Here is a 288,358-nt window from a genome sequence, read left to right on the forward strand (position 1 = left end):
AAGAAAGGCTGAAAGATGACCACCACTGAACAAGACACACAAGCTGAAACGTCAAGACTGGGCCAAGAAATATCTCAAGACTGATTTTTCTAAGGTTTTATAGACTGATGAAATGAGAGTGAGTCTTGATGGGCCAGATGGATGGGCCCGTGGCTGGATTGGTAAAGGGCAGAGAGCTCCAGTCCGACTCAGACGCCAGCAAGGTGGAGGTGGAGTACTGGTTTGGGCTGGTATCATCAAAGATGAGCTTGTGGGGCCTTTTCGGGTTGAGGATGGAGTCAAGCTCAACTCCCAGTCCTACTGCCAGTTTCTGGAAGACACCTTCTTCAAGCAGTGGTACAGGAAGAAGTCTGCATACTTCAAGAAAAACATGACTTTCATGCAGGACAATGCTCCATCACACGCGTTCAAGTACTCCACAGCGTGGCTGGCAAGAAAGGGTATAAAAGAAGACAAACTAATGACATGGCCTCCTTGTTCACCTGATCTGAACCCCATTGAGAACCTGTGGTCCATCATCAAATGTGAGATTTACAAGGAGGGAAAACAGTACACCTCTCTGAACAGTGTCTGGGAGGCTGTGGTTGCTGCTGCACGCAATGTTGATGGTGAACAGATCAAAACACTGACAGAATCCATGGATGGCAGGCTTTTGAGTGTCCTTGCAAAGAAAGGTGGCTATATTGGTCGCTGATTTGTTTTTGTTTTGTTTTTGAATGTCAGAAATGTATATTTGTGAATGTGGAGATGTTATATTGGTTTCACTGGTAAAAATAAATAATTGAAATGGGTATATATTTGTTTTTTGTTAAGTTGCCTAATAATTATGCACAGTTATAGTCACCTGCACACACAGATATCCCCCTAAAATAGCTAAAACTAAAAACAAACTAAAAACTACTTCCAAAAACATTCAGCTTTGATATTAATGAGTTTTTTGGGTTCACTGAGAACATGGTTGTTGTTCAACAATGAAATTATTCCTCAAAAATACAACTTGCCTAATAATTCTGCACTCCCTGTAGGAGAAAGCCAAAGCAAAGCCAAACTAAGTCTTGTGTAAAACCACAAAAATTAGTTCCAGGTCAAAACCACCAGGTAAAGCTAGCATGTCATGAGAGAAGAGTGCAGATGATCAGACAGTCATGAAAATCTACTACCACAAGTGTTAGCAGCCCATCATGCAAGAGTGGTTTGAGGTATAAGGTGATCTTCAAATATTAGCCTAAACCTAACCAAATGAGAAAATCACATGAAAAGCTCTGAGCTACAGGTGGTCATTTTTTATTCAGTTAATCGATTATTATTATTTTTTTATTAGTTTATTTTAAACACTGCCAATTTCAACAGGTCATAAAAAGTTTGAAAATTTTACAGTATATGAGGTGAAGTCTACCACACAGTCAGCTTGAGCTACACTCCCAAATTAATGTGACATGTGACAAGTTGGTCTCTGATGTGTTTATCAGAATATGAATATTAGATAAAAAAGCTAATAGGTGAAAAAAGGTGCTTATGTAAACAGATGAACAAGGCATGTCGTACTGAGTGCTCTGGAAGAATAGAAAAATAGAATACAAAAGCCATGTACTGTTCTAATTACCTTGATCAGAGTTAACAGGGACTAGAGAGAGATATCTCTTATATTAGCTCCTCCCCTGTTAAATCCAGTTTTAAACTTAAAGCCTTCTCCTCACATAGAAAGTTATGGATGATCAGGCCCTAACATATTTTAAAGACCGATCATTTTATGACCATAAGCACTTGAATTTTAGACTGTGCTGACTTGTGGTTCCTACAGTTTCCAAAAGTAGAATTGTAGACAGACTTCAGGTATCAGGCTCCTCTTGTGTGGACCCCATCCTTTAAAAGTTAGACTTAAAACTTTATATTGAAAAAGCTTACATTTTCCCTTTACCTTTTCCCTCTGAGATGCAAATGGGAGTGTCATTAACTTTTGTCTGCTTTTCTTCTATTTTTGTTTTTATGCTGATGTTCATTGTTTCGCTATACTATCAAATTACACAATATAAATAACACAATATAAATAACATTAAATGAACATGAACATCTCAAAACACCATAGATGACATGTATATATTTCAATTCTGTGGCAATAAAAATATGACCATAATAAAATGATCCGTTTGTAAAAATGGCAATAATTAACTTACAGGTGGTGTTAACAGGAATGAAATATACATGATGTAGCTCTCTGCCACAGCTGCTATGTACTACCTACAGGTATTTCAGTTCTTCCGGCAGTGTAGAAAGAGACATGAGATGATGGGAGCCTCTAATTATGTAGCACCAGTCTATCAAGTTGTCATGAAAATGATGATACCCACAAGTAATTTTCCCTCATGAGTTCAGCCCTTTTGGTGTTTGATGAGAATAGAGGCTACTTGAGAGAAAGAGAGAGTAAGTGGGTTTAAAAGGAAACACATACATTTGTCAGCGTGTACACATAGTTACCCAGGAGGCACACTAACGTAAACACACACAGGGACAATGGAGTACAGGATCTATTGACCAAATATATGAAGCAAAGGAGTCATATTATAATGTGCTGTTTACCCTTCTCCATCAAATTTCACCCTACAAGAAAAGCAGACTTGGGTGGAATTCAGTCTGAACCTAAAATGTGTAGTCAATATAACCACAGTCCAATGTGGTTGTGTCGTGACCAGTAACGGACACACCACTGTAGTAATAATGAAAATAAAACAGAAGCTTCTAGTACATGGGATTACTTTTCTTTCAAATAGGTTGTTAACAATGAGAATATTTTCAATCAAATGATAAAGATCACAACTGTTTGTCTCTCCTACCTCCCTAAAGGTGTCTCCTTGACTGGTCTCAACTGATGGCTTGGCTGGTGCACCTGCCTAGTCTGTCAGTTCTGGAGTTTAAAACTGCGGTGAGGACAGAGCTAATAAGTTGGGTGTGTTTTTCAACAGTTTCAACACTGCAGTGAATGCTCACCCCCCCTACAGCCTTACCTGCAGTTAGCCTGCAACCCACAGCCACAGCGCTTTTGCACCACATCGCACCGTTGCCTCTTGTAGAAGTCCTGACACCCCTCCCCCACCCATCGCTTTCACTCACGACCAGGATCAGAGACAAATGAGGAGACTCCACTTAGGCAAGTCCGCTGGACCAGATGGGGTGAGTCCCCGCTTCCTCAAGGCTTGTGCCCCCCAGCTTTGTGGAGTCTTTCATAAACTGTTATTGATACGTCTGAGTCTGCAGAGGGTCCCAGTGCTGTGGAAGATGTCATGCCTTGTTCCTGCACCAAAGACGCTACGTCCCAGTGGCCCCCAGGATTAGAGGCCAGTGGCACTGACATCCTATGTCATGAAGACCCTGGAAAGACTCATCCTGTGCCAGCTCCAACCTATAGTCAGGCCACATCAGGATCCCTTTCAGTTTTCTTACCAGCCCTGCCCCATCATCTACCTGCTCAATCGTGTCTACGCCCATCTGGACCAGCCGGCGAGCACTGTGAGCACTGCATCATTAAGCCACGTTCAGATCCATATACGGAGCCATGTCTGACTCAACCCTCGAACACAGATGGCCATTTTCCCACAGGATGCTACTGAGGTTTTTGATGTGACGTCACGTTTATATTGGACATGATAGACCACCACTGGTTCCTCACTGGCTGGTTGTGGGTTCTTGAGGGTACTTGTTCTAGCTGCATGTGACTGGCTGCAAAGAGGGTGCTCCACTAAAAGCCTTCTAGTGATTGCTTTGGTTGCTAGCAGATTGCCATGGTAGCTTTTAGTTTTAATGTTTGTCTGCAAATACTACTAACTACACCTCAACAGAAGTAAAACTAGAAATAAAAGGAGGATTCACCTTCAAAGTAAATTTATGCCACTGCAAAAATGTTTCAAAGGGCACGGCTTTTAGTATGATGGCAGACCTTCTTTTCTGGTTTGCAATGCACTTTTCACAGTTGCACTACCTAGAGTAGCTGGAAAGTGTTTATAGAGAAATCCTTCATTTCCATTCAAATACCACTGCAGCAAAATCCTATCTAACTAGTGCAAAAATACACAATTTGCCCTTGTGACAGATCATAGCCACTGGGTCATGGACCACTCTCTTGGCCTAGAAGACTGGGACTTTTGCAATCATTTTCTCAGTGATTCCCACCAACTTCCAAGAACCGCTCCCAGCTATTTTGAGAATACTCATTTTTCCTTCACTAGCCACACAGGTCTATAGACTGGTACATTAGACTATCAACGCACCAGTCTCTAGGTCTGTGTGACTAATTATTCAATGTGATTGTCACATATCCAAAATGAGATACAAGTCGAAGTCACATGGTCACATTTGCAAAACCTCAATAGAAAAATAAGTATTTTTTTTTTACACATTTGATGCACCAAACAAGGCCCCCTCAATAAAAAGGTTATTTAGAAAAGTTTTAGAAAATATTTTCAGACTGTCAAAGTTTCAAGAGAGAAAAAGATGACCTGATGCTGTCCACATTCTCTTGTTATGATATTTATGGAACTAACTCTTACTTTTTCTCAAAAACATGTGTGATGCATTTCTGGTCCAGGGTTAGAAATGACCTTCTTCCTGTTCCCAGATATAACCCTGGTCAGGAGGTTCTTTGCAGCAGTACCACCTTCCCAACTGTGACAGCAGCTCTGAATAGCAGGATGTCCTGTTTGAAGTACCCCTGACAGACTTTGTCATAGGTCAGGCACCCTGGCATGGTTCACTGGCCATGAGAAGGATGCCCACTGCCACAAAACAAAGAGGCTACACATTCAGTGCCATGAAAAAGTTTTCACCTCTCCTTCACAATTTCTTAGTTTTTCAGATATTTGTCACACACAATTTTATTTATATAGCACCAAATCACAACCACAGTCACCTCAGGTACAGTTAAATGTTTCTGATCATCAAACAAATTCTAATGTACCCTCCACCATTGGTTTGGTGGCCTGGGCAGAAATGTGCTGTTTTCATGTTTCATTGTACATAAATAAAAATTCAACTCAGTTTCAGTATGATTGAAAATGAAATGATAAAGACTGTTTCAGCAATAGAATAATACCATAAATAGCTGCTAGGTGAGGCCGGTGTTCTGAGAAACCGTTCTACAAATCGTCCTACCCATATTATAATTTGATGGTGACTTCTGACTAAACCCAACCCTAACCATAACAAATATTCACAATGGGTTAAAAAATGAAGTAAATTTGGGTTTTGTATTGTGTGCAAGTCCAGCGTATGTGCAGAAACAACAGATAGGACGGTTTATGAGGTAGGATGGACTCCCAGAACACCAGTCTGGCCGGCACGCTGACCTCAGGCTTAGCAGGACTCTCGTATGCTTCGACCTCCGTCTCCGGCAGGTGAGATCCCTCACGTATACGTGGCCGCCATCTCGACCACCATTTGGGCCAGCTCTTCCCCTGGCTTGCCCAGTACTGGGTCGGCCGTGCCCCATTCTGGGTTTCGGCACCACTGTAAAATACGCACGACAGACTCGACCACTTGGAAGGATGATAAAGGTGTTGTCATTACTAAGTGATGTGAGTGCCTTCCTCTCTTCCATGCTGATGTTCGATGCTGGGGGCATTTTAATATATTACTTCTCTTTCTTTATAAACCTCAAATATATACCCATTTCAATTATTTATTTTTACCAGTGAAACCAATATAACATCTCCACATTCACAAATATACATTTCTGACATTCAAAAACAAAACAAAAACAAATCAGTGACCAATATAGCCACCTTTCTTTGCAAGGACATTCAAAAGCCTGCCATCCATGGATTCTGTCAGTGTTTTGATCTGTTCACCATCTCACATTTGATGATGGACCACAGGTTCTCAATGGGGTTCAGATCAGGTGAACAAGATGGCCATGTCATTAGTTTTTCTTCTTTTATACCCTTTCTTGCCAGCCATGCTGTGGAGTACTTGGACGCGTGTGATGGAGCATTGTCCTGCATGAAAGTCATGTTTTTCTTGAAGGATGCAGACTTCTTCCTGTACCACTGCTTGAAGAAGGTGTCTTCCAGAAACTGGCAGTAGGACTGGGAGTTGAGCTTGACTCCATCCTCAACCCGAAAAGGCCCCACAAGCTCATCTTTGATGATACCAGCCCAAACCAGTACTCCACCTCCACCTTGCTGGCGTCTGAGTCGGACTGGAGCTCTCTGCCCTTTACCAATCCAGCCACGGGCCCATCCATCTGGCCCATCAAGACTCACTCTCATTTCATCAGTCTATAAAACCTTAGAAAAATCAGTCTTGAGATATTTCTTGGCCCAGTCTTGACGTTTCAGCTTGTGTGTCTTGTTCAGTGGTGGTCGTCTTTCAGCCTTTCTTACCTTGGCCATGTCTCTGAGTATTGCACACCTTGTGCTTTTGGGCACTCCAGTGATGTTGCAGCTCTGAAATATGGCCAAACTGGTGGCAAGTGGCATCTTGGCAGCTGCACGCTTGACTTTTCTCAGTTCATGGGCAGTTATTTTGCGCCTTGGTTTAGGTTTAGGTGATGTGTAAACCAGCAATTTATCTCATCACAATACTAATGATTTACTGGTCTGAGTCTATTATCCCTCTATTTTTTTAATGGTCAATGGTCAAAATGAAATAGAATATTTTAATATGCAGCAACTTTGAGACTGTAGAAAGAACAGAGACAGGACTCTGTACTCTAATGTGGTATATAAGATAGAGATTGCATTTGGCTAAGCTTCTGCATGATTTGATGCAGATTTTTCTTCAACAGCAACACACTTATCTGCTCTAGAAAGATTTATTTTTTGGATGACGGGTGATAAAATCAAGTGAATGGAGCACACCCAGTTTGATGTTCTATCCCTTGGCAACAATTTAACACACAAAGCTTCCCATTGATGTACTTTTGTTGGCCAACTTGGCAGGCAAGAGCTCAACTGTGACGCACACACAGACCTAGGGCGTCTTGGACAGTCCACTGCTGGTTGGAGTGGTTGCATATAGCTGCGGCATTGCTATTATTCCAACTTCCTGTCTGGCGTTGCTCCAAAGACGTTCTGAATACCTGTCAGCTATCACACATGAGCCTAATGAGAACCACAACAATACTCGGCCTGGATCTACTGTAAAGCTTAGTCTATTAAGATGTCACGTCTTCCTGTTATGCCATTACTGTGGAATGGCACTTAAATACCAGCTATCATCAGGCTAGGAGGCACTGTGCTAATTTTTTCACGTGCCCGTCGTACATTGCAAACAGTCCAGCAGTTTACTTTTTGCCTCCCATAGAGCCACTTTCCTCAAACTTCTCTCCTACTTTGTTCGGGAAGTTAAAAGCTGACCTGATTTTATTTTGGCTCCACAATGCAACACCTGCAAACTGAAGGAGATGATTCATCTCTGTATCTGGCGCTGCCTAGATATCTGTGACTGTGTGTGCAGTCGTTGTATTTTCATATGTGCCATTATCTCCAGTGGGTACGGACCACATAAATCAGGCCTCATTCTTAATGCAAGTGACAGAAAATCCAAACAAAGCCTCAAGTCTCTGCTTCCAAAGCGTCTTTCTGTCACTTGCCAGGAATCCAGATGGTACAACTCTATACATCACAGCATAATGCTCTTTCATTGTACACAGACTTGTTTGACATGATGTGTGGCTCTTTTGTGAAGAGCTGTCACAAAAGTACATTCACTGAGTTCAAAACCTCTGACTCTCACAGACACCACTCCCTGTCTCCCATCTTAAAACCAGAGGATATAACAGTGTCACTGTTCTTTGCTTGTGGCTACAGAGAGGCACACTGGTTGGTAAAAAGGCATTACATTAATTTTGCATCCTCCATTCAGAAATACAAATAGTTCTGTAATGACTCGTTCAACCCAGAGGCAAAGTACATGCACAAAAAAGAAAAGCCCTTCATAACTGATAAGGAAGGAACTGATGAAGGGCTTTTTCTTAGAATTCCCATGCTGCATATGATATGACATGCACTATAAGCATGCGATTGTTCATTCATTGCAAGTATTGAGAATCAAAGCTTATTAGAAACTAAATGAAGCTATTTTTTTTCCAGGGTAGCTAAACCCAGAATTCCCTGAATTTCAGAATGTAGGATGTTCTACCAGGGCTTTCAAAATTATATTTTAAAAGGACTCCAGCAGGAATTCTTTAGGAGAACCTAAAAGAAGGATGTGTTAATAGTATAAATAGACTATGCAATATCGTGATTTTCATATTAAAAACCAAATATCTCCACGCATCACTGAAAGTGACAGCACATAAGAAATGTGCCAATTCAAAAGTAATATGCATTAATTTAACTTTCTGATTTAACTGCTCGTTAACTGAAGGTGCTGAAAGGATGCTGGGTCCACTTTAATCCCTGGTTACATCCTTCTTTCTTTGTCTAGTGCACACAAGTGAAAATGACAGATTCATAAGCTATTCTATAATGATGTAGCTTTCAGTATTACCTTCACCTATCAGGGTAACCTTTTTCTTGCCCAGAACTTCGTGTGCCTTGCACTAGTTGTCATGGTCCGGGGTGTGTGGCTGGAATTTTCCATCAGTTCTTCCTGAGTCTAGCTGGTATCCGCCCCTGGGCAGTTAAGCCAGAGTGATTTAAGCCTCACGCTGACATTCATTCACTGCCAGTTTGTCACTGCCATGCTAACATTGCTTTCTTATGCCACAGTTCCTGAACTCACCTTGTCATAAACCTCCAGCTTAAGCTTCTTTCTGGAACTCAGGATACCAAGCCTCCATCTTGGAAATCACTCAGTGCATCACCTGCCTACCCTCCTGCCGCCACATACCATCATGAACCTCTGGATCTCAGGTCAGCCTTTCCACAGCTCACTCTGGGTTTGTGTTACTCCCCTCTCATCGCTCCCTTTCTCCTCCTGCAAGTAAGAAGTGTTATATAATATACTTGCCAACTTCAGAGCTCCTCTCCATTGTGTTCTCTCCTCTGTCTGACTGCTTAACTGGCCCTTCTAGTCTGCAACTTTGGCCCAATTCCCCCTTTTTTTTAGATCCACTTCCACCTAGCCATGTTACCCAGGGCTCACCACTTCAAGTTCTGTGCTTTGTTGCCCTTTGTCCTTGTCACGCTTTTAAGTTTAATTAATAAACATTTTAAAACAACTTGCTGTCTCTGCTCTGGGTTGATGTGTCAGCACAGCGACAGAGTGAGATGAGGGCAGGTGATCCCTAAAGCGAGGAAATAAAATAAGAGGAACCTACCCAAAGCTCAAAGATGATTGGTCAATGGGACTCAGACTGCAAGCAGACTTCAAATTATTTACATTTTTATATGAAGCACCTGAATACCTACTGTAAAGGCACAGACAGCAACAAAGCTGTTCGTCACCTCTGTACTGCAGAAGTGAAAAACTGCAACAAGAAGATCTCAGACTGTGTAGAAATGTGTGGCCATTGAGGATTTATGCTCTGATGTGAAAGTTTTACACGTGGGTGTAACCAGAAATGTTTGTTGTGACCACATTTTAAATAATTTCAAAACCCTGTGTTGCTTATGGATGCAATTAAGACTCTCTCAAGCACATTTCATTGATTAAAACTTTATGTGATGTTACTGGGAACTCAAACATGTAAACACTAGGGCTGAGATAAATATTTAGGCATTAAATAATGGATCAAGTGTGCTTTCTGACATCTTAATGTGCTCATAAAAATGATTTTAACATTTGAACTCAATTACTGTTGCAACAGAAAACAACTTTTTCTCTTGATTTACACAATCTGTAAGAAAGGCATTTTAATGCCTCAGAGGGTGTGTTTTCAAGTCTTATTCCAAGACAGACTAGTGGAATGAATGAATGAATATGTTTGGTTATAGTAAATGTCTTGTGGAAAACCCTGGACAACCACAAGGAGCATAATAGGAGTTGCGTGGAGAATCGGGGGAAACACTGGCAACTGGTTGTTAGTTGAAAACAATCAGGAGCTACACTGGGTTTGGTGCTGAGAGTCACAGAGGCAATGGGTCAGCAACACAGAAGAAAAGAGGTTAACGGAGAAGAAGATGGACCAGGGATGAAAAGAAAATTAGTGGGAGCTTACTTGCAACGAATAGAAGCAGAGGCTGGCCAAGTTTGCAGGATGGCAGAAGGGCAGGCAGGTGAGGCAAAGAGCAGCCTACTCCTGATGGCGAGTCAAGGTAACAGTAAAATGCTTCATAGTACTATGGGGTATTTTATAAATCCAAGAAATGTCAGAAAATGTCCAAGTCATTGCTTTATTGTGAACATGACAATGTTAGATTTTCTAAGACAGAGAAATACATCTAAAATAATCCGATATACTCCATTAAACTGATTTTTTCCAAAATTTGTAACAATTTGTCTGAAATAGATGTAAGAGAAATTGCTTGATTTGATTCACAAACGTATTCTTTTTCGTGTGGACTGAATGCAATCTAACCAAATTTTCTGCCCCTAATTAGTTCACTATAGGGACACAGTGAGTGTGAAGAGGTTAACAAACTACATGTACCAAGTTAAATGCAAATAAGAGTCACAAACATTAACAATGCTGAAAAAGGCAAATTAATAGAAAGTCTGTTTCTATGTCTTCAGTCCTCTTTTACATGTGCAAATCTTACAGAGTAAAAATACATCATTGGAGAATTCTGTATCACCTGTACTGAACCCTATTTCTGCATGCCTACAGCATATATGAGATGAACAGGATTGTACATGCATCAGAAAGAAACACAGCAGCTATGGAGGAGATGGAGATTTTCCTGGACATTCCAGGAGGTCAAATGAACAACACACAGTGGCTGATACAGTATCATGCACTGTACATGCAGCAGACAAATAGTTCCTCTGTATGCCACTTGCCACTGCATTTGACTTGCATGCTCTGTCTTCCGCTGACAGCACCCTCATTAACATGCTGACAAATTGTATTGTCAGCCTGGTGGAAGACAAAAATCCTGTCTCGTTATTACTGATTACTGTTACAGCAAAAAAAAAATAAAAAATTATTTGCTTAACTGCTCATGACAGCATTCTGTATGTGAAGTAATTCTTCTTCATTTTAACAAGAGATAAATCAGTATGCATGGATGTGCTTAGGGTGGAGTAATGCTGCTGGAGGAAACAGGGTGGTGGTGGTTCGGATTTCTTTTGCCCCATTTGTTGTTTTTCACTTATTTCCCCTGCGGGTCAAACAGAGAAAGTCAAAAAGGCATGCCCTTGTAATAACACAGCTAATATATCCTGGTGAAAAATAATACTCACTACGCGTCACTGACTCAGCCCGTCCCAGGCTTAGACAGGGATGAACCAATTCAGGGTCATTAATCACTTGTATGAATGTGAGTGACTTTGATTGGTGCATAACTGGAGCAATTGTAAGAGTATCTCTCTCCACATCTTCTTCTTAAAGGTAGGAGAGATTTTGTAAAATTTTTGGCCACCTCCATTCACCCACAATATCTTCTACTTTACCTTCAATTCATCTGTCCCTTCTTCATCTCAGTACAACAACCCAGGGCTGGCCACCAATAAAACAACGTGTACTATAACTAGAAAAAATTTGCATTTCCTGCGAAAATGCTGTGTGGATGCCTTAACGCTGAAGATTTCTGCTGAAAAAAGCTGAAAAAGTATAAAGTTGAAAAAAACATTGCCCCTGACCTGGCCTTTCAGGTCTCAAGGCAGCTACTCATCTTACCCACAGGGAACGGTTCTGGCTCCGTTCCTCTTCACCATCTACACTGCAGACTTCTCCCACAATTCCACCCAGTGCTTCCTGCAGAAGTTCTCTGATGACTCTGCAATAGTCGGCCTCATCACTGATGGGGACGACAAGGAGTACAGAGGACTGACTCAAGACTTTGTGGACTGGTGCCAGCTGAACTACCTCCAGATCAACGCCAGTAAAACCAAGGAGCTGGTGGTAGACTTCCGCAGGCACAAGCATTCTCCACTGCAACCACTGAACATCCAGGGTATGGACATTGAGGCTGTGGACAGCTACAGGTACCTTGGTGTTCATCTGAACAACAGACTGGACTGGACTCATAACTCAGACGCCCTCTACAGGAAAGGGCAGAGCAGGCTGTACCTGCTGCGGAGACTCAGGTCGTTTGGGGTGGAGGGCCCACTCCTGAAGACCTTCTATGACTCTGTGGTGGCTTCTGCTATCTTTTATGGTGTGGTCTGCTGGGGCGGCAGCATCTCTGCTGGGGACAGGAAGAGACTGAACAGGGTGATCCGAAGGGCCAGCTCTGTTCTAGGATGCCCTCTGGACCCAGTGGAGGTGGTGAGTGACAGGAGAATGGCGGCTAAGCTGTCATCCCTGTTGGACAACGTCTCCCACCCCATGCAGCAGACTGTGACAGCACTGAGCAGCTCCTTCAGTGGGAGACTGCGGCACCCACGGTGTGGGACGGAGAGATTTCGCAGGTCTTTCCTCCCCACTGCTGTCAGACTCCACAACAAAGACTTTAACTGAACAAACACACACATCCACACATGTGCAATAACACTAAGTGCAATAATCTTTTCTGGCATCGTTGTATTTTTACTCAGTTGTATATAGCATTCGTATTCTATTTTTATCTTATTGTATATTTTTATTCTATTTTATTCTACTGTATATAGTATATTATTTTATTCTATTCTGTACAGCTGTGTACTGTATTTATTCTTATTGTATTCTAATTTTTGCCTCATAACTTTTGCACTGTCCACTTCCTGCTGTGACAAAACAAATTTCCCACGTGTGGGACTAATAAAGGTTATCTTATCTTATCTTATCTTATCTTATCTTATCTTATCTTACTGCGCCAAACTCATTCGCACAAAGAATTGGTGGGGAATCTGACAATTTTGCTGAAATGAGCAGAAGCTGCTGAGAATTGTGCTGATAAGAGGTGAAAAGGCTGAAAATTTTGCAGAAGAGGTGAATCAGCAGAATTTCTGCTGAAAAGAGGTAAAGAAGCAGAAAGTTGCGCTGAAAAGAGATGAATCAGCAGAATTTCTGCTCAAAGGAGGTTTTTTCTTAAAACAGCTGAGATTTATGCTGATAAGAGGTGAAAAGGCTGAAAATTTTTGCAGCAGAGATGAATAAGCAGAATTTGGGCTGAAAAGAGGTGAAAATTCTGTTCTTTCTGCTGAAAAGAGTTCAATCAGCAGAATTTCTGCTGAAAAGAGGTGAATGAGCAGAATTCTGCTGAAAAGAGCAGAAGCTGCTGAGAATTATGCTGATAAGAGGTAAAATGGTTGAAGATTTGGCAGAAAAGAGGTAAATCAGCAGAATTTCATCTCATACTCATCTCACTGAGCCAAACTGGTTCTCATATACCTGAAAAAGGTGAAAAAGCTGAAAAGTCTTATTAAAAACAGCAGAAGAGGCTGAGAAAACACTGAACTTTCTGGTGAAAAGAGGCAGAACAACCTGGTTCTGCTCAATTTCAGTCCACCAATCAGAGGTACTGCTTCTGTCTGCTTCATCAGGCTGTGTACTTGTATGTATTTCTGCCATGGACTGTTAACAAGAATCTGAGGTCCATATTAGAAAAGCTGGTAAAATCATAAAAGTTTGCAGAATTGTAATAAATGATCAATATGTCTGCGATAGTGTATTAATTTGTAGTGGAAAAAAACATATGGACAAGGTGTAATTGAACCCACGACCTTTGGGCTTCAGACCCGTGTCATTACCAACTGCGCCACTGGCAAAGAGAGTGGGTGCCTGGAAAACAGGGTGATGAGCAGTCAGAATTAGATCGCGGTAAGAGGCGAAAAACGCCGTTTTTTGGAGTTACAAAACGTCGTGTAACTCAAAAACTAAGTGACATAGACGCATAATTCTTGCACTGGGTGAATCAGCAGACTTTGGTGAACTTTCACTGCGATTTTCATAGCGCTATGTACCTCCGTCGCGGAGTTATGACAAGAGAAGAAACGGCTTCATTTTTGGAGTTTGAAAACTGAGAGGAGGACAGATTTCCACCCCTCAAACAAACATAATTTATGGCTCAACGGTAAGATGACTGTAAAAACTGCTGTAAAAACCAATACATACAGCAGTGTCTGAAGATGTATTGGCACAAGCCTCATGTCTTAACTTTGCTTTGTTACGGAGATATGACGATTTGAAAATGCCTCTCATTATAGAAATCCAGCGCTGGTTTTAAACAAACTCTCCATTGACTTTCTATGGAGAGTTTTAAAACTTTGTGTTGCTCTGAGGCAATTTGATAAAAATCTGTAACTTCCACAACAGTGACAGTGACATTTTCTGAAAGCCAGTAGAAATACCTACGTTTTGATGTATAATTTGAGGAGGTTGAGTGAAAATTGAGTGAGTAGCAAGAAGTTGTTCAGACATGAAGAGAAAACTGAAAAAGGACCAGCACACACTCTGAGTTAATTGCATAGCAACCATAGCAACGCATATATTTTCTGAAAAATCACAATTTTGCAACTGAAAACTTAAAGAGGGATAAGATTAAAACGGTAGAAGATCTGAAAAAGCTGAATCATACAGGAATAGCCCAATCATTTGAGAACATTTTAAAGTTTGAATGGAGTTTCTAGGTGAAAGTATGAGGAAGTAGTTAAGTTTGAAAAACAAGCAAGTTTTAGCAGAATTGTGGAAGTTTCCCATTCATTTCAATGGGACAAAAAGAAGGAAAAAAATGTAATATTTTAAAACGTATAATAGTAATAAACACCAAAAGATATAGCTGGAATTAGGAGAAATAGCAGAGCAGTTTAGAGTTTGAACGGAGAAAATCGGCTGAAAACTGAGGGAGTAGTTAAGTGCCGAAAAACGCGGAGCAACATGAAGAATAAAGTTTAGAGAGAAACAGGAACTCAATAGTGTGGATGCCCACACAATTACCATAAGCTCTCTTTAAGAAGAGCACTGAATGTAATCTGAAATCGAACATACTCCAGACACTGTAGCCAGATGTCTGTTTAAGCACACAGTTCCCCAAGTCTGCCCCAGATTAATCTGGTGGAAATAAACCCTCTCCCTGTGGGGAGAGGAGCTCCAGGTGCACACACACATGCAAACTCACACTTCCAAAGTGGTTTGATATCACTCCCGCCCGGCCCTCTGGGCACACTGCACACCAACCACACAAGAGACCAAGGGACAGCGTGGAAGGAAAAACTGACTGCGAGATGGAGTGAGGTCATTACAGTTAGATAATATTACATTCAGGCTTTTCATACCTTCAATGGTTTCCAGGAAATCTCAATAGTTTTAGATAAAGGCACATTACAAAGGTCCTAAAGGTATCCAACATTTCACAAGCATTATATCTTCTTTCAGCTCAAAGTGCTTGTAGTGGTTGCTTTATGAATGCATCTTGATAGCATCATTTAATAATCTTTTCGCATTTATCAGACTGGCAAAGTTCACTAAAATGAATCTGATCATTTCTTCTCTTTAATATTTATTGATCATTATTTTGGCAGAAGGGCTGTGATAAACCAAAGCAAGAGCTCTATAAGACCTCTGTGTCATGGTCCTGGGTCTGCAGAGTTTTGAGTTTACTAGACTTTGATGTCTCTTTGTAGTCTTAGGTTATTTATTGTCACAGTGAATTTTGAGTATTTAGCTCTTGGTTTGAATTAATTTTCATTTGAATTTAGCCACGGTTTACTTAGTATAGTTGCCCCCATTATTTTTCCAAGTTTTACTTCCTTTGTCTCATCATCCCTTGATTGTTTGAACCTGATTATTTATTCACTTGTTCCCATTCCTCTCATCAGCCCTTGTGATTTTATTGACTCTTTCTTTGTCGTTGTTGTGTCATATTCTTGTATTTGCTTTTAATTAAAGCTTCTAATTTGCTGTTTCTTTCATTTGGATTTTTGAGTTCTGGATCGTGCCTTCAACCAAAACTAAAGGTTCACTTTATGTTTTCGTCAGTCTATTTTTTGGTGCCTGCATTTGATTCCTCTCTTTCTGCATATCATGGCACTCTGAAGATAAAGGTTATTTCCAGATCCATACATCCTCCTCTACTTTGAATTGTCCATTGCAGAGTAGCCTAAGCCCAAGCCACCTACAGTGTATTAAAATTAGAACTGACAGCCAAGAGATATCTCTCCAGCATGTTCTGGGTCTACCCTCGGACATACCTGGAATACCTTAGGCATCCTTGTCAGATGCCTAAACCACGTCAACTGGCTCTTTTCAATTGGCCCGTTCATCTGGTTTGGAGGTTACCGCCTTCGAAAGCACCATACAATGGAAGAATGGAAAATGGTTCATTCAGACTCAGTATCTCCAGCCTCTCTGGGAAAGCTGTTGAAGTTCTGCTGGAGGTGGGAGTTTGGGGCCTGTGCCAGGCACTCTCAGTGCACCTTCGCTATACTTTCAGGTGTAGCAGGCCTGTCGAGCATTGTTCCCTCTCACCTGATCAGTTGACAGCGCAAATCATTTCTTCACCTGTGCCCAGATGATACATTCACAAAATCAATCATCAATCTGCAACATAGAGTGTCAGGTTAAGATCAGCCTGTTCCTGCCATTGGTGTCCCTTCAGGTTTTAGTGAAACCCAGTGACTCTGAGAAGGCTGGGTACTCTGAACTGTCACCAAAGGTAAAGGGAGACAACTCTCTTGTGCACTGGTAAAATCCCATTTGTACAGGCATCAAGCTGAGAGCATGCAAGTTTGTGCCCAGGTCTAGAAGACAAAAAAGATAACACTTTATAAAGTTAAGTGTAAAAGTGACAAAAATTTAAGACCTTGACTGATATATTTAAATGCATGCAATATGCCTTTACAAACATTGGAGAGAGAATGGGTTACTCTCAAAAACTCATGGAAGGGCAGTGTTGCAACAAGCCAGCTTGTGAAATGTCTGAATGTATGTTTCTGCTGTATAGAAGCCAGGAAGTATTTACTGCAGAATTCTAAACCTCACCTGGCATTAACATCAGCATAAAAATTGGGTGTTGGGAGCTTCATGATTTGGGTTTCTGTGGTGAAGCAGTACCTGTACAGTAAAGATGTAATATGTGGGTGGCACCGTACTTCTGTCCATAAAGTCTAGCTTTTAGGTGACATTGCCTTCCACTGCACCACCATGCACCCTTAGGATCCAGGAAACAAATGCAATATTAAAAATAGACAAACACCCTGTTTTTGAAACAAAAGACCAGGTGTGATCTTAACTTTCACTTTATTTATTTATTTATTTTTAAATAAAGGCTAGGGCAGTCCAATCAGATTTAGTATGTTTATGATGATCATTAAGGTGATCATTGTTGCAGGAGAAAATGACTCAAGAATGTATGTTTCTGCTGTATAGAAGCCAGGAAGTATTTAATGCCAAGTGTAAAAGTGTGCTTTTTGTTTATATCTAATTGCTTCACTGCAGTAGTATATGCTTAAGTTAACCAGCAGCCTGTTTACTGTTGTAAATGCTTCCTCACTTTCCACTAGCCCCTGCTGGTCTCCCAGGGAGACGCATGGCATATTAGGAATGATGAAGCCATGGCAGATGGGCACACTCACTTTCCATGCCCACTTGCCTTATTCATCTCACAGGCTGGTGAGGCAAAGAATCATTATCAACTAATTGGCTTCTTCTCCTAGGGTGTACAGCCAGATCTATACTCTGAGAGAGAGTGAAGGAAAACATGGTCAAAGTGAGAGATGGGAAGAGAAGTAGCATGGGATCATGTCGTCTGCCTGTGGTTCAGGTAATCAGTTGGAGCACAGCCCTGTGACCTGCTGTCTGCACACTGCTGAGCCTAGGGAGGCTGTTGTCTTTAGGCTGCCATGCTTCACAAAGCTACTATCCATCTAATGTGACACTGAATTAAATGCCTGTGATTTATTTGAAGGGCTCCATCTTACAACTTCACACTGGGATGTTAAAGGCAGTCATTAATCTTCAGGAATCACTTATCTGAAATGTCTAATTAATAAATGTCAGAATCAATAAAAGGATGAATGCGTCATCAGAGTCACATATGACCACTATAATGGGCTTGGTTCATCATCAACTCCGGCTGTGAGAGTCTGTGGAAATAGTCACCATTATCACTGATGACAGCACCGCCTGTACTAATGGCTACTTCGCTTATCTGGACTGCAGGTGTGCAATTGTTCAGGAAGGGTTCCAGTAACAAACAGTGAAAAGCTAAAACCATTTTGGAACAAAAGCCCAGCTGAGGGACAAATAAGATGAGACAATGTGCTGGTGTGTTTAGAACTGGCTCTGCATCTACCAGCAAATAATGTGCAAGCATAAAAACACAGTAACAGAGGAAAGTCTGCAGAATGTACAATAGTGGGGATAAAAATATGACAAAGGAACACAATAATGAAGAAAAACCCTAAATGCTTTTAAGGCTTCTTAAATGGAAAGTTAACACCAGGTCTGCTTCACCCATAACTGACTCCATTAATTCTCATTGCAGGACTTAAATCCTAAACTACAACACTGCAGAGAGAAATTAAAAGCTAAAGAGGCATGGAATAATGGCTGCTTTGTAAACAGTCTCAACATTCGTGAGGTTACTAAATTCCCGTTTAGGCTCAGGGGTAAGAGTGGTGTTGTGGTTAGATACAAAACTCAATGATCAAGTATGGCCTTTTGGTAGGTGAGAGAAGTAGCTGATTATAACTGAAATTAACTGGACACACTGAATTGGACCTCTCAGCTGTGTTTGTGTTGTTTTGGAATTAGCTGACAAATAGTATGGCCTGCTATGTGGTACAGATTCTCGTCACTTCTGGCTCCAGAAAACGAACACATTAATAGCCAAAAGTCAGTGGGTGTTTTCATGGTGGCTACATCTATGTTTTATAAAGTCAGTGGGAAATGCAAAAATATATTATGCCGCTTCAGCCATATTTAAGTTATCCAAGCTGTTTACTTACAGAGAATGTGTTACTTCATTTGTCTGTAAATTATAATGTGCTGAGTGACATGCTTTCTGGTTTTCAAACTAGAATATTGCTCGTGGCTCGAGCTTGCATTGGGAATTTTTTTGCCAGTAGTCCAGTGAAATACAAGACAGCTAAGAGTTCTAATCTAAAAACCCAAAGTGACCTAAGGGATAGAAGGAATCTTGGCATTCCTCTCACTTTTATACACTGTTCTCCTTGCTCCCGTCATGATTTACAGTGTTTGATTTACATTCTACTTTGTGCCTGTGGAAATTCATTCTCACGTTCTCATTTCTATCCAGCTTCAAGTTCACAAAAGGTAGGATGAGGAAATTTTAATCGGGAAAACAAAATGCTTTCCTTTTTCCACTGGTGTTGGATAGCGTAATTCATGTTGTTTCAATTATGCATCAAGGTGTTTTAATGATTTTGGAACTGGAAAAAGTTTTCCATAAAAAAAGAAGAAGACATAACTAAAAATGATGGTTACACTGAATGCGACAATTACAATATATTATGGTGTATGTGACACATATCCTGAACAAGCATCCCTATGTGACAAATTGGGAGTGAGAATGATGCCACTTTAAACATATCATATAGATATTTTTGTTTCCTTATATATTTTACATTTTGACTTTGCACATTAACATTAATGCTAAATTTAAGCTAGGTTTAAAACATTTCACCATACAACGCCTATTAAAACCACTAACAGTGATTTAATAGTTTTGTTTGAGAAAGGATTAAACTAAAGCAACATGCTCATATGTGATGGTATTGCATTTTTTTCCTTTTTATGTTCGATGGAGCTGAGCTAGCTGTCCCTCCTGGTTGCTTGTGCTAAGCTAGCATAAAAGCTTTAAGAAGGCAAGAAATTTCAAGCTAAAAACTTCTCAGCTCAGTATTTAAAACACACAGATTAAAGGTGCGTTGTAGGTTTCATGTTACTTGAAATACCATCTACCCCAACAACAAGTTTTGTTCAAACGAAGCTTCAGTGTCACACTTGGTTCCATATTGTTGGTCACTAAAAATATGTTGAATGCACATTTTATACATATTTCCAGATAACCTTGTTGCTTTAGTACTGTCACGGTTTGCCGGGGCAAGCAGTGTGGAATATGAAATAGGACCCAAAATGCAGACTGCTTAAGTGGAGGATGAGCTTTATTTACAACCGGATAAGAACAACAAAAGGGGTGGCGAGAAACAGAACGGTAATAACTCTAAACTGGGAAAACTAAACTAAACACGAAACCAGAACACTAACGAGGGTACCTTGCAGGGAGAATGACCAGGAAGCTGGAGGAATAAACACAGAATGGCGACGAGGAAAATAACGCAGACGAACCAGCAACTACCATGACAGAAGACACAACTTAAATACACCCAGAGAACACAGGGAGATTACACGCAGGTGGGGAACACAGCTGGGAGTGATTATCATGACGAGACTAGGGAGGCAAACTGAAAACACTCACATAAGACGCAGACCTTCACAATAAAACAGGAAACACATACACGCAATGACATAACACACCAACTTAACACAGACTGGGGGACACAGAACATAGGAACATGAACAAAAGAATACAAACACCCAAGGTAACCAAAACCACAGAATACTAATAGACTAAACATAAACACGGAGTCACAGACTCCGGACCATGACAAGTAATTGATTTTAATCCTAAAACTATGTGCTATCTATTTAGTCCAACAAATCATTCTGTTAATGTTCATGTCCTTATTAATCAAGTCAATCCTAGTGACCTCTAACGAGGTGACTAATGCTCTGCGTTAATGGGCACTTGGGCAATTACTAAAAATTGCTAAAAATACAGCATGTTAGACAAGAACAACTGAGAGGTTTGCTAATACCAATTAATATGAGTGTACCAGAAAGGGAAATACTGTTATTTTCCTCCAGATGTGTGCAAGCTCACTAATACTCGCTGCTCTTACGTAACACTAAAAAAGAAAGTCTCCTGCCAGCAGAGGTATAAGTGGCTTAACCTCGGGACAGGCCAAGTTTAATTTGAGTTTAGAGGTTAAGTGGCTGAAATAGGAGCTTTGTGGTAATCTGTTGAAAGCTTGTTCTTGAAGAGGGAAATGCAAGGTAGCTTTCTCCTCACTCTGATCTATGGCCTAAAAGACTCTGGGAGCCCAGGCACTAGACCACCACTAAAAATCTCTTTCAAAGCAGCCACTGATTGGAGAATCAATCTCTGAAATCATATTTTTGTATCAGGTTCGCACAATCTAATGCAAAGTCTGATTTAGGAATAACGTTATCATTCAATCATTTTAAATGGTGTCTTTGTGTCCTTGTAACATAGAGGCAGATAGCAATGAAAACCACTTCAATTATCATAAAAATGACAAAGATGGAGAATAATTTGCCAAAGTAATACTCCAGCACAAGTGTCAGCAAAAAGTAACAGTAAGCTGTCTACAGGGAGTACCATCTCATCTAAAATCTCTCCTTTAAATGCCTCTATTAGGCCCTGCAGCATCAGAGGTGCAATCTAGACTTTATTTTGATTCTTTTATGGCAAAAGGTCACCGAACGGAGGCCAACAACAATCTTACAGCAATAAGATTGCAAGCATCACTTTCAAAGGTAGAAGCAGAGACATCATGTCAAACGGGGAGCATCGGCACACCCCGAGCATTCGCCCACCAAGATCATTACCTTAATGTGAATGGACATCTGCTTAACGGGTGGGCTGTTACTACATCTTACTTAATCAGAGTGTTCCTCTGGGAAATCATTCCGAGGAGTTAGAGATGCCATCAAACAGGGGTGTCTCCGCCATCCACGAGGCCACTCTATCATCACAGTAATTAGGATTTCAGTGAAAATGACTCGAGTCTTGACAGCTTTCCTAATATTTCACTTCATGAGTGGAAGCAGATACAGAACTAATATAGAGCCCCTATTAATTTCATTTCACATCAGGCTTTCAGTCGATACTCTTAGCTGCAAGATCCTCAGATAAGAGTATCAATGGGCTGTATTTATATTCAGAGTGATTCAGTGTCAAATTTAAATAAAAGAACAAAATGACACCCAGATATATATAGAAGTTGAGACACTGTCTAAATAATGGAAATAAAAACAGAATTTTCATAATCTAATAAATTGAACTGCACTGAAAATTGAATTGACCAGCTTATAGAATAGAATAGAATAGAATAGAATAGAATAGAATAGAATAGAATTCAACTTTATTGTCATTGCACATGCACAGGTACAGGGCAACGAAATGCAGTTTGCATCCATCCAGAAGTGCTTAGTGATATAGATATATTACAATATATATTAGCAATAATATAGATATGTAAGTATATTACAGAAATGGGTCTATTATGTTATAATGTACACGGTATGAAGTATGTTGTGAATATTCTATAACTATAAGTATGTACAGGCTGTAGTGAGTACAAGCTATGTACAGGATATGGACAGGATATAAATATGAAAAACTATACAGAATATGAAATAAATAACTTTACAGGAATCTGAGATATACAGCTATACAGAAATGGGAACTATGCAAGTTGTAAACAGTTGTAGGGTTAAAAATTATCGTATGTACAGAATGATTGTTTACGCAGGGCTATACAGTAGTGCAGTTAAGGTAAGTGAGGGTGTGGATAATTTCTACAGAGGCTATATAAAGTGCTAGTTACATTAGTTACATCAAACTACAAAAGCAAAGTCATGTCTTTCTCCAAAACCTCACTGATGTCTTCATTATACTACTGCAGGTCTCTGTGTTTGGGTCTTGAACACTCATGTCCTCATTACTTGTTAATCCAAAATGCCGCTGCATGTCTTTTAGCCAGCATGACCACATCACTCTGGTTTTAGCAGGTTTGCACTGGCTCTTTTTTTAAATTTACTTAAAAGTGGCTATTTTAGCAAACTGCACGACTTTTATAAGTGCAAAAGAGCACTTAGATTATCCAGCCAGATGCTCTTAGTGTTGGTTTCAAGCATAGAGGGGGATCAGGCTTTCACAGTTGCAGCCTAGACATTGGAATAACTGGTTGTTTTGTATTGTACTGCAGTCTATATAGTCTTTTATCTACACAGCGTGAGTCCCATCAGCGTTTTTGCTTTTTGTGGTCTTTTCGTTTGAGGTTGTTTTTGTTCAAATGTATTGTATTTATTTGTTTTTATGTTTAATTTGATTGCATTTATTTTATTGATCTATGATTTTATCCTGTTTGTCTTAAACTAACTCCTGAAGCGCTTTGGTTAACCTTGTTGCTTTTGAATGTGCTGTAGAAATAAAATTACATTTTGCATTTTGTCCATAAGTTTTTCAAATGAAGTCAAAAATGTTTTATGTGTATATTTGAAACCAATAACAGGTTATTCATAACATACCCACATCAGGATAACAACTGTCAAATTACACACTAGATGTTGAAGAGCTTAATAGAACTCTTAGACACGTCTTTGGTGAACTGTAAAGAACAACCATATTGAAAAGCTGCTTTATGGCATTTCCAGGTGCTTTTAAATCCCCAGACAGACTGCAAGTGCTAAATCCATTAGCAGCTGAAGTAAGGCTGGACAGAAAAAAGAAAAGGATATGCCTCTGCATGCAGAATGTCCTAAGGCTTCTTTATCTCTTCTTTATCTACCAGCGAGACAGTCCAGTGAGTAAACCATGTCGATGTTTAATCCTTAAATATTTCAGATGAAATACATACTGCATTGTAGGCACTTTCTAGTATTTAAAGGTAATCTTTAAGTTTGTGAAGCATGAAATGTCCTCATATGTAGAGATGGGTATCTAAAACCGGTTCTTGTTGAGAACCGGTTCCCACTGTTTCAATTCCTTGGAATTGTTTGCCATTTTTGCTAACGATTCCCTTATCGATTCCAGTCGCCCTGAAGGATGTCACCACATTGCGGAGCGTCATTTACACAGTGCGTAAGCGGCTCAAACGCTCAAAAGTTTGGTTATACTTTACGAGAACGGATGACAACAGGGCAACTTGCAATACTTGCAAAGTGGATATTTCATTTAAGGGAGGAAACACTACGAATATGCAAAAGCATTTGCTCACAAAACACGCGATAACCTTAAATGAATGTCGTGTTTTTAATTCCGCTCCGGACTCGTGAATCTCAACCCAGCAGCAGCGGTAACGTTTGCACGTCCTCTCCCGTTAATGCCGCAGGTAAATAATCAACTAACAGTGCATATTATGTTAGCGCAATCTGCCTTATTACAAAACCTGCCATTACTGTGCATTTAGGTGACCATGATGAGAGAGACAGACAGAGTCTGGCTCAGATGCTGGCAGTTCTCACTGCAATCTACCGGTAGCGTCTCCTTTCAGGCCAGGATAGACGAATGTCACCGAGCAGTGACTGAGTTTGTGGTAAAAGGCTTGCACCCATTTGCCACAGCAGATGCCCCCAATTTTTGGTAAGTGAATGTGTTTAATTGTAGGCAGGGACATTACTGGATATTCTTGTGTAATTGCTACAGAATAATTTATGTTATACTTTGTTATTGCTACAGAAGAATATTTATTTTATTATTTTACATTTACAATTTTTTTTCCTGGGGACCCTGTGACACCTCATTGAAGAGCCATAGGCTGTGGATCTCTTAAGCTCTCACTGTTGGGTTTGTAAGGCCATGTTACTCCTAAATTTCTATCTTGTTCAAAGAGAAGATATAAAACAAAGTTCTAAGCTAATCGACCTTAGTGTTCTCCTTTTTAAAAAGAATCGATAAGAGAATCGATAAAGAATCGAATCGTTAAACAGAATCGAAAATGGAATCGGAATCGTGAAAATTTTATCAATACCCATCCCTACTCATATGTGTTGTCTTCATGTTATCGCACAGAAGTGTTGAGTCTTTAAGAAGCCTCACTCACATACAGAGGTCATCAGAGCTACCATGCAAGGCAAACTCTCCCCTGATAGCTGCTTAAGTTAGATGAAGTGCCAGAGAGCTGCTCCAGAGGGGAGAAATTAGTGTTTGAAGCATTTTCAATGGACTTGTAGGTGAAGGTTACAGAAATTTTCAGGACGTGGTGGGTAGATATGGTGATAAGTAGAGAAATGCACACAGAAAGATAGTAATGGATTCTGCTAAAAAGTTGCAAATAGCTTGGATAAACACATACTTTAAGAAGAGGGAGGGACAAGGTGATGTACAGGAATGGAGAAAGGTGCACACAGATCATACCGTCTGCATTTTATGCAAAAAAGATGAGAGATCGAACTGGAGGTGTTAAGATTTTCATTGGGTGTGACCAGAATCGACGAGATTAGAGATCAGTACATCAGAGGGACAGCTCAGGTTAAACAGTTTGAGAGGCAAGGCTGAGGAAGAAGAAGAGGGAGAGTGATTATATGGGGAAAACGATGTTGAATATAGAGTTGCCAGGTTAGAAGGAACAGAGGAAGAACACAGAGAAGGTTTGTGGATGGAGTGAAGGGGGACAGGCACTGGGGACAAGCCACTGTGTGAAAAACAAACAAACTGTAAAGTGCATTTTACCAGCTGCTTAATTAACTTTTTTTTTTTTTCATCAAACGTTTTTAGATTTGTCTTAAGACTTGTGTGTGTTTTTATTGTGCTTTTGTTGCTTGTCCATCTACTGCAACAGGAAGAGAGAGTTTCCTGTGGGGATGCATGGACGCCAGAAGAGCAGCACTAAAGTCAAAAAGCACTTTCTAGGAGGTGGACAGAAAGAGAGCTAATCTTTGGGGTAACACTACCCTCTGTTCAGCTGGAAAGTAATGTGCCTTATTCACAAGCTGAATTGAGGACATGCCTGGCATGGAAATTAGGGAAGAAGACACAATCTTTCAGATTTTGTAGGTGGACAGGGACGAACTTCGACTGAAGCAGCTTCAGTCTTTTTACCCTTTAAATAGGCGTGAAAGACACATCTGTTTCATCTGTTGGGGTCAAGGCTACATTTCCATTTACCCCTTTATCTTATCTTTACTTATGGAGCATTCCTGGGTGGAACTTGCATAAGAGAAGAATTCTAAGGTCAAATTGCATATCAGACCTCATTTGAAACTTAACATCTTCCATTTAATTAAATTATACTCATTTAAGATGTGGTTAAACTCTGACCCTACCCCTGAGTGGTTTGCCAGCAACCTGCTGAATCTCAGGAGGTTAAAATACAGGAAACACTGTCAAACACTGGCGTCAGAGTGCTGCTAAGTTCTGTATACTCGGCCACTGCGTAGCCTGGGAAAATGAAACCACATCTGCCTGTTTGTGGTTTTGTAAGGAGTCACATGTGCTAGTCTGCCTATGCCACATACTACCCTGGAAGTCTTCAAGTAGCAACATCAGCAGTGTTCAACATTTTGTGTGAATACCAAGAAAACATAACGGATAAAGTGACAAACAGACTTCTTCTCTCTGGCCTGTGTTCAGTGACATGGAACTTTACCAATCTGGTCATACTGACAGCCCCAAAATTGAGATCATCCCATCTAATTGTCTAATTGATTTCTATTCATAGTTCAACAGAAGAAATTTCAGTCACATGTTGCCTTAAATCATATACTAACATGTGGGAGGAAACTTGTATTACCTCTGTAATTACCAAGGAAGTTTTCCTCTACAAACAGAAAAAGTAGGCCTAATCACAGGATGATATCCTCTTTTCCAACCACTGTGTTTGGCTAGTGTTTGTGCCACATACACAGTTGGCGTACAGTTTACAAGTCATCAAACAATTAGACTATGATTGAAAATTCCTTTGGATTCCTAGGCTGAAAAGATATGGCACAAAGAAAGTGGGTCAGAAATACTATTATTAAAAAACATATCATGCCAACACAAAGGCCAAGTGTTGATATTGAGTTCTGTTACCAGAGGAAGCATGCCATAGGAGAGGCATCTCAGCAGTGTGAAGTGTACGAGAAGCTGCGGTAGACATTTCCTGCACACTCAGCACGTTGGATGAACTGCTGTTGCTCCTGCTCTTTGCACATGCAGCCTATTAAACGCTCCCGGTGAATATCTGCTTCACATCAGGATGTGGGGACATAATTACGGTTACCGAGTAAAGGACGGGGGAACAGCAGAGGAGCACAACACTTTGTTTTTTCCACCGCCCCTGTGTGTCAGCATGGAAATGCTTGGTTGCCAGTTCTTCCCACTAAAGCGGGTTTCACTGCATTTGCCCCGAGGAACTCCATCCTGTAACTTTCAGTAATGATGTTTTGTGGGAAATAGGGAACTAATAAATGCTTGTGGGACATTTGAGGCATAGAGCCATAGAATTTACCAGAGTATTGTTTGACTTTAATCTGCAGAAACTGCTCTTATTTGGAAGTATGAATAAATTATACATGATCTAAGTCATATTAGCATGTTAGATTAGTACTTAATTCAGTTTCTACCCGCATGTACTTATTTGTATGAATGTAAAATCAGTAACATGTCTTAGTTCGACTGTAATTCTTAATATTTTGCAACTCTGTAAGTAAGTTACTTCACACCATCATAGTGTTATGTCAATACATAACACTACAAATACACAATATGTTGTTTGCACTGCCACTGCAAAAATACTTTCTTGTTTTTCTGTGGTCTGGCTTCTCTGACTTGCTACGCTGATTTCCTAATGCTAATGCAACTAGCAGTTATGTGTGAGAAATATAAACTATTACTATACGACACCTTTTGTAAACTGAAACATGCTGAAATTAACAGCAACACTTTTCCACATTTAGCTCAAAACCAAACAAAAACATTTTTTCAAGTCGCTTTTTTTTTTTTTAAAAAATTTGGTAAAATATTTACTTATAACTTTTTATATTTAAAACACAATTTTAAATGTTAAATTTAAATGTTAAATATTAAATCTAAATGTTAAATCTAAATGTTACAGAAAACATATATTACCTTTATTGTTATACTGGCGTCTTCAAATATACTACACAAATAGTATTTAACTCACAGCACTGCAATTTAGAATAGTGTTTTTCTAAGTACTTTTACCTTGCTCTTACATAAATAGTGTAAGAACAAAGTAAAAATATATAGGCAAACAGATACGGCATAATCTGAAAATAAATACTTTTCTGTCTTTTCAAAATAACATTTTAATTCATGTGTTCTAAAACACCTCGATTAATCTAAGACAATTCATGCAACAGCATTTTCCTGTTTGAGCTAGCATAAGCAGTTAGCCATTGTGACTGTATAAACCTAGTTAGTCTTTAAATGTAGCCCAATTTTCTCACCTGAGCTTAAGAAAAGTAACAATAAAAAAGCCAAATGAAGTAAAAACACTGTTAGTGGCCTTTATGCAAAGTAAAACTAAATGCTAATTATTCACCAACTGCTGATTTTGTCATGATAAATAAACCACTGGTCAGGCTAATTCTCCAGTTGAGCACCATTAAACCGCTGCAAAAGAAGGTCGAACATAATGATGAAGTTCAAGCAGTGCCAGCCAAACCTCATAGCCGCCAGATATCTGTCCATCTGGCAAGGCTACTGTGTAATTAATGGAGCTCAATGAGAGTTGTGTGTGTTTGTGTGTATGTGTGTTGGGGGGATTGCAAATGCAAATGTAGGCTTTTCACACCTTAAATTCCCTAGTGGGCCAGTGAGATGCAAAATTAAGAAGAAAGTCCCAAAGCAATAAATTACACAATCATTATTCTGATCACAGGGCTAGTAGAAACTGCCAACAGTTTTATCTGTACAGACAAATTATTCACTGAAAGAAACCCAACTAAATCCCTTGTGTTGCTATCCCAGCCAGTGTTTACACATGTAATCAGCTTCACAATTAAAAGTCTGAGCTGTTAATTGCCATTCAGTCCAAAAGCAAACTTTCCTTTTGCTCTTCTGGCCAGTGGACCAGCCTTCTCTCACAGTTGGGAGTGCAACACGTGCTGACCTGTGACATCATAGTCCCACTGTCCCCAATGACCTCTCAAGGGTCAACCTGCATTCATGGCACAATGTGACTGTCAACACTCATTCCCCAGCCTGATGGTAGAAGGACCACATAATCAGCGCCGTTGTCACTGAGAGATGCCATTAAGAATGGCTGGCTGAGCGTCTATAGCCAACACATCACTGAGCACATCGGCGCCTGGCTGCTCTGTGACCTCCTGTGAAAGCCGAGGCCCCGAGAGTGATAAATGTGTTAGCTGTTAGCTCAGCTGCATGCTGGCTCGCTGACTGGGCCCATTTGCAGACTTGTTTCAGTGCACCTTGATATGGCAGCCTGAAAGAAAAAACTTGGCACAAGGCATGTGAATTAGGCATTTAGGTTTTTGCAGATAAAAAGGAGTAAAGCTATTAGCAAAGCGTTTTATTCTGAGGAGTAGACAGAAGTGCACAAACTGACACCTTAAAATAAGCATTACACTTTAAACAGCACAGAAAATGTCTCTCTTCTTGTGAAGGGGGGCCATTCGATGAAAGAATTTAGCCTCCTCTGGTGCACATCCACATATAGTTAATAATGGTGTGTGCTTGGATAGCGAGAGTCCCATTTCTGCAATCTCAAGCATTATATCATGTAAGGGATTGTAATTTATCTACCAACTAGAGTGCAAGCCTTAAGCAAAACTCATCAGTTAGAGCTCAATTAATCAATATGGCTGTGAATGTAATCTGGAACACATTCAAATAAATATGCAAGGCCATATTTTCTCAAACATGGAGAAATAAATATTGTGTGATATGTTGTACTCCCTCCCTTGTTACTCTTTTAACAGAAATGCTGGGAAAAACATGACCAGGGCTGCCAATTTGTCAAAAGCACACTCAACCCAATACTAAACTAATATCAAAAAAGATTTTTTAAATTAGAAACATCATGTGCAGGGTACATTTTCCAAAGATAATCTGTTTTTTAAAGGAGACATGTGACACATTAAAAATAAAGCTTAGGTCCAAAATATTTTCTTGATTAACGTGCAAAAAAGAGATTTCATTTAAATGTTTTTACTTCTTATGTATTTTTATCTTGAAGATATCAAACCGTATGCTTTCTCTGAAATAATTTTAAAAGATGTTACAGACAACGCCCACTTGTCAGCCAATCAACACTTGTCAGATGCATCACTTCGATGCAGTCAGGATTTTGGAAACATGTCTGCAGCGGGTGAAAATTCCTCTCTCCGTACGCAGACGGACACATTTCCGGGACCATAAATTCCGCTTCAGGTGTGCAGAGCCAACACAGTGAGCGACAAAGAGGAACCATTGCAAACAGTGATGCATTTAGGCAAAGAATATCCAGGTATAGTGGTGAAAATTGCCTTTTAGTCATTATTCAAGTTGCCTCTTCAGCATTAGTTAATATAAAAATGCTGTTTGTTTTTTTTACATCAACTAATGTTTTATTGGTCATCACAGTTGTTACTTTAGCAAACTGGCTACCTATATACAGACATTTAAATGTAGTCAGGCATCAAAATGTGCTATATAAATTATTTTGGGGGAAAATAATTCAAACATGAAGCATGAAATTGTCTGAATATAATAACCTTTTTGTTTTAAAAGTAAAGTCAGTTTATTTAAAAGTTATTGAAAACAACAGAAGGATCCTTTAAAGGGAAAAACCTTAAAAAACCTCAAAAAAACCCCAAAAGAACTCTTTGGTGTTCTTCTGGACAAGCTGGAAGAGGTGGCTGGGGAGTGGGAGATCTGGGCTTCTCTGCTTATGCTGCTGCCCCAGCGACCCAGCCCTGGATAAGCGGAAGAAGATGGATGGGTGGATTTTCAAAGCACCTTCAAAAGGTGTGTTTGTTGTGTTAACTAATTAAGAGTGGAAAGAAAACGTCACAGTCATGAAGTGCTCATTAAAATGTATTTAAATTAAGCATACTGATGATGCACCTGCATCATAAGTCATGACACACTGCTCCCCCTACATAAGCTGCCTTTAAAAGTATAAAGTAGCAGTATTAGTGCTACTGGCCCTGTATTTACTTGACATTGTATCAATAGCATATTCTGGACTATTACACTGCTAGCGATAGCCAGCAACCAGTCTCCAGCTGGTTGTTGAATAAGCATTTTTCCCTAGTATGGGGGTTGTGTGATTGAAGTCTTAGTGAGCTGAGCAATTTAAGAGTCCTAATTTTGTGTTTTGTGGTGCAGGTGCAGAAAAGATACAACAAGTGCCTGTTAGGTTGGACCCTGTGCTGTGCTGTGTTTTCTCTGGTTTACTGTAGGGTCTTCAAATTACAGTATAAAGCTCCTTACTGCAAATGTAAATAAAACTGAATTGAATTGAATTGCTCCCAGCACAGTTCCACTGTACCATTCATGCATACTACAAGTCTCTGAAACTGGAGAGATCTGATAATCGTAAGGATCCTAGCTGATAATTTTCATACTTACTTATTATATTCCTCTAGATAATTAAACGACTCTTTACTGTGAGTGGACAAGTGGACTCAGGTCACCAGCAAATCACTTAAGGGTAGAATTAGGAATGGGTTACATTTCGGTCACGAGCATTTTAGAAGAGGTTTAAACGTCGAATGTAGATAAAACATACTAATTCAGATGTAGCTCTACATTTGTGACCATGTAACATTCATTTATAATCTGTTCTGAAAGTAAGTGTAGCGCTGGGTGAAGGAAGTGCTTTCACTGCATTTAAATTCTGTTTTTTTGTACAAACGAACCAGCAGTCCAGTCTCCTAAGGACAACTTTCAATAACATAACTAGTCAGCTCTCAGCTCTCCTTCCTTTTTGGCTATATATAGTCACATACAAACAGACAAACACAAGCACTCATTTCTGCTTTCTGCACATCACTAAGGAAAAGGTCAACTCAAACTCTGTTCCGTCAAGCTGACTATTCGAACCCATTTAGCTGGTTGGTAGGATAAAGAACAGCAATTAGACTGCTGGGGCAGGCCAGGCTGTTCTCCAGCTGTGTGCAGTGTAATGAGCAGAAATTACTCTGCATGACAAGTTAACATAAAGTGCCTTGTCACTTCTCTTCTGTCAGAGTTGGAGTCTTGGATTGGAGTTTCATTGTTATTTAGCAAATTCCATACTTTTCTATCGTAGTGAACAAACCCTGCCTAATACCCCTTGGCAACCATCTGTTTAACCAAGATTTGATGCAGTTTAGGAATTCCTGCTAAAATATGAACAGTTTCAATGATTAAAAGCACGTGCTATTTTTCCATTCTGGATTAGTGTTACAGTGTGTTAGATAAACGTGCTAAGAAAACACTGTATGAATGTGCACGAGTGGTTGGGTATTCAGTCTTGCTGTCTTGTTTTGGGGTTTTTTGTTTTTTGGGGATCAAAATCAAAATCTACAGACTCAAAAATGATCAGTTTGAGGATTCATGAATGGGTCTTCACTGGTCTATGAGTAACATTATGGGCGGTAACATTAGCTTACTGTCATTCCCACCTGTAGTGGCTCCAGCCCCATCCAGTAGGACCCACATAACTGTTTTAAAATCTCTTCTTAATATTTATTTATACCTTTATTCTCCCTAAGACTCAATTATATATCTTTAACCCATACACACATCCCTTAATATATTTCCAGGATCCTTTAATTCACTTCTTTTTCTCACTTCTCCTTTTCTTTGGTTTTCTGAGAAAGGAAAAGTCTGCTCAAAGGTGCTTTGAAGTAAGCAATTCCCTTTTTGGAAACTATTTTGAATACACTTAGAAACACAATGATTTATTTCAAGTACTACTTGTTGCCAAATTGTACAACTAGATATAACTTCAAACGTCATACAGCTTTAAGGTATTTTAATCAATGTATTTTGTTGTTAGTATACACTTCGTACTCGGAGTCAGCGCACATTTCCTACACTGTGTTCAAACACTGCAGCAGAGCATGAGCACTCAGTGCTGACATGCACTGTTTGCTGAACCTGGTACTCCAGCCAAAGATGCCATCACTTAGTTTATCTGCTATATAGAGTTCCATACACACAGCATGAAACTCTATACAGCATAAACTCAACTTAGCACCAGCAGTTATGGTTTTGTCAGCTGATTGCAACATCCCTCCTTCGTCAAATCGCTGCGTTGCTGCGCTTCAGGGGCATCGGGGAGCTGTTATGCACAAACACAATTTCCCTCATTGGTAGCACGTCCTGCATCACTGATGGTGTAAATACTTTCATCTTCGCTGTCATGGATGAGGAAGGGAAAAATTTAAACCACCGAGCAAAAGAGAAATGGTTTGCTGAGTGAAGCAACAATGGACCCATGAAGAAGTGAAAGTGATACCGTCACAGTTTACATGAAACTGGCGTCTGTTTCAGTCACCCACAACTTCTGCTCTGTTAATGTCAGACTGTTTTTAACCCCTTAATACATAAGCTTTCCTTGTTTATTTTCTTTAATCTTTGTCTTTATTACAGTATTTATTTAGGATTTTGTATTTATTAAGTTTGTGTCGCTTTTATTGGCCAGAACATTAACTATTCCAAGAGGCCTGATATTTGTCGCTGATGCAGTGGTTTCTGATAAAACAGTGTGAAAACGTCATATTTGGATTTGTCTGATTAACAGTATACTGCTTAGAACACAGACCAATAGTTTTGTATGTAGTGTAGTGCTGGCCTTGTTTTTCCTACTCCTCCTCCCTTGGCTCATGTGTGCATGTGTATCACTGGAGGAACACTTTCTGGTTCCCTCTAGATCCCACGCTAGCACACCCAAAACTCGTCACCATTGTGACCTCCTGTGTGTGCCAGCCAGTGTACACACACACAGGCTCTATTAGTCTGGGGCAGGTTGTTCTGGTAACGCAGCTCAAAGAGCAGCAGCAGCTTCAGTGACAACACCAATGACCTCCAATGGCACGATGAGCAGGATCATCTTCTGTGATGAGAGAAACTTAAAGTGCCGCTAATAAAAGTGGATGTGTGACTTGTGCTACATCTCCTCCTACATGTACTGCTGCCTTTCTAGCAGCGTGGACATCTGTTGCTTCATGGATTGAAGTCCAAGTTCAAAAATGTAGACATTTTACAGGAGATCAATTAGTTTGTGTTAGTTTGACCGGCAGACATGTGTCGATTCAAATCAAAGGGCATGAGACTGGAAGACTTTTTCCACCACAACACACACCAAAGAACCCAACTCAAAGCAGCTGGCTTCCTTTTATACTCTACCTGATTCAGGTGAACATCTGGAATAGCCCAAGTCTGGGGTTAGCAAACCAAATGAAAAAATAATCATCCACACAAGCAAAACATCAAACCACAATCCGACACATGATAACATATACACATAACCACTTAATTAGAAACACTTTAACCACACTCCCCTAACCTGGCACATTGCTCCAGGAGCTCACAAGGAGGTGATTGAGCTGCTTTTACTCTTTAGCTTCACATGCACGATAATGATGAAATGTGAACAGCTCTAAAAGCTTCTTGAAACTGACAAAAAACAAGAGGAAAAAAAGAGCCCTGAATTGTGGAAACAAGGTCTGAAAAGTTAACAATATTCAACATTGAGACTTCATCCAGTTCACACTATTGCTGCTTAACCAGAACAGCTGTTGTGTATTACATATGTGAGATGAGAGGCGCTAATGGCTAGGTTACAGTAATCTGTGTTTTCCCTGGATGCCAATCTCCCATAACACAATGTGCAAAGGCTCTGGCAGATACTGGCAGACCACCACTGTGACTGGCTGTGTTTAATGACTCAAACGAACCATCGCTTTCTTAGACATTTCTTAGAATGATTAACTCCTTGCTAGCAAGGCCATCTCCCCGAGTTGCATGCTTTCACAAAGTCAGGAAGAGGATTTAAAGGTTATACTGTGCTCCGTGTAAATCCTGATAAAGCCGTGCTGTATGTGGGAAAATCAAACTGCTGTGTTGTAGGTCAAGGTGAGTCTGTTTGCTATGGCCTTGTTTGCTCTTTTTCTCACATTATGGCTCCCATCGCTCTCTGTCAGACCTAATTAGTAGACCAGTGCAGTTACAAGACATGAGTCAGCCTCAAACAGTCAAGAAGCTGAGAGCAATGAAAGTTGGTACCTCCACTGCACAGGTGGGAAGCAACAAGTATAAATCCTTCGTTATTGTACTTAAGTATAATTTTTGAGTTTTCAGACATTTATAGATGCTACATGGGGTAAACACGGCCCCATCCCACTTATTTTAGGAATGTTGCTGCCATAAATTCAAAATGAACTATACTCATTCTCAGTTTAAAGATCTATATTTTCTTTATTTGACTGTTAATAAAATATGGGTTTATGGAACTTTTAAATCGTCTTTCAGTTTTTTATTTACATTTTACCGTATCCCAACTTTTTGGGGGTCATATAATGTGACCTATTCATCAGCTATGACAAAGAAAAAGTGCATTCATAAATAACATTTGCTACTATTCATCCACTTCACAAAGAAGGTCAACAAGGAAATACATGTCTTTGAAAAGCAGCTTTCTGCCATACTCTGCAATTCATTGGTTATTACCAACTTCCAGTCTACATATATCTTTATTAAATGTAATGCCTATGTTTATTTGATCGCTGCCACATAGCACAGAGATGCCACTCCAAATGAATATTATCTAACAGGGAAGACACTGTCAATAAAACAAGCCGTTTTAGTGGAATGGAAGGATTACTTGTACACAAGCTAAGCTTATTGTCTGAAACTGTAGCATGAAAAAAGCATGCTAAAAGTAAACACTGATTTTTATTATAGTTACATGACGACACCAATCCAGGTCCTTTCGAGTATAGTATGAATTGCTTTCTGTTTGGATGCAGTTTTAGAAAGAAAACCGGAGTGACTAATCAGTCCTCCAGTATGACAAGCGTCTGTTTGGTTGACATCATCCATGTGGTAAAAGATATGAGTGACGCTAATACCAAACCATAAAATGCACTCATTCAATGGTTAATTTGAGCTGTGACATGTCAACAAATCAATTACATTTCCTTTAAAAGAGCATGATTTAGTTGAGGGAGCTCAGAGTTACTGAGTAGGTTTAATAAGTCTACAGGCTGCATTTTAGCTTGTTTGGATGTGTAGCTACTGCTACAGCACTGGCAGTAAGGTTAGTCAAAACCCCATTAAAAAGTGACCAGAGTCTGGCAGGAGAGGACTGCTATCAAAGACGCTTTTGTAAGTCACATTAAGACAACACTCTAACCGTTTGAAGAAGAAAAAAAAAAAAGACAAGCGGTGTTTGAAGAAGGCCAGCATTTTCTAGGGCACAAACAGCATTACCAGGGCAACTGAACCAAAACTCTCAACTAAGGCATAAGTAACAAAAATGAGAATGATAGCTGTCACTTGTAGCCATAGAGATATGTGCACAATGGTGGGAAAGGATTAGGCAATTCAAGACATTCTGGGTGGTACATTGTGTGAAGCCCCCAGCCTGTGCTCACATCAGCTCACACATCAATCTGTGATTATAGCCCAACTCATATGCAACAGCTGGACTACAACTGCTGAGGCTGGATTTATTATAAGGCTTAGAGGTGCTGGGAACCAGGGGCTGCACGAAAGTCACTATGTGCTTGTCTGGGCATTGAAAAATCAACTAATGCACCAAGTTGTCCCAAAGTACAAAGTATTGCATGAGGGAAGTAGGCATGCATTGACTGTCCATGCTTGGCATTATAGCCATTTGAAAGTCACATCCTTCTCACAGCTTTTCCTCCACTATAACCAATGATGCATTCTGTTGTGTTCATGTGAACAAACAACTGTTGCCAAGTTCCAGCTGTTGCAACCCTGAAAAGGACAAGCGGACGGATGGAGTGACAACTATGTGATTTTTGTCATTAATTCAATTAAAATGGAGGGAAAAATATCCACATACAAGTTTAATGTCAACACAAAATGTACAGGTTTATTGAATACGAATAACTTGTGCCAGTTTAACTCAATTGTTTAAGTTGCTGCCAAAGCAAAACATCTCTGTGGAACCAATGTCCACTATTGAATGAACTCAATCCAACATGTTCTTTATGTCATTGTGCCACTGCTGTTTGCGCTTTGAGTGCTGTAAGGACCAGTGCATGAAACTCTAGCAGGTTCCAGACAGCACGCCACTGCAAAGCAAGTTTTAGTTTTAGACATTTTCCAGCTTCCTCGAGAGTTAATTTACTGTCCCTCTATGGCACAGAAAATGACTAAATAATTACCCCTTTAAATATGTTTATTAAAAATAATTTTTTAAATATAAACTGCATAAAACCAGTTGTATTGAGAAGAAACAAGGTGACTAGAATAACAGCTAATAACCTACCATGGTTGCCTCTATCAATGATAGAAACTACAACCAAAATGTGAAAATTGTGAAAACAATCTATATTTGGGCTGAAATCCATTTATAATATCACTTTCAGAAGTTGTACTGAGCTCAAGCTCACATGATGTGGTCTGGTGTCTTTCTTTAACTGACCTTGTTTTCTCTGGTTACCACAGAATAAAGCTGACAGACTGGAAAAGCTTGTTTAGGCCAGAGAAAAATGGCAGAGATGGAATATCAGACAAATAACCCCAAGGAAACCTTCACATTGGCGCATTGTGATTTCCCATTTTGGCATATACATGGGAAAAAAAGAAAAGAAAACAGGTCTGAACTGGTAAAAGGCTGATGGAACTAAGCACTACAAGAGTGAGAAGAATCTAATTTCACACACTGACAAAAGCAAACAGCTGCACATGCAGTGCACTTGTGTCCTCCAAAGAAATGAAGAGACCATTCAGTCTGCTCATACCAGTGGACAACACAAGCTGAAATGATACTGAATATAAAACTCAGATTAGCACAGAAGGTGATTCTAGGTAGAAAATGATCATTTCAAGACTTTCTTTACAGAGTATAAATGAACAAGAACAAGAGTTTAAAAAAGAAAAGAAAAAAATATTTTAAAAGCTGGAAGATGATTTATTTTTTTTGTTTTGTTTTCATTTTTTAAAGGTCTGTTTTCAAAGAAGCATGCATTATTTCAAGCATATACTTGAATTAAATACCTAACACACCTTTGTTGGTGAAATAGGTACATAATTATTTGAATCCACTTCAAACATTAGTTACAGGTCTGCTATGAATCTGATTATTTGTGATTATAGAGTGCTTGCTTACTCTGCAAGAGATGCAACTAATGAGACCAGTTAAAGTATATAGCTGGAGTTTCTCTTGTAGCACGTATGTAGTTTTCAGAGAAAACTGTTTTATCAGTAAGCTTAACAGTTTGTATTGTCAGCAGACCTTTACATGGAACATCTATGGGTGGGATCTGCGTGTCCTGGGGGGCCGTCTGGCAGCCACGTTATAAACTGCTGCAGCAGGTACCCAAAGACACAGAGAGACAGAGCGCCAATTGTCACTGGTGTTATCTGAACCGAGTGGTGGCAGTTGGTGGGGTAAGTTTCACCCAGTGTAAATGTGAAGTGACAGTGCATTATTGTGATAATAATCAAACAGGGGGCAGTCCTATTCCAGGGGGCTCAGCCGGCCAGAGACAGGGATACGGTGATAGGGGCCAACTTTCTAATGAGAGCTGAACCCAAACTGCCTCTTCCTCTTTGAGTGAGCAGTGAGAATCTGCTGTAGCTAGCAGCCCTTTTCTGTTGCTGCTCAGTCCCTTTCAGTCCCTACCTGTGGAGAAATATATGAGCGTATTCCACTGAAATCCTCACACAAAAACACTTTGCCCCGTTTTGGAATTTCACATTTATGTTAGTAGCAGTAACAGCGGGAAAACATAGAGGAAGGAACAGTGACAGAGCGATGCAGCATGTGAGGTGAAAAATCTGGCAGGGAATTGTGGGAACATATGGCACAGGATGAGAGGAGCAACGGGAATCATCAGGATGGCTTAAAGGAGGCAAGAAAAATTTTATCATTATTAAACGGCAATGACAGATGAGAAAAAGGCCAGCTCAGTGTTGGGGAGTCCCTAAATTCATGGAGGTATTTTATCGTGTATTTGCTAATCCCCTCATCAGAGTGAAAGTGAAAGGGTGGTGGTTTTTTGGAGGGCGAGTGCAACCCCAACATTCCCTACTGCGTAGGTCAGGGAACCCTATTTCACTAGCCCTAACCAGCCGCCACTACACTGCCGTGGCATTATGGAGCTGTTGCCATGGAGATGTGGGTCAGAGCACTGATGTGCAAGAACAGCGTGGATTTGGTTTTGGCAGAGGACTGCATGCAGCACAGGCTGGAGCCGGCAGTAAACTGCAGCTGAATGTAGGTCAGTAGGATTCTCTAGAGCAGATGCAGGCTGAGGCAAATGCAACGGAGGGGAGGGAGGGAGGGGCTGGGAACACTGGCTCTTACGTTAAATGGAGAGCTGCAAGAAATGAAAAGCCAGTCCACTGCAGTTACTTGAAAGAAGTGAGGATTTGGAAAGGGTCAGATTAGCTTTTTACTTTGGGGTTGGTTTAATGTTGCATGAATATGACATAACCACCAAAAGCTACGCATGCATTTGTGCCACACTAGTTACTATTTAGCTCTCCAGGAACTCCTGCCTCTGTACTCACTGAATCCAGTTATTCAAGAGCTTTGTGCTTCAGTTTTAGCCAGTGAAATTCTACTAATTTATTACCATTAATTAGCAGATTTATTTGTTTGCGTATTAAACAACGTACACATGTACGTATTCAGCTTGTTAGCCAAGTTTAGTAGGATAAGCTGATAGAATAGCAGTCCGTTTTTTTGTGAAATGATGAACATTTCTGGCCCCAAAATCAAGCTCCAAATGTGGCAATGGCTAACATGATGATTACAACAAGATGCACATTTTGAAAATGGTATTTCCCATGAAGAGCAAAAAAGGTAAAGCAAGCTATACTTTAGGGCCTAAGTTACTTCCATATGAACACAGCATGTCTGTTAGATCTTAGATCTGAGATAGAGGCTTCTCACACAAAGAAACATGAACTGAAATCAGCATCAAAGATGGTTATTGAAGTACTTCCAGTTTTTTAAAAAAGTGCAAGGCATTACGTCAGCTGACATTAAAAGTAATTTAGATTATGCGACATGACAAGACTTGCTTGAGGAAGGACTTTGGTCAGGTGAAACCACTCTGAGACCTTGCCCTAACCCATCATACAGTATGATTCACTGAGATGAAACGTCTTCACAAACTCAAAGAAGTCCAGTTGCTTCTTTTTCAAGCTCTCAAGACTACAATGACCTGGATGGCCTAGAGCCTACGCACACAACTAAAACATTACAACAGGACTTCACAAACCAGTGAGTGACATTAGGGGGGCTACGTGCATCTTTGATATACAGTCTAAGACTGACAGCTTTTTGCAGATCATTTTAGTTTTCAGTTTCACCTACTATTTCCATTACTACAAGACAAGAATCCTATTATGATGATGATGATGATGATGATGATGATGATGATGATGATGATGATGATGATGATGATGATGATGATTATTATTATTATTATTATTGGGGTGGTGATTTTCTTTTTCTTTTTTACTCTGGCTCTTTTGTCTGCAGTATTATTAGATATTTGAGGTGGATACGTTTATGCACGGTTAGAAATATTGAATTCAGAAACCTGAATTTAGTAACCATTATGTATTACATGTACATGAGTTCATCCAGAGGTAATAAAATGTGTGATCCACTACGAGGGGAAATTTCCCACTTCAACCAAAGCCCAAAAAAATCTAAATATTTATGTAAAGTGAGGTCTGTGGTCATTATTCTGTTTCTGTTTCAATGGGGAAGTCTTCCCAGCTACTTGGAAGTAACATAGAACTTCTTCACCTGCAGTGGGAAGGCACACTTCAAAACCATGGAAAATCTCTGACTCTAAAAGAAACAATACAAAAGTATCCAACGAGAGATGGATTGCTATCCTTTCTTTTAGAGTATCACCCTTTTAACAGAAAATGCTAATGAGCCACTGGAAAGAAAATGGGGAACTAGTAGCACTGGCATTGTTTTGCTATTGTCATATTGAATCACAGCCTTGACAGAAGAAACTATTGACAAATTCCTTTACTTGGGTGCGGGGGTAAAACTAAGTCAGTGAGCAAGTTTAAGAGAGGGACAGCAATGACGCTGCTCTCAATTTCAAAAGGCTTCAAATCTTTTTTTCTCTTGAAAGACTTTTTTTTTTTTTTTTAAAAAGGATAGACATGAAAGGAAACCCTTAATGTTAAATAGACTTATATTTGTCAATGAATCAAATCAGTTTTCAATGAAAAAAGAACTTCATCACTCTGTCTGTATTTATGGCCAAATGAGTTTACTGATTTCAGATTAAGGGGATGTTTCAATCACTGCATGTCTGTATAAAAAAGGAACCGGTCTGTAATAGTGGTGCAAATAATGAAAATACTCAGAAACAAACATGAGACGCAGAGGAGCTTCTAAATTAAGACACACTTGCACTATCGTGCATTAAATGGAGCTGACTGCACTAAATATAAACAGGAGAGGCTGTTTGTGGAAGCTGAAATGGTTAGGCCGATTGTGAAAATAACTAACAAACCCTTAGCAACACTGATCATTACTAATATGATTTGCAGTGAACAGACTAAACATGCAAATCCACAGATATATCATCACTCAGTGCAGGAGAATGGTTTGCATACGGTTGTATGAAGCAAGAGGTGAAGAGGTTCAGTATTTGAATTTTTCAGACTTATGTAAATTTAGAAAGGCTGACTGCTGTCGTCATGGTTACAACAAACACTACTAAACCAAATGGCATTAAACGATCTGGTAACAGCCTTGAATGCCATAAATTAGTCAGAAGCTATATACAAGATTAGGATGTAGGACCTGTTCTCCTTTTAACTGGGGAAAGATGAGTGCTTGTGACAGCCACAGGCTATTTTCCCTTGTCTCTTTCAAAGATGGTGCTGATTCATAACCAGGGACTTTCAGCCAACACTGTTGTCACTTGTGACGGAGTTCTCCATTTACAGATAATGACTGCGCAGCCAGTGAAGGCTGTATCACTGGGAGACCTAGGGATTTTTTTTTAAATACAAACATGAGAAGAGCATCAAAACAAAATTAGCTCAGATAAAACATTTATTCATCCTTCACAAAGGATGACTACCTCATGGCCTGGAAATAAAATGACCTTTTCTTGTTTTCTAGATAACTACTCGTTTTTGTGATGTATCATCCAAACTCTGAGGGTGAAAGCCTCCTAGAGCTTGGATAATAAAGACTTGCAGAATACATGAAAATACGTAATATGGTATCATAGTGTTAAAAGGATCTGGCTGTTGCATCTCTGTTATTGAAAAATGTACAGAATGTCTGAACTTGAAATAGGCTCGCTAAAACCACAGAAGATTTAAACAATAACTAACAATAAGGCTGAAACTGGCAGACTGCCAGCACAGATCACCATGATCCTCTTTCATTATAGCTGATGTCACCCATTAGGTCATGAAGGCTTATCCTGAAGCCTAGAGCTGAGCATCTTAGTCTTTTGGAATCAACAAGGGACAGAGCTGACAGAAAACACTCATGTGGTAGCTAGTTTTTCTTTTTCTTATCCTTTTAACTCTGATGGAGTCATGGTTGAAACAAGTGTAAACTCATCGAGAACCAAGAACAAAGATTTCTGTACTGACTTTGTTTTCTATATTGACTTTGTAAACATCCCCTGCTGGCAAGTAGGAAGTACACTGATTTAAACCATATTCCCAGATTTTAACCATATTAATTAGGGATGGAACACCAATACCAGTATTTAAAATAATATAGCATAAATCTTTGAAGATTTATAGCACACTGGACAAAGAAAGGCCACAATAAGGGGCATTTAATCTGTCAGTGTCCCGATGGCAAGGCTGATATGAGGCAATATGACCATATCCTCCCCATTCTTTTCTTGAAAACTTCAATTACAGCAGTTAGTGTAGAAGTGCATGTAGAGGTCTTGGGAACATACCATCAACAGACCTCAGAAGAACTTTGAAAAGATGACACAAATGACCAGCATTCCACAGAGAATATGTACATATGCCCCAGAGCGAGAAGTGGGAGAGCTCACATTCTCGGACATACAGGGCCCACAATTAGCCACTGATGGAGTGCAGAACAAGAAGGTCGAAGAGGATGAAATAGCTCAAATGAGATTAACTGTTAAATTCTGCTGAACTGAAAGAGTTGCAATGATGTGCAGTGCATAGGGCACATTTTCAGCCTGTTTCCCATAAGTGCCACAGATACGATTAAGTCCAGGCAGTGCCTGCGTGCCACATAATCAAGAATGTCCCTGCACTGGTCAACGTGAACTACAAGTGAGATATAGTGTGCTCATTGTACTCAAAAGCATCACTTTGTATGTTTGGTAAGAAGAATGTCAAAGAAGTGTTTAGGCTGCTACTATATGCAGGGTTCATTCAATTTCAATTTGAAATCATTTATATAGTGGCAAATCACAACAACAGTTACCTCAATGCACTTTATATTGCAAGTACAAGAACTGACAATCATAGGGAGAAAAATCCAACAATCAAAGTGGGAGGGAAAAATTCCTTTTAACAGGAAAAATCCTGACAGAACCGGTCTTAGTGAGGTGCAGCTATTTACAGGTTGAGAGTGACGCCTGGTTGGTGGTAACAGTTGATTGAGGCAAAGATACCAGTAGCAGGTAATCCACAGAGGCATTTTAAACAAATATGTTCCCTAAAGCATATAGGGAATGACCAAAGTATTCCCTAAATGCTTTAGGCAATTACTGAAAAGGTTAATATTTTGTATGCTCTGTTAACTTCTTGATGTTTAAGTCACCATCTGTGATTACTTTAACCCTAAAAGATTAGAATGAGAATATGATAAATTTTTATTGATGCCCACAGTCTTGGCAGTCAGTGTTAATAATCGCTAGCTGTACCTGAGGAAGAAGAGGAGTCATACTAACTGGAAGGTTGGTGCTTTTATCACATTACTATATTTCTTTGTACCTCCTTTTTAATTTAAGCACTGGAGCCATTTGGGACTTACCCTTTTTGTGAACCAACCTCAAGTTGACACATGTTGATTTCAAGTATAGTTCAAGATCAGTTACAGCTGGATTAGACAGGGAGACAGTGGTTTCATACAAGTAATGGTTGTGGTCCAACGAGACTGTTTCCACTGGACACATATAATTCACAACATCACTAAATCTAAATCAACATTTGTAGAAATAATTAAGAATTTTGATGGGCTTTGATGTCAATAAAATGGAGAATCACCAATGAAAATTGGCAGCATGCACTGTATGAGATGACATCAGTGTCGATGCCATCCATCCATCCTCTTCCTCTTATCTGGAACTGGGTCTTGGAGGCAGCAGCTTAAGCAGAGAATTCACCAACCCACTCATGAACAAGACCCCAAGATACTCCTGGGGCAGGAACTCATCCCTGACCCGGAATGGGCAATCCACCCTTTTCCATCTGAGGATTATGGCCTCAGATTTGGAGGTGCTGATTCTCATTCACACCTCTTCACACTCGGCTATGAACCATTCCAATGCGAGCTGGGGGCCATAACCCGATGAAGCCAACAGAACCACATCATGCTCAAAAAGCAGAGACGAAATTCTGAGACCACCCAAGTGAAAGCCTTCCACCACTTGGCTACACCTAGAAATTCTGTCTATAAAAATTATGAACAGAATTGGTGACAATGTCTATGCCTTCAGTCTAATTACACAAACGTTGGCTATGCTGCACCAACCAAGTGCTCCTGGCAAAAAGCATTTACCTGAACCATTCAGCGGAGGTTGGTGTTCCTTAATGAAGCAGAAGATCTGCCATTTTAGAGCTGAGAAAGAGGCTCTTTTGGAATAACACAACATACCCCAAAAATCTTGTGGTTTCAAAAGCTAGTAACTAAGGAGAGATTTTCTTGTTTTTGTCTCTTCATAGCTGATAGTTGGTCACTAGCAAACATCGCAGCCTCTGGTTGCCTGGGTAACCCTGTAATGCATTTACTACCCCATCTTTTGTCAAACAGTGGTATCCTTTGTGCTCATTTCTCTTTAATCACTTGCCTTGAAACTGATAAAAGTTTAACTAGTTGACCAGCCCACAGGTCTGGTCAAAGAGCCAAATTCAGTGACTTTTTGGTCACCATGTTGCTGCTAGTCACTTCACTTCAGTGTGTACTTGTTGCAGAATCATCTGACTTCAGAACTTAAAAGGAGAAAAAACTGCAGCAGACTACAACTACGGACATTACTTATATTTTGATTACATCAAAGAACAAGAGAATGGTGGCAAACTTCTTCCAGGACAGAAACTACTGCGTTACGCCCCCCCCCCCCCCCCCCACACACACACACACACAAACAACATGTCATGGCCTGTAGATATCTCGTAATATGAAGTACAATCTGATCTGATGGATTTGATAACCATGGCTGTAGGCATTAATAACACATGGAACAAACCTTTTCCCACAGTTCTTCTGTTTCTGGATATGACTAAGCTAGAACACAAATACACCTGGGCTCACCAAACCTTTTTTTGTCAATGGCTTTTTTTTCTTAATACCTTTCCTGACTTCACTATCTCTCTTGTGTACACATTTGCTTTGAAATATGGGCTGGCATGTGAGATGGATTGTTGGTTCATTTCAAATTTCATTAACAAACTTCTAATAAAGGTTATCTTATCTTTTTGGTTCTGGCGTGTGTGAAATACAGCAGATGGAAATGACACAAAAAGAGTAGTTTTCCTGATTTGCCCTGGTCTTTCACTGTCTATAGGTAACAACTCAGACCATGAGCACGAAAAATATATTTCTTTCTCTCATATATATACACAGATCTAAGAGTTAAGGGTAGTAGTTTGGGGTAAAGTTATCAACCACCCCTTTTTATAAATTCATACCTTTTGTCCATTTCATTTTTACCGAAAAACAGATGAGCTTAAACAAAAACAAATGTCATGTCCATGTCAAAATAAATGGAATGGTGGAGTTTAAGAGGTTATTTTATTTTATTTTATTTTATATGAGCTAAATTACTGTCACATTCACTGTTGGTGTAAAAATACCAGATGCAGCAGGGCATTGCTGTGTCCCGGAGCAGATACCCAGCAGGAACTGGTGCCTCCAAAACCCAAAACAACCACACTGCCAGCTGGCTTTCAGCCACAGAGTGCTCTCTTCCTTCTCAGATCCCCCAAGCTGGCCTCTCTATGATTATCAACAACTGGTGAAAAAAAAATGTAGAGTTCAAGGACCTGCTTGGAGCTCTAACAGCCACTGCCCTGACCCACCTGGATCATATCAACCCACTCAGCTGTCTACTCTAACAGACAGGCTGGCCTAATGAAGGCCAAGGGCAGAGGAGGCACATGATAAATCCTTTGGTTGGCTTGAAAATTGGCTCTTACTGCAAAATACTAATAAATAATAATAAAAATTATTTAAAAATTAAAAAAAGAAATACTTTGCTTGTAGCTAATTAAACAAAATGAAAAGAAAAATCAATTTGATGTGGAAGCTAACAGGACAGCATGGTCCTGGAGCTTTTTACAGAGGAAAATGATTTGTGATTACAAAGTTCCAAAAACCAAACATAGCTGACTTAAAGTACTGTAGTCTACAATGTACCAGTGAAGGGAAAAATATGCTCCTTTTGCTTTTAATAATAAACCAACATTTGCAGCACAGTCTGCATTTTTGCTGTGCTAAACTTTTTTTTTAAAATGTTATTGGTACTTTTATCCAGCACTTTGAATACAAAAATTAACGATATAAAGGAGATAGACAATATACCCATTAGGTGCTGACAGGGGTGACTGTATCACAGGAGGTCGAGCAGGTTATCTGCTGATTTTTTTTTTCATATGTTAACATTTTTCTTTTCTCTGTGTCTGGGTGACAGACCAACAGCAACACAAGCAAGAGCTGTCCAGAGACTGGTTATACTGCATATATTGGAGATTGCTTTTATCAGGCAATAGATGCTCTCTGTAGGTAGACGGTAGCTGTTTGTATGTTGTACTACAGTCCACCAACGCACAGCCACCAGAGAACCAAGTTCAGCCTAATAGACATCAAACCAGTGATTTTGTTCATTAGCTCCAAATCTAAATAAATTTAGTTTCATTTACTCAGCCAGCTAGTTTCTTGTGCAGTCCTGCTAACAGACAGACAGAAACTCAAACAATGATAAAAAAATAATAATTATATATATAAAACACCCAGCACGCCCCTGCGGGCGGTTTATCCTTCAAGCTCGGGTCCTCTACCAGAGGCCTGGGAGCTTGAGGGTCCTGCGCAGTATCTTAGCTGTTCCCAGGACTGCGCTCTTCTGGACAGAGATCTCCGATGTTGTTCCTGGGATCTGCTGGAGCCACTCGCCTAGCTTGGGAGTCACCGCACCTAGTGCTCCGATTACCACGGGGACCACCGTTACCTTCACCCTCCACATCCTCTCGAGCTCTTCTCTGAGCCCTTGGTATTTCTCCAGCTTCTCGTGTTCCTTCTTCCTGATATTGCTGTCATTCGGAACCGCTACATCGATCACTACGGCCATCTTCTTCTGTTTGTCTACCACCACTATGTCCGGTTGGTTAGCCACCACCATTTTGTCCGTCTGTATCTGGAAGTCCCACAGGATCTTAGCTCGGTCATTCTCCACCACCCTTGGGGGCATCTCCCATTTTGACCTCGGGACTTCCAGGTTATACTCGGCACAGATGTTCCTGTACACTATGCCGGCCACTTGGTTATGGCGTTCCATGTATGCCTTGCCTGCTAGCATCTTGCACCCTGCTGTTATGTGCTGGATTGTCTCTGGGGCATCTTTACACAGCCTGCACCTGGGGTCTTGCCTGGTGTGATAGACCCCAGCCTCTATGGATCTTGTGCTCAGAGCTTGTTCTTGTGCTGCCATGATTAGTGCCTCTGTGCTGTCTTTCAGTCCAGCCTTGTCCAGCCACTGGTAGGATTTCTGGATATCAGCCACCTCCTCTATCTGCCGGTGGTACATACCGTGCAGGGGCCTGTCCTTCCATGATGGTTCCTCGTCTCCCTCCTCTTTCTTGGGTTTCTGCTGCCTGAGGTATTCACTGAGCACTCGGTCAGTTGGGGCCATCTTCCTAATGATATATATATATATAAATATATATATAAATATATATATATATATATATATATATATATATATATATATATATATATAATATATATATATATATATATATATATATATATATATATATATATATATATATATATATATATATATATATATATATATATATATATATATATATATATATATATATATATATATATATATTTATATATATATTTATATATATATTTATATATATATATATCATTAGGAAGATGGCCCCAACTGACCGAGTGCTCAGTGAATACCTCAGGCAGCAGAAACCCAAGAAAGAGGAGGGAGACGAGGAACCATCATGGAAGGACAGGCCCCTGCACGGTATGTACCACCGGCAGATAGAGGAGGTGGCTGATATCCAGAAATCCTACCAGTGGCTGGACAAAGCTGGATAGCGTAGTGGTTAGACTACACGCCTTTGGAACAGAGGATCGCAAGTTCGATTCCTGCCTGGGGCGTCTGTATCCAGTAAGGGTCCTAAGGCTAGACCCCCTATGCTAAGCAAGCCTACCGCAGACATGAGCGAGACAGATAAATATGAAGGCATGCCGGCTCGGACGTCGCCCGGATCAACAAGGTCCGCGTCAGGTGTTGAGGAACCAGGGCACCCTGACGAAAAGTGGGCTACTGGAACAAGAAGGCATCGGTGGGCAAGGGACGAAAACAGGGCGTTGTTGGAATGCTACTATGCAAGTAACCCCGGCGGAAGGGGCTACATGAATAGGATGAGGGACCTATGGATTCTTCGATACCCAACATCCACAATGACGGCGAAACAACTAGTAGCTCAGTGTTCCAACATTCGAAAGAAGGGACTGCTCTCACAGCTAGAGATTGACGAGGTACAACACAAATGCTACGGCAAGGAGGAGTCAGGACGCCAGGTCAGGGGGGAGATATCATCACCCCCACCCGAGATTGGGTACATAGCCCCAAGTGTGATAGGAGAAGGATCGTTGAGTGCGAGAGGAACTGACCTGAAAAATAGGATCATGGCCAAGCTTGAAACCTGGATCCCCCGTAGCCGGTTACCAAGATTACGTGAAGTACCCTCAGAAGGTCTGCTAGATGATGTTAATGCAGCACTACGGGCAATACCTACAACCACGATTACCGACACTAACAAGCTGATCTACAATACGGCAGCAGTGATCAGTGAGATGCTTGGCTACAAGTTGAACAGCGACAAGGGGCAGTACCCTCCATGGAGAAGGAGGCTAGAGGGCAAGATCAAAGTAGCACGGAGAGAGGTTAGCCAACTAACGGAGTTGCAGAAAGGTGCGACGAATAAGGTGCCTAAGAAATACAGCAAGCTGTCCATACCTGAGGCCTTGGAAACTGCCAAGCAAAGACTCACAGCCTTGGCCAGCCGCTTGAGGAGGTACACCAGAGAGATAGAAGGCAGGAGAATAAACCAGCTGTTCTCCACAGAACCAGCAAAGGTGTACTCTCAGTGGCAAGGGAACAATAAGAGAACAGCACCACCAAGGCTGGAGACGGAGCAATACTGGAAGAGCATATGGGAGAAGGATGCAACCCATAACGGCAATGCTCAGTGGCTAGAGGATCTGAGGGCAGACCACAGCGACCTCCCTGAACAGGGTCCAGTAACCATCACAGTGGCAGATATCCAAGAAAGGGTCTCCAGTATGAAGAGTTGGACAGCACCAGGGCCCGACATGGTTCACGCCTACTGGCTGAAGAAGCTAACTGCACTCCACGAGCGTCTGGCAGCACAAATGAACCAGCTGCTAGTTAACGAGATACACCCGGAATGGCTAACTGAAGGCCGGACGGTCCTGATCCCCAAGGACCCCAAGAAGGGACCGGTCCCCTCCAACTACCGACCAATAACCTGCCTCAGTACTACATGGAAGCTCCTGTCAGGCATCATATCGGCTAAGATGAACAGTCACATGGGTCAATACATGAGCGGGACACAGAAAGGAATTGGCAAGAATACCAGAGGCGCAAAACACCAGCTACTGGTAGACAGAACAATCAGCCGAGACTGCAAGACCAGACTGACCAACCTGTGCACTGCCTGGATTGATTACAAGAAGGCCTATGACTCAATGCCCCACAGCTGGATACTGGAATGCCTAGAATTGTACAAGATCAATGGGACCCTAAGAGCCTTCATCAGGAACTCAATGGGGATGTGGCGTACAACACTAGAGGCCAACTCCAAGCCCATAGCACAAGTCACCATCAAGTGCGGGATCTACCAAGGAGATGCTCTGTCCCCACTGCTGTTCTGCATAGGCCTGAACCCCCTCAGTGAGATCATTAACAAGACTGGCTACGGATACCGACTACGGAACGGAGCAGTTGTCAGCCACCTCCTGTACATGGATGACATCAAGCTGTATGCCAAGAGTGAACGAGACATCGATTCACTGATCCACACTACCAGGCTATACAGCAATGACATTGGAATGTCGTTCGGACTGGAGAAGTGTAGTCGGATGGTAACAAAGAGAGGGAAGGTAGTCAGAACTGAGGGGATTGAACTACCAGAAGGCAACATTGCAGACATAGAGGACAGTTACAAGTACTTGGGGATCCCGCAGGCGAATGGGAACCATGAAGAGGCCGCTAGAAAAGCTGCAACCACCAAGTACCTGCAGAGGGTCAGGCAAGTCCTGAGGAGTCAGCTGAATGGTAAGAACAAGATCCGGGCCATCAACACGTACGCCCTGCCCGTGATCAGGTACCCTGCTGGGGTAATAGGCTGGCCAAAGGAGGAGATAGAAGCCACTGACATAAAGACAAGAAAGCTCCTTACCATGCATGGAGGGTTTCACCCCAAGTCCAGCACCCTGAGGCTGTACGCTAAGCGGAAGGAAGGGGGCCGGGGACTGGTGAGTGTCAGCACCACAGTCCAGGATGAGACAACGAACATCCAAGAATACATTGGGAAGATGGCCCCAACTGACCGAGTGCTCAGTGAATACCTCAGGCAGCAGAAACCCAAGAAAGAGGAGGGAGACGAGGAACCAGCATGGAAGGACAGGCCCCTGCACGGTATGTACCACCGGCAGATAGAGGAGGTGGCTGATATCCAGAAATCCTACCAGTGGCTGGACAAAGCTGGACTGAAAGACAGCACAGAGGCACTAATCATGGCAGCACAAGAACAAGCTCTGAGCACAAGATCCATAGAGGCTGGGGTCTATCACACCAGGCAAGACCCCAGGTGCAGGCTGTGTAAAGATGCCCCAGAGACAATCCAGCACATAACAGCAGGGTGCAAGATGCTAGCAGGCAAGGCATACATGGAACGCCATAACCAAGTGGCCGGCATAGTGTACAGGAACATCTGTGCCGAGTATAACCTGGAAGTCCCGAGGTCAAAATGGGAGATGCCCCCAAGGGTGGTGGAGAATGACCGAGCTAAGATCCTGTGGGACTTCCAGATACAGACGGACAAAATGGTGGTGGCTAACCAACCGGACATAGTGGTGGTAGACAAACAGAAGAAGACGGCCGTAGTGATCGATGTAGCGGTTCCGAATGACAGCAATATCAGGAAGAAGGAACACGAGAAGCTGGAGAAATACCAAGGGCTCAGAGAAGAGCTCGAGAGGATGTGGAGGGTGAAGGTAACGGTGGTCCCCGTGGTAATCGGAGCACTAGGTGCGGTGACTCCCAAGATAGGCGAGTGGCTCCAGCAGATCCCGGGAACAACATCGGAGATCTCTGTCCAGAAGAGCACAGTCCTGGGAACAGCTAAGATACTGCGCAGGACCCTCAAGCTCCCAGGCCTCTGGTAGAGGACCCGAGCTTGAAGGATAAACCGCCCGCAGGGGCGTGCTGGGTGTTTTTATATATATATATATATATATATATATATATATATATATATATATATACCTGTGTTGGCAGAGGTAATGAAACAAAACTTGAATGAATTGCCAATGAAAAATTTTGTATGCCAATCAAAGCTGCAACCGACATTGTGTCACTCTGCAGAACAGCCACTGAAATGAAACTGATCATCAGAATGAACTGGTAATTCAAAGGTCTCCAAAAGTTGATTCTGTTCATCTGTACGTAGCGTTTTCAGTGGGAGAAACGTTTCATCACTCATCCAAGTGACTTCTTCAGTCTCAGATAATTCAAAGGCCAAAGTTTCCCTGTTGTCTGTGTTTCCAGAAATGGCAGTCCCCATAACACAGCATTAAGACTGTTTGACAGAGAAACTTGAAGTGATACTAAACATATTAAGTAAGGTACTAATTATATTTAGGATACTTAAATATACTTCTGACTTCCTTATTTCCACCTACATACAGCACTAATAATGGAAAAAAACAGATCTTTTTTTTTTCTTTTATTTTTTGGCGTTGGAGAACATGAAATGAATATGATTGAACATTTTCATTTTGGATGAAATGAAAAGCTGAGGCCAGTTTTTATGTGCTTTCTGTTCTTGGTAGTGCTGTGTCGACGAAATGACAATTACACAACTGTTGTTGATAGAAACATTTTTCCCATCATCACAATCAAAACTTCCATGTGATACCACTATCATTAGCTGTTTTCTGCTATGAGGGAAAATACAACTGTTTTTCAGCTCCAATTACATAACCAAGCACCACTGCTTCAAATTTCAACAAGAAATAGACTCTTTCTGTACATAATTAAAGTTGTATTTGCAGCTTGTAGGTGATCCACTGCTTGCTCCAGCTGTAGCGATAGGTAATGGGTGATTACCCATGAGAGCATGCACCCGACGTTAACACCTAAACAGGTGAAAGTTTTGTTTGTGCCAACAATTTAAAGAGGACTGTAAATAAATGTGTGAATATATGACAGTGAACCACTTAATTGTGGACTTTGCACTGGGGTCCAACGGTATCTGGAAGATCTTAGCTTGGTCATTCTCTACCATCCTAGGAGGCGTCTCCCATTTTGACCTCGGGACTTCCAGGCCATACAAAGCACAGATGTTTCTGTATACTACGCTGGCCACTTGGTTTAATGGCGTTCCATGTATGCCCTCCCTGCTAGCATCTTGCACCCTGCTGTTATGTGCAGGATTGTCCCAGGGGCAACTTTATACAGTCTGCACCTGGGGTCTTACCTGGTGTGATAGACCCCAGCCTCTATGGATCTTGTGCTCAGAGCTTGCTCCTGTGCTGCCATGATTAGTGCTGCTGTGCTGTCTTTCAAGTCCAGCTTTGTCCAGCCACTGGTAGGACTTCTGGATGTCAGTCAGCTCCTCTATCTGCAGGTGGTGCATACAGTGCAGGGCCATGTCCCTTTATTATGATTCCTCCTCTTGCTCATCTTTCTTGGGTTTCTGCTGCCTGAGGTATTCACTGAGCACTCGGTCAGTTGGGGCCATCTTCCTAATGATATATATATATATATATATATATATATATATATATATATATATATATATATATATATATATATATATATATATATATATTTATATATATATATATATATATATATATATATATATATATATATATATATATATATATATATTTATATATATATATACCTGTGTTGGCAGAGGTAATGAAACAAAACTTGAATGAATTGCCAATGAAAAATTTTGTATGCCAATCAAAGCTGCAACCGACATTGTGTCACTCTGCAGAACAGCCACTGAGGTATTCACTGAGCATGCAGTCGGTTGGAGGCAATTTCCTACTCGTGAATGTTCGTTGTCTCATCCTGGACTGTGGTACTGACGCTCACTAGCCCCCAGTCTCTTTCCTTCCGCTTAGCATACAGTCTCACAGTGCTGGACTTGGGATGAAGCCCGCCATACATGGTTTTGATGTCAGTGGCTTCTAACTCCTCCTTTGGCCAGGTTTTTATCCCAGCAGGGTACCTGATCCCCATGAGAAAACCTAAAGTTTCAGTGTGGTTTAATGTATAAATAATTACTGTAGCCATTTAGTCCATTATTTCTCATTCATTGAAAGCTATCTCTGCACACAATAGTCTTCTCTAACTGAACTGGAATCATGTTCTATACAATGGCATTAATAGGAAATGGACAAACACAGATCTGCCCTTTGTGAGAAGTACCTAATGCAATCTCACGGAAACAAATCACTGATCCAGCCACAACAAGCTGTGTAATAACAAAGCCTCTGCCAATAGCTAAATATTTGATATTTCTAAAATATTCAAGTACAAATATTATTTTTGTTCCTCTAAAGCACTGATAAGGTCATTGCAGCTTCACCTGTACGATATTTGCTGAATTCTTTGTGTCCTGTGTAAATAAACCTCATCAGTAAAACAGGAAGAAGTTTTCAGAAACCGAAACACAACAGCTGAGCAAAAGGCATATTATCAGGTTCAATATTTTACAGCATTTAACACAGTATTTTAATATCAGTTGATACTAATATCAATACCAACTAATACAATTAGTTGGTATTGATATTGATATTGATATAGGGGCGATCGTGGCTCAAGAGTTGGGAGTTCGCCTTGTAATCAGAAGGTTGCCGGTTCGAGCCCCGGCTCCGACAGTCTCGGTCGTTGTGACCTTGGGCAAGACACTTCACCCGTTGCCTACTGGTGGTGGTCAGAGGGCCCGGTGGCGCCAGTGTCCGGCAGCCTCGCCTCTGTCAGTGCGCCCCAGGGTGGCTGTGGCTACAATGTAGCTTGCCATCACCAGTGTGTGAATGGGTGGATGACTGAATATGTAAAGCACTTTGGGGTGCTTAGGGACTAGTAAAGCGCTATATAAATACAGGCCATTTACCATTTAATACCACAATGTTATTCAGCAAAAATATCTCTCTTCCTCTCTGTGTGTGTGGGTGTGCGTGTGTGTGTGTGTGTCAGCACAGGAGGTGGTTCCTATTAACTTCTGGACATAAGTAATGGGTGAGGCCTATTTAATTATCAATCAAACAAATGATTGAATGGCAACAGGCCCTAAAGTCATCTCATAAAAGCTTTTACTGTAGGAATACATTGTAGTTGAAATTAACTGATGGTAGCTTCACAGTTTTGATGTTGGTACAGATCCTATTGGCTCTTAAATACTTGCTTTAAATGGTGTTAGTCTGATGCAACACACCCAGCAGCAGTCCTGTTCACTGAAGCCAGAGATCAGAGATTCCCACGATGCAATTTGTCATTAATTGGTAGCAAGTGGCCGTATGGTTTATCAAAGAAATGCCTGTAGATATTAAAACACTGGCCAAGTCTTTGAAGACAGAAATGATGAGCCTGGAATAGCACACTGGATACTCAAGGACTTCATATCAAATCAACAGCTTAATATCAAGATCATAGTTGAGGACAAGCACAAACTGAGGTGACAATACTCCATGGATAATTCAAACTGAGAAATGTGATTTTTAGCATGTCAGGTGCCATCTCATGAAAGCAAATTTTGGGATCTTTTTTTGAAGATTGAAAAGAATCAATTCAATTTTATTTAGCACAAAATCACAACAACAGTTGCCAAAAGGTGGTTTATATTGTAAGGTAAAGACCCAACAGGGATACAAAAAGATCATGGTGTAGACTTACTTGGGACCTCTGAATAAAAATGGAACACAGAATAAATTTCTTTCGGGTGTATAACTACCTGTAACAGCATATTATTGTGTTTTCATTGCTTAAAGTTAGTCTACATGGGGTTTCCAGTCCTTTGCACCCTGCACTTGTGATCCTCAAGACTTTTGGTAAAACAGTTCATTCAACTAATGCATAATATTGACTTATTGTTCTTGTTAACCAGTTTTACCCATTAACAAAGACACTAAACTATGTAAAAAAGAAGTTCAAGATTAAATAAACATGCAGCTGTTATGTCTTAATATCATTTTACCTACACCCACCTAACCAAAGCAACTCAAGATCACTGTATTAGCACTAGATCATTAAAATTAAATTCAGTACTAAAATACTGAACAATCCTCCTTCTTCCAGTTGCTAAGTATTAACACTTTTCTGGCAGAAGCCCCATTAAATACTTATAAACAGATATCTAAATTGGTTATGCCACTACGTACTGCACACTAACTACCTTTAAAGAATAGTTACCGTGAGTCAAAATAGATAAAATACCCAACTTTAGTCTCTCTTTATAAGCTCTGGCTTTGACTACTTGATACAAAGATGCCACGTAAACTAATAGACGAAATAATAAAAACTGATCTTACTTCTATTTTTGCTGGCTGGCAGCAAGATATCAAATCTCGGAAGTCAAGAAAACTTTGAATTTTAATCAGTTTCATTAGTTTCTGCTGGGTAACACACAAGTATTTTTATACTTGTACTATAATTGTGAAACTCATAGAAACTGGTCAGCAATGGAAAAAACTGACAAATATAATCATTAGGGAGCATGATAGGTCAGAGGGAAGTTCCAGATTCTTCTTCCATCCAAAAACATAGTTAATGCTGCCAATCTGGGCCCAGTACACTCTTGCAAAAGACTTTCTTAATCTCAAGAGTTTCACTTCTTGGGTAAACGAAAGTTAATACTGAGTAATCCCATGTAATGGGTCACTGAAAAAAAAACACATCCAGTCAATTAGCCAACCTGATTGATTACTCTGGTACCATTCCTGAAAATTAACTTGTCTAGATAATGATTAAAATGGGTGGGTTTTTTATTTTATTTTTGTGATTTATTTATTATTATTATTTTTTTTAGTAAAATAAGCCAAATTGAAAGAAGCAGAACGGGCTAATTTTAATTGCCTTAAACTAAATATGCAAATAGATGATGTAAACATTGGGAATGCAGACTGGTTTATTTTTACAGTGCACAAGCTCGGCATGTGGTGCACTGGGGGACTAAAGAGCCACTCTGCGAGACACATGCTGCTCCTGCTGAATCTGTCAGCCAGTGGCATCCACGTGGCTCCAGCCGGCCTCTGCTGAGACAGCAATCTAGCCAACAAAAGTCTTATCAACTACCACAAACAACAGTCTGACCTCCCCATTGCCCTAAAAACTGCAGAGAACAGACACACACAGTCTTTTTCTGCCTACAGACCTGTGTTCAATCAAATTCAGAGAAAGGGGAACGATGAATCAACATACAAACTTAACACAGCATGTGATGACTTCAGCATCTTTTAGAACATCCATGGATTTCCTTTATCCACTTCAAATAACTTCTTCAAAGAAGGGGTGATTGTGGGATCAAATCTTTAGGAGGGGCTCAGCCCCCAATCATAATGTAAAGCATATAGTGCATCACAACTGATGTTAATGGTAGATACTGTTTGCAAACATGTTCAGTCCTTTTGGCCTTTGAAAACATCAGTTCAATTTGGTAAACCTTACAGTGTTAGCTTCAAAAAACAATCTCATTAACTGGGATGACCTGCTATAGAGTCTAAGAATGATGAATAATGAATAATCAGTTTTCAATGTAATACACTTGTTTTAGGGTGGACAGTTCAGTTCTCAAATCTAAGGCAAAGGCTCAGTTGTGTTGTCTAGACAATCTGTAGCAAAGCAGATAAGACAAATAATATGCACACTGTTGTTTTCAGTCTCTTTTGGTGTCTTTTCAGTGTTGGTCAAGTTACTTGAAAAAAGTAATCAGTAACTAATTACTGATTACTTCCCCAAAAAGTAATCCCATTACTTTACTGATTACTTATTTCCAAAAGTAATTAATTACTTAGTTACTTAGTTACTTTTTAAAAACACGATTTACAACCTGAATAGGTGATAAGGCAATAGATTTTTCAGCCCAATTCTACTTTTTCTGTATAATCCATCATACAAACTGTAATCAAATGGAAAAGTCTCTTTTTAAAACTTGTTTTATTAGTTTTAATCTTCTAAAAATTTTAATTATATGCAACATTCTCTGACTGGAAGAAATTTGTTTAATATTTAAACCTATTTTCTGCACATTCCAGCACATAAAATAAAATATTTTTTGTGTTTACACTCCCTCTTTCAAATAGATGCAAGTAAAACACAGCAGAAAATAAATAAAATCAAAGACTAGCGGTCCTGTTGCTCTATTTTCACCTGTAAAGCAGGAGTGGAGTAGGCGGAGGTTTTCCCTGGTGCAGGTGAGCCGCAGCAGTCAGTGGAAGAATCCGCAAGTTTCTCTGTGAATTTCCCATTACGTGGTAGCGCACTCGGTGCTTGCTTGGAAGTTTAGGGGTTTTTTTCGCTGTAAAAAGAAGTTTTCTTCCCACAAACAACGGATGCTAATGTTTTTGTCACTTTTTATGGAATCAAACTCAAAATAAGGTCAGTACTTCCACACTTTAAACGCTGCACGCTCATACTCTCTCCCGCACTCGATATATTATCCATTGTTGATCTGCACACAGCTGTTGTCACGAACGTCGCACTTGCTTACGTCACTGTCATGAGACATTCTTGCAAAAAAAATCACGGTTTTAGTAACGCAGCGTTCCTACGGGAAAGTAACAGTAATCTAATTACCGTTTTTGCAATAGTAATCCCTTACTTTACTCGTTACTTGAAAAAAGTAATCGGATTACAGTAACGCGTTACTGCCCATCTCTGGTAGACATCACGCTGTTACTCCATACACCTGGACCAAAAGCAAACTGGTAAAGGAGGGGTTTTCATACAATTCATACAAAGCCTGCCTTTATTCAGCACAGCATGTCAGGTGCAAATGCAAGACTGGAGAATAGATATGTAGTCTGTCCTTTCTAGTGGCAGCCATCCTGTTTGAGCTGTGTTTTGAGTGATATGAATCCTGTTAAATGCTGTCATTAATACCTATTGCTCAGCAATATGTTCATTTAAATTAAATTAAATCTTATTTATATACTGCCAAATCACAACAACAGTTGCCTCAATGTGCTTTATATTATAATATAAAGTCCCTACAATAGTACAAAGAAAATAGAAAAAGAAACAAAACAAAAATCAGAGGACCCCCTTAGAACGAGCACTTTGGTGACAGTGGGAAGGAAAAACTCCCTGTAAACAGAAAGAAACCTCCAGCAGAACCAGGCTCATGGAGTGCCAGTGATCTGCCATGACTGGTTGGGGGTGTTCTGTTTAGAATGTTGAAATTATCATCAATGAATTTGGACTACATGTCCACTCTTACCTGTTTCTTTTTTCTGCCTCTCCTCTTGTAAAACAATGCAGCCCAATTTGACTGAAATAGAAATAAAAAAAAAACTTTAAGAAAATAATGTGATATAGTGTGTTTTTCCTTGCCTGGCAACTAGTGATTTGGCAGCAGAGTGCAGAAGCTAAAATGAACAAATACTCTAGCAGTCTGGCCTTTGCTATTTAGATAATAATACAAATACAAATACAAATGGCCTGGTTCTTATATAGCATTCAAAGCACTTTTTTTTTTTTTATCTCATTCAGACAAGCACTTCTTTCCATCAGTTATTCACACTCTGATAATGCATCAGGAGCAACACAGGGTTCTGGACCTTATCAAAAGATACTTTACCATGAAGACTGAAGCAGCCAGGGGTTGAACCACCAGGGTATTCCATTTAGGACACAGCATGCTCTTCCCCCTGAGCCACAAGCATACTGATCAGTAGACCAGAGCAATGACCCTGCAGACCAGAATAATTTGCACTTTTGTAACATTTTGTAATGACAAATCACTCTGCTCTGAGTGTACTGTATCATCATGATGTCAAGAACACATTTAATTCATCTCAAGTTCACTAAATATAATAAGATGATGTCAGATATTACAATATTTTATTATGACTACTATTACTCCTGACACTTAATCCCTAATTTAGGGTTGCTTGAGCACCCCCCAAAAAAGATGTTGCCAATGCTTCAAAGCCCTCAAATCACTAAATGAAAACATTGAACATTGAAATCACACTCTGTGACCTGCTGTTTAGGTGATCACAATGAAAGAGGAAGGTATGTAAATGAAAAATGTTGTAGGTGTTTTGCCTGAGGATAGGCTTAAAGAATGCAGCCATGCCCACTCTTTACATGAAAGGGCCTTTTCCTCTCACTAATGAGAAACACCAACAGCAGTACTGGAATGTGGTGGGCTAGTATTGCTTCCAGCTGATACTCAAGCACATGGACTATGGGCAGAAATCTGTGCCATCAGAAACTGAATTTGAATAAGTTAAATTTGAATTTGAATTGCTCAGACTGAATCTGAATTGTAACCTAAATAAATGCTTTTGTAAAACTGACTAACCACCCTCATGTATTAGAATGCCATCCATCCATCCTCTCCCGCTTATCCTTCTCAGTGTAATTGGAGGGTTGGTTAAATTGTTTTTAATTAAAATAAGAGCTCTCTGGCTTTATGCATGATGTCATAAATTACATTAACCAATTAAGTACTTTGGCAAGCTAACCAACAAGCATTTCCACCTTTTTTGCTATCAGTAATTATTGGCAAGCAAGTAAGTTACTGATAGCCAGCTAGCTGCAACTGAGCTAAGCTGCATACATTTAGCCATGCTTATTGTTTATTACACTAAACCAGTGTAAAGTACTGCATTACTTTTAAGAAAAGTGTTCTGTGTAATAATCTGTGCAGTAGTTGCTAGTTTTTGAATAGTGACCCCAACACTGTTCATAACAAAGAGGGGAAATATCTCCATCATGCACAAGCATGTCAAGCATGTCTCAAAGTGGAGTCAATGAGAATCAGTAAGTGATATTAATTGCTAAATTCTTATCAATACCCCCACCCACAATGTAAAATTACTTTGACACCCCTGATTAAATGCATAAAAAACCCTTACAAAAAATAGAGTCAATCTGACATCACTGTTATTAGTTAAATATTAAGAATGAGGTCATTTAATGAAACTGTCCATGAGTTTTTACAGTGTACATTGATAGATGTGGTTAGAGCAGCCTTGGTTTTTCAACATGCCTCTGTGTGAGTATTCAGAAGCTGCTTGCTAACCGGTTAATCCTGAGTAAACAGCCACAGAAGTGAGATCGTGTCAAAAGATGAACACTTGTGTTTATTATCTGATCTCCCCCACCTACCAAACAGCCCCTGCCCTGTTCAAACACATAATATATGCAAATGATAAAACCTGCCACGGGGAACAAGCAGTCACTGCCAGTGAAGTCACCTCTAGTGATAAGATCAGCTTGGTGTTTTACATGCAGGGTGCCTGAATTGCCATCTGTGAGAGTACAGAGGCACACCCAAAACAGAAGGAGATATTCCCTGAACTCTCCCAGCCAGGGCGGGGGACCTGCACAGAGGAAGAAACAAAACGACAGGATCAGGAACCAGCGCCAGATCCACAGTGGGGAGGGGAGGGGGGGGGAGACCTGCAATTATACAAGCCAACGGAAACAGCTACCTCTCCCCTCTCACACAAAACTCAGCCATATGAAAAGATCACATATCCACATCTTTTGTGTGGGCCCGAGTGTACGGTTCCTATATCTTTTGTATAGGAAGCACATAGACAAATCTCCAGTCTTAGCAGCCAAGTTGAGTCAGGTACAATAGATAATAGCATTTTTGTAATAGTATGAGAAAAGCAGTTTTTACTTGGTCCGATTAAGAGCCTCTTTCTCACTGTGCCCTTGTCCCATTCAGACAGGTCAGTGGGCTCCTCCCTGGTGTTTTGTGCAATGCCATTGACAGGGCTCCATCACTCATTACCTCAAACTTTCCTTCGTTTTCATTGCTGTTCAGATGCCCTCTGGCATTCCTAAGTGGTGTTTGCAAGCATAGCTTCTGGGCTGTACTTAGCAAATCACACAAACAAAAGAAAAACCCAAACTCAAATGTTAACAGTGTTTAAAGCATGCCACAAACTTTACCAACCGTTGTTCTAAATATTACATTCTTGCGAAACTAATTAGTATCAGAAACAATGCATTGTGGGAGACATAATGCATCATAAAAACACAACTTTTGCACAGGTTACTACGTACATTCCCAAATTTAGTTACATATTTTTCATTATCTCACTCTCAACTTCCCCATTTTTAATAGTTCCAGAAACACCTTCCAAATGTCAAAAAATTCCAAAGATCTTTTTCTAACCACATAGGTCAGTTTCTCAAGAACTAAACTTGATGTTACATTGTTTAAACATTGGTCAAAAGAGGGGCCACCAACATTCTTCCAGCAACGTTTGGCCTGGAGTAAGCAAAGGTCAACCATTTTTCTCTCAATATGAGATAAATTACAGTCATCTGAATAAATGCCTAAAATACAGACCGTAGGACTTCGTGGTACAGGGAAGATGTGATCCGAGAAATATATTTTAACACTGAGCACCAAAACTTTTGAATCTCTTCACACTTCCACAAACAGGGGTACAATGAACCTTGGTGATTGGTACACTTATAACATATGTCCAGTATATTAGGATCAAATTTAGTTTTACAGGTAAGACATATGTTTGCATTATCCAGTTAAATTGAATCATTCTCAGTCAGATGTGTGTCTTTAAACATATTTTACTCCACTCAATGGGTCCCCATTGCCCCGTATCCACTCCTGTCACTTATTGTCTGAGGTGACTCTATGCTTCTCAACCAACATGTTATAAAACTGAGAGACCAGTCTTCTACCGAAGCAATTTTTTGTAACGTTTTTTGTAATGTGTTTCTAGGATGGAAAATGAAGGCTGTTGCACTGAATTATTTGATTGAGCCAGGTTAAAACTTCTAAGTTGTAGATATTTGAAGAAGTGTTTCTGTGGTAAATCAAACTTTGCCATCAACTCACTGAATGACATTAGATTATGATCCTCATATACATCTTGTATTTTTACTATGCCCTTATTCAACCTTATTTTAAAACCCGTGCACCGAGGTAAAAAGCTCATTACCCCAGATCAGGCAGAAACAGGACAACCCAATGGGGTCGTCCAGCATTTTTTGAACTATGTCTCAAACCACAATAGAGTTTTTTTTTACAAAGGGATTGGTAGTATTTTGTCCTTAAATTCTTAAGTGATGCTGAATAGAAATAACTATTCAGTGTCAAAGTTTTCACGGACAGGGCAAGAGAACCTCCTTAGAAAACCAAAGCATTGTAGTTCTCCCCTATCATAGGGCAAATACAGGAGAGAAAGACTGAGTCTTGGCTTCCTATTGTTCCAGAAAAAATTAGAGAGAAGCTTTCTGGTCTTTAGGAAAAAAGGAGGCAGGGCAAGTGGAATTGATTGAAAAATCTATTGGAATTTGGGTAATATGGTCATCTTTATTATGTGTTAAACAATGTTACTCCTCTTTACATACTGTAAAGTGTAGATGAGACCAAATTTAAGCAAACTTTAAATATACCCTAAGGCTGTTTGTGTACAATTACAACTGAAATGGCAGGTGTAATATTAGAGGTATAAAGCAGTTATTGCAGAGAACAGCAGGGTGATTTGGCTCAGGGAACAAAATCTAAAGCCTAAATGTTTTTAGTTTGTACTACAAGCATACTGGGTTTTTTTGGTGGTGAATGACGAAACAGCATCCAGACTCAGCATCAGTGTAGTGTTTGACACCTATGGATGAAGGGTATGGGTTATGAAGGCTTGTTTGTTCAGTATATAATTTGCATGGTGGCAACAGTAATGTTTACTGTCAGAGAACTAGGCCAAATACGTTTTATATGTTCCTTCTCTGTGATCACTAAAAGTCCTCGGAGGGACTTTAAATGTAGTCAGTAGCAAGAATGTTCAGCTAATCATTTTGGGTTAACAATGGCCATAAAACCTAAATGTCCAGTAAGCAGAGTTAACTTTGCCAGCTCCTGTTCTGGGATTGCAGCAGGGCTGCTTATTTAAGTCTGGGATTTTGTTGCATCAATGGAGCTTCTCTGAGAAACATCTGGACCTTTCTTCACAATTCATTACACGCTGTTTGACTCATGAATGCAACTGCACAACAGACTGTCTGTTGGTTATCAGACGCCCAGTGCAAGTAAAAGGCACTAACACCAAAAATGACCTTTATGGAAAAAGAAAACAGGTGTAAGTTTACCAACACTAGGATCTCAAAACTGACAGTGAAATGGAATCCTGCCCATTTTCTATCATACACCTCCTGTGAAAATGGGAGACAGTAAAAAATCATTACATAAATATAACTCTGTTATTTATAGAACATATAGAACATTGTGAATTTTCTCAGCTGATACTAATATCAAATATTATATAAATATTAAATTAACAGTTTGGCTAATATCAGCATTTCTTATTTTTCTTTTTTCTTATTTCAATATTTTTCCAGGATAAATAATCTTATCTGAAGCTTTCTTTCTTCTGATTTATGTTAGCTAAGGAAGTTTCTGTCAAAATATGCTTTTATATACATTAGTTTTTCACATATACCAAGTTTTTGCTTCAGTAACTTTCAGGGTTTCTTTGCTGTGTAGTTCTTGAAAATGCACATAATGTACATTTTGGAGAGCATCAGTGATCAGTGCCAACCATTCTAGGAAAATCACTGCACAGGGATATCTAGGTGTCTCAGATCACTGAGCTTGTTGAGCAGCTCAGCAGCAGCATAGCTCCTTTCTATCTGAAATTCTATATCCTCTAATTAGCAGAACAATAAATAATTGTCTATCCCCCTCTTTTGAAAACCACAACACCTGCAAGTCCAGCTTTAAAAAAAGCTGGACTTGCTCTGAAACTCTGAAACACAACAGTTGTGTTACATGGAGAAGAATGAGAGTGGAATTACTCTGACGAAAGCCATCAACCGTACACATACTTCCACCATTAGGTAATAGTAAGTGGAAAAATCATCCAAACCACTGCTGTAGACTTTGTGTAATGGGACAGGCTAATGGTGTTATTGTGCTCAGTCTGAAGTCAAGGTCCACACAGACATTCTGCATGAAACGTTTGTAATTAAAGTGCCACAAGGATATATAATAACATCATGTCTCTGCGCCGGTTTAGCTCACTCGGTTTAGCAGGGAACCAGGTGCCATGGTTCAGCCATGGCTGAAAGCAGTCGACTGGTTCAAATCTGACCAATGGCCATTTGGTGCATGTCTTCTCCTCTCTCCCTCTGCTTTCCTGTCATTCCTTGCTGTAAAAATGCCAAAATATATATATAAAAAGTTGGCAGTTGATAAACTTTACTATTTTCACGTTTGAATCACCATATTTGGAGCTACAGTGAGTGCATAAAGTGCTCAGGTAGCTAGCAAGGTTATAAGATGAGCCTGGTCTTCCCGGCATCCAACCAAGTCCAAGTCCAATCTTTTTTTGGAGGGGAGGTTTCCTCGTTTTTTGTAGGATCTTTGTTTTACTCTGATAATGTAAGGATCTGCTTTCTCAATAGTTTAACTTGGTAAACAACCGTAACATAAAAGTGCAATTAAAACATTGTACTAAATGGTTAATGGATTTTGACCATATTAACAACCTTCTTATGTAGTTCAGCTATTTTTGTTGGAACTGCATTTGTTACACTGAAAATGACGGCGATGCTAAGCTTTATGTGATTAATAGATCTAGTGTTATGGAACATGGCATCCTATGGCCTATAGTCAAATACTTCAAAACTAAGCACCAGCGTGGCCCTCTCCATTCCTTTCACTATGCTGACGTCACTTTAGAACAAATAGCATTATCTGACCTATTTTTACAGGCCATGATAGATAAGATAGCCACTTGTCGCTAATTTTTCAACTAAGCTCCTGTAAGTGCTTCAGGGCAACTAGTCTAATAATATCATACGCTACCCTCACCAGTTCATTTCCTTAGTGGATAGACATACCTGCTAACCAAGACTGCTAGTGCTAACTTAACACTTAATACTCTTGTCCACATTGGTTGTGGCTCTGAAACACCAACTTGGTACAACCACTGACTGAAGCTGAGGCTTTGAAATGGAAAAGCTTGCACCAGTTGGCGCCACTGGGCATGTCTAGCTGCTCAGTTATGGCAATGAAAAAGTTTATATGGACAAAAGGGGAATTTAAAATGTGGATTATAAAAAACAATGCAACAGCTCTGAGACTGCACAAGTATTAGTTCTTCTTTCTGTAAATCTTTTTTCATGTTCAATGAGAAATGAGGAATTATAAGGAAACCTGTGAATGTTTGTGGGTTTCCCCTGTTAAATACAAATGTTAGTGTTCCCACATAAGAAAGATTTGATAGTGTTTTAGCCACTAGACCTCGTGTGGTTTTTAAAGATTTCCCCACAACAAATTGAATTGTAAATGAAGAGTTTCTGATTCATCATATATGTGATCTCTACAAAAATGTTGAATATTCCAAGGGGATTTTTTTCTAATCACATGCTTTGTCAGATGTCTGAGAATGAGACACAGAACTATTCTTATCTGAAACAACGAAACCTGGGAATTTCAGCCAACTAGCTATTTAGTGGTTTGGGTTTGTTTGGGGTTTTTTTTATTAAAAGGTATTTTGATGGGAAACTTGGAGCTCGTTCTGTAGAAGAAGGGCATGAAAGCTAAAAACTCTCAAGTCTACTTTTAAATAGCCTAGTAACCACAACTAAGCCTGTTGTCTGAGAGTGAAGTGCTCTACTGGAGTGATATGTTACTATGAGGTCTTTTAGATAACACTGGACTTCATTATTCAACATGTGAGAAGAATTATTTTAATTTCAACTGCAGGTCAAAAATTGACTCCAAGATTCCTCAAAGTGTTACTTATATTTAAGATGAAAGTTATAATTAAATTATAACTATAATTAATGGTAGTACATCTTTTAGCAGTCTTGTAGGAATGGGGTCTAACATTCACACTGATAGCTTGGGGCAAGTGATTACTGAAGTTAACTCAGGAAGAGCACTTCTAAATCAGTATGAATATTACTGAAAGTACATGTAAATGATGATATATTACTGATATTGTTATGAATAATATTAGGTACCTGCTCAACATTGTGATCACGGATCTTCTGAAAACCTGAGTTAACTCTATGGTTTGCATTTCTGGCCAAAGGGGGGGGAAAGTACTGCTTTGCATTGCACTTGATAACATTTTAAAAACCGGGAAACTGAAACTGCTCCAGGAAGCCCACCTGTTACTGTACAGAACTAGCTTTGCCAGCTCTGCTTCTATCTCAGTGAGCTGAGGACAGTTGCCTTTGCCTCTGTAATGGATTTGCATTGCAAATGTGTGCTGAGGGACCTGTTTGAACACTCTCAACCTCCCCCATGGGGCACACTGCACGGTCGTCAACAAGACTGCAGCTGGTACTCTCCCAGCCCCCAACTTTCTATATACATGCACTTGTTACCACCCTCCCAACACACACACACACACAAACACACACGTACAGTAGGTGTTTGTTGTTTGTTGGGAAAGTTCCTGAATCCACCCAAACCTGATTGTCATCTTTGTCTCATGGTGTTGTTTTGGTAATATTCCACCTCTGACTTTCTATCAGACAGAAATGGTCTCTGCTCTGTGCAGTTCAACTACCATTAGTAGATTGTAGGTAGTAGGTGTTTACATCCATATATAATGTCAAGATGTGATTTAAATCCATTCAAAACTTCTGTTTGGTCAAAACCTAATAAATCAATGGTGGATACTGTTGTCCAATCAACAGATAAAAACAAAGAACAAGAAAAAAAAAAACACATCCTTGGGTGGCTGCTAATATGCCTGGATGGTCAATCCAAGTAAAAGTTTTGGTTAGGTGATCTGACTTTTTGTGTCTCAAATGTAAAACAGCAACACTTGCTTCACCTGTTTGAGCTAAACTAAATTTTGGCACCTTCATGGCACAATATTCACATCTTAGTTGCCAAACGCACACTTTATATATTTATTTTAAAGACATTTTCCATTTAAATGCAAACAAGTGATGTCTTGGTTAAGTGAGACGTCACATAAATGTAGCTAACTCCAGTTACTCCTCTGTACCTTGAGTGCAGCGCTGCCGTCTATTGTTCCCTCCCTAAACCCCGCCCAAGCCCTGAGTGGAAGCTGTAATTGGCCGAACCGAAGAGCGGTGCCGTCATCGCTCGGAGCGCCCATTCATCCCTGCACTTGGGCGTTGGACCCCACGTCTTATTAGCAACAAGGGAAATTTCTCCATTTTGCAGCCTGTCTACAGCGACACGGCCACCAGCCTGGGATTTTATTACTTCATCTCACCTGCCAGCTTTCTCCTGCTCTGCTGAAGAATCCTCCACACTCTGACTGGAGTTTGCTTTACATTTTCCCTGTGAACTTTTTCTTTGTGCGCGCGCGCACACATACACACACACACGCACACACACAGTGGGAGAGCGAGAGGGGGCTACCAGTGAAGAGCTTTGCGTTTCAACAAAGAGGCTTGTGGGTCTTTGTTCGCTTTTTTGGATCGGTCGAGTTTCTTTGTTGGAGCGAAAAGCATGGGAGCGCAATTGTCCAAGACAGCTGGAAATGCTGAAACCGCGGCTGAAAAGCCAGGAGAGGCGGCAGCTTCACCCACCAAGACCAACGGACAGGTAAATGATATTTTAACATCCGTCAGGGGACAATTTGGTTGTTGTGGAAAGGGAGGGAGGGGGGAAGCTGAGCACTGGGGGCGCCATCCGCGCGTAATTGTGGATGAATTGAACGGGTATTAAATGTAGAAAGAAAAGATTTAACTCATTTAACGGATAATTTGATTCCTGCAGTTTATCAGGGGAAATGCGCGCGGATTTCTTCTTTTAAGGTCATCAATCAAAACAAAGCAGTTTAATAGATTGAGATTATTTGCTCGGGTTTTTGCCAATCAAAAGACAAGAATGGAGTCGTGTTCAATTTCTTCTCGCCGGTTTTGACTTTAATTCTTCATTTTAAGACGATGACGAGGTGCTGTAGCTTTGGATGAGGTTATTTGGGAAGTTGCTGAATAAGGCGAGATGCACGACGGCCAACAAAGGCTCCGTGCGCTCGGAGCACCACGCCTTTTGTTACAGATGCTCGGCTGGAAAGTGGAGATGGCAGCCTGCTATCACACAGGGGGGGGGGGCAGAGGCTTGGGGAGGGGGCCAGCGGTGCGCCCCGGAGAGGAAGCAGCCTACGTTTTCTTTTTTCTTTTTAGATGGATTTCACAGGTTAGGTGAGACCTTAATTCAGAAATTCGTTTAGATTTGCTAAATATAAAAAGAAATTGTGTCTGAACTCTGCTCGCGGTCATGTGGGAGACTAAGAGCAGCTGCTGTTTTAATGAGCAGCACGCTTGCTGTGGAACGGCCACGTAGCGACCCCTTGCGGTCCTTGCTCTCTCGTGTTCAGGATGTGAATGAAATTCTGGGTGAAAAAAAATACAGGAAGCTGCTACCTCATAACATATTTATGTGTGGTGTATCCACATAGCTCGATGGCCGTTATTAGACGTGTTCCACTGTTTTTGCTGTGAAAATGAGAAACCGAGCCTGGGCTGAAGTTGGATGGTGTCTGCTGCCCCTGCTGCTCACCACTGGCACTGTACTTACAGCGGACCAGCTCTGTGCATGACATTAACAGCTTCTGTCTCTCCTTTTAGGAAAACGGACATGTTAAAGCCAATGGAGATGCCTCTCCTGCTGCAGCCGAAAACGAGAACGGCAAAGAGGAGGTGCAAGCCAATGGTAGCGCAACAGCCGAGGACACCCCCAAGGAGGAGACAGAGAAAGCCGAGGCCGCCCCCACTGAGAAGGAGGCTGTAGATGCAGAGAAGGTAGAGGCAGCGTCTCCTGCTGAAGGAGAGGCAGCTGCCAAGGCTGAGGATGGTGCCGCAGCTTCTACCAGCACCGAGACCCCGAAGAAGAAGAAGAAGAAATTCTCCTTCAAAAAATCCTTCAAGCTAAGTGGCTTTTCCTTCAAGAAGTCCAAAAAGGAGACGGGCGATGGGGCCGAGAACGAGGAAGCAGCTGCAGCGGCGGCACCTGCAGAGGAGCCCAAAGCCGAGGCCGCAGAGGCAACAGCGGCCGCTGCTGACGAGGAGACCAAGCCTGCTGAAGGCGAGGCTGCACCTGCCACTGAGCAACCCAAGGAGGAAGTAGTGGCCAAGCCAGAGGAGGAGGCAGCGGCGGTGGCTGCACCAGCAGCAGAAAAGCCTGCAGAGGAGGCCAAGGAGGCCCCAGCCACAGAAGAGCCAAAGGCAGAGGAGAAGTCGGCTGAACCTGTGGCCGAGGAGGCGCCCAAAACAGAGGAGGCTCCTTCAGCTTCACAAGAAGCAGAATCAGCAGAAGCTCCAGCTGCTCCCACTGAGGCTGCTGAATAAAAGCTGAAAGTGGAAGAAAGTTTCTTTTCTTTTCTTTTTCTTTTTTTTTAAGGAGGAAAAAAAAGATAATCAAAGAACATTTCCCTGCTTGGAGAGATGCCACATCATGGCTTTGAAGAACTTTTCTTTAACCAGGGATATTTTAAAGCTTTTTCTTTATTTTTAGTTTCCATTCTCCCCTTACGCAAAACCCATCTCGGCCCTTTGTTACTAGCATTCCAGCAGGCTGTGGAGATGGGTTGGCCTCAATATGTACAACTGATTAAATACATCCACACTCTGCCATATATTTTTACATCAGTATTACGTTTTTTATACAAAATATAAACAAAAAGTATGGACATGCCCATGGTATGAAGGGGACCAGGGTACAGTTGTAAATGAAGAGGTGGGGGGAGGGTTCAGGAAGGACATCTGGGTGGGTGGGGCTGTCCTGGGAAATGTGCTACAGGCAATAATCAAGAGCAGTCAAGACCGAAATCTATATCCACCATACGGTTTACAACACTAAAATCGTTTTTACAAGACAACAAGTCCCAGAGTTAGGTTTTTAGGAAGTCATATAAAACCATAGGAGCGTTTCGCTTCTCATTAGCTGTCAGTGATTCCGTAGAAATACAAGTTGTATAGGCTTTATTGTTTATTGCTGGTTTTATGACCTTAATAAAAATGTAAGTATGTATAGGCGGGGGTCTTTTTAACTGTGATTATTGTACAAAATGAAATTTTGATCTCAAGAAGCACATAATGTTTGCTCTTTTTTCCACCCGCTCGTTTTTGTATGATACCAACACAAACACACACATACAGACATGCAAACACACAAAAGGTCCTTAAGGAATTTTGAACTAAAAAACCAAGCTGTGATAAGTGGAATGGTAAACTGTTTATATACTGTATGGGTTTTTTTTTTGGGGGGGGGGGGGGGGGTTCAATTCCAGCTGGCAGTTTTTTTTCCAGTGGTCTTTGACTCGAGTTAAGGAATCTATCAGATGCAAATGTTTGTGTAGCATCTTGTTTCGCTCTCTTTTTCCTTTTGTAAATACGGAGAAGCTTTGACCAATTTGACCTAGAGATGGAATGTAACTTTGCTTACAAACCAATTGCTATTAAACTCCTCTGCTTAAGGTGTTCTAATTTTCTGTGAGCACACTAAAAGCAACAATAAATGTGAATAAAATTTCAGCCGCATCTGTCATCATTTGTTCTTTGAAAGAAAGATTTTGTTCTCTACCTCAAGGTAAGCCAAATCTTATTTTGACAGCTGATTCCAATACTTAAAAAAAATTGTCTTGAAATCACTTAGTTCTTCATCATTTGATGTCATATACCAAATAAATGCATTTGCTGGTATTACTCAAAGAAACAGACTTCAGACCGTGTTGACGAATGAAGCTGGTCTCACCAAATAACGACAATAATCAGTGCTTAACAATTCAGTTGTTTTATTAAGTATATTATCTTCAATAGGGGTCTGTGAATTGGTCCATGTGCTTTTGGGTGATTTGAGGTCATCAAGTCAAGAAGCTGTGCACCTCATATGTTTGGCTGTGAGGTTGAAGCATAACTGATAACTTCATCTTTTATAAAACAAAATAATCAGTTTGAATTGCATTCTGAAACCATTGCTTTCACTACAATGGTTTCTGCTTCTTTAGCTTGAGGGAGGGGCCTACACAGGGATGTTTTGACAAAGAGGCATCTTATTCACCTGAACATGTCCATGGAACCAAAAAGCATGTAAGCTGTGCATTTCTTGAGATTATCAGAAACACTAATAGTCAACACAGACAAAGTTTAAGTACAGGTGGCAGGAAAAGCTGCCGCGCTAAGGCCGAGACAGCAAAGAAAGAGGCACCCAGGGATACTAGCAACAATGGCTTTCTACGTCTCATTTGACCTCATAGTACCTTATTATCCTAGCGGAGCACTTGGTTCCTAAAGGAAGAATGAGAAGAACTTTCAGCTATCAGGCCCGTCTGCTATGGAGGCAGCTGCCAGTTTTGGATTGGGGGACCCTTTCTATTTGTATGTTTAGCACTTAAAACAATAGTCTTTGATAAAACATATAGGGCTGCATCAAGGGACCCTGAACCATGCCTGCAATAGCCTTAGGGTGCTGGGGGACTTCCTATGATGCACTGAGAGTTCAGATGCAACTGAAAAACTTTAGACCCTCCTACTCTCCTCACAGAGGTCCAAGGGATCTCCAACAAATCTCTACCAATATTTGTAGAGAATTGATTGGTCAGAGAGTGGGGTTTTCATACCTGCTGATTTATCACAGCGTAATAAAATCACATTTATATGCCATAAAGTTCTAACAATTCAGAATTTGAATTACATTATAATATGATAATAATAATGCTACTGCTACTATCAATAATCCGAATATAATGATCATAGTGTATGCATGTCTGTTTCCTCCTAGACATGTTGATCAGTCAAACTGCCTCTGGTACCAGGATTATCACCATCTACATAGTTTTGGGGAATTATTTTTTTGAAACTCAAATCTAATTACATTGAATATTTTTAATCTATTAAATATGTTCACCATAATACATCTTTAACTGGGATTTTTTAAGACTATTCATTGCAACAATAATAAAAGACTTGATCTAGCCTCAACCAGAGGGATAAAGCAGGTGGATGGTAATGTGCAGTGTGTGAGTAGGGCGGAGTTTTTGAAATCACTAGAAAAAGTATGACAGTCCTTCAAGGTCTACATGTAAGGCAGCAGACTCTGCAGAAACACTCATGTCCACACCAGCCTTACACTGACAGACTGCTTTCCCAGCTTTGTCAGTCAGCAGGGGCCAGCGCCGGTCACTCCTGGCTACCATATTCATGCATTTTTTCCACTTCAAAATATCATTTTCTGAGATATTTTGATGAACTGGCAAAAATCCTCTGAAGGGGAATTTTAAAAAACTTTACTACAGAAGGTTCTGCATTTGGAGGGAGTTACGCCTGACCCAGCACACCCTAGGGGAGCAGCAGAGGCATATGCCTTTCAATTACAGGAAGTGGTTGGCATCAAAGACGAGCCTTAGATAACTGCGAGACACTGTGACTGAGGTCAAAAGCACTACGCTGTGGAGCATTATTGGAAAAGTAAAGGTGTGTACGTGTAGACTCCAATGGCTTTTTATTGAGTAAAATCTTGTAAATTCTGCAAAAATATAATGTGTACCTTCTTCTCTGTTAATAAAAAGCTGGTCTTTCTACAGTCACTGCTGAAAAGTCTTTGGGGAAAAAAAGATTATTATGATGTAAAATATTCAAGTACACTTTTTTATACATCATTCACAACAGCTCACTAATAAAAACTACAGCAGCAACAGAAAGCTGGAGGCTTTAATGTTTGAGGATTTGCTCGAGTCTTGCTTTAGCTTTAAGTTTTACACAAAGCAGATGCAACGTATTTAAACTAACTGAATGAGAAGCTCATCCTTTTTAGCTTCTATGATGTTCTTTGTCACATCTTAAACTAGATGTTATTGTTGTCAAGGTTAACATTGCTCATGTTACTATCTAAAACATCAGCCCTATGGTATGTAGTTGCTCAGATGAAAGTCACGCCAAATATAAAAACCCCAATAAATATATATATGTTATCTTACTAACTAATTGAAACAGGTTGTGTTTAACATTTTTAAGCTTGTTGTCACATGCAGCTTGTCTGAGATGGCCCAGACAAGAATGGTTCTCAGTGTTCAGTAATATGCAGTTCTCTGAGATTACCATCATATTTACAAACACATTCTTGATGAAGAGATTTTCTGTGGTACAAGTTTGCTGTGCAGGCGTTTGCATATTACACAATGGCACTAAAAAGACCGACTGTGTCTTCCTAACATTACAAACCATTGGTTATGCAGACATTTGAGCATGGAGACTTGAGTCAAGCTCAGTCTGCAGGATTCACTTTAATAATAAACATAATTTCCCATTTTTCTTTTCTGTTCAGTCGCACATTCTTACACCTCGTTTCTCCACATTTATCTTGTAAGAAAACCACAGTATTAAATCAGGTTCATAATTTAAACTCACTTGGTTTCCTTGTTTCCTCTGTATAAAAATACTAAATAAGTGCTAGATTCACAGTTTATTATATATAAACTGCTTCCCAGCAGTAATAATATATCCTTCAGTTGCACCAGAAGCAATGTGTCAAAGAGCTACATCTGAGACAATATAAAATATATGCTGTAAGGCCTGCCATCTTGTTACATTGCATGTTTGAGGAAGAGCAACTTTCCTTTCAACTTGTCCACACTTCCCTCTTGTGGCAAAAACACACAATTACATTTCCAGGAACCCAACTAAAAGCGGCTGCAGTACCGTGGTGAGTTTTCCCACCAAGAAATTCTTAAAGGAAATGACAGTTGTTGTTATCATACATGTGTAGGTGCCACATATACTAACTACAGTGGGGCAAAAAAGTATTTAGTCAGCCACCGATTGTGCAAGTTCCCCCACCTAAAATGATGACAGAGGTCAGTAATTTGCACCAGAGGTACACTTCAACTGTGAGAGACAGAATGTGAAAAAAAAAAAAAATCCATGAATCCACATGGAAGGATTTGTAAATAATTTATTCGTAAATCAGGGTGGAAAATAAGTATTTGGTCAATAACAAAAATACAACTCAATACTTTGTAACATAACCTTTGTTGGCAATAACAGAGGTCAAACGTTTACTATAGGTCTTTACCAGGTTTGCACACACAGTAGCTGGTATTTTGGCCCATTCCTCCATGCAGATCTTCTCGAGAGCAGTGATGTTTTGGGGCTGTCGCCGAGCAACACGGACTTTCAACTCCCGCCACAGATTTTCTATGGGGTTGAGGTCTGGAGACTGGCTAGGCCACTCCAGGACTTTCAAATGCTTCTTACGGAGCCACTCCTTTGTTGCCCGGGCCGTGTGTTTTGGATCATTGTCATGTTGGAAGACCCAGCCTCGTTTCATCTTCAAAGTTCTCACTGATGGAAGGAGGTTTTGGATCAAAATCTCACGATACATGGCCCCATTCATTCTGTCCTTAACACGGATCAGTCGTCCTGTCCCCTTTGCAGAAAAACAGCGCCATAGCATGATGTTTCCACCCCCATGCTTCACAGTAGGTATGGTGTTCTTGGGATGCAACTCAGTATTCTTCTTCCTCCAAACACGACGAGTTGAGTTTATACCAAAAAGTTCTACTTTGGTTTCATCTGACCACATGACATTCTCCCAATCCTCTGCTGTATCATCCATGTGCTCTCTGGCAAACTTCAGACGGGCCTGGACATGCACTGGCTTCAGCAGCGGAACACGTCTGGCACTGCGGGATTTGATTCCCTGCCGTTGTAGTGTGTTACTGATGGTGACCTTTGTTACTTTGGTCCCAGCTCTCTGCAGGTCATTCACCAGGTCCCCCCGTGTGGTTCTGGGATCTTTGCTCACCGTTCTCATGATCATTTTGACCCCACGGGATGAGATCTTGCGTGGAGCCCCAGATCGAGGGAGATTATCAGTGGTCTTGTATGTCTTCCATTTTCTGATGATTGCTCCCACAGTTGATTTTTTCACACCAAGCTGCTTGCCTATTGTAGATTCACTCTTCCCAGTCTGGTGCAGGTCTACAATACTTTTCCTGGTGTCCTTCGAAAGCTCTTTGGTCTTGGCCATGGCGGAGTTTGGAGTCTGACTGTTTGCGGCTGTGGACAGGTGTCTTTTATACAGATGATGAGTTCAAACAGGTGCCATTCATACAGGTAACGAGTGGGGGACAGAAAAGCTTCTTACAGAAGACGTTACAGGTCTGTGAGAGCCAGAGATTTTCCTTGTTTGAGGTGACCAAATACTTATTTTCCACCCTAATTTACGAATAAATTCTTTACAAATCCTACCATGTGGATTCATGGCTTTTTTTTTCACATTCTGTCTCTCACAGTTGAAGTGTACCTCTGGTGCAAATTACTGACCTCTGTCATCATTTTAGGTGGGGGAACTTGCACAATCGGTGGCTGACTAAATACTTTTTTGCCCCACTGTATAAGAGCACTCCTGTCACTTTGTACAAATGAGGAAACGGTGTCAGTATTATAGATTTCATTTTGTACAAAATATTCTTTCTGTAAAGAAAACCCAATAAGCTGGTGTCCATATTCAAAAGGCAGTAAAGGGGGATGAGTTAGAGCTCTTTATCAGCTGCAGTACCGTGCTGTACTTGGAAGAGTCACATTTTCATCATACCCAAATTCCCATCTGCAGGTCCCAGGTTTTTCATCTGACCTCTAACCTCAGCCTTGCATCCTACTAGATAGACAATGTGCAATTGGGATAGCAGCAGCGGTAGTATCTAGATTTTTTTTTTTAAAGCTTATTGAATGTCTTAATTATAGAGTCTTTACCTTACATAGAAAATGGCATGTGTGTTGTGGACTAGCACTACATAAATAGCAACACTTATGTTACTCTGGGTTAAAATGCCTTGTTGATGCCAGCAGTCAGAGGAATGGTCAGAGCGCTTTGAGCTGGTAGAAAGCTAGCAGAAACTTAAATATCAACTTGTTACAACCAAAGTCTTGCAGGGGAGCATCTCCTTTGATATTCGAGGTATCAGAATGTAAAACTGATGGTTTGTGTGGGCTCATCAAAGTTAGACACCAGAAGATTATAAAAATGTTGCCTGATCTAATCAGTGTCAGTTTTTCTTGGGACATTAAGATGATATTATCTATATTTGGAGTACACAACATGAAAGTATGCTTAATGGTTAGAACTTAATATTAAGAATTAACACAATTAATTTAAGTCATCTTGCTGCTGTTGCTTCTTTTAGGTCACTAGCAGCAAAAGCATTTCTGTAGACAAAAGCTGAAACTTGGTGTGTTTAGGTGCATATAAATACTATATTCATTGTTTTTCCTATGATATCTGCCTAACTATACCCCAGAACAAGTGAAGCTTACCATCATTCCAGTGTCATATTGTACATGTAACATGTTTCTGTTTCATCTGACCTGCTTTTGGCCTTTAAGATCTCAAACCACTTGGTGGAGGCCTTGTACGATATGTCACTGTGCCAGAAGTTTTTGCTCCAATATTACATTTTTCAAAGCAGGAACTTTTTTTCTGTATGATGTAAGGGGGCAAATTTCCATCAGCATTACATAGACTAACAAATGAGTGTTGGCTGTGTGGGCTCTGGATTTGTGGACCCAGTTTGAGAAACACAAAGGGTAGGAGTAACTGAAAACGAGCATTTAATGTCAATGAATCTAAAGTACAGGTACAAACAGAAATAAAACACTAGGAGAAACAGTCTCAGAGCACAGATATACAAAAGTGGGATACAGGCAGATGTGAGGGACAACACAATAATGAACAGAAGCAGAGACAACATAGACACCACATAACAAAGGGAGAGGTAACAGGCGGAGTCTCTTCAGACCGGCTGCTGTCCGCACCTGGTGGTGATTTGGTTACCAGTATTTAAGTCTTCTCCAGATCTTCTGCTAACCTACATTAGTGAAAGCCCGGCAAGTAATCTTGTGTGTTCATAGTGATCGCATCACGCTTACCTTGCTTCTGTCCCCGTGTTTTAGTGATCCCTCGGATCCTCGTTTCTCCACAACAATACTCACGCTCACCTCAACGCTGATCTTCAATTCAATTTAATTTTATTTATACAGCGCCAAATCACAACAGAAGTCGCCTCAAGGCGCTTTATATTGTAAGGTAGACCCTACAACAATACATACAGAGAAAAACCCAACAATCATATAACCCTCTATGAGCAAGCACTTTGGCGACAGTGGGAAGGAAAAACTCCCTTTTAACAGGAAGAAACCTCCGGCAGAACCAGATTCAAGAAGGTGCAGCCATCTGCGGCGACCGTTTGGGGGAGAGAAGGAAGAGAGGATAGAAGACATGCAGATCTTCTCGGTACTTCACAGCCACGATTCAAGCTCGTGCTCCGGGATTCACTGGATCATTCTGCCAGGACTCACCACCAACAGGATGCCCACCTGGGCCTCTCTGACCGCCTCTCCCGTTCTGTGCTCTACCTGCTAACCAGTAAGATGCTAAAATTAACGAAGTTCTCTATTCTGACAAGACAGTGGCTGTATCCCTCTCTTACAGTGACTCAGAGCACCACCATTTGAACCACCAAGTCCCCCTTTATCTCTCACTTTAGTCCACCATTCCCTGAAGCCTGTGTTCATCATAGGTCACAGTTTATGTGTGGTATTCTAAGCACTGAAACATTTTCTGTAAATGAAGCTTGGTTATCACTTTCAAATCTGGGCCTCTGTCTGTATCTGCATTTGGGTCCATTCACTCAGCCTGGCCACCCCGCCGTAACACCACGAAGAGCCACAGAGAATCGACAAGACTTCTGAACTTCCATACATGGTTATGTGAACAGTGGCTATGTGAACAGGTGTGAAATAGACATGTTGTATGAAACACAGAGTAGAACAGTTATCATCATTTACAAATGATGGACTAAATGTATATTTATATGAGATTTAAACCTTTACTTAATCACACATCACTAGATCATGAATGAAGCGAAAGGAAAGGTCTCCTTAACTTAACTTTTATTTACATATTTATGCAAAACTTACTGATAAAATACAACAATAAAAAAACCCTGCCAGACTGGTATTTGCTTTATTGGCTGAACTGATCCTTCATCTGTGGATTTAATTAGAATACAAAATCTTGAATAAACCACATTCTTCAATGTCAAATTAAATTTTTACAGCAGTGTTATATAATCCATGGATATTAGTACATTTATTATACCTTATGTACTTTGAACTGAGGACACAGGCCACATCCACAAAATGTAATTTTCAGTAATCCAGTTTTCTTTCAATGGGAATGCTACCGTGGTTAGCCTTATCATCATTGGACAAAATAACAACTCTCTAAACCACAACAAGGTTGGAGCTTAATCATATAGCTGTTAATACGCCACATATGTTGGTACGTTCTAAGCATTGCTGGAAACCTGAGTGTGTGAGCCTGAGCTCAGGGTAAATGAAACCCTAACTGACAGATAACTGTCTGCATTTGTAGATCACTACATGCATTTGTGGATCTGCCACAGCAGCTGTATAACAAAGGTCAGGTGTAAAAACAATTGCCACTTGTAAGGCTGGGAGAACTGTGACTGATATCTGTGCATGCCTACAGATTTATTTACACACTCCCTAAGCTGAATACACACACAGATCTCAGTACACACATTTAGATCAAAATACACACAAATGGTAAATGGACTGGTTCTTATATAGTGCTTTTCTACTCTATCTGAGCACTCGAAGCAACTAATTCATTCACCCAATCACACAAGCACTTTTTCTAAGCTGTTAAGTGCTTATTCATACATCGGAGAGCAACATGGGGTTAGTATCTTGCCCAAGGATATTTGGCATGCAGACTGGAGGAGCCTTGGATTGAACCACAAACCTTCCGGTTAGTAACTGACCTGCGCTACCACCTGAGCTACAGCCATGGTCACATACCTGAATATGCACACATGCATTTCAATACACATATATTTTTTTGTATATAGTACACAATATAATATAGTTCTGTTCATGTAGGCGATGAATCTTCCTCAAAAGTTGAAACTTCTAACAACCAGTCATATCTATCTATTTGAACGACACAAAGAGGACTAAGGAGCTTGGGAAAAATATGACTGGACTTCTTTGAGTTTCTTGACGATGTTTCGCCTCCTATCTGGAAACTTAAAAGAAGTCCAGTGGCTTTTTTTCCAATCTCCTTAGGCTACCATGACCTGGATAACTGAGAACCTACTGAGAGATACAAAGAAGAATTTCAGATGGTGCCTTTGATGTGAAATGGACAGGTCCGTTTTTGATCAGCTCACAGCAGCAGCAGAAATCGGACAGTAATAGAAAAGAGATTGAAAAGGCAGTTTGTGTAATGACTGATAAATGCTGAAAGAAAAAAGTCCAGAGGAAAGAAATTTAATAAGATGTGGAGTTAACCCTAAACTAAACTTGTTAACTAAAAGCAATCAACATATATAGACACACATCGAGTTTGAAATTTCTCTGAAACAGAACATCTCTACAGATATCTGACATCATCATGAAACTTTCCCTTGTTTTTTTTGTTGTTAAAGATTATGTCAGGGTATGGGTCCTGTAGAGACAAGGATACTCCGCTAGTAAGTCAATTCAATTTTATTTATATAGCGCCAAATCACAACAACAGTTGCCTGAAGGCGCTTTATATTGTATACAATAATACATACAGAGAAAAATCCAACAATCATATGACCCCCTATGAGCAAGCACTTTGGCGACAGTGGGAAGGAAAAACTCCCTTTTAACAGGAAGAAACCTCCGGCAGAACCAGGCTCAGGGAGAGGCGGCCATCTGCAGCGACCGGTTGGGGTGAGAGAAGGAAGACAGGGTAGAAGACATGCTGTGGAAGAGAGACAGAGGTTAATAACAAGTATGATTCAACGCAAAGAGGTCTATTAACACATACTGAGTGAGAAAGGTGACTGGAAAGGGAAAACTCAATGCATCATGGGAATCCCCCAGCAACCTACACCTATTGCAGCATAACTAAGGGAGAATTCAGGGTCACCTGGTCCAGCCCTAACTATATGCTTTAGCAAAAAGGAAAGTTTTAAGCGTAATCTTAAAAGTAGAGATAGTGTCGGTCTCCCGAATCCAAACTGGAAGCTGGTTCCATAGAAGAGGGGCCTGAAAACTGAAGGCTCTCCCTCCCATTCTACTTTTAAATACTCTAGGAACAACAAGTAAGCCTGCAGTGTGAGAGCAAAGTGCTCTAATAGGGTGATATGGTACTACAAGGTCATTAAGATAAGATGGGGCCTGATTATTTAAGACCTTGTATGTGAGGAGCAGGGTTTTGAATTCAATTCTGGATTTAACAGGGAGCCAATGAAGGGAAGCCAAAACAGGACAAATATGCTCTCTCTTTCTAGTCCCTGTCAGTATTCTAGCTGCAGCATTTTGGATTAACTGAAGGCTTTTCAATACTAGTCCAGTATTGAATAGCACTCTGGCTGGGCTGTCTGAGATTTAGATGGGGATGAGGTAGGTGGCATGAAAGAAAGACTGAAAGGGAGAATGACGGCGAGCACAGAATTAAACAATGCAACGCGGAGAACGATTGGTTCAAATAATCTAGAGTATGAACCTTGAGGCACCAGACTACTGGAAACATGTAATGACAAACAACAACAATGACTTTACCAAGGAATATGATGTAACACCTGCTGATATTCCTGCAAATTAGCATATTGTCTTAAAAGCACAGGCAGAAAAAGTATCGATGAGTCACTTTAAATCAAGCGAGAGTGCTTTTTCTATTCATTTTTTCTAGACTACAATTAGTTCAACGTGGCTGCACTAAACAGCACATCATAACCTCTCATTACTTCATAATGTGTGCCCATAAAACATCCATTCACTCAATATTCTCTTAAATACCATTGCATTGGCAATATCCTGAACGTTCACACCACTTGTAATATAGCAGACTGCAGGTGATTACACTACTGATTCTCTTATTAACAGTTTGTGTTTGATAAGATTCAGAACATCATCCTGTGTATTGAGGATTCCTTTAAACATCTGAGTGAGTCAGAGCTTGAAATTGAGGAACTGAGCTCAGCAGACACGAAAATGGCTTTAAACAGTTCTCGAGAGACAGACAGGATTATGGCCTTATCTTTGGGAAGGAACTAAGATCCCTCTTATCTGGCACTTTATAAGAATATGCAGAGAAGAAAGGAATGGATGCTAGGCTTGAAACAGTTACTAAATCTGCCAAAGATAAAAGAGTTTTAGACAATTTAATACCAATCGCTCTGCTAAACACTGATTATAAGATTCTGTTAGGGGCTATATTTGTGACGCTGAAGAAAGGCACAAGGATTTCATAGTCAGGATTTGTAAAAGGAATAATAATAACAATGATATAACGCTGGTATTGGAGCGTCTTTATTATAGCAAAATAATTCAAGAAAGAGTGTATTTCTATTTTAAGATTTTCACAAAGCAAAGTTCATATTGAAAAGATTTATCTCTTTGACTCTTTGAAATTGGGGAAAAATCTGTTAGTGCCATTGGTTATCCAACGGAATAAATAACTCTCTAGGCCAGGGGTGTCAAACTCAAATACACAGTGGGCCAAAATTCAAAATGGAACAAAGTCGCGGGCTAACATTAATATTTATTGAAAAAAAAATCTTTCTCCAGATATAAGAATGAATCTTTTCTTATGGACTCAAACAAGTTTAGCTGAAAAACTGAATATGGAACAGCAAAGCTTAATACTAAACAATATATATATTAGCTGTATAATACCAGTAGGCCTGCTCTAATAGTAATTTGGTATGGCTTCGCGGGCCAAATGTAATTAGGCTGTGGGCCAAATTTGGCCCGCGGGCCAGAGTTTGACACCTATGCTCTAGGCCATCACACTTGATTCAAGATTTCAGATTAATTGAGGAATGTGTCAAATATGTAGTAGCAAACCAATTTTCCTCCCTCCAAAGGGAGGGGTTATCAACTCGGTTCCATTTGTCTGTTTGTTAGCAGGCTAGCTTCCACAGTTTTTAATATTTCACTTCAAATGTTATGTGATGGTTGATATCAAAAACCAGCTTGAACTGATTTAATTTGGATGGAAATTGGGTCAAGGTCAAGTCACACATTACTGACCAGCCTGCACCAACCCCTGACTTAAACCCCTTTGAAAATCTTTGAGGTGATCTCAATTGAGTTTTATTTATATAGCGCCAAAACACAACAACAGTTGGCTCAAGATACTTTATACTGGAAGGTAAAGACCTTATAATAATACAAAGAAAACCCCCCAAATTAGATGACCACCTATGACCAAGTGCTTTGGCGACAGTGGGAAGGAAAAACTCCCTTTTAACAGGAAGAAAGCCTAATCTAAAAAGTAGAGATGGTGTCTGCCTCGTGAATCCACAATGGAAGCTGGTTCCACAGAAGAGGGGCCTGATAAGAAGGCTCTGCCTCCCATTCTACTTTTAAATATTAGGAACTACAAGTGAGCCCAGTCTGAGAGCGAAGTGCTCTAATGGGGTGATATGGTACTATAAGATCATTAAGATAAGATGGGGCCTGATTATTTAAGACCTTGCATGTAAAGAGAAGAATTTTAAGTGGGAGCTAATGAAGTGAAGCCAATATAGGAGAAGTATGCTCTCTCTTTCTAGTCCCTGTCAGTACTCTTGCTGCAGCATTTTGGATCAACTTTTCAGGGATTTTTGAACTAAAGAGCAAGGTACATGCCAGAAGTCCATCAAATATGGAGAAGCCTGAGAGATTTGTCAAAGAATGGGATTGCTCAGGAGACATGCGCATGACTCGTTGAAAACTACAACAAACAACTGCAGGCTGTTGTCCAGCAAAAAGGATACGCAATTCACTATTCCGGAAAACCACTTCTCAGAACTATGAGCAAAATATTTATAATAGACCGGAAACTGACAAGTGGTCAATACTTCCTTGTCATTCAGCTTGTTATATGAATGAAGAAGCTGAATGAAAATAACCAAGTTCACAAGTTTGGGTCACTAGTTACTCCTAGTTACTGCCTGAGGTGGGCTTCCATCACAGCAACACTGTATGAAAGCTATGCATTACATATGCATGCCAGTAATAATCCTTCATTCCACCTGTGTCTGGGAAATAAATTGCATGTACTGTGATGCCTTTTCCCAGGTTAGAAAGCCCTCTTGTGGCTGAACATGTTCAGAACATGAATCTATGATGAGCTGAAACAACAATCTCAAAGACAACAGTATAAAATTTTTTTTATTAACAAGCACAAAATATCAAAATTCAGCTGTAAAATCATTACAGGTTCACGTAAGGGTTTAAACTCTTGTTTAACGACAAAAGAGCTGATTCAGAAGATTAAGCACATTGGATTCACATCGTTTAATAAGCACCAAATCTGGAAAATTCAAGGGCTGAATTCAGGATAACCACTGACACACAACACAAAGAGACAATTTACAAGTAGAAAACAAAGAGTCATAATAAATATAATGCTTCTTAATGGTGTTTTGGGGAAGTGCAGGATCCTTGAGGCTCGACAGCACCAGTTAAGATCTTTGGATAAGAACACTTTAGGTACTGCTGGTCTGCTCAGTTTTCACACTGCAGAGGAAGAAAAATCGATTAGTTCAAACAACAGAAATGTTGCTATAGTGATGAGTTAAGTACTGGCTACATATAACATTAGAACAACAGGCTACTAACGTGTGCACATACTGTGGTAGCCCAGTGGTTGAACAAGGTACAGCTCCGGATCAGAGCAACAGCTGACTGCACTGGCGCTTTGGTTTGCCCAATATGACTTTCACTTGAGTTTCTGAAGCATCTTTTGTGTTTTGATGTCACAGTAAAATAACTTCATGAAAAATGACAACAATCCCACAGTCTCTCCACATCTTTGAAGTATTGTGCCCTAATCAGATTTGTGCATATAAAAGCTCTGCTTGTCATGCACAACACAACCTCATACTCAGTTTGAAAAAGCATGCAGTAACTGCATTTAAAAAGGAGCGAGAACACTCAGTGTGTGAATGAATTCAAACATTCACCTCTTTGAGTCAGTCTTCTCAGCACTGCTGTCTTTTGTCTTCTCTTCTTCTTTTATATCTAAGGTGTGAAAAATGGGGAATAAAGAAACCTTTTAATCACAATCAGCGTTACACATTGTTACACTGTTAATAACAACAATCGAGTAAGCATCAAAGTAACCAACCAGCTTTCTTCTCCTCTCCTTCCTGTTTGTCCTCGTCCACTCTGGGCCTTTTGGCTCCTTTCTTGTGATTGGCTGTGTTCCTCCTGCCTCCCTCCCCTTCATCCTCAGAGTCTGAGAACTCTTCGTCACAGGCTATTCTCTTATCTGTAGCACGGACTGCAATCAAAGACCAAACTCTGGTGAGTTTGAGTGAGTGAGTTGTAACACAGCATAATAATGCATATGCAGTACTGCTGCTCCTTTTTTCCAAACCTGGGGTCCTTTCTCCCATGGGTTGGCAACCTTTCTGATGATGAGTGCCATCTAAAATTTCCCCAGAAGTCACTGTGCCATATCAACCATTGCATTAGGAATAAATTTAATAACACTCTATATCAACAGTTACACACTATATAGAACTAATTTATAGAACTATTTTTGTTTGCAGATGTTGGCATAGTGCAGTATTATATTTATGTGTATTTCCGTGTTGCTGATGCTGCGCTGAGCTCCTGAAGCATTTGAAGTGTCGGAATGTGGAAATTTCAACATTGCTTGAAAAAACTGCCAGCTAGCAACGTCCTTCTCACCGGTAGGCTAAGTGATTTTTAGGCAATTAAAAGTTGAATCTGGTAGTTGGGGTTGTTAGCTAAGATACCGTCATTAAGAAGCAGCACAACTAATGGGTCTATGCGAGCTAATTTGCGATGTACACCGGTGGCCCGGCCATTTATTTTTAATACACCTTCTCAGATTAATTCACTGCGTGTCGTGCCATCAGTTAACCCTTCGCATGCCAGCTGTGGCACAAGTGCCCAGGGTTGCCGACCCCTGGTCTAAATTACAAACATGTCTGGGTAAACACTGCAGGCATTTTCCAATTTTAGTGTTCCCACTCAATACTGTTCTTCACCCTTTGATTCAAAACATTTTTTGATCATTTCATAAGTTGAGAGCCAGAGTAATGGGACCGTAAGGCTAATGTGGTACAATGCAGAAATGAAGATACTGCAGAACTGCACTGATAACATCCCCCTCTGTCTTATTTTCCACCTTTTTGCCACTTAGTGTCTCAGAAGGCTTTTCTTATTTCTCTGTTTTGTGCCTGTTCCCCCATCTTGTCTTAGAAAATAATTGTAGACGACAGCAGAAAGAGGCTTGCCAAAGAAGCTATAACCAAAAATGCAACGTACGCCATAGAAGCCGATGCTTTGTGAAAACGAATGAAGGTCTTACTGGACAAGCGTTTGTCAGGATCCTCTGTGTCCTCATCCACTGTGTCGTCTGGGACAGCATCCCCTGGGATGGCTTGCATCTGAACCCCTGGAGCATGAGGCAGCATCCGCAGGTTCTCAAACAGCCGCTGCCTGAAAAGTCACATACTGATCATCTGCATTTCAATGTCTTTATTAATCAATTGTTGTACATCACTTTTCTAGCCTAGCAACATTTTGACATTGTAATGTGAAGGTGGTTGTTTCCTTTCCACTGCTGCTTGCTCATAGCAAGTCAACGTTTTCTGCCTGTTATTGTGGGTCTTAAAGAACTTCAAATCGATGTTGTTGTGTTTCAGTGATAAATAGAACAGAATAGAACTGAAAAAGCTGAATTGAGATGAAGGCTGATATAAGTACAGTTAACTAGAGTTGACTGACAGATTAATATATAAGGGGAATAATGACTGTAGAACTGAATGGGTCGGTGATAGATGTTTTGCCAGGCAGAGGCGTCAGAGTGTGGAGAGCGTGTCTGAATGTGTGGAGTACTGGGCAGATTGTTGGCTGTACGGAGAAGCAGGGGAAATGAAATGAGCAGAGAATCCAGAGGGTGGAGAACTAATCTGAGCAAATAAAGAGTCAAATCTGGAGCACAGCCACCGAACTGGATGGCTCTCAGGGTGGGTTTCAGGCCTGAGAAGCAGCGCAGAGGAGGTGAAGGGCTACGGACTGAGGTGGGGCAGCGTGGACAGTGGAGAAGCTGCAGGTCCAGTTGTGGACATTGACTATCTAACTTATACAACAATTCATTTATTAGTTAGCCAACTGTGAGGTCAGCTTTCTAAGTTCAATCTGTTTTCATTCCTTCTGTATTTTAATTAAACTAATACCACACTGTCCAAAATGTATTTTTAACTTGTCAATAACATTCTTTTTCCACAATTATTCCAAATCTCCAGCAGTTCTAGGCTTGGAATTCTGGCAGTTCTAGAAAGAAAACAAATAGTTTCACATTTGACATACTTGATTTTGTCCATATATTCCTGTGAGTTCTGGTTGGTCATGTTGGAGGGGCTGATGTGGAGCTTGAAGTCAGGCCCGAAGTACTCAAAGTAGTCATTGTATGGCAGTTCTACAACAGAAACATCGTTGAGATGAGAAAAAAAAAAACTGCTGGAGAAAATCTGTCAAATGAGGAATCACGTTAAAAGAAAAAGGGGTGCTACCACACCTGTTAAGATTTATTGAAACTTTATAACCTACACTGATCATGAGTGAGGGCAAGATGAAGAGAAATGTGTAGGGAGGTAAGTTAATGTGTTGAAATCCCGTTAAGAGAACTGCTGTCCCATTCCACGCTCTAATTACATCCCCCCTCTTTATGTGGAAATCTGACAGTCTGCTGACTCAGCTCCTTGTGAGCAAAGGCAGGAAGCAGGTTGGCCCTTCCTTAAGGTGAAGTTAACTAAAAACTCCATCACCTCCAACAAGCCTCACACTGCAGGCTACAGACACACACATTAAACTTTAAATGACCAGCATCACTGTTTGACATGCTCCACTTATTTGATCTATACCTGCAAAATTTAAAAAGAATATACATATGGTCCTGCAGTGATATTTATTTTGTTTTTTAGGCTTTGTTGAGTCAAGCTTGTCTATGGCAAGCATAGTACACTCCTCTGGCACCAATTCTTAAGAAGCTAGTAACTGCTAATGTAGTCTGGGGTCTCTAACTTCACACAGAGATCAAGAGAAGGCTATAGAGGTCTTTATACACCCAGATTATTTCAGCCTCAGCAGGCTCTACTTTAAGTAATAATTAGATAATATATCAGTTAAGTGGTGTGCACAACTACTCAACAAGGCTATAAAGCACTGCTGCCCTAAATAAATAGCACCCAAATTTAAGTTAACCATATGGACTGTATGTGTGTGTTAACCATCTTGGATCTGTCCAACCATCAGTTCAATTTTCAATTCAATTCCGCCTGAGAAACATGGAGTCAGACTTCGAGGTGCTCGTTCTCATCTCAACTAACTTCAAACTCAGTTGCAAACCACCCAAGTGCAAGCTGGAGGTCATAGCTTGATGAAATGAACAAAACCACATCGTCTGCAAAAAGCAGAGAGGTTATTCTGAGACCACCTCTAACTCTGGGCTGCACCTAGAAATTGTGTTCATTGAAGCTATGAAAAGAGTCAGTGACAAAGAACAACCCTGGTCACCTCAATGATGTGGCGAGTTAAACGAATCGCTCTTTTTATTAATGTAGGACACCTATTAAGTGCCGGTTCGGTAAACCAGATTGCCACTTAGCTTTTTTCTTCTTTCTTGTATAACAAAGAAAGCAAAGAAATCCAAGACAATTTTAACTACAGTCATTCACTGACATGGAAAAAGTGACTAACCGTCAGGGATGTCAGTGTCCAGAGCCACAGCTGTCTCATAGGTCCAGCATCGGGCCACATTTCGAATGGTGTATCCTCCTCCACCCAGCATGAGCAGTGGCAGGTTGAAGGACTTGATGTATTCCACACATTTGGCATGCCCTTTTAGGATTAAAAAACCCAGGAAAAACACACAAAATGCAAGACATTCAGTATGGTTTGTGACATCACTTTATTACACCATTCAGCATTACTGTACTGTGTATGTTTACCTCGGATGGTGAGGTTAAAGCAGCCGAGGCGGTCTCCTGAGAGAGAGTCTGCACCACACTGAAGAACCACAGCACTGGGCTGGTACATCTCCATCACCTTAGCCATCACCTACACAATCAAAGTAGAAAAATCTGTGACTCCTTGTCAACACCTTTATATTTATCTCTAATTCTTTAGACGTAAGGAAGCACTATAATTTCTGTTAAACATAATGACGACACAAGCCCGTGTGCGTCTAAGAGCAAGAGCCATGCAACACAAATTTTGTATCTAAGAAGGGGGCTGCTTCAACATCTTCCGATAAAGCACAGAATTTTGCAACAACATGCTTGTGAAAACACTGCCTAAGCTAATTTTATGCTAATATTTGACTTACGCTGTGTCACAGGATAAAAACATGTCACTACTATTGCACTGTAATGCTTCTGCTGGCACGCTGTTTCAATAGATTCACACTAGATACACAAATTGTGCATCTGAAAAGAAGAATAGAAAATACTTACACCTATAAATGTTACCGAGTGCCAGCTGCAAGCATCAATAAAAAAAAAAACAAGAGTAGCTGTCTGTCTCCTATGTGACTACAGTACTTTAGATTTGAATTGCCTGCTGTAGCTAACCCTAACCCTACAATTAAAATCAGAACAGTGAGCTAAAAGACAACATGGTAATTCTCTATTGGTTTGCCTTTGAAAATACAATATTTTATCTGTTGTTTTTTTCCCCCCAGCAATATATTTATTTATTAATTATATTAGAGATGTTCCTGGTGATCAATTTCCTAGTCGACTAGTGGTGGGAAAAAAAACTTAGACTGCCCGACTAGTCTAAAACTAGGAAACAAAACTAAGACAATCTAAAGTTGGGTCGTGGGGGAAGCAGCAGGGAAGCCCAGACCTCCCTCTCACCACCTCCACCAGCGTATCCAGGAAACGTTTAGCCATTCCCAGACGTAATATCTCAAGCATGTCCCAGATAAACGCCCAGTTGGAACACCTTACCCTGGAGGCGACAGCCTTAGCCATCTCCTTTCAATATGGAGGAGCGTTGACTCTACTCTGAAGTTGTCCCAAATGATCTAACTCATCACCCTATTGCATCCTGTCAGAGAAAGCTAATTTCCTCCAGTTGTATCCGCGATCTCATTCTAATAACGTTAGCCTAGATCAGGGGTAGGCAACTCCAGGCCTCAAAGGCCGGTGTACTGCAGGTTTTGGTTGTGTCCTTGATCCAACACAGCTGATTTAAATGGCTAAAATACCTCCTCAAAATGTCTTGAAGTTCTCTAGAGGCCTGGTAGTGTGATTCAGGTGTGATCCAGGGTGATATCTAAAACCTGTAGGACACCGGCACTTGAGGCCTGGACCTTGCCTAACACTGGTCTAGATTGATAGATTCATGGCGTTTCCCAACAACAATCTGCTGTTGGGAAACGCAACAGCAGATTGCCCAATGCTGCCACCTGGTGACAGATGGCAGCATTGGGCATCAATTAAAATTTTAACAAGTATAACAATTAGACTAGCAAGTCTGGTACTGACTAGTGACGACAGCGACGAGTAGTCAGCTGGGCAACTAGTTGCGGACATCCCTAAATTATATATATATTACTATTTAATCAAACTATTTCCTTCTGGATCAGTTCATTTGGGAAGAGCGAAAAAACGAAGTGCTGTGACTTTTAAAGGGTCAGTTATATTTGCAGTGCAAAACAAGCATTTGTGGAACTCACAGGCTTGAAGATTTGCTCATATGACTCGTCATCTATGCCATCCCGCAGTGGGAAGTTGACAGCGTAATATTTGCCTTTTCCAGCTCCAATATCCTAAAGGTAAAAAAGACAAAAAAGTGCATACTGAATAATCTCCAAGTATAGACTCCTCAGCAGTGTGCAAATGCATGTGTTAGCTGCACCAAATTAACAAAGCCCTTATATCTTTCCATGAACAAAAACAAAAAATAAATACTCACACAAATGCAAAACTATCCTATGATATCATCATACAGATTTTGCTGTTTTCAATTAAGAAATTATGACTTCTTAGTAACCAGCTGAAGGAAGAGTGTAAGGCTCACCCGAAGGTCACCAGTTCCAGGGAAGTACTCCCCATATTTATGGAAGGACACAGTCATAACTCTGTCTGTTGTGTAGAAGGCCTCCTCCACTCCATCTCCATGGTGGATGTCTATGTCGATGTACAGCACCCTCTGGTGGTACCTGGTAAAAAGGGCCACAGACAGAGCTCGGATGAGTACAAACACTGCATAGAAACAATGCTGTGAGAAATGGGTCTTTCACCTGCTTTCATTTAATGAATTTTTATATGTAGATGGGAAACAAAGCGGGAAATATTCTCACTTGAGCAGCTCCAGGATGGCCAGCACAATGTCATTGACGTAACAGAACCCTGAGGCCTCCGATTTCTTTGCATGGTGGAGTCCTCCTGCCCAATTCACTGCAATGTCTGTCTGCTGTCGGTTCAGCTTCACTGAGCCAGCTGTACACAACAGGAAACATGTTTGATTATGCAGTTTGTAAAGAAACTGATATATATCTGATGAGTTAATCAATAAGTCACTTAGTCTAACTTTGTTGTCATAACCGGAAAAATGTTTAATCAAGGCTGGCACTGAAACAGCTGGACAACTGAAAGCCAAGAACTTGTTCCTGTAACTGTGCTCTCCGGGAACAGGTGACAATAAAAAGAATTTGCTGCCTCAGTCTAATGACCACTGCACTGACTTTGTTTCTCAAGGATTTGACTGACAGTAATGAGGTCCTACATGAGCAATTACAGCTTTCTGTCTGTTCTTTTATAGAGGACTATTTATAAAGATGGTTGGTGCTAACTATACAGATCATGTTTCATTCTACTCTGGTTGATGACTTGTCAACAAACACAGTGCTTGTAACTTGTACCACAAAGCAGGATTTGGGGTTTAGTGAGAGAACTTCAGGAGTCCCACCAAATCCTCAGGATTACAAAGGTGGTTCACAAAGGTACACAAGATAAGGATTCATTTTTGTAGGGAATTCAATCCTGACCTCTTATTCCAAAGACAGTCATGTCTTTAGGAATATTATCCTTCCAAAGACAATGTAGAAATGACTGAGAACCACAAGACTTTTTAGATACAAATAATTGTGTTATTCTGTTAAATTGGCAGTGTCTATTAATGTTACAGATAGGTCTAATGTTGCTGAAACAGGAGCTCAATGACTTCCTGATGTTCCACACAAAATATTGTGAGTGTTGTGAATGTCATCACGTGGTGCATGTTCCTGCTTGTCTGCTGTGGTTCTATGGGAAGTAGTGTGTCAACTAGCAGATGCAAAGACAGTACTGTGGGTACTGATACTGCTATAAATGAGTAACTAATCCAATCGTCAGTTTTAGTGTCAGTTAGGATCTGAGTATCTATTTTTTGACAACCCTACTACAGACTATTTATCACCTCCAGAGTTGCAACAGAATGAATAAAACTGTGTCACAGTATATCTTTAACATAAATATTCAGATTGCTTGACTCAACTGACTTATCAAGACCTTTTATATGACCGCTTAGCAACATCTGATTCATCATTAGCACGACTTACCAGCCGAACCACCAGCAGACAGTTGGCAGAACTCAAACAAGCCATCGAATACTGGACAGTCCTCCCCAACATTGACTGCAGAGTAAATAAATACATAAATAAATAGGAAACCAAAAAATAGGAAGGTGTTCAAAATTTTGTTTGAGCAGTATGAATGGAAACAGAAGGGCAGAGGAGCTCCTTGTATTTCGTACTTGGAATAGTACACAAAATTCTGTAATGTCCCAAAGAGGACACAATGACTTACACCTCTGCATCTGTTTGCTGAACTCTGACATGTTGTCTGGTCGTATGGATCGGAGGAACTTGATGTAGTCATCACTGTGATATTTTGTCATCTCGTCTGCAGTGGCTTTGTGTGGCCTCTGAAACACAAGACATTCCAAGCTGGTTGGAAACTACAACAAGGAAGGCCAGAACCTATGGTATGCTTAGTGTCACATGCTTGGAAAACATACATAGACCTCCATCTTCCTGTACAGTCCATAGTTCAGAAGTAAGTTGTGGGTCATCCGGATACGATGTGGTTTCATGGGGTGCCCCTGTCCATAGTAATAATTTCCTATGTCACCTGCAAAGACAAAAGGAACAAGATAAGAAACACATTTCCATCCGATAATAATTATTAATTTAAGCTGCGAATGAAAATAAAAATGGATGCTTTTCAGGTTCTGTCTGAGCAACAAAAGAGATTTTACACTTATTTACACATTCTATAAAAACAGCACATTTTGTACTTTTCATCAAAATTGACAACCTGCCAATTGTGTACTGTGTTTCTCCCCCCCTTCTTAATTCTTGGCTGTTCCTGCTCTAATCCTGACCACAAACAAAAAGACCAAATGAAACCCCCATATGTTAAGGTATTAACTGTTTTACATCTTTGAGGTATTCTGTGGCTGCTAAGTTAGCAACTAGCATGACACAAACATAATGCTAGAACAGCAAATAACAGAAAAGCAAAGGGAAAACAGAGTTTTTCTTAACACAACAACAGCGGGGAACAACAGCAACATCATTCACGGTGTAATACCATACGTATAATTCAAGCATTTTTAATGTAACTGAAAAACTATGGATGCTTACCACCAAGAAGTAGATCACAAGATTGTGCAGGTCAAACAGTAATGTTTACTTCAATTTTACCTGCACATGCAGTTATCCTACAATAGCTCACTACACCTCCTTCAGACTATGAATGTACTGCTGATCTCAGTTGCCAATATTATTAAAAGGTATAAAGTTCATGGGGCTGTAGCCACCTTCCCAGGACATGGGCGCAAGAACAAATGCAACTTCAGGTTGAACAGAGAAATAGCACGCAAAGTAGAAAAGAGAAAAAAAAATACTGGGTTGTTGTGTTTAGTGAGAAATAAAAAGCAACGTAAAAACAACAATAACACAGCATTTGACTGTTAAATATTCAGATGAAAACTGAATGCACGGTTCTAGTTCTAGTACATGTAAACTGAATGCAGGGCTATATGTGAACAAAGTTAGTTTTTACTGCAAGTCTCTTCAAAATTCTGACAAGATACTGTAACTATGTTCCTTGTACATGAGGAATACAAATAAGGGGTTTCTCTTATGAGAGAGAGTGATGTTAGACAACACGGTGATACGCTCCAATAAGGCCTGAGCACTTAATTGTGTAACAGTGGCACATTTTGCTTCATTATTTTTACGAATGTAACTCTGACGACGACTCATCAGTTCCTAATCATTTTTGATTTAACAGAGGTAACGCGGTGCACAAAGCCCGATCTACGTCTGCAACTATAAGTTATACAATCGTGACAATGAGTGCTTGTGTCGCAAATTCTCAACATTAATTTAACCGAAGCCCTCCTCTTTTCTCTGACTCGGTTGAAGTAAGGTGATTTTTTTTTTTTACTTTTACTCATAATAGTAAACACACGAATACTCTCTTTGCACCGCGGATACCTTTCAAACGATGGTCATTAGCGCCTACTCGTTAGCTTGCTAGTGTTAAACAGTATACATTCACCAGCAGCTACACTGACTAGCTGGCTAGCGTTAGCCTGCCAGATGGCTCAGTTTGGGCTGCCCATTCACACGCTCAGGATGTCCCATACCGTCGTAGTAGTAGCAGACCTTCTTCTTGGTCCCGCCTGCGGTCGTATAAGCCATTTTAAAAGTGCCTCTAGAAATAAAAAGTTGGTTTGAATTTGCTTCAGCAGACAGAAGATGGGATAGACGGCATCAACACATAATTACACACGGCGGAAAGTCGCTGAATGGGAGGCGCAACTTCGGCGGGGAGGGGCGGGTTAGACAACTTCGGTAGGCCACTTACCCCACCGCGAGGAGTCCCATTCAACCCAGAGGATGGGAAAAGTGGACTCATAAGGATGTGTGAAACATGGTAAAAACGCGCTTCATAAAATTCAGTTCCACTGCTTTATCCGTTACATTCTTTCATTTCTTACTACCATGCAATAGAATTAGATACATTTATGGCTGTAACAAATATGGATTTGTTAACTCCATTACCTGAAGTATTGCCCAACAAACCTGTCCCTGACCCACCTGTCAGGGACAGGTACTGGCGGTGACTGCGAAAATACAGGCGATCGTTGAGTTTCCAGTCCCACAAACGAGAAGGGCGCTGCGCCGATTTCTAGGAATGTGTGGTTATTACAGAGGTTTTTGTAAGAACTTTGCCACTGTTGTCGTTCCTCTCACCGATTTGATCAGTCCGGTGAAGCCTTTTGTGTGGACGCCTGTTTGTCAGACTGCTTTCGAGTCTTCGAAAGCATTGCTGTGCAGTTCCCCTGTTCTTACGGGACCTAATTTCAGGTGCCCTTTCAAGCTCGAGGTTGACGCTAGTGCGGCTGGTGCAGGAGCTGTCCTTATGCAGGAAGCCCATCGCGGGGTGGATCGCCCAATTTGTTATTTTTCCAAAAAATTCAACAAACATCAGATTAACTACAGCACTATTGAAAAGGAAGCCCTTGCCTTGTTGTTAGCCCTGCAGCATTTCGAGGTGTATATCGGATCCAGCTCTATCCCTGTTCAAGTGTTCACTGACCACAATCCATTGGTGTTTCTCTCCCAGATGCAAAACTCAAATCAGAGACTTATGCGTTGGTCCCTTCTTTTGCAAGATTTCAACCTGCAAATCAAACATAAGAAAGGGACGGAAAATGTCATCGCTGACGCCCTGTCGAGAGCAATTTCATAGTTTGGGAATTAAACAATAGGAGGGTTGTTTAATTGTTTTTGTTTTTCGTCAGTTTTCACCTGGTTTGATATTTATATTTACCCCGAGAGTCATTTTTGGGCAATGCCCTGATTTTATGCTGAGCTTTAAAGGAATTTTAAGAGGGTAATACCAAAAAAAGCCAGTACAGATTTGCACATGGACAGAGCTGGAGCTGTTAACTTATCAGGTTGTACATGAGTACTAATCAGTTCTTCGGTTTTTCCACAGTTATAGTGTTGTTATGGAGCTATATCTGAGTGGAAGACTTTTGAGAACCAGACCACATTTTAACAAATCTGATGTCTGAACATTATATATGTATATAGTGAAAGTTGGGGAAATGTCCACTTAAAGAAAATCATGGCAGACAGAATCCTCTCATAGCTTGAGAGTGGTTCCAGATTCTTTGTGCAGCAGTAATCCTGTACAGTATTGCTCAGGTACAAGGCAAACTGTAAATGATGATGAAACATTTTTTACCAAAAACTATTTTGGTAGTCTCTTATTCTATTCATGCCCCTTAATGTAGCCATATTGTGAACTTTGGACAGAACTGGGTTAGCTGTTTCTGAATCCTGTTTTCATGCTAAGTTATTCTAAAGACAGGGTTATTTTGTTTTGGAACCAAATCAGACGTTAATGAAACTCAAAGTCTGTACTGTAGCAACTGTAGTGTCTAGACCTAGTCTTTGTCGTTTTTAGTGCCTTAACGTAACCGAATGAATTTTTGAAGAATTGATGCTAATGTAGAAATCTCTGATATATATGACTTAAACTTGGGTGTGTGTGTAAATTCTTTGCTCCACTGCCCTTCCATTTTCCAAATGCAGACTTATTTGCTTTAAAAAATATTGATGAAAGCAAGATTAAACATTACATTCAGGGATATGAAAATAATGTAGGGACGTTTGTGTCCAGAAACATGAATCAATAGAACATTTCCCATGTTGCTTGTTTGTGTTTATTGTGTTATGGTGTGTTGATACCTGTGCATTCCTGCATTATCCTTTTGTGTTGCACATTTCGATGATTTTTTTGCTTGCTACCTGGCCTGACCTGTCTCCCCAATGTGATGTTTGTATTGTATACGGTCGGCAAGGTCTGTCATCTCGGTTGTGGGCAAAAGACCTTCAACTGACAAATAAAGGCTATCTCATCTCATCTCATCTCATCTCATCTCATCTCATCAACATTTCTTCAGGGAGACACCGATGGTGGTTTTGGTTTGTACCCCACTAAGTTTCTTTCTTTCCACCACTCGGAATTACAACCACGGTGTAAGTCTGCAAGTCAGTTATTTCTGATCTACTACCCTCAAAAAGAATATTAAAATACACCAATACACATGAAATCCTCTCACAAATGTTTACACATTCTATTAATTTAACAACACACTTATGATACAGAATGAATATTTGCACAGAACATATTTCCTTTTTTAAAAAAAATCAGCATAGAACAAACAGCTGGTTTGACATGAGTCATCAGAGGACACCTTCTTTTCTTCACTAAGTGTTGGTAACCCAATGAGAAAGCAGTAGGGGAAAAGAACAGTATACTTACATTTATAAACACAAGCTCAAGTCTTAAATGCTTTAAAGGTTTTGGACATGGTGACAGCCAAGCTTGCAACACTTATAACTATTCTGATAAGCCAATCTGTTCTACAGACTAGGTATTATGTTAAAAACTAAAGGAGGCCACCTTCTAAAGCAGCGGTCCCCAACCCCCGGGCCTCAGACCGGTACCGGTCCGTGAGTCATTTGGTACTGGACCGCGAGTGTTGAGGCTCAGGTGTGAAATGTATGGTTTTCAGGGTTTTTATCGGTTTTCAGCATTATTTTGTTATCGTTTTTATCATTAACTCGGTTTTCCTGGGTCTTTTCACGTGTGTTATGAATAAATCTTCTTTTTTTCGGTACCGGTACTAGTTTTATTTTGTTGTATTTATCTGCGACACCTTAAAGGCCGGTCCGTGAAAATATTGTCGGGCATAAACCGGTCCGTGGCGCAAAAAAGGTTGGGGACCGCTGTTCTAAAGGACTGATCACAGCAGGCGTTAAATAAAACACAATGAGCAAACACAAAAGTCTACTGTGTTATACTGGCAACTGGATTTTACATGCAGTTTTGGCCAGGTAAACACCACGATAAGGAATGATGAACTTTTTCTGTTCGGTTTTGAAGGTGTTTTTTCATGAAAAAAAGCATCACACTTATAGCTTATCTTAACAGCACGAATGTCAGTGTTTGATAATCTCTTAAAAATAATCTCTTTAGTTAATCACACAGCTCAGCACTGTTTTTTTCTCTACATGGGGAAAACATTGACAGACAAGTGAGTTCATTTGCAAGATCAAATGCTTTGAACTGCAGCTTTTAGTCAAACCATGAAACTATTTTGTTCTTTTTTCTTTCACACATTTGAAAAGAAATTTACATCAAGTTCCTTTTATATTTGGTCACACTGTCATCCTGGTATTAAATGCCATCAAAGTGCTATTAATGTCTTTCGAGGTCTCAGAATTTGGCATTTTTAAATAAACCCCAATTCAAAGAATCTCATCAGAGGAGTTTGAGCTCATCATGGCCAGTTGAATGTCCTACCAGTGATCTGGTAAAACTTCTGATTGAAGGGATGAAAGAATTTTTGCAGTTTAGTCACTACTGATGGGTCCACCTCCGGATGGGTGCGGCCCTTGCTGCCTGCCAGGCACTTGTTAAAGACAATGTTAAATCGCAGACAATAAAATCCCCTGGTGGCATTGAAGTACAGGTTATACTGGCTGATCCTGGAGGGGAGGTTAAGGAAGCGCTCAACAAGCTGCAGCTCTGGCAGCGGGTCTGTAATAAGGCGATCCCCATCCACAATGTGAAACTGCTCCACGGGAAAGTACTTCAACCAACGCTCCAAATGTTTGGTGTAGATGCTGGTCCGGACTGCTTTGTATTTCGTGTTCACCTCGCAGGTGTTGGTGTCAATGACCAGCTTCTCAAACTTGTGGTAGGTCTTGTTTTTGCGCTCCTTGCCCTCCAGCACTTGGGTATAGTCCGACACAGCTCTGGTGGTAGGCTCGCGCACGATGATCAGCAGCTTGATGGAAGAGTTCATCTTGAATATCCGTTCAGGGACTTCCTCTGTGATGAAGTAAGCGGGGCTCTTTTCAATGGTGATCTGATGAGGGAAGGAGAAGGGCATTTTCCCCCTGTACCAGTCGATGCCACGAGCGTAATTTTGGTCATTGTCAAAGAAGTGGATCTCTTGTGAAGCCTTGACAACTGCTGGATGCAGGTTGAGCATTTCCAGCAGGGCACGGGTGCCACCTTTACGCACCCCGATGATAATGGCCTGAGGCAGTTGTTGGACCAGGTTGTGCAGGCGAATTTGCTCTTTGGTGGCATTGCCCTTACGGATTTCATGTAGGAGGCCACGCTTAAACTGCAGAGTGCGGAGAGGAATTTGCTCTGGTTCAGGGGCGGACAGTCTGCTGTCAACTGGGCAAATGGGCTGTAGCCTGAAACACAGGAAAAGAACGCATCTATCTTATTTTGTATCTCATTCTATAAGGAATTTTATCGCTCATAGAATACATTTATCACTTCAATCTTAACTAAATAAGCTACTTGAATGTAAAACTTATTATTAATGGAACAATTCTCTGAAGCTAATGCAAAGAAACATCCTGAAACATCTATGACCTTCTGAGACCTCTGAAAAGCCTGCGGTATGTTAAGACTAAGGCTTTTGCAGCAGATGTTTAAAGTACTGTGAGTTGCGCCACCACAGCAGACTCGTCCTAGCACCAAGGACACAGCAAGCATAAAGTCACCCACTGGTTTGTCCTGTTTCTGGGGTATTGAACTGAATATTCTCACTGTCACCAAAACCCTTTTTTTAAAACAAGGAAGTATAGTAAGTCACTGAGTAGTAACCACAAACAGCCATAAACTGCCAAAGCTGCTGCCCCCTGCTGGCCATTATGCAGGTTTAAGGAACTGTCTCCACTTTTTAGACTTGAACGCTGCATTCATATTTTACATACAGTCTGTGTCTAACAGATCCCTCAACTGGTTCATGGTTAGTTCCTCATCAACTATGGTATTCATTTCTTTGGAATGCCATTTCTCTTATGCATACCCAAGTCCTCACACCACACCACCTTTTCAACATGCAAAATTGCGAGCACCACATCTTTGTCAATAAAGATGACTACAGCAGTGCATATACCAGATATATGACTTGTTTGTTTTTAGAATAACTGATGGCACTAAGTACTGTAAAAATTTCACCTCAAGAAATGAAAATACTGAAGAATTTCTCTCATTTAATCTAAAGCAGAAAATCTGCCTCAGTCAGGAGAACTTCACAACCTCCATTTTAGGATAAAAAATGATTTAAATGTGTACCTGTCAAAGCTACACATTGCCAAGTTGCATGTCTATGAATGCATAAATACTTCAAGCTTTTATAAAGTACAGAAATGTTTCTGGAATACACTGTGATTGGTTTAAAAAGTATAGAACACTAAAGTTTGTAATGCAAGTTGCTTTAAATTAAGGCAATGTATGTTTTAAAATATACCCGCCATGACTTACCTATCCAAAGTCCCAACCCTGGCCACGAGATAGAGGACACTTCCGATAGCAAGGCTGCCCAAAACGAAGAGCTTCTGTCTCAGCAATGCCTGCTGTTTGAATAGCATGGCCCTCCATCAATCTTCAGGACTGTGACTTCAGCCTGCAGAGAGCCAAGCACATAAACTACTAATCACCGAGGGAAGAGAGACAGCCTAATGTTTATTAACACACACTCACTCAAGTCTTACAAGTGATTAAGCCGCGCTCACATAAGGCTGAAAAGTGCTGCATTGCCATTAAAGGAAACGCTTGCCCAACCACCACTTTGTTACATTTATTTATTTATTTATTTATTTATTTCAGACAAGCTGAGAATCTGATTTAATGGAATACACTGGCATGCTGAGAAAGATCAGTTACTGCTACGGTTTTAAAAAATTGGCTTCAGCATTCCAAATGAACAATTCTGTATGCACAAGAATGAATCGATACTTCTTGAGAACGACCACATGACGGTGAATATTCTGAAAGAGGTCCTTTTGTTGAATAACCTGCAGATAACTGCTAGTCCTGCAGTTACCCTGAGGTCTGAATAGCTTTTCAGCAACACTGCACTGCTGTTAAGGTTTTTCTCTTGCTTGATGTGAAGCCAAGAAGCAGCTTTGGAGAGCCTTCTATGTGTTACAATGACAAATTCACATGACTGAACTCAGCTTTTCGATCATGTCGTCAATTGACCCATTGTTAATCAACAGTGTTTAATTATTGCATCCCGACTGTTACATAATGAATTTATTAAGAAACTGTGACTGTTTTATTTCAACTGTCTCAATAAACAAATGATGTTTCCTAGCTTCTAAGTGTCCTTAATGTCTGTCCTCACTTTAAAACTAAACTTCATATCTCTATTTGTAAAAACATTCAAAGCAAAGTTGAGAAAAAAATCCCCCAAAAAGCTTAGTCACATTATGGTGATGCATATTGTACTGTTTACCTTCAAAATTGGAAATAAATCTCATATTGAGCCAAGAGAGGGCACTCCATCCTTTCAGTGGAGTGCAGAAGCACTGGTCTCACTGCCATTTCTGTTTTGCTCTCAGTGTCTAAACCTTTTGTGCATCTGCAATCTTTGCACAGCATGAGCAGGTAAATTACATTATGAAATAGCAGTTCAATACAGAAGGCAGAGGCATTGTTAAAAAAGGGCCTCTGAAAGTGCAGTCTAATCCAGCCCTTAAAACAGGCCAGCATTCGCGACAGAGCACTCCCCCAGTGCCTCATGAATAAATACGGATGGCTTTTGACCCCTCTATGACTGGAAAACATTTTGCTCATAATGCCTCGTAGTGACTTCTGAATGGAGACCTGCAAAGCAACTGCAATTTCATCACTCTGACAAAGCAGGAGAATAAAGCCACTTAGCCAGGGGCCAGCCCTGTGGCTGTGGAGTCCCATTTAGAAAATAAATGTTTTTCATTACAGCCTGTATCACTAAAACAAGTGGTACGTCAGTCAATTCCAATGAAGGGGGAAAAAAGTCAGTTTAATACTTTTTTGTGCAGAGACAGACCATTCCAAGTGCCAAGCAATCCACCTTCAGATTGTGTTATTTGTGAAAAACAACAGCAAAAAAAAAAAAAACCCAAAAAGAACTGAGATTATATTATCAAGGTGATTTTCTTTCCTTTTACTATAAACTGATTTAAAATGAGCCTCTTATCTATTATTTGTGTATAATAACAACATTTCAGCCCATCTGCATTCAATACACTCAGAGGTTTCTGTTTCCCCACCCTCCTTATTGCTTGTCTTTTCTTTCTTCTACTTTTGAGTCAGATACTTTCTCTCTGAGAATAGTTTGGTGGTTTCATCCCGTCAAAGAAGAGTGTAAGACGAAGACTATACAATAATTTCAAAATACAAAACCCTGGGTCACCTACCCAGGACCGCAACACTGTGTAATTTTTCTTTTTGCATGGTTGTAGAGTTGTGGTTACAGACTTTATTGTCTCGTCCATACACTTACATTTTGAGTTGAATTAATTTGCCAAAAACAGATTAAATACAGTTTCAAGTACTAAAATAATTTACACATTGGTAACACAGAGTGAAACGAGACTGGAATTCAGGACGTGTTTTAGTGTTTTAATGTTTGCAACTGCACTTTAAAAATCATAAAAGGGATGAAAGTGTGTCGATATTATCTCACTGAATAAAACATACATGTATCAAAAATATTTACTTCCCACAGAGAATATTTTGTCCAATAATCAAAGAGCTAATGAAAATGGTCACCCTGCTCAAAAGCTACACTTGTCTCATAAGCACATGTCTGAAAGCTAGAATATTTAGCAAAGGTCAAATGAGCTCGTTCTAAACTATAGGGATGGGTACCGGTATCCGGTGCCATTATGGCACCAGTTCTGACATAAACGGTAGTAACCAGACCGAAAAGCAGCGCACATTTCGGTGCCCTTTTCCCCCTGAGATGTCATACACTTTGGATTCTAGCCAATCATTTTACCTTTCCAAGGATAGTAGGTAGACACGTTCTTTTAGAGCAGAGCTACAGATTAAAAATGCCCAAGGTGAAGCGGTCAAAAGTGTGGCTGTACTTCTCAGCAAAATATGCAAACTCAGCAGCCTGCAACAAGTGCTTTAAGGTGATACTGTGCAAAGGAAGTAACACCTCGAATCTGATGAAACACCTGGCGACGCATAGCATTTTTTTAAAAGCCGAAAAATGCACCGTATTTGATAGCTTGCTGCAAGACCTCACACCGAGCACATCTACTGCCGGTGTGGTGCTTGTTATCAGACCCGGAATTAGCAACATCCCCCAAGAACCCGAAGTGGAGAGTCCTGGCCCCTAACCCTGCCAGTGTAGCAGAAATGATGACGCATGATGACGGCAGCAGCAGCTGTTCTTCTCTGCGTGAGTAGCTTAATGTTGTTCATGTGTAATTTACGTTGAGTAGGCTAACCACGTTATTACATTAATGCATGTAAGGTGAACTAGCAAACAACATCGTAGTTACATAGTTGTCTTCTTGTTGGATGGCAGATACTCCCTTCACCCTGGCCAAAAAGGCTAAAATGACCAAAGAAAAAGTAGAAAACAGCTAAACAGGAGAGGTTTTTGGACAAAGTTTGTGTTTTTTCCATTGTTTAAGTGCTGCTTCCAGCCAAGAGTGATACCATATATTCCCTATAGCTGCAGAAAAGGCTAATATTGTTATCTTTTTACAATAAAACAGCTAAACATGAGAGGTTTTTGGACAAAGTTTGTGTTCTCCATTCTTTACGCACCGGTTTGAGCACTGTTTAAGCACCGGCACCGTTTCAAAAGTACCGGTTTGGCACCGGTATTGGATAAAACCTAAACGATACCCATCCCTATTCTAAACACTAAAAAAATCAAACCCATTAAATATTAAGATCCAAACTGTTGGAGTGTAGGTCTTTTGACTTGCAAAGACATTTAGCAGCTCTTAGCTGATACTACATTGTACTAATAAATAGAGAACATCAGTTACTCCAAGTTAATTATGATTTATTGATAAGCATACACAGCTTTCTGTCACTGAGTTACATCCTGAACACTTGTGGCTCTAGGTATCTGGACCTAACCTTACAGCTACAGAGAGAATTTTTAAAAATATATAAATTTTTTTGTTACAGCGCATTGTGTTCTACATCCTGATCGGCTTTAGACCATGGTCAATCAATCTCCTCCGTGCCATGTCTCCTGTACAGTACAGAATGCGTTCAGCTTGTCAAATTTACATAAATCTTCGATCGCTAGCAGTGTGACTCTGAAGTGCTGTATTGTATGTTTGTAAGTTTTCTCCCCAACACACACAACAATGTCGATGAAATGTTTTGCACCGTCAAAGGGACCTGCTGCAGCACCCAAAAGGCAGAGGAAGATGCTAACCATCAAAAAGTTGGACTTCTGGACATGCTAAAGGAAGGTAGATCATAAGGCGCATTGTGCGAAATAAAACAGTCAGATAAGGCAAACTTTACTCATTCTTCTTGCTTCCTCTACTTCCGTACCATTGATTCATTGTTCATGTTTTATAAAGTTCATTCATGTTGAATTCTCTCGCAGATTCTGGGTCAGTTTAACCCAGTTTTTTTGAGTTCTCATGTTTTGGTTTGATTTTGTATTTTGTATTATTATTCTGACTCTTGTGCTTTGTTGATTGTTATTGGAATTCTATGTTTTTGTTTATTTGTGTTATGGGATTAGTTCTTAGGTTTTCTGTCTAATGTTTAGTGTAGATTTAGTTCTGTGTCTGGTCTGTGTTTTTTGTGTAGTTGTTTCTTGTTTTACTGTGAAGGTCTGCGAGTGCCTGTGCGTGGATCCTCATTTATTTCCCCACACGGCTCACTCCATTCGCCGTGACAGTACAGACCAGCCAGATTATGGATCCAGCAGCATTCGCCCCACCCAAGGAGCTTCAGGAGGTCATTATTGACTCTGCTTTGAGATTAAATAACCTGTGGCTTGCGCATGAGGGAGAATCATTTCCCTACGCTGTGGAAGCCAGGCTACAGCAGCTTATTTCTGGTCACCCCTTGTCATGGCTGTGTGCAGGCAGGCAGGGAGGAAGGACCCAAAATGCAGGACTATGAGGCAGATGTAAACTCAAAACACGCAGCTTTATTTCTGGGCAGAAAAGGAACATAAACTTAACTAAACTAAGAATACAGAAATAAACTAAGCAGACAGGCAGGCTAGTAGACGGAACACACAGTTAACTTGAGGGTAGAAGACGTTAACGACGCGACACCGAGTAGGGGAAGACACAGACACTAAATACAAGAGGTGAACGGAACGAAGAGGAAACAGCTGGGAGACACAGCTGACGCTGATTACACTGACGCGACAGGGAGAGCACAAAGCTGAACGCACTGACATAGGACTCAGACCTACAAAATAAAACAGGAAGCACACGACAGACAGAGACACAGATGCAGACTCACAAGCAGGCATAAAGACATCATGGACAGACAGGGGGGACATGGACAGGCAGAGAACAGAAACCTAACCAAAATGGCGAATGATAATGAAATACCTAATCAGAATAACAAAAGCATAAAGAAACACAAAACACTGAGTCAACAGGCTCAGGACCACGACACCCCTGGCTATTGGATTCACTGCACCCGCTTGTACAGGATTTCATTCTCCATGAACTTCACCTTCACCCCCCGCCGCTACCGCTCGCCTGCTCGCCCCACAGCCGGATGTCGGTACAGCTGGCTGATGTGAGTGAGAAGAAGTCTGACTCTGGCACAAGGACATTTTTTTTCTGGTTCAGTCTTCTGTGCAGTAAGTGAGGGAAATGGTTTTTCCTGGCTCCCCGATGACTGCTGTAAATGAGACTGGCTTTCCCGAGACTGCAGTCGGCCAGCTCCGCGAGGATTACTATGAGCCCGCCTGTAGCCAGCTCACGCCTGCACAGGCGCTCTACAGGATGTTGGGGATTATTATTGTGCCACCCGGTTCTCCCAGTGTTTCCACACCACAGCCGGAGCAGCCGCACCAGAGTTTTCCCCCGTCACCGTCAAGCACCTCCCGGCTCCAACAGGAGTCCAGCTTCTCTCGTGGACGCCGAGCTGGGGTGAGTGAGAAAGACTCTGTTCCTCCGCCTTTTATGTCAGGGATTACACAGACTGTTGTCACCAAGGCATTATGAACCCCAGAGCTCCTGTTTGTGAGAATACTGTTTGTTTATTTCATCCTCACCGTCTCACCCTAAGCAGGGAACACATTACACAACAACATCTGCTGGTTCTCTTAAGCTGGCCTTCTTCGAGACAGTTACTCCCTCCAGGGTCTCCCCAGAGGCTGGGTGTCAGCCACCAGTCAACTCTGGACCCCTAGAAGTTAAGACACCAGCGCCAGCAGCTTCACCTGGGAACTCAACTGAGCAGTCTCAGCCGTCAGCACCCACTGAGAGTTTTAATGAGTTCACCCATCCACCTTCGTTAGGTGTGTTGGAGAACACTTTCAGCCCTGCATCCCACTGTCACTGCCTGCTCCAAGCCAATGTGCTGCTCAGCTCCGGCCAGTGTCCACACTGCCAGAGGTCTCCGTACCTGCTGGTTCAGTGACTGTCTCCGCTGGAGGGTCCAGGAGGCCCATTCAGCCGCCTGTCTCCACTGGAGGGCCTGAGGGGTCCGTGCAGCATCAAGCCACGTCAGCTGGGGGTTCTGGAGAACCCAGCCAGCATTCTGTCAAGTTAGCTGGGGGTTCAGGAGAACCCAACCAGCATCAAGTCTTGTTAACTGGGGGTTCAGGAGAGCCCGGCTAGCATCAAACTACATCAGCTGGAGGTTCTGGAGGACCCAGCCAGCACATCCTCGTGTCCACTGACAGCTCTGGGGAGCCTGTTCAGCCACCACCTGCTCCACCACCTACAACTTCCACACTGTCGCCTGCAGCATCACCACCTACAACTTCCACACCGTCGCCTGCAGCGCCACCACCTGCAACTTCCACACCATCGCCTGCAGCGTCACCATCTGCAACTTCCACACCGTCGGCTGCTGCATCACCACCTGCAACCCTCCACACCGTCGCCGTCTGGTTCTGCAGCTACCACGCTGCCGTCTGGTTCCGCAGCTGCCACGCTGCCATCTGGTCCTGCCTCGTCTGGTCCTGCGGTTGCCACACCACTGTCTGATCCAGCTCGGCCTGTACCACCTCGCCTTCGCCGGCTGCTTTCCAGGCCTCTAGTTGGACGTCATTGCTGTCGAGGGCGGCCTCTTGAACGAGTTTGTTGCCGCCGCTGGCTTAACGGCCGGCCTCCGAACCTGCTCTGTCGCCGCCACTGCCCTCCACGTGGCCGGTCTCCGGACCTGCTCTGTCGCCGCCACTGCCCTCCACGTGGCCGGTCTCCGGACCTGCTCTGTCGCCGCCACTGCCTTCCACGTGGCCAGCCTCCGGATCTGTTCTGTCGCCACCGCTGGCTTCGCGGTCGGTCTCTGGACCTGCTCTGTTGCCGCACTGCCTTCCGCATGGCCGGCCTCCTGATTTATTTTTTTTTGTGAGAGTGTCTCATGACAATGACGTAAGCGAGTGCGACGTTCATGGCAACAGCTGTGTGCAGATCAAAAATGGATAATATAACGAGTGCGGGAGAGAGTATGACCGTGCAGCGTTTAAAGCGTGGAAGGACTGATCTTACTTTGAGTTTGATTCCGTAAAAAGTGACAAAAACATTAATAATAATGGATTGGATTTATATAGCGCTTTTCAAGGCACCCAAAGCACTTTACAATGCCACTATTCATTCACTTTCACACACTGGTGGAGGCAAGCTACGGTTATAGCCACAGCTGCCCTGGGGCAGACTGACAGAGGCGAGGCTGCCATATCGCGCCATCGGCCCCTCTGGCCAACACCAGTAGGCGGTAGGGTAAAGTGTCTTGCCCAAGGACACAACGACCAGGACAGAGAGCCCGGGGATCGAACCGGCGACCTTCCGGTTACAGATACACTTCCCAAACCCCTGAGCCAACTGCTCCAAGCTGGTCAAGAAGGCTCACCAGCGCCTCTTCTTCTTGAGGACTCTGAGGAAGAACCACCTGTCCTCAGACATCCTGGTGAACTTCTATCGTTGCACCATCGAAAGCATCCTGACCAACTGTATAACAGTCTGGTACGGGAACTGCTCTGCCTCGGACCGGAAGGCGTTGCAGAGGGTCGTGAAAACTGCCCAGCGCATCGCCGGAGCACCACTTCCTGCCATAAAAGACATCTACAGGAAGCGGTGTCTGAAAAGGGCTGGGAAAATCATCACAGACCCCAGTCACCCATCACATGGACTCCTCACCCTCCTGCCCTCTGGGAGGCGCTACAGGAGCCTCCGGACCAGGTACCGGAACAGCTTCTTCCCCACAGCTGTCAGACTCCTGAACTCTGCCTCCTGACATCTGACCCACATTAACACATGGACTGAACATACACACACCCACAATGGACAACTGTACCCTCAAACACACAATAATAACATGGACTGAACCACCACTCACAACCACTAGCACTTTATATAGCCTCTGTAGAAATTATCCACATATCTCACTTATCTTAACTGCACTACTGTATAGCTCTATGTAAATAATCATTCTGTACATTCGATCATTATTAATCCTACAACTGTTTACAACTTGCATAGTTCCCATTTCTGTATAGCTGTATATCTCAGATTTCTGTAAAGTTATTTATTTCATATTCTGTATAGTTTTTCATATTTATATCCTGTTCATAGCCTGTACATAGCTTGTACTCACTACAGCCTGTACATACTTATAGTTATAGAATATTCACAACATACTTCATACCGTGTACATTATAACATACCATAATAGACCCATTTCTGTAATATACTCACATATCTATATTATTGCTAATATATATTGTGATATATCTATATCACTAAAGCACTTCTGGATGGATGCAAACTGCATTTCGTTGCCCTGTACCTGTGCATGTGCAATGACAATAAAGTTGAATTCTATTCTATTCTATTCTATTCTATTATTCTTAACATCTTAACAGATACTCTGACCCGTAACTATTGTAAAATGCTTTGACCGGAAGTAGACACCTTTCGCACATGCGTGGTACTGATCGGGTTAACGGTATGGATCGGGTAGTGACAAGGAGGACGCATTTGGATGAGTCTTTGAATTTGGACAGCCTTCATCGCATTGCTGTAAAGCAGGGGTGCCCAATCCCGGTCCTCGAGAGCTACCGTCCTGCAGCTTTTAGATGCATCCTTGTTCCCACACACCTGAATCAAATGAATGGCTTGTTATCAGGCCTTTGCCAAACACGATGGCATGCTGAAGAGGTAATCAAACCATTTGATTCAGCTGTGTTGGAGTAGGGATGCATCTAAAAGCTGCAGGATAGTAGCTCTCGAAGACTGGGATTGGGCAGCCCTGCTGTAAAGTAATCGGCCAACAAATGCGGCCTCCGAAAGATGCGGCCCCTGAATTTGGACGATAACGGAGGATGCTTCTTCTTCTTCAGGGTTTTCACTCTACTTGGGCCTACAATCTTCTCTTCTGCAGCGTCTGCAGCTGGTCCAGAATGCCGCAGCACGTCTCTTGACCGGCACTAGAAAGTTTGACTCTATCACCCCTGTTCTGAAAAATTTACACTGGCTTCCTATCAAATATCGAATTGATTTTAAAATTCTATTGTTTACTTATAAAATTTTAAACAATATGGCACCTGATTACTTAGCTGATCTCCTCTGTCTGTACAGCCCTCAGAGAGCACTAAGATCATCGGGCCAACTGCTCTTGGTGCAACCTAGGTCTCGGCTGAAGACCAGAGGAGACCGTGCCTTTGCCGTTGCTGCACCCAGGCTATGGAATACTCTCCCTCTTCATATTCGCGCGTCAGATTCCATTCAGTCTTTTAAATCACGTTTAAAAACGTATTTGTTTGATCTGGCATTTAAGGCGAATTAGGGTAATTTACATCTGGCTCTGTATTTAGATTATGTAATTATCTTATATTTTATATATTTGTAATTTATATTTTATTGTGATTTTATTTGTACTGCGATTTTACTGGAAAGCACTTTGGTGTACCTCGGTCTAAAAAATGTGCTATATAAATAAATTTTGATTGATTGATTGATTAACGGCAGCTGTCATCCTCGTAGATGTATTGCTGCTGTCTTCTGTCTCAGTCTGTTATTACACTCTTAAAACCTACTTATGCCTATGTCTTTCAGGATCTTACAAAGCTTAAAATGATGCTTCGACTATTAGATTAGCCGTCGACGATTTTGATAGTCGACGTAATCGTGACTAGTCGACTAATCGTGGCAGCCCTATATCATATGCAGGCACCAAACATCCCATACATGTATAGAGGCGCAGTCTGGATCTACGTAAGATGTTGCTTTTCCCCTCCAAGTGCAGCGATATAGTCTGAATGTTATAGTACTGAAATGCTGACTATTACTTTCATTTAACTCCATAATTTTATTATTTTTCTTTCTTTGATAAATAAGGAGGCAACGTCATTGATCTCTACCCGTTGGCTAATGATGTAATACCTGTTGCACGGAGACAGGGAGTTTTGTTATCTATTCGTAGCCTTCGTCTGTTCTCATTCAATAATTCAGTTATACCAGTAGTACTTATTGAACTACATCTGCCTTTTTGTGTTTGGTTGTTTGTTTGTTTACATACTTGGACTCTGCTTTGAAACACTCCAGCAATTACATTTGGACTTGGTGGCTGATACACAATTTCAAAACTTAACAGTAAGATAAGGGGTTTCAGCTTACTATTCTATGGCCACAGGAGCAGTGGTTAGATTGCTTCAACACCTAGGTTGTTGCTATCATAGACAGGAGAAGTAACACTTTAAATATGTTAAGTTTGAAGAGCTCGCTGCTTGTTTTTGTTCTTTTTTTTGGCAGCCATTTTCTGTTGTGAGGAGGGTTTGGGGAGGGTAAGGCTCACTACTATGAACCTCATACACTGTTCTTTTTTTTTAACCTGTTCTGAACTAATTTCCACCCACTGTAAAGTTATTCTGTTCTTATCATCTAAGGCCAGTGTGCATATTGTCTTTGCTCTATAAATCAGATGAGTCTGCAGTTAAACTTTCTAAGCTGGAATGTTAAAGGTCTAAATCATACAGTCAATAGAAGGAAGGTTTTCTCACATGTGAAACACCATAACACTGACATGGCTTTCCTGCAGGAGACCCACATCAGGGCCGTCTCTTCTCACATTGGAGGGGCAGGCAGAACATTCAGTTTGAGGCCCACAATGTCGTAGCAGACAAATATGGCAGATATGTCATAGTCAGTGGGAAACTGTATAACAGTCTTGTTGTCCTAGTAAATGTGTATGCTCCTAATACAGATGACGAGAATTTCTTTAAACAACTATTCTCCTCTCTACCCGACTTAAATATCTACTCTCTTTTTCTGGGGGGTGATTTTAACTGCTGGTTAGACCCAGCCATGGATCGCTCATCCACTAAGAGTAATGTTCTCAGAGAAAGAAAAAAGAAAACAAGCAGAAGAAAACAAGAGTAATAGAATAAACAACATCACAATGATATATGGGAATATGACAGTAAATACTAAATATTAAACATTATTGTGCAGCACATAAGATCAACAGAACACATATGTGCATTTTTTTTCTCTGCTTATTCTGTTGGTTTTTGTTTTTTGCCCTTCTCCCCCGTCCCTCTTCTCAGCTGTTTTTGTTTCCCTCTTTCTTTCTCCCCTTCTTTCCCCCAGTCAAGTCTGTCCCGTATTCAGCAAGTGAAAATAAAATAAACAATAAAAGGTGAATCAAATGGACCATTACGGCAAGGCTGGGATGGTCAATTTGGTAAAGTAAATCCGTTGGGCATCTTTCTTTGCCTTTAGACATTAATTCTGATGGGAAAAGAGCCAAATGGGACAGGCCAAAAAAAAAAAAGAAAAGAAAAAAAAAAGAGTAATGTTCTCAGCAGATCTGCATCTGTCATTCATGCCTTTCTATCAGAATATGGAATGTGTGATGTTTGGCATACCCTAAATTCTCATAAAAGAGATTACTCCTATTTTTCACATGTGCACCATACATATTCAAGAATTGGTTACTTTATAATTGACACTAATTGTCTACAGCAGGTCCACTCCTGTGCCTACCATAGCATAGTTTTTTCAGATCACGCCCCTCTCACTCTGTCTCTGTCTCTTCCACATCCTCCTGTTAAAGCTGCACAATGGTGTTTCAATTAGACCCTTCTGTCAGATAAAAATTTTGTAAAGTTTATCCAGGATGAGATATGCTTTTACTTTGCCACCAACTCTTCCCCAGAGACTTCCAGCCTTGTCGTATGGGATGCCTTTAAGGCTTATATCAGAGGCCAGATTATTGCTTATTCAGCAAGAATTAAAAAAAAAAAAAACAGTCCACCCATGAAAGAAACAAGTTAATGCAACAAATTAATGAGACCGATGAACAGTATGCTCTCAAACAGAGTCATGAAATATTTAAAAAGCGTGTAGAACTTAAAACAAGACTTGACCTACTCACAACGTACTCCACTGAACGTTTACTCTTACATGACAAATCCAGATTTTATATGCATGGTGACAAACCTGATAAATTACTGGCGAGCCTTCTAAAAGGTTCTTGGCAAGGCAAAGTATTCTTAAAATTCGACAACAAGATGGCAACATAGTCAAAGATCACAAAAAAATTAATGAAGTGTTCAGGGATCTTTACTCACAGCTTTACACCTCAGAGTCCCAGAGTCTCAGAGTCTGACTGCAATGCAATTAATGAGTTCTTAGCTAAACCTGACATTCCTGAAATTCCACCAGAACTTAAAACAAGGCTGGATGAACCCATCTCTCAGTTTGAAGTTTCTATGGCTATAGCTTCAATGCAATCTGGCAAGTGTCCAGGTCCGGATGGCTTTCCGTCAGAATTTTTCTCTTCATTACTGTCCACGCAGCTTAGTGCAAGCCTCACGGACTGCATCAGACAAGGATCTCTTCCTCAGTCATTCTATGAAGCCTGTATTACACTTATTACAAAGAAGAGAAAAGATCCGTTGGAATGTGCCTCCTATAGACGCATTTCTCTATTGAACACAGACGCTAATATATTAGCTAAGATACTTGCCCGTAGACTAGAAATAGTTCTTCCAAAAATTATTTCAAAAGACTAGAAAGGCTTCATTAAAGGTCGTCATTCATATTTTAACATAAGGAGGCTATTTAACATAGTTTACTCCAGCTCTACAGACTCTGTAGTCTCTCTTGACGCTGAAAAGGTCTTTGATCGAATTGAGTTCGATTATCTCTTTGCAGTCCTTGATAGATTTGGCTTTGGAGCAAACTTTACTTCATGGATGAAATTACTCTATTCTCAACCATCTGCTACAATACGAACTAACCTCCAATTGTCAAAACCTTTCAAACTTCACAGAGGCACATGCCAGGGATGTTCTCTCAGCCCCCTGCTTTTTGATCTGCCATAGAACCCCTTGCCATTGCGTTCCGCAGTTGCAAAGAGGTACACGGCATTTGGAGAAACAATACAGAACACAAGGTCCCGCTCTATGCAGATGATCTCCTGCTTTTTATTTCTAAGCCCTTAGCCTCACTACCATTTGCATTGAATCTGCTTAGTCAAGTCAGATTTCAGGGTATAAACTGAACCTTACTAAAGTGAGCTCTTCCCGCTAAGTAGCAAAGCAAGTATGTTAGACTTCACCAGCTTGCCCTTCAGAGTTGAAAGGAAAACATTTACATATTTGGGAGTCACAGTGACAAAAAAACATAAAAACCTTTTCACAGAAAATGTGAGTGCATTGCTGAACCAAGTGAAGCGGTCCCTCACCCACTGAACACCACTCTCTATGTCTCTGGTAGGACGTATCAATTCAATTAAAATGACCATTCTACCCAAATTTTTATACCCTTTTCAGGCCTTAACCATTTTCATTCCCAACACTTTTTTCAATGAACTGGACTCTGTCATCATCTTATTTATGGCCAAGCCCAAGGCTTAATAAGATGCATCTTCAAAAATCTAAAATTGAGGGTGGGTTTGCACTTCCCAACTTTCATTGTTATTATTGGGCTACTAACATACGATGTTTGGTGTTCTGGTATTTTTACCAGAATCGGAGTGGTTGTCCTGACTGGGTGACTATGGAATTGCATAGTGACAACAGTATATCCTTACCAGCTGCACTTTGCTCTCCACTCTTATCTTCTTCATTCAACTCCATCCCCAACCCTGTTGTTGCACTCATTAAAAATATGGGGCCAGTTTAGGAAATACTTTAAACTCTGTGACTTCTCCCTTCTCAGCCCCATTGCATCTAACCATCTCTTTAAACCTTCTATCCAGGATGGTGGGTTTGTGGAGTGGCACAGAAGTGCTTTAAGGACTTATTCATAGCCAACAAACTAGCATCATTTGAACAACTTGCTAATAAATATAGTCTTCCACCAACACACTTTTTCAGATACTTGCAAGTCAGGCACTTTATTTGTTCCCAGACCTCAGACTCAAGCCCTCCACCAGAGTCTACACTATTAGAGACTATCCTACAACTCAGTCCAACCAGTAGAGGGCTGATTTCCTTGCTTTACAATAAAATGTTAAATTTGACACATCCCTCTTCATCCAAGCTCAAGACACTGTGGGAAGAAGTCTTAAACATGACAATCTCTGACTAACATGGGCCTCTATACTCAAACATGTCAACACAACATCATTATGTGCCCGCCACTGTTTAATCAAGTTCAAAGAGGTGCATAGAGCCCATTTCTCAAAATCCAGACTATCCCGTATCTATCCTGAAATCACTCCATATTGTGACAGATGCAAAACTGCTGAAGCCTCACTGATCCACATGTACTGGTCTTGTCCCAATCTCGTTCAGTTCTGGACAGACGTTTTTCATACCCTGTCCAGGATTCTCAGTGTGACGCTGGCCCCTGGCCCCCTTTTTGCTCTGTTTGGCATCAATGGGAATGAGGTGCTTCGACTGGCCTCTAAAAAACAGGCATTATCATTCTGTTCCCTGTTTGCCAGGAGGGCAATCCTACTGAGGTGGCGGGATGCTGCCCCTCCCTCTCACAAACAGTGGTTATATGACCTCATGACGTGTCTAAAACTGGAAAAGATAAGACACTCACTCCAGAACCCCACTGGGAAATTTCAAAGCATGTGGGGTCCCTTCTTTGAAATCTATAAGAATTTTTCAGCAAACTCTCGTATGTCAGGTGTGGAAATACAGTGTGCAGGTCTAGGGTAGTGACCTGGGTGGGAATAAATGGGATTATTTTGCAGGGATTATGTTACTTTGGGATATATCATACATATGTTTATATTTTTCTTTCTTTCTTCTCTTTTTTTCCCTTTTATTTCACAGCTGAAGATACATTTCTGAACTCATTTCACAGCCTAAATGTACTACTTAACCCGAATGTACAGATCATCTGTAACCCCTTTCTTTTCTTTTTGTTTATATATATAATATATATGTTTATATTTATATGTATAAAAGGAAAACCTCTTAATAAAAAGACATTGTTTAAAGAAATGTGCTAACTACATTCTAAAGGAAATGCTACACCAGCCATAAAAACCCTGCATTTCAGACTGATGCTAGAAAAACTCTGAGGATTGAGTCAGTCCTAACCTTCACCTGCATGTCTACAAGCAAGCTGAGAACTCGCATTGGTGAATTAAACTGCCAACCCGTAGCTTCAAAGATTAACTCTTCAAATTCCAGCCAATAAAATCACATTTCTTCAAATGCTCCAACATAGCTTTTACCAATCAAATCTCATCAACCACTAAACATCAGTCATGCCCATCATCAAGTCCTGAAATGATGTCTAAGTAAACACTGATGAAACTAAAATGATATACAAGTACAATTCACTTACTTTACTGTGATGTCGAATGAGTGGCTACATAAGCAATCACCTCCGTCTTGGGTTTTTTCAAACTGGGTGTTAAATGGTTAGCATTCCAGCTGTAGTATCTGAATAAATGCAGTGCAACTGGCTGACACTTTCAAAGCTCAACTTTTCTCAGTTCTTCACCTAAGGATATAGTCTTATTAGGTTGGAGACAGTGGCACAACCAACATTAAAGCTTACAATCAACTTACAATTTCGTTTCCTTTCAAAGACCAGAAACCAGGCCTGAGACACTCACAGTCAGTTGATGTGGTCAAACCCACGTTGGTGCATCAAGACGCAGATTCTGCAGTAGACCATGCAGAATCCACACATCAGATGTGACTCTCTCAGCCACGGGTGGGGCAAATTTATAAATAAATTATATATAATTTTTTACATTTATCAACAAACAGTTGCAGCTAGTTTATTTAATTCGTGACCAGCATTCTACCAAAAGCAGAGCAAATTGATTTCTAAAAAATGAGTGGTTCATTCTGAAACAGTGTGCAACAGTTCAGATAATGAACTGCTACACACCCATCTCTTGTCCATGTCTATATAACTATAATTATTATATGTTCCAGTAAACGGGTAAAAAAATAACTTGTGTCAGGGTCCAAATATATATGGACTTAACTGTATGTGTCAGTCAAATGCTGATTGCTTGACAAGTAGAACGGGGAAGACAGTGAAAGTTCATCAAAAAATTGTGTTCAAAAAATTGTTTAATTATTTTTTTTAAATTTTAATTCATTGTCACTTTAGCTCTTTGTAGTTTGCAGCTTTTCACATATGTAATGTATGTAATGTATTTAACATGTGGGTAAAAAAATGAAAAAGACAAACAAACTGCAACCCCCCACGAGCGCACGCTGGAGGGAAGCAGAAAAAAAAATCTGTCACAAAAGTAGGCTGGTTTTTACTACAGTGTATATTTATCCTTTCTTTAAACTGACAGCATGTACTGATGCATTCTGACCTTATTTTGTATTGAACACTGAAGTTAAGCAGCACGGATGATCAAATAGGAAATACAGTTAAATGGTTGATTTAAAGCCAACAGGTTAAACCTTTGGTGTTGTTGTGTTTGTTGTCAGCATCTGAAGAGAAATAAAAGAGACTGAGAGTACTGCACATATTTATTTAACTAATCCTAATTCTAACAAATTATAGGATTCAAGCATTAGTCTAACGTACTAACATAGTCCCATTAATAGCTTTATTTTGACAGATATGTTTTGTAATAGCGCCTATTAACGGAAGTAAAAGGAAAAAGACGCATGAATGTTGTTCTGTGTGTGCACTGCTGTGAAAAGTCAGGAAGAGATTTTGTGTACCGTCTTCCCTCTAGTGCTCTGTTAAGTTCAGCTCTGTCCTGTTGTTCTTCTATTTCAGTAAAATCCCTTTTTTTTTTTTGCAAAGTAGGAATATGTGGGGCTCAGCTCTAAACACTGTGAGATAACACTACACTCGCTGATTTGATCCATCCAGCTCTGCCAGTTATGCACTTGTTCTGACAACATCTCCACCTCTCATTCCAAATAAACTCTCCTAGTGGCAACTATCATTCATTTATTAGGTGTAAAAAAAAAAAGACCTGCTTTTCATTGTTAAATTTAGCACAGTTTACTATGAACTCATTGCCACAAAGCTTTGAGTTTCATTATTTGATTGGACTCATCAGTATAGATTGACTCTAACTGATTATACCATGCCACGTGTCTGTGTAAATTTGATGGCCCTTTGAGAGCGGTTGCAGTCAGTCCTTGTTGGACCATGACAGGTGATCTCCCACCTGAGGAGGTGCATACGGGACCCCAAACTTCCGTGTGACCAGTTGTTCGTTGTCACTGCTTGCAATCGTCCCAGACATTAAAGAATTCAATGCAATCATTAATTTTTTTCTTTGTTGCAAAGAGGTTGCTCTCCTACTTTTCTTCTACTGTTACTGACGCCTTAAGCAGGACAGGCAAAATGAAGCAATTATTCCACAATTGAGACCCATTCAAACTGAATTAGAGGCGGGAACACTGAAGCCTTAAATATAGGTGGCAACCTCACACATATTCATTCTTGCAGACAACTTTGCTGACTTGGATTGTAGCTTGTAACAACATTTTTTTTGTGTGGTAAGAAAACTTACTGCAAGCTTAAGGTCCACACCAACCAAAACCAGAACTGATGTGCTGCCATACTGAGCACACCACAGGAAAGTGGAAATAGTGTCTGTCCATAAAAATGAGAAACTACATGGAGATCTAGCTGATGATTGTCACAGAATTGAGCAATGCATTTAATATTTTAATATATGCCAGCAAACTAGGGGTGGGTTTTTATAATCGATTTATCGATTAAAATCGATTCTGGCTTGGATAACGTAAAATCGATTCATTAAAATCCTGAATCGATTTTTTAATATAAATTTATTTTGCCCGAAATGCCAGAATCTCTGGTGACATCTCACAAAATTTCAACAACCACCAAACAGCTAAAACAGTAAATGAGAGCAGGAACATGGATTCTGCACAAAGACTTAGACACACAGCGCAACCAGCGGATCAGAATCAGTTAGATGTCGCCTTTCTCACAGTCGGGGCTGAAAGCCGACAGCTTGCTGATTCTGATCTGTCGGCAGGTCCGCGCTTTGTGTTCACGCCCTTTATGCGCTGATTCTAAAGCTGTTAGTTTGATGTCTCTCCAAACAATATTGACCGAACCAGCAGCAAAATAAGATCCAAACTACGCTTCACATAAACATCGTCATGGATTCACTCTGACTTTTGCTGTTTTGCTTCGACCATGATGCACAGCTCTCTCTCTCTCTCTCTCTGTACTTCAACAACAGTTTCCCGTCTAAAAATCTGTTTTCTTCATTATTCGCTTGTTTATTAAGCACAAGTCTACCACAGCGCTGTCGGCCGACGTTTTTTTTTTCCGTTTTATATACTTCCGAAAAGAAAACCTAATTTCTCAATAGGTTCAATAGGCTTCTGAGCAAATTTAAACTTTTTAAAATTACGCAAAATGCAAAACGGCTAGCCGTGTCTCTAGTAAAACCTCTGTAACTTCAGAGGCAATGTTCATGTGTTGATTAATGGTTTTCTTTCGTTTTTGATGTACTGCAGAATATTTTTATAAAATCCCAGGCCAGGAAAATCACCTTCATGTTTTTCTGTTTTATCCTCAGCTACTTTGACACAAAGGCATCTGCTGTGACGCTTACACCTTTGATAAAGTCTTGCGTGTGTCAGCTTCCTTTTTACAGATACAAAAATATGTAAATCTACTGATCTGAATTATAATATTTCTGACTGTCAGAATTTCCCAGATTCAAATCGAATCGAATCGAATCGAATTAAATCGAATCGTGGATCGAATCGATTCGGGACCTTGTGAATCGGAATTGAATCGATTCTAGAAATCAGTGACGATACCCAGCCCTACAGCAAACTCATCCTTGGAGACACAATGCTACAGTGCACCAACTGTGCTTGTATCTTCAAGTGAACTTCAAAGAAGTATAACAGACATAACTATTTGTTTGTGTGCACAACAGAGTGTAATATCTGCTTAAGAATTAGAATTTATTTTCATCACATGTTAAATGTTGTAAGCATTTTGGCCTCACTGTCATGATAGGCTGTGTGACAGGCAGGCAGAAAAAGTGGACCCACGAGCAGGACTCAAACAGGGAGATTGAACTCAAAGCGCAGCGTTATTGCTGGAAAAAAAAACCCTCAAAATAAGATTCACATAAACTCTGAACAGAGGAGCTGGAATGCTGGGCCACTGGAACACAACAGACACACAGCATGTAAAGGGTACAATGCAACAGAGAGCAAAGGAAAACACAGGGCTTATGTACACAGGGGAGTAATCAGGGAATGGGAAACAGGAGGGAGACACAGCTGGGAGACATTAGCCTAACGAGACAGGGGGGCGTAAATCTGAATGTAGCCGACAAATGCGTCCTCCTTTTCCCCGAATTTGAAGGATGGGTCGGGTGTGTCCTTCGTGGCCTACCATATCCCAGAATTCATAGCGCGGCCCAGCCAAACTCCAGTTTCCAACAATGGCGGCCGCTACTAAGTTTTAAAATTACTCATACTAATCTTTCTGGGTCACAAAATAAACTTTTAACATATTTTCAGGCGAAAAAGTAGCTGTGTAAACATCAAATATCTGCTCGGTTTATCAAGATATCGCATATTTGCAAAAGTGCTTCGACGTTTTCGGAGGCGTCTGCTACCCACCAGCTCGATAGCTAGCCGGGACTTTCGCTGCTCGGGTTAAACGTAATATATAATTCACTTAGACAACCTAAAAATGTTATTGTTGGGCTTTTTTCAGTGTTTTGTTTGTTCGTGAGTAAATCGGTTTGGCTGAGATTAAAGTTATTAGATTAGATTAGATAAAATAAAACTTTATTAATCCCCCGGGTGGGTTCCTCCTTGGTTTTTACACAGCTGACTAAACGTCAAACAGAAAACTGATTAAACAGAAGTATAAGACAGTCGAGAATTTACGCCAGTGTCCCGTTATATTTTAGATAGCAAGGAGCAGACGGCTGAGTTTATTAAACTCCACCGAGACAGCGGTGACGCTAATCAGAAGGCTAGACCGTCCAATTTCACGGCCGTTTACTTCCGGCCTACCCGACCTTCTGAGGACCCGGCCCACGTAGACCGCGAAGGCCGGGTCCTCAGGAGGATGCAGCCCATGAATTTGAATAATACTAATCAAAATTAGCACAACTAAAGAATCAGAGCCTAAGTCATAAAAGAGAAAAGTACCAAAATAAAAAAAACAAACAGAAAATGCTAGGTCAAAATGACCCAGAACCATGACACTCGCAAATTTGCTGTTATTAAATTTCCATTTTTTTTTTATGTAGATGTGAATCTAAACTTAACACTTCTTTCAAAAGTATTCTGGAAAAAAATTAAAGGAGAATCAGTTTTAATTTTTCTATTATCTTTTTATTTCTAAAAGGCACTAATTTAATAACTCAGTTCAAACCCTTGTGCTATTGCATATTTACAGTCTGTTGAAGCATATAAATACAATTCCTGTGGCAATTTAAAAGACTGCTAGCTGAAAGATGTTTGATATTCATGGGGACGGAGATGGCAAACATCTAGTCTGAACGGATCACCATCCTCTATTGCTTTTTTTACTTGGATCACCCTGCTTTCCTGCTAAATCTTCCATGGACTGTGCCTTTTCTTCAGCTCTTCACTGTTTTGACTGACATGTGTCATTGGTGATCCATCATGCATGAGCTCACAGCATTACTGCACTAACCCTGACCCCAAGAGGCTGAAGAAACTCTAATATAAAACCCTTAAAAAACACACACGTACACTGAGCGATTAGAAGAATGCTGACTGGCCTATTTTTGTGTAATTAAAACACTGAAGAGCATTGCTGTTTACAGCCCAGATAACAAGTATAATTAATTTCCAGATACCAGAATGTGGAATTAAAAAAAGTGCCTATTTAGTATGTCATTGCAGAAAAAACAAATAAAGTGCTTACTTATAAAGGCCCTTGCTGTGCTGTGCTAATATTCTGCACTGTTCTCATTTTTGCAGGAGCACACAAAGGCAATCGTAAAAATAGACCACAGCAGCTGAGCTCTTATTAGAACACTTCCTTTTCTGTTTATTCTTTGTATTACTGAAAACACTCCTGTTAGGTGAAGAACAGCACTCCCTTTAGTGTACCTGTCTCACACATTAGCTACAAACTGTGGGGCTCTGAGACTGACTCAGAAGGATGGCAGCAGCAATAACAGCTGGATGGTGTGATGGAAGAGTATTCATGGGGACGTGCTAAGATCTATCAAGTCAATGTCATTTTCTCCACTTTACATAATACACTGAGGCTCTACCCTTTTATTTTGGTGTTTTAACAGGGGAAAGGACTGTGTAGACAGATGGAGAGGACATTAGTTACTTGACAAACAGTGGGACTATTTTCATGTCCAAGGTATAAAAACCTTTTCCAATACAGTTTTTCTTTTGTTATCCTCATCTACATAAAAAACCCTCTGTTTTTTTTGTAGCTAAGGTCGGTATCAGTCTAAAAACAATAGTGATAAATAAGTATGGTATCACTCCCACTTACAGTCATAGTAAAAAGACAGCACACTCCATCTCATTTCCAAAGTTTTCTGTATCAGGAAATACTAAAACTTCGTCCAGTTCTTCTTCCATCTTAAAATATTTAAACACAACCAGACGGACAACCAAACATGACATATTACAGCACGTTATTATTTATTTAACAGACACTAAGCCAAAATACAGAAGCAATGTGTGAAAAACTATGCTACATAACTTAGGACCCTGTAGAACCACCTTTAGCAGCAATAGCATTCAGTAATAACCTCTATAGCTTTATCATTATCTCAAATATTTGTTTTTTAATTTTTCTAATTCTCCTGTCATTTAACAAGCAAACTGAAGTCTATAGAATCTGAAATGTAGATCTTGGATTATTTGCATTTTCTCTGAGCACTGCATGGTCTGACCTTGGGGGGGGGTTTGCTGGGATATCCATACCTGTAAAAATTGGCAACTGTCTTGAAAGTTTTCCCCTTGTGAATAATCTTTCTCACTGTAGAATGATGGACTTTTGAAAATGGCCACATAACCCTTCCCAAATTGTGGCCATTTTCAGGTTTTCCATCAGCCAATTCCCCCTACTATAAAATTAATTTCTTGTTTGACAATCTGGATCTGTAAGAGTGGCAACATTAAGCAGCCATCCAGTTCTCAAATACTTTGGTAAAATTGAAATGAATTTACAATAATAAATTATGTTCAATGAGTGGGCTCACTGAGTAGTTACTCTAGAGTATGAAAATGGTGACAATGCTAATAATTAAGACAATTACCAGAAGTAAATTTCAGAGCAGTTCACATGTATTTCATTTAACCTAGCTAGGACAAATCATGTATCATCTATCATGGAAGCCCTGGCCTCACACTTCCAACTAAAACAACAACTCTGTTTTTTGCCAGCTAGATGTAACAGAACAATGGAAGTTACCAATGTAGTGTATTGAGGGCCATGGACTATCGTTAGTCATGGGTTATGTCTGTGATGGGCTTCTTCAAACATGCAAACAAAGCTAACGAGATGGATTTGGCTCTTTGGTGGTTAAAATAATTTCTCCAAAATTAAATGAAGACAGGCAGCAGCAACAGCAGCAGCAGTCGTGTGTTGCTGTAGTACAGTCAGCTGAGGACATTGTGAGGAAAGAAGAGAGAGGGCAGAGCATTGATGAATTATTCACCACTGTGTGCTTTATTATTGTTATAGATCTTTGCCTTATGCACAAGGGAATGATTCTGCTGTTCAGCTTTGAGCTCCGCCCTCCTCCGACCTCAAGTCTACTCTTCCAAACCAGACGCCCATTTTGTGATATTACACTTACATTATTTATCACCCGTCGCTGCAGAAGCCGTTGTCTCCAACTCTATGCTGCCAGCATCTTATCCTCATTGTGATATGTGTATTTTAGAAGAAGCTTCAAGGCAAGGAAATACACACAGGCTCATGAATGCATTTGCATATGTGCCAGTATGCTCTGGAAAATATAATCGGCCTGCACCATCTCTGAATTCCCATATCTGAAACAGAATAACTTGGAGAGTGTATTCATCTTTAAGAACACACACACACACACACTAGCACACCAGTCTACCAGTACACTGGACAGAACGCAGAACTCTTATAATCTGATACATTTAAAAAATGTTTCCCAAGTTAACCAAAGTATGTTTCTACTGCAGGGAGAGTAGCATCTAAATTAACTTCAAGGGTAATGAGTTTATAACTGAAAACGTCACCGTTCAGGGGTTATTACCTTTAACTAATACCAAAATCGGTAAGTAACTATGGATATGCGAAATGTAAAAAAACAACTGAATGTTCCTGATTTTTTCATTATTTGCACATATGTCACAATGTTTCAGATCATCAAACAAATTTCATATATATATTCAAATTACTTCAAAACTACTTGAAAGAGTTGTTTCCAAACAGCTTAACTGATCATTTGCGAAGGAGTGGTTTATTCGAAGAGTTTCAGTCAGGATTTAGAGTGCATTTTAGCACAGAAACCGAACTAGTGATATCAGTGCAGCATTTGCAGAATTTAGATGATACCCAGGTTTAATATCCAGCTTTTGCTTTGTTTTTTTTCTCTTTTATTTCCCACAAAGCCAGATAATACAAATCAACTATTTAATACAACAGTACTGTGGTTAATCCTTACCAATTCTTAAACTCTGGCTATCTCAAGAGTTTGCCTTTTGTCCTTTCACCTTCTTGGGATCAAATGACTGTTGAGGTTTCTTTCTAATATTATAGATGTGAGTCTTTACTTTACAATATAAAGTGCTTTGAGGCAGCTGCTACCATTTTACTGTGAACTGTTACTATGTTACAGTTGAGGATATCTGGGAACAAATATACTGCAGAGAAGTGCTATGCTATCAGAATGCAGGAATTTCTTTAAGCATTCCAGATGATGCATCCCATATGACTTCATAGAAACTGGCTGAGTGAATGGTATTTGTGGGAAGTTGTTCTCAAAAAACAATATTTCACAGTTTTGATGTCCTCATGTGATGATAACCTGGACATTCTGACGAGTATAACTGTTGGATCAAACACAGTCAATGGTGAGTTTTGCTATTCGACTATAAAGAGAGAATGAGATGTGCAGATTTTAAAGCAAAGCATGAAACCAACATCAGTGAAATTTGTTAAAAATTAAGATATTGAGAGAAATTCTTAGATTGGCCAGTGGCTTTAGGTTGAGATCCTAGGTGAAAATGTCCATCACTGACAGAGGAGATAGCTCTAATTTGCTTGAGTTTCTGACAATAATCTAACAGTTGCTTGAAATCCTAAACCTGATTTGCTCTGTTGGCTGCATGCTCTCCAGCTGTGAGAAAAGTCAACCTTGGATGTAAACCCCTGGACAGCTGCAATGCTGGTGTTCATCTAATTATCAAACTTCAGATCAAGGTTTGACGTGGCAGGAGAGGAGTATAGCTGGACTGCTGTGTGACCGTCAAACAAGACAGCAATCATAAACATTGAGCTGCAAGACAAACAGGAGAAGAAGCTACAAAATGATCTCTGGAATGCCAGTGGTGTGACCATCTCTGACTAAACACTCAAGCAGACTTCCTGAAGGTCATCTGAGAGCCCAACATCCTCTAGTGAGCCGTGTGTTCACTGCCCGGCACACTGGAACCCAATTGGAATTTGAATAGTAGGTCCGCCACTGGTGCCCCGTGCTTTTTAAAGATGAGTGCAGGTTCACCCTGAGCACCTATGACAGATGTGAAAAGATCTGTAGAAGCCGTGGAGAATGTAATGCTGCCTGTAACATTGTTCACCATGCTTGATGGTGGGGCAGTGATGGTCTGGAGATGCATATCAATGGAGGGACCCATAGATCTCTACAGGTTATTGGGATGAAATCCTTGGACCCACTCTCAGATCCTATGTTAGTGCAGTGGGTCCTGGGTTCATGCCTGGTCTTATTGAGTGGTGAAGAGAGGAGTGGTAGGAGTGGTCAGCCTACTAAAATTACTCGAAGAGTGCATCAAGTACTCGCCTCGGAGGTCACAAAAGAACCCAGAACAGCTGAAGAATCACAGGCCTCATTTGTTTCAAAAACTGTCAGGTCAGGATTCATGATTCAAGAATAAGAAAGAGACTGGGTAAACATGGCATCCATGGGAGAGTGCAGTGCTCTCCAAGAAGAACACAAAGGTTCATTTCCCCAAAAAACACCTTGATAATCCCGAAGATTTATGGGAAAACATTATGTGGAATGACAAGAAAAAAGTTGAACGTTTTGGAAGGCTTCAGTCCCGTTATTAGGTGTAAAAGTAACATAGCATTTCATAAAAAAAAAATCATATCATTAGTCAAACACGCTGGTGGTAGTGTGATGTTCTTGGGCTGCTTTGCTGCTTCAGGACCTGAACAGGTATCTGATGGACCATGAATTTTACTCTCTGCCAGAAAGTCATGTCTGGCCATCAGTTTGTGTCCTGAAATGGCCTATTCAAATTCAGAATTCAAATCAGATAGAGTTTCTTTGGTATGACCTTAACTAGGCCATTCAGCCAAAAAAAATCCTCCAATGGGTCAATTGAAAGAATTCTGCAAAGAAGACTGGGCCAAAGTTTCTTATGTCCCTATAACACATGTGGACCCAGTGGTAGTAATAGAAAGTCCAAACCCATCAAAAGGAGAAGATTTTGAAGCATGATGAGATGGACAGAATGCTTCATTCTGCATGTTTAACATTCATTGTGTGGCAGTCTTTAAAATAGTGTTTGTACTGTACCTGGTGAGTAGATGAAAGATCATCAGGAAGGCCAGCTCTGTTCTGGGATGGACCCTGGACCCAGTGCAGGTGGTGGGAGACAGAAGGACTCTGGCCAAAATAACATCTCTGATGGACAGAGTCTCCCACCCCATGCATGTAAATGTTGCTGAACTGCAGAGCTCCTTCAGTGACAGACTGCTGCATCCTAGATGCATGAAGGAGCGTTTCCGCAGGTCCTTCCTCCCTGCAGCTGTTAGATGTTTACATCTGTGCTGTAACTGCAATAAGTTAATTAACCGATTCACACTACAACCTGGTTTGCCTCTTACCTGTAGTTATTTTTTACTTAATTTAATAACTGTACAGTAGGGCTGCACGATTTTTTGGCTTAGAATTGAGATCACGATTCTCTCACGATTTTCTTTTCCAATATAAATATTTATTGCACTTATTAACTGCACATCAACTTCGTAACAGTTGAAACTGAACATAAAAACAATAAATAAACATAAAAACAAAAAACATCTCACATTTTGTGGTTGCCGCAAAATGTTGTACTGCTTGAAATTCCGTCTCCACCGTTGCTCGACACTGCGTGTATAGAGCAGGTAGTGCAACAATACAAAAATAGTTGCGGGACGGCACTGTGTAGCGTTTGTCTAGGGTTTTGATCATTTTCCTAAATCCCTCGTTTTGCACAGTGTTGATGGGAACCATATCTTTGGTCAGGTGATAAGTAATAGCCTCCGTAATTTCTTTGTGCCTGCAGGAGTTCGACGGGTATAGGGAAGCGCTGTATAAGGTTCCCGTTATTGATGTTTGGGTGGCTGACCGGGACGGATTTTCTCCTGTCACTTTCTCGTCATCCCTGACGTGCTCTCAGTTGTTTTTCCCCTGCTAATTTTAGCATCACACGGCACAGCTTCTGTATCAGGTGGTATAAGGCTCCGCCCTTGTCATTTGTTGAGCAGGAAGAGTGAGCGCTTGTTTTCATGCAGAGTACGTCCCGGATCAAAATGCGGTACAATCGTCGTCGTCTTTTTTTTTTTTTTTAAATTGTTGTCATTTGGAAATGAGATCGCACATAAGTATGAATCGAGATCGCGATTTTCTAACGATTAATCGTGCAGCCCTACTGTACAGTACTCTCTGTATATAGTAACCACTGTCCTGTAAATATGTAAATATGTAAGAAAAATTGTGTATGTTTCTGTTCCGTGTCCTGTGTACCAGAGGTGTGGACTCGAGTCACATGACTTGGACTCGAGTCAGACTCGAGTCATTAATTTTATGACTTTAGACTTGACTTGAAAAAATGTTCTAAGACTTGTGACTTGACTTGGACTTTTACACCAATGACTTGGGACTTGAATTGGACTTGAACCGGTTTACTTGAAAAGACTTGATATTTTACCCCAAATATAAAATTTAACATGCATATTATATAGAGATTGAAAATGTGACGTCATTCACGGGTAGAACCGCAAAGGATTCTGGGAACTCGTGGCAATCGGTACTAGCGCACGCAGGCTTTCAATTAAAATCAGTTATACAGCGATAAAAAGAAACACAAAAATGTCAAGAAGCCGTTGTATTATTAACTGCAATAGCCGGTCGCATGACAGCCACGGGAAGCCGACGGGTAAAGAGATCGGTTGTTATCGGATTACGTCGTTGAAGAGAAATTGTTCCCGAAGTAACAAAGACGCGACTGGATTGCAGCCATTCAAAGATCAAATATAACGTCCCAGAACACTCCAGCTCACAGGTTAGTCTGCTCCAAGCATTTACACGAAGGTCAGTCTGCTGTTGTAGTTAATGCGTCATTTTCATAACATAATTGGTGATATAGGTTACAAGCAAGTCTGGCGCTGAACAGAAATTGTCGCGCTATGCTCCTTTGTTTATTGTGCATAAATAGTGAATTGTCCTGACATGATATTGCGTTTCGCTTCTGTTATTATGGTACATTGACAAAAACATATACTTTTATTCACAGGGTAAAGCAGTTTTTTTGTATCACTAATTGCCCAGTACGATTACTGCATACAGTATTATTGTCACTGCTACATTTCTGTGATGCTACCAGAAATTATTTCCACTACTAATTAATTACCGTTGAGCTCAAAGGTCCTATTAATAAACGGTTAAGGAATGTGTATTTATGACGACGATTTGTGAGACTGGTAAACTTATGATACGTACGATGGTCTTTCGTTCTACACGGTGCATTTCAAGGTCCTGCACCCATCCGTCGGTAAACTGTACCTGGGCTTGTTGCAGTGACCTGAAGTTACTAAACTTCATGAGTGTATGCACTCACTCCAAGAACCGTATGATTATAAATATGCATATAAATATGCTAAGATGAGATAGCTGACTTCATCTAACTAGCAAATGTTGTCCAGGCTACGTTGGTGATACAGTTTTTTTTAATGTGTATGATATTTTTGTCATGCGATTTTAAAGCTGGTCCTACAACCGCATCCAAGAATAACATGCAGCTTATCTCAGAACTGTCGGTGAAAATTATTCTTGGAGCTAGGTTTAATTGAGCTGCATTTTAAAGAGGTGCAATTTCACAATTTGTGTATATTTTCTAAGTTCACTATTTTGTCATGTGTTGAGAAAAACACAGATTTTAAAATTACATGGTCTAATATTTACATTTAGCATAACTGCAACATTATTTTTTCGTTTTGTTTTTTTTAAAGACTCGAAAGGACTTGAAATTCAAAGTTTCAGACTTGTGACTTGACTCGGACTTTTACACCAGTGACTTGAGACTCGACTCTGACTTGCCTGACATTACTTGAGACTTGACTTGAGACTTGAGGATAAAGACTTGAGACTTACTTGAGACTTGCAAAACAATGACTTGGTCCCACCTCTGCTGTGTACTGTTTGTTGTTGTTGTGTATGTGTCTTTTTGGCTGCTGTTACAACCAAATTTCCCCTTGTGGGACAATTAAAGGATTATTCTATTCTATTCTATTCTATTCTATTCTATTCTATTCTATCTTTAAGCCTTTCTACCTGAAATCTTTTCTTTTCAAAAATTCAAACCCTTTCCTTTTGTGTCCAGCAAAAGCAAACAAGAATTCCAATCATCTAAGTCTTTATTTTCAATTTGCTTTTCTGTGATTTAGAGATGATGATGACAGATCAGCAAAGCTGGTCCACAAACATAGCCATTCACTTAAAAAACAGTGGAAGTGCAAGATGATAACGTGTACACACTGTCAGTTGACACCTACAAGGGTCTAGTTCAGCCTCCACACTGAGGTAGCATGAGAAGCTTACCTGTTTGTTCAACAGCGAAAAATTCCCCTCAATTAAAAAAAAAAGGCAAACTTGAAGTGTGCTTACGTTTTTACTCCCAAAGACTCCCCTTCTTCCTTTTCATTTGCACCCCTACTGGCAATCCTCAGGAATACCTTGCACACGTGTTGGTCGCATAAATGTCCCATTTAATCCTGAGATTAAATTATTATAAAGAATTGTGAGATTATTATATTATCTTATGCCACGTTATGCCCCTAATTAAAGATTGTGAAGCTATTATGTAGTTTTAGTTTTCATTATTCTCATGAATTAGAAGAAGGTAATAACTATTACATTTGTTAAACTGATTTATATTACATTGGACTGCTGATTTATTGTCAGTCAGGTTTCAGAGTTCATCACAGCACAGAAACAGCTTTAGTGAAGGTTACAAATGATCTTCTTATGGCCTCTGACAGTGGACTCATCTCTGTGCTTGTCCTGCTAGACCTTAGTGCAGCATTTGATACTATTGACCATAATATCCTATTCGAGCGATTTGAACATGCTGTAGGTATTACAGGTACTGCACTGCAGTGGTTTGTATCATAGCTATCTAATAGACTCCAATTTGTGCATATAAATGGAGAGTCCTCTTCACACACTGAGGTTAATTATGGAGTTCCACAGGGTTCAGTGCTAGGACCAATTCTGTTTACATTATACATGCTTCCCTTAGGCAGCATCATTAGAAGACATAGCATACATTTTCACTGCTATGCTGATGACACCCAGCTCTATCTGTCCATGAAGCCAGATAACACACACCAATTAGTTAAACTGCAGGAATGTCTTAAAGACATAAAGACCTGGATGGCCGCTAACTTTCTGCTTCTTAATTCAGATAAAACTGAGGTTATTGTACTCGGCCCTGAAAATCTTAGAAATATGGTATCTAACCAGATTCTTACTCTGTATGGCATTACCTTGGCCTCCAGTAACGCTGTGAGGAACCTTGGAGTCATTTTTGACCAGGATATGTCCTTCAACACACATATTAAACAAATATGTAAGACTGCTTTTTTCCATTTGCGCAAAATCTCTAAAATTAGAAATATCCTGTCTCAGAGTGACGCTGAAAAACTAGTTCATGCATTTATTACTTCCAGGCTGGACTACTGTAATTCATTATTATCAGGATGTCCAAAGAACTCACTGAAAAGCCTTCAGCTAATCCAAAATGCTGCAGCAAGAGTCCTGACAGGGACTAGAAAGAGAGAGCATATTTCTCCTGTTTTGGCTTCCCTTCATTGGCTTCCTGTTAAATCCAAAATTGAATTCAAAATCCTGCTCCTCACATACAAGGTCTTAAATCATCAGGCCCCATCTTATCTAAATGACCTTGTAGTACCATATCACCCTATTAGAGCACTTCGCTCTCGCTCTGCAGGCCTACTTGTTGTTCCTAGTGTATTTAAAAGTAGAATGGGAGGGAGAGCCTTCAGTTTTCAGGCCCCTCTTCTGTGGAACCAGCTTCCAGTTTGGATTCGGGAGACAGACACTATCTCTACTTTTAAGATTAGGCTTAAAACTTTCCTTTTTGCTAAAGCATATAGTTAGGGCTGGACCAGGTGACCCTGAATCCTCCCTTAGTTATGCTGCAATAGACGTAGGCTGCCAGGGGATTCCCATGATGCATTGAGTTTTTCCTTTCCGGTCACCTTTCTCACTCAGTATGTATTAACAGACCTCTCTGCATTGAATCATATCTGTTATTAACCTCTGTCTCTCTTCCACAGCATGTCTTTTATCCTGTCTTCCTTCTCTCACCCCAACCGGTCGCAGCAGATGGCCGCCCCTCCCTGAGCCTGGTTCTGCCGGAGGTTTCTTCCTGTTAAAAGGGAGTTTTTCTTTCCCACTGTCGCCAAAGTGCTTGCTCATAGGGGGTCATATGATTGTTGGGTTTTTCTCTGTATCTATGAAGCGCCTTGAGGCGACTTTTGTTGTGATTTGGCGCTACATAAATAAAATTGAATTGAATTGAATTGTGAATGAATGATATTGTTTTATGATGCATTATACTGCTGAGTTATAAGAAATACTGTTTTTAGAGAGTCAGGACCTTGCTTTTTCTGATAGTAGAGGGGACAGAGAGCACATTCCACGGGAGCTTCACTCCCACCGTTGTTGAAGGCAGACGAAATAGGGAGCCAAGGCCATAAGTCAGGCTCGCTTTTGATTAGAGAGTCCCAAACATGATAGCTTGAACCAAGTTTGAATAATTAAGAGACCAATTGAGGAGATAAGTGAGGGAGGCGTAGTAGGGAAAGGTGTTTGTTTTGTCTCATGTCTCAGAGGGTGTTGTCTCATTCCCTGGGCCAGAGGACAGCTAGAGAGGGTCAGAGCGAGGGCAGTGGACCTGGGAACGGTGACCCGGGCCCATGATGCCATTGATGGACATGGAAGCAGCTGAGTGGGCCGAGGAGTGGCACAGCGCAACGTATGGTGACCTCTTGTGGTCAAGAGGTCAAAAGAGGGAGTGTGGAGATCAGGGAAATATTTTACTTCTACTATTCATAACCATCATCATAACCACTACATTAATTATCATTTCATCAAAGCATTTATTCAGTAGATTACACATGTTCTTAGTTAAGATTATTACACCTATCACAGAGAGCTTCTGTCTGAAGCTCAGGTCAGAAGCGTCAGAAGCGTCAACGGGTGGGGTGAGGCCGAGTGCATTTTGAGGTCGAGACACACGCACACACAAACAGTAGTTAGACTCATGTTTAGTTAAGAGTTCAAATAATAGTTTGCAAAAGCTTGTGACTGCAAAATTGTGTCTGCCTAAGGGACAGTTTGTTCCAGGGGATAAGCGAGTTAGAAGATTAATAGGAAGCACCTGGCTTCGAGACGGAGAAGATGTCCTTTTAAATGTGTCAAAAGTCGTCAACAGAACATTTGTGGTTTTGAAACGTATGCATGTATTGTATCTGCTTTGACGCATGAGGGGCGTCATAAATAATACCCTGATGTTATAAAAACAACTGCTTGTGTATCATTGGGCGGAGATCGATGCTGTCTGTGTGCAGTGTTCATCTCCCCACGCGTGTGTTCATTAAAATCATTGTTTGAATATTAATCATACCACTGGTTTAAAACTGGGCTAAATATCACCATATTGTAATAATGTAATCATGTATTGTAATCATTCTAATCATGCTACCTGAGATCTGAACCCTACAGTGTTTTTAGTGGGGTTTATAATGAAATAAGCATATGAAAGAACTGTCTCAAGAATTGGAACTTTACTGTACAGGAAAGTTTAAATCTTGGTTGTTAAGTTTATCAAGGTGCTTTTCTGTTTTTAGTTTCTAGAACCTATTAATCTTGAGGCTGACTAGCACATGCCAGATTTCATCCTTTACTAAGCTTGAGTAGCAGGCTTGTGACTGCCTTGTACTTTGAGGCTGACATGCGAGCATGCTTCACGTCACATCTTTGCCTATATCACTGTACTTGACAAGTAACATGATTAAGTGAGTCTGTTTTTATCTTTTGAGCCAAGTGCACTGTGATTTGTGAGTGGAGGGCATATAAAAATGGATATCCAGAAGTGTGTGTGTGTGTGTGTTACTAAAGGGCTCTGGATTCTCTCTGTCTCTGGGAAACCTACATCGCATTAGATACAAACACCTGCTAGCTGAGAGGTCTCAACAGCATCTGTGTACCTGCTGATGCTGAACAACCCCCTGAGAGGAGAGGCTGTGTCCTAACAACCGTCCACCTTCTGGTTCCGAACGGACTAATGAGCTGTTGGTGGATGGTTGCAGCCCTACAGGCACACAGACAGACATAAAGATAGTGATGGCAGGCCTCCTGATGCCACCTGTTGTGTTTGCTTTCTGTTCCAAGAACTCTCAACAGCAGCCTGCCTCTACAGCTTCAGATCATCTGATTTTCTTCAGGTACTCAGACATTCAGTTCCCCAGTGTGTCCACAACATTAACAGGAAGAGCAAGCTAGAAGAAGAGACATCTTTGCAAATTGTTGATTTGACAGCTGAAAGTAGCTCTATCCTGAGCTACCACAATATTTATTTAGCAAGAGAAGTTCAGGGAGGGCCCACATTCTTCCACACAGTGGTCCAGATGTTGTATTCTGTGTTGATGTATTTTAAGTACACACAAAAAAATGCTGGGTTATTTTCATGACTTGACTTCTGAGTAAAAGCTATAGGGTCATAGGTTGGGTTAGTTTGACCAAATATTAGGTCAACAGTTTTGACTCTGGAGTTGGGTTGGTGATTTGCTGGGTTCTTTTATTAACTCCACAGCTTGAATAATTTTGGCGGTTCATAGGTTGGGTAGCTTTGATCAAATATTGGGTCAAAATTATACCCAAATGGTTGGGTTGAAGACAAGCTTACAAGAAGCCACATCATTCTTCACAAAAGACCATTTTCAATTAGACTGTGACCTGATCAGATATCACTGAACCTCTCCTCTACTATGAAATAAAACATGGTAAGTAAAAAGGGTTAGAAGTTTACCTGCTCAGTAAAGGCTTTTTAACAGATAACACCAGCTAGCTTGTGATGAAGAAAGCTATATTTATTTCTATTTAAAAAGCCTGATGTCACATTTTAAAGTTATTACTTGCTTTGTTTGACAAAATATTCAGAAATCACTGTATCTAGAACAAAGAAAGTATAAGATTAGGTGTTGCTATACAGCATTTGATAAAAAAAGGGTAAAACAAATAAAGAAAAGAAAAAGGAGCACAGTTTAAACTATTTATTTTATTTAATTATTTAATTTATCCTAAATTATCTATGTTGGTAACCTAACATCTTTTCGTTTTAAAAGTTAAGTCAAGGATAATCAATCTCATTAAAAAAAACAAATAGTTATGTCTATAACTTCTGTTCCCTGAAGGAGAGGAACGAGGTACAACACATAAGTAGGGGATATCATGCCCTCGCGTGTCCTGGCTGAAGAAACCTTTATTCACGCCTTAAAGGCAGATGACGTGTGATGACACGCGCACAGCCTCGCCTGCACATATAGCCGCTGTCATCACAGTCATCCCTCGGTTCGATAGCCGCTCTTCACCGAGCCAAAACTGCAAAAACAAACTTCAAAGTAGCGCTACGCATTCAGCGGGAGGCGTGGATGATGAGCGGCGATAAACTTGTGAAAAGCAAGTTATGCCCAACTCCACCGGTGGATTCTGACAGCGTGTAAAAGTGTGAAAACATCCACGATCACCACCGGATTTTGAAGGGCTGGACTGCTGCATGATGGAGAGGAGGACACTGCCACGGCCCTTCTGAGGGTGTTCGACTCCGACACTGACAATGAGGATTTCTTTGGTTTTGAAAGTGACAACGAAGGAGAGAAGCGGAGAGTGGATGACGAAGCCATCCTGAGCCTGTTTGTATCCGACACTGGAGAAGAGGACTTTGGTGGTTTTAGTGCGCAGGAAGAAGAGAAAGATGGTGGTGAATGACTGACTTTTCTTCTTGTTAAAGCTGTGTCACTGCACCTGAGCCTAAAAGGTAGTCCGAATCTATGTTTCTGGTGTGCTATAGGTTACTGTTATGTACTACATAACAGGCTACTCCTGGTCGTTGTGTCCCTGGGCAAGACACTTTACCCTACTTGCCTACTGGTGTTGGCCAGAGGGGCCGATGGCGCGATATGGCAGCCTCGCTTCTGTCAGTCTGCCCCAGGGCAGCTGTGGCTACAACTGTAGCTTGCCTCCACCAGTGTATGAATGTGAGAGTGAATGAATAGTGGAATTGTAAAGCGCTTTGAGGGTCTCGAAAAGCGCTATATAAATGCAACCCATTATTATTATTATTATTACATGTGCAAATATATACCCATAACTTGTTTTTCAAAATATTAATAAAAGGGGTGTGTCTCCAAACAGCCATCTCTTTCCTGACAATTCCCTTTGTGCATATTCTCTTACATATGATAAGTCAACATTGAAACACCTGCGGCTTTTAGTCAGGTGCGGCTAATGTATGTACAAAACAGGATTTTCCCCTGATTTTAGCTTGTGCGGCTAATATTCAGGTGCGCTTTGTAGTCCGGGAAATATGGTACATGCCCCGCAGAGCAGCCACCGAACCGGAATCGGACCACCACATCCTTAGTGAGTGGTAGACCCAGCAGAAAGGACAGCATGAGCCACCGAAGGGGCTGTAACATCCAACTGAACTGATAAAACCGCACAAAAGTGTGTGGTGATGCCCAATAGGCAGCATTTGGACGCAATACGACCTTGTGGCCATCAGGAAAGAACTGTGTGCAGGAGGTATGCACAGACAGCGCATGAAGGTCACCCACTCGCTTTGCCGAAGCCAAAGCGATAAGTAATGGTGTCTTATATTAAAGAAATTTCATATCCACAGACTCAATAGGTTCAAACAGGGGGCTACAAAGGGCCTCCAGGACCAAAGACAAGTCCCAAGCAGGGACACTGGACTTAAACACGGGCCTCAGCCGGTGAACCCCTTTCAGAAAATGTATGGCGAGGGGATGTGCACCTGGTGTCACCCCATCAAAGCCAATATGACAAGCAGATATAGCTGCTAAATAAACCTTAATTGTCGAAAATGAAAGGCCCTTATCCAGCAGCTCCTGCAGGAATGTCAAAACATCCACAATAGAGTACTGACATGGGAGAGTGTGGTGGTCCTGGCACCATTGCTCGAAGGTTTGACATTTGTAAGCATACAAGCCTCTAGTAGATGAGGCCCTAGCGCTCTGAATTGTCTCTATCACGCTAGGTGGCAAACCCTTAGCAATCAAGTTTAACCTCTCAGCAGGTAAGCATGAAGGCACCACAGATCTGGGCTCAGATGAAACACTTCTCCTTCCGTCTCAGAGAGGAGATCCCTGCGGAGAGGAAGCTGCTAAGGACTCGCTGCTAGCAGGCTGATTATCTCTGCGTACCACGACCTTGTGGGCCACCAAGGGGCCACTAGAATCAGAGAGAGGGAATGCCAACGCACTCTCTCTAGAACTGGAGATATCATTTCCACTGGGGGAAATGCATACAGGAGCACGTCTGGCCATTGGTGCGCTAGCGCGTCCAAGCCCAAGGGTGCATCGTGGTTGATTATGGAGAAGAACAGGGGGCAGTGAGTATTTACCCTGGAAGCAAAAAGATCTATTTGCGCCTTGCCAAATAGATCCCAAATCTGAGCCACTATTAAGGGTGTAACCTCCATTCTCTCACCAGAGGACCCCCCCTGGAGAGAAGGTCCGGCACGCAGTCTGCGTCCCAGCTGAAACTGAGCAAGGCAGTGATGAAACGTGGCCATTCTGAGCTCCGACAAACGTGCGCGGCTGGAAAGCGAGCATATTTCCAAACCGAGGAAAGAAACCTGCTGACTCGGGATTAGCGAGCTCTTTTGAAAGTTCACAGAGAACCCCAGTGTCTGAATGTGTGACAGAACCAGTGACAGCTGTATCTCCGCCTGCTCTCTGGAGCAAGCTACGAGAGCACAGTCGTCTAGGTAGGCTAAGATGTGGATGCCTCTCTCTCTGAGGGGCGCTAGCGCTGCCTCGGCACATTTCATAAAGGTGTGAAGAGCAAACGACAGCCCGAACGGCAGCACTAGGTAGTCGTAGGCTAGGCCCTCGAATGCAAACCTCAGAAACTGCCTGTGTTTCGGGTGTATAACCACATGAAAATAAGCATCTGTTAGATTGATTGTTGCAAACCAATCTCCCGGGCTGACTGCATTCAAGAGCTGTCTGAGTGTTAGCATCTTGAACCTGTACGTTCGTAGATACATGTCCAAGTCTCGCAGGTCGAGGATGGGACGAAGCCCTCCCCCTTTTTTCGGAACAGCAAAATAACGGCTGTACCAACCTTTATCTGTCTCTGAAGCGGGGACCACTCGTATTGCTCTTTTCTGCAGTAGCGCCTTTATTTCCTCTCTGAGTATCATGGCGGCCTCGGTGTTGACAGTCGTATTTATGACTCTCTGGAAATGAGGCGCCTTGACCCAGAACTGCAACTGGTAACCCATGGCAATGGTTCGCAGCACCCACGGAGAGGGGGCGCAAGCACGCCACTGAGGGAAGTGAGCAGCCAGCCATCTAACCTGCAGCACCGTCGGTGGGGCGTTGTCGCTCCCAGTGTGTCTGCAGGGGACTGCATCACCTGCCTGACCTGGCTCATTCTGCCCGCAGGCTGAGCATTTGTGATTGTTTGAGAATAAACAACACTCTTTATTGATTTTAAATGGAAACATGTACATTTATACATTTTGTTGGAGGCACCTTTTCTGGGGCACAACAATGAAAAACAGCAGGAACACTCAATGTGGTCACCTGAACATTTAACACACCTGAACAGGGAGTTACCTGAGGTATTTTGTGTGCAGGGGTTTTGTGCTTGGGAGACAGTGTTAGGAAAGTGCAGAGCCTTCTGGGGCTGACAACCTGAACAGAACTTAAGTGGCACCTCTTGGGCGGCAACAGAGGGCTAAAAGCAGCGTCTCCCTGCTGCTGGACCCCTTCTCCACTCGAAACCACAGCTAGGAGGGCTGAGGCTTCTTCCTCCTGGGCGTCGTGTCCCGCCGGGGGCCCGAGGGTGGGCCTTTGCTCCAGGCCGACTGGCATGGCACTCGGGCCGGAGGATGTGTTCTCGCTGGCGGCACACCCACTTCAACAGTCGGCGCCGGTCTCTTGCCAGTCGGCAGAGGAACGGCGGGCCTGTGAGAGGCAGCTGCGGGCTTGGGCTGACGTCTGGGGATGATGGGGATGGGGATGATGTCGCGCAGAGCTTCCGTCTGCTTCTTCCTGAGATCGAATCTAGCCTGAATGGCTTCAAGGGAATGTCAGAATATATATATATATACACTGAACAAAAATATAAACGCAACACTTTTGTTACTGCTCCCATTCCCCATGGGATGGACGTAGAGACCTAAAATTCATTCCAGATACACAATATAACCATCCCTCCCAAACAGTGGTCACAAATCAGTCCAAATGTGTGGTAGTGGGCACATCTGCTATATTGAGATAATCCATCCCACCTCACAGGTGTGCCACATCAGGATGCTGATCTGACATCATGAGTAGTGCACAGGTGTACCTCAGACTGCCCACAACAAAAGGCCACCCTGGAATGTGCAGTTTTGTCTCACAGCAAAATGCCACAGATGCCACAAGCAATGAGGGAGCGTGCAATTGGCATGCTGACAGCAGGAATGTCAACCAGATCTGTCGCCCGTGCATTGAATGTTCATTTCTCAACCATAAGCCGTCTCCACAGGCGTTTCAGAGAATATGGCAGCACATCCAACCGGCCTCACAACCCCAGACCTCGTGTAACCACACCAGCCCAGGACCTCCACATCCAGCAGGTTCACCTCCAAGATCGTCTGAGACCAGCCACCCAGACAGCTGCTGGAACAATTGGTTTGCACAACCAAACAATTTCTGCACAAACTGTCAGAAACCGTCTCAGGGACGCTCAACTGCATGCCCGTCGTCCTCATTGGGGTCTTGACCTGACTCCAGCTCGTCGCCGTAACAGACTTGTGTGGGCAAATGCTCACATTCGATGGCGTCTGGCACGTTGGGGAGGTGTGCGCTTCACGGATGAATCATGGTTCACATTGTTCAGGGCAGATGGCAGCTGAGAATGTCCCAGTTCTTGCATGGCCAGCATACTCACCGGACATGTCACCCATTGAGCATGTTCGGGATGTGCTTGACCGGCGTATACGACAGCGTGTGCCAGTTCCCACGAATATCCAACAACCTCGCACAGCCATTGAAGTGGAGTGGACCAACATTCCACAGGCCACAATTGACAATCTGATAGACTCCATGCGACGATGTGTTGCACTGCATGAGGCAAATGGTGGTCACACCAGATACTGACCGGTTCTGGGTCCCCAGATCCCCAATAGCGCAAAAAACTGCACATTCCAGGGTGGCCTTTTGTTGTGGGCAGTCTGAGGTACACCTGTGCACTACTCATGATGTCAGATCAGCATCCTGATGTGGCACACCTGTGAGGTGGGATGGATTATCTCAATATAGCAGATGTGCCCACTACCACACATTTGGACTGATTTGTGACCACTGTTTGGGAGGGATGGTTATATTGTGTATCTGGAATGACTTTTAGGTCTCTACATCCATCCCATGGAGAATGGGAGCAAAAACAATAGTGTTGCGTTTATATTTTTGTTCAGTGTATATATATATATATATATATATACCACCCTTGGGGGCATCTCCCATTTTGACCTCGGGACTTCCAGGTTATACTCGGCACAGATGTTCCTGTACACTATGCCAGCCACTTGGTTATGGCGTTCCATGTATGCCTTGCCTGCTAGCATCTTGCACCCTGCTGTTATGTGCTGGATTGTCTCTGGGGCATCTTTACACAGCCTGCACCTGGGGTCTTGCCTGGTGTGATAGACCCCAGCCTCTATGGATCTTGTGCTCAGAGCTTGTTCTTGTGCTGCCATGATTAGTGCCTCTTATATATATATATATATATATATATATATATATATATATATATATATATATATATATATATATATATATAATAAAGGCCCCAAACTGAACCTTGAGGGAAACCACAAGTAAGGGAGGTAGAGGATGACCTAAAATCGGAGACTGCCACAGAAAAGGATCGGTGATGTAGCTATGAGGAGAACCACTCCAAGGCAGTTCCAGATACACCAACCCAATTTTTCAGCCTTTCAATGAGGATGTGGTGGTCAACTGTGTCGAAAGCTGATGTGAGGTCCAACATGAGTAGAACAGAGCATTTTCCTGCATCATTATTCATCAAGATATCACTAGAGACCCTAAGAAGAGCTGTCTCTGTGGAGTGAAATCGACGAAAACCGGACTGAAACTTATCGTAAATGCCATGTTTATCTGCCATAAGTTGCTTAGCCACAACCTTTTCTAGAAGCTTAGCAATTAACGGTAATTTAGAGATACGTCTGTAGCTGCTCCAAAGAGAGGGGTCTAGCTGAGGTTTTTTTAAAAGTGGGAGAATAGCAACATTTTTAAAATAAACTGGAAGTACACCAGATGCCAGTGAAGAGTTGATTAAAATGAGCACACATAGGCCAATAGATTGGAGTCATTTTTGAATAATGATGCAGGTACAATGTTAAATGAACAGGAGGATGCTTTCACTGAATTCACAAGTTTTACCAGCTCAGGTAGTGAAACAGGAGAGAAAGTATCCAAGATAATGGGCCGAGATGGGGTAGAGATCGAAATAACAGGTGCTGAATGTGAAAAATTCATTCTCACGTTATGAATTTTTGCAAGCAGAAAAGAAAGAAAATTTTCACAGTCCTCGTTAGAAAAAATAGGGGCCGCAGGTACAGCAGGAGTAACAATGCCACTAATGGTGTTGAATAGCACCTTAGGATTGCCTTTGTGTCATGGTCCGCGGCCCGGCGTCCGGGGTGCTGCTGGGATGTCCACGCCCACGAGCGTGGCTGCTAACCCCACACCTGCATCCCATCCCAGGCGATCACCAGGTGGACTATTTAATCCTGCCCTACCTGCTGCTCCACGCCAGTCCGTAGTCGCCTCTCAGCGGTAACGTACGCCTGCGGGAAAAGATCTCGTATGACAAACTCTCCATCGGACCTAACACTGTTTTTTTTTCCTGTGTACCCAGATCACAACTCGGCGTGTTTTTGTTTTCGAGCCACCTGCCTGTCCACCTGTCCACCTGTCCGCCTGAGATTTGGTTCACATTCAGCTTCGCCGTCTCGACCCCTTTTGGAGCTCCACCCCCCTCTGGTTCACTCGGCCCGGCTATCACCGTGAGACGCACACTCCACCTTCCCTCGTATGCTGCCTTTTTTCCGCACCCCAGTAATCTGTCTCTCTTTTTGTTTTACAGCCTCTCACAGCCCCGCTCTCGGCGTTCCCTGTGCGGTCCCTCGGTTTCTTCTGGTTTCATACGTTGTTTTTCTGGCTACCCTCACGGGACACCTTTAGTTGCAATAAAAATTACTTTCTTTATTCGCTCCTACCCTAGTGTGTGTGTTCTGCTACTGGGTCCTGCCTGCGCTCGGAACTTCGGTTCATGACACTCTGCTCTTTGTAACCAAGTGTGAGAAATGGGCAGCCCTCGTATCTCTGATCGCATTATTAAAAGAAGCTAAAAGGTCCTTAAGATAGAGGAGGTGCACATTTAGATGAGTCCACCTGCGCAACACTCCTCGACTTAACAGGACAAATTTCATCTAAAATAGAAAGGCAGTAATCATTAAAAAGACTGGTTGAGAAATCAACACCATTTTGAGGAGATAGCTGTAAGTTAAAAGCATCCACAAATTTCTCCACTGTGGAGGAGTTTAAGATGCGAGAGCTAACCATCTGTCTAACGGGGGACAAAGGCTCATTAAAAGACAAATTAAAAACAATAACATAGTGATCAGAAATAAAAATGTCCTAAGAGCAAATAAAATCAATATTTAAACCCAAAGTAAAAACAAGGTCCAGTGTGTGACCTTTGCTGTGTGTAGGACTGGACACATGCTGAGCAAAATGAAAATAATCCATAATGTTCATAAAGTCTCTGGCGAATGGGTTATAGTAATCATCAACGTGTATGTTAAAGTCCCCAACTATAAGCACCCTAGACAGCTTCATAGTAGCGGATAAGAGGTCACTGAGCTCCGATAAAAATAACCTGTTATATTCAGGTGGACGATACACCACAGCACAGTAGAAAGGATCCTTGTTACCAATTTTAAGCAGCTGCAGCTCAAATGAACGAAAAAGTCCAGTTTTCACGGAGTGGCAGGAGAAACGGTCCTGGAAAGCCACGAGGCTGGGTAATAAAAGTATAGCCATCTGTGCAGAGTTCAATAAGTGACGAGTAGTCTACATCCCGCTGCCAGGTCTCAGTCAGGAATAAAAAATCCAGTTTTTTAGATAATATAAAATCATTCAACAAGAATGATTTATTAGACAGAGATCGAGCGTTAAAAAGCGCCATATTCAGTGAGCTAGAAGCCTCATTATTTGCAGAGGCTCGAGTTAAGGGACGTCAGGGCATCGATCACTAGACATCCCTGCGCTTAGCTACCTTGCTAGTAATCAAAATGTGATGGCCACAGCGACACGTGAGTTTATACTCCCAATATTTAGCCACCATCTTTGATCCTCACTAAATAAACTACCTTTGTGGGTGGCAGAACCTGGATATCTGTCATTGCTGATCAACAGTGGTATTTGATCAATGGGATTTGATCAGTGGTCATGACAGTTTGCATATTAATGATCAAGGAACTGACCTCACAGCCCATTGTTCATTCAGTGAGCTGGTTTCAGTCATTGTGCAAATCTACTATTTATAAGATTGGGGAAACCTGCAGTCAGTTGAGACTGAAGAAATCACTTGGATGAGTGACGAAACCCTTTTGGAGTTCCTGCTATTTAAATATCACTAAAGTTACTGTCACCATACAAGCTCACCCAGTCACACATAGTCAGAGCATTTTTATCTAACACTCACACACGACATCGTATGCATCGCAGGAAACTTGGGGTTCAGAGTCTTGCCCGAAGGTTAGGATTGGATGGTTGGTAGATTCTACAACCTAAGCCACAGCCACTGAAAAACACCCCAGCACCATCCGCACTAAAAAAAAATCTTGTGATGACATTCATACCTGGACTAGCAAAGGCCTCAGGGGATCGAGTAGTGACAATAAGGTGGGAGGACAAGGTGAAAGCTGAGTAATGTGTAAGTGATGAGAGTCTGAGTCATGACAACACTGCAGGGACTGCTGAGATATCTCCCTGCTGAATGACCAGCTTGTGCCATTCACCTTCTTGGCAATCAACTCAGTCTCTGATTGGTTTATCTTGAGTTGAAATGCAGCAACCTTGGGGGCATCCTAACCGTGCAGTTTCAGTCAGGCATCAGCAGTGAATGCTTTATGTGTATGCCCTTCGACAAACCGGGTCTGACAGCCTGCGTGAACATCCTGGGGATTGTTGAAGATGAGGTGAGGGAGGGAAGGTGGGGGAAGCAGAGGTAGCTGTAGGTGTAGGGGCAGCCCTGCAGTGAAGCTGACATGTGCAAAGAGCTAATTGGCCATGCAGCACTTATGCAAAAGCCTTTTAACTGTTTCCAGCCATCAAGCACCCTCTGATTTACTCTGACAGACCCTCTGCTCCACTTTGCATAAAGACGCGTAGGTGTTTAAAATTTCATCTGTCTCTCTCAGCAGAGGCCTATCATCACTGTCCAGGATTATTTCTCCATCAGGCTGTCAGCAAGAAGCACAGCTCAGCAGGACATTAACCCTTTCAGCTCATCCACTCAGTTCATCCATCACATTTCTTTGTTTTACACAAGAACATAATCAAAAAATTTTGCAGCTGTTATGAATCATCTTAACATTGGCACAATCTAAATATGCTGATCAGAAGGAGTATATTGGTCCCCAGTGAACTCATCATCACCCACCTGTCTCCCCAGTTGATTGCTTGGCACAGTGCTCCGTTCACAGGGCATCAATAAATTATCTGACACAGGAGAACTTGAGATATAATATATATCAGGCTCTTAAAGCCAGGATGTCTCCAATACAGAATATCCTTCAGTTTCAGGTGGTCTTTTATAGAGATCTCATCACTAACAGCACCATACTTTTGTACTATTCTTAGTTAGCGTATTGTCTGTCTTGTCTTAATGTTGGTTTAAAATGGAGCACTGTAACAAAAAATAATTTCCCCCAGGGATCAATAAAGTATTCTGATTCTGATTCTGATACTTAAGTTAATTGTTATTAATTTAGCAACACTGCTAAAGAAAGGTCAGAACAGGAAAGAACTCATGTACAGATATTACTGTTTATAAGAAATAACAAGCAAAGACTCAATGTCATGACTAAAGGCTTTTAAAGCAGTGGGCTTCATCCTGCAGTTTGTTGTGTCAAAAACCGCTTTCAGGCTCTTGTCGTTGTCTGCTGCCTCAATACAACCTGCCAGGAGAAAGTTCCAAAATCAGTGCTGGGTAACAAGACTGTGGTTTACATCCAATCTGAACATTTTCTTTTATTTGGTAAATTGTATATAGCACTTTTCTACTCTCCCAGAGCACTTTATACAACAACATGCTCACCAGCTAACATTCACACTCAGATGCATCGCAGAGCAACTTAGGGTTAATATCTTGGTATGCAGACAGGGATCGAACCACCAACCTTCCAAATAGTAGATGATGCTCTACCTTCTGAACTACAGCCACCTCTTTATGTCCACTTGTTTCATTAATGTTTTTCTTTTGCTTTTACTCGACTTGTTTTGTTGTAGGTTAAAATTGTGGTTTGTATGTATGGATTGATTAATTTTTTTGGCATTTTTTATTTTATTTTTCTAAATATATTCTTAGATTGGGCATCTGACAAGGATGCCTCCGGGGCGCCCCCTGGGTGAGGTGTTCCGGGCATGCCTCACCGGGACGAGGTCCCAGCGCAGACCCAGGACATGCTGGAGAGATTGCCAACAGTACGGCGTGTTTTTAAGTTCCGACTCATGGGAATCCCCCGGCAGCCTACATCTCTCGGCTGGCCTGGGAACGCCTCGGTGTTCCCCCGGATAAGCTAGAAGAGGTGGCTGGAGAGGGAAGTCTGGGCTTCTCTGCTTAGGCTGCTGCCCCCGCGACCTGGCCCCGGATAAAGCGGAAGAAGATGGATGGATGGAAATATATTTTGCAGTATCTCCTTCCCCAGGAATGAGAATTGACTGCCTTACATCGCCCTTACCTTGTAATCGGAAAGTTGCCAGTTCGAGCCCCGGCTTAGACAGTCTCGGTCGTTGTGTCCTTGGGCAAGACACTTCACCCGTTGCCTACTGGTGGTGGTCAGAGGGCCCGGTGGCGCCAGTGTCCGGCAGCTTCGCCTCTGTCAGTGCGCCCCAGGGTGGCTGTGGCTACAATGTAGCTTGCCATCACCAGTGTGTGAATGTGTGCGTGAATGAGTGGATGACTGGATATGTAAAGCGCTTTGGGGTCCTTAGGGACTGGTAAAGCGCTATATAAATACAGGCCATTTACCATTTACACACATAGTTAACCCAATGCAGTTCATTCTGGGCCAGGAAAAACCTTGATCTATAACAGTAAATGACGATTAGTTAGAAAATTTCCCAAAGTGAGGACACCTATAACAGTTTAAAGGCCCGCATGTATAAAAACACGTTTTGCATAATTTTGTTCAGCTAACATAGAGTAATTAAAATGCATAAATAGGATATTGTTAGTTGTTTGTTAATAGTACCGTTTTGACAATTAATTACATTGGGTGAAGATGAGCTGGTCTGTTACTCTAAAATCAAAGGAAACCTAACTATGCATAGTTATAAGTGGATTGTCAGATTTTCCCTGTTTTTACACAGATGAGACAAAAATGCTGATTACGTCAGTGCAACTCATAGATAGCTGTCATGTTCATATTTAGAAACATTTGCGCTGTTGTTCATGTCACTACTTAGATAAACATGTTTCCATGTTGAAGTGACTCTGTCCCTATCACACTCTGCCAAGTCGCATCATCATCGTCTAACATTAGTCATGCATTGTTTGGTTGCTGGGATTTTTCCTGGGTCAATCCACCTGTGTAAACTGGTTTGCCACATAATGAGTCGGTTTCACCATTTCTATACCTTTGTATTTTCACTAATTCATAATTATCCACAGTTACTGTTCCCTTCTTGATCTGAGGGCTACATTTGAAGCCCCGTAGCTGAACAATAGTTCAGTCAGGATAACTACAGTGAACAAAAAGACATTTATTTGTTACTGCAGTAACTTATAATGGAAGGGTGGCTCTCTTCTCTGTGAGAGGGTACACTATCTTACTACTCTCATCTACATACATGAAATTCATTAGTTAAAAACAGTAGAAATGATACAAGGGGGGGGGGGGGGGGGTTGGAATTGTAAATGAACTTGGTTATCCTGGGCTCACTTTGGACTCTACATTTAAAAGCCACAATAAAAAGTTGCTGTAAAATTTCACTCACAGAATTTTAAATTATATAAAAGGACATTTTAATGTTTTGGGTTATGTGGACTTTGATGCTTATCTCCTGCATTTCGTCCTATCCTCTTTGCTAAATTTCACACAGAAAGATCTTTATATTCTTTGCTGTTGGCAAACTGGCTCTTAAATTCCCATATGGGGTGGAGCACATTTGGATACAGATGTTTAAAGGCAAACTTTGCGCAAAGACCCAAGGTGTGTACTTTTTGTGGCTGCTCTGCCAGTATGCACTCTGCATCAGTGAGTACAAAATTGGTACTTGAGTGGATCACTAGTCATAAATTCACCACAAATGTGTGAGGAAATAAGGTCCAAATTGCCAAGGAATAGAAACAGTTTTGTGTTGGCTAGAAGAGGCAGTTCGTCTGCCCATAAAGCTCTTGAAAATTTGCCTGACTCTAGAAGTGCACTTGATGTCTAAAATGGTTTAAGTAGGAGGTGAAATGCAAGGGTACACAAAAAAGAGAGTTTTTTTTTTCAAAGACTGCAGGATTCTGTTTTCACACTGTGAAAGAAAGCAGCAATGAGCTGCCCATCATCTGCTCAGGGAGCCAGTCAACTGTTGCCAGGCAGGGGAGGGAGCTCTGCTTGGTTAGGCAGATTCCTCTTCACATGTCCATTTAACTGTGTCTCCCTGCAAAGTTTCATCCTAGCATCAGTGAACTGTGAACTGACATGGCCCAGCAGACAGCATTGAGAAGGAGAGCAACCACTGTAGCACAATATTCTTCATTCTAGGCATCACTTTATTCATTCTAAACATTGTGGGAATTAATATCTTTCATAACAATCTTAAACAAATGACAAGCTTTAATCTCTTAACATCTATCAAGTGGTTGGCAACCACTGACTGACATCTGTAACTTGAGAGTTTTACATATCTGGACACCCAAATGGAATCGTAAAGCAAAAGAATTGTCCAAAGGACTTATGCAAAATTTGACTTGAAAGGTAAAAACTTCCAATTTTTGAAATTATGCTTATTAGCTACATCCACTTCTGAGTGGTTTAGACCTTTATGCAGAATTTCCATTTATTATTTATTTATTGTTATCCACAAATAGAAATCTTAGGAGAACTGTAAAGCCAAAATAGATCTTCGACTGTTGATATGAGGGTCAGCAACCTCTAGTTTCTGGAACTATGATTGCTTAGCATATGGCTGAAATGCAATGTACCCTTAAAACACTACCTTACCCCTAAGTGGTCTGCCTACGGCTTGCTAAATGTTAAGAGGTCAGAAGAAAAGGTGGTGAGATAGTGTGAGACAGTGTGACTTTCACGAGTCATATTTGCCAGAATCTGAAACTAACTATCCATCATCCCAGTCTCATAGTCCTTCAATCAAATCTGACTGAGGATGGGAAGTAATGCCAGAGTTTCCAGCGCAAGCCACATTACAAAGATGGCTTAAGGGAGGCACTCTTGAGTGTTTCAAGGCTGAAAAGTAGCACTTAACTTGTTTTGCACTGCCCCTGCCTTATTTCATGTTTGTGATGTTTCTTGCCAGATTTCATGGAATTGTGGAACTACAAGTTAAAGTAACTTAATATCTGTCAGGGTCTTTTTGTTTGGTGTTGCCTACACTAAAATACGTAGGAATGCCTCTAGTGACCACTCATGATCAGAATTACAGCTTAACAATGTCCACAGCTGGACTGTTAGAGAGGAGTCCAAGTGATGATACAACAGACAACTAATGTGTAGCTTAAAAAAGGAAGTTTTCAAAGGACTCTTTGCAGTTCTGTGGAAAACTAAGTACACCCTTCATTAGGATTGAAGAGGATAAATAACAGCCAGATGCTGCTAATCAAACACACTTGACTAATTGATTCACCTCTATAAAAACATACGTTTTGGGTATTTAGTTATGTTTTAACACAAAGTCACAATTTTCCTGGGAGAAGATTTCCCAGCAAAGTCACTTCAATGCTCAGAGCATGTAAAAAACTCAAGACCTACATCTCAGGCTACAGCATATTTAGTAAAAGACTGAACAAATATGGCTTGTTTGGATTATTTGCCAAAACCCCCTCTTCTGACTACAAGAAACATGGCAGCACAGCTTAAACTTGCTAAAGAACTACAAATTCTCGAAGAATGTTCTTGGGTGGGCGATATAGCCTAAAAATTATATCATGATTTAACTTTTGCCACTTGCAGATTTATAAGTATAAATACACGAAGGGCATTTACCATCCTTCTTTTTCAATGAGCCATTTTCATTGATGACACACTTCCTAATCTGAAGTGTGAATCTACTGAAACAAGGTGTCTGCAGTGAGTGAGGGGACAGTGGAGTGTGAGATTGACAGACAGCTTGGTATAGCGCCTGCAGTGATGTGTGTGCTGCTGTTGTAGTGAGGAGAGAGCTAAGCATTAAAGTGAAGCTGTTGATTTGCTGGTTGATCTACTTTCCTACCCTCACCTATGGTCAGGAGCTCTAGGTGGTGACCAAAAGAACAAGGCCATGAATACAAGGGGTGGCAATTAGTTTTCATAGAAAGTTTGAAGGGTCCTCCCTTAGAGATATGGTGAGAAGCCTGGTCATTTGACAGCAAATTAAAGTAGAGCCACTGCTCCTCCACCTCGAAAGACACTAGTTGGCGTGGTTCGGGAAGTTGGTGGATGCCTCCTCCGTGATGTATTCCAGGCATATCAGACCAGGAGGAGGCCCTGAACAGACCTGGGACTCACTGGAGAGATTACATCTCTTTTGGCTGGCTTAAGAATGCTTCAGTGTCTCCCAGATGAGCTGGAAGATGTGGCCAGGGCGAAGGAATTCTGGACTTCTCTACTGAGATTGCTGCCCCCATGATTGGATGACTCAATGGATGGATTGATGAATGGTATGAAACAACTCCCTAGCATTTTAGCTTAACCACAAATAAAATACCATAACTTTGGGACGTTTCAGAAGCCTGCACAATGTTGTCACATAATGATCTTCAAGAGGTGAGGTGAGTATGGCAGCCTCGTCGCGAGCTCCCCCAAGCAACAGCTTTTTTCTGTGTTTAATTTTACTTTTCCTTCATTTTTTCACGAGTAGCACAAGTCCCTTTGTGTACGATCGACAAACCTTACTGGACATAAAAGACGGTCTTTCTTATAACTTTCCGGAGTTCAAGTTTTGCAACACGGACGCTCCATTTGCAGACCCCCCATTCATCTCACCTGAGACGCCTTTATTCTCTGGCCCTGGAGGCCTCAAACGCCGACGCAGAGGGAGAAGATCTGGCGTTCTGGTTCGACTGAGATGGCGCACTAACAGACCACCGTTACCCAGTTTATTACTGGCTAATGTGCAGTCTCTGGAGAACAAGCTGTGCGAGCTTCGGGCACGGATCTCATTCCCGCGAGAGATGCGGGACTGCTGCGTGATCTGCCTCACAGAAACCTGGCTATCGGATAAGGTACCGGACTCCGCAATACAACTACCGGGGTTCTCTGTGCACCGCGCGGACAGGTCACAGGATCTTACTGGGAAAAGCAGAGGCGGTGGTGTATGTTTCATGATCAACAACAGCTGGTGTGATTATGCGAACGTGCACCCGGTCAAATCCTTCTGCTCACCGGACCTGGAGTACCTGATGATTAAGTGCCGGCCATTCTGGCTACCGAGGGAATTTACAGCAGTGATTATTACGGCTGTTTACATTCCCCCACAAGCCGACACTGACCGAGCACTCAGGGAACTGTACAGCGCGATGAGCAGTGAGGAAACCGCACACCCAGAGGCAGCGTTTATCACGACCGGGGACTTCAATAAGGGAAAACTGAAGAAAGTCTCACCAAAACTCCTCCAACACATCCATTTCAACACTCGTGGAGACCGGCTACTTGACCACTGCTACACCTCTTTCCGGGATGCGTACAAAGCCCTCCCCCGCGCCCCATTCGGCCAATCAGATCACCACTCCATCCTGATCCTGCCCGCCTACAGGCAGAAGCTGAAACAGGAAGCTCCAACTCAGAGGGCGGTGCACCGTTGGACCGACCAATCGGAGTCTGCGCTGCGGGACTGTTTTGATCACGCGGACTGGGAAATTGTCATGGTCCTGCGGCCATGACTCAGTGACTTTGTGTTTATGTTCTTTATTGTTATTACTTTCATTATTATTCTTGGGCTGTTTTGGGATGGTTTGTGTTTGGGATTTTAGACACTGGGTTCTGGGTTTGTGCTCCCTCTATTGGTCCCTGGTGTTAGTGTTCCCCTGTCTCGTCAGGTTAATCAGGTCCAGCTGTTTCCCCCACCTGTGTGTGATTTCCCAGTGTCTCTTTGTGTACTTATAGTGTGTGTTTTCCTCTGCTCCTCGTCGCGTCGTCTGTATTCATACCTTGTGAAATCCCCTGCGTGCTCTCCCTGCTGCTCTCCCTTCATGTTCAGGTTTGCCACTCCTCTGTGTAGTTTATCCCAGTTTAGTTCGTCCTTAGTTCTGTTTGCCATCTCCACTTTATGTCTGGTATTGTTAAGAAATCACCCTTCACATCTGAATAAGTGCTGCATTTGAGTCCTCCTTCCACTCTTCACACGGCCGCTGCCCCGAACCGTGACAGTACGACGCGACCACAAGATGGACCCAGCAGCGCTTAATCCGTCCAGGGGGCTACGGGAGACGCTCATCGATGCCACACAGGAGCTGATCGACCTGTGGCTGGAAAGCCCGGGTGGCACGTCCCAGCGCGCTATAGAGAGGCGGCTACAGCGTCTGGTGACCGGTCTCCCATGGCTTCTGGACTCGCTCTGTTCGTGGGAGCAGGAGTTTCTCCTTTTGGACCTTGGACTTCACCCCGCGTCTGCATTTCCTTTCGAGCAGCCTGAGGCGGTGAGTGAGCGGGATGCATGGGCTTCCCCAGATTCCGGGACTTTGTTTTCTGGGGCTATTCAGAGCGGGATGGGAGACTGTACGGGTCGCTTACCTACCTTCGTGGTAACGGATCCTTCCCAAGTGGGCGTGTACAAACCCTCTGGAAAACTGACAGACTGTGTCTCTGCCGCTCCTTCTGAGCCAGGACTTTTTCGCCATTCTCCGGCTCAGTTCTGTGTCCAGCCACAAGCTTCCCGGTCTGTAGCTCAACCGTTAGCCTCCCTACGGACACAATTACCTGTTCTGCCGCCGCTCCAGTTAGCCACTCAGTCACCACCACCGCTAGCATCGCTTCAACCCATAGTTCAGTTAATGGCTGAGTCACAATATTCACACTGTTTTTCCACCGCTGTTTCTAAGCAGGGAGACGAACTGGTTTACAACGGACCTGTTCCTCAAAAGCTGGCAACATTAGAGACTGTTGCTCACTCCGGGGCTTCCCCAGAGGCTGGGTTACTGCCCTCAGCTTACTCTGGACCCCTGGATGCCAAGATGCCAGCTGTGAACTGCACCGGGCTGTCACTGCCTGAGCAGGGTCAGTGCTCTGCGCAGCTGCAGCCCACCGTACGTGCGCCAGAGGCCCACGTGCCTCCTAGTTTTGTTTCATGTGTGCCAGAGGCCCACGTGCCTCCTAGTTTTGTTTCATGTGTGCCAGAGGCCCACGTGCCTCCTAGTTTTGTTTCATGTGTGCCAGAGGCCCACGTGCCTACTGGTTTTGTTTCATGTGTGCCGGAGGCCCCGGTGCCCGCTGGTTCTGCGGCTGTTTTCGCTGGGGGGCCCGAGGAGCCCATCCAGCCTCCTGCTTCGCCTGCTGGGGGGCCCGGGGAGCCCGTCCAGCCTCCTGCTTCGCCTGCTGGGGGGCCCGAGGAGCCCGTCCGGCCTCCTGCTTCGCCTGCTGGGGGGCCCGAGGAGCCCGTCCGGCCTCCTGCTTCGCTAGCTGGGGGGCCCGAGGAGCCCGTCCGGCCTCATGCCACACCGGCTGCCACGTCGGCTGGGGGGCCCGAGGAGCCCGTCCGGCCTCATGCCACACCGACTGCCACGTCGGCTGGGGGGCCCGAGGAGCCCGTCCGGCCTCATGCCACACCGGCTGCCACGTCGGCTGGGGGGCCCGAGGAGCCCGTCCGGCCTCCTGTGGCTGCTTCTCCACCTGTGGCTGCTTCTCCACCCGTGGCTGCAGCGCCGCCTCCTGCAGTACCACCACCTGCAGCGCTACCACCTGCTACTACCACGCCTCAGCCTGAGGACTCATCCTCGCCTGGCCTGGCTTCGTCCTCGCCTGGCCCGGCTTCGTCCTCGCCTGGCCCGGTTTCGTCCACGCCTGGCCCGGTTTCGTCCACGCCTGGTCCGGCTTCATCCTCAGCTTCATCCTCGCCTGGCCCGGTTTCATCCTCGCCTGGCCCGGTTTCATCCTCGCCTGGCCCGGCTTCATCCACGCCTGGCCCGGCTTCAGCCTCGCCCAGCTTCAGCTTCATCCTCGCCCGGTCCAGCTTCATCCTCACCCGGTCCAGCTTCATCCTCGTCTGGTCCAGCCTTCGTGTCTGCATCTTCGTCTGGTCCAGCCTTCGTGTCTGCATCTTCGTCTGGTCCAGCCTTCGTGTCTGCATCTTCGTCTGGTCCAGCCTTCGTGTCTGCATCTTCGTCTGGTCCAGCCTTCGTGTCCGCATCGTCGCCTGCAGCAGCGTCTTCAGCATCTTCGCCTGCTGCGGCCCCGGCTTCCGTGCCTTCAGCCTCGCCTGGCCCAGCCTCGTTTGGGTCTGGAGCTAAACGGCCGTTTTCTAGACCGCTGCCTAGGCTACTGGCCGGACCCTCTTCGCCTGACTGGCCGCCGTTGCCTTCCACACGGCCGGCCCCCGGACCCTCTTCGCCTGAGTGGCCGCCGTTGCCTTCCGCACGGCCGGCCCCCGGACCCTCTTCGCCTGAGTGGCCGCCGTTGCCTTCCGCACAGCCGACCCCCGGACCCTCTTCGCCTGAGTGGCCGCCGTTGCCTTCCGCACGGCCGACCTCCTGAACCTTTTGTGCGCCTCTACGGCCTTCTTCGTGGCCGGCCGCCTGAACTGTGCTTCGGACTCTGCTCCCCTGTGAGTTTTGTGAACGTTTGTTTGGGACTCTGGGGCCTTCGTTTTGGTCATGGCCCGGTCCCTCCGTCCTGGGCCCCCTGCCACCCGCCCGGGTCTGGTGGTGTGTTTCTGTGGCTGTCAGGGGCCAGCCCTTGAGGGGGGGGGGGGGGTACTGTCATGGTCCTGCGGCCATGACTCAGTGACTTTGTGTTTATGTTCTTTATTGTTATTACTTTCATTATTATTCTTGGGCTGTTTTGGGATGGTTTGTGTTTGGGATTTTAGACACTGGGTTCTGGGTTTGTGCTCCCTCTATTGGTCCCTGGTGTTAGTGTTCCCCTGTCTCGTCAGGTTAATCAGGTCCAGCTGTTTCCCCCACCTGTGTGTGATTTCCCAGTGTCTCTTTGTGTACTTATAGTGTGTGTTTTCCTCTGCTCCTCGTCGCGTCGTCTGTATTCATACCTTGTGAAATCCCCTGCGTGCTCTCCCTGCTGCTCTCCCTTCATGTTCAGGTTTGCCACTCCTCTGTGTAGTTTATCCCAGTTTAGTTCGTCCTTAGTTCTGTTTGCCATCTCCACTTTATGTCTGGTATTGTTAAGAAATCACCCTTCACATCTGAATAAGTGCTGCATTTGAGTCCTCCTTCCACTCTTCACACGGCCGCTGCCCCGAACCGTGACAGAAATGTTTCACGTGGCTGCTAGGGACATTGATGAGTACACAGACTCAGTCTGCGGATTTATCAGGAAATGCATGGAAGATGTCGTCCCATCCAGAACAGTTAAATCCTTCCCAAATCAAAAACCCTGGATTAACGGAGATGTTCGCGCGGCACTGGTGGCACAGAGCACTGCCTTTGCCTCCGCGAACACATCGGACTACAAACACGCACATTACCAACTCCGGAAGACGATCAAAGCAGCCAAACGTGAGTACAGGGACAGGGTGGAGCAACAGTTTGACAACCCTCGGAGTATGTGGCAGGGACTAAACACGATCACAGACTTTAGAGGGAAAACCAACACACCGCAGACTCTGTGTGAGGATATAAACGTATTCTACGCTAGATTCGACACAGCGAACACCATGAGACCGGACAGTGTGCGCACCGCGGTTGACGTCAGTGCGCACACTGTGTCTGAGGAGGATGTGCGGAACTGCTTCAGGACGGTGAACGCGCGCAAAGCTACTGGTCCGGACGGGATTCCCGGCCACGTCCTCAAGTCATGCGCGGCTCAGCTGGCTGGAGTGTTCACGTACATCTTCAACCTTTCCCTCTCTCTGTCTGTAGTCCCAGCCTGCTTCAAAATGGCCACCGTCGACCCTGTACCCAAATCCTCCACCATCTCCTCACTGAACGACTGGCGACCTGTAGCCCTGACCCCCATCGTAAGCAAATGCTTCGAGAAGCTGGTCAGGGACTTCATCTGCTCTGCACTACCCAACTCACTGGACCCTCTACAGTTCGCATACCGCCACAACAGGTCCACTGATGATGCCATAGCCCTGACACTACATACTGCCCTGTCACATCTGGAGAAGAGAGACACGTATGTGAGAATGCTGTTGGTAGATTACAGCTCAGCATTCAATACCATCTTTCCCTCGAAGCTGGACAGGAAACTGCAGGATCTAGGACTGAGCAGCTCCCTCTGCAGCTGGATCCTTAGCTTCCTGTCTGACAGACGCCAAGTGGTCAGACTGGGCAGCATCACCTCATCCCCCATCACACTGAACACTGGTGCTCCACAGGGGTGTGTACTGAGCCCTCTCCTATACTCACTCTACACCTACGACTGCACGGCCACGAACAACTCCAACATCATTGTGAAGTTTGCAGACGACACTACAGTGGTGGGTCTTATCACCAATGGTGATGAGACGGCCTACAAGGAGGAGGTCAGCGCCCTGACCCACTGGTGTCAAGACAACCATCTCACCCTCAACGTCGCAAAGACAAAGGAGTTGATAGTGGACTTCCGGAGGTGCAGAGAAGTACAAACCCCCATCACCATCAACGGCGCTGCTGTGGAGAGAGTGAGCAGCTTCCGGTTCCTTGGTGTACATCTGGCTGAGGATCTTACGTGGTCAGTACACACAAACAAAACAGTGAAGAAGGCGCAGCAGCGCCTCTTCTTTCTCAGGAGACTGAAAAGATTCGGCATGAGCCCCCGCATCCTCAGGACCTTCTATCACTGTGCCATTGAGAGCATCCTCACTGGATGCATCACCACCTGGTATGGCAACAGCACCGCCTACAACTGCAAAGCTCTCCAGAGAGTAGTGCGGTGTTCTGAACGGATAATTGGAGGTGAGCTTCCCTCCCTCCAGGACATCTACAGGAAGCGCTGCCTGAGGAAAGCGGGGAGGATCATCAAGGACTCCAGTCACCCCAGCCATAAACTGTTCAGACTACTTCCCTCAGGAAGGAGGTTCTGCAGCATCCGGTCCCGTACCAGGAGACTGAGAGACAGCTTTTTCCATCAGGCCATCAGACTGCTGAACACGTCATAGACACCTCAGCTTCACTACTGGAACTTCAATATTATGCACTCCATACTGTACAGTAATGCCACTGTTTTGCACATGTCTCAACTCGGTATATTTTTATATATTTTATTTATTGTTTACTCTATTTAATTTGTAAAATATGTGTACACACACACACACACGTAGAAAAATATTTAGTATACACATCCAGAAATGCATATACTATTATATATTGTACATATATTTATTAGTTTCAGATGTAGCCATTCTTGTATTTTGCTTGTTTACGTTATTGTATTTTTGCACAACTCTGTTGCTTGTGAAGCTCGCACACAAGAATTTCACTCACATGTACTGTACCAATGTACCTGCACATGTGATGTGACAATAAAAGTGATTTGATTTGATTTGATTTGATTTGAAACTGTAAAATATTTTCTAGCTGGGATCTTGTATCTGGTTAAAGCCCTTGCTTCCAACATTGCAACAGCATCAGTCATTTTTATCCACCATTTGCTCTGTCTGGAGTGTAGGTAGCAAGTACAGCTTGTGAGTGGTCCAACGATGCTCAGTGAAGTCATTTGTTTACATGTGGGTTGCTTATCACCAGCTGTATCTACTTATTCATAGCCTGGTTGTACACACCCACCCCAACCCAAAGAGCTGCGCGAAGGGACAGAGCAGCGGACCTGCAAGGAGGACCCCAAAAATGCATCACACGGGCCAGGACAATGCATGGGAGGCAAAGCTAGGAAAATTGAAAAGAAGGGAAGGGAGCCACAGAGCCAAGTCAGAAAGAACCAGCAGTTCCCCCCTCACCCCGGTCCCATCAGCCTATATATCTAGTGCAACTCCCGCCCCACCCGGAGCCAAGAGATAACACAGGAGAGAGCCCCCGATGACCACTGAGGTACCCACATAGTCATAGGGACCTCTCTTAATTATGATTCCTTATGAAAAAGGATTAATCAAGACGACAATAAAGCGAAGAATCTATCTAAAAATCTGCTGCCTTTTTTTTTATCTTCAAAGGATGATACCACAGCTGATAATGCACCCATTTAAAAAGCTGTGGTGGAGGTGACATGGTATCACAGACCTTGACAAATTTCCACTGGGTTAAGCTCTATACACTGTCTCTTTATTTGGTCCAAATAACCTTTGCGCTCTGCAAAGCATCCTCATTGTCCTTCAGTAAACAAGCCATAAGATTATAATGCAAGGGCTGGAGGAGAATCCATTAAAAGTCTCTTGATCCCCCACAGCCAGACACATTCAATTCAAGAGAGGCCTGGAGTCACAAAGGAAACAAAGCTCTGTTATTAATGGGCTCCGTCTGTCTTGGACACGTTTGCCATTTCTGTAATGTCACAGAGTGGCGAATAAGGACGCAATAAAACTCAGAGCCTGGAAACTCCACTTATTACAATTAATAATTCATTTGACGGCATTAACTAGGCAAAACTCTACATCTTACATAGCTGGAATAGAGAGTCTGTGGTAAGTATGCGCAGGGGTACCACCAGGGGCAGACCAAACCAAAGAGATTGTTACTGCCAAAAATGACTGCACCAAGAGCACAGATCATGAATAATAGATTTGATTTTAGATTAACACAATGATCACCAAACATGGGTAAGAGACTGTTGTGTTTCTTCAAATTGGCAGATAGTAGTCATCTTGAAAATGAGGTAGCTTTAAATTGGCAGAAAAAGGACACCTGGACATTCTTCTAAGTTCTGCACACGATGGGTTGAGGATACTTCCAGAGCACATTAAAGATGCAATCTAGAAAACCAAAGAACAACCATAGCACAAGAGGGACCTTTGAGTGACATACAGGCAACGCAATCTGATTGGTTTATATGTGAGCATATAAACATCAGCAGTATAAGCTACAATTACTTTAAAAAATTGATGAACACATGAAGACTCAGCACGCTAAAACTAAAGGAGGTGGATGATGTAATACACTAAACAGTGGTACTAGTTAATTTTAAGAACTCTTGGTCAACAAGTGTGAAACAATACCAGTTCAGGCTTCACAGTATTTCTGTTTGTTACAGCCAGACAGTGCAATTTAACCGAAATTAGGGTGGAGGGACCAACTACTGCAAAACAAAAATGGAAATCAATGGGCTGTTTTCTGTTTTGTTCTGTTCTGTTTCTAGAATGAAAGAAAGACGTACAGGTGAGGCTGCTCTGGGCTTCTGCTTGTGAAAAACATGTTGTTCATGTGGAATATTGTGAAGCTTCTCAGACGATACAGTTTGGCTCATATATGAAAAAGCTGAGCTGATTTGAGTGGAACTAAATATATTTAGTTCTACTCAAATCAGTCTTAACAAAGACCCATCTGAATTATGTAAACGCTTTATTAAAACAGATTGAGACCTTCCGCCACCAGTGATTCAAAAATCTGCTTTGCTTTCTGCTTTGCTTAACTACAAAGAAAACCAAGTATTTGAATAATAGAAAGGCAAATAGGTGCCCACAACTTCAGTGAGGCAGATGATGTGAAGTCCAGCTGACTACACTGTGTGCTTTAAAGTGCTGCAAAGTGGAATAAAGCACAGCTGGAAATCTGATTACAGCAGACAGTCTGAGGCAATCTGGCAAAATTTTCACTTTAATCATATTTTGAACCCACCTACGGAATAAATGTGCACTGAATCAGATTTTCAAAAACTGCTTTTAGCATTTCCTAAGCAAATCAAGCTGTTGCATTTTTAAGGGAAAAAAACAATCATTAAGTGTTCCTACATGATATAATTTAATTTACAGAAAGCATTTGTATAGAGCATATTTTAAATCAAGCACTCATGCTTTGGGAGTTTGGGATCTCAGTGACATTAGTAGCTCAGTATGACAGATTACAAAGACCTTGCTGCACCTATGATCCTATAAATAGACTCAGAGGACTTCTGTAGCACCTACAAAAATACATTAGGTAGCACTTCATAACTTTACTTCACAGTCTGCAACTTTTGGTACAATTTCCCAACCTTTAATTATACAATGCAATTAAGGGTACAAATTCCAGTACCTAAAAATATCCACAGGTACCTAATTACACTTACAATGTAGATAAAATAGAACAAGTAAAAAATAAGAGTTTTAAAGGAAAAGAGAAACCAAGCACCCACTTCCCAATTTGTTACCAAGGAGGGCTTTTAATATCTGCTGTTTGATGAACTGACTTTTTATAGGCTTAGAGTTTTATCATGGTGGATGGGGGTATGGTTCCATGCTTTAGTGTAAAAAAAAAATACTAGTTTTCATACTCACATTTCTACAACATTCGCCTTCACTCCATGTGAAAAATGCCTGTTTCCTCTCTCCAGAGAGTAGTCATCTTGAAAATGAGGTAGCTTTAATTAGGTGCGTAACCTGCGTACTGTTCTAAAGAACAACTAAGAACAAGCCACATATGACTTCAAAGTTCTTTCTGAAAGGCCATTTTACACATGAATATGGATGAAACACTGGAACATTCAAGTCTTTAACATTTGTGAAAAGAGCTTTCGTCTGATGAAAGGGCTTCAGCAGTGAAGAGAAGTACGCTGGAAGGCTGGTCACATTAGTTTTAATTGGTCAGAATTTGTTGCATTTCATGCCCGTACAGTCGTCTGACATGAAAAAGAAAGTACAGAAACGTGAGTACAAAAAGTAAAACAGCAATAAGCAATAAGATGTAATATCAGCTGTGGATAACTGTTACAGTAAACACATGCTGGTTTCTGTGTAGTTGTGGAAAGTTAAGTAAATCCAATAGGTCCTCAGTTTCTCTGATACCAGGAGTATGTGATATTGACCTGCAATGCTGCTGAACCATGACACATGGGCATCTGTGACACAGGGGAGAGTGTGGCAAATCCTTTAACATACTACTGATAAAACTACCAGGTGAGTCTGGGCTGTAACCGAGAGCATTTCCTACACAGTGTTCAGACAGCATAAAAGTTGTATCCTGTCAAAACCAGAATGCTGCAGCTTAGCTGGCTGATCCAGCACCTGTGAAAATACAGCTGCTGCGTATGAGATCAGAGCTCCATACTGCAATTTCAGAATACTTCGTTTATATTCTCTAATGTTTTTATTTTGACACTCAGGATTAAGCTTTGATAAGGGCTAAAACCACTTTTGGGGATCTCTATGCACATTTTCAGGCACTGAAAAGTTTTATGAATTGCAACAACACATCATAAAGTCAAAGAGATGCTGAAGTATTCCTGTTGCTGCACACCTGTTGTTTAGTCTTTACTTGACCAAATGGTTTCCTGCCTTCTATCAGAATTATGTTGTCAGCACAATCTAGGCTGAAATGAGCATGGCCAAAAATTAATGTTGCTGAAAATTGATGGCTGTGGGCTATAATGCCCAGCAGGTGTTTCAGTAATGCAGAAGTTACCCTTCATGGAGCATACAAACAGCTTGAGCTAAGGTTGATGTCATTTTGCATTTTACCCTCTCCTTCATGTTACCATCCTGTGACTACATCTTAAGTGGTGACGCTGCCACTATGCCAACGCAATGAAGTTAAGGGCTTGTGTGAAGGGCAGTAGTTTATGTGTCTGTTTTGCTCCCTGTGTAGCCCGGTGGCAGCAGTTTATCAAGTATACTGGAAAGGTGACTGCAGTTACACCGACGTGTCATTGAGCAGCAATGACCCTGGTCCCTTCCTCACAGGACTCAGCAATTGCTTCTATCTGTTAACATCCACTTCAATTACAGCTCATCACCAGCAGCTTGTTGGAGTCGCCAGCAGCAATATGCAACGATAAAAAGGCACAAAGCCTGAGCACACTGAACAGCCCTGAATGTTGCTCATCATCTTTATCACTACATTTCTGCCAGTCAGTTCACAAATTTGCAGAAAGTAAATCATTCTTTTCCCTGTAAGGCTTTGGATATAATTGCAAATATTTTCAAATACACCTAAGCATATAAAGTAAAAGATATAAAAAGAAAGAAATACATAACAGGTATACAACACGTTCTAATCCCAAAACATAACATACCAACGCAATGTGAGAAAATGTTGCTATGTTATGCTTTCGGGCGCCCAACCCAACTGTATGTTACGCATGAGAGCGGGTTGGAGCGAATGTATAAATGTAAGGTTAGGGTTAAGGTTAGGTTAGTGCTGCAATAGAAAGCCGTGAAGCGAATAAAAAGGGAAGCGGGCAGCTTTCTATTCCACTTCAATCAAGAATCCAGAGCATTTGATAAGGACGCGGAGGTGTACCTTTCGCGTTACTATGACATGCCTCGGGCCGTGACAAATCGCCAGTATGTTACGCGTTGGGAATGATAATGCTCTGTAGGTATGAAACTACCCAGCATAACAATAGACCTTCTGTTTACGTTAGATACAACTTCTTTTGCCACTAAGCTGCTGAACAGCTAGCAAATCTAGCAAATCATCTGCTGATGTAGTCATTCAATCAGTCAGATTAAAAGATAAATTCAAATTCTAACAGTTGTTGCTCAGTATAATTTGGTGAACATTAATGTACTCTTGATAGCCCACCCAAGTACAGCCTGTGTTGGAATCACTGAAGTCAGCATTATTTGACAGAGGAAGGCATTCATTTTCTATGAATAATTCAGCTGTCATGACATGAGCAGAGCGGGGTGAGGGCATTGAATAAGAAACAAAGAGTTGAAGTTCTTCTGACATGACTTGAAACAGAATCTCTAGCAAAAATAGGCTAGAGCTCCAGCAGATTAAAGACTTCCACATTTGCTCAGGCACCTAATTTCCATAAAAATGTATGATGAGGCACTTGAGTATTACAATATATGGAGCTGTTTAGTTTTATTAAGTAAATTGATGAAAAAATTAGATTTCTCAGTCTAAGTGGATATAATAACCTACAGTATTACTTTAAAAGTCTGTGCTGCTCCCAGCTTAGCTTTAAAACAGAATAATTGGACAGTAGAAAATACTTCTAAACTCTTCCATCTTGCAATACCATAATAAACAGATTGGTGTGTGGTAAGGCCAGTTCAACCTCACTGTGGATTTGTCAAGGCAAATACTCTGACACACTCATTTTTACCTCATCAAGTACTACACTGAGGCCAAGGCAGTCAGCTGCAGAGAAGACATTAAATCTCTGTGCATTAACACTAACAAGGCCAGAACAGACACATTACCCTGTGGACTAAAAGTATCTCGCTACTGGCTCGAGTAGGAGATAAGGCCAAGAAAAAGAAATACATTTAACCTACATTCAGACAAACTCTAATAAACAACTCCCCTCCAACCTTTAAACAGTCGTATGTTATACATAGTAAAATACATTTAATGACTGGAGTCCTCTTTTGGGGCTGTTCTCTCGATTATGCTGTGAGCAGCTATTGATTTCAGGTTGTCTTCTGCCTCATTAGACCATGGCAGAGCACTGCCCTGCAAGCTAAAAGAAGATCCATAAATAAGCTGACTACACAAGATCTTTTGTAAAATTGTTAAGCTTTTATGGTTACTGTGAAACAATAAAGCCAAAAAAGGACAGGTACATTTGATGGCCTGAGAATGAATGAAGCACCAAAGGTTTGAGGTTTGTCAGGGTTCCAAGTTGCACTGAATTAGTCCTAACTGAGTCATTATACCTATTACCATTTCATTATGCCGGTAGCCTATGTATGAGGCAGAGGCTTGGGAAAGGAGAAACCAGAGTCAAAGCCACAAACAAGATCAAAATGATCCCTCTGAGGGTGTGTTGCAATTGATCTGCTTTCAACTCCAGAAATGCTGGGAAAAAGATGCAAACCTTGCTCACCACACAGCCAAAGACCAGTGGCCCTGGCTGCTCCTGAGTGTTTGATCACTTAATTAAAACACTAGTACAGCTGCAGGAAATGTAAAAGAATAAATGATGTCTATTTCATGGGAAACTCTTTGAATGATCAGAGGAGCAGACAAACAAACCCTTCTAACAGGTTTCACTTCTCTTGGAAAGGTTGATTTGGTAGGTATAATCTATCAGTCCTGTCCCATCTCCTATCTTCATTTGAGGGTTTTTCTTTTTTTGGTTATTGTTTTTTGGTTATTGTTGGAATAATTGTCACAATTGTTCTGTTATTACAGCAATAAAGTCACTAAGCTAATTTCTACAACTCTTTCCAATATCTACGTGGTATAGCCCATCAACTTTATCTCTCTTTCATCACTATAGCTGCACATCCTTTCCAACTTGATCTCTCCATCTATCCAAGACAAGTCCTGAACTTCTTCTTCAGTGTCCAGCCTCGCTATAAACCTTTTCTTTTGCCTTTGCCATACACCTAGCCTTGCAGTACTCAGTATTTAATCTCTTCTTCACTTTCTTTACTTTTTCATTTCCTACTCCTTCCTTTGAATAGTCTCCTGCACTTTGCGTTGTCTTCATTCCTCTGTTGAGATGATACTGCAAACACCTTGACAGTTTCACTTCAGCTGTACTTTCCCAGTCACCAGGTAACTCTCCCCTACCACCGAGAGCCTATGTCAACTCTTTCCTCAACTCAACACATTCTTCCTTCCTCAACTTCCACCATTTATTCCTTTCTCTCCCTAACGCCATACCCACCCAACACCTCATCATTTCTGGTCCCTTCACCTACATGTCCATTAAAGCTCCAATCATCACCCTCTGTCTATTGGAGAAACTATCTACAACTTCCTCCAACTTCCTCCAGAAATCTTATTTCTCTTCCAACTGACATCCAATGTCATTTCTTTCATTTGATATATGTAACTTCCTTCTCTCCATAATCTCAACCAGCTCTCTCTCTTTACCAGTCATAGTTCCAAATTTAAAGACCCTGCTTGTCATGGTCCCTGTGCCTCACCAGCTGATTCTGTATTAGGCAACATGTTTTCTCTCTCTCTCTCTCTCTCTCTCTCTCTCTCTCCCTCCCTCCTCTGCCGGGGCGATGCTCATTATGGGCTCCCGCCCCTGGCCCACGCACCTGCTGCCAATCGGGATAATCACAAGGCCGATTTAAGACAGCAGCACTGTGTCACTCGTCGCTGGATCGTTGAGTTATCAGCATCTATCCCGGACCTTTCCCTGCCTGCCTGTCATCCCGTGGACGAGTGAGTGGATGGTGTTTCCCCAGTGTGGGGAGTGAAGAGAGAGAGCCTTTGGAGGACGTCAGATTCCCGTCTTTTCCCTCACATACCCCGGAACCCTGGACCCCCCTCCCCTCCCTCCAGCACTTTGTAAATAGCATCACCTGGTGTCGTTGTGTAAATAAAATCTGTAAATCCTGTAAGGAGTCCCGGTCTGCGCCTGAGTCCGTTAACTGAAACCATGACAGAACGATCCAGCCATCATGGACTCAGCAGGTCGGGACCCAGCCGCTCAGGACCCTGTTGCTCAGGCACTCATCGCTCAGGGAGCTGCTCTGGCTCGACATGAGCAAATGCTCGAGCGGCTCCACCATGAAATGGCGTTGCTTACGCAGGCGGTCGCTCGCTTAACACCTCTGGAGAGTGATCCCCGGCCGGCGGCTCCCGCCCCCCAGGAGCCTGCGCCTGCCGCTGCGAGCGCACCTCCGGCACCTCTGCCACCCTCGGACGGACCCCTGCCCACGCCGGAACCTTTTACGGGTGAGTCGGACAAGTGTGCTGGTTTTCTGGCTCAATGTACTCTTGTGTTCCGTGAGCAGCGGTGCTTCCATAACAACGACGGTGCCAAAATAACCTTTTTTGTCCAGTTGCTGCGGGACCGGGCTTTAAAGTGGGCTCAGGTCGTGCTTAGCTCGGATCCCGGGATTGCCTATGCTGATTTCCTGTCTAAATTCCAGACCGTGTTCAATAAAGGCTCAGGCGCTGAAGTCGCCGCGCTTCGTCTGCTGAACTACAAACAAGGGAAGCGGAGCATGTCTGACTATTCTATTGATTTTTGGATTTTGGCTGAAGAGACAGGCTGGGGCCCGGAGGCCTTACGGAGTGCACTGCTCAATAATGTTCGTGAAGAGGTGAAAGATGAACTCATTATGCGAGATCTCCCCCACTCTCTCACCGAGTTAATGGCTTTATGTATTAAGGTGGATGACCGGCTGCGAGCTCGTCGTCTGCCGCGGCACTACAATTCCCAGGAGGCCACGGGGCAGTGGAGGGCTGGCTCCACCTCGGAGCCCAGCTCTTCCCGGCAGGCAGAGAGCGCAGACGGAGGAGAGCAACCCATGCAGATTGGAGGCTCGCATCTCTCCGCCGCGGAACGCCAGCGCCGTATCTCTGCCGGTGAGTGCCTCTATTGCGGCCACAAGGGACATGTGGTCGCCTCTTGCCCATCTCGAGCAAAAGGTCGCGCCCACCAGTGACGGTAGGAGTGCTGGTGGGCGGTCTCAGCCAAGACAAATCTCCTCCACGGTTAATGCTGTCTGCCCAGCTCACGGTCAACACCAAAGGTCATGCTCTCTCCGTTTTGATAGATTCAGGGGCGGAACAGAATTTTATTGACTCTGAGTTAGCAGACCGCCTTCAGCTAGGGCAGGAACCTCTTCCCCACACTTTGCATGTCACTGCTTTGTCCGGCCAGCGCCTACCTGACATTACTCACGTCACTGAGCCCGTTATTCTTACTCTGTCTGGCAACCATACTGAGGAAATATGTTTTTTTGTGTTTAAGGCCACTCGGACGCCGCTCATTCTCGGGCACCCCTGGCTTCGTCAACACAACCCGTGCATTAATTGGCTTACGGGACGCATTACGGGGTGGGGAGAGGAATGCCATATGACCTGCCTTAAATCCGCCTCACCGCCTCACACACCAGCCTCCCTCGCCAAGTCGACCGCGCCCTCCGATTTGTCCGGAGTGCCCCCTGTTTATCATGATCTCGCCGAAGTGTTTCGCAAGGACCGGGCCCAGTCGTTGCCTCCTCACCGACCGTACGATTGCGCTATCGACTTACTCCCTGGCGCGCCATTGCCTACTAGTCGTCTCTACAGCATCTCTCTACCGGAGCGAGAGGCTATGGAGTCATACATCTCAGAGTCCCTCGCCGCCGGCTTGATCCGCGCATCCTCATCGCCCGTAGCAGCAGGGTTTTTCTTCGTCGAGAAAAAAGACAAGTCTCTCCGCCCGTGCATCGACTACCGTGAATTAAATAACATAACCATCAAAAACAAATATCCACTCCCACTTCTGACCTCTGCTTTTGAGCTGCTCCAGGGGGCGACAGTTTTCAGCAAATTGGACTTGAGGAGCGCATATCACTTAGTTCGGATCTGAGAGGGCGACGAGTGGAAGACCGCCTTCAATACTCACCTTGGACACTTTGAATACTTGGTTATGCCGTTCGGCCTCTCTAATGCTCCTGCAGTTTTTCAAGCACTCGTTAATGATGTTTTGAGGGATTTCATCAACAGGTTCGTCTTCGTCTACCTTGACGACATCCTGATCTTCTCCAAATCACTGTCAGAGCATGAGACCCACGTCAGACAGGTCCTGCAACGCCTGCTGGAAAATCGGTTGTTCGTAAAAGGTGAGAAATGTGTCTTCCACGTGTCCACAGTTGCCTTCTTAGGCTACGTCATCGAGCAGGGAGACCTACGTCCTGACCCAGCTAAGGTGAAAGCCGTGGTGGAGTGGCCTGAACGATGCTGCTCTCACCTCCACATTGCCTTTCCTTCTGTCTCACTGCCTTCTAACATGCCTTCCCTTTCTTCTCCTTTGTCTTTGACCAACAGTGGCATGGTTTCCACTGCTGGTTTAACAGCATCGCACTGATTGGAACGCCTGAACTCAATGATTTGAATGGGTGAGTGAATACTTTTGGTAATATAGTGTATAAAAGTAACAAAGCTGGTGGACACTGGTGACCCAAATAAACTAATTGTCTGCTGACCCTTGGCGTGACACAAGAACGTCTACTCTGTCAAGCGCCAGAGTCTTGTGATACAGGATCCGTACTTACATGGAACCATTTTAACCAACAAAGTATTATATAGTAATTTTCTTTTATTTATTCAGAACTGCCATTCAAACTGATATGCAAACTCTGCACAAGTAAGCACTACTCCAGCAACAGCTCTTTGTAAGTTCATGTAAGCTGCAAGCTGGTCTCACCCTGGACTTATTCCAGTGCATTGCATTGGCCACTGTCAATGTTATTCAGCTCCAACACAATGACTAAAAGCACCAAGAGTTTATATGCTGTCTAAGATATCCCAGATCTTAACATAGATTGTTATGATGCTATCTGCTTGAGCTGTGAGTGTATGGTGTATGGTGAGACTGTCCAGGGTAAACTACCTAGCAGCGAGGCTAAAAGCTGGAAGTCTGTACGTATCTGAATGGAGAACTCACTTTAGGGAAGTGAATTTTATTCTTTTTTATTCCCCCCCCCAAAAAACTGTACATGAGTAGAAAGAACACTCTTTCTATTTTCTTCTTTTTTTATCTACACAGTTTGCATATGTTCATTGAAAGAAGCTACAGCTGACAAATGTTAGTGCTTTTTTGTGAGCTGAAGAAGGCCTACAAAAGAGTCAAATATGAAGGCGAAAATGTCTTATGATAAATGTATTATTTTTCTAGAAGATAAAAGCATGCCTTTATTGATTTTCCATGTTTCTAATAATTTGGCTGCCTTACAGCACATTTTAGTCTCTAAAAGTCTTTACATTTCCCTACTCTCTGTTTGGTCGCTATGCAGAGCTGCCAGAGAAAGACTGAGCTAAATTCCTGTGATCTTAAAAGGAAACGAGGGAAATTAATGGCTAGCCCTTCACTGCCTGCACTTTATGATTGATAACAGCAGAAGGAGGGTGGTGGGTGATTTCAACAGTATGGCAAATTTTGAATTCCAGCTCCTTCAGAATCAGGGTAAATTTGTGCTGACAGGTGATAATTTAAACACACTGGAACAGCTGGTTCTGAGTAACAGGGCATCTGTATGCGCGTGTGCATGTGCGCTACATTCAGCTGGCTCCATGCACGCTTGTATGAAGACTGGTTGTCATATTTCCTTTGAATGAATTCCATTCGTTCACAACATTTAACTTCATGCTTATGCAGGTGTGTTGGTCTCAGAAGCCAAGAAACTCTTTTTTACAGAACACTGCCTGCTCAATCCACAGCTCTAGAGATATAATTTTCCTTTGTTTTCTCCCTTATCAAATGTCTCCCTTCTTATACAAACCTGCAGAACTTTCTGTGACTTCAGACTAACAAAGAGTTTCATTTCAGCACTCTTGTAGGACATTTTTATAAATATATCCTGTCTAGAAAGTGCTTCTGTTGACTTGCATTCTTATATAATTCAGTTGCAGTGACTTTGTTGGGACCACACTCATTCTTCCCTAAAAGAGTCAACAGTATTTCTCACTGAATGTATCTGGATCTTCTTGATGAGTCTTTAGTTTCACAGACTATGCAATAAACTTTGTAACACATATACATTTAGATGTGTGTCACTGAGATGGATAACCATTGCGCTCTACTCTTTTATTCCTTCATGTATGCATGTATGTAAATGGCTGCGTAATGTACCATCACAAATATGTAAATTATAGTGCTTGTGTGTAATCTCCCAGAATCGAGGAAATCTTTTGAACACTTTTACACTGCCTGACAACATACTGTATATCAAAAATGGACATAGCACAGCATGAATAGGTTGGTCAAATGCAATATTGTACATTTACTCATGTACTTTACTAATATATAGCAGTGTTTTGGATGGAAATTCTGCACTTCATTCATTGTACTTGCTTGAAAGCTTTAGTTGCTTCCTGTTTTCCTGCACTTGTCAACATCCACCAGGTCAGTAAAAAACACTTAGCAAGCATAGTTTCAGAAACTAGAAGATAGCACCTTCCAAATCTGTTCTTTTGTTATTCAGATAAATGTTCTATATAAAGAAGTCAATTAGATGGGAATTATATTATTATCTGGCACATGCAACACAAATGGTTCCTAACATTTCCCACATGCCCATGTTTATTTGGGACCTATAAATCTACTTGTGACTTATGAATGCAATTTTTCAAGAAGGAATGCACCCAGCATCACAAAGAGTCAGCTGAGACATGACTAATGTTGAACCAACCTAGAACAGCTGAACCACACAAAACAACCTTTAAATATTACAGGGTCAACAAAGTTTTAATAGAAGAGTTAGACATTGCCCTCCATTTGATTTGTGGGTTTTGGTGTATATTTACGTTGTTTACACATGCCAGCAGTCTTAATTTGGTGATATTTCAGAGTAGAGCTGTCACTTCATCTCAGAATAAGCCTATAAAGCACTGAAGGTGCTGACACATGAAAAGAGATATGAGTGGTGGGATTAATCATGTGCCACAGAATGTGTATAAGGAGGGACGTACCTCAGCTAAGCTGCAGGAAATATGATGCAGGGAGAAAGAGGAAAGATGGGGCACACTGATTGATGAGTGTGGTGTGGATTTAGTTCTCTGCCTACCTACACTCAACTCCACCCCCACCCACCTGAGGTTGGTTTAAAGTAACAGCATGTGCCATGAGAAGCAGCAGCAGGTTCCATCAGCCATCTAAGCAACACAGGTGGACAGGAAAAAGTCAAAAGCCAAGGTCAGGCAGGGAAGTATTCAAGTTTGCGGCTGTGTTCATAAGAACAGAGATGATAGTAGACTAATATAATGTTCAGCCAGTATATAAAAACACCTAATACCACCTAATATTGCGTATAATGTGTAATCAGAAGCTAGGATGGTGGTAGTGGATCGTTTAAGACCTGTATGTTGTAGCTTGGGACCTCTATGGATCAAGTTTTTCATGAACATCCCACAGGTGCACAGTAAGACTGGAAGTGGGAAGTCTGGAGACCAGGTTGTGTTCCTTGAGCAGTTTTTGCAGTATGACAATGTGCATTTTCCTATACAGGGAGACTACAGCCATGGGAGTGTGTTACCTTTGGTGTTATGTGTTAAAACGCCACATTCTTCTCACTAAAAATTGCATTTCTGTATTGATTTAATGTTTATTAAAACATTATATGAGCTAAAACATAGGAAAACTAAGTAACTGGTCCTTCTCCTGCTATTACAGCCTCTCTGGACATCTGCCAAATCTTTGCCAAATCAAACATGCAAATAATCAAGATTCAGAGCTTTCGTAATGACAGTGGGATACAAATGATTTGAGCCGTACTATTAACATACTGGAAAGAGTTAGTGAAGCTATAAGCAGAGCGGTGATAATCAATGAGCGGCATTATGACTCCATGCTGAGAAGGAGCAGTGCAGATGTGTTCACGGGATGGTGGATTGGACTGTGGCACTGACAAAAGACATGAAAACAGATTTTTCACATTTTAAGCTTTTTAAAACAGCACAATGATGTTGAACTTGGCCCATGCTGTTAGTCATATTACCTACAATGGTGTGAAAAAGCGTTGGCCCTCTTCCTGATTTCCTATTTTTTGAATGTTTGTCACACTTAAACATTTCAGATTATCAAACAAATTGAAATGTAAGACAAAGACAATACAATTACATTTCTAAATGAAGGTGTTTATTATTAAGAGGAAAAATTTGATATTTCATCTTCCTTTGCAGAGCTTGTTCAATAATGTGTTTAATGTTGATACTTGGAGATTTAAAAATCTGATATATTAGCTAATCTAACTTCCCTAGCATTTGTTATATGTAGTTATTGGAGTTATATGGAGTTACTAAGAAAAACTGACAATACCGTTTAAAAAAAAATTAAGTCGTGGATTATTCGAATCCACTCTGTTTGGATCAGCTGGTTGTTGAGTTTGTGACATTCCAAACACGCAATGTCAACAAGTGCAACGTGCCCTCTGGTGGATAAACTATGTGACACCAACACTCATATCATGGTTGGAGGGTGTTTCGTCCATCTTTATTTCACTTTTGTTCATTTGGATTTATCAGCTGTTATAAATGCCAATAATTTGACATCAGTTAAAGATGAGCCATCATCCAGGCAAGTCAAACTACAATTGTGGTAACATAGAGTAGTCACACAGACAATACCACAGTACATGTACATGTAGAGTGCCAACAACACATTAGCAGCAAATCCTTTCATTATAAAATGCTTTAACACAGAGCCAGTGGAATTCTAACTCGTTCAGCAAGTTTCTATTTGCATTCTAATAGCAAGAGGTGACAGTTTGTTTCTGGACTTGTAGTTAGCACAAATCCATCTTCACACAAAAACTGTAGCCCAGTAATGTTTTGTAAATTTCTATAATTTTTTATAATAAACCAAAGAATGGTGCATGTGGTAGGTGTATTTCTGGTAGTGTGCTGGATGATTAATGATTGTCATGGTTCTGGGCCTTTGACCCAGCATTTGGAGTTTATGTTTTTGGTGACTATTATGTCTTATTATTATGTCTGGTTTAAGGTTAATTTCATTAGTTTTTATTCTGTGTCTCTGACCTAGATTCCCCTTGTGTTTTTGTCCTCTGTACCCTCTCTGTGTTTGTGTCCTTGTGTCTTGTTTCCCTTTTCTGTTCCCGTGTTTCTGTTGTCAAGCTCGCGTGTCTTTGTCTGGTTATCACTGTGTATATAACTTCCTGTCTTACTTTGAAGGTACCTCGTCTCATGTCATGTTCAGTTTTGCTTCCCCTGTCTCATCGTGTCTGATTAGCCTCGGCTGTGTTTCCCTCCTGTTTCTCATCCCCTCATGATTCCTTGTGTATTTAAGCCCTCTGTTTCCCTCTGTCCGGTGTCGCGATCTCCCTCATGGTTGTGTTTCTCCTGGTTTAGTCTGTATTATTTCCTGTCTAGCAATAAATCAATGTCTTTTGAGTTAAAGTCCTGTCTGCGAGTCTGCGTTCGGGTACAACCCGCCTGCTTCTCACAGCTAGTTTATGACAAATGACACCTTTGGAAAATATTAAACTATGATTTATCTCATTCTCTTGTTGTACCTCGCCTGGTGTGAAGCTACACTTATAGGACATGTCATAAATCTGAGTTTATAAATGTATTTATTTCTAAATATGAATTAAATGCATTTCAGAATACTGACTGTGCAGTACATAAATAAGATCACTGAGTGTGTTTATGTGTTATACTTCTTAAAAGAGGAACACAGGCAACGCAGGTAACACATCTCCATTGCATTTAAACCCAGAAAGTTTCTCTGTTCACTCAGCATGGATGAGAGGAGTGATGTGATGTGAGAAGGAGAGCTCATACATACCCTCTATTCCTCATGACTGCCAGAGCGGGTGTATTGCACCTGGATACTGCTTTATGTACTCACGTTGCTGCAGTATCTAAAATGGAGAAACTGAAATTCACTCTTCACCAAATGGACAATCACTAATTTCTATTCCAGCACACAAAATGGTAAAAATATCCTCCCGCCATCTGTCTTGAATTACAAACCATCACATCATGGAAATGTGTAAGCAAACTCAGCTCCTGAGCCCAGGGAGAGGTTCATCTACTTTCTAGTTTGCATGACAAATGGGAAGCTATGCTTGGCATGCAGTTGGGAGACCGTGTGCATAGTTCAAATATACTCACAGAATGAAATAAAACACAACTCGTGGGTTTAAAATTGCTCCCCCCTTCAAGATAATTAAAAAAGCAGCCCAAACGATTTTAATATTTCAAAGGCAGAAAACAGGTGATGTAAACATGACAACCACGGTAAGCATGTCTGTTATACCCAGCGCATAAATGTCTGTATGTCAGCGCTGATTATTCAAACCCTGTTTAAAATGTGACACACGTGTTGTCCAAAAACATTTCCTCTAAATTTGCAAAGTTACTGATTTAAAAAATATATTTTCGAATTTTTAGTTGCATGTCAAACATATGATAGACTCTTGAGCATATTTATATAGCTAAATCCACAATGGTATAACCACGCTAAATAAAAGATGCCCAAGCACCAATGCACTCTAATGCAAGCCTCTGAACTGTATGTTGATAAGTACATGAAGCGTACCTCCACCTCTATAGCTGAAAACAGTTTGTATCCGCACTCTGAGGGTCTGCTGAATTGTTTTTAATATGGCACTTTTTGACAAACTGCAGATGATGAAATCCTATTTATTGGAAAAACTGTCCTTAAGCTACTGTTGCTCATACTTACTGAGTTCCCTAGCTACTTCTTTACTATGTCAGTAAACTTTTTGAAAAGGAAGGTGTTGTAGATTTAAAGAAACATCTTAATTGAACCAAAGGCAAAAAATTGTAATGAATTTTATGTGACTGTTCATATTAAATCCAACAACAAGTGAAAATCCAAAACCGGCTCCAACCCTTTGTATTAATGATCTCCCGCTCTCTCTGTCTCTCTCTCTCTCTCTCTCTCTGTGTGTGTGTGTGTGTGTGTGTGTGTGTGTGTGTGTGTGTGTGTGTGTGTGTGTGTGTGTGTGTGTGTGGGTGTGTGTGTGCGTGCATGCGCTCACAGAAGGAAGGTCACAGCAGGAGCTTTTCTCAAAAGCATCTCCAATCAGTTTTTTTTACAAGAAGTGTATTCTTTGCAATACTTTATAAATATGAAATTTTAAGATTTTGAGTTCATGCACATTGTGAAACCAGAATCTAAATATTTGTGTCACAATGATCTCTATAAAAGCATGTTGTTTATGGGGATAATATGATAAATCTATTGTGGGCCCTAATAATGATCAATGGTAAGTGAAGAGGAAGCTTGAACCCTAACTCTGGACATTTTCATGACAAGTGACAGCGCAGACATGTGCTAACAAGAGAACATGTTTTTCATCATAAAGACTGTGATATGAAGCATCGTTAAAGTGTGACTTCAGAAGTACAAGTCACTCTTTTACTAACACATTGTAGATAAGTTTATTGCTGGACAACACAGCTAACAGCCTCACACACTCTTTAGATTTTTGAAGTATTGTGTGTAACGGTTTTAGTCTATCAAACCTTACCCTTTTCTCCCCAGTATTACAACAGTATGACTCCCAAAGTACGGCTCAGTATACGAACAAGGACTCTAAAGTCAGAACAGAAAGATACAGTTGGAAGATGAATGATTGCATTTTTTATGATGCGTAGTAAACTACACCCTCTTCTTCTTCTCTTTGTTGTTGCTCCGTGTGTGTGTGTGTGTGTGTGTGTGTGTGTGTGTGTGTGTGTGTGTGTGTGTGTGTGTGTGTGTGTGTGTGTGTGTGTATGCCTTAGATCTCAAATAATACATTACCCATACTTAAAAAAACATCTGAATTTCATTTAGAACTGAGATTCTAAGTTGCAAGCAGAAATCTTATGCACAGCCAGGAGCATGTTTCCCCACTTTCACAATGCTAAGGTGTCAAATCCACAACCCCCAACAGATGGTTTGTTACACATGGGCGAGAAGAGCAAGCTTTACTTACATAGCCTCACAAACGATAGATTTTTAAAGTTTTTGGGTACAATGACTTAGCCACAGATGTAACTTCTACTTTTGATAAAGATCACTCCACCTGCATATTTCTTAAGAAATTAAGCATCTTTATTAAGCTCTTATTTATAAATGTCTACACAATAATAGACACTGTGTGCTCTGTGACATTATAGTCTTCTGCTTCTGCTTCCATTGGTTTGCATTTTAATCTCCCAACCTTTCAGGTTGTTATGAACGACTTATATTTCTAACATTTTGTGATGTAAAAAGTTTTTATTTTCTGTGTGATGGAATGAGTTAAGACACGAGTTATTTAAACAATTACAAATTATAAAAAGCACACAATCCCGTCGCACAACATCAACATTTATTTATATACAAAAAAATAATGCTTTTTTACAGAAAAGAATTGTAACTTCATATTTTATTTTTTTTAATTTTATTTTTGTATATAAATAAATGTTGATGTTGTGCGACGGGATTGTGTGCTTCAATTTTACTTATAATGTGCAAAATCACTACAACAGACAACTCAAGGCAATGCCGTCCTCAGTAAGGATCTTGTTAGACAGTGTTTCTAAGATTTTTATGCCCCGTTACAATAACCTCAGTTTTATCTGAACTTAGAAGCAGAAAATTAAACCTCATGTATCTAAGACATCCCGGCAGTCAAGACGAATGACTTTAATGAAATTGTCATGCTATTTAAATAAATTGTGTATGCTCCACTTATGTAGGTTAACAAATGCCTTCTGTGATAAGCTGCAACACATTAAAGATCACGATTAACGTGCTGCATGTTTCAGCATCAGGCCTGGTTCAAGATTCTGGTAGTTTATGGGTAACAACCTCAAATTATTCATTTTAACATTATTAACAATGTGTTGGTTTGTAAACTGTTCCATCCAGTGATGGAGGTTTTTACAGCAAAGAGATTGATTTCTTTACAGCCACCATGCCAGTGGTAACCCATCCAGGGTTTGGAGTGGAGCTGGATTTTGAAAATAATATCAAAATTTTGAAATGAACTCTAATGCATTGAATTAGGCCTTGCAGATTTCCTGTGGTTTTCCAGTGTGTTGATCCAAATAGGCAAAAATCATTAAAAAGGAAAGAGATGGGTGTAGATCCAAACCATACCCCTAATATGACAATGGTTTGCTGGAGACAATGGATGTTAAGATGTTAAAGACTAAGACTAAGTCAACTATGCAAGAAAAAAAGACATTTATGCAAAACCAGAATAGAAAATGTTTTAAAAATATAACATTTTGGTGTGGATATATACGACATTCTCTCAGTAGCTTTTTTTCTGATTGTACACTCTTCAATAATGATATTAGCCAATATCAGAGAGGCCTGTTGAATCTCAGACATGACCTTATGCTCTTGATGAACACTTTGGCCTTTTTGTTGGACAACCACTCATGTCAGAGCAGGAAGTCAACTGAATTTTCCTCCATTTGTAAGATTTTTTGTAAGGCCTTCATGACCATAGCTTGGTGGAGTACGCACTCCATGGAAATTTTTTTCTAACCTTTTCCAGTTTGGAAGTCGTGACTTTGATTAATGAATGATGCACTTCTGTAGACGTAGAACACAACAGAAGACCAATGTTTGGGCTCTTTAAATAGATCAAAACCATATTTAATTTTGAATCATTTTTCTCAGTAAATTAATGCAGTAGTATTATGCTTTTGTAGTATTTGTTTAATAATGTTCTTCTCTAGATTTAGGAAATTTATGCAATTTCTGTCAGATTGTATGGAATTTCTGTTGGTACTTTGGTGAGTGGTTGCTGCTTGTAAAGTGCTTTATAAATAAAACTGGCTTGGCCCACTACATCTCAGTGTTGCTACATGAAATTAATTGATACATTTACTGACTGAAAAAGAAATATTATATAGAAAATTTCAAATATCTGGATCAAAAGGTAGGAATATGTATTTCATATTTGTTGGTATACTTATTATAATATATCAACGTAATATATCAGTTAAATGTCAATATTTTATTTTATTTTATTTTATTTTATTTATTTCCTTGTCCCATTCATTACTTTAGCAATCAGAATTCTTGCCAGGAAAAGACGACCAACTGATTTATTTTTTCACATTTTATATTATTATTATTAATTTATTTATTTTACTTTATTTTAAGTTATTGAAAAAATAAAAGGGAAAAATAACGTTTTTCAAGCACCCGTGTGTACACCTGTGTGCATGAGCGTGCTTGAGTTCAAAAGGTTTATCCATGTAACGAGGGTGTGGGGAGCCATAGCCCCGCCCCCCATGGCATGAAGCAGACATGGAGGAGACCCAGGCCAGGACATCCACAGGCCCCCAGAGTGCAAAAGCCCAAGTAGGACCACCAGAGAGGCAACAGCGCCACCTTCCTGGAAAGAGCTGAGGAGAGCCCCAGACGTGAAATGAACACTATATAACCATTCACACTCCCCAAACATACTCTATACTCCCAGGTCTAGGTATCACGGCCCCCAATGGGACAATCAACCCCCAGACTCAGGGGGTGTTACTCTTTTCCCTGGGATGGAGGCAAGCAGACTGCCCCCACCCACAGGGAGGCCCAGTGTCCCAGACCACAGCCAGGCTGCCAACTCCTCACAGACCCCTGCCCAGATGGTGTACAGAGAATGTGGGTGTGAAGAAAATGTAAGTATTTCTGAGAATCCAATTAAAAGGTTCTAAAGGAATATTTTTTTAATACATCAACAGCGAATGATAACTGATAATAAATAAAGAAATTATTATTGTGGACAATTTATATTCTTAAATACTGATATCACGGTCTGCTTCAATAATCCAGTGCTAGTACTACTGCCACAAGAACAGCCACTGTGTAGAGCAACATTACTATAAGATCCACAAACAAAGGAAAGAGGCAAAAAGTAAATGGCCTGTATTTGTATAGCGCTTTACTAGTCCCTAAGGACCCCAAAGCGCTTTACACATCCAGTCATCCACCCATTCACACACTGGTGATGGCAAGCTACGTTGTAACCACAGCCACCCTGGGGTGCACTGACAGAGGCGAGGCTGCCGGACACTGGCGCCACCGGGCCCTCTGACCACCACCAGTAGGCAACGGGTGAAGTGTCTTGCCCAAGGACACAACGACCGAGACTGTCCAAGCCGGGGCTCGAACCGGCAACCTTCCGATTACAAGGCGAACTCCCAACTCTTGAGCCACAAAAGTCTGCCTTTAAGGAAAAGAAATTAAATTTCTGTCACAAAAAATTATCCACAGTCAACTTCTCTCTGTTTTCTGCTTAAAATTAGATATGTTATCCCATGCAGGGCTCCTTAGTACAGCAAAACTGATTTGTTAGCACATATGACGTAACATATGACATAGCAACCATACGATGCGTAGTGGTTCTCCTTGCCTAAAACGGGGCCAGGAGGCAGAGCAGGACATGGTTGCTAGGATCTGTTCCGATTATAACGCTGAAGGCTAACCCAGGAGGTCGGGGGCTCCAAAAAAAAAAAAAAAAAAGAAACATGCAAAAGAATAACTGTATGGAGAGGAAGTTCAGTAAATCACACATTACTATGTCACACATATAGCAGTGAAGCCCTTCTGCATCACTGCCACAGTGAGCAGATTGCAGAAGCTGCAGACCCTGACTCAGACTCTGACAATCATGACCATACTTACAAATTGTGGTGGAAAGATTGTGTTTGGCGAGCCTTGTGGGACAAATATTAATTTAATTTATCCAAATATGAACAAGAGTAGATTCATTTTAATTATTTAAATGAGACAGCTCTGTGTGCAGCAGATTGTTCTGCTGGTGAATCTGCGGCATCTTACACCTACTCTCTAATTACTAACAGCAGTGTTGTACATGGATGAAACAGAACAGAGCTGGGAGGGAGCAGGATTCCCTGTGGCCGGAACACAATGTGAGTCAAAAGGAGATAACGTATTTTTCACACTCTGATGCTATGTTGATATCTAGCTTTCTCTCTGGCCCATCTGTCTCTTTCCCAACTCTCTTTGTCTCTCTCCATCTTAAACTCCCCAAGCTGAAATTTGATTAAAACTGGTACACTTTAACTTGTTGGATAATTTTACTTCATTAAAATATAGCATAGGCATTTCTTTCACCCACTGATGAGATCTGGGAATGTGGTTGCTTTGACAAAAAAAATGGTGCATAGAGCAGGTTTCAATTGCCGTTTCAAACTGCATGAAAAAAGGTCACTCGTAATGACAGTATGACAAAAAAGTATCATCTTTCTCTGCAGTTCCTGTCAGCACAGTCTTTAAGTATGTTGTTTGATGGGTAGCAAATGTAATGTTCAATTCAGTTTTCAGCTTTATTTTCAAAATGCAGCTGTTCTCGCAAAGAACTATGATTAAAAAGACACGAAATAGCAAATACAGTTAACAGCTTTGCATTTGATTGCTAGAAGACTCAAAAAGACCTGAAAGGTGAAATATTTCATCCGCATTCCAAATGAGTGGTTAAGCTGGCAGAAATAAATGCCACATGCCAATCCCAAAAACTGTAGTTCCTCTAATGGCCACTTGAGGCTAGCTTTAAAATGGAATCAGTCTGCATAGAGTCCCATGTTTAAATAGTAGGCTTTACAACAGAAATTAAAATATTTACAGTATCTTATAAATAGGCATCCTCTACCCATAGAAAGCAGGGCTGCTTTAGTTAGCATCTATCTTGTATCCTAATAAGATAGTTTCTTGTATCTTCTAATATAAGCCACTGTAGCCTAAAGCTGTCTGCTTGGTATAATCATGGCTTATTCCACTCACAGCATTGGTACTGTTGGTGCCTTTTAGAAGATTTTGGATCTTTATGCATCCCAACTGTCCTTTTTTTTTTTTTTTTTCTTTTGCCTGAACCGTTTGGTTCTTTAGCCATTAGAATTATTGTCTCAAGGCCAAGAAAGATGCCCAACTGATTTACTTTACCAATTGGATCATCACGGCCTTGCCGTATTGGTCCATTTGATTGACCTTTGTTATTATTATTTATTTATTTATGTTACTTTATTTTCAGTTGTTACAGACATGACAGACATGACTGGGGGATAGGAAAGGGAGAAAGAAAGAAAGAAAGAAAGAAAGAAAGAAAGAAAGAAAGAAAGAAAGAAAGAAAGAAAAACAGAGGGGAAGAGGGACCAGTCCCTCTAGGCATATCAGATTGGAAAAAAGTTGGATCAGAGCATCCATAATTATTTAAGAAGATAGTATTATCAAAGCAGATAGAAATACTAAACCTCTGCCATAGAAGAGAGTCTAAGAACTCAAATCTGAATGCTCTGATGCTCTGAATAAAAGTACAAAGTTTCATTGTCACTGATTATACAGCACCATGCATGAAGGACACAGCGGTTAAAAGATATAAAGTTGTACATCGTGAGAAAATGGGAACATTGAATAGTTTTATCACTGCACTATTGGAAAGTATCTGCAAGCACCACTCCTCACTCTCAATGCTTGCTTACTTTTAAAGCATAAAATAAGAAGACGAAATGCATCCCTGCTATTATGAGAACAAGCATTAGCAAGATTAATTTGACAAACACATTTCCCAGCTTTACAATAGTATTTTAATGCATAAAGTATCATTCAAAGGAACCTATAGGGCTGATGAGGCTGTTGCATAATGATAAAAGGTTCCCACTGGTGAAATGGAATACTTTATTGCACACAATAACATCAAGTATCAGAGAAACTATCCTGACAATGTGGGTTAGAAAAGTGTAATTTGCTTCACACTAAATGGACATGAGCTGGTGCGCTAGATTAGTGTTACCTGGTAAAATGAAACACAAAAAACATTTCTACATACTCTGAGTTTTCTTTGTTATGTCTGGTCCCCCTAGTATTTTTTAATACCCCGACGAATTCAAGTGATGTATCTAATACTTGGCGGATTATACTCAGGCAAAACTAACTCTAAGACTACTCTAAGTGGTCGACTAACAACCTTGTGGAAGTTAAGAGGTTAAATCTACCTTATATGAATAATATACTTATTCAACCACCTACAATATGACTCTGCACAGTGATTGGTAGTTCTGGAGTATGTAACAAAGCTGTGTCCCATGTGTGAGGTTTTTTGTGCACTTCTGTTTGGCTATCATTTTGGTGAACTCTACGCACCACACCTGGGTGCTGAGGTTTTGGAAAACAGCATGGTTTTGGTCCTGAATAAGCATTTGTATGTGGTGTCCACATGTGGAAGTTGTGAGAGAAACCAGTCTCTCTGTGTACAAAAAATGTAGTATTGGTTGTTGTAGTCATTCTTTGGATGTAAAGGAACTTGGTAGATGTGAAGATCTGACCCAGGTTAACAAGAGCCAGATCATTATGGACAGACTGCTGAATTAAAGCATTTACAAAGACACACTCCTAACTGGTAAGAGTGGGTTGGGGAATGTCTGTAACTAGACTGACCCATAGTATATTCTCTACTCAAAGACTTCAGGGATCTGGAGATAACATCTTGGTGCCATTGTCAGAAAGACACCTTCAGAAGCATTGTGCATGTCTATACTTCAGTGGTTGGAGCTGTTTTAGCAGACTGAAAGTATATTGTGCAAGCAGAGTCAGAGTGATTTGGTTCATTGGTGTATACATACATAGTGATAATGCCAGCAGGCCAATCTGAAAATATAAAACAATAATAATAACCTCATTAGTCAATCTATTTCATTTCTAGCAAAGTATTTAGACTTTTTAATATTAGAAACATGATTTTAAGTAAGAAAATTCTGTACCCTGAGTACTTGAAAGTGAATTATAAAGTCAGTTCATTAAAGTTGCCTAAAACAATCCCCTGTGTTAACCTGTTCACAATGTCGCCTGCTACGCTCCTGCTGCTCTTCTGCTTATGGCTGTTAATTAGTTTGGATGTCAAATGATGTCAAATAATTAACAAAGACAAATAGCTTTCGTGTCCACTTGCTCCTATCCCACCTCCACAGCTGTGGAGATCTTGCTCTTCTTTAGCTTGTGTTTATCAGGCTAGAGAAGCCAAACCAAAACTGCTAATGCATTAATTTATAACACAAGCTGGCAAGACAGCAAGACAGCTGCTGAAAGCGAAATACAGGCAGGCTGATCGGGTGAAAAACTGCAGTGTAACCACGTGAGTCCACTATTAGCCCTCTTGCATCAAGTTACTTTGTATGTGCTGATACAGCCTTGGGAAACAAATGTCCTTGTGTGACTGATTGCAATTATTCTTGTGCAAGACTTGCCGGTTTTCATCAAAGCCAGAGCTGTGCAGTGGCTTACACTTTTATTTACTGTCAGTAGGATTGCTTGTATTGTTTACAATAATTTAGGTGGACTGAAAAGCAGGATGGAAACGGGGAAAAGCAGTATCACTTAATTAAGTACATTTTTAAATTTTGGGGGGTAAAAGGCCTTCCAAAGTAACATACTATTGTAATCACATTATATTTGTATGCAAATGCAATAATGACCTATTAGTGTAAAAATGCTTACCGCACATATATTACATGGTATAAAAGACTCGCTTACTTAATCAATATGATCAACTTGGAAACATGCCCCCTTGAAACCCATTTAGGGGAACTGTGGGCAAATCCACACTGCACAGTGTGTGATTTTCCTCTGATTTGTAGACCTCTGCATTTGGGGTGGCTGTAGCTCAGGAGGTAGAGCACGTCACCTACTGATCACAAGGTTGGTGGTTCGATCCCTCCTCCAGTCTGCATGTCAAGTATCCTTGGGCAAGATAATAACCCCAACTTGCTCTCCGATGCAGCTATCAGAGTGTGAATGTGTGTGAATGTACTTAGAAAGCACTGGGTATAGATAAACTGCTTGTGAGAATGGGTGTGATTGGGTGATTGTGACATGTTATATAGAGCAGTTTGAGTACTCCGGGAGAGTAGCAAAGCGCTATATAAGAATCAGTCCATTTACCAATCAGTCTCAGAGTGGTTAGTCCACACCATGGGCCAGCTATACTAAGCAGAGGCCCACGGTGTGCACACAACATGCCCACTCTCTAGCTCCCCTACTGCACCCCATGTTGCGAGCACATTTCCTCGGCTGCTGACCAAGGCACCATAGAGCATGTGCTACATGTGCCCCACTGTACAATACCACCAGCAATTGGTAAGGAATGTCGACCAGAATGCTGCTCTAAAAGAAAAAAGAATCTTTATTCACAAAGGGTCACCACATGGGTCTTGATACGACCGACAGGAGGTTTGTCTCCTCCTGTACTCAAACCAGGATCTTTTGTCTGTAAACAAAACAAATCATAGAAGTCTGTCTGAAACAATTTAGGGGCTACATGCTTGAATTATTATGGATTAATGTGACCTTATATCTTTTGCATGACAACAGGCAGTTAACCTTCTATTTTATTGAGGTTTTGAATCAGTCCTTAATATAAATAATGTGCCAGAAAACCATGTGAGCCCACAGTATGTAGCTATGGCTGAACTGTAGAGTTATGTGGGTAGGGCAACCCCATACTTAGCCCACCAAAATTGGTGTGTCCACAGAGGGCAGTTTTGCCCTTTGACACCCCCTACGTGACTACACACCCTCACAAGTCACCCAGAGCTACCTGCTTGGGCATGTTTGCTGGGTCTGGGGGTCTTTTTAGTCACAATATTAATTATAAATTAGCCAATCTTTATAAGGGAACTGTCCTCATGAGTTCAAATCGTGAGAAAGTGAAAATAAGAAGAGTGACAGGAGGAGCAGTCAAAAAAGAAATCCTAATTGGTAGCAGACAAAATACAATGACCTCAGTTCAGATTTTGAACAAATATGTGGGGTCATTACAGAGACTTCTTTCATCTAAGGAGCTAATGTGTATGTGATATGTCATTTCTGTCACATGGCCAATATGTGCAGCACTAAAAGTGAGCCTACTTCTGTTTGTGACTCCACCAAAGTCAGCGGACTTTAACTTAGCTCAGACTATCCCATCTGTCATGGAACAAGAGGTGGGGTACAACCTTGACAGGTTGCTGGTCTATTGCAAGGGTAACACAGAAAGACAGACAACCATTTGTATTGCTAAAAACTATCTGCTTTTAAAAGCATTCATTCTATCTTCATCTTCAGGAAGAGGAGTACAGATGTCTGGTGAGGAACTTTGTCGCATGGAGTCACACAAACCACATGCAACTCAACACCTCAAAGACTAAGGAACTGTTGTGGACTTCGGGAGGTCCAGAGAAGGTCCACTGCCAGATCAGATAGATGGGGGAGGAGATGGAGGTGGTCAACAAGTACAAGTACCTCGGGCTGTGGGTGGACAATAAACTGGACTGGTCATGCAACACAGAGCACCTGTATAAAAAAGCCCAAAGCCGACTGTACTTCCTCAGGAGGCTGAGGTCTTTTAACATCTGCAGGAAGCTCCTGAGGATGTTTTACCAGTCAGTGGTTGCTGGAGTACTTTTCTATGCTGTGGTGTGCTGGGGGAGCAGCACAGCAAAGAAGGACTCATCCAGGCTGGAGAAACTGATCAGGAAGGCTGGCTCTGTGGTTGGCATGAAGCTGGACACTCTGGTGACAGTGGCAGAGAAAAGGACACTAAAAAATAACTGCTGGACATTATGAACAATGCTGGGCATCCTCTGCACACGGCTATTAACAACCAGAAGAGTCTGTTCAGTGACAGGTTGCTTCTCCCCAAGACAAGAACTAACAGACTTAAAAACTCCTTTGTCCCACACGCCATCAAACTGTTTAACTCCTCTCTGGAGGGGAGAGGGAGGGGAAACAGGAGGACAAAGGAGGGGGGAACAACTAAGCTGTAGTGCCTCTTCACCTCACTGTGCAATACCTTTTGTGCAATACTTTTGTTAATAGTCAACAGTGCAATAGACTCAATACTTGAAATGTGCAATTCACTTGTATTTTTATTGTTATTCCTATTTATTCTATTTATCCCCTTCGTATATTTTATTTATATATGTCTCTGTATTTATATATATGTGTGTGTGTGTGTGTGTGTGTGTGTGTGTGTGTGTGTGTGTGTGTGTGTGTGTGTGTGTGTGTGTGTGTGTGTGTGTGTGTGTGTGAGGGATTAATAAAGTTTTATCTTATCTTATCTCTTATCTTATCTTATCTTCATATAATTGGAAAGGACTGCAAGCTGGCTAGTATAATATCTTATAAGACTGTGTTGTCAAGAGCAGTGATTGTCTTTTAAGACAAGGTGACGGTTGTGTAAAAAGTGACAGTGAATCTTTGAAATGGGACTCAGAACGTTATTTGCTATAAATTACTGGGAGAATCTCTTCTCAAGGTCAGCTGTAAATATGACAAGCTTCAAACAAAGGCCAGTCAAGCTTACCATCATCACTTGATGCTTCATCAATTGGCCACATATCCTGCTGCTTGTACTGCCAGGGCCAGTTGAACAGGGGGCTTGACCCAGTTCTATGGGAAGGCCTTTTAAAGTGCTTCTAGTAAAAGATAGTCAGCCTTCAAGAATATATGTAGAAAACTCATAACTGGAGACAGCCAATTACTTGGCAGGTTCCATAAAGACTGAAAAGGATGAGGTTTGGGACTGATTTGCCCTTCCGTGGCACTTGATGAAAAAGATGCCCGAGTTTACTGATCCCTTAAGAGATCACAGTCCAACAGTTGCAGTATATAGAACTCAATATACATTTTTTTGTAATATAGAGGTTGCTTTGTATTAATTCCAAATATTTGCAGATAACAGTAGAATTACTAGTTCCATCAGAGGCTACTTCATTGACACATTTTAAAAAAGCATTGCTTACATTGCTTAAAGAGAATTGCTTATTAGATTTTTACAAGCTGTTTCCATCAGTTGCATGGCACCAGTGATCAGAGACTGGCTTAAAAGGGATAAACCATCTTCGGCTGTACAACTTAATTTATGGAACAGATCTACTGAGTAGACTTTAAAGACTAAGCCGGCTGTCAAAAAAGTTACAAATATTCAGTCAAAGAAGTGTTCTTTTTGTTGTATATATAATTTGTGTGCATTAAAGAAAATCCAAAATGAATTTAAACGAGTGCAGGTATGCTGTACAATTAGTCCACCCTGGAAAAAGGTCAGCTAAAAGACACCATTAAGGCCCAAAATCACCATGACATTTATGCAGCTGATGGGTGAATGTAAAACGTCTGACCACAACTGTATATTGATGTCTTTTTCTCAAGCATATGGTTGTCAGAAGTGTTTTCTCTAATCAAGCTTAAATTTAGACACATTTGGAATGCAACATATCCAAGAATAAACCCCTTCTGTTTGAAAGATGCACAAGTAACCTTACATGCCTTTGTCTGTTTTTTTTGTTTTTTTTTGTAAAAAGACTTGACTACTGCTAGGTTTGACAGTCTGAAACCAGAAAACACTAAAGGCTTGAAATACTAATAATGAAAGCTGTCAGGATTCCAGAGGGCAAATGCTAATAATTTTCACATCTGTTTCAGGGACAGCTGAATGAATTGTGTTCATCCTCTGATTTTCCATTTTGCTCTGTCCAACAACCAGGAACTGCAATGACATTCCTGTCAACCTCAGCTGTACCTTCTGTTTGGCAGCACTTAGTAAATGTTAGCATGCTAATATGCTAAACTAAAAGCTAAACTAAGAATTTAGGCAAGGCAAGTTTATTTGTATAGCACAATTCAACAACAAGGTGATTCAAAGTGCTTTACAGAGACATTAGAAACAAAAACAAGTAAAAAGCATGATTTAAAATTGATTAAAACAAGCAAATAAACTAACTAACTAATTAACAAACAAACAAACAAACAAACAAACAAACAACAGTATATAAAATCAAAACAGATAAAATCAGAACAGTAGATAAAATCAGTAGTTAAATGTAAGTTTTGAAATTTAAGCTTAAAAGTGTGGATTTGGTGCTTTATTCAAATGCAGCTGAGAACAGGTGAGTCCACTTTTTTGGTCTTAGTGAGGACTCGAGCAGCAGAGTTCTGAATGAGCTGTAGTTGTCTGACTGATTTTTTAGGTAGACCTGTAAAGATGCTGTTACAGTAGTCAAGCCTACTAAAGATGAATGCATAGACTAGTTTTTCCAGGTCCTGTTGAGACATCAGATCTTTTATCCTTGAAATATTCTTGAGGTGATAGTAAGCTGATTTTGTTATTGTCTTAATGTGTTTTTCTAAGTTTAGGTCTGCATCCATCACTACACCCAGATTTCTCGCCTGGTTCGTGGTTTTTAGGTGTATAGATTGAAGTTCTCTGGTGACCTGTAATCGTTTTTCTTTGGCGCCAAAGACTATTACCTCAGTTTTGTTTTTGTTTAGCTGGAGAAAATTGTGGCACAACCAGTCATTAATTTCCTCGATGCATTTACCAAGAGCCTGTACAGGGCCTTGGTCTCCTGGTGACATTGTGATATATATTTGTGTGTCATCTGCATAGCTATGATAGTTTATTTTATTGTTCTTTATAATCTGTGCCAGTGGGAGCATGTAAATGTTAAACAGAAGGGGTCCCAAGATGGAACCTTGGGGAACTCCACATGTGATACTTGTCTGCTCAGATGTGAAGTTACCTATTGATACAAAGTATTTCCTGTTTTCTAAGTATGTTTTGAACCAGTTTAGTACAGTTCCTGAAAGACCTGCCCAGTTCTCCAGTCGTTTGAGTAATATGTTGTGGTCAACTGGAGGGGCGATGGCGCGATATGACAGCCTCACTTCTGTCAGTCTGCCCCAGGGCAGCTGTGGCTACAACCGTAGCTTGCCTCCACCAGTGTGTGAATGTGAGAGTGAATGAATAGTGGTATTGTAAAGCGCTTTGGGTGCCTTGAAAAGCGCTATATAAATCCAATCCATTATTATTAACTGTATCAAATGCTGCACTGAGATCCAGTAAAACTAAGACTGACATTTTTCCACTGTCTGTATTCAGACAGATGTCATTAAACACTTTGGTCAGAGCGGTTTCAGTGCTGTGGTTCTCTCTAAAACCTGACTGGAAGGCATCTTAGCAGTTATTCTGTTTTAAGAAGTAATTGAGCTGTTGAGAAACTGCTTTTTCAATGATCTTACTTAAAAATGGGAGATTTGAGATCGGCCTGTAGTTGTTCATTTGTGTCTTGTCAAGATTGTCCTTTTTCAGTATAGGTTTGATTACAGCAGTTTTTAGTGATTCTGGAAACACACCTGACATTAAAGAAAAGTTGACGATCTGTAACAGGTCTGACTCCAAAGTCTTTGAGACCTTTTTGAAAAAATGTGTTGGCAGGACATCTAAACAGCAAGAGGAGGAGTTCAGTTGACCTAAGATGTCCTCCAGGTCTTTGCTGTTAATAGGGTGAAACTGTTTCATGGTGTTTAAACAGTTTTTCGGTGGACACAGTACATATCCTGGATCTGCTGTTGATGTACCAATTGCTTGTCTAATCTTTTGGATTTTTTCTGTGAAGAATTTGGCAAAGTCATTGCAGGCCATGGTCGAATGAAGTTCAGCTGCCACTGACACAGGAGGGTTTGTTTGCCTGTCAACTGTAGAAAATAAGACCCGAGCATTATGGCTGTTTTTAGTGATGATGTCAGAGAAGTAGGACCTTCTTGCACTCCTCAGTTGTAAATTATAATTGTGAAGTTTCTCTTTATAGATGTCATAATGAACCTGGAGGTTTGTTTTTCTCCATCTGCGCTCAGCTTTCCTACACTCTCTTTTTTCATTTTTCACTAGTGTGGAGTTTCTCCATGGAGACTTTTTCCTTCCAGAGATAACCTTCACCTTAATGGGTGAATTTAGCTCCACTAAGCTAAATTCTTATAAAATGTGTAGCATAATTGTTCCAAAGTACAGAGTTACAAAGATTCTATAAGAAATTGGTAGTTTTTCATTGTTATAAGTTATTGTAAGATATCTCTATAATCTGAAATTGAGATTAAAGCTGTGTTTGTACTAACACGAGAGATCTCACACTGTACCAGGATTTCTACTTTGAGAAATACTGAAGATACAACAAGCCGATGTTTTATGTTTGTGTAGACCGGTTTAAATCGATTTTCAAGAAAAAAATCTGAACTGACAAGACTTTTGTCTGTTATACTTTGCCAGCGCAACACTGAAAAATAGTGCATAAAATCATAGTGGATAAGCATAGTGGACATGGCTGTTTTTAATTTCTGACTCCTTATATAAAGGTTCTCCAGCTACATTAAGGAAAAGCTGTGGTCTGAAACAGCTGTGACTGAGTGTAGAAGCACAGCTGACAAACTTCTGACCTTTGACCTTTATTGTCCTTTTGAACATTTTGTTGTGCAGCTTGCTTTGTAAACGTGAGCATTCTCAGTGCATTTTACTTACATCACAGTACATGACGTGACCTCTTACTGATGAGTTGCTGCTAACATTCAAGACTGCCTTGTGTAGCTTCAATGAAAAATGTAAGCGCTTGCTATCGCAGACGCCACAGTAACATTTCCTCAGAAGGTCCGTTGGTCTCTCGTGACTAGTGGCGGTGGCGGATGGAGACATGTGATAGCGCTGGCCTTATTCTGCTTTATTCCACCGCTTCCAGTGATCATTTCCACAGGGTGTGTAGCCCTTTGCATTGCTTTTATACAGAGTTAATACCACTGGCTCTCTTTTTCCTTGCTGGCTCCTGTGCTGGCTGATCTTATGATAGCGCAGTAATCATCAGTGTGTGTGCCAGAGATAGGTCTGCTCTGAGAATTTCCTGTAATGATCACCTACTCATCCCCTCTGTCTCAGCCTTTCATTTTGCTATGTCAGGCTTTCATACTAATCCATGCTCATTATCTTATCTGATGTAATTTGTAAAGCACATAGACAAAACCATTCGACTAGGAGCGAGGTTAATGTGTTTCTCTATTCTTTCTTGAGGATTCTTGAGTGCTCAAGTGTCTTATTTGCCGATTGAGCCTGACGTTTGACAGTCAGTGAGTGTGTACATACAAGTGTAAGCGCAAGCAAAGTCAGGCTCTGGTGGATGACAAGATTAAGACACACATGGTTTGGGATCAATAGTTCTCGAATCTACCAAGCAACTGACTCACAGGCAACCTGCTCAACTTGTCTGTTTTATAGACTATGTGCACGTTAGCATATGCTACTGCGGAAACTCCTGTGGGGAGCTTTTTTTTTCCGGTTCCCTATTCACGCCTTGTTTACGGTCCAAAACAAGTTAAGCAAATGAATGAATCAAGCGGCGATTTACATTTCTATAGATGTCTTGGGCATTTACCCAATATATCTGTAAATGATATTCATCAACTTGTCGATATATTCCCCCCGCGCCTCAGAGCAAAAGAGAAAAGGGATTCAAATGTTATATTTCTCAGTATCTGTAAACAGCTGTCCCTCGTTTATCGCGGGTGTTATGTTCTAAAAATAACCAGCGATAGGTGAAATCAAGTAGCCAATTTTATTTTTTGACGGTGCAAAATGTTTCGTGGACATTGTGGACATACAGTACTGCACTTCAGAGTCACACTGCTAGCGATCGATGCAGCGATTCTGTACTATACAGGAGAGACGTCACGGAGGAGATCGTCTGCAGCGATCAGGACGCAGGACACAATGTGATGTAAAAAAAAATAAGCATGCAAACTTGCACTAAAAAATCTGCGAAACAGCGCGGTGAAAGGTGAACCGCGTTATAGCGAGGGACCACTGTAATTTTGAAGGTAAGTCACAACATATCCTTCGTGAATACTAATGTATAGAAACCCTTACCAGCAATCATTCATTTTTTGTGTGGCTTTTTTTCACGGTTTGTTAACATGCTGTGTAGGTGTGTACTTGACTAGCTGATATCAACATAACGGGGAAACATCTGGTTTGACTATTCTTCACCTGTAGTTTGAATGCTGAACATTTGCCTGTTTAAATCATAAGACCAGTCACTATACAGAGATGTGCTTCTGAATGTGGATGATGTGTCTTCTGCATGCAGTAATGCAGTTCTGCTTGTGTTGAGTGATGTAAACAACTGATCGATCTAAACTCCTTAAACGTCAAAATTGATCATTAGATTTTTTCATGACACAACAGTGGTGAGTGTTCCCACCTTCTCCTCCTGTAACTTAACGCGATCTTTCCGTTTTCGAGTTTTGGACATGATTTTGGAGTATATCTTCGCAGTAGCGATTGACCGCAAAGTAAAGCTACCGGAAATATACAACCCTACATCCAGTCTCAAACCAGGAAGTTAGCATTTTCTCGTGCACAGGGTCTATTAGACCGGAGATGGAGTAGCCATCCCCTTTGTGCCATCGTAAACGTTTTCCTGCTTAATTTACTAAAGCACTTATTCACAACTTTTTTAAACGTTAGCCAAGGTAGTTAGCAAAAGGATCTCTGTGACAATTCTAAGTCACTTTGGTACCTTTTCTGGCTAATACTAGCAGTAAACGCTGCAGTATGCAGTTCGAGGCGGTGCTAAACATGGGCAAATGTAAAGAAGCCGTTTATTAGTTACCGTATTCTTCGGACCATAAGGCGCACTATCGATGAACGGGTCTGTTTTCATACATAAAGCGCGCCAGATTATAAGGCGCATTAAGCGAAACAAAACAGTCAGATAAGTCAAACTTTACTCAAATCATTCTTCTTGCTTCCTCCACTTCCATACCATTGATTCATTTATGTTGAATTCTCTCGCAGCTGCTCTATTTATATGTTGTTGCAGTATATTAATGACTAACCTCATGTTGTGGATGGATTATCTCAGTTGTTCTCCTGACTGAAGTTTGGTCCGTTTACAGCATCCTGCCATGCGATTGCATTTGTCCCTAACCATCGGAAACTTTTATCGAGTGGAAAATAGTTAGCATTCATCTTCCAGCTTCACTGCGTTTATGTCATGCTAACATAGCTGTGTCACTAGCGATCTCGTAGCACATCATTATATACCAGCTGTCCAACTTGAGTAACCCTACAAAGGTCACTGCTGTTTAGTTTTCTGTCTTCATTTATGTCAGACGTGATAGCAGGGCTGTACATTTGAATTTTTTCAGAAATCTCTCAGTCAGAACATGGTATATCATGTTTAGGTGGAAACTAGAGAGCTAACTTCCTGCTAACTTCTAACTCTGTTTTCTAATTCTGTTTTCATGGATGCCTGGATGTTAAACTTAATTGTTAAACCTGGTAAAGCAGCAACACTGATTATTTTATTAAAGATGAAAGAATTTAGACAGATTCTCAGTGATGCTGCACTGCTCGTTTGACTTTGGGACCTGAAGTGAATGGAGTTTTGGATCCAGATTACTCCGCGAGGCTCCTGACTACGGTAGCCGTTATGCTCTGACGATTCATCAAGCGGTGCGGCTTCGTAGCTTACCAAAGTCGTACCAAAACATTTTTTTGACAGAGTTTTGAACGCCATGTACCACATAAAATTGGTTCGAGGTCAGTAAGCATACATAAGGTCAGTATTCATACATAAGGCGCACCGGATGATAAGGCACACTGTCGATTTTTGATAAAATTAAAGGATTTTAAGGGCGCCTTATAATGCGGAAAATACGGTAGTTGACATTTTTACAATCCATAGTTTTTTCCATGCTGCCTATATTTTCTTTAAGTATAACACAAAATTACCCTGGTTGGCCATGACATGTGTATATATGTGCACATGCTGAATTTCTTTTATACATTACATTATATCAGTTTCAGTAAGGAGATCAGAGACTGAAGTGATGCTTGTGCATCTGAACAATGAGCATTCGAATATGGCTTTATTCATGTTTTTTAAAATACAGAAAAACTTACAATTGCCTCACTTTAATAACTTCAGCATGTCTCGGAATCAAACTGGGAACTAAAACAGAACATAAATATTTTCTTCAGTTCTGCAAAGTCCCTCAGGCCATCAGGCATTTGCAGCTGTTCAACTGCCCTCATGCAGTCTTCCCCATCCAGTTGAATGTAGCAGCAGATGGGCGGAGTCAAACATTTGAGCCAAACTACGTTGAGCCTCTCCCTGAATTGCACACTGCAGTCAGGGACTTCTCGTTTGCCTTGCACCTTGCTCTCCCATCAGTTTACCATCAAAGACCTGTGGTTTATCCACAATGTGCATTCACAAACTACAAAGAAAAAAGGTGCTGGCCTCTCATCTTTCCCAGCTTCAGTCACTGTTAATGGCAACCAAGGCAAACTGTGTGTCTAGATTGTCCTAAAATGGTCTGATTCTTATATAGCGCTTTTCTACTCTCACGGAGTACTCAAAGTGCTCTATACAACATGCCTCATTCACACCCATTCTCTTTCTAACGACATTCATACTCCGATGGATGTGTCGGAGAGCAAGTTGGGGTTAGTGTCTTGCCCAAGGATACTTGACATGCAGACTGGAGGAGCCAGGGATCGAACCACCGACCTTCCAATCAGTAGGTGACCTGCTCTACCTCCTGAGCTACAGTCACCCATAAAAGACACAGATAAAAACATACTACAGACTGGGGCCCATCAGTGAAATTTAAGACCTTTTACAATATGTGATTTAAAAATCTGACCTAAACAAGGTGATGTGTCTGTCAGTGCGCCCCAGGGTGGCTGTGGCTACAACGTAGCTTGCCATCACCAGTGTGTGAATGTGTGTGTGTGAATGGGTGGATGGCTAAATGTGTAAAACGCTTTGGGGTCCTTGGGGACTAGTAAAGCGCTATACAAATACAGGCCATTTGCCATTAATGTGTTTTTTCTCTTTCAGACAAATTTTAGGTTTTAATAACTGGCTGTTATCAATGCTGATAAAAAAACAGATTAAAAATAGCTAATATTAGCTGATAATATCCTCCAACCAATAAATTAGTCAGGTTCTATTTTAGACATTCTAAATAGAATAGGCAAAGAGTAGAAGATATTTCAATCAACCAATTATATAAATCAACACAGATGTCCACCAGTGAGGCATTGTTGGCCAACCACTTCCTTGGTCAACTCTGTCCATGTCCAACACTTATGTGGCACCATATTTGAGCTTGCAACATGGAGTGATTTCTTTTTTCCCCTGTGTTTGTCCACATGATGCTGCATACTCAATACTGGAAAATTTTGTAAAATATCTATAACCACATGAATTACTGAGCTTAATATCATAAATCCCTTAAAAAATGTGAGATGTTGAAACTAAAACATATATTAATGGTGGGATGACTTCTATTCAATTCAATTCAATTTTATTTATATAGCGCCAAATCACAACAAAAGTAGCCTCAAGGCACTTCTAAGATAAGATAAGATAAGATAACCTTTATTAGTCCCACACGTGGGAAATTTGTTTTGTCACAGCAGGAAGTGGACAGTGCAAAAGTTATGAGGCAAAAATTAGAATACAATAAGAATAAATACAGTACACAACTGTACAGAATAGAATAAAATAAAATACTATATACAGTAGAATAAAATAAAATAAATATACAATAAGATAAAAATAGAATACAAATACAAATACTATATACAACTGAGTAAAAATACAACGATGACAGAAAGGATTATTGCACTTAGTATTATTGCATATGTATGGATGTGTGTGCTTGATCAGTTAAAGTCTTTATTATGGAGTCTGACAGCAGTGGGGAGGAAAGACCTGCGAAATCTCTCCGTCCCACACCGTGGGTGCCGCAGTCTCCCACTGAAGGAGCTGCTCAGTGCTGTCACAGTCTGCTGCATGGGGTGGGAGATGTTGTCCATCAGGGATGACAGCTTAGCCGCCGTTCTCCTGTCACTCACCACCTCCACTGGGTCCAGAGGGCATCCTAGAACAGAGCTGGCTGACTACTGACTCTATTCATGTGCTTGGGTAGAGGAATGCATGTTTCCTTTTAAGCTGTGTGCAGTTATTGCACATGGCCCGTGGCTATATAGCACGGATGAGAATTAATTGCTTGCTGAAGTTAATTTAAACATTTTTTTGGTACATGGAGTAGGAGAAACTGCTCAATCAGCAGGCTGATGTATGAATAGAATGCGCTAGGAATGAAAAGGGAACCTTAAGAGACGAGACACCAAGATTAGGGCTTGGTGCCCAAACTTTCTGTTCAACCTTTAAATAACCCTCCAGAGTAATGATCAACTCCCCACTTTCTCTCAAAAGACAGATTACTGAAGCAGTTCAGAGGAGACTGCATGATGGTGAAAGACATCTAGAACTCCTCTCCCCACCCTCTCCACCCAACCACCCTCTTTGCTAGGACAGATGTGAAAGCTTTTAAGACTACTGCAAGTGTTCATTAGAGATAAGGGAGTTTGTCTGCACACATAATTGCCCAGCTCCCATGGCAGCCTGTATGTGCCAGTCAACTATTACTACTATGACAGGGGTCGGCCAGGCTCCCGCCACTGTTCTTGTTCCATGACATTTAGACCCATTTAGGCTCATTAGAATTAAGAAGCCAGATTGTGTTTGCCTGTTTTGCTCACACAGAGGATAAATGAGTGGCAGCTTCAAGTATTTTCTTTACTTTTCCTGCCCTGTGGTTCAATAAGGCGCTTAGACATCAGAATATCCTTGTATTTTACTTCTCATTAATGTTTAGTACTTATTAGTTGTTTGTTGTCCAGTTGTCATTTATAATTTTAATTGTAATTTTAACTGTCAGTACATCTGATCCCACAAAACAGCTCTTGTTATTAACTACCCTTCTTAAAACTTGAAAGGGAGGCAATTGAACTCAATGAATTAAACCTTGTTATGGATGGTGAGATCAATGGATGACTAGAAGGAAGGCAGGTTTCTATCAAACTGTGGCATGAACTCCAGAGAACTCAGCTAAATTTGAATACATGCTCATTTCTACCCATGTCTAATTGAAACTAAGACGTTGGTACATTGAGGTACAGAAATAAAATGACAAATAATAAAGACTCTGCAGACACCACTATTTTGTTAGAGGCACACAGTCTGACCAGGACTGATGACTAAATGCAGTGTGCTGCAATTGGCTGATTTTAAAAAAGTAGACAATCACGTTTCTAAAATGTATGCCTTGATAACGATAAGGTTTGACACATTTATCAGAATGTGTGTCACTTCTTTTAGGTGCACTTTTGTTAAAGTAGGATTATTATTCCATTTTCAGTCGGGAATATTTGGCAGCATGTCTCTGCTCATGGACCTCCGAGCAGAAAGATAGTCCACATCACCTGACGACTGTCATTGACTTTAGCTGATCTGTTGGGATTGCTGCTGAATTTGATTCTGTAGCCTGCTAAGATAATGCTCCATAAAGAGTGATGTAGCCTTCACAATAGTGCACTTAATTGCTAAACTGCTAAGCCTAAACATCTTTAAAGTATTAAAACTAGAAAAACATAGATATCTTTATAGAATCAGAAATTAAATCAAGATCTAAAACAACTTTTCTTAGTAATGACCAGACATCTGGAAATATTTAGTAAAATTAGGTAAATGTGGCTTACTAAGAATTGTGCTATTGCCTTTTTTGGGGTCTAGTAGGGACATGAAGCACCTTATGTTTGATAATGCAATTATGTTGATTTGTGCCTATGAAAAGCCTATAGAGAGGAGTTGTCAATTAATCCAAACGTGCTTCTTGGAGTCCTCCAAACACCCAACTGCACATTGCTTGACATGGATGAGTGTGTCTTGAGTGTGTCTTGGTTGAGTGTAGACTGGTTGACAAGTGGAGCAAAAAAGAAACGGAAGCAACAGTGGAGTTCATCAGGAACAGAAGAAATGCAAAACAAAAGAACAAAAAACTCCATTAAGATCAAAAACAGTAATAAATAAAATGCATACTGAATATAATATAGACATTGACTGCAGTGAACACTTTAACACTAACCCCCATCTAACACCAGGTCGCTACAGGTAGACAGGCACGCTGTAGCTGCCCATGGACTGCCAAGGTGCTACTAACATTAAACATTTATTTCACCTAGAAGCTGTGATCCAACATCACACCATCACAAGCTATTTTAGAATAGATCACCTATGTAAAAATAGTCACAGGTCAATGATTCAACAACCATGTTTTTCGGAAAAGATACAATGAGGCGCATGACCTGAAGTTATCAGTCCTTTTTCTTTTGAGTTGCCAATGAGGAACTAGTGTATGTTACACTCTTAATAGAATATATCTGTGCATGTTTTGGCGACAAAAAGACACATACTATACTCATCGGCGTAACTTTGTGGTGAACACATTGGGGGAGGGGAGGTCCAGATTTCTGTCTAAATAAATAATAAATAAATAAATAAATCCCTCTAATCCCCCTGGAAATTACGCCCCTGACTATACTTACATTACAACTGAACTAGATACTAAAGACATTTAGCTGTCTTTACTGAGCTTTGTCAGACTTGTGCTTTTGTCACAGGATAATGTGGCACCTATTTTTATGGACAACGAACCTGAGAGTGCCTTGGACCTTGTGCTGTGCCAGAGTCAGAAAAAATCCTCAGAAAGGGTGGCATGGCTAAAACCATTACGGTAATTGAAATGGTCGAAAACTGATGTTTGTGTATCTATCTAGTGGCTATAGGCCAAATAGTTTATAATATTATATTTACATTTTTAAGTCAATTATATAGATATTTGGATCAATCCAACCACCCCTAGTGTGGAGTGGCCAAACTTTAGTTTGTGATTGCCATGCCCCGCCCCCTAAACAAAGTCTGGCTCAGCTTATGGGCTCAGTTGGCTTTAACGGATCCGGCATGATCCAGGTCTGGCTGCTGCCAGAGTGGATTCTATAAATGATTGATTTCAGGATTGAAACTTACAAATAAATTAATTTTGAGCTTCTGATTTTTAATTTGTAAAAACTGCTTTCACGTTATTAATCTGTTATTCAAATAAAAGAGTTTTGTCAAAGCCATGTCTCAGCTGGACACAAGCTGTCCTTTGGTGTCAAAGTGAAGCAAAGCTGAAGCTGCGTTCATTTTAAACATGCAGAGTAGCCTTGTACAGGGACAGATTTCAATGTGAATTATGTTGTTTTCCCAAATTTAACCAAATGGTTATTTCTAGGTCATTTTTTAGTAGCCAAATTGATGTAGTTCCTAACTCTAGTACCTTTGAAAATATTTTCAAATCCTTTGCAAAGACTGTTCCCGACCACAGGGTGAGGTGAAACTAAGTTAACATAAAATGGAACACAAAGACAGTCTCCACCAACTTTATGACAACTGCCACTCTACTGTCCTACCACAGACTTTGTACAAACACTGAGATACTGAGCATAATGAAGATATGCAGCTGGCACCACACCACATGATTAGAACATTTAGAAAAACAGTAAAAAACTGACGAACTAAAATTTAAATTGAGTGTACAGAAAGTAAAGAATTCTGAATACTTTTTGAATGGAATTTATGGAAGATTTCTTTACTGCAGATTTGTTTTAGGCTAACAAGACAGAGCCCAGGTTTGATGAGGGAAACTTTTAGCTCTGTAATGTGCCAGTTCAGTAAAAACTTTGCACAACAACAAAATATTTTAGAGTCCTGTCTGGTTTCAACTTTAAACAGCCTGTCTGAATGACATACTGTACAAACTTTTTTGCTGCATAATTTCAAAGAGAATATTTTTACTGTTTGCAGACAGGCTGCTTCTATCCTCCAGCTCAGAGTCTCAGGGGAGTGCCAATTAACTTGTTTTTCTTGTCTTTGATCATTCAGTCTGAGATGGTGCAACATTGTGCCAGATTCAGGTAAAGATGAGATTATCTCCTTTTTGTCTTTGTAAAAGTATTCAGGGAAACTGGATCACATCTGCTCTGTCCAGGTGTTTGTATTACAACACTGCAGATAAACACGATTCAAGAAATGACAGACACAGACTTCTGAGGATAGCCCGTGGGGTTTTGAAGTGGATTAAACAGAGGAGTAAGTGTGTTACAGAAACACAGACTGACACTACTGAGCTGGCATTCAGCCATTATTGGATCTTTAAGGGAGGGATTCACATAATTTGGCCCTGGCACTAAGCCTCCTCTAGAGAACTCCTTAACAAACGCCATGGCAAAAATGGATGCTGTGTTTGTGAATGAGTGGCATCCATAAAGATGACAGCAGGCCTTCATGGGATACCGAAGCAGAGGTCTGTCCTAAAATAAAGCAAGCTGTTCAGGGTAGATGACAATGGTGAATGTGGTCCTGTTGGTTGGCACTAGGCCAGTTTGGCATAATGACACTTGCTGTTGAGCAGGTGATAACCTTAGATTGCTAAAATCATCAGCTGTGAAGCTCTGTAAATGGACGCCAACACCAAAGATATGTGGTGATGAACGAGCGAGCCAAAGCTGATGTCCTGCCTGCCCAGATGACTGATGAAAGCACACCTCTTAAGTTACACAGTCTCCTCTAAGATGGCCAGCACACATCATCAAGTTTTGCTTTTGGCAAGCAGTTCCATCCTTTAAAGTTTGATCTAACTTCCTCTGGGCTCTGTGATCAGTGGCATGTCACATCCCGGGAACAAAATGCAGTAAATATGAGAAATAAACAACTTCAGGTTTCAGCTTGACAGAGTTATTTTTCACCAGCGGGAGGAGGATGAGCGGACTCCCTGCCTGGTCCCTGATGAGGTGTTATGACAGTAAGTTTAATAAAGTATGAAGAACTCATTAATAAGTAATGCTTGGCTGTGTTGACAAATAATGCAGAGATCATCAGCTGGAGGCCTGGAGTAAATCACATCAACTGAGGCAGTGAAAGTCACCAAAGCCAAATCTGGAGTTATTCCAGTGAAGGGAGCTCAGCCTGTGAACAATCTACAGAGATGCATCGCTAGACGAGGAAAATGCATATAATTCTCTTGAGGCCTGGAGTGAAGATGGCACTATTTCCTGCTGTGACATCTATCAATATGTAAATATAATGCTGAAATGTCATTTACAGTAATATTAAAAGAATACTTCCAGATTTTAAGAAAATGTAAAGACATGTCCATACATGAAATTCATCTTCCGTTACAATTTCTGCTCACATCAGAAAAAAAGTGGCGATCTTGGTTAAAAAATTAAAAAAAAACTAACTAACTCTAACTCCAGGCTGGCTCCAAAATTGATTCAGTTTCTACAGAGCACTATGACCAAGATGGTGCAGTCCTATGGTGGTGTTGCTTTCCCTGTTTGTTGTGTGTTTCTGGGTCCCTGGAATGAAGCAATTCTGAATGTGTCCATTAACGAGACAGTTTTTTCTGGGCACTTCTGCCTAATTTATCACTGATCTTCCCATGATCAAAACAAAGGCCACAGAAGAGGGGCAAGAGAGGGGGAGCATTAGTTCGGTTAAGACATTAGGGAAACCGCATAGCCTGATCCTCTCCAACATTCACTTTCTGGCAGGCAGGATGAGCCTACTGATATCTGCACTTAGAAACAGCATAAAAAAGTGCTCGTGTAACTGGGTGAATAAGGTAAGTTGTGTAAAGCACAGATAGAACAGAAAACCGCTATATAAGAAAGAGGCCATTTACCATTTTCCTCTCTCAAATCCATTTGACTAACAGAAAGAAGGCTGCATGTGAACAAGACTTTTTACTGCTCTACCAGTGGCTCTCTCGAGCAGTGGGATGCAATGATGGTTTCTACATCAGCCAAAACTGGTGTATGAAATCAAAACCCTATCACACAGCTGCTCACTAAATGTGGATTCTCTCACAGTTATCTGCACACCCTTTTATTTGCCTAGAAAATTGTCTATTGTTTTTATGATGATAGCCAACATCATAAAGAAGTCTCTACATAGATACAAGTCTGCACATTCCCACAAGGCTGGATAAAACGCTGGTTTCTGGTTTCAGTGTTAGTCCTTCATATTTGGATTCTGCACTCTCTACATCAGTTAGAGGTTAGCATGTTTCTTCTCAGCAGCATCATCATCCTCAGAAACTCAGTATATATAAAGTATATATTGATTTTGACCAACATATATGAGTATTTTAAACCTGACCTCATGTGAAATTGTGTTTATGTGACACTGTTTGGCTTGATGTAATGTTCTATTTGTTATAGTCTGCCACTGGTCGGTGAATGTTTTGACTCCTTTGAGTGTTGAAGGTGTGCGGCAGATGTTGGAGTCTTTCCACTCCCTGGCTAAACCACCTGGGATTCATCAGCCTAATCAGCCGCAGTACAAAGAGACCAGCGCTGCCATCCAGACCTTGCCAGATCATCATCTTACTCAGTGTGGTAAACAGGCCAGCATTAAAGTCTGCTCTGTATACTAACAACATAGTCCTCATCTCTAACATATGCCTTGCCGGTCTTGTGTGCAGTTCCAGACCACATACTCACCCATCTTCATAGGACACTGGTTGTCACTCGCCTTACCTAGATCAGATACTCATCTGTCGGCTTCCTCAGCAACATTCTACAAACCGCCATCAATTTTCACCTGCCAACCATCTGATAGCTCTTGCTTCCCCATATTCATGACCAGTGGGAGTCTGGTCCTTTGCCTGGATAAGCGTGGATCCCCAGTAACCATTCTGACTAGTTCCTTTTTGACTCATGAAAATCTCCTTGACAATATAAACTCTGCCTGGACTAATTCCTGTCTCTTCTCCCTTTGACCACGCCCAACCCCTGTTGTTCACTATCCCCTAGCAAGAAATGTCCCCTTCGTCACAATTAGCTGTTTAGTATGTTCATATGTTCCCTATTTTTGCTTGGGTTTTGCTTTTGAGTCCACCAATCCTCCGTTTAGCCAGTCAAAACTCTATTCTGTTCTGTTTTGTTAGGTTTTTTGTCTGATTAGGAGCACATTGCAACTATTTTTCCTAGCCCGAAGAGCGTCTCCACTAGGGGTGGGGGAAAAAAATCGATACTGCGTAGTATCGCGATATTTTGTTTGCTAATAATGTATCGATACAGGGACAGCAGACATTGATATTTTGTTACAAAAACATCCAGTCTACCAGATGGTGCGGTTGAGCTTTTTCTCTAGTGAGGTCAGCGGAGGTTAGGTCAGCACATGGGAAAGTTGATCAAACAAAGATGGAGGAAGAGAAAGAACTCAGGAAAGCGCCATCTGCGTTTAAATCAAACGTCTGGACGTATTTTGGATTTTTTTAACAAGAATGGAACAAATGAGATGGATATGACACACGGGATTTGCAAGGTGTGTCATATGAAAATAAAGTACTACAAACATGAGGGCCCATCTTACATGGCACCATCCAAAAATAGTATTAACCGAGGACGGCAAAGCAAGCTCTACTGAAAAATCAACCGACCCTGGACACTCTCAGCTTAACAAAGCTATGTTCCCATTCAGAGCGAGCTAAGAAAATAACACAATCTATCACGTACTTCATCTGCAAAGACCTGCATCCTTACAGCATTGTGGAAAACAAGGGCTTACATGCTCAAGACGCTGGAACCCAGGTGATACCATCACAACGTTTTTTCGTGGACACAGCCGTACCCAATCTCTACATAGACATGAAGCGTAAAGTTGTGGAAAGTTTGAGCACAGCAGAAAGGGTTGCATTAACTTGCGACGCATGGACCTCACGGGCTGTGGATTCATATGTGACTATAACTGTCACGATCCTGGGTCTTATGACCCAGTGTTTTGAGTTTTAGTTCATTTTGATGTTTATAGTATGTATGTATGTATGTATTTAAGCCCTGTGTTTCTCTTTGTCAGTGTCGTAGTCTCCCTCATGCTGTGTGTTTCTACCTGTAGCTCCCTGTGTGTTTTGTTAGTCTTCCCAGTTTAGATTTTGTAGAGTTTTTGTGTTCAGCAATAAAAGCTGCCCTTTTGAGTTCAATCCTGTCTCCAGTGAGTTTGCGTTTGGGTCCAATCCCTGCCTGCCACACAGTCGAAACATGATAATAACAGCTCATTATCTCACAGCGGACTGGCGACTGCTGTCTTACGTTCTCCAAATTCGACCATGAAAGTCACACCGGAGCGAACATTGCCGATCTCCTGCAAAATGCAGCACAGGAATGGGGGATTGCCGACAAAAATCTGGTGGTTGTCACCGACAATGCTTCTAATATGATAATTGCCACTCAGCTAGCGGGATACCTGCATGTGAAGTGTTTTGCCCATACGCTCAATTCGGCATCACAACAAGCCTTAAACCTGCCTGCAGTAGCCAGAGTCTTGGGGAGAGTGTGGCGCATAACTGGTTTTTCAATAGAAGCACAGTGGCAAAGCACGCTCTGGAGCAAAAACAGAAAATGTAACAGCTCCCGACTCACAAGCTTAAGACTGACGTCTGCACGAGATGGAACAGTGCTTATGACATACTCCAGCGTTTCCTTGAACAACAACCTGCGATTTGTGCGGCGCTGCTGTCTCCCGAAGTCAGAAAGAGTAGCACAGATATTGTTACTCTAAATGAGACAGATATTGGGAACACTGAAGAAATTGTCCGGGCCTTAAAGTCAATACAAGTTGCGACTACTGTGATGTCTGAGGAAAAGAATCCTACTCTGTCTCTCGTAGCACCGCTGCTAGCACAGCTGTTGCATGACACCCAAGACAACATCCGTGCCACAGCACTGGTCAGAAGCATCAAGCAAAGTATCAGTCAACATCTTAAGAAGATGCCAGCACTGTTGAGAGGAATTCCATCTTCATAGCATCAGCTCTCGGCCCACGCTTTAAAACCCTGCTGTTCCTGTCACCAGAGGAAAGACAGGAAACCTATGCCAGAGTGGTTGCTGAGGCTATAACCCTTCAGGTAAGGCAAACATTCTGGTGTTATAATTTAAATAACTTACTTACAATATTAGTAGATCAGTAATATTTTTGTCATATTGGTAAGGTTCTATTTAACAATTAAATACATTAATTATAATTTGCTAAAGGAAAAACAACATATTACTGCATACTAAAATATATAAAATATTTATTTTCTCCCTTTCTCTGTATGTGTGTGGGTTTTCTACAGGAAGGAAAGAGGCAGCAGCCTGTCTCTGAGCCAGAAGCCCATGAACATCATGAGGAACAAAATCCCAGACCCCTTCTCATACCAGCCAAGATGAGGAAGTCCTGTGGGTTAACAGACTTACTTGGTCAGACTTATGGTGATGTTGGAGCCCCACCAAAATCATTGTCTGCCACAGCTGAGGAGGAGGTGAAAAGATACCAGGAGGTCACGCCACTGGCACTCACAGAAGACCCACTAAGCTGGTGGAAATTCCATGAGCAAGTCTATCCTTTCCTGGCCACGCTGGCAAAAAGATACCTTTGTATCCCAGGTACTAGTGTCTCGGCTGAAACAGTCTTCTCGACCGCTGGAGACATCGTCACAGCAAAACGGACACTCTGACTTCAGAGCAAGTTGATCCTTTTTCTGAGCAAGAATCCTGACATTCCTTCACTGTCCAAATATGTTTAACTTTTTTTTAGGGCAGCAATAAACATGACAGTTTACTTGTTTTAATTTAAGACATGTTTTATTTTATTTAAATTTAAAACTTTTTTTATTTAATGTAAAATTATATTTTGTTTTAATTTACTTTCAAATTCTTCAGTTGCTGAATGAGCTGCATAGTTTTTACAAATTGCACAGTTCAGAATAGCTATAATTGTACCAGATGGTTGCATTCAGTTAAGTTGGACTAGACTGTAATACAGTAATTCAGTTTGTCAGCAATAAAACTGACTGAAAAGAGAGAAAGACTGAGTGTGAGACTTTGTTATTAGATAAAATGAATATTGATAAAGTTTACCTTTATGGACAGAATCAGCAGTAGAAAAAAGTGATAAATTGCAAAATATCGTATTGCAATACTCAGAATATCGCAATATATAAAGAAAATTGCAATAATATCGTATCGTGAGTTAAGTATTGTGATAATATCGTATCGTCGGGTGATTCCCACCTCTAGTCTCCACCATAAAACTATACCACTAACTATACCAACAGAGTGCACAGTGGACTTTAAAAGGACATTTCTGTAAAAAGAAAATAAAAAGTATTGCAAAAAGGCAGGTTGACAATGACAAATAATAAAAAACTACAACACAGCTTGTGTTAAACTAGAACTACCTTTTAAATGTCTTGAGTGCTAACAACTCTACTGACACTATTATGCTTTACAAGCAATAAGAAATGGCAAGCAGACATGAAGAACTAAAATGTTGTGGATTATGTCTCTAAAGGTACGCTGTTTGGCTGAACTATATATATTATCCAAAAAAGAGAGATTGAGCTGCCTGCTTATAAACCTTGGTATGCAGTAAATGATTATAGGCTAAAGGCACAGACCTTGGTCACCACAGAGAAGGTGTGTTATATATACATGCATTTTTTATAGAGGGAAAAGTGCAAAGGCAGATAAAGAGAGAATCAACCTTGCTCTGAAGGTAACATCTGTGATACCTCTCCTGTAACGTAACAAAGAAGCAGTCACACCACTAAATGCAAAGTTAGCATGGTGTAATTAGTGTAAATGATGCAACGAAACACATACTTCCCACTCACATCTAAAGAATGAGGTCGCATAAGTTAGCAAAGTCACAGGTGGGTTCATTATGTGGAGCGTGAAGGTGTCAGCCTCATTAAACCTAAGTCAGATCAGTGGAGTGGAAAACGATCATACCACTGGGACTCTAAGTGTTCACTGGGCAACATATTTATTACGGTGGCAAAAAAAGAGATGCAAGTCAGCCTTAGAGAGAATCAAGATCTGCATGAATATGTTGACACTAATACTGGCAATAAACAAAAGCACATTACAACAACCTCTGACTGAATAAATTAAAGTTTTGCCTGTTGTCATTTGTTTTGACCGCAGCTTTAATGCATCGTGCTTTGCATGCATACGCAGGTACAGCACCAATTACAATTACCGATGTGCAAATCATTTCCATTTAATTTGTTTATTAAGTTAATATTATAAGCTGCTCAATAATAATCTTCTCAACCTTCAATGGTGAAAAATGATCAAATGGCTGCCGCTTGTCAAAGAAGGGAGCAATGTGCTAGATCAGTGATCTCTACTCAAGATAACCACTAAAAGTCTAGGCATTCATCCACATTTTAGATGTAGCTGCCAGTTCAGAATGGATGGCCCTATTGTATGTGACTCTTGTCCTAGTTTTAGGTGTTTCAGTCCACCAGTGTTTCCCCCATTTCAGAGTGCTTGTGTAGGAGAAGCCCCACCCAATCATGAAATAATACAGGCACACCCTCAGCTTCACTGGTTAAGTCAGTTCCATTTTTTAGCCCATTTCCTTCATTCCTTTTGGTTTAACAATTTATCCAGGGTAGGCTGATTAAGCACAAATAGCACTGTCCTTGTTCCTACTTGCAGCCAGTCACAATCATAACTGACGGTTACCCAGTATAGCCTGAAGAGACTCAGACTTCACAGCTATTCCAAAAAATACACAAGCTTTAAAGGAATGGTGTGTATTAGCAGTACTTGGTGACAGTAGAAAGGAAAAACTCTCTTTTAATCCATCCACAATACGAGGTTAGTCATTAATATATTGCTGCATGGGCTGGGCTGTAGCTACATCATAAGGTTTTAAAAACTGAGCTTTAAAATCAATAGTGGTAATAAAAACAGAGACGGGCTGACAGTGGTCACTGACTGTTTTTAGGGGCTTGTTCAGAATAAATAGAACAAGATACAAAGTATCAAAACATGTTAAAAACACAACAGACTTAATAAAGAGTTTGGGCCTGGGAGCAGGGTTCATACATCATCACTTAATGACAGTGTTAGAAAGCAGTGTTAGATCCTCTTGACAGAGAACGGGAGAAAGGACAGCCAACATCTAAAGAAGAGCTTTGGAATGTCTTTTAAGAATCCTGGAGATGTATTCCTGAAGACTATTTAAAGAAATTACAAGAAAACTTGACTGCGTTGAAGAATCAATGTGTTCATGACCACCTCAGTACATTTGTACAAACTCTGTTTTTGCCTTGTATTCTGTATCTCCGTGTACGTTTGCATGTTCAATAAATTGATGCCCTTATTTCCCAGTGACTGGTGGTTCAAGACTTCTGCACACACACACACACACACACACACACACACACACACACACACACACACACACACACACACGCACACACACACACACACACACACACACACACACACACACACACACACAGAGAGAGAGAGAGAGAGAGAGAAGGTGATAATGTTTGTGCTGAAGGAGCAAAAGTGAAGGAAATGCTCATTCATCGCTGTACTATGTGCAGGTGAGAGGAAAGTGAAAGGGAAGACTCAGCAGAACAGGGCTGAAGAATGGGACCTCTGGCCTGGGATGTGTTTCTTTCAGCACTTCTAATTGCAGCCTCAGAGATTTTACACAATCTATCTACTTCCTCAACAGGAGCACCATCCAGACACTCTGTCTGCAGTTGCTTGTGTAAATGTTCTTCCCATGTGTGATCAACTACAATCTGAAACAAACTGGCTCAGAGGTTAGCAGCTTTCTTTTTTGCAGGGTAATAAACTATAGATCCTATTTTCTCTGCCAGCCTCCTGTCTCCCCCAAGGTCAACAGAGCAACAGTATTGAGTCAGAGACACAGCAGGTATGGCAGCAGATCTGAGCAGATAAAAACATCTAGGTTACATCCCAGTGGATGTTCTGTACCCTGACTTGAAACAAATTTCCGCCTTATTCTATCCTGTGACAAAAACTCTTGATGTATTGTAGGAGAAAGCTTTGTCCTGAGGGGACACAGAAACACTTCCCACCTGTTTCTCGATTCTGAATTCTAACAGGTTGCATAATGTTGTCTTTTCTTACTACTGAAGGTTTTGTGGAGTTGTGACAGAAGGTGACAACTTGTTATAGTAAATGCTGACAGCTGTTGCACCTTTTGGGCTGTGGCTTTTCCATATTTTAAAAATGTGAATTCCATCTGGAGTTGGATGTGTATTTAAAAAATTGATTTAGTGTTGTTGACTTGTTTGAGAACCAGGAAAAGAAGGAAAGGTGAGTTGTAACTTGAAAATGAGAGATGTTGAGAGCGGGAGCAACACACTGAGAGCAGGTCTGCAATGGCTGTCAGCACACAGAGCAGAGATCTGAGCAAATGTCAACAACTGAGCAAGAGGGCTGTTATTGTCAATGTATATGGATATTAGCAAACGCTGAAATACATTTCTTGCACGCAGCAATGAATTTTGTTCGCTCAAATTAAGCTTTTCTTCGCTCAAAATAATTTTATCCTAAATGCAACATTTGTACTTGCAAAAATTATTTGCGTGCACTCAGAATAGAGGCACAGAAATAACGCCATAGAAGTGAGGTTCAGTCATTTTGCTGACAGATTGATTTATTACTCCATCTTAAGCTTTGGGTTTGTACACAACGTCAAGATCACTGCTGTGCCGGTTTACAAATTAATAAGACAACTTTAAAACTTTCAAATTCAGGCGTTTCAAAGAATTTTCTTATTTCTTTGCATCAATCCACTGTTGGTTTCTAATGAACAATAACACTTCATAACAAGGATTAAAAAAACAGAAGGGACACACGTACATTTCAAATGATGGTTGTCAAAGACAGGTTTGAGGGATTTGAGTCTCTGTCGTCTGACTTCTAGAGTTTGACTCGTGTTTCATCTCTCATTCTAATTTTTCTGTCTTCACTAAAACAAAATAAAATAAAGCCATAATTAAGCCAGCCTTAAAACGTGTGTAGGTTTTCAGGGGGGCTACTGACTGTTTTTATCAAAAGAAAACCCACGCTGATAAGGGCCAGACATCACTAATTCTAAAGTAAGTGTTTGATTCACTCTTATCGTATGAATAATTCAGCATGGCATTAAATGAAAGTAGCTCAGCCACTATCTGAAATAGCCCACATACGAGCAGCACAAATGGCTCTTTCCCATGGTTTTATTATCCCATGTGACAGCCAATCTAAAGGGATTCACTGACCTTTGACATTAACTTGATAAAAGTCGAAAAGATCACTTATCTACGCTGTTTTTTTCCTCCTCCACACACATTTGACAGTTTAAGAACAGATCGCTATGAGCATAGGGAGTCTTTTCATTATGCAATAATGTCACATCCTGTTTTGTCAAATTACTTTATTAATGAGTGTGAAAACCCCTTCAGTCCAACCAGAGACCTCTGCATTAGGCCTTTCATCATATATTCCCAACAGACTTCATGGAAAAATGAAAACAGTATGAATTAAGAAGCCTGGTGTTGGCCATTAATTTCAGTAAATGATTATGCTGCCAGTTGTACAGCAGTATTTTATCTCACCATCAGTTTAAAGAAAACATTAATCACCCCAGGCGACAGAAACCAGTGCAGCATTAATACTTTTAAACCGTGCTTAACATTTCTTCTTCAGCAGCATGCATGCAAAGGCTATTTATAATTGAGTTTTGGCTTCAACCCACTTCTCAAACTGCATCTACTTGAGCCTTAATTACAGGAGTCTGCCTGTGAAAGAAAGCAAGGTAACAGAGAATGGCCGCAGGTCATCACATTTAATAGTATGACTCATCATTAACACTTGGCAACAGTGATCGATCGGGTGTAAGTGAAAAGAATACTTGAAAACAAGGCAGGGCTAGCGACTTAAGTGCTCCATCAGATAAAGAGGAGCCATAACTCACAGTGGAGATAAATGGAGGCTAGTGGGTTTTTTCTTACTCCAGAGACGGCTCAGATTACATCTCATCAGTGTCACCTTCCACAGACAGGTAGCCACACATTTTAATGCTTCCTTCCTCTAACAGGAAGGCTGACCACTCATTACTGGCTGACACCTTATAAAGTCATAGTCAGAACATTTCATTTTATATCTCAATTACCTTTCACAACATGTTCTTTTTCTTCTAAACACTGAAACAACTTGCACCCACTCCCAGGCAGTAATTCTTTTTGAAGACTGTGAGAACTTTTGCCTTGAAAACAATACGACGTTTACATTAACCAATGAAACACTTAGGGTCTGGGTTACAGTGTCCTTATATTTACCACATTCTGAACATCCATAGTTTGATTAACAGAAGATGTTAGTTTTTAGGTCAAGTATTTCTTCCTTAGAATTCTTCTGTTTTATAATTTCCATTTGGAAAAAAAAAAGATATGAAGGGGTTGATATGAACATGACCGTAACCATACGTCTAACTCTAAACAGGTCACCAGGGACTTGATAGTTTTTCAGAACAGTTAAATGTCAGAATAAAGTTTAAAAATGTTTAAAGCCAAAAACTATTATAGCCAGATTTTCAATACTGAAACCAACAATTTGATCGTTTGCAAACATTTTCAATGAAAAACAAGTATGTGGCCTGGTCTGCCAGGAAATAAAAGAAAAAAGAAAGCAAAACACTACAGTCGGGGTCCTTCCTGCATTCCAGGCAAACAAAATATGCCAAGATAATGATCCTGTCTGCTCTTCCAGAAATACATGCCAACACGATCAAAAGTTACAAACCTCCCTTCATTCAGCCATTTTATTAACACTAAAATCTTTTTGAAATATCAAATATTTTATGTTGAGTTATTTACACAAGCATTAAAATATATTATTATATTTAACATTATGGTAAATGGCCTGTATTTATATAGCGCTTTACTAGTCCCTAAGGACCCCAAAGCGCTTTACATATCCAGTCATCCACCCATTCACACACTGGTGATGGCAAGCTACATTGTAGCCACAGCCACAGCCACCCTGGGGCGCACTGACAGAGGCGAGGCTGCCGGACACTGGCGCCACCGGGCCCTCTGACCACCACCAGTAGGCAACGGGTGAAGTGTCTTGCCCAAGGACACAACGACGAGACTGTCCAAGCCGGGGCTCGAACCGGCAACCTTCCGATTATAAGGCGAACTCCCAACTCTTGAGCCACGATCGCCCCTATGATATATAACACGATACCGATACTACTCTTCACATTTTACTGTAATTGCATACACGTAATACAAGTTTTTAAACCTAGTTGCAGCATATTTATGAATTTCTGGTCATTTTTGAACATTCTTCCCTGTTGGCCACAACCATATACAAAATGATTCAATATTGGAGCTGAATAGAAATTTGCAAAGCACTGAATGGAAACCTCAACACTGAAGTTTACCAGAAGCCCCACACACAGACTAGTACATTCTCTTTGACTCCCACCACCCTCTGGAACACAAACTTGGAGTAATCAGGACCCTACAACACCGGGTAGAAAACATTTCCTCTAAGTCAGAAGAGGAACACATGTAAAGAAAACTCTAAAAACATGTTTATTCTAATTGGGCCTTCATGAAATCAGCAAAGAGGCACAGAAAAGAAGGTCAGACACCAACTAAGGACAAACAGAACAACATCATCATCCCTTAAGTAGCAGGTTTGTCAGAAACTCAGTAGAGTCTTCTCCAAGCACGACATCCCAGTGTACTTCAGACCCAGCCACACACTCAGACATAAACTGGTTCATCCCAAACACAAACTTAACAACATAGTGTGTGCTGTGCAATGCTTAACCTCTACATTGGAGAGACCAAATAGCCAGTTCATAAATGCATGGCACAACATAGAAGAGCTACCTGGACAGGACAAGACTCAGCTGTACATCTGCATCTAAAGGACAAAGGTCACTCTTTATAGGATGCCAATGTTCACATTTTGGACAGAGATGACAGATGGTTTGAAAGAGGACTGAAAGAAGTAATCTATGTCCACTGTGAACGACCATCTTTGAACAGAGGCGGTGGTCTATGACACCAACTGTCTGCCATCAATAATCCAGTTTTGGGATCCCTTCCCAGACGCCTTAACGCCCACTCACATCCTGGGCCATTTGACCTCAGTAAATCAGATGATATGGTGGGGCTAAGTTTCACAGTGGATTCACCCAAAAACTTTTCACACCTTGGCTGGGGGGATTAGGTAGAGGATCAATAGGGGGTAACATGGTAATGATGGATTGGACACTGAAATATTATTAACATTAGTAATTAACACCTCACCATCATAATATTTGAAAACATTGCATCGCAGCACAGGGCAAACCGTATTTCTGAGACTGTTAACATGCTCACTTTTCTTCATTGGAGCCACAACATGCTCCTTTAAAGGCTTAAAAAACAATATTATCAGATATCAGATCAGACTAGTGCATTGATGCTAGCAGTGTCATCTTCACCTTCTCTGGCTGATTCAGCTTCACACAGTTTCACTGCTCATAGGAAGGCCATCCTATGAACAACAGGTGATATTCACCACACTGAACGACACTTCATGGGGAATTCTGAGGAGTGAGTACAGCTTCCCTTTCAAAAACATGGAAGTATCAAGCAGGTACTATAAATGTTTACCTGGCCAACGCTCACATTAATGTTAGCTATTAGAAATGACCCAAAAGCAGTTGTCATTAAGGAACGCAGCAAACATCCAGCCCATCTCTAACAGAAACATAGTTATTTTGGTCTAAATATGATATATTTCTCTTAAAGTCCCAGATCAAAGCTGAAGAAAGTCTACCAGCGACTACACATAAACAGTAGCAGCCTACAGTACAAACACTATTTGATCATCATAAAAATATAGTTCCATGTCACCAGACCACAGACAACCTAAAAACATTGTTGTCTTTTTGTCACTGATATTACTGTTTGTGTTATTCTAATTCTTTATTTTACCAGGGTTATTTTTTTTTTTAACTTTTTTACCCTTGTGTATGGAAGAGGATAGGGGTCACTGGATACCATACACTGAATACTTTTTCAAAGCCAATTAGAAATGTCCTAAACACAGATCAAAGTAACAGAACTCTTCTTGTTAAATGTAAACTCGCTCCAAGTCCATAAAATGCCAAATTGTGTGACTACGTAGTGGAAATGTGACCTCTGCATTCGGGAAGGCAGCTCTGGTTCTGGTTCTGGAGACTCAAAATTCTCTTAGCATTTCTTGTCATAAAGTGTGTTACAGAATAATAGCCTGTTGTAAAGTCAGACAGTTTCATTTGACACAATCCTAAAGCAGCTTGTAAAAGTGTGGGAGCAGGTAATTCATAAGTATATTCCAGGCTTGCTCCCAGTAAACTAGCGCTTCTGCCTCCTAGACACTTTTGGAATATCTTATAACTTGTCAGAGCTCTCTATCAACATTTATAATTGCCTGCACAACTTTTAAAGATCAGAAATTGATATAGCACAAGTCTGCCAACACGACTAAGTATTTCATACTTCTTGTCTCTATCCCCAAGTGGTAAAGATTTTGAATCTTTAAAATGCACTGTGCAGTGATACTTGCAAGTGCTCCATCCATGGGCCTGCAGGGGATGTAATGCCAATGACATTAGTTGCCATGGTAACTCTGACAGCACCTTCCCATAAACACTCTAATTGATAGCAGAAGATAGCTAGAGAGAATTAAGCATCATGCACCGATTGCTGGCTATAAGTACAGACAAAGGTGCTGATGGTCAGACAAAACCTGTCTACAGACACATGCATGGCCTCAAGACAGTGATCGGGAAGCTATATATAACCAACGTGTGAATCCTCGTTCTCTCTTTAAGAAGGCCTACAAGAAACGAATTCATTTCCATGTGTACAGCGAAAACTGCATCTGAACACATTCTCTAAATCAACACCTGTTCTGTCTTCTGCTTCCTGCACCAAGGAAAAAAGCACTTGCCACAAAATTTGATGAACTTGCCTCTCATTTTGTTTACAAAAGCCATCCCTTTGTTAAAATGACTTAACTCATTATAACTCATCATGCCACAGGAAATATGATTATGAATGATTTTTGCATTTAGTGTGACAGTGTTATCCTTGCGTGTTAATAAAGCTTAAGCTTAAGTCTTTTTTATGGCTGCTTTTCAGCAGCAGCAGCAGGACTAAAGCTGAGTGAGAAGGTATTGAGGCATGATGCAATAGAAGCCAAAGTTTAGAGGGAAAAAAGATTGTGTCTCCTCCTTTCAGTCTGCCTGTTTGCAGACAGCTGGAGCAGATAGACATCAGCTTTTTTGTCAACACAGTGGGCTGCATGAAAAAGCTCACACAGACAGAGGATGGCAGGTTTTTTTGTCTATAGTTTCTTTATAGACATTTGTATAAGGCTTAGCGCAGACACGACAGATGGACCAGCAGAAATGAAACCTATGAAATCTGACTCAGACTATAATAGTGATGAAATATTTCCAAGTACAATGAATTTCAGGCATGTTAACTCAAATCCACTGGCCTTGATGCAACCCTGCGCGCAGAGTCAACAGACAATTTTACTGAAATCTGTCACTATATTCACATTATTCAGCACCAAAATGCCACAAGGTGTCTGACAGTGCTAACAGTGTCATCTTTTTCATGAGTGTCTAATTAAAGACATGTTTCTCTTTTAATTAATTCAGCTGTCTGCACAGGGAGTGTAAGTCAAATATGAATCTAGTCTTAGCCTTTAATCGCCATCAATGAATGCAACAGAAAAGCCTTAAAACAACCAGTCATCATCAGTGATGATGGGTGGCCTAACTACTGTATGTCATTTTTGGCTTTTGGAAAATTATTTTTTTTTACCTTCTGGCAATTTGGGGTTAATAAAGATTTTATTTCAGCTACTGACAAAGTTGTACTCTGCTTCCTCTGTACCTGACAGCTGCCTCCAGAGTCCCACACGCTAACTTAGCCCAATAGGACTCATTCTTGCATCAGTTGGCTCCCTTCACTTTGAGTGTCAACCTCCTGCCTTGTGGCTTTAGCTCTGTACAGCCCCCTCACCAACAGAGGTGGGAAACATGGTCCATTTAGACTCCATTTGCATGAAACATTCCTTTTTGATAACCATATCATTGGGGCTTGATCATGTGACCTTGAATGCTGCCTTAGTTACACTGCAATAGGCGTACACTGCTGTGGGTTTCCCTTGAACAGCTTTTTTCACTTACTATGTATTTACACACCACTCACTGTTAAATAGATAAATCTGAACTGATATTGAATTGAACTGAACTAAATGTGAACTGAAGAGATTGTATACAATGTTCAGCCCAAATGTGTTCCTTATCCACAGTTTTGAGCCATATTTGCCCTGAGCCACATGACCACCTTACATAGGCCATGTATAAGATGTGTCAACATCAGACCCACCAACCCTGTAAATATGCTGCAACCCATGGAAAGCTTTAAAATATATGGCTCATATAATTCTCAGTGACTTAACAGAACAATACGTGTCAAAAGTAGCTTCAATTAGGCGCTGATGTATCAGCTATGTAGCCCTTTGAATACACTCTGTACCATTTAGCATAGTGTTTCAAGCTGTGGGTTTAATGTGAATGAGTGTTTTTTTAACCCAATTTTACCATAGATAAGAAAAGAAGATTAAACAGAGGGTTCACTTACAGGATTTTGACCAAGACAATAGTTTAATATTTATTGTTTCTTTTAGTTATGTTATCAAAATTCTTATTTGTATTCATACTCATTTAATTTCCACAGATGCTTATGGGTGAATGATGTGCAGTTCTGTAATTTACATAGCAGTTATAAAATAAGCAAACTTTTGTGTTTAATCCACACTGAAATATGTGCTTGACCAGTCTTTATCAGCCAAAATCATTTTTAAGCAATCTGACGTAAAAGCTCTGCATTTTATTTTATTTTACTTTATTTTATTTTACTTTATTTTATTATTTTACTGAAACTGTCTTGGGATGGGTGCTGATGTGCCACTTTTACAAGAACAACTTAGACCATATGACTGGCACTTTCAGTCATATGGTCTATAGCTAACATGAGCACAAGAGTGCTAAGTGAAAAGAGCCAGTTGAACATGCTTACATTTTACGCACAAGTGACCCCTTAAGGGAATTTAACCGCTCGCCCTCATTCCAGTGAGCAAAACAGGCCTTTACACAATCTTCACTGCTAGATGGGATATAACGTGTTATTTTCAGATATCTGGAAATAACATCTGTGGTCCACCTTGACTACAGCTTTGTTTGTTCTGTGTGTCAAACTTAATGTGCTTTGTTGGACTATAGCTGCTATGCTAGAGAGGTCAGTCCGAGAGAAAGAGACTGAAATGGAGCAAGAACAAGTTGGATGGAAGTTCTCACTGCTGTCGTTATTTATGTGTTCAGAAGCCAATTAGACTGCAAACACAGCAGTGGTAATAAATAACTATCCATGCAAAACACCAGCGCAACTTCAAATTAACAGTTTTAAAATGCAAGCACAGCAGTAATTGAATCTAGTGACTCAGATAAAATGAAAAATAAATAAATCATATACATTACAAGCCTTCTGATACTATCATTTCCTATTGTTCCGGCATTCTTAAAAATTAGCTTTATATAATCATTTCTTCAATTTTTCTTAACTTATTCTTAAAATTAACCCTGGCTATTTCACCTCGCAAGTCTCCCATGTTGCTATTGTTAACAGCCCAAAGCATACAAACTCTGAAAAGCGTTACAGTTTTGCTGTTAATAAGAAGACATTGAAGTGAAATAATACTTCTGGTAAGAACTAAGAGAAAAGACCTGAAACTGTGTTCTCAGCAAGTGATGACTAAAATCAAAAGCTATGCCTAGAATTTTCATAAGGAGACTAAATTCTCTTAGGCTTCAGAGGCTTAAAATAAATTTAATTTACTTTCTAAGTAATTACTAGGGATAACCCTATTCCTAACACTATCCCTATATTTTTTTCAATCACTTTTCAAAGTCTTGGCAATCAAGAAAAAAATATTTCCAAACAAAACGCATCATCTTCAGCTTGTCTCTAAAACATAGGGTTAGGATTCAACTACGATTGGAGTTCTTGTTGAGAAACAATAAAGAATGGACATATTAGATGGTAGTTAGGTAATAAACTATCTGCTGTCTCTGAGAATAGCAATACATGGCTCTAGAAAATGGACAATGGAGGAACTAGACAATCTGGTATGTCAGTTCAACAATTTGTGTTCAGTGTTCTCTAGCTAAGACTGGTGCAGCTACTTGGATGAAAACAGACATGTCAGATGCAGCTGTACAGTAACCAGCAAATATTCTGTAACTCTGTTTACAGATACAGCCATGTCTTTGAATGTGAACAGAAAAGCGATTAAAAAAAATAAGGGATGACTATCTTATAGCAGTCAGTGGTATTTTCTGATGTCACTGAATATGTTTGAACTTAAAACATCAGTTTGAACAGTGGTGTTTAAGCCGTGAGACCAGTTTTCCCGTGATTCACTCGCGTACGTCACTTTGAAGAGGAAAAAGAACTCCACGGGACTCCGATGTGAAAAGATGTAACAAAAAATTTATTCCACAGTTTTTGCATCTTACAGGAGTGGTCAGGTTTAACTTGTCCTCAACAAAATAACCTACTACGGTAGGAAAACCGTGTGGCTCTGTTCTACCCTGCTGCCCCGTATAGCTTATGCCGTGTTAACTCCTTTTCTCTCCCTCTCCCCCCTCCCGCACCGCATGCACTAATTTGCATACATCCGTGATGCCCGGATTTTACTATAAACACGAGTCTTTAAGGCACATGTATTCATGGTACTACGTAACCTAGTTCCACCATAAACATGCATCTATTTCCTAAAATTATTAATTACACAAACAAGCTTAACAACAGCGAAATATAAATACTAAAACATATGAACTATCTTAACTTGGCTCCCACAAGTGGCATGCAGTGAAATGCAAACAGAGATGATTGCCCGCCCACCACCACAAACACAGAAACAAAAACATCTTGGATCACATTAAAAAATACCTTTTCGCTGACTATCGGCACTTCAGATGGATGTCTTCACTTTTAAGCACTTTTTCCTGGCTGAAGAATTCTAGAATAAAATAATTATAAAATATATAACCAAACATTTTTTTACTGTGCGCTGACAATGACAAGTGATGGAAGAGTTTTTCAAACTATTAATTTAGGAAGAAATGCAATCAAAAACTATGAAAATTCCTCGCTATACCTCAAACAAATTATTGTAGAGTATCCATCCATAAAGTATCCATTTGTTTCTCTTATCAGGGGCATTAACAGCCTAAACAGCCTAAGCGGAGAACCTCAGATTTCCTTCTTCCCAGCCACGTCCTCCAGCTCATCTTGGGGAACACAGAAGAATTCCCAGGCCAGCCAAGAAATATAATCTCTCCAGGGGTGTCAGGAAGCCTAAGTACCGTGACCCCTGGTGCTGGAGCACACGCTCTCCAGTTCCTCTTCTTAAAGATGAGAACCACCACCCTAGTCAGCCAATCCGGTGGCACTACTGCAGATCTCCAAGTTGTATTGCAGAGGCATGTCAGCCGACACAGCCCTACAACATTCAGGGCATTAGGGAACTCTAGGGGTCATGTACAATGTGTGTCAGATGATGGTCAAGGGCACAAACTCTGGCAGCAATGTTGGATAATTCCTCCCACCCACTCCATGACGTGCTGGCTAGCCACAGGAGCACGTCCAGTGAGAGACTGAACAAAAAGCACCTGAACGACACAGGAAACCATCCTTGCCTGTGGCCATCTCCCTGTACAACTCATCCACCTAACACACTGTATACTGCTATAGCTGCACAATTTTTGCACAATTTTTGCATGTGCTCTTCTTTCTTATCCAGATATTCATCAGTAACTGACTTATATACAGTGGGGCAAAAAAGTATTTAGTCAGCCACTGATTGTGCAAGTTCCCCCACCTAAAATGATGACAGAGGTCAGTAATTTGCACCAGAGGTACACTTCAACTGTGAGAGACAGAATGTGAAAAAAAAAAAATCCATGAATCCACATGGTAGGATTTGTAAAGAATTTATTCGTAAATCAGGGTGGAAAATAAGTATTTGGTCAATAACAAAAATACAACTCAATACTTTGTAACATAACCTTTGTTGGCAATAACAGAGGTCAAACGTTTACTATAGGTCTTTACCAGGTTTGCACACACAGTAGCTGGTATTTTGGCCCATTCCTCCATGCAGATCTTCTCGAGAGCAGTGATGTTTTGGGGCTGTCGCCGAGCAACACGGACAACTCCCGCCACAGATTTTCTATGGGGTTGAGGTCTGGAGACTGGCTAGGCCACTCCAGGACTTTCAAATGCTTCTTACGGAGCCACTCCTTTGTTGCCCGGGCGGTGTGTTTTGGATCATTGTCATGTTGGAAGACCCAGCCTCGTTTCATCTTCAAAGTTCTCACTGATGGAAGGAGGTTTTGGCTCAAAATCTCACGATACATGGCCCCATTCATTCTGTCCTTAACACGGATCAGTCGTCCTGTCCCCTTGGCAGAAAAACAGCCCCATAGCATGATGTTTCCACCCCCATGCTTCACAGTAGGTATGGTGTTCTTGGGATGCAACTCAGTATTCTTCTTCCTCCAAACACGACGAGTTGAGTTTATACCAAAAAGTTCTACTTTGGTTTCATCTGACCACATGACATTCTCCCAATCCTCTGCTGTATCGTCCATGTGCTCTCTGGCAAACTTCAGACGGGCCTGGACATGCACTGGCTTCAGCAGCGGAACACGTCTGGCACTGCGGGATTTGATTCCCTGCCGTTGTAGTGTGTTACTGATGGTGACCTTTGTTACTTTGGTCCCAGCTCTCTGCAGGTCATTCACCAGGTCCCCCCGTGTGGTTCTGGGATCTTTGCTCACCGTTCTCATGATCATTTTGACCCCACGGGATGAGATCTTGCGTGGAGCCCCAGATCGAGGGAGATTATCAGTGGTCTTGTATGTCTTCCATTTTCTGATGATTGCTCCCACAGTTGATTTTTTCACACCAAGCTGCTTGCCTATTGTAGATTCACTCTTCCCAGTCTGGTGCAGGTCTACAATACTTTTCCTGGTGTCCTTCGAAAGCTCTTTGGTCTTGGCCATGGCGGAGTTTGGAGTCTGACTGTTTGAGGCTGTGGACAGGTGTCTTTTATACAGATGATGAGTTCAAACAGGTGCCATTCATACAGGTAACGAGTGGGGGACAGAAAAGCCTCTTACAGAAGACGTTACAGGTCTGTGAGAGCCAGAGATTTTCCTTGTTTGAGGTGACCAAATACTTATTTTCCACCCTAATTTACGTATAAATTCTTTACAAATCCTACCATGTGGATTCATGGATTTTTTTTTTCACATTCTGTCTCTCACAGTTGAAGTGTACCTCTGGTGCAAATTACTGACCTCTGTCATCATTTTAAGTGGGGGAACTTGCACAATCGGTGGCTGACTAAATACTTTTTTGCCCCACTGTATATATGTATATATTCTATATATTGTGTTATTTCTTACTTCTTGTATTGTCTGTTTTTGTTACTGTTTGTACTGGAGCACTGTAACCAACATAATTTCCCCTGGGGATCAATAAAGTATTCTGATTCTGAGTTCAATCCCTGGCTTTCGAGACATAAGGTATCAAAAGTAAAAACAGTTGCAGGTCTACATCATGATTTTTTTTAAGTGTATTAAAATATAATAATTAAAAATAATTTGAATTAAAAGGCTTGAGCTGTGTGTCACATCATTAACTATCAATATCCAAAATATCGAAAATAATATTAATGAAAAATGAAGGTGCAGTGTTCACAGACAGCTTGTTAAATTTGTTACATTCAGTCAACCAAGTGCTTTCTCATAGACGCTAATCTGAAAGTGCTGCTGAGCCTGCACATGGTCAGAGGTACTGTCCCTCTCCATCATCATTAGACCTTTTTAACAACTTTTTCACACTCCATCACACATTGGCCAAAGTAGTTAAGTTGTTAGGTAGTAAGAGGAAACTCATCTGTTACAATGATAAATCACTGATACTCATTTACTTGCTTATGCTAGCTGTGTTTTCACACAAAGCGCAGATTGCAACTGATCTCAGAGCAATGAAAGTAGGGCCTGCAGCAGTTTGCCACACACGCTGGTCATCAGTTTCCTGTGAAAGACCAGAGGTTTATCCACAATGTGCATGAGCAAACCAAAAAAAAAAGCTGCTGCGCTCTCAACTCAGCTCAGGAGACAGACACACCTACTTTTTGCAATTTTCAAGAGTACAAAACAAGCAGGGCTTTCAGTATAATAGTCAACTGCAGCCAAAGACACAAGATAGAAGTAATGCATGGGATGAACGCAAATAGGTGAGGAGCTTTATGACAGCACTGTTTTTGAATTTATGGTTGTTTGTATGTTTTAATTTATGTATCTTTTTAAATTTGATGAGGCAAGCACTGCCTGGCTAAGAGCATGGCAAGCACTGTTTGACTTGCTTGTTCTCATGTAATACCAATGAGTTTGAACCACAAGCTTAGTTCAAACAGTTGATAACAGAAATGGGAGCTCTTCATAACAAATCTCCTTACTTTCATTTGTCCTAAAGGACAAGTTGTGGCAAAGTCAGCAATAATTCTGTCCCATGTCACCACCTGTGATCGTGTTCCATTTTCATGGACATTCTGAATAAATTTTATTTATACAGCACCAAAACACATCAACAGTCGCTTCGAGGCGCTTTATATTATAAGGTAGACCCTACAAAAATACATACAGAGAAAAACACAAAAATCATATGACCCCCCACCCCATGAGCAAGTACTTTGGCGACAGAGAAAAGGAAAAGCTTCATTTTAACAGGAAGAAAGCTCTGACAGAACCAGGCTCAGGGTTGGCGGCCATCTGCCACGACCGGTTGTGGTGAGAGAAGGAAGGCACAATGTCCGGGATGTTTTCCTCATCAGTTACATTACGCTCAAATTAAAAAGCATGAACAGAAAACAATTTTTTGTTTTTGTAACTACCAAGACTCATTGCAACATAAACCATAGAGACAAAATATTTTTATAACATTTATGAAGACAAATATTGTTTGTTTCCCACACTGTTGTTTGCTAATGATACAAAATTTATAGGAACATTCTACTATTGTAATGGAAAACTAGGGCGAGTGTTAGGAACACAGCCTGTGTTTCAAAATTTCTTTGAAAATGTTCAAGCTTAAAACTACCCATGCTAAAGTCCATCCATGAAATGCAGCCTTTATTAGTGGTGTATAATCAGAAAGCAGTAGGTTTCTAAGGTAAACTACAATTTAATATTGTTATTTATTCAGTATTTGTGTTTTCTCTTTATACACTGCAGAAAGAGGGAGAATGTGTCTGTGTGTCCCTGGCAAAAATTTACCTGTTGTGGTAATTTGATAAAATGCCATTTCATTCTGCCGTATATGACATATCAGCAAATCACTCCCCTGAAAGAGAGCAAGAAAAAAAGCAATTACTGCAGGACCTTAGCTGATGTTGTAATTACGTGGTTGAGGTTCATGTCCAAGTACAAGAATAGTCCAATACTGCAAACCTCCATCAGTGCTTTAAACAGCATACATAAAACGAGTCCCTGGATCTAAAAGAAAATCTACATTGGGATTAGTTTGTAATATCTAATAGAGAACTTTAAAACAATGTCCACTTTTCTTATTTCAATTTGCCATGTATTTGTCAAGATATGATGCAGCATATCCCATACGCCATATTGACGGAGTTTTTGACCATTACAATCAATACAGAAAAAGAAGTAGTCATTTAATAAACTGTGGTAGCCTTGTTTTTGCTAAATCCACTGATTAAATATTTAATGAATAAAGTAATCTCAAAGAAAATCATCAGCTTTTTCCATAGGACATACAAAGTGGAAACTACCATTTAAAGTAGGGTACAAAAGCTAGAAAAAGAAAACAATACCGTCTAATTAATTGAATCCTAGGCGTGTCACATGGGTCTAGTGTGCGAGGACACCTAAATTGCATCAAGCAAATCTGGGGAATGGAACCCATATGGCTAATGGATATGGGTTATGATATTGTTTTGGAAAGCTCTGCAACACACCGTCCTTCAAATGCTACAGCAACACAGACCTCCACAAATCATTACAGCAGCATAATGGAACGCAGTTGATCAGACCCAGGATGAAGGGATGCCAGGGAAAAGAAGAAGAAGACTGTTCTGTGAATAATGATTATGGTCACCTTAGTCATATATCACCATCCGTGAGAAGTTGTCTTGGATAATGGTGTCAGTGCAGAGGGCTGACAAATTCCTGCACCATCCTCAGGTTTCAATCCTATAGTTACCCTCCTCTTCTCTCTTTTTGTGTCTGCCACCATAATTGCTTAGTAAGCAAGAAATGAATCCATGTTGCAGTAACCCAAACATATTTTCTAAATTAGAAATATGAGATTGACCATCATGAATGTGGAGTGATAGCACAGCAGGCCTCACTTTGACGCAAGTTGTTAGCAACTCTTAGCCAAGGTCAAGTTGGTATAGTATGTGGGTCCTTTCCTTAATATTGGATGAATTCAATTAGTGCTTCTACAAAGACAAACGTGAGCGAAATATAATGTGTGGTTGAGTAAGAGGTCAAACCAATGTAGTGTAGAAGGTTCTGTAAAATCAGGCCGATAGACTAATTCTCTCATGTTCGCTTTTCTTTTCACAGTTTTACTGCAGTTGGCAGCTCAACTGGATCGTCTGCCAGCCATGTGCTGCTCCATTTGTTTCTCTCAGAAGGTCACAGGAGAGAGTTTTCAGGCCCTTCCTCAACTTTCACGGCCACCCTGCCCACAGGAGTTATTAAGATGAATAGAGCAATATGCTGTCCTGGCTGCTGCTAGCTTTGTGCCATCATGACCTCTGATAACTCAAATCAGACCTTCGGGAACACATCTACAGTTACCCACTGATGAGATCCATGCTCAAGAATATGATATATCGGTGTCATTTTAAGGTGAAACAGAAATTGTAGGTTGCAGTAAATACAGACTATGCAAGTCATTAAACCAATACAGTGTTTGACATTACCCAGTGTGGACACTGAGATCAAATCCAGGAGGAAGTTTAGCATTTAGTATTTCACAGACTTTTTACTTTACAATTTTAAATCAAGTTAAAAGAACCAGTTACAGTATGAGAACCAGTTGTTCAATGCCATTCAATGTAACTGACAACATGTTTGAGGGATTTTAATGACAATCATTTTAAGTAATTAAATCAGAAATTGTTTAGTCAACTTTATGCCGTAGAGCCTTACACCTGTGCTTCTTTCATGGCCAGCAGGGGTACCTCCTGTGGTTACTCCTGGTTAAATAGATGTCTAAGAAAAAAACCCCTCAGTTTTCTTGCTCTAAGACCTTGTTAAAATTCTTGAAATACATTTAGAAAGCCTTTTTCAATTCTCTATTTCTATTTGACAATATTTTACCTTGTTTGATTTCCTTTGCTTGTTAGGCTAATTGATGGTTCTAAAATGGCCATGTCTCTCACTGTGTTAGAGTTATAATGGACTGGTCTCTCCCTTTTACCCCATGAAAGCAGGAATATAATATGCCCCTTCATGAACCTGAAGTGGATAACCAGTTAAGAAAAAATATTAATTTACTGAATCTGAAAACAAGGATAAAACAACAATATACTATACTTGTTCTCCAATGAGCATGCAACATTGTTGGATGTCTCAGCCAGCTTCGCACTGCGCTCATAACACCTGGGATGAAAAAAGCCAAGATGGCTAGGACGAAAACACTCAGCTTGAGGCTTCACAAAATTACTTATATGTTCAGTGGATGACATCATGCTGCCTACATCCAAGTCTTATATAAAGGTGGAAATATTACTAACTTATCATTTAAAATGTACTTTCTATTTCAGCTGCATATGAGTGTACATTGAGATGTGGATCTATTGATATGTTATACTGTATAATGATGGAAGAAAAGAATAACATTCAAGAAAAAAAGTAATCTTTGTGCAGTCATAACAGCATTTGCTTCATGCAGCTTTTTTTTTTTTAGAATTTAGACAAAAGCTACAACAGTTAATTAATGCATTTCGTTAGCCTTTACTGAGTTAAAACTAGAAATATATGGTCTTGTTATTAGTGGTACTACTGCAATTTACAAGCAAACCCAGTTTTTAAGTCATAGAGAATGACAGATAACTTCTTTATTGGCTTGTTTTGTTTTTTGGGGTTTTTTTTGTTTTGTTTTTTTGGGTGGGATCCTGCATAGCCAGAATATTTTCACTTATAATCGGCAGATTAAAATTGGGGAGTGCAAAACAATATATTTGCACTGTGACTGCATAATTTGCTCTCTCTTCTTAATGGGCATAATGAAGAAAAAGTCCTCAGAGGAAACAAACACAACAGAGCACTTTTTACGTATTTCGACAGTTTGACGGATCAGACAAATTATTCCTGCACCCACATGCTACAGTACTGTGAAAACATTACCAATGATTTCTATAAACATTACTAATACACACTGATTATAAGATCGCTGTCTGAACAGTGGACCAACAGCAGGACTTCATAAATGGTAGCCATGTATCACAACAGACAGTGTCGATTCAGTTGTTCATCCTGAACTGAAACAGACCAAAATTCTTTGAAACTGAGTGGAACACATGACAAGAATTTCTCTACATTTCGCTTTCTACATACTCTGATAGTGTGGTTGGATCAATTTTGCTTAACTAATAGTGTTATTGCTTAAAGACTTTCCGTGTACCAGTCAGCAAGCACATAATAGTATTCACAATATCATAAAAAATATATTCCACTTAAAGGGTTAGAATCATATCCCTGTGAATGTTTCCCTTCACTTGTTACCTTGTCTTTTGTTAACTTTAGCAACTGATGCTAGTTTGAAGAATGGGACAATTAATCAAAACTGCATAAAAACTGACATTCAGAACCTTTTCAATTAAATTAATACTCCCCCCATTATTATACATACTACTGTGTGTGTTGTAACAGGACTGCCTTATCTAGTCTGTGACGTGGAAACACCAAGGAGGAAAAGTCAAACACCAAGCCGATTGCCCAACTTGCGTACTTTGTACCAAATAAAAAAACAATGTCCATTGTTTGACTTTAGTAAAGACAACATCAAACAAAGACAACCAACAACTGTAAAAAAAAAAAAAATTGTTTTGTGATTATCACCAATATGTTAAATTTGGAGCTCAATCATATTACAGAAAAAAATATCTCAGCTTCAGTAAAAACCTAGTGAACTATGAGCGCAAGAACTCTGTATGTATATGTATTAATGGTGATTTGATCTGAGGTCATATTGCCCAGCCCTACTAATAAATATCAACTCAGTAAATTTATAATCTTGTTTCTTAAACAAAATGCAACAAACAAACACAAAGTTATGACAGTAATATTAAAGCATAGCCTAGAAAAATGATTTGTCTTCCTCTGCCGGAGGAATCAAGCTGATTCATTTAACCACGGCACTCAGATCTGCAAAGCTAACATATCGACTTGTACCGGTACAAGTTACAAAACAACTTAATTTGTGAGAAAATCCACAGCAACAACAGATATTGCTGGTACTTCCTAATTTCTTTTTTTTTTTATTCAGAGCATTATGAATAAAAGACATGCATGTTAGGTAAACTGTCAGTGTGAGATGACATGCTTAAAATGCATAGAATTAAGTGCTTTATACAGGAGAATTGGACTTGTAGCGTAATTTTAGTGAAGTGCTATGTAAATGACTTTTTCCATTTCCAGTCTCAGAGCTGTTGAATGGTGTGAAGTCCAACACTGCAAGCAATGGATGTTCAAGCCTGAAATACAGTTGGCTGAGCCAAGACAAGCAAGGATACTGAAGAGCTTCCACGGGCAGCAGTATTTTCCTGTTGACATTAAACCTAAGCCCTTAACCTAATGTCACTGACTGCTCCACACTCTACCTTTCATCTTCATTCTCACAGACTGCCACAGAGCTTTAAGCACTTAGCTACTAACAAAAGCGCTATAAGATGGTAAATGTAGAGTAATGATGACAAGCAGCAGCAATGAAAATAGCACCTGCCGCCTGAGACAATAATAAATCACCTGCGATGAGAGTGACTGTGCACAGATACAAGCAAACAAGTTCAGGAAGGTCGAGAGGCAGAAGAAGAGCTAATCTGGACTAACCCTCTCCACCTCCTACAGCTCCAGCAAGGCTGAGGATAAATAACGGGCAAAGTGTTAATATAAGAACGTTTTTTTTTTTCCTTAGCTTGTGTTTACCTGTTCAGCATCCTCCCCAGGACACGCCAGCTACCCTTCCAGCCCGGCGCTGAGCAGGAGCAGTAACGGAGATCAGAAACCCTCTCAGCATCCCCCGTAAGCTCGCAGGTTCGGCTCCTTATGGGACAACTACTGGCAAGTGCGGTAGTGCAAGTTGGCTCCGACTCGGGATGTTCCGCTCAGCGCGCGTGAGCAGGTGCGAGATTAAAAATAATAATCATAAAAACACGCAGAACGGAACGCTCAGCCTGCGCCCGCCGGTGAGCACAGCGTCAGCTCTCCTCTCGTTTTACGCGGATCCCTGTTAGTTGAAGCCTTTTCTGAAGTCCACGTTCATCGCGGTGCCCTTCAGTAGCAATTCCGCCGCGGAGACGCGTGGAGCTCACCCCGTACCGCTGCTGACTGGTGGAGGCGGCACGGACGGAGCCGGGGCGTATTTCTGAAGAAGGAGGAGGGCGAGGGAGGGCGGATGCGCAACGATGTTGGATGCAAGGACGTCACAAAAGTTTCTAAAAGCGCAGAAGTGATTCTGAGAGCACGTAGGGATTATTTTCCCTGCGTCCATCTGTTAGATAGAAAGATTACATATTCTAATTATATTCTATTTATTTTATGTGTTGTTTTAAAAAATAATGATAATGGGGAAAAAAAACCTTAGGGTAAAACCAAATTTGGAGCAACTTGAAGCAAATTTAAAGAGTATGGCGTTACGCGTTAGAGGTAAATAACTTTTTCCTGCCAATCTAATCACACAAGCAATACCAAATACGTGTTAGATAACATGATAGGCTGTCTGTCTATCTCATGCTGACAAGACATTTAACTAAAGGGCATAAAGGAAGAGACTGTCTATTACACATATCCATTTTGTTGCTGTTAATCATTATTTTACTTTTTTTTTTTTTTTTTAAAAACCTTTTTCTTTTATAAATTTTTGTGACTCACATAGGCTTGTTTTATGTGACCCTAAATTACTTGTGAACTGTTGCTAAATGTAATACTACTTTAAATGTTGATAAACCGGTAAGAGAGTTGTAACTTAAATAACTGGCTGTGATCTTACAGCATGAATAGATAGTGAGTGCAGACAAAAAGCTCCTGCTTGAAAACTCATTGTTACTGTATAACCTTTAAGCTGGTGTTACATTTAGGTTGGTAAACGGTATTATATGATGATTTTCTATTCTAACTGAGAATTCAAAGCCTAGAGGCCTCTTTCAACCATTCATAAACTCATTCATGCAGTGCTTTTACATTATGCATAAACAATTTATCTAACATTCATGCACATTCACACACACTGCCAGTTAGTGTACTGGGTGAAAATTGAAGTTCAGCATCTTACACAAGGATACTTACACATAAGGACTGAAGGGGCCAGGGATCAAGATCTAACCTTCCGATTAGTAGACCCCTCCCTATCCCATCTGAGCCACAGCCACTTCTAAGTTGCTATTTCTAAAATCTTAAAACTACATTAGCTATGCATGGTATTGGCTTGCAATTGACTGAAGTATATATATCCCTACCTTACTTCATAATAGGCTTCTTCAAGCAGCTTACAGGACAAAATTTTGGGTACCTTTTTTGTTGGAAGGTGCTCATTCCTACTACCCAGCACATGCAGGTGCTGCATTTTGTATGCACACATCTGTTGCGTAGATTTTTATGCAGCAGTGTAGTCCACACTGTGGGCTAGTGCAAATGTCTGTTGTTCAAAATGATATCTTTATTCCCGATATTCTGCAAACTCTGCAGGGTGTGAGAAATTGAGATATATTTGACATCTTAGCTGATGTACAGCCTGAGGGCAAAGTGAAAATGGGCTTTATGTCCTATCAACAATATTTGAGCTTAATTGCCTTGATTGCCTATATGCTCACAAATTTGCCATCAGTCTGACGCAGCATATTTCATTTTGCTGGTAAGCAGCTCAGTCTGCTTGTGCAGCGGTCCTGCTGTTTCACCCAACACGAGCTTTACAAAAGCTATTTGAGGAAGGCTGGTGTCTTTGGCCTGCCAGATGGTCCTGTGTAAGAACTTTGAATTATTCAGCCATCCCAAAGCAGACTGAAGCTGTCATGTGTAAGATAACTTCGTTGGCTTCTGCCTGTGCTGGGGGAAACACTGGTGGATCAGTGCATAGAACTACTGCAGAGGCACCACCAGCTTATGCAGCTCCACATTCAAATTTCAGCAGTGCACAATTAAGGCCTGCCTTGTAGTTTACTGCAGCAATAGAACATATTTTTTCTTTCTTTTTTTTTTTTATATCAGACTCAGACTGTGTAATGCTCTCACAGAAAGGAACGAGAATCATAAATTATTCACCTGATCCAGCTTTCATGTGTGAATGCTGAGCTTACAGTGGCAGTAGCATATCTAGAAACAAGCAGTTAAGCGTTTTAATAGATACACAGAATCTGTTTGTGCCACTCTTTAATGCATCAAATTAAGCCAAAGTGTGTCAAACACAATTATGGAAATTACTAAAGTTGGACAAGAATGTGTAAGAACTCATAAACCAAAACATTGTCATAAATTTTCCCAAAGACATCCTGTGAGTCCTTTAATGTGGTACAATTACCATATTGGCCATTAGTGATATTAGAGTGAAGCTTTACTGATGGCAGGGATTAGAGCTATAATTTAACAGGATAACTCCTGTCACTTTAACAGAGCCATTGACACTATGAATACATGCCATTACAAAATACTGCTGTATAACATATCACCACATTAGGGATGATATATGCCTCACATTTTATTTCCTCCTCACACCTCCCTCCTTTGCTTCTAACTAAAACCAGCCTCACTTTGTCAAGGTTGAGAAAATCTGAACCGCGGAGGTGGTCTCATCCCTATTTTTATTTGCCTTCAGTGTGTGAGGGCGCGTGCATGTGTGTGTTGGGGTAATCCTTTTTAAAAAAAGAACAAGAAATCCACTTCACATCGAGGGTCGCTGTGCGTATACCTGAGTGTGTGAGGTGTGATCACACCGGGAGCAGCCGTTAATCCACTTGGGGGTTGGCACTTTGATCTCTGGCTGAGTAGCTCTACAGCGAAGCTCTCAACCTCACCTCCTCCACTAAGAATTATTCGAAATTAGAACGGAGACTTCTTAGTATGTCAAATTGGTTAATAGCACTTCTTCAGTCAAGAGGCCTGTCCCATCCATACACAGTACTTAGATGTGGGGCTCATTTTGGGTAAGTGTTCCCATTTCAGATGAAGGGCTCTCCACAAGAGGGAAATAGGGTAGTTATGTACTCTACAGAACAACCTGGGTGAAAAAAATTGAAGCCATCTGAGATCCTTATCTTCTGATTGCTCGCCATAAGGTCTCATAGGAAGTGTCTGCTAATTGCTTCTGACTAATATATGTATGGATACACCACAACTGTCTCCAAAACATGGGATGCCGTGAAATATGTAAATAAAAACAGAATGCAATGGTTTGCAAATAACTGTAATGTGTTTGTCCAACTCCTTGCTGTTTTCATTCCTGCTAGCCAGCACATGTAGGTGCTGCATTTTGCATGCTTTATCGGTTATGTAGATTTATACAATGAATGTTGTGTAACAGTAAGTAAAAACAAAGAAGTATCAAAAACATGAGGTAAATGAGTACTACAAATTCTAAAATAAGACAATATTGAATAAGTTCATAATCACAACTCATATTTGGTTAATGTGCACCTCTCTGTATTTTTAATTATTGGTTTCTTTCACAGCATGTCTTTTGTCCTTTCTTCCCCCCCGTACCCCAACCAGTTGCGGTCGCCCCTCCATGGACCTAGTTCTGCTGTTTCTTCCTGTCAAAAGGGAGTTTATCCTTCCCACTGTCACTAAAGTGCTTACTCATGATTGTTCGGGTTTTCTATGTTTTCTTTGTATAATGGTTGGGTCTTTACCTTACCAACATAAAACCCCTTGAAGGAACTGCTGTTGCCATTTGGTGCTATTGAATTAAAATTAAATTGAATTAATGTTAGGGCGTCTGTTCTGTCCAGACTTAACTTGGACTTAACTGGCATTGTCAGCGTATACAATTATCCATGTGAGCTTTGCTGTGAGCTTTGACTTCTTCTCGTTCTTCTTTTTTTAAAAATATTTGTGCAATGTCTTTGGAAACACATATCCCTAACCTGGTCATCACAGCAACACAGCCCTGGCTGTGAGGACACAAGCCACTGCATCTGCTATTGACAGCTGTATTTATGGAGGCAACCAATCAGAAAGAAAAAGAAGTCTAAAGCACCTGGTTTCACACAGTCAGTAAATTGCAGGGTTGTAATTATAACATAATTAAGAATTATTTTGAACTGAATCCTGCAACACTACTTTAGTAGAGCAGAGAGTAAAAAAAAAGACAACATATTAAATTATGACATTGAGAAATATGTGAAAAATTAAAACTGGCTTTGAATTTCATGCCAGCAAAATGTTTCAAAAAAATTAGGGAGAGGGCTAAAGGGAGTTTGTAATGCTTAAAAAACTTTTACTCTTACGATAACTGGCATCATGACCTGGCATCAGAGGAACATCCTAGAGAAATGTCATCATCTACAGTACCACATTCAGAGGCACTCCACTAAAAATAGAAAATTCTACAAATAATTTTACAAAGGAAATTAATATGTGTGCTCAGGAGAACACGTCATCACAGCATGCACAAATGCAAGTTAAAATAATAAGAAAAAAAAAAACATAAAACACCAAACACAATCCAGAAAAACTGCTGCCTGTTTCTGTAATTATAATCCTTTGCTATTTAACTATATGCATCAATACTACAGGCAGTTTAAAATACCTCCAAAAGGAATTTGACCAAAGTTATGAATGGAATGGAAACTGTGTTTCTGCTCTGCATTTCCAATTAAGCCATGTGTAACTGTGAACTTTTTTAATTAGCTTCAGTTAGGTGTGTGACAATGACTATCAACTGAATATTACATGGTAAAATAACTAAAAACACTAAGAATTTTAAAGGAGGCAGAGGATCTGCTTTTACAACAGCTAAGGACAGCAGTGCAAAGAAAACCACAGTAACTGTAAATTTATGATCAAGTTTACTTTAAAATCAGAAACATACTTTTTATATGTTTTTATCCATTTATGGTCTCTATCATCACTTTGCAATTTTATTTTGATTTTAATAAATTAATCAAAAAATACCACAACAATGAAAATGCAGTTAACTGGTTGCATTTTTGCTTTTTTAGGTGTGTCATTGTATCTGCACAGTGATGCACTGGGTTACGGCATTATTGAAAATGATATGTCACCTCCAACTTGTCATCTGTCATCAAGCACAATTCCTGTTTTGAAAGGATTAAACTTTAATCACGGGGAGCCGTGATCTTTTTCCTAAATCTGTCTAAGTAATTTTTAAGTGCCTACATTTACTAAAAAGTTAAAGTGATAATAAAAGGTGAGTAAAAAAGGAAACAAATGAAAAAACACACACGTCAAAAAAACAAAACAAGACAAAACAGAAAAACTCAGAGTCCCTGCATGCACATTTGGTTACCCCTGCATGTGCATAGAGCCTTCTATAGTATTAGATTTCAAGCCTGTCTTTTATAATGCATTAATGTGCAGTTAACAAATCTGAAAAGCTGTTATTAAACATTTCTGTAAAATTGTCAGTAGCAATGTCTGCAGAGCCCTGCAACATACTGGATAGGCTCCAGCCTCCGTGTGACCCTGATGAAGATAAGTCAAAGACAATGGATGGATGGAACTTCTGAAGATATATGTATTAATTATGCAAAAAACAATACTATAAGGATATTAAGTTTTTAATGACCTCACAGTACTGTATTAGCCAACAGAGCACTTTGCTCTCAGGATGCTGGCTTACTTGTGGCTCCCAGGTTATTTAAAAGTAAAATAGGAGGCAGAGCTTTCTTCTGCTTCTGTAGAACCAGCTTCCAGTTTGGATTGAGGAGACAGAGACCTTTTCTACTTTTTAAGGTTAGGCTTAAAAGTTTCCTTTTTGATAAAGAATATAGTTAGGGCTGGATTAGGTGACCCTGGATCCCCCCTTAGTTATGCTTTGTAAGGCATTAGCTGTTGGGGGATTCCTATGTTTCTTCTTTACGCACTTTTCAGTCTCTGTGCCACTTTGCGTTTATTCCTTAGTTATTATTAATCTCTGGCTCTCCTCCAAAGGCTGTTGTGAGGTGAAGTCATGATGCTTTGCGGTTTCTCATATATCATAAATTATCTTGAGGCAACTGTTTGTTTGAATTGGCCTCTATAAAAATAAAACTGAATTGAATATATTGAACAGCTAATATTAGCAATAGTACTACTGACTGACTGATATAATCACTTGTTCCTTCTCCTGCTTGTAACATTCAATTGTTGCATGAATAGACCACCTCGTCTGGTTAAATCACATCAAAACTAAAAATCCACAAATTGCACTGCATTCCGTAAGTAACACAGGTTAGAGGAAGCTAGACACATTTCAAAAAAGGAAACAGCAACTGTTAAACCAACAAAGTAAAAAAAAAAAAGGTTTACACTTTAAATACACCAAAAATCTTTTGTTACTTCATGACTTATAAACAACATGCACCTCACTAGAACACATATATTGACATTTGCATACATAACATGCTGCATCTGTCAAATTCAAAGAGGGGAGGGTGAACTGTGCTCCCACAGACACAGACACAGGCTGTAAATTTCCATGGCAGAGCTGTCAGCCCTCCATGCCTCTCTGCTGGCTTCTGCCACTCCATTGATCTCTCATACATGACATTCATGTCCAATGACTGCCCCACCTCACCTCAATCATGTGGGAAGAAGTGCCCTTTCTTCCACCTGTTTGATGTCAGCTCCTGTAGGAGGCAGGAGCATGCTGATCACTCATACATTTCAGACTCTCACGTCTGCTTTGTCATTACTGTATACATGTTGGAAGCTATATCTCTGTAATGTCATATATAATCGGCTTAACATATGTGTATTCTTTTCTGCTTAAGTTTCCTTAAGAAGACAATGTTGCACATTTAAGCCAAATGAATACAGTCTACTCACACAATCTATTAGTCTCATTTATTTCCCCCAATTTAATTTAATAAATTACCCAATTTAATCTAATAAATTAAATTAAATTAATTTAATTTCTGTCCTGTCTGGCAGCTTTTGCAATCAGAAATGATGTGAATACACTGATGTGCCAAACACGTTTTTGGTTTTCCAAGATGAGTTCTATACATTCTCTATAGGCTCCTCTTATTGAATTTTTTCTTCTACATGTTTTTCTTTATTAATTTCTATTAGTTTTATTTCAGTTATTACATCATATATGTAGTGTGACGATGTTTGAGCTGACAGGCAGGAGGGAACAAAAGGGAAGAGGAGAGAAAATCTAAGAAAATCTAATAAAAGGATAGAGCACAAATGGAAAAGTGTGATGTAGAACTCCCCCAGGAGCCAGAGGCAGACAAAGGTAGATCCAGGAGATCCGGGTCATCTGCAGCCCCTGTGAGTACCAAAGACCTGAGGCTGTAAAAAGCCTTATCACGGAAACAAGACGCCATATATGAATACAGTCCAGAAAGCCGCCGTCTTCTCAAAGCTCTTTTAAGATGGACTTTGGCAAGGAAGGAAATTTTTCTGTGGTCAGAAAAAAAAAATCACATTTAAAATCCTTTTCTGAAAAATAGGGACTATTCATAAAAATTGCTGCATTTTCTAAAATGTTAATGCAATTATTGAGTTAAACTGAAGACTGAACTTCTTGTTTGGTTGTTTGATTAACTTTAATTGTTTGGTTTAAAATCCACTTTGGTGGTTTACAAAGGCAAAAATACAACAATTGTGTGATTTACTAAAGGGTTATGATCCTAACTATAACCAGTAGGAGCAAAATATAAACCCTGAGCAGGACAGAATGAGATTCACAATTCCTACATCATTGACAGTCTTCTCTGAGGTGAAAGCATTGTTTCATGCAATTAATTTATTTCTTTATTGGCAGCAAAAATATTACATGAAAAAAATGAACTGAACTGAAAAAAATTTGTGTGTGTGACCAAAGATGAACATAATTGTTTGCCACTCAACAATTCTTTTCACTTGCATTTTTCAATGTCACAAAGTTGAAAAAAAAAAAAAACCTATCAGATGCAAACTATGCATTTCTGACTACTTCTTCAGTGCCCATTGTTTCAAACTGACTGCAAGAGAACTGACCAACTCAAAGACAGAGCACCCACCCCCATCTCACGATTTGGCAGCAAACCAAGCAAAACAACACACACGTGCCACACGCAAATATAAATGCTAGCAACGGCGTTGGCCACTTAAATATCCTATACTGTAGGCACTACATAGATTCATAGAAGTATAAATCAAGCTTGACACTACTTCAGCACAACACAACTGATGCTCTTCACAGAATTAGGAAGATGGAAAATCCAACAGTTATATCTTTAAAAAGGTTCACCTGTAAGCTCTGTCAGGTTTAACAGGGATAGGATTAGATCTAGCTCTCTAGGATGCCATTATGAGAAACAACAGCTACTAGTCAAGAATATAAAAAGAAAACACTTTGGGATTTGTGTAAGGCTTTTTCATATTAGATAATTGAGTGTTGGTGTTTTCTGTCTTACTCTTGGACCAACAACTACAAAATCACTTTCAGTGATGTGGAATTTCAATTTTCCACCCTCAGTATAGCTATCAGCTCAATCTTGTACTAAAACAGACAAAAACATCCGTTCCATTTGATTTATATAGCACCAGTTCACAACAACAGCCACACCAAGGTGCCTTATATTGTAATGTAAAATGGTGACAGTAGGAAGAAACCTGCGGTAAAACCAGGCTCAGGATGGGGCAACCACCTATTTGCTCCACCTGGTTGGGGGTGAAGAAACAGAGAAGACAGCACAGAGAGATAGGACAACAGACAAAGTATAGGAGAGAGAGACACAGAGCTTCATCATTGGTAATGATTAAATAGTGCTAGTGGTGTATAAACCCACAGAATCTGAAGAAATATCTATGAAGACGAAACACTCAGTGCATCATGGGAAGTCCAGCAGCCTAAGCCTACTACAGCATACTAACTAAGGGCTGGTTCAGGGGCATCTGATCCAGCTCTAACTAACCTTTATAGGAAAAAATAAAACGAACTAACATAAAATAAAATCTTTTAAGCCTAGTCACAAAAGTATAAAAAGTGGAGATAGAGAACCAGAATATGATTAAGATATAGTTTGGAACATCAATATGTCAGTGTTGTATATGCCCTTGAGGTACTTTTCAAAATGTCCACTCTGTAGCTACAGTAGAGGAGATGCTGCTGATTTATACTTTAATAAGACTTAGATTACATTATATATACAGTATGCAACTACATTTCAGTTAGCTTAGGATCTTATTGACATTGATTTCTAGTGCACCATGCTGCTTTTCAGGCAATAATCCACCGTCCATACTGGAAGGTACCAGGCCCACATAATTGCTTTCATAAGACGTTTATGCAGTCTCTTTCAATTTGCCTTCACACTTACAATCAATACATTGATAGAGAAGAAACTGTACTTACTGCTACTTGGCAAAGATTTTAAAGAAACTTGCTCACAGAGCTGGACTTTGTTTGCATTCAGCATGCAGAAGTAGAGTCTGAAACAGTTTGTTCATCCTGATGTTCCTCCTCTATCCCCTCTGGCTCCTGTTCTGGTCATGCTTCATGAACCCTGGCTGATGTACAGGTGGATGTCAGAGATGGTGGCGTGGTGGGGAGGGCTGAGCAGACATGGGCCATGGCCTGTTTGCTGATAGGATGAAGAAATCCATCATTATCCTCTGCTAGTCACTCCTCTCACGCTACCCAGGACCTGGCTGTTAATTGCCCCAAGAATTTGTCCAAACAGAGATGCTGAGAGGAAATACCGGTGACAGGGACTGTGAATCAATCTGTTTTCAAAGAGGATCTTCTTTTCTTTATGAAACTAATTTTTAGGTGTGATTTACCACTAGGTGTTTTGGTATTAGGAAAGCTAGTAACCTATCTGTGCAAAAAATTCCATTATCCATACACTTTGCAACTGGAGTCTTGGGTTTAAAATAGGCTTCACTGGTTGTTAAAACGATTTCATATTGAACAGACTTATTTAGCCAGAAGATGAAAGTTGGTTTCCAGTTCTATCTTTTTTATACTCTTTAAGGTAAACTATCCACCAAGTAATTTTCTGTTAATTTACTGTCTAAAAGACATCTAAATCAACTTTTGCTTATTGGGCTGGGTTGTGTACGGTGGCTGAGAAGTGTAAAGCGCAACAAATTAAAAAACGGCAACAAATTAAAAATCCGCAACAAATTAAAAAACGGCAACAAATTAAAAAACCACAACAAATTAAAAAACGCAACAAATTAAAAATCCACAACAAATTAAAAAACCACAACAAATTAAAAATCCACAACAAATTAAAAAACCACAACAAATTAAAAAACCACAACAAATTAAAAATCCACAACAAATTAAAAAACCGCAACAAATTAAAAATCCACAACAAATTAAAAATCCGCAACAAATTAAAAAAACGCAACAAATTAAAAAACCGCAAAAAATTAAAAAACCACAACAAATTAAAAAACCGCAACAAATTAAAAAACCGCAACAAATTAAAAATCCTTGACGGAAAGGGATTGTCTGAAATACCGGAAGTCGAGAGTGATGTCACGCGAGGGGGCGTGGCCAGGATTTTTGGTTGAGGCGCCATGTTTCTGGGCCGAACAAAGCGCTAGCGAAAGAGGAGCGAAAGTACACGGATAACACCAGTTCGTACTTGCTGTGCGGTCGGTTGTAAAGTTAGATAGCACGACCGGCAAGGGAATAAGGTTGAAAATGGTTTATCTTTTCATTCTTTCCCCACCTGGAAGCAACATGAGGCAGCTCATGTATCGGATGTTACCAAAAGAAGGCGTCTAGTCTGGATAGCAGCTGTGAGACCAGCTGATATCCAGTTCTCTTCCATCTCCAAATATCTGTTGGTGTGCTCCAGACATTTTCATTCCGGTAAGTTATAGATATGTTCATATCACTCTTTATCGGTCTTTTAAGTCTGACATCACTAGCCGTGTCTTGGCTCAAACTCCCAAGAGCACCTGCAGGTCCATAAATCACACGATCACTGTGGCATCACTGAGTGTTGAAAAACTATCTAAAGTCTTTCATCTGTAATAAAATGATCAGCGTTCTGCTCTACCATGTGTAACAATTGAGTTTATCATCCAGACATCCATGAAAACGAAATTAGCAGGAAGTTAGCTCGCTAGATTCCATCTAAATACAATATAGCATGTCCTAACTGAGGGATTTTGGAAACAAAGTCAAACGTACAGCTCTGCTATCACTTCCAACATAAATGAAGACAGAAAACTAAACAGCAGTGACGTTTGTAGGGTACTGAAGTTTGGCTAGCTGGTGTAAAACGATGTGCTACGTGACCGTTAGCGACACAGCTATGTTAGCATAATATAAACACTAACTTTTTCCACTTGATAAAAGTTATCGTGAGGATTCTCGGTGGTCAGGAACAACGGCACTTCGTGTCCATCCCGTGTAGATGTTAGTGAAACTGTTGGGAAGACAACATGAACATTTTATTTATACTGTATAATCTGCAGATTCTGACAGAAATCTGCATATCCTTTGAAGCACCGCTCCTCTCTAAAATGGCAATAAGGATAATTATTAGGCCATATGTAAATAACAAAATAACTTAAAGCAAAGTCTGAAACAAGTCTTTATATTTAAGGGCCATCAGTCAAACAATACTGTTTGGTCTGGGTCTAAACAGAGCGTGTTGTGTGTGACATCTGCTTTTGCATATGTGGGCCACTTTGAGGGTTCACAAAGGAGCGCGTTTGCTGTCACATTTTATTTGTAGTGTGAACAAGCAGACAAAAAAATCGGAATTGAGCATTAAGACCTGCAGTGTGAACGTAGCCATAGTGAGTTCAGTGCATTGATGTGACATTGTCCTGAAGGATTTAGTTATTCTCAGTGGTTAAAGAAATTGCAATTATTTATTCATATTTATTAGAAATAATCCTAATTACATATCTTGCTTCCGTGTTTGTGTCCTTTGTCACAAAAATACATTTTTTACTATAATACATTGATTAATGACCTGCAGAATCTCCTTATCATATGACGTGTCCATAATTGTCACCTAAAGTCAAACTTTATGCTTTCTCCATAAAGTGATTACATACTTTAGTTTCATTTTCTGAAGTCAGGTTTCTGAAAGAGAACAAGCAGATTTGGAATATAACATGCAGCGTTCTATAGATGGATACATAAAAAAATGGAAAATTACATGTATGTGCTAACTTTCTAAACACTTTGTTACATTTATGATAAATGGATTTGAAAGTAGATAAAACACATTTATGTTGGCCTTAGCTCATTAGAGTCTTTGTCTTTAAATTAACTAGTAACTTGTATGTTTCAGGTACTGCACTCTCAAAGACTGAATGAACCAGCATTGCAGCCATGGGTCATTGTGAGCATCACAGGGAAGGTTGAAGCCGCCCACTGCACCTGTATGGCCGGAGTCGTGGAGACCTGCAGCCATGTCGCTGTTCTTCTTTTTAAAGTAGAAGCAACAATGCGGATCTGTGGCACAAGGGCTGTTACAGATGAACCTGCATACTGGGTTTTGCTGGGTAATATGACCAAGATACAGCCAGAGGTTGGCCATAAGATAGACTTCTCCTCTTCAGCTGCCCAAAAACGGCTCTGGATCAAAACATAAACAGACCATCCGTATTGACAGGTAAAAGGAGTCGTCCTCAAAAAAGAAAAATCCCACCTGCTACTGTGGAGGAGTTGTCACTGCTATTGGATACTTTGCTGGAGCACAGTAAAGCTGTGGGTTGTGGGAATGACCCATAATGTTTTATATAAGGGTCTAGATTTATGCCTGAAGTGCACTGCCATGTAAATAATTTGCATTTACTGAATATGTACTGACTGAGTACCACTGTTCAAAAGTTCAATAAAGAAACAAACTAATTTTTGCCTCTTTTTTATTATAGAACATCACATCAGTTACAATGTAGAATCCATGTCATTTATAGTTTATAAAAGACAAAATGTTTACACAAAATCATGACAGCATTTACACGATATCACCCACTACTAACACTACTTAATTTACTATCAATTACTTCAATTTATCTTCTGAAAAATTACCGCTATTTATACAGCACAAGACTTAAGAATATTTAACAGGAGCAAGTTTCATTTTCCCCTGGTTTTACTACCACACTGTTCATCAAAACGGCAGCAAACCTTCACCATCTTATCCAGAAGGGTCACCTCTTCACCCTCACATGGAAGAAGTAATCTGATTGGCATGGTGGTATGTTTGAAGCAGGTCCCTTGTGTAGCGCTGGAACCCAGTCACGATGTTTCATCCATTTCATTGGCTGGTCTGCTGCAATAATGCCAAATAATTAGCAAGTCTATAAATAGCACGTAGTTCTGCAAAATCACTCATTAGGATGTTTTTTTTTTCTAATTTGCTATGACCTCAGAGTGCATTGAAAAGAAAACTAATAGGCTATCTGGTCTTTAAGTGATGGCGTGACAAATCCTGCTTCCAGGCCTGAAGTAGTCTGCGTTTAATATGGGTTTTGTGTTGTTAACATGTTTAATGTTTTGTATTGTCTTCTATTTAATCTCAAAAAACTCCTAAAAACAGGAAGTGACCACTGTTGGCCTCCCACTGCTTCTATCACCACTAATCATTTGAAAGCTCAGTTTTTAAAACCTTACGATGTAGCTACAGCCCAGCCCATGCAGCAGTATATGAATGACTAATCCTATTCATCCTTGTGGATGGATTATCTCAGTTGTTCTCCTGGCTGAAGTTTGGTCCGTTTACAGCATCCTGCCATGCGATTACATTTGTTCCTGACCACCGAGAATCCTCACGATAACTTTTATCAAGTGGAAAAAGTTAGTGTTTATATTATGCTAACATAGCTGTGTCGCTAACGGTCACGTAGCACATCGTTTTACACCAGCTAGCCAAACTTCAGTACCCTACAAACGTCACTGCTGTTTAGTTTTCTGTCTTCATTTATGTTGGAAGTGATAGCAGAGCGGTACGTTTGACTTTGTTTCCAAAATCCCTCAGTTAGGACATGCTATATTGTATTTAGATGGAATCTAGCGAGCTAACTTCCTGCTAATTTCGTTTTCATGGATGCCTGGATGATAAACTCAATTGTTACACATGGTAGAGCAGAACGCTGATCATTTTATTACAGATGAAAGACTTTAGATAGTTTTTCAACACTCAGTGATGCCACAGTGATCGTGTGATTTATGGACCTGCAGGTGCTCTTGGGAGTTTGAGCCAAGACACGGCTAGTGATGTCAGACTTAAAAGACCGATAAAGAGTGATATGAACATATCTATAACTTACCGGAATGAAAATGTCTGGAGCACACCAACAGATATTTGGAGATGGAAGAGAACTGGATATCAGCTGGTCTCACAGCTGCTATCCAGACTAGACGCCTTCTTTTGGTAACATCCGATACATGAGCTGCCTCATGTTGCTTCCAGGTGGGGAAAGAATGAAAAGATAAACCATTTTCAACCTTATTCCCTTGCCGGTGTTGTGCCAAAAAGTGATTGTCTGCCAAAAACTGATTTCCAGTGTTTCTGTGTATTTTTTATGTGTAATATCTTTACGTATGTTCGTAAATAGACTTCGGTGAACAGGGGATACAAAGGGGTTACATAAAGAATTAAAAAATTATCTGTTTTTTAAGTATCTTTACAACTTGTACTTACATTATAACCAATCCGGTCCTTTATCCCCACTTAAAATATTTTTACAGAACTATTGTAATATTTGCTGCCATTTCTGCTGTCCTGTTGGGCAACTTACTCTTACAAAATACATTTTTAATGTTAATGAGATTTTTTTTTACTGCATAAATAAAGGTTATATAAAAGTCGCTGCCAAAAACTGATTGCGGCTTGTATCTTGCTACACGAATGTTGTTTGTGGCTCAAGATAACTTTATGTCATCCATAAGGGATGCATTTGACATATGTTTAACATATTATAGCCCAACAAGTTACTTATAGCACTTTAAATATGAGCAATCGCTTTTTGGCAAATACCGGCAATCAGTTTTTGGCAGACAATCACTTTTTGGCACAACACCGGTCGTGCGATCTAACTTTACAACCGACCGCACAGCAAGTACGAACCATAGCTGGTGTTATCCGTGTACTTTCGCTCCTCTTTCGCTAGCGCTTTGTTCGGCCCAGAAACATGGCGCCTCAACCAAAAATCCTGGCCACGCCCCCTCTCGTGACATCACTCTCGACTTCCGGTATTTCAGACAATCCCTTTCCGTCAAGGATTTTTAATTTGTTGCGGTTTTTTAATTTGTTGTGGATTTTTAATTTGTTGCGGTTTTTTAATTTGTTGCGGTTTTTTAATTTGTTGTGGATTTTTAATTTGTTGTGGTTTTTTAATTTGTTGTGGATTTTTAATTTGTTGCGGATTTTTAATTTGTTGTGGTTTTTTAATTTGTTGCGGTTTTTTAATTTGTTGTGGATTTTTAATTTGTTGCGGTTTTTTAATTTGTTGTGGATTTTTAATTTGTTGCGGTTTTTTAATTTGTTGCGGTTTTTTAATTTGTTGTGGATTTTTAATTTGTTGCGGTTTTTTAATTTGTTGTAGATTTTTAATTTGTTGCCGTTTTTTAATTTGTTGCGCTTTGCACTTCCCAGCCACCGTAGGTTGTGGGAGCAGCAGCCTACACAAGGACACCTAAACCTTCCACAGCCACCTCTTCAAGCTTATCCAGGGGAACACTGAGGTATTCCCGGGCCAGCTGTGAGATGCAATCTCTCCAGCATGTCCTGAGTCTCCCCCTGGTGGGACATGCCAAAAACACCTTACCCAGGAGGCATCGTTGTTCGGTGTCTGAACTACCTCAATTGGCTTCTATCAGTGTGGAGGACTAACAGCTCTACTCTTAGCGCCTCTCAGATGACTGAATTCCTCAGTCTAGGGGAGAGGTCAGCCACCTTTTCGGGGAAAGCTCATTTCTGCTGCTTATATCCGCAATTTCATTCTTATGGACACTACTCAGAGCCTATGACTATAGGAGAGGGTATGAACATAGATGGACCGGTAAATCATGCTCAGCTCTCTCTTAGCCACAATTGTCAAATGCAGAAATGTTGTATTTTCACTGTCTTTACAGTTAGTTTTTATTGGATTTGTAAAGAATAGTTAGATTTTCTTTAGTTGTTCTAAAAATACTTAACAGACCAACGACTTTCCATAACAACACACAAATAGTTAGGTTGTTACAGCTGGTGAATCTTAATTGTTTACAACGAAAAAATAAGGGACTTGAGCTTAAATTGCTTGGGCCCCACTTTTTATGGCATTTACACTCCAAATTGTAATTGTATCTTGCAGGTGGTTGTGCCAGTATTACCATGTCACCTAGATGTGTGGTGTGGTCTGCTGGGGCGGCAGCATCTCTGCTGGGGACAGGAAGAGACTGAACAGGGTGATCCGAAGGGCCAGCTCTGTTCTAGGATGCCCTCTGGACCCAGTGGAGGTGGTGAGTGACAGGAGAATGGCGGCTAAGCTGTCATCCCTGTTGGACAACGTCTCCCACCCCATGCAGCAGACTGTGACAGCACTGAGCAGCTCCTTCAGTGGGAGACTGCGGCACCCACGGTGTGGGACGGAGAGATTTCGCAGGTCTTTCCTCCCCACTGCTGTCAGACTCCACAACAAAGACTTTAACTGAACAAACACACACATCCACACATGTGCAATAACACTAAGTGCAATAATCTTTTCTGGCATCGTTGTATTTTTACTCAGTTGTATATAGCATTCGTATTCGCATTTCATCTCCGACAAAGTTATCCCCGAGAGAAGTAAAGCAAGTGTGTAAGTCCATCTCTGAATGTTTGTAAAGCATTCCTGCGTTAAGCTTAACAACTAATATATGGAGCGACTGCCTCTCTCTCTCTCTTGCTGCTACTTCAATCATGAAACTGCTTAACGATCAGCTGATCGGCTTTTCTGTCCCGAGTCCGTGTCTCTAGTTTGCTTTTGGCCCACTTTGCACCAGAAAGAGGAAACCAGCGGCTGAACAACAGCAGCACGTTTAAGCTTGATAAGCTGTTGTTAGAATTTATTTAATATTACTTTCTACTCGAGGATCTTTTTCTACATAGCTGACGCTGGTAACTGTGCAGGGGCGGATCTAGCAAAGTTTAGCCAGGGGGGCCGATAGGGCATTAACAGAGAAAAGGGGGCACAAAGACATACTTTTCTTTCTTATTCTCTAGCTTTTAATAAATAATTATCTGACACCCAAAGTTTTAATTTGATGTAAAATGAATAGAAGTCAATTACTGTATATAGTGACTATTAAGTCTAATATATATACCCTAGTAAGCTATAGTACTTTTTCCTTTGGGAAGGTACCATCTGTGCAGTCTGCAATTTTGTTGAAGAAAGATGTTGAATCTATTTAATATTTCTTGAAAAATAATTGATTTCTGTGAATTTTTTTTTCCACACTGCATCAAATTAAGGTTGATTACGTCGATTAAGCATCATGAGGTGGAGCGTGAGGGGTGGTTCCCTATTTTTTATTTATTTATTTTTGTTGTTGCTGGGAGTTGGAACCCTATTAGTTAGGTTGCTTAATATTTATGCTAAGTACTCTTTAAAATACCAGAATAGGGAGGATGGTGTAGGTTTAAGTTTATTAGATTGATCAGTATTGCTGAACTATGAAATTTTTTTTTTTGCATACAGGTATAACAGAATAGCTTTAGTGTAGTTGTTGTTTTAAACTTGAGTATGAACTTATACAAAATGCAGCAAGATATTTAAAAAAAAACAGTTTTGTTGATTAAAAAACACTATATCGGATTCATATCGGTATCGGCAGATATCCAAATTTATGATATCGGTATCGGACATAAAAAAGTGGTATCGTGCCATCTCTAACTTGTGGTAAAAAATCAGTGCTCTACTTAAGGCTAAACTTTGTCAACGGTTCTCAAGTGAATTTGTATATCTCTTAATTTTTATAACTGGCAGTTACTTTGGTACTGGCTCTTTGTTCTAAGTAAAGCTTTGGCTTTAGCTATGATAACTCAGCCGTAATTAGCTCATGCCATATTCATTGTAAGTTTAAATCTGTTTAATTATCAGTTATATGGTTTAAAATATTTTAAGGTGTTCTTGGATGCTTTGAAATACATAAATACAATAAATAAATGATTATAATGCATATGAGAAGGTATTTATTTGTTGCATCCATCAGATACTGATGATTTTGAAAGGCCTATCAATCCAGCTGGGGTCCAGAACGTCCTCTTTAACTGTCACAAATGACTTCCTGAGCAGTAGGGGATTCCTATGAGATTCCTAATCTAAATTTCCTGGCTTGGCTCTTGACTTCTTTATTAAGATGCTGTGAAGTAGCCTTTTCCCAGTCTAATATGTTCAAATATGTATGAACATTTTGTTGATTACTCCATGCAATCCAAGAATTCACTTAAAAAAACACTAATGCTAATCAAAAAGAACATTAAGTCTCATGTTTACCAAAAAACATCTTGTCAATCCCCCAGACTTTTGGAAAATATTCTCTGACAAAAGTGGAAAGACTGCATTTCATTACATCTGGCAATGCTCTCCATCAGAAAAGCCCGAAGCAGCAGGACAATGATCCAAGACACACCAGCAGGTCACCTCTGAATGGCTCAGAAAACAAAATGAAGGTTTTAGCCTTCTTGTGAAATTCCAGATTGAGATTTTGATGACCTTAAAGAGACCATTCAAAAATGCTCCACTGTGTTGATTAAAATAGTTCTGAAAAACCAGAGTTGTCCAAAATTCCTCCACCACGATTCACTGCCAGTTATTGCAAACGCTTGATTGCAGTTCTTGCTGCCAAGTGGGGCTCAACAATTATGAAGTGTATGGAGGCATCTACTTTTTCCCTTTATAAATAAAACCATAATTTAAAAACTATATTTTACTTGGGTTATTGTATTAAAATTAGTCTGATGATCTGAAACATTTAAGTGTGATAAATATGTAAAAAGCCAAGAAATCAGGAAGGAGCAAAATACTTTGTGTCTTTTTAAAATGAAGCTACTTAATAGTCTGAATTACTACACGAAAAATTAATTTTATTGCGAGTGCAACAAAACCAGCAGAGCTCTGAGATGAGCAGAAAGAAACTTAATAGAGTCGAGCAGCTCTATCGGGGAGGGAAAGATGGCTGTGCAGCAAATGCATCAGCATCAGGAGAAAACAGTAAGGAAATCCAAGAGCACAGTTTTTGAATCAAACCAGGTCACAGGATGAAGAAGGAAAGTGTGGTGAGGAAAAATCTTGCATGGCTGCAGGGAACTTTTAGTCAGTCTGTGGGTTCAAAGCTTTATATTGAACTAGAGGAAAACTGAATTTGATTGTTGCTATCTAATTACTATACATGATGCCTTTAACCTAACCTAACATCCACTAAGTCACTTGTAACCAGTTAAGGGGTAGGGTAAGTGCTAGCTTAGCATCTCACCTAAATAGAATAGAATAGAATCTCTGGCATGCGCAAATCAAAATCTTATAATAGAAGAATTCTATGGTCAAACTGCTGTAAGAGACATGATTTGGAAGGAAACATCTTTCTGAAACTATGCTTGTTAAACATGTGGCTATAATCTAACTTAATTCTAACCCTACTGTTAAGTGGTTTGGTTGATGTTAGAGTTTATGGATAAAATATGAAAAAAATTCTATTAAGTAAAGTCCCTCAGAAGGTTTGCTCCTGAAAAAAAGGAGATTTAAGATCATCTGATTAGCTGCACTGAATAGCTATGCAGATTGTTTAGTCACTTTGATGGACTTATAGGCATTCAGCCTAAAAGCTAAGACAGCAGGAAGAAAATCAGAAGTTAATGATAAGAACAAACGAAACAAAACACAAACAAAACACAAACATGTAGGGTTGGCTTATGTACGTATGTGAGTGTGTGTCTGTGTGTGTTTGTGTGTTTTCTTACTTACTTGGAGGGTGTCGTTCTTACTCAAAAACGACACCCTCCAACCTTTGAATACAAACTTAACCTAAAAGAGCACAGATTTCAGAATTTACTGTGACCAGTGCAACAGTGGCAAAGGACACCTTGTGGGACTCACTCCTTATGGCCGTTGTGACAAAATGACAGCTGGCTACTTGATACCTTGGCATGAGAACGTGTTTGAAAATCTAAACACATTGTCCAAGTCCACAGACGATCTGCACGGGAAGAAATACATATCTGCATCTTTGATGAGGAATTTCCTTCACATAACCTTTATATATTTGGTAATTTAATGTGGTTATAGTCTTAAAACGTATCGGAACTTTGAAAAATACAATACACTGTCCACTATTGCATTTCTGACTGTGACTGAATAATTAGTAGGTTCTACTGTACTTGCTATACCATGAACATAAAATAAGAAGCTAAGTGTACGTCTGAACAGACTGTGGTGGGCTTTTGATCTCTGCCTGACTCTTTTTCCTTTATCTCTGTTAGATCAAAATGTCTTTGATCCACGCTCTTCCATTCTGCATCTGCAAGTTCTGTTGGGCAGGATACTGACCCCCAAATTACCCCTGATGAATCCTCATGTGTGGGCACGATGGCATGTGAGTGTGTGCTTGATGGGTAAAACACATTCAAAGGTGCTGAATTAATATATGTGTGAATGGCTGAATCTAGTAAATTGTGTAAAAGTTGTTTGACTGTAAGAGTAGAAAAAAATTATATAAGTAAAAATCCATTTAATACCTTCATTCTTCAGTAGCCGTGCATTTTTTTTACGTTGTGTTTAGATAATAGTGATCATAACCACTACAAATGTAGACGCCTCATGGAAAGTATTATCATTTTGAAATATTTAGAAAAGCAAACATTTGATTCTCTTTAAACTAGTGCCTCTTATAGTGATATACTCAGATAAATTGCATATAAATTACAATTGTGTAATACATACATCAGAATACAACAGCTGCCTTTTTTACGACCTATGTATCTACACTAAACTATCTAAACTACATTTTATTTAGTATTGCACACCCATGCAAATAGTATTCTGCAAAAAGAACCCCAAACTTTTATGTTCATCGCATATCAGTGCTAAGTTACAGACTAAAATTAGTTGAGAATTTTACTCAGCAAAACTGAGGCTCAAATTTCTTGTATGTTACGTACCACACACAGATAATCCCATCCAGAGAAGCTTATTTGAGTAAATTGACTTGGGAGGTGGGACATATTAGAACTATGATCCACAGCACTAAGCTATAGGGAGAATTTAACTATTGAGATCATATTTTATCAATGAAATTGAACTTTTCAAATATGGAATTCAAGGAAACTGACTGAAGTTTAAGTTTGGGGTTATATAATGGCTGAGTCAAAGCTTAGTCTATATAATATACAGAGTAATTCTTCTAAGTGTGTTTCAAGCTCGGGTCCTCTACCAGAGGCCTTGGACCTTGAGGGTTCTTAGCTGTTCCCAGGACTGCACTCTTCTGGACAGAGATCTCCAATGTTCTTCCTGGGATCTGCTGAATCAATGTCTCATTCACTCTTGGCATACAGCTTGATGTCGTCCATGTACAAGAGGTGGCTGACAGCTGCTCCATTCTATAGTCATTACCCCGTCTTGTTAATGAACTCACTGAGGGCGTTCAGGCCTATGCAGAACAGCAGTGGGGACAGAACATCTCCTTGGTAGATCACCCTCTCAATGGTGACTTGGGTTAATGGCTTGAATTTGGCCTCCAGTGTTGTCGGCCACATCCCCATTGAATTCCTGATGAAGGCTCTTAGTCTCCTGTTGCTCTTGTATAATTCTAGGCATTCCAGGATCCAGGTGTGGGGCACTGAGTCATAAGCCTTCTCGTAGTCCAGGCAGTGGACAAGCTGATCAGCCTAGTCTTGCAGTCTCGGCTAATTGCTCGGTCTACCAGCAGCTGGTGTTTTGCGCCTCTGGTATTCTTGCAAATTCCTTTCTGTGCCCCACTCATGTATTAAGCCATATGCCTGTTCACCTTAGCCGCTATGATGCCTGACAGGAATGTAGTACTGAGGCAGGTTATTGTGCGGTAGTTGGATGAGACCAGTCCCTTCTGGGGGATCTCTGGGATCCGTCCGGCCTTTGGTTAGCCATTCCGGGTGTCTCTTGTCAACTAGCAGTTGGTTCATTTGTGCTGCCAGATGTGGACTAAATGGAAGCAAGAGAAACTCTGTAGCACTTAAATGACAGAAATGATAATGAAGCAATCACCTACAGGGGAAAAATGGACTTTGGGCTCATTATGAGTTCACAGTGAAAGGAAGAAGCTCAGCATGTGAAGGGATATTTGCTTGAGATCACATATGAGGAGATCATGAAAGTGTCATTATGATTTATGGATGTCAAATGCACATTAGTAACATATAGCTTTGGTGAATTTAGGTTGTCAAGATCTCATTTTCCATGTGCCGTATCTTTGAAAAGAGATTTTAGCTCAGTGATATTAATAACATTCGTGAATGGATGGTTAGGTTTTTTGTTTTTTTTTTTAGAAAGAAATTTGTTGCAGTGATTTCTTCCTTCCCCTCCTCTTTCTGCTATTAGCAAGCAATCAATGTTCAATTGCCTTTTTAATGCCTTCTTCAGGATCTTGTTGAGAGTTAGACACACTTCAAGGTATCCGCCTCAACTTCTTCCACTACTGCCCCTTCATTTCTGCTCATAAGTGGGCACAAATAATAAAGATAATGTTCCCTGAGTAATGATTTCACATTTTCGCCTTACTTGTACCTCGTTATTAGTTAGAGCAGTACAGCAGTGAAAATTAATTTTCTTTTCATTTAGAGTGGACATTAACATGATTAATTTCAGCATGAAGTGGAGGAAACTGGAGGATTGCTGCAATATGAGAAGTGAAATCAATTTGCTGTGATGTGAGAAGAGCTGGGAAATGTGGGGTACAAACAAGTATGAAATTACCTCTCTGTCTTTTCCTCTAATAGGAATAGAGTATCATTTGGCACAGCCCCTTTGTGCCAGAAATGTGACCCTCTCTGTGGGATGAAAAGAACTTGAAAATGAAATCCTCTCTATCTATCAGCCATTATTTCAATATTGCACACATCACTTGTGCAGTTAGCAAGTAGAAAAATCAATTTAAAAGTAAAGATAAGAGCAAACCATTTAATTCAGTATTGCATCTTTTATTTTGCACCACTGAGTCTGTGCATTCACTGCAAACAGAGAATCTTCATTTTCTGAATCACAACCACCTGATTTTAGTAATGGCCAAACAATACCATGACATCACAACTATGTGAGGAAACCAATAATATACAACTCTTCAGCACAACAGAAGAATAAGGGAGGTCCAAAACTGATTTGGACCTTTCAGTACTTTACCAAAGGATGGATGACCAGGGTTATCAGAAAACAATTTCTTTACATTAGTACAAATGGCCAAGGCAAACCAGGAAAACCAGCCCCAGACCAAAACCGTGCAAAACTATGCTTTTAGCAATCTTTTGTCAAATAGAGCTGATGTTGGTGCAATCTATCTCTACTGGTTGAAGAAAAAAAGTTTGGAGATGCCAATCAGAGATGTAGCTGGTTCCAACCAGTCTATGTAGAAAGTTTGGCTCTTGAGTTAGTAACAGAAAAAGCATATGGTAATAGATCCTTCAATTGGTAGTGACTTTTGATTCGTTAAAAGTCCACAGAGGATTCAGAGCCAGAAGGTCCCAAAAGCTACAGGTTCATCTATTCCACTGCATTCTGAATAGGTCACAAATGTTTTTTGGCAGTAACATAAGGTGAATCCTACCCCATACTGTATTATCATTACCTTATGCTGTATATTGTCCTTAAAATGGGCATATTAAAAATTGGTCTAGAACAGCAGGAATTGTAATTTTTGTTAACTGGCTGGTACTTATAGTAGTTTTCTACTCTGAGCACTCAAAACATTTTACCACAAGCCTTACTTTTCTACCCACACACACATTCCTATACCTAAATGGTAAATGGTAAATGGCCTGTATTTATATAGCGCTTTTACTAGTCCCTAAGGACCCCAAAGCGCTTTACATATCCAGTCATCCACCCATTCACACACACATTCACACGCTGGTGATGGCAAGCTACATTGTAGCCACAGCCACCCTGGGGCGCACTAAGTATGTTGCCTCAAATTTATCCACACATTTGCCAACTGATGCACTGGGAGAAACCCAGGGTTTGGTATCTTACCCAAGGACACGTGCAGACCTGAACACCCAGTAAGCAAATCACCAACCTTCTGATTAATAGATGGCTCTCTCTACCAACCAAGCCACAGCTACAAGAACAACTTTGATGGACACCTTGAGGTCAGAGGTCAAATGTGACATTATATTTTAAAACTTTCTGCAGTACTTTTAATATGTTAGCAATACACACCACAACTATAAGAATCATAGTCTGTTGTAAGGCCTTCTTAAACACACTACACTCACTCCTATATGCCCCTTGTTTAAATTACTGCTTTCCTGTCTGTGTTTATAAGTCATGCCCTTGTCCTGAATATGTCTTTTTTTAAGTCGCTATCCTGTTTTGATCATAAATAAAGTTGAAAAAAAGAAAAAAAAATCACATTGTTGTGTTTATAGACAGAAAGAATGACACACACGCACACACAGACACAAATGGTAAAAACCGTAACCTCCTTGGCTAAGGAATTATTTCTAACCAGACTATGCACAATAATAATGAAACTTCTAGCTCCCAAGTTATCCAGTCATTTTTAAACGTTGTATTATTTTTTATTAAAATATGATTTCTTTAATAGTAGGTACCCACTGAGTGAAATTTTGTATCTTTGCATTAATTGACCTCTGCTATTATTTTGTCTCTTCTCTGAGGTTTAACAGATGTTAAACTTATATTAATAAATGCTTGTTTATTTATTTGTTTGTCTTGCCTCTCCTTTACTTCTGAGTTGTTTTATATTTACAGGTGTATGAGACCATGATAAAAAAAAGTATATCAAACCACAAACTCAGATCTATCAGACATTCATTCTGTCCTAAAAATGAATGTCTAGCCTAGGAATGCTAGGGACTAGCAAAGTTAGCTGAAGACAGAGTGTGAGGCATGTGAATTATTTGGCCTGCTGAATGTGTAACACGCCTGGCAGAGTGATAAGGGAGAGATGCTGGAGGCCTCTTACCCCTGATGGTCTCCCATTAGTCACTGACTTTGACATTGACATATGCTTCTTCAACCTTTTAGTACTTTTTCCCCTTTCGAATACTAGCCTGTACCTCATTGTTTGCTGAGTTTTCATGCTTTGTTCATGTTTAACTAAAATTTGGAAGCATCAGCGTTTCTCTCATTCGTACAAGGAATAATGCAAAAACATAGTTTCGTCTTAAATGGAGCCACAAGGGTGTAATCTTTTGTTATGTTGTTCTCCATTCAGCTGAAATTTAATGATAATGCAACTGATATTTAAGGGCAATGATTACAAAAACATTTAAACCATGCTAAAGCAAGCTTGTCACAAGTCACTGAGACAAAATGAAGGGCTGTAAATTCTCAAGGGCAAGTTGGAGTCCAGAGACTGGACATCAAGGTTGATCAGAATGAAGCAATTGTCATGCGTCACACTGCCGCTATGAGGCGTGAAGGCCAGAGAGGAGGCTCTGTCCTTGGTACCATCTGGATGCTGAAAGTCATCACACTCAACAGATCAAGATGGATTGCTAAAATCTTCGTCTTATCTCTGCATGCTGAGGATCTCTGCTGGGAGCCCAATGAAGACAGATGGGCACTAATGTGGGTTGATTTTGTGGGCACTCTGTGCCATTCCTCTGGCTGCAGCGACAGGATGGATAAGTTGATGTCCTTGACTGCTGGGATGACTCAAATTCTGAGGTAGCACTGGGAAAGAACCTCTGAATGATTAGAGGGGTAAAGGTGAGATGGGCTGCCAATGTTTTTCATCAGCTGGTCTGAGGCAGAGCATTGATATATGATGGTAGTTTGCCTCTAGCTCTCAGTCTGGTGGATCAATAGGGTGAGAGGGAAGGGAGAGATCTCATGAAGCTGCTTTGGACTGAAAATGATGGCAGGTCTTTCTTCCAAACCCTCAGACACCAGTGAGTGACTGAGACTGTGATTATATGCGGAACACTACACAGCAACCACAGAAAATCATCACTCCTCAGTGGGCTGAGCTACTTTCTGCAAGTATATCAAAATACTTCTGAAGTTGCCCTTGCTGGCTGTCAGGTCATTTAGTCTGTTCTTCTTTTCTTCTAGTTTTCAGTTTTGATTATGTTTTGTAACCTCAGAGGCATTAAAAACAGGGGTGTAACCTGAAGTAGTAAAGAGATCAGTGAAAGGCCTTACCACTGCTTCTGCTTTTCAGGGTCACAGGGGGTGCTGGAGCCTGTCCCAACTGTCTTAGGGTACACACTGGACAGGTCACCAGTCTGCCACAGACAGACTACACAGAGAAATGGTGGAATTGAACTCAGGACCTTCTTGTTGTGAGGCAGCAGTACTAGCCACCATGCCACCGCGCTGCCCTTCAATGCAACATTATACAACTATTTTGAATTAAAACTGCTACTAACTCTAGATCTAGGTATAAGAAGAATGTAGTTTGGCATTCCAAAGTAAAGCGAAGAGAAACATGTCAGATTAGCTTTTAGTTGTTGGCAAAAGCTTTGTGGAATAAAGGAAAGAGACCAATGCTGAGCTGACCCTGCTGTTGCTGGACTAACAATATAGTCCAAGGAGCTTGGAAAGGAAAGCATCTAAACTTCTGAAGACATTTCACCTCTCATCCAAGAAGCTTCTTCAGTTCTAAGGTCAAATGATGGACATTTCATGCCTCCCAACTCAAGCCAGTGTTTTTCTCGCCTGTCTCCCTTACTCCAGCCTGCCTCATTTCCTCTACCACCAGATAGTTCCTCTTAGTTTGTTTCTTTCTGGATATTGGTCACCATTATCTGCCTGCACTGTCACCAGCCCGCACTCTACTCGCCTCATTCACCATCTCCTCACACCCCCTGCCCAAGCCTATAACCAAACTTGTGACAACTAAGTTTTCCAAGTCTCTCACCACACGTAATCCTCGTCTTCCTCTCAGAGTGTGCATTCACTAATCTCTGCTCTCTTTCCTTCCCTGTAGACACCAGTTATCCCCACGATAGCAGAACTGTGTTGTTGTTACTCTGTAACTGTAAATAAATCATCTACACTGTAGCTAAACATGTCTGTGTGGTCTGCTACCGGGGTCCACACAAGTTGTTCCACACAAGGTGTTCCATGACTGGGATGGAAACCACATTGCTCCTACCAAATCTGAGGAGGAAAGAAAGTTTCATAGTCAAAGTTTTACTTATAAGCAGTGTTGGTACAGTTACTTGAAAAAAGTAATCAGTAACTAATTACTGATTACTTCCCCAGAAAAGTAATCCCATTACTTTACTGATTACTTATTTTCAAAAGTAATTAATTACTTAGTTACTTAGTTACTTTTTAAAAACACGATTTACAACCTGAATAGGTGATAAAGCGATAGATCTCTCAGCCCAATTCTACTTTTTCTACATAATCCATCATACAAAATGTAATCAAATGGAAAAGTCCCTTTTTAAAACTTGTTTTATTAGTTTTAATCTTTTAACTTTATGCATCACGCAAAAATGTAATTATATGCAACCTTCTCTGACTGGAAGAAATTTGTTTAATATTTAAACCTATTTTCTGCACATTCCAGCACATAAATTTTTTTTTTGTGTGTTTACACTTACTTACTTAGAACTTAGTTCCTCCTACGCCGAGCGGCGCATCGGGCAGCTAGTGATCTCCATCGATGTCGGTCAGCAGCGACTGCTTCAGCTTCGTCCCAGGCAATGTCGACAGTTCTCAGATCGTCCATAAATGTTCGACGCCATGTGGTCTTTGGTCGGCCTTGCTTTCGCTTGCCAGTGCGTGGACGCCATGTCATGGCAATCTTAGCTGGGCGATGAGGGGGTAGGCGTAAAATATGTCCCGCAAAGCGAAAGCGCCTTTCTGCAACAACATCGGCTAATGGGCTGGTGCCTGCTCTTCGTAGGACCTCCTCATTTGTTATTCGGTCCCGGTAGGAAATTCTCAGGATTCGCCGCAAGCCACGTTGTTGAAGCACGTTCAGGTGTTGAATAATTGCACTTGTTGAGCGCCAGGTTTCACTAGCGTAAAGTGCAGTAGGGAAGACTATAGAGTTCAGTAGTCTGATCTTGACCCTTACATTCAGGGAGGTCGAGTTCCAAATAGGTTGGAGACGTCGCAGGACACCAACTGCCTTCCCTACTCTGGCGTCGACATCCCGATCAGAGACCCCGTCATTCGAGATGATGCCGCCAAGATATGTAAAATTCTCCACCTCTTCAGTCTTTCAAATAGATGCAAGTAAAACACAGCAGAAAATAAATAAAATCAAAGACTAGCGGTCCTTTTGCTCTATTTTCACCTGTAAAGCAGGCGGAGGTTTACCCTGGTGCAGGTGTGCCGCAGCGGTCAGTGGAAGGATACGGCAGTTTCTCTGTGAATTTCCCATTACGTCATAGCGCACTCGGAGCTTGCTTGGAAGTTTAGGGGGTTTTTTTCCGCTGTAAAAAGAAGTTTTCTTCCCACGCACAATGCTAATGGACGCTAATATTTTTGTCACTTTTTATGGAATCAAACTCAAAGTAAGGTCAGTACTTCCACGCTTTAAACGCTGCACGCCCATACTCTCTCCCGTACTAGATATATGATCCACTGTTGATCTGCACACAGCTGTTGTCAAGAACGTCGCACTTGCTTATGTCACTGTCATGAGACATTCTCGCAAAAAAATCACGGTTTTAGTAACACAGTAACGCAGCGTTCCTACGGGAAAGTAACGGTAATCTAATTACTGTTTTTGCAATAATAATCCCTTACTTTACTCGTAACTCGAAAAAGGTAATCGGATTACTGCCCATCTCTGCTTATAAGTATTCAATTCCTTTCTATTGAATATTCTGCATGTATGAAAAAAATACTTACATTTTGTTCTTTACACTATCAAGTTTTTGTAAAAAGGTCTGCTGAAAATACAATTTCTGTCTAAAATCATCTAGATAATTCTATAAAAATGACAGATATTTATAGCACACTATTGCATTCTGTAAGTATCTATTGCTAAGTTTACTTTCTTTTGCGTGCCAGTTGTAATTAAACACTATTCTCTAATATTGCGCCATGAACTTAAAATGAACTGAATATGACTGCAATCATACAATAACTCCACCAATAGCAAGAGATACACTGTATTCTCTTGGTCATGGTTTTAGCCAGACAGAGTCTGCTCACTAACTGCTTCTTCACTGCTCAATAGTGAGCTGCTAACCTGGCAGAGCTCACTTGAACCCTGACACAGAAAGGGCGGAAACAGCAAGGCACCGAGGACCAGTGAGCCATTTAAACTTGCTGACTTGTATCATTTTTAGTGGAATGTTATGAAAGGCTTTAATAAATCAATTTGATTAAAAGAAACATATCTGTCATGTTAATTTAATAGCATATTGGACACTGTTAGTGTTCGGCGTGGGTGGCATAACAAAGATTGATAGAGCTGAAACACATTCAGGTGGATTGATGGGGTTCCATTTGATTTCATTACTATGGTTCAGTGTTCAAACAGTCAAATGATATGGAAGTGCCAGTGAGTGAGATTATGTTCTTTTAGTCATTTTTCAAGTAGGCTGACTTAATGACAGCTAGAGCTGTATTTTGTTCTTGTAAGGTATAAAAGAGGGAAAATAAGTAATGGAAGATTTTCTGATGGACTGCAACATGAAGCTAAAGTGTGTTAAAAACATTAGCATGCAAGTTTAAACTTTCGTTTTCACTTTGCTGCTTTACATGTCCCGAGAAGACAAACAGTATTCTTTAAACATATGATTTTTTTCTTGTGCCACAGCAACTTGAATGATATTTTTAGACTAAATGCCAAAAACACTATAGAGGAACTATATTACAAAGTAAATTCTGGGATATAACAGAACACAATTTAGCTTCGGATAACAAATGAAGGACAAAACATGACTCTGCTTGTTACACATGATGATCTTCATTTTGCCTTGAGAAATAGTTTCCTGCTTTGTAAGAAAGCCCTCCGTAAAGTTAGAACATCTTACTCTTCATCATTGATTGAATAAAATAAAAACAACCCTAGGTTTCTCTTCCGCACTGTAGCCAAGCTGACAAAAAGTCAGAGCACTGTTGAACCAACTATTCCTTTAACATTAACAATTAATGACTTTATTATTGTAGGGTCTACCTTACAATATAAAGTGTCTTGAGGCAAGTGTTGCTGTAATTTGGCGCTGTATAAAAAAAAGAAAACATTTTGAGTGAAGAATTGTATCCACTTTCACTGCATGTCCCATTTAATTTTCTCCAGATTTAATGCAATAGCAAAATTATGTAGATTAAGTAACCTTCTAGAAGCCCACGGGGTAATGACTCTCTGTGGTTATTTTGAAGCCAATTGTTGATAGGATAATATAAATATAGAGAATGACTATTCAAATATGATTTAGAAAGTTTTAACTTTGCTCAATAATGAACTTTAAAAAGTTTTTCTCACTAGAATGAAAATCCTACTCAATGACATGAAAGCTTCAAAACTAGCTACGTTGATGAAACTGAACAGATCATGATTGGCTGAAATGTCACTGCTTTCACATGGTGATTTGCTCTCTGGGACAGGGGTGGGACTAACTTCATCTTTTAATGTGCATAATGTCTCCCCTTCATAATATCTCTGGTATGTATATATTAAAGTCAAGCAAGCAGCTATAATTGCTCAAAATGAAGCTAGTGCTACCAGTGTCTGCTGAATACTAATTTCCCTTCATGGCTCTCAAATTGAATTCCATTCAAAAACGTATTTAGTCATTGTTTTTTCAATGGCTCATTATGGCCTAAATTGCCTCAATGTGTGCTGCAGGTCATTTGGGAAAGTACTGCACCGCTAATATGGTCTGAAGTCTCACAAAAGGCTTTCACGTCTGATGCTGCGACAGCTTCCTTTGACTCACTGTCACACTGTTAAAATGCAAGCTTACACTATGCTGATTATTAGTTAACCCAGTACATTTAGTCAGCAGCAGCTGGCTGCTACTTACATATCTTAATTTCCATGGACGAGGAAATGATGTACTTACACCGTAAAAAAAAAAAAAATCCTAAAAATCCAGTAATATTCCGGCAGCTGGGGCGCCAAAATAATACCATAAAATAACAGAAAATAACTTTCTCATGAAAATACAGTTATTTTCAGTATTGACAATACAGTTTGTTGCCCTAATTTTACATAGGATTTTGCCTTTTTCAAGTGCTTTTAAACATTATTGGAACATTTTAATGTGATTAAACAATTAAATTAACTATAAACAAGGTCAATGAATGTGGCAATATGAATAATACTTAAATGTACAGAAATATACGATTGACTTAAATAATAATGGATTGCATTCATATAGCGCTTTTTGAGACCCTCAAAGCGCTTTACAATTCCACTTTATAATTCCACTTTATAATTCCCCTCTGGCCATCACTAGTAGGTGGTAGATGAAGTGTCTTGCCCAAGGACACAATGACCAAGAGTGTCCGAGCCGGGGCTCGAACCGGCAACCTTCTGATTACAAGGCGAACTCCCAACTCTTGAACCACGATTGCCCAAAATAACAATAATAATAATAATTATTATTTGATGTAAAAAAAAGTTTATAAGAATTTAACAGTTCAATCTTTTAAATAACGGACAGTGAAATTATGATACATTTGTGAATGTATTTTAACAATCTAAATATGCATATGTACAGACAAATACATTTAAAAAACAAGAAAACTATGTTTTATTACATTTACAGTGATTTTACGTTAATTTACATTTGAAATGTAAAATCACAGTCTATTTATGTAAATTTTCTAGAAGAACAGTACAAAACTGGTGAATACACAGTAAAATACTTTTATATTAAAATCTTTTTACAGTGTAGCTTTTCACACAGTGCTTCTGTAGTTTGGCTTAATTTTTGTCAAATAAATCATAAAAAGTGCAATATGTCATGCTTTGTAGTTTGGTTGAGGTTGTATTTACCTGCTAAAGATCATGTTATTTACATGCTTGGCCGAACCCATCAGGTTTTCAAAACACGTCATATATCATTGAATCTCAGGCGTATTACAGTGTCTCAGTTTATTGGACAGCATTCACTGTAATAATAAAAATGCAGTTCATCTGATAATTGTCTACAGGTGAATTAAGGATAGACATTAATTACAAGCATGAGTGATTTCAATAATTCTCTGGTATCCTTTTTGATATATCATGTTCCACACCAGCAGACCCTGTCACTCTCGAGAGTTACTGGTGTCCAACAATGTTAGAGAGAAATACGACTCAGGGAAGTTGGCAGTAGAGCAACAGAGCATAACAATCAAGATCCATTTATCTTTACTGTGGCCCTGTATACCAAGTAGCCACACCACCACCAGGCAAGCCCAGCTTTGACCTCATTAAAAATGACAACATGAGCCTTGTGTGGTCCATTTCTCCATTCCCTTGTCAGTGAACACTGCCTGATATTTACATTTTAATTCTAAGCACAAGAGATGAAAGGTAAACTGATTTAAAATTGATGATGTTTGGAGCAAAGCTTAAAGTTACAGGTAAATCTGACCTTTATTTTTGTCTTTAAAAAAACAACTCTTTAAGACGTGAACCCACCATTTTTGACAGATGATGACAAATGATCTGGTCTCTTATACTGAACAATATTTGAGAGAGCAATAGGATGCAAGGAGAGAGGTGAGTAACGGAAGTGATGGAAATGTCAGTGACAGAACGGAAATGCTGTAGGTAGGTGACGTCAGATGCTGGAGACTTGGTGAAGAATTATTTTTGAATCTTCAATTACAACAAAGTATATAACAAAATAACAATTGTTGTATACTTTACTTTATACAATTGTATACCAAACAATTGAACAACACATTGGAGGACAGATCGACCGGTGCTTCAACGTGATTGTCATGAAGAAGGCCCAGAGCACATCTTCCCCGGCCAAAAATGAGACGCTGTCCTCCAAAAGAAGTTCCCTGGGAGACTCCCCTGGTACAACATCGCTGACCAGCAAAGACTTTGCCGACATCCCAGATTGTCCAGCTTGGACAGGAGGTCGTCCTTGGTGGAGATTTTACACCCGGAATTTATATCCCTGAGGGGAACCTCTGAAAAAGCAGCAGGTGAAAACACTCGCTGCTGAAAACACACTGTGGGACTCAGTCAAGTCTGTAATTAAGAAGGTCACCTATCACATCTCGTAATTCAACATTAATGTCATAATAGATAAAGCTTAAAGATATTTAACCACCTTAAAAAAACTACAGGCAGACATTTTTTTTTATTACCAGAGACTCAAACTCACAGCTACAGATAAACTTAAAACACCTGAGTTTCCTAATATGTTCTCTGCCTGCTATAACTCCAGGCAAAGGGGAGTAGCAATTTTAATACATAAAAATTTTAATTTCACAGTACTCAACACAGTTATAGATCCAGAGGGTAGATTTCTAATCATTAAATTATCTAGGCTTAACAAAAAGCTATCTATTATATATGGCCCAAATGTTGATGACCCCCTCATTCTTCCACGTTTTTTTTCTGCACTTTGCTCACTTGTTCTTAAGCAATTTCTTGGCGATCTAAACTTTTGGACTAAATGAAGAAATGGACAGGCTAAATAAAGGAGGAATTCAGCGCAACTGGCAGTCCACAAATATAGTTAAACAGTAATGAGCGATTTCAGACTTTGCAACGCATTGCACTCCCTTCACCCTAACCATAGGGAATATACTTTCTTCCTACATGCCAACCATTATTTCTGAGTCAGCAGCTCACTGTTGAGCAGTGTTGGGTAAGTTACAGTGGGGCAAAAAAGTATTTAGTCAGCCACCGATTGTGCAAGTTCCCCCACCTAAAATGATGACAGAGGTCAGTAATTTGCACCAGAGGTACACTTCAACTGTGAGAGACAGAATGTGAAAAAAAAATCCATGAATCCACATGGAAGGATTTGTAAATAATTTATTCATAAATTAGGGTGGAAAATAAGTATTTGGTCAATAACAAAAATACAACTCAATACTTTGTAACATAACCTTTGTTGGCAATAACAGAGGTCAAACGTTTACTATCCGATTGTTCAGTCTGACGTCACTAGCCGTGTCTGGGTCTAAACTCCGCTGCAGGTCCATATATCAAACGATCACTATGGCATTACTGAGAGTTGAAAAACTGTCTAAAGTCTTTCATCTTTAATAAAATGATCAGCGTTCTGCTCTACCAGGTGTAACAATTGAGTTTAACATCCAGGCATCCATGAAAACGGAATTTATGACATTTAACGGAGTTAGAAGTTAGCAGGGAGTTAGCTCGCTAGCTTCTATCTAAATACAATATAGCATGTCCTGACTGCGGGGTTTTGGAAACAAATTAAAACGTACAGCTCTGCTATCACTTCCAGCATAAATGAAGACAGAAAACTAAACAGCAGTGACGTTTGTAGGGTTACTGAAGTTGGGCTAGCTGGTATATAATGATGTGCTACGTGACAGCTAGCGACACAGCTATGTTAGCTTAATATAAACAAGCTAACTTTTTTTTCCACTCAATAAAAGTTAATGTGAGTGTTGTCGGTGGTCAGGAACAAATGTAATCGCATGGCAGGATGCTGTAAAAGGACCAAACTTCAGCCAGGAGAACAACTGAGATAATCCATCCACAATACGAGGTTAGTCATTCATATACTGCTGCATGGGCTGGGCTGTAGTTTCATCCTAAGGTTTTAAAAACTGATCTTAAATAAATGATTAGTGGTAATAAAAGCCGAGGGAGGTCAACAGTGATCACTGACTGTTTTAGGAGCTTTTTGAGATCAAATAGAAGAAAATACATAACATTAAACATGTTAACAACACAAAAGCCATATTAAACGCAGACTACTTTAGACCCGGAAGTAGGATTCGTCGCGTCATCACTGAACAACCGGATAGGTCTTTACCAGGTTTGCACACACAGTAGCTGGTATTTTGGCCCATTCCTCCATGCAGATCTTCTCGAGAGCAGTGATGTTTTGGGGCTGTCGCCGAGCAACACGGACTTTCAACTCCCGCCACAGATTTTCTATGGGGTTGAGGTCTGGAGACTGGCTAGGCCACTCCAGGACTTTCAAATGCTTCTTACGGAGCCACTCCTTTGTTGCCCGGGCGGTGTGTTTTGGATCATTGTCATGTTGGAAGACCCAGCCTCATTTCATCTTCAAAGTTCTCACTGATGGAAGAAGGTTTTGGATCAAAATCTCACGATACATGGCCCCATTCATTCTGTCCTTAACACGGATCAGTCGTCCTGTCCCCTTTGCAGAAAAACAGCCCCATAGCATGATGTTTCCACCCCCATGCTTCACAGTAGGTATGGTGTTCTTGGGATGCAACTCAGTATTCTTCTTCCTCCAAACACGACGAGTTGAGTTTATACCAAAAAGTTCTACTTTGGTTTCATCTGACCACATGACATTCTCCCAATCCTCTGCTGGATCATCCATGTGCTCTCTGGCAAACTTCAGACGGGCCTGGACATGCACTGGCTTCAGCAGTGGAACACGTCTGGCACTGCGGGATTTGATTCCCTGCCGTTGTAGTGTGTTACTGATGGTGACCTTTGTTACTTTGGTCCCAGCTCTCTGCAGGTCATTCACCAGGTCCCCCCGTGTGGTTCTGGGATCTTTGCTCACCGTTCTCATGATCATTTTGACCCCACGGGATGAGATCTTGCGTGGAGCCCCAGATCGAGGGAGATTATCAGTGGTCTTGTATGTCTTCCATTTTCTGATGATTGCTCCCACAGTTGATTTTTTCACATCAAGCTGCTTGCCTATTGTAGATTCACTCTTCCCAGTCTGGTGCAGGTCTACAATACTTTTCCTGGTGTCCTTCGAAAGCTCTTTGGTCTTGGCCATGGCGGAGTTTGGAGTCTGACTGTTTGAGGCTGTGGACAGGTGTCTTTTATACAGATGATGGGTTCAAACAGGTGCCATTCATACAGGTAACGAGTGGGGGACAGAAAAGCTTCTTACAGAAGACGTTACAGGTCTGTGAGAGCCAGAGATTTTCCTTGTTTGAGGTGACCAAATACTTATTTTCCACCCTGATTTACGAATAAATTCTTTACAAATCCTACCATGTGAATTCATGGATTTTTTTTCACATTCTGTCTCTCACAGTTGAAGTGTACCTCTGGTGCAAATTACTGACCTCTGTCATCATTTTAAGTGGGGGAACTTGCACAATCGGTGGCTGACTAAATACTTTTTTGCCCCACTGTACTTTAAATTAGTAACTTAGTTACATTACTAGTTACTTCTATCAAAAGTAACTCGGTTACTTCAAATTACTCGTTACTTTCAAAGTAACTAGTTAAGGGAAAGTAACTTTGGTTTTACTCAGAATTCTCTTGTTAATGTGTTGCTTCCGTAACTGGATACCCAGCAAGATTGCCAGTCTTCTAGCTTGCTTACTTGCCACAAGTGCACTGTGCCACCTACTAATAGAAAGAAAAAGATAATGTGCATATTTCCATGAGAGAAATCCCACACCAGAATAACTCCAGCATTGTGTCTTTTTCATTGTAGCTGAAGTACGGGACAAACTGTTTCTTTTCACCTCAATACGAAACGCGAAATATTTTCTCTGAATACGAGACGATTCCGTTTTTTAGGGGATGGTTGGCAACTCTAATAATTAACCTTATGAACAAAATAAAGTTCAACATCAGTAACATCATAGCACCCACATAGCTGTATAGAAACTCTGTCACGCTAGCTAGTACACAGTACGGAAAAAGTCAGCATAACAAAAATAAACTCCACCTAAACTTGGTTTATATCTGACCCAGATAGACTGCAGGTCATAACTTCTTACCTGAAGTTCAGTTCACCTGACACTCAGACCCTTTTGCCTCCCCTGTGGAAGCTCCGCGATAGCCACCACACGAAGTAGCGAATAACGAGCCTATCTAAATCCCAGTAACGAGTAACGCGTTCCTGGTTTGGCATAAAAACTAGTTACCGTGCTCGTTACCACAATAATAACATAGTTACTGTAACGCGTTAGTCCCAACACTGCTGTTGAGTGGCATTTCAGATTCTGAGAATACACCCTATAGTTGTTAGTGATCATTCTCCTGTAGCTTTAAGGTCACTCCACCAAGTAAAAACTGGAGATTCAATACATCATTGCTTAAAGATGAAGATTTCATTAAATATGTGAAAAAAGAGTGGGCTTTATATTTAGGCTATAATGACCTGCCTGGAACATCAGCATCTGTTTTCTAGGAAGCAGGGAAAGCTGTGTTGAGGTGTAAAGTAGTTTCATTCTCATCACATAAAAAGAAAAGAGTAAACAAACATATTCAGGAATTATGGGAAATGATCAAATCCTTAGAAGAAGCCTATGTGTCCTCCCAGTAACAGCAAATACTGAACAAAGTATGTAAAACAAAAGTAGAATTAAATGGAATTATTAATAAAAAAAAAACCCCATCAATTCTTAGTACAAAGATTCCACTTGCAAAATTTTGAACATGGTAACAAATCAGTTCGATTTATAGCTAACCAGTTAAAAATAAAGAAAGAAAAAAATGACAATATGCGCCGTTAAAGATTTAAAGAATAAGCAACACTTTCAGCAACTTTAGTCTTAACAACATAACCCTTCTGAAACTGTCATGAGGCCCTGATAAGTATGCCCAACAAGGAAGAAAAAGAAGAATTCAATGAATTCACTGAATTCACTGCTTTTTGTACAAAAAACCCCCCACGAGAAACACTATTTCTCCTTCATCTCTATCAGAATCGGAATCAGAATCAGAATACTTTATTCATCCCGAGGGAAATTAGGGGTTACAGCAGGCAGCACGCTAATGGCGCATGCGCACTCACAAAGGAACCTTCTGACCAACTTTACACAAACATCACATTGGGCAGACATGTCAGAAGGTAGGCTGATAGGAAAAAAACAACGAAAATACACTACATGAGGTAAGAGGAGGAGAAAAAAAACTCCACTCAGACTGAGCTCCTAGTGGGAGAACAGTTTGATAAAAGAAAAAACACCTCAGCACAAAAGCACATGACTATCAATACACCATAGAAACACGAGACAAGCAACAGGGCGGGTAAAGGGTAAGAGAGAGCCGGCGTAGACAGCGCATCCGGTCCTGCAGCATCTGTGCTGGTCCAGTTGACTGCTATCATCCCCGGTAGGGCACAAGCATCGAAGGCGTTGGAAAGGGAGGGGGATGAGTGAGTGCTTATCAGTGTAAGTGTGTGTGTGTGCGTGTCCATAGTTTAGCTGAGACAGTGTCCTTCGGCCTATCAGGCTAAGTAAACAGTCCTCCAGCCAATCATCCACATTTTCATCAGAGAATAACTCACCAATCATAAGATTCACCCACAAGAAACCACTGGGGTGAGGGGAGGAAGACAGAACAAAAGACATGGACTCAAACTCACCATGTTATTTATTCATTTATTTATTTTTTTACCTTTGTTCTCTGTTTTAATTTCAGCTGTTTAAAAGATGTGATTCAATAAAGGAATTTTCCTGATGCATCAGTGATTTTATGATTTGGTGATGTTGGATCTGACCTCTTTTTTGATACTGTTGGCCATCACATCATGCTGAGCAGTGTTGCCAACTTAGCGAGTTTTCACACCCCCTTAGCGACTTTTTTTCTAAAAAGCGACTAGCGAAAAATCTGGCGACTTTTTCTGGTGTTATTGGAGACTTATTTATGACGTCTTTTTGACGTGAAAGCGGGTATTGCTTTTACTCTCAACAAGCAGCGGGTCCTGCCGTGGGCACCTCACCAGTTCCAAAGCGCTCATGGGCGGAGGATAGTCCTCCCCCAGCTGCAGGGCAGAAGATGTTCACACCTATGCGTCCGAACTGCAAATGAATCGCGCATGAGTGAAGCCGCTGCTCCCGCACTGAATGTAACGCAGTTCTTCTTTTACTGTTATGCTGTTTTGTGGATCACGAGGTTTAAAACTACTTATAAACATACACACGCACACACACACACACACACACACTTGATCCATTGTTAACATCCAAACACTCCACCAGAGTGCCTATTTCGGATCACTTTTGCCGGTCCAAGCCCGGATAAAGGAGCAGGGTTGGAATTGTGACATTAAAAAAAGCAATTATTGCTTTTTTTATGTCTCTTCCACGATGTTATTTCTCTCTCCAACAACATTGGTTATAATTATATTAGCATGACCAATTATGCAAATTAGGCGATGACGTCATTTAGCGACTTCTAGCGACTTTTAGGACAGCCAATAACGATTTTCCTTACTGAGGAGTATCAAGGTCTTCTCTGGAATAGTTGATATCCTAACGATCCTTTTCTGTGCTGCATCCAAGTAAAGGTCCTCTTCCACTTCCCTTCCCTACAGTGTTCAACAAGGTTCTGTTTTAGAGCCCTTATTGTACATTTATTGCCCCTTTATTAAATTACTTGTTACGCAGATGACATTTAACTATATTTTAAGTTCCAAGAAGTTTCTAAGCTACAGTTCGTGAATAGCTGCTTAGAATGTATTAAAAGTTGGATGGCTAACAAACCTCTCCAACTTAATGAAGAAAAAACAAAAATCATTGTGCCCCTGACATAGGAGCACCAGGATACATCAGTGAACTCTTACATCCATACATCTGCACTTAGTCCCAGGGCCATGTTTTTAGGGCATGGGTGGGGAAACTCCTGGCCTTAAGGGCCGGTCTCCTGCAGATTTTAGATGTGTCCTTGATCCAGCACATCTAAATTTCTAAATTACTTCCTCAACATGTCTTAAAGTTCTCCAGATGCCTGGTAATGAACTAATCATTTGATTCAGATGTGTTGACCGAGGGTGATATCTACAACCTGCAGGACACCTGCCCTTGAGGCCTGGGCATGCCTACCTCTGGTTCAGGGCCTGCTGGCTGTGCATACCAGATTGAAAACTTAAGGAGACAGAGATTTTGCAGTGCTCCCCTGACTCAGTAATCCTCTCCCTGTGATCTTGAGATCTGTGGACTAAGTGGTCTCTTTTAAACATTGCTTTTTGTTATCTTTGTGATGTTTATCTTCAATGGTGCTCTATAAATAAAAATGTACTTAATGACACAAACTTGTTTAAGGATTTATTTGTACATATGAGTACACACACATCTCTGAACATGTACACACAGAACTGAGTACAAACACATAAAGTAGAATATACATGCTAGATTTCAGTACACACATCATTAGCCCTGTGGTGCTGTAGTGTTAGCGGACATGACAGTACAGTGGTGTGTTTTTCCTCCCACTGGCTCTAAAGCCTTGTGAGGGCTCATCAAGGACACACACGATCCATTTGCCCTTGTTATGTTAGAGTTAGAAAATGGCTGTGATCTCTGGTGGCTGAATGAGTGCTGGAATATCCACTTAAGGCTAAGCCAATCTCTTCCTTTTGCATATCGCTGAAACATCACTTAACATTTCACCTCAACACTTCAACTTCAGCAGTGTCATAAAAGTGACACATATTACCTACTAAAGGAAATGGGAGCATGAAGTAGGCCATAAATCACACCAAGCACCTTTCTCTTTGGAAACATGCTGATGAGTTTTCCAACTTAGGTCTAAATATTATGACTCAGTGAGGATGTACGTGAGCGTGTGCGCGTGCAATGGTGCCAACAAATTTTTCAATTATCAAAAAAAAAAAAGCAAAACAAACAAAAACAACCCAAATAATGTTATGTTGTGGCTCGATATCATTAAACTGGCGTGCAGAAGGGTACTCCAGGAGGACGTATTTTGAGTTTAACTGCCAGAGAAGACACAAGAGAAAAAGATCTTGCAGTTGAATAAAGCTTCATAAAAAGAGCCTGTTGATAGATAAACATACAACAAAGTTGTAAAAAAAACATGTTCATCATCTTACTTTACTGATGGACTTGTATGCACAAAGTTGTATGCAAGAGTTTCTACCTCACAGGGCAAAATACTTATTTTGCTTATTCCTCTATATCGTTGCAAGGAAACCATGTGAGAAGTATTTTTTAGATTACTGTAATATTGCATAAAACACCATCCAACTTGTACACAATTTCTGAAAGAAGAAAAAGGGAACCCAATTAAGCAAACTGAATTAAAATAATCCATGTGTATTTGTTTCCATCTTTTTTCTGCCACTTCTCCACTGTTCTTGCTGTAGTTCTGGAAGGATTGTATTTAATAGTTGGATGAAAATATTTGGATGCAGTCAGTGACCTGAAGTTTAGAACCCACAAACCTCACCTTGAATTAAAGCATTTCAATCATAATTTTGTAGTTTGATTTAAAATATACTGCAGTGGTATACAGAGGCAAACCTACAGAAAACTGTCCAAAATAAATGGACCTCACACTATTCCATTTAAGTGTAGTGCCTCATAGGACCTTCGTGCTGTGATGCAACAGTGCTAACCACTGTGCCACCATGCTGCCCAAAATTATATTTGCTTTAGTAAAAACTACACTTCCGTATTGCACATAGCATGGTTTCAAAACCGTTCCAGTTTCAGATACTTTTCAATTTAGGCCTGGTGTAACTGTTGGCTGACTAACCTCAAACCATGCGCACACTCTCCATGTGCCTCTGTTGCTTGTTGTCTGTAGCCAAGTTTAGTAAAGCTACTGGCACTCTCTCTGAGTGTATCACAGGCAGTCATTAGCCTCTGGAAAGCCTAAGTGTGGAGTGTCTCCAAAGGTTCCCCACTACCAATGGCACATATTCACTACCAGTCGAAAGTGTGAACACACATTCTCATATAATGGTTTTTCTTTATCAGTGTTGGGGAGTAACAGAATATATGTACCGGCGTTACGTATTTAAAATACAAAATATGAGTAACTGTATTCCGTTACAGTTACCGTTTAAAAAGGTGGTATTCAGAATACAGTTACTTTGTTGAAATACATGGATTACACAGCGGTCTTTTCCTGTTCCATATGTTAGGCTGTCCCCTCTCTATTTTTGGTCACTCCAAGCTTTTGGTCACCTCTACTTGCGGCCGCATAATGACGTGAAGAAATATTTTTAAAAATTATTATCCAAAAAGTGACCGATGAGAAACGGGAGCTGGTAGCATGTAAATATAATAATAACCACTGCAGCCAAAAAAAGAGTGCCTGATGATCCCAGTTGTAAGTAAGTTATTAAGACTCGACTGTACACAGTATTCGTGTTTTCCTCTGAAACAATAAGCTGGAGCAGCCTTTCAACGCCTCTCTGTGTCTCTCGCTAGCAAAGTTGACCCAGACAACAAAGTAAAGCTATTTTTCGGATATGAGCCCGACACGGAACCCGGCGTATTAGCCAGAGGTCCCTTTACTATGGTTTGGAGCCACAGACCTGTTTTATATACGCGCGGAATAGTTTTCTATACGAGATCGCTGCAAAAAGTGCCGCCTTACCTAATATCCACCCTACTGTTACTCATTTTATATTAAAATTTAAAAATCTAGTTGGTATTAAAATAGCGAGTAACCTTCAGTAATAGTAATAAATCACACAGCACGACAATATATTAAGTAATCCAAAGTATTCCAAATACATTACTCTCATTGAATACATTACAAAATATATTTTGGCGCATGCATTTTGTAATCTGTAGTGGAATACATTTTAAAAGTAACCTTCCCAACAGTGTTCTTTATTTTCATGACTATTTACATTGTAGATTCTCACTGAAGGCATCAAACTATGAATGAACACATTTGGAATGATGTAATAAACAAAAAGGTGTGAAATAACCCCCCTGTGGCTTCTGCACAGTGCCTGCTAGGTGTCCCAAGTCTGGTGCACTCCTCAGCTCCTTTCTAGGTGGGTGGCGCAACTTCCTTGCAGTGATCCTCTTTGCTATTGTTTTATTGCAGTTTTTGGATAATTCTGAGTGGATTTACACAGTATGGATCTAAATGACCTGCAACAAAATCAATGTCAATTGTTTGTTTGTTCTTCAACTTAATACAAGGGTTAATTTCCAAAACTTGCTTATGATCTTCAATTTGTAGCAGATCCACTATCACACAGCAGCTGGATCAGTTTCAAATGGAGGTCAGTCCACTACTACCATAGCCTACTACTAGATTAACTTGTGACACATCTGCACCTGCTGCTATGATCACATTGAGTAGAGGCTGAGTGGCTGCACTTACCCCTGGTACATCCAAATCTACCCACAAACATGTTGAAAGATGCAATGGCAGCAATGTGGATTGTCAACACTGAAAACAATCAGTAAGCAAAGACAACAGGGATCACTTTTTTCTGTTTATTTAGCACCCACAACAATTTTAGTCGCCTTCTGCACAAGGGAAGTCCACACACACCGTGTGGTACCACTTTCCACAGAAGGTGCAATCTGCAAGATTGAATGAGATTGTCAGAGTCATTGTCTGACTGTTTATTACTAATCACCTGCTGTACATTCACAGTAACTGCCATCTCCTTACAAATGTTTATTAGATTGACCACACTTATACAGACTGTATATAACAACCAACTCTAACATGTTCGTTTGCAGAGGGAAGACACAGGCAGACTATGGTAACGACATGTGATGTTACAACACTGGTGAAATATTAGTGTGTTCACGACATTTTTCTTATGGGCAAAAGTATTGATATCAGGATGGTGATTTCTTATGACTATGTGTATGTCATTTGGCATTTTGTACAAATGTAGGCTGATAATAAATACATGATATAATTTCATTCATTTCAAAGGTTTGTTTGCATGACGCACAAACAGACACAATTGAAAGGTACAAATGTGCATGACACGAATTCAAACGTGGTGCAGATGTGTGTCACAGGCTGATCTGGCTGTAGGCTGTGGCACTTGGCCAGAGGTGGCGCTGGTTGACTCGAGTCCATGTTAGTGCACAAAGTAAACAGCACGCTGTAGTTGTGAAGCAAAAACGCTGAATTCGGAGAAACAAACCGTGCGAGGGGAACGATAACGACGACAGGAGTCTCCCGATCGTTTACTCTTGCTGTCCTGTGAACAACAACGGCGTGGTATTACTTGTTTGCTGTTTTCGCGATCGCGTCGCGCATGAGGATATCACCAGGTAAACTCGCCACATTTTTAAACATTTTGTTGTTCAACAGCATCAAGACTGACGGAGTGTGTTTGAGACAACCTCACAAGTGTCACAGGTGACACATTTGGCGTTTTTTTGCTGGCTTGTCGGTAGGAGCTACTGAAACGCAAGACTGCCACACATCTGTTCGACCAACGCCAGTTGATCTAAACGCCAGTAGATCTGGAACACCGGTGCTTAAACGGTCCTCAAACCGGTGCTTAAAGAATGGAGAACACAAACTTTGTCCAAAAACCTCTCATGTTCAGCTGGTTTTTTTTGTAAAAAGATAACAATGTTAGCCTTTTCTGCAGCTATGTGGCATATATGGCATCACTCTTGGCTGGAAGCAGTGCTTAAACAATGGAAAAAACACAAACTTAAACCCTCTCATGTTTAACTGTTTCCCACTTTTTCTTTGGTCATTTTAGCCTTTTTGGCCAGGGTGAAGGGAGTATCTGCCATCAAACAAGAGGACAGCCGCATGTAGCTATGATGATGTTTGCTAGTTCACCTTACATGCATTAATGTAATAACGTGGTTAGCCTACTCAACGTAAATTACACACGAACAACATGAAGCTACTCACGCAGAGAAGAACGGCTGCTGCTGCCATCATCATCCGTCATCATTTCTGCTACACTGGCAGGGCTAGGGGCCAGGACTCTATTCTTCGGGTTTTTGGGGGATGTTGCTCCGGGTCCGATAACTGGCAACCCACCCGACGTGCACGGTGTGAGGTCTCGCAGCAAGCTATCAAATACGGCGCATTTCTCGGCTTTTAAAAAAAACGCTATGCGTCGCCAGCTGTTTAATCGGATTCTTGGTGTTACCTCACAGTATCAGCTTAAAGCACTTGTTGCAGGCTGCTGAGTTTGCATATTTTGCTGTGAAGTACAGCCAGACTTTTGACCGCTTCGCCTTGGACATTTTTAATCTGTAGCTCTGCTCTAACAGAACGTATGTACCTGGCCCCGCCTACTATCCTCGGAAACGTAAAATGATTGGCTAGAAGTGTATCACAGCTCAGGAAAAAAAAGCACCGAAATAAAGCACCGAAATGTGCGCTGCTTTTCGGTCTGGTTACTACCGTTTATGTCAGAACACCGGTACCCATCCCTAGTTACAGGTGTTAAATGAATTGTAATGGCTGCACATCATGCAAAGCAACTAGAATAGTTGCTACCATGCAAAGCAGATTTGAGTTCTTAAAGTTTAAGTCTGTAGAGAAGGCACATTGTGAAATTCTGGTCCATTCAAAGCACGTTTTACTACTGAAAGCTGCATAAGATAGATAGATATTTTAATACATATTACATGTATAATATTAATTTTGTTCTCTAAAATATTTATTGAACATGAGTGTTTATTTTCTCTTAAAACCAAGAACCTAAGAAAACACAACAGAAATTTCTAATAAGATCAGCTTAACCAAGAAAAAATAAAAATCTGAGTAGAAAGGTTAATCAAGAATGGGAGCTCTGGGGCTTGGTTTACCCACTCCTTAAGCACCAACTTCAGAGCCCTACAGCCTTGTTTTACAATCTGATCAACCTATAAAAGAAAAAAAAAAGACCTTGAGGGAAAATTTTTACAAACACAACACTGTGTAAAGACTCATCACAAAGCTGTAATTCTATACCTCTGTTTGCAAATCTTTGTCTCTCTGGGTGAGCTGGTACCAGAAGTCCTCGTCCCCACCGGGGGCTTGGGCTTTGTCCAGCAGAATCCTGAACTGGGCATGGTTTTGCTCTTTACAAGCCAAACTGGCCAGATTGAGCAAACCTCTTGACATAGCACTTTGGTCTCCAAACTCCCCAACAGAAACAGTTTGAATTAGAAATTCAATCAATTATAGAAGGGTCAAAGGTACCAAAAGAATTTGGATCTGAAGCAATTCCAACCTAGACATGAACCACTGTTTATTTCAAAACCAGAGCCAACTAAAAACTGTATTTTTTTCCATCTTTGTAATTCAGTTGGTACTTCAGTGTTACTTCATATTCCATTAAATGCGTCATGCCTCAGTTTCTTTAAAATGTGACATTCTTCTTCTGAAAGGCTGGCGGTATGGACAGAATGTAACAAGTTCCCAACTAATCGCATTACAATTTTCTGTAATTAAATTCAGTAATCACAATTCAGTTACAAAATTAAGATGTTACTTGAATTACACAAGTGCTGCAGTTATTTTGACAGGTGGAGAGCTGTGTGCACTTGTATAAACACAGCTCCAGTGGCACAATCGGTTAGCACGCGATACTTATATGACAGTACACTGTAGAGCAATGCTGAGGTTTTGTGTTCAAGCCTGGAGCAAGCTTTTAAATACCTTTTGTCAACCATACAACCCAACAGAGGGTGAAGTGGTGTGTTAGCGTTAATGTGTGGCACATAGTGTAGCCAACCCAGTATCATGGCAAAACATGAAATGGACACGCATGCAGAAATTGCATTACCAGCAGCGGGAGATAATATACTTAAAGCCAAAAAGTCGTTAGCAGGCAAAAACGTATTAGGTACATGCTAGGGACTTTAATTGTCAGAATCGATGACGCTAGGTGGTTAATTAGATTTGATTAGATTAGATGAAACTTTAAACTTAAAAATGTCTGTTTAAATGCTTTCCTGCGATAATTTTCATGTTGGCTTGAAATAAAACATCTCCCTCTGCTGTTACTGCAGATTACAGCATGCATGTACATTTCACGTTTTGAACAGGCAAAGCATGAAATTGACATGGTGGACCAGCGTGTCACTTTGTCAGGTTGGTGTTTAGCTGACTTCACTTTGTAAGGCAGGAGGAGAAAAACAGAGAAATGGACTATCTTATTCCCAGAGAGAATAAGATAGACCGAGAGAATAGTATAATGTGGAACAACACATGGTTGGAATTCTTCTATCCATATTTTAGGCAGTTATCGGAGAATGAGGGAAGGAAAGAACGGTTGTGCTAGATTGCAATCAATGATAACGATAGGCAGCTACTGTTATCCCGAGTCTAACCTATAGCAAGTTGGATTAATTAAGTGTCAGGGGAGAAGACTTAGCTCCTAAAGAATTTTAACTGGACAACAAGATTGGTAATAATTAAAGTTTTGTGTTGCTGCCCATTTAAGTTATTCCAGTGTAACTGGCTTGAACAATGCATGGACAGTTGTGTCAACTTTTCATTATTTTTGGAGAGCTCTGACTTTGGTGTAAATGATGAATAAATAAAATTGTTATGAAGCTGACATTTCCATACAGTCTGACAGTTGAAATCAGACTAACAGTCTGAATCCCTAGAAAAGCTACAAACCAGTTTATGGCTGCTGTAATTGGATCATATGAAGGAGAACTTACTGCTTTTGTAGCTGATGTTTTACAACACGTTTTTTATTCAGCTTTCTGAAAATAAATTCCACTGTGTTATCAGCTGGTAATGTCACATCCTCTGCTTAATTAACAGTTACACGTATCTGCATTTGTATGCAATTTAAAAAGGCGTACTTCAACAGCCTTCTGCTGTATGTTTGAAGGACAAACAGCGAGAGCCAATGAATCATGACTGAGTGTGAACTGGGGATTGTGGGTGTGTAAACAGCTGGTGCAGAGAGAAAGTGAGACCAGACACATGTGATTCCATGGTTACACATAAAAGCACACAAAACATCCATGGTGTTTATTTCTACTGTTTTTAAAACACATAAAGTTTTGACACATATGAAAAATAAAAGTTATGCTGACATCTGAGATGTTACTGAACATCCCTCTTTGTGCACAAGATTTGTTTAATGATTCATTCATCAGTTAGAACAAAATAAAGAAAAAAATAAGACAGAAGACACAGACATTGCTAAGTCATACTCTCACTTTAACACAAGCACCTGAGGTGATGAAACTCACTTAAGACATTGTGTGGTTGTGTTTCCACCAGATTTAACAAAGTGCATTTCGGAGACATCCTGGAAGCACCATCACTAAAAGTAGAGGCAGCCTACAGATGAGGATGTTGGGAAGTCAGACACAATGAATCTTGTCAATTTCACAACAGACGACTAAATGCTCTGTTTTTGAAATGTTCCCAGGTTGATTTGAAGCTCTGGTAGGGATGGAACAAAACCGCATCAGAGATGTTATGGTCAGGGTAAAAACATGACAAGATAACCTGCCATGAGGACTCACAACCTCCTTCTTTACAGACCATTTCTCATGCTACGGAGCTAAATGATGAAGAATATCATCAGGTTGCTGCTGTACCATACTGCTAACTCTAAGAACCAGAAAGGCAAGTTATTCATGCAGCTGTCATGGTCCTGGGTTTTGACCCAGTGTTTTGAGTTTGTTTGGGGTCATGATGCATTTTGAATTATGTGTTTTGCATTGTTTGGTCTGTAGGGAATTATTGAGGTTCTTATGTTCAGTTTGAGAGCCCTGGTGCTGATTCTTAGTTCCCATTTGTGTTCTGTTTGTCTTAGTCTCACCTCGGTGTGACCTCCCCAGCATCCCCTGTGTGTAGTTAGGCCTGTCCAGTTACAGATGTCAAGTCTCCCTGTCTCCCTCGCTCTCACTCCCTGTATTTTGTTAGTCTCGTCTCAGTGTATTGTATTGTATTGCCTCTCTTCCTTTGTCTGGTCCATCTGTTTCCTTCCTGTTTTATTTTGACAGTCCACTGCCTCGCTTCTGCTGTCTCATTGTGCCTGATTTGTCCCTCCTGTGTTCCCATTTGTCTCTACTTTCCCCAAACACCCTCATGTACATATATTGTGTCAGTTCCCCTTTGATCCTGGCTGGAACATCACTTTACCTTCCTCCATGCTCCAGGTCCACGTTCTTAGTATTTCGTTTTCCCCATTTTAGTCACTAAAGTCTGAGTCCTCTTTGGCCTTATGTTTTATATTCTTGTTTGTTTTTTTCCCCAGGATAAATAAATAGCTCACTTTTTCTGACGGAAGACTACCATAATGGTCCACATACAGACGTACCAGAGGAGCTTTGCATTTAACAGTTAGTGAGTCAGCAGGGCACATGGTGAACCTGCTGTGTAACTTTACAGCACTTCATGTACAAGTTGCTGTGGTTCCTAAATACTTCCAGTTAATTGTGCAATTGATTGATTGTAGCCCAGTACTTTCATCCATATAATGTAGTTTTAAGTCTTTTGCCTGTCATATTTATACTGATTAATATTTTTAACCTTGAGTTAAAACTGTTAACATCTGCATTTCTTACATCCAGCAGAGATCTAGCTTGGCCATACTCCCTCATATGACATCACAGCTAAATTCTTCGATGTCTGTTGCAACAGGGATGGACTTTTACTCTATTTGTCTTCCATCTTCCTTAAAGATTATTTCAAGATTTTCACAAATCAAAACCGACAAACTAATAATAATCAATCCACTCAGAATACGTTTCACAGAATACGTTTTTGCCCAAAACAACACCATGATCTGAACTCAGCTTCAATACTGATTGAAGAGTAATTCATAAAACATTTAAACTCTTTAGCGGTGTCCAAATTCAGAGGCTGCATCCTCCTGAGGACCCGGCCAACGTAGACCGCGAAGGCCTCCGAAGGCTGGGTTGGCCGGAAGTGTGAAATTGGACAGTCTAGCCTTCAGATTTCACCGCTGTCTCAGTGAAGTTTAATAAACTCAGCTGTCTGCTCGTTGCTATCTAAAACATAACAGGACACTGCTGTAAATTTTCGACCATCTCACACTTCTGTTTAATCAGTTTTCCGTTTGACGTTTATTCAGCTAATCTCAGCCAAACTGATTTACTCAGGCACAAAAGAAAACACTGAAAAAAGCCAAGCAATAACATTTTTAAGTTATCTAAGTGACTTATATATCATGTTTAACCTGAGTAGCAAAAGACCGCGAGGGAATTTGAAAATGATGTGCCAGGAGTTTGCTGTTCTCGCCCCGGCTAGCTATCAAGCTAACAGGATTTTGCTGGACATCCGGGTAACAGACATCTCCAAAAACGTCAGAGCGCTCTTGGAAATACGTGATGTCTTGATAAACTGAGCAGATATTTGAAGTTTACACAGCTACATTCTCGCCTGAAAATATCTTCAAAGTTTATTTTGTGACCTAGAAAGAGTAATAAGAGTAATATTAAAACTAAGTAGCATTGTTCAAAACTGGAATTGGTTGGGCCGCGCTATTAATTCTGGGATAGGTTGGGCCAAACAGGATAGGTCAGAGGTCAGGATACACCTGACCCATCCTTTAAATCTGGGGAAAAGGAAGACGCTTTTGTCGGCCGCATTTGGAGGAGTCTACGTATTTGGAAAACCTTCACTGCATCGCTGCGACGTAATCGGCCTACAAATGCGGTCTCAAGAGGATGCAGCCTCTGAATTTGGACACAGCTTTTGAGAACTTCCTGAGTCTGAGAGCAGTTAGAGGTGATTCAAGAGTCAGTACTGTGCTCCAGGAAATGAACCAACATTTTGTAAAAATGCAGCTCTAATGAAATTTCAGGCCATTTAATAAAGAATTTAATAAGGATTCAACGATACAATAAGCCTGATGATGACAGTTTTTATAACTCTTTGCTGCTTTGACAGCAGAAAAAAAACACATTGTGCAGCACTGACGATCTCAGCTTTAGCAGCCTGACAGAATTACTCATTAAAAAAAGTCTTTTTCAGTCCCCAGTTTACTTGACAGTTCGTTAAGTCCATCTCAAATAATCACCAACTGCAGGTAATTTATGAATACATGTAATTTCATAGTCACTGCAGGATTATCCAGTAAAATAACTACTAACATGCATCCAAGTATAATAATCCAATATGTTTAACGTTGATTTAATTCCTTTCTTCTTGGATTTCTCTTTTCTTTTTATGTTCAGATTTATGCAGAATTCACAAACACAGACAGGTCTGTCTTATACAGTCACTTCAGACAGTTTCACTTTAGACCGTTTCACTCAAGATGAGCTTTGGTGAAACGACCCTGTGTGTTCACAAGGTGATGTCACATTTTTATAGAAACCTCTGCATGGATGCAAAGCAAGCTTTTTTTTCTTCCTGCAAGTTATTATTATACTCAGAATGTTCAAAAAACAAGAAAGTTGTTTGGTTGCACTTGCAACTAGACACATTTTCCTAATTTTTTTCACATGTAATATTGTGTAGAGTCTAGAACTGCAAACACTTATAAACCTTCCATACAAGTGCAGTAGACACATTTTTCCTATGTTCAGGTTGCACAGGTTGTAGAGTAGAAATGTTTATGAATGACATTGTGTTAACCCTATCTAGCATTTTCCCAAAAGCTGACAATCCGGTCTTTAAGTGATGACATATGAAGGGGGCACCGGTTTAGCTCGCTGGGATGAGCAAGTGACCATATGCTGTACTGGCTGAGAGCGGCCGGCCTGGGTTCCTCTCCAACCTCTGCTTTCCTGTCACTCTTAACTGTACCCTATTGAAAAAATCCAAAAATAAATAGCAGGAGGAATTTTAAAGTACTGCTAAAGTAACCTAAGTGTCACGACCAGGGGGCCGATATGAGAGACAGGACTCAAATGCAGACAGTACTCGCAGGCAGGGACGGAGCGTGGGGGTGGCTTACTGGGCTTAAGCCCGGGTTGTTTTGTCAGAAGCCCGGGGTCTTTTGGAGTGTAATTTTTTCATAGTTAGATGCCTGGCTGACAACTGTATAAAACAAAAAGTACACACAATATTCGAAACACATAGTGCACACCGTGGGAATTTACGACTGTGTGTGAATCCCCCCTGATATTGGTATGATCCGAGCTCAGGCACTAAGCAACTGAGCGAGAGGGCGGGGCAGCTGCTGCCTGTGAGGGCGCTGTTGGAGAAACGGAGCCAGCCATACTAAGGAGAGCTTAAGTTTGACCAGGTACCAAAGCAAATCATTCGTACCATACAAATAATGTAAATATGACGGTGTATCACGAAAGATTGATATCAAACTGATCACTTGACCAATTATTACGTTACTTGCTCTTCAAGTGAATCAACAACTGGCGAAATGAAAAGCCGAACAAATGCTATTTTTTAGAGAGTCTTAGCTTACGTGTGTTTATTTCATATTTTCAGTTCTTACCCTCCACGACAAAATCGGTTTCAGTTATGTACTGAAATATAAGAATGGACATTAGAGGGTTCTTTCAAAGAAAAAACTCAGGTAAATGTTATTTTATATATTATGCTTTGTATGTTGTTCAGTATATTTCTATGCAAAACAAGAGGGATTTCAGTACACAGCAGGATATTCACATTTGTAACCAGATATTTACATACACTTTAGGGAGAAAACATAAAACATTTTTACTGTACAACATCAATTTAGAGTAAACTTTTGTTTTAGATAAATATTGAAATATCTTTTGAATTAGTTAAATGTCAGAATAAAGAGAGACAGAGCTGTCTATTTATTATCACTTTCATCAAATTTAGGAGTACATGTACACTAAGTTTATTGTTAATTAATAAGAAAACTCCAGACGATTCCATTCTGAGCTGAAGAAGCTTCTGATAAGTTAGTAGAGTCCATGTGAGTAAATTGGTGGCACAGCTGTGGATGCATATAAGGCAAAACACAGAGCCTGTTTCTTTGAAATGGGAAAATCAAGAGATGTCAACCAAACACCAGAAACAGAACTGTGGAGCTCCATAAGTGTGGCTCAAGTTTGAATACAATTTGGTGCCATTTACAATTAAGAAATACAGATAGTTTCTCTCTTTACTCTTAAAGTTAACAAATATGTTTTTATATTTATCAATCTAAAAAAAAATAAACATTTAGTCTGATTTGATGTTACAATTAAAAAAGTGTTTGTGTTTTTATCTGAAGAGTTTGTAAATATCTGGTTTCAACTGTATATTTGATGATTGTCAGCACAAAGAGGGAGAGAGAGGAACAGAGAGGGAGAGAGAGAATGAGGACAGAACAGAGATGGAACAAGAGCAGGTGAGACACATGTTAGTCAAATGGTCGTTTACCAAAAGTATCACCGTATCATAGGTCCTCATGTATCTCGTACCTAGTGTTTCTTTTTAGGTTTGTTATTTTTCAAATTCTACATTTATTAAGTTTTGCAGGCTTGTTTGCACAACAAGGCCAAATAATTATATAAACTTTTCTCAATCTAAATAGTGTAGTTTGGTAGAATTAAAAAAAATAAGTGTAGTGCAGGTCTATGATGATTTTTAGTGCTACTATCATCTAGTTCTGATTCTGATTCTGTCTTGGTTAAATCCTAAGTAGTCCTGATTTTGAACTGTTGTAGTCCTGTTTTAATTCTGGATCAGTTCAGGGTCTGGTTGAATTGGGGTTTAGTCCCTGTGTCTTGATACAGCCCCGACTTTGTTCTGCCTTGCTGCTTAATTAAAAAACTAGTTTAAGGTGTCCTGCACATGTGATATATATTTTTCCCTATATGAAGTCATTCTTTTTTGAACAAAACTCAAAACAGGGCCTATTAATCTTTCAGTCATTTCTACCCCCCCCCAAAAAAAAAAAAAATCCCACATGCATACTACCCTTTTGGGCTAAACCCCGGGTGTTTCAAATGTCTGGCTCCGCCTCTGCTCGCAGGCACAAAGACTGTGTGTAAAGTAGACTTTTAGTGCAGAACGCGAGTTGTAGCACCATGTACACAGAGATGCAAAGGGTTAATTGGCACGCTGTGAACGAAAATATACTATGAAGTACTAGTTCCTAGTATAGTACCAAAAGCACAAGCTAAACACTTCTATGAAACACTATGAACTATGACACACCAGAACAACACTATGAGAGACACAAAATATGAACTGTGTGAACTGAGAGGGGGTCCATGAAGGGAGCCTTGGGGCTGTCGTGGACAAAGGGGGGGAACTCGATACTGGTAACATCCAGTGCAGGAACCGGGAAGTGAGGGGCAGAGGGAAACTATGTGGTGGTATTCTCAGAGTCATTGTTCCAGGCAGAGGTGAAGCATAGAGGGGTAGGTGATCCAGGTGAGGTGTGAAGATGTCCCATGAGTAAAATCTGAGAACGTCCGTGTGCTGGCAGGGAGGCAGGCAGGTGGGCATAAACAGAGAGGCTACAGGATGATCAGCAACTGAGCGAAAGCAGGCTATGGCAGTAAAGAGCAATGATATCCAAAGTTTCAGAGAGTTAGCAGACGATCTAGCAAAGAATGGTTGTAAACGCTGGTCTTTAATCACTGCAGCCTAATTACTCACAGGTGTTGCCAGTCAGAGAAAACAAGGGAACTCCGCCCAGGGGTGGATACGCCAACAACACAGAACACCTCAAGACTCACCCTGACCATGACAGTAACAGTTTTTCAAGGCAGAGAACTGAGATATTCGTCAGTGTCCAAATCCTAACTCAACAGAGCATGCTTTTCAGTTACTGAAGACATAGGCCTCATAGAGCATCTCAAGGGATCTCAAGAATCTCAGTTCTATACTTCAGAAATCACCCAAATATTAAAAGATATTGTGATATAAAATTATTTAGTTTGTCATATAACGTTTAAGCCTCTTTAGAAAGGTGACTGTGACTTATTATTTTAAGTAAAAAATACCAACACCATGGTAAGAATTGCTTTCAAAATGTAAAAGCTATCCTCTGCAAATCAAGCTACCTGACCTGACTACCTAATCCTACAATTGTGTCACAGGGACACCAAGCTACTATTAGTATTGCTCATCAGTGAAATTTGATGTAATTTTTATTATGTTTTCCATAATCTAATGTATCACAGCTTGTAATTTTACTATTAATTTCTGCAAATCTGCAACCCTACAACCCTGAATGGTCGCAGGTTTCTTATATCACTACCAAAGAAACATATTTTATGGTTTCGGCATCAACAGAATAAAATGAAGCCTGGTTAGAAGTAGTCACTTTGGCTAGACAAAGCACCACTTACACTCACTCAATCATCAGAAAATGCAGGGAAAACATGCTACAGTATGGAGAGGAGAAGTTACACCACTAACCTTCAGAACAAGATTCCAAAGCCTGCACCTTTTTTCAATCAGATGCAGTCAGTGTGTTATTACTGTTACTGAAGTCTGAGTTAGAGAGAAAATATTTTGCAGCTCCTTAAAATGTCACTGTTAAGCAAAGTGGCGGCAGTGATGGCAGGAAATAAACCTCAGGGGTCAGCGGATCACCACGGAGACAGTCTCTCTGTCTGTCCTGCTCCTATGTAAACTGTGGTGGTGGCAGGAAGAGATGGATCTGCACGGCCACGGTCTCTGAGGAAGCCCTCATTGCCATGTAGCTCAACCTCCCAGAGAAACCTGATCTGAATCCAATCATGGCCCCCGTCTGTATATGCTTTCTGTGAACAGCAGTCACCCAGGAGACCGTCTACTGCTGGCCTCTGTCTACATGAATCTAATGCGAATCAATCTTCTGCTGCTAGACTCATCCCACTGGCAAACTGGATTTTTACACAAATATTTAGAACATGTTGACTGTTCTGTTTTATGCCCCAAAAGCTAGAATTTCTAAAGGTTTTGGTGATTAGTCACAAAATAACCTTTTAATTCTTTTTTTTCCATGCTGAAGCTACATTTAAGCTTTTAACTTCTAATGGGTTTCAAAGGTTTTAAAAACTATATCATGCAAACTCTGTGGTTATGATAGTCTGAGAATAATATTAAATCAGACTGACTACTTTTCCACAGATAGGGAGAACATTCAATTTAAACTTTAAGAAATTACATATCAGGTCAGTAAAAATTCATATTATCCTCCCTATGTTCTAAATTTAAACCCAGCCTCAACCTTTACTTAACACAAACTGAGCTAAAATGCAGAAGTAGTGTGTGAAAAAAAAAAAGTACATCCCATGACTGAACAGTTTGTAGAACCACCTTTAACATTCCAAACACTGCTTCACATCATTGAGGACTGTGGACATTAGTTTACACACAGCTCCCTCAAGGTCCTCCCACAGTACTTCAGTCTGGACTTTTGGTTTTTGCAGCATCTTGATTCTTTTCAGCCATTCTGACGCAGCTGATGCTGGTGAGCTTAAAAACACTGTACTCTTGCATGTTACAGTGGACTTTTTTGAGAATGAGTATCGCTATGTGTTTAATAAGCATATTGTTAGTTTTTAAAATCTGTTGTTTAAAAATAGTCTTATTGAAAAGAGTAAATATTAGGGGTGCAACGATATTCGTATCGATATTGAACCGTTCGATACAGTGCTTTCGGTTCGGTACGCATATGTATCGAACAATACAAAATTTTTAATTTATTTGATCAACTTTCCTTCTGACGATGCTGTCTGTGTTGAGCGCTCAGTGAATCTGCGTTCGACTACTCCGCCTAGGCTCGACAGACAGCGCGATCGGTGGTAGCTTGTTAACGGAGATTTGCCGTGTTGTGGCGTTAAGGTCATTTCAACGAGATTAACCTGAAAGCACTAGTGGGAACACAACGAATATGACTGCACATTTACGCCGACATCATCCTAGTGCAAAGACAAGTGGAAGCAGAAAAAAAACAAGCAAGCATGCTACTAACTTTAGCCGAGTCATTTAGACAGCTGTTAGCACATGATTCTCCTTATATGTTTAATATGCTGCTGAGAATATAGCCCAGAAGAAGCGTATAGTATAGCTTTTATTTTGGAAAGAGACATTTCTCTGTAATAAACTCTCTTTTCCAAAGATGAGTGATTCCTCAATCAGATACAGGGCTTGCAATATCGCTAGCCCGACGTCCCGGGGCTAGCGATCTTTTCAGTCGGGCTACCAAAATCTATCTCTGCCCTGCCCGTCGGGCTATTGTAGGAAGGAAAAATATATGTCAATGCTTTTGCATTCTTTCAGAAATGTAGCTGCACTCTAAGAAATAAAACGTTGGATTTAATTGACAAAGTTAAGGCAATCTTTTCCACAAAACCTGGTCAATTAAACATAAATCAATATGGTTGTTATCTGCAATTTCAATGGTGATGTATATCAGAAGTGAAATTGTTCTATAAAAGCAACAGCTTTCCTTTTGTTGTTACTATTTAACACCATTAATTAAAATTTAAACACTTTGTTCATTTTATTAACTGTATCGCTTTAGGTTCAATTGACAATATTAATTTGAATTTAATGGCACCATTTAGATTGCATTTTGGACCTAATTAATTTGATTAATTATGATTTAATTAATAGTTTCATCTATATGCTAAATGTTTAGGTATCAACAAAACATGTCTAGAAAGGTTCCTGAGTTGTCATCTATACATTGTAATTAGGTGTTTGGACCTTTCAGAAGTCTTCAGCAAAGGTCTAACACTTAACTACAGAGTACAGGTGACAACTCAAGAACCTTTTTACACTTGCTCACACGTTACCATTCATAACATTCAAGATCCTTGCACTTCAATAGAAAACTCTTACACCAAAGCTTACATAAAGTGTAAATGCAAAAAGGGTGCTGCATCAACAACTTTATTTACGGTGAGCCTTAACAAGGCAAAGCTTCTACAGGGAACAACACCGCGTAAGGCAATATCAAATGCTTAAAGTGCATGACCAAAATTTAAACATTGGAAACAACTTTCGAGTTACAACTTGTGATTATAGTCAGTACTGCAGATTTACCACAGCTACTTAAAAATCACTGTATGTAATGCAATTACAGAAAATACTTAAGTGACACAAAAAGGTAAAAACAATTTAGTCCCCAGTTATAATTCTGAATCAGATTTTTGTAAGTTTTCTATTATATAATAAATTTTACAATAAAAAAATGCATATAGCAAATCTCAAAATATTCTTAATTAAATGCTAAGACCAAAAATCCAGTACTTAACTTGAGTACAGGTGACAACCTTAGAACCTTTTCACATTTGTTTGCACATACACTTTAACATTTAGAACACTCAAGATCCTAAAATAAGATTTTTGGCCGTTGTCGTTTTGCTTGGGGGGGGGGCTCTTCAACTCTCAATGACCTATTAAATAAAAGTGCAATATCTTTGACACCGTAGCAAACAAACGGAGCACTAACCACCCAGTATACTTGATTTTATTTTTGGGGGCAAGTGGGGGTCACCTTCAGAGGTCTCTTTGAGACTTGATGCACGAAGATATGCAAACTACGCAGCTAGCAGTTCTCTTCAGTGAAACAGACGAGCATGGACTCCTCAACAATCACTGCACATGTATCCCAATTCTTGTTCGGGCTAACGTTCTCCTAACTTGATAGTGCAATAAAACAAATAAAATAAGTGTGCTATTCGGAGTTCGAATGAAATTTTAAACGCAGATGGGACAATATTCAGATGTGCAGTAACATCGAATATGCAAATGAATGTTTCCAATGCTAGCAAAATGCTACAACCTACAGAACACATACTGCTCACATATTTACCGGGAAAATATACGCCATATATTATCACAAAGTACTAGTTAAATTATATTCTATTAAAAATAGGAAGAAATTACCTTAACTCCAACGGATGAATCGTGATTAATCCCTCTTTCCAGACACGTGGCCAAAGCACACTGTGGCGTAGGTGAAGAAGGTCAATGCGTATGCGCGAAGATATTTTTTTTCATTCTCTGCGCATGCTCAGAAAGGATGTGGAAAGGGCTCTTTGGATTTAATTAAATGTGTTCAATAAATTGGAAATATCAATATTATTTAACATTAAAACGGTATAGAATTAATTAAATCAAATTTAAAAATATTAATTACACCCATAAGATTGACAATTTTAAGTATACTGAACATAAAACTAAGAATTAATTTTTGAAAAGCCCATGTTTCATTTCTTAGAGTGATGGGTAATTATGTCATTGGCATCGGTGAGCCACTGTCAATATGTGACATATTGAAATCGCGTTTGAATTTGCGCTTGTTTTTTTGCTTTCACTTTGCAATGACAGCACTGATCTGTGAGTGATGATAATTTGTGCACCAATTCCTCTGACATCGTCTTATTAATTGGTAGCTTACTATGCAAACATGACAAGTGAAATCTCCCGCAGCTTAAACATGTGAGAGGTTGATCGCGCAGAGAATCGCTGAGCTTATGTGAGTGCGTGTGTAAAAGCAGCAGGATATATATTTGACTACGATGACCTTCACAGACAGATATATATTTTAGTTCTGCTGAGCCAAATAAGACAGGTCAGGGTGAAGAAGTGACAGCCAAAGAAAAGCTTACCACAAAACGGAGAAGTTATGACAAATCAGACTATAAGGCAAAAAGAAAGTGCAGCTTTATGGTTTCATGGACAAAAGAATTTCTGTGGCTGCAATATGACGAGCTAAATAATAACCAGGGCTGCACATAAGTGGTCCGCAGGTGCGCATTCGCTGTCAAAATAAAAAACACGCACAAGGGTTAGGGTTAAATTTAAAAACTGTACTTTTGAGTTAAAATATATATTTAGAATTTTAATAAATGACAAATTAAAAAGGCATGAACATTTTTTTGTATCGAAAAAATATCGAACCGTGACACCAAAGTATCGAACCGAACCGTGAATTTTGTGTATCGTTGCACCCCTAGTAAATATGCATTTTTTTCTCAATTTCAACAATTCATTCAAGTGTAAAATTGCAAAAATGTTTGTACAGGTTGTGACAGAAAATGGATAGATTCATCCCATGCTTTGATCCTTGGCTACATATGAATATCTGTGCTAACACTGAATATAAATTTCTTCTCAGTGTGTCTTATAACAGTCCTATTTTATTATAATTGGGCTCTGTATTAAAACCAAGGTATTTAGATGTGTTTCTTTTTTCTATTTTTTTTTTTTACATATTATTTTTCTAGATTTATGATCCTTTTCCATGCTTTGGCAGTTATGTTTTTCAGTGGTTGTAACGCATTCTGGGTTCTGGGAATATTTTGCTTCTAAGACTGAAACTGTTCTCCTGTGTTGCAAAATGCGTGAAAGGTTATGGCATGACTGCAGACAACACATCCTTTCAGATTGTGGTAATACAGCGGTGGTGGAGTAGACTCGACTAGGCCTTTTTAGGTAATAAAAGGAAGTCACATGAAACATATGGAGTTATTTTTTCATTCATGTCATGTGGATTCATTCAGTGAAATGTCTCACTCTGGACACTGTCTGAGTTTTTGAGTAGGAGAGATCAAGTCACACAGATCCAATCTGATAATGGAAGCAACCTAGTTGGTACAGAAAATCAAGTGTAAAATGACATTACTGAGAGGAACCAAAACAATTCAGAGAAGATTCATGTTTGAATAGTGGTAAGAATACACACCTCTGGAGCGGGGGTTGCAAGTTCAGTTCCCAGTAAGGGTTCTGGCTAGACCCCCATGCTAAAAAACAGCCCTGGAGTTGCGTGGCTGCATCTGCAGCCTGTCTGCAGTTCAGGACACACGCATTTCACTATATGTTGTACTGTGTATATGACAAATAATATTTGTATCTTTGGAAAACAGCAGCAGGGTACAAAAAATGTTTTTGAAAATTATTCAACTACCTATGCAACTGTATAAACTATTCAGGTACTGAATGCCACCTCAGGACCAACAGCACAGGAGGTGGATTTTGTTAACGCAGACCCTGACCGATCTGATATGAAAATCCAATTCTTGATAGTCCTCATGTTCTACTTGGACAAAATTTTAGATGTGATGCCATTCCTGAAACAAGCCTATCTATCCTTTTTTATTAAGGACTGGGATCTATATCTAGGAGTACACTGGCTTGTAGGATCAAGTTGATGAGCCATACCATGAAGCTCACCATGTCTTTATGGATCAAGATAAAGCATCTGATCAGGTGTCAAGACAGGAACTGTAGCATTGCATGAGGAAATCAATAGTGACAGAGAAGTCTAAAGAGGTTGAAAAAGAATGCAACTGGACTTTAAGTTTGTGAAGACATTTCACCTCTCATCCAAAAGGCGTGGTCGCTTTGGAGGTGGACTGCCCTCACCTGCAAAAGGTGATATCACCTTTGATTTGGGTTAAATCATGTCTCTGAGTAAGAATATTCCAAATATAGTTGTCTACTAGGGTAGCCAATGATGGACTGGTCGTTATTTAGGGATTTTCGACTCTAATTGAGCACTTTATGCGCGCATTTTTTGACACCAAAGTGCTTTCTAATTTTCACACAATTTGAGCAACTTGGGGTTCTGGTCAAAGGATATTTAGGTATACAGACTGGAGGAGCCAGGGATTGAACCAGCAACCTTCCGATTAAAATTCAAGAATTCTAAAGAAATAACATGGAGCATGTGCTAAATAGATTCCTTTAAATGCAAATATTCCGTGTTTATATGACGGAACATGACATTTGCTGACTAATTAGTCAATCAGTTAATCATTTCAGCTTTGACTAGGAGAACAAGTTAAAAAAAATCTGAGGCCTGTGGCTCAATCACAATTTTTCATCTCAGTAGGGGGATTCACCATATGATCTAGGATGTGGTAGATTTCTATGATAAAAATGTTTGGGAACAGATGGTGGCTGTCTAACTGTCACGTTTTTTGTCACAACAAATCGTTGGGTTACTTAACGTAATCCCTGGTTCTTTGATAACAGAGTGAGGTGTTTCACTATGGGAATCGCCTCGGCGTGACCAACTACGGAAGCTCCAATGACACCACGTCTGTCTATGACAGACCTGTCGAGCCGTGCTCAGGGCTCCGCCCCCTCGTACTAACACGGCCGACCAGCTCCTCCTAACTCATTCCAAGCAGATTTCTTTCCGTGCCTAAACAAGGAGGGAAGTGTTTGTGAAACACCTCACTCTGTTATCAAAGAACCAGGGATTACGTTAAGTAACCCAACGTTCTTTTTCTA

At 40.7% G+C, this 288,358-nt stretch overlaps 3 protein-coding genes across 7 annotated transcripts; 1 reads left to right on the forward strand and 2 right to left on the reverse strand.

Annotated features, from left to right (window-relative positions):
- The first annotated feature begins 67,928 nt into the window (after nt 1–67,928).
- marcksa (myristoylated alanine-rich protein kinase C substrate a) lies at nt 67,929–71,335 on the forward strand. Its single transcript, XM_026143317.1, has 2 exons — nt 67,929–68,402; nt 69,431–71,335. Exons 1-2 carry the CDS (start codon nt 68,307–68,309, stop codon nt 70,148–70,150), a joined length of 816 nt encoding a protein of 271 aa, XP_025999102.1. The 5' UTR covers nt 67,929–68,306; the 3' UTR covers nt 70,151–71,335.
- A 12,655-nt stretch (nt 71,336–83,990) lies between these two features.
- On the reverse strand, nt 83,991–94,784 carry LOC113006741 (histone deacetylase 2). 2 transcript variants are annotated; one of them, XM_026142891.1, is made up of 15 exons: nt 94,750–94,784; nt 94,529–94,596; nt 92,891–93,003; nt 92,680–92,797; nt 92,433–92,507; nt 91,194–91,332; nt 90,911–91,052; nt 90,567–90,659; nt 88,834–88,942; nt 88,583–88,723; nt 87,194–87,302; nt 86,190–86,320; nt 84,975–85,130; nt 84,811–84,868; nt 83,991–84,364 (listed from the first exon to the last, which is right to left on the reverse strand). In XM_026142891.1, the coding sequence occupies exons 1-15, from the start codon at nt 94,767–94,769 to the stop codon at nt 84,334–84,336; spliced, it is 1,503 nt and encodes a 500-aa protein (XP_025998676.1). In that variant the 5' UTR covers nt 94,770–94,784; the 3' UTR covers nt 83,991–84,333. The 2 variants fall into 2 exon arrangements, with proteins under 2 accessions (XP_025998676.1, XP_025998678.1); XM_026142893.1 differs by lacking the exon at nt 94,750–94,784 and adding an exon at nt 94,675–94,743.
- A 2,866-nt stretch (nt 94,785–97,650) lies between these two features.
- LOC113037374 (heparan sulfate glucosamine 3-O-sulfotransferase 5) lies at nt 97,651–221,442 on the reverse strand. 4 transcript variants are annotated; one of them, XM_026194368.1, is made up of 4 exons: nt 221,242–221,442; nt 172,025–172,100; nt 100,255–100,396; nt 97,651–99,173 (listed from the first exon to the last, which is right to left on the reverse strand). In XM_026194368.1, the coding sequence occupies exons 3-4, from the start codon at nt 100,359–100,361 to the stop codon at nt 98,243–98,245; spliced, it is 1,038 nt and encodes a 345-aa protein (XP_026050153.1). In that variant the 5' UTR covers nt 100,362–100,396; nt 172,025–172,100; nt 221,242–221,442; the 3' UTR covers nt 97,651–98,242. The 4 variants fall into 4 exon arrangements, with proteins under 4 accessions (XP_026050153.1, XP_026050154.1, XP_026050156.1 ...); XM_026194369.1 differs by lacking the exon at nt 221,242–221,442 and adding an exon at nt 216,845–216,904; XM_026194371.1 differs by lacking the exon at nt 221,242–221,442 and adding an exon at nt 169,313–169,374 and having other exon boundaries at nt 172,025–172,043.
- Nucleotides 221,443–288,358: the final 66,916 nt, after the last annotated feature.

Source organism: Astatotilapia calliptera, chromosome 15, assembly GCF_900246225.1.
Source record: "Astatotilapia calliptera chromosome 15, fAstCal1.2, whole genome shotgun sequence".
Taxonomy (NCBI): domain Eukaryota; kingdom Metazoa; phylum Chordata; class Actinopteri; order Cichliformes; family Cichlidae; genus Astatotilapia; species Astatotilapia calliptera.

Bases quoted from the DNA above. Each gene is read 5' to 3' on its own strand.
- marcksa (XM_026143317.1), top strand. From the start codon at position 68,307: ATGGGAGCGCAATTGTCCAAGACAGCTGGAAATGCTGAAACCGCGGCT. The intron at 68,403-69,430 runs GTAAATGATATT...CTCTCCTTTTAG, and splicing joins CCACCAAGACCAACGGACAG to GAAAACGGACATGTTAAAGC.
- LOC113006741 (XM_026142891.1), bottom strand. From the start codon at position 94,769: ATGGGACTCCTCGCGGTGGG. The intron at 92,798-92,890 runs GTATGTTTTCCA...CTTGTGTTTCAG, and splicing joins ACAGGAAGATGGAGGTCTAT to AGGCCACACAAAGCCACTGC. The intron at 90,660-90,910 runs GTGAGCCTTACA...TTTTACCTTTAG, and splicing joins CTGGAACTGGTGACCTTCGG to GATATTGGAGCTGGAAAAGG.
- LOC113037374 (XM_026194370.1), bottom strand. From the start codon at position 100,361: ATGCTATTCAAACAGCAGGCATTGCTGAGACAGAAGCTCTTCGTTTTG. The intron at 99,174-100,254 runs GTAAGTCATGGC...CCTGTGTTTCAG, and splicing joins AGGGTTGGGACTTTGGATAG to GCTACAGCCCATTTGCCCAG.